General features: G+C 43.1%; 5 protein-coding genes and 1 pseudogene across 8 annotated transcripts; 3 read left to right on the forward strand and 3 right to left on the reverse strand.

The window, feature by feature from the left end:
- Positions 1-8,820: 8,820 nt before the first annotated feature.
- Positions 8,821-16,379, reverse strand: LOC138378894 (ferritin heavy chain pseudogene; annotated as a pseudogene).
- A 38,800-nt stretch (positions 16,380-55,179) lies between these two features.
- Positions 55,180-184,388, reverse strand: LOC138377984 (LON peptidase N-terminal domain and RING finger protein 3). 4 transcript variants are annotated; one of them, XM_069463191.1, is made up of 12 exons: positions 183,783-184,388; positions 183,509-183,627; positions 179,708-179,830; positions 77,264-77,419; positions 74,842-75,106; positions 73,966-74,056; positions 65,674-65,788; positions 63,329-63,450; positions 61,234-61,392; positions 60,026-60,188; positions 58,937-59,086; positions 55,180-55,993 (listed from the first exon to the last, which is right to left on the reverse strand). In XM_069463191.1, exons 1-12 carry the CDS (start codon positions 183,913-183,915, stop codon positions 55,838-55,840), a joined length of 1,752 nt encoding a protein of 583 aa, XP_069319292.1. In that variant the 5' UTR covers positions 183,916-184,388; the 3' UTR covers positions 55,180-55,837. The 4 variants fall into 4 exon arrangements, 3 of the variants coding, with proteins under 3 accessions (XP_069319292.1, XP_069319290.1, XP_069319291.1); XR_011231915.1 differs by lacking the exons at positions 77,264-77,419; positions 179,708-179,830; positions 183,509-183,627; positions 183,783-184,388 and adding exons at positions 81,405-81,527; positions 85,195-85,313; positions 86,791-87,777 and having other exon boundaries at positions 60,026-60,337; XM_069463189.1 differs by lacking the exons at positions 77,264-77,419; positions 179,708-179,830; positions 183,509-183,627; positions 183,783-184,388 and adding exons at positions 81,405-81,527; positions 85,195-85,313; positions 86,791-87,773.
- LOC138378348 (protein Cripto-like) lies at positions 90,279-94,343 on the forward strand. The gene is made up of 2 exons (XM_069463707.1): positions 90,279-90,361; positions 93,635-94,343. Exons 1-2 carry the CDS (start codon positions 90,279-90,281, stop codon positions 94,200-94,202), a joined length of 651 nt encoding a protein of 216 aa, XP_069319808.1. The 3' UTR covers positions 94,203-94,343.
- A 7,618-nt stretch (positions 184,389-192,006) lies between the features above and the next one.
- LOC138378683 (protein Cripto-like) lies at positions 192,007-192,522 on the forward strand. Its single transcript, XM_069464046.1, has one exon. It carries the CDS (start codon positions 192,007-192,009, stop codon positions 192,520-192,522), a length of 516 nt encoding a protein of 171 aa, XP_069320147.1.
- Positions 192,523-244,239: 51,717 nt separating this feature from the next.
- Positions 244,240-251,352, reverse strand: LOC138378895 (LON peptidase N-terminal domain and RING finger protein 3-like). The gene is made up of 3 exons (XM_069464205.1): positions 250,399-251,352; positions 247,540-247,658; positions 244,240-244,575 (listed from the first exon to the last, which is right to left on the reverse strand). Exons 1-3 carry the CDS (start codon positions 251,216-251,218, stop codon positions 244,240-244,242), a joined length of 1,275 nt encoding a protein of 424 aa, XP_069320306.1. The 5' UTR covers positions 251,219-251,352.
- A 3,408-nt stretch (positions 251,353-254,760) lies between these two features.
- LOC138378896 (protein Cripto-like) lies at positions 254,761-258,187 on the forward strand. Its single transcript, XM_069464206.1, has 2 exons — positions 254,761-254,882; positions 257,620-258,187. The coding sequence occupies exons 1-2, from the start codon at positions 254,761-254,763 to the stop codon at positions 258,185-258,187; spliced, it is 690 nt and encodes a 229-aa protein (XP_069320307.1).
- The last annotated feature ends 30,171 nt before the right edge of the window (positions 258,188-288,358 follow it).

Raw genomic sequence — 288,358 nt, forward strand, 5'->3', positions numbered from 1 at the left:
AAATACAAAAATCTCCAACAAATATTTAGGTATTCATCACTAAATGTGGTCCTACTTGAAAGTCCTAACTTTTTGCTATTTGTAAGTAATCACATTCCAAAAGGCGTTGTGTTGTCTTCTAGTTAGTACGGGAGACTGTATTTCTGTGGCCAGGTAATGAAGGCCTAACTAGTGCATGGCCCAGGCCATGTTAGCTGCTGCTTCTGGTAACTGTTTTGCACACAAATATTGTTCTCAGGTACTAGGTCTATACATTTACCACTTGTTAGTAGTCTTACGGCTAGAGGACAAAAGTCCTCACGAGAACAAATTAGTAGCCATGAAGTACATACTGCATTTTTATATTATTAGGTACATGAATATTCCAGTAGCATTCTAAGTAAGTTAAATTGATTTTTTAAACTAATCTTGAACAACCTTTTTCTTAATTAATTTACGAATTAAAAAATAAAGCTGTCAGTAAGAAGTAAATGCCGGGAATAGTCGAGCAATACTCAACGGTATACACAGATACCTGGATGTTGCAGGCTTCCCCTCTCCTGGGTCCAGGTCCCTTTGAGGTCCTTCCTCTTCTTTGCTTTCTTTCTCTTTTTCTTCTTCTGCTTCTGTTTTTTCCTCCCCCATAAACTCCATGCTGTTGTCTTCTTCCCAGTGGTCATACTGATATCTAGTTACTTCTTTAGTGAAAAATAACACAGACTTTGGGAAAATTCATTCATGGGAAAAATAGCCCAATTTAGAAACAATAGTGACATCCAGTCCCCGACCCTCAGGAGAAGCAGGAGGATAGAAGTGACTAAGAAAAGAATAGCTGGGCACCTTCCTACTGGTTGAGACAATAGTTCCATAGTTCTCAAATTTCTGCTGCTTGATCGTTTCGACAGTGACACTATTTCCGTTTTTCTAGTAACTCCCCCGCCCAAAGCTGCCGATTTACTTCTAGTCCTTTGGAGAAGAAGGGATCAGAATCATCGGGTCTGATCCATTCTACAGTTTTGGTCAGACTACAGTTTTGTCTCAAAGACAAATTGTACGGAGATGCTCATTGGATCCTCAACCCCCTGAATATTTCATTTTACCAAAGGCTCCTGTATCGGTTCATCATTTTGGGGGACCAACTTTCTAAGAATCTTTTAAAAGCTTTTAAAAGCCATGAACCTAAAACGAGACGTGCCATTTGCTTGCTGTCTTCCTCCAGGCTTCCCTTCCACCTCCTCCCAAGCTCCCCGCGGGACACCTGTCTGCCCCCGACATTCGTCTGTCGGCTCATAAAAGGCACGGATGACCTCGGATCTCTTATCAAACACAGGCTGGGAGAGGGTAGAATGTGCTCTTGCAAAACTGTAAAGGTCACTAGGGAAGTGGGTTCCTATTCCTTGGGACACATTCGGTCCCAGGTCGGGGGAGGGCGGGACCTCGCTTCATCCCCCGCTTCATCCCCGGCTTCATCCCCCGCTTCATCCCCCCAGCCGTGAGCCCAGCAGGGCCCTGAGCGCCCCCCACCCCCTCCCCCCCCCCCAGCACCACAGCCCTACCCGGCCCGGCCCCGCCGGCCTCGGCCCCTCGGTCCCTTCCTCACCACGGGCGTTCACGATAATAGGTTCTTCTGCCTCCGCTGCGGCCTGGCCTGCTGGCTCCTCGGGCTCTCGGCCTGACGCGCCCGCCGGGGGGGGCTCGGGGCCCAGGACGTGGCCCCCGCCCTCGCCCTCCCGGGCCGGCACCTGGAGCACCACCGGGACGTCGCTCGCTCTATCGCTGCTCTCGCCATCGCTGCCGTCGCGGCCGGGCGTCAGGCGGTGGTGTGCCACTAGCTGGCGGCGGCCGCGGGACAGGGTCAGGATGTGGTCGTTGTAGTAGATGCGGTGGAGAAGGAACTGGACCAGATCCAGGAACGTGAAGCGAAAGCCCACCATGGGAAAACGACGGGCGTCCACCATCCTACCCGGGCCCGCGGTCTCCTCCTCCTCTTCCTCCTCCTCCTCCGCAGGCCCAAAGTCGGAGTCTTCCTCGGCGCTCTCGCCCTCAGGGGCTCTAGCCAGGGCTGCCGCCTGGCCACCCTCCTCCTCCCCGAGGCCTCCCACGGGCCTTTCGACTCCGGCCGCCTCCACCACAGGTGCCGTGACACCGTAGTGGGGGCCGGAGTGGCCGCCCATCCCATCATCGGCTCCAGCCCACTCTACTGCCTGGCTCACCGGGCCCTCCTGGCCCTCTTGGGTCGGATCTCGATCCCCTGTGGCAGACATGACAACAGCTGGTACCTCAGCCGGGCTGCGATGGCGCTGGGGTGTCAACGCCGAAGATGGTGGCTTCTGAGGTGGCTGCCGCTGAGGGGAGGCTATTGGCAGTGCGGCCTGAAGCGAGGCAGAGGGGGCGGCGGAGGGCCCGCTGTTGAGGGGACAAGAGTCTACAGTGGAGCCTGAGGAGACCCCACGACGGGAAGGGCAGAGGTTTAACCCCAGGCGTGGCCCGCCAAGGCTGTACCTGAGATGGCTCCGACAAGTCTGGGAAAAGATTCCGTAGTGGCAGTTGACTGCAGGTGGGCCGGAAGGGTCAACAAAGGGCTGTGTCCCCTCGTAGCGAGCTCTGAGCTAATTTGCTGAAAGGTGAAGGTTGACATGCCCTATGTCCAATGAAAGATCAAGGCACTACATAGAATCCAGAATCACCCTTGAGGCCTAGGTGACCCGCCCTACCGTTTAGGTGCACCCAAGTCCTGCCCTTTTAATGTAAGAATTGTTAACAAGAGTATCCTGTTCCACTGTGGAATTACCCTGGGGTATGTGAACTGCAAGGAGTTCAGAGTTTGTTGATTTCCGTCTGGTAATGGCTCATGCTAGTTGAGATAGGGTCATCAAAAGGTCATATAGCTCAGAGCTAAGCATTACTAAAAACCTCCCCAGGAGAGAGAATTTTGACAATTTAACTTGGCTGGAACTACTTAGCAAACAATGAGCAAAGCTGAATTGGATGTATTCAGATGAGAGTTTCAAAGAGGTGGTAAATGACAGGTGTTGGAAGGTGTTTAATGAGTCCTGCCAAATTCACCCCAAGCCTCCAAAGAATGAAAAAAAGATTATTTTCTTAAAGGATGAGGTCACCTCATAAGAGCTAAGCATGGCCGACAACAAAGTGGCAGGCTTCCTAGGATGTTTTTGAGGCAACAGCCCAAGACTTTTTGTTTGTTTCAAGACCCTTTTAATCTAGACTTCAAGTGCAAGTAATTCTGAAAATTTTGGAGAAATCAACTGCTATTTTATATTCATTCTATAAAAAATGTTTTGGCATACTAAAACTATTTTTTAAAAAAATTTCAAGTAATGTATTTCATATATATTACATTTAGAAAAAAATATACCATTAAATCCCTCAAGTTAGGCAGGGATTTTTTCCCTTTCCTAAACTCAATCAAATTTCAATGTTTTTATTTTTCTTCTGGTCCCATCTCAAGACTGGAGCATGGTGTTATCATATATCATTGTTTCAAATCTGGAAGGCAATGTAGAAATTTTTTATTTCGATAGTTTTAGGGTTGCAAGTGGTTTTTGGTTACATGGATGAATTGTATAGTGGTGAAGTTGGGGTTTTAGTGTACCCCTCGCCTGAATAGTATACATTGTACCCAATAGGTAATTTTTCATCTCTCAACCCCCTCCCACCCTCTGCCCTTCTGAATCTCCAATGAATGATCAATGTGTTAGGTCTGCAGCTGAGAGAGAGACATGAAGCCTCATGTGCAGCAAAATGCAGTTTATTTTGAGTATCTGGGTGCAGCTGGGTGGAGGCCAAAAAGCATCCAACCCTGAGGGAGGGGCAAGCCTTGGGTTTTATAGAGGGTTTCTCAGGGAGCAGTGAGTACCTGAGCCAGAACAGCCGCTGCAACAAATTTTTTTTTAAACACCCAATTTCTGGGATCCCTGCGTCAGTCTCATCCTGTAGAGGTAAGGGAGGGGGGTAGTTCCGTCCTTATCAGGGGAGATAGGAGTGCTGCAGCTGTCTGCTAGATTTTACAACCTCCTGGGACTCTCCAGACTCCTGGGGCTATTGTTTCACAAACCTCAGTTTTCTATTAACCACATACATACTTTTTGAGTTCCCACCTGGAACAAACCTAACACAAGGAACTACTTAGAATCCAGAATCACCTACCTTTTCTGTGAGGCCGTAGTGACCAGCACTACCCTTCATGTCCATGCAAGTCCTGCCATTTTAATTTTACAATTATTGGCAAAAGTATAGTGGCCCAATGTGAAGGGGTGCTGGGCTGGGGAAACTTCTTCTATAAAGGACAAAGAGTAAACACTTTAGGTTCTGTGGGGACGACTGGCAATATTGAGGCTATTATTTAAGTCTCAGGATACAAAATCAATACACACAAATCAGAGGCATTCATATATGCCAATAACAGCCAAACTGAGAATCAAATCAAAGACTCAATACCCTTCACAATAGCAACAAAGAAAACAAAGTACCTAGGAACATATTTAACTAAGGAGGTAAAAGACCTCTACAGGGAGAATTATGAAACACTGAGGAAGGAAATAGCAGAGGACGTAAACAGGTGGAAAACCATACCATGCTCATGGGTCGGCAGAATCAACATTGTTAAAATGTCTATATTACCCAAAGTGATCTACAGATTCAATGCAATCCCTATTAAAATACCAACATCATTTTTCACAGATATAGAAAAAATAATTTTATGCTTCATATGGAACCAAAGAAGACCCTGTATAGCAAAAGCGATCCTAGGCAATAAAAACAAAATGGGAGGGATCAATTTACCAGACTTCAAACTATACTACAAGGCTATAGTAATTAAAACAGCTTGATACTGGCATAAGAACAGGGACATTGACCAGTGGAACATCATGGAGAACCCAGATATAAAACCATCCTCATATAGCCATCTAATCTTTGACAAAGCAGACAAAAACATACTCTTGGGAAAAGAATCCTTATTCAATAAATGATGCTGGGAAAACTGGATAGCCACATGTAGAAGGCTGAAACAGGACCCACATCTTTCACCTCTCACAAAAATCAACTCACAGTGGGTAACAGAATTAAACCTTAGGTGTGAAACTATTAGAATTCTAGAAGAAAATGTGAGAAAAACTCTTATAGACGTTGGCATAGGCAAACAATTTATGAAGAAGACCCCAAAAGCAATCACAGCAACAACAAAAATAAATAAATGGGAACTGATCAAATTAAAAAGCTTCTGCACAGCAAAAGAAACTGTCACGAGAGCAAACAGACAACCTACAGAATGAGAGAAAATTTTTGAATGCTACACATCTGATAAAGTGCTGATAACTAGAATCTATTTAGAACTCAGGAAAATTAGCAAGAAAAAAAAAACCAAACAACCCTATCAAAAAGTGGGCAAAGGACATAAACAGAAACTTTTCAAAAGAAGACAGAAGAATGGGCAACAAACATATCAACCCTATCAAAAAGTGGGCAAAGGACATAAACAGAAACTTTTCAAAAGAAGACAGAAGAATGGGCAACAAACATACGAGAAAATGCTCAACATCTCAAATCATAAGGGAAATGCAAATCAAAACCACAGTGAGATATGACTTATCTCCAGAGAGAATGACCTTTATCAAAAAGTCCCAAAACAATAAATGTTGGTGTGGATGTGGAGAGATAGGAACACTCATACACTGCTGGTGGGACTGCAAACTAGTGCAACCTCTGTGGAAAGCAATATGGAGATACCTCAAAGAGATACAAATAGAACTACCATTTGATCCAGCAATCCCATTACTGGGCATCTACCCAAAAGAACAAAAGACATTCTATAAAAAAGACATCTGCACTCGAATGTTTATAGCAGCACAATTCACAATTGCAAAGATATGGAAACAACCCAAGTGCCCATCAATATATGAGTGGATTAATAAAATGTGGTATATGTATACCATGGAGTACTATTCAGCTATAAGAAACAATGGTGATGTACCACCTCTTATATTTTCCTGGATAGAGCTAGAACCCATTCTACTAAGTGAAGTATTCTAAGAATGGAAAAATAAGCACCACATGTACTCGCCATCAAATTGGTTTCACTGATCAACTTCTAAGTGCACATATAGGAATAACATTTATTGGACGTCAGGTAGATGGGAGCGGGGAGGAGGGGATGGGTGTATACATACATAATGAGTGCAGTGTGCACCATCTGGGGAATGGACACTCTTGAAGCTCGGACTGGGGAGGGCAAGGGCAATATACATAACCTAAATATTTGTACCCCCATAATATGCTGAAATAAAAAAAAACTTTAAAAAAGTACATAACAAGAGCAAAAACAAATCTCTACAGATATTTTATTGCTGAAACTAAAAATATAATAAATACATAAAATTTTTAATAATCTTGATTTTAAATGTTCCTCTGTTGATCTGTTATGAGGTTTTACATAGTTCATCTTTGAAAATATCTTTCCACACAGATAGATATGGGCAAACACTGATATCAATCCCTGAGATAGGTACTTCTACAAACTGATATAAATCCACAAGCATATGATTTTAATTGAGCATATTCATCTCTTGGAAGGGATTTGTAGAATTCTATTAGAGTCTTCTCTTAGTTTTTGCCTTTTACTATGTTATTACATTGCAGATTAATCACTTCCAGTTAAATTTTAGGTGGAAGCTCCACAAATGCACAATTAAGTGCGTTTGAAATGTGAACATTTCCTTTGCAATTGCATAGAGGTCTGGGAAAAAAAGCTGGTAGAACTTTAGTCTGAGCTCAGATAATATATTCACTGTACGTTTGTGTAAGAATGGAGACTCTTCTTGTTTTATCTTTTGACAGCATGGAAAGCACATAAAGCAGCCTAACATGACTTTGATTCAAACAATGTTATTAAATAGTTGCCATTCAAATGACTTTTGCACAGTATAAGTTTCATATGTAAGCACTGTTCGCCTTGTAATTTTAGGTTGAATTCATCAAGAAGCATTATCAAACTTATAGCAAGAGCTAATTTCCAAAGCCATTTAGTGTTCAATAGTGATAGTTGAGAGAGATTTTTCTTGATCAAAAATAATTCAGTCTCAGCTCTGAGATCAAAAATCATACTGGTCTAAAAATTGTATATGATATTTAATCTTCAATATCATTATTTATTCTATGTTAATGTGGACACTTTTGGATTAAAGTGTTGATATTTGTATTAATGGTGGGCTTCGTGCTATCTCCTTGAATATCTTATAATTTGTGATTTAGGAATGTTGGTGATATCTGGTACATAGATGCTCACGATTGGTTTGTTTCCATAGAAAGGTGTCTATTATTGTTATCATCATAAAATATCATTCCTTATCTTGTTTAATACGTTCCTGGATTTATGCCACTTTTTTCTCAGATTAATATTGCAACTTCTTTTTTTTTAATTTCAGCTCATTATTGGGGTACAAAAGTTCAGGTTATATATATTGCCCATGCCCCCCCATCCCCCCAAGTCTGAGCTTCAAGTGTGTCCATTCCCTAGACAGTGCACATCGCACTCATCATGTAGGTATGCACCCATCCCCTCCCCCCACACCATCCTCCCCCAGTCAGAACTTCAAGCGTGTCCATTCCCCAGGCAGTGTGCATCACACTCATCAAGTAGGTATACACCCATCCCTTCCCCCCAGCCCCCACCTCTGTCCGATACCCAATTGGTGTTATTCCCAAATGTGCACTCAGGGAAACCAGTTTGCTGGTGGGTACATGTGGTGCTTATTTTTCCATTCTTGGGATACTTCACTTAATAGAATGGGTTCCAACTCTCTCCAGGAGAACCAAAGAGATGCCATATCGCCATTATTTCTAATAGCTGAGCAATATTCCATGGTATACATACACCACATTTTGCTAATCCATTCATGAATTGATGGACATTTGGGTTATTTCCACATCTTTGCAATTGTGAATTGTGCTGCTATAAACATTCGGGTGCAGGTGTCTTTTTTATAGAATGACTTTTGTTCTTCTGGGTAGATGCCCAATAATGGGATTGCTGGATTGAATGGTAGGTCTACTTGAATCTGTTCAAGGTATCTCCACATTGCTTTCCACAGAGGTTGCACTAGTTCACAGTCCCACCAGCAGTGTATGAGTGTTCCTGTCTCTTCGCATCCACGCCAACATGTATTGTTTTAAATATCATATACAATTTTTAGACCAATATCACTTAAGAGCATCATGCAAAATCCTAGTTTAAATATTAACAATCAAACCATAGCAGGACGTTAATTATGTCATCAGCCAGTGTGTTTATTTTTCCAAGAAGGTAAGGATATTTCTATTTTTAAAAATCTATTAACATACTATATCATTTCTCTCATCTATAAAATGAAAATAAAATATCAATGCCCACTTTATGGGATTTTTTTTACAATGATTAAAAGAGTTAATCCATACTAAACTTTTAGCAAGAATGCCTGACATAGAGCGAACCTTTCATAAATGTTATCTGTTGTGTTTATCAGCATTCATAAGATATTAAAAATGACGGTGCTTCTGATAGAAAAAAAATCATACAAATAAAACCCCCCCAAAAACAAAAACAAAAACAAAAAACCTGTACCACCGTGTTGCTGTATGGAAGGGCAAATTGGGATATTCAGCTTCTATTTCTGACAAAAATTCACAGAACTCCAATGGTTAAGTTCATGAGTACTGGCTCAATAGCACATGAGAGATTAAAATATTTTCTGCAATGTAACTGATAAATAATATGGTAAATAACTGTAGGAGTTAAATACTTTCTTTTTGGGGAGGTACCAAATTTCTTGGTACAAATGAAAGAACTTAAGTGGATGTTGTGATACAACTTATAGAAAAGGTAAAGGAAACTCCAACATACATGCACTGCCTGGGGGACAACGGAAGTCACTCCGTGGCTATGGGGAAGTTTAGCCTAAGGCTTAGCTCTTATTATCACTGTCTCCCAGGGTGTGCTTGTCAAGAGATACTCCACTATGCCAGCCTCAGGCTCCCATCTTGTGCAGGTTGTTACGTGGTCACCCAATTCTTTCAAGGATTTCACCTGCTCATTCAAGTAATGTGTCTCAATGAAGTCACACAAGTGAGGGTCAGTTTTGTCAGAGGCCAGTTTGTACAGTTCCAGTAGTGACTGATTCACACTTTTTTTCCAAGTGTAACACACACTCCATCGCGTACAGCCCACTCTTCCAGTCATCATGGTCTGGTTTCTGGATGTCCTGAAGGAGGATTCGCCCATCTCGTTGGTTCTGCAACTTCATCAGTTTCTCAGCATGTTCCCTCTCCTCATGAGATTGGTGAAGAAAGTATTTGGCAAAATTCTTCAAAGCCACATTGTAGCGGTCAAAGTAGTAAGACACGGACAGGTAGACGTAGGAGGCGTAGATCTCCAGGTTGATCTGGTGGTTGATGGCGCACCCGCGAGGAGGACGGGGTAGTCATGGCGGCGGCTGAGGAGAGGCGGCAGCGGCTGGGAGGCGCTGGAGCGGCTGTGGGGACCTCGGGGCGGTCTGAAGGCACGGTGAGGAGGTGGCAGAGGGCTAGCTCTGAGCAGCCGGCCCAGGTTGGGGTCGAGCGTTGGTTCAGTCCAAGCACTGTAGAAGCAGGAAACCGGGGTGATTCTCAGCGAAAAATGTCTGGCTAAATACTTTGTTTTTTCAAAAGTTTTGTATATTTGTTTATTAACTCTTTTTCTGTGCCATACATTTTTTTTTTATCACCATCATTGTAACACAGCAGATTCCACTTTAGGTTATGCTAAATTAGTGTTTTTTCAACTTCTTTGAAAATACTCTCTGTAGTTGTTCCATGCAGACTATTCAAAGAGACTAATTCTTCATTCACTTTAAACAGTATTGACTCCTCAAATAAATCACCACCACCTAGCAATATTAATAGCATCGAGGAGGAAGCTGCAGCCTCAAGGCCACATGTGGCCCTCCAGATCCTCAAGTGTGGCCCCTCGACCAAATACAAATGTTACAGAAAAAAAATCCCTTTATTAAAAGGATTTGTTCTGTAAAAATTAGATTCAGCCAAAAGGCTGTACTCCAGTATCCAGAAGGGCCACATGTGGCCCCAAAGCCACAGGTTCCCCATCCCATTCACTGGGCACGTATTGAGGATCTTACTATGGCTAGGAGTTGTGCTAGTGGCTATGAACTCACAGGTACCTAAGGCCAATGGCTTGCTCTAGTTCATGATCTAGAGGGGAATACAGACATTTGGACAATGATGACACAAGTGTCAAGTTCTAAAATGAGGAAGAGCACATAGTGCTATGGGAGCACAGAAGAGAAAATTATGAGTAGGGGAGAAGGTAAGTGAGTTGGTGCCTGGAAAGTGTTCAGGAGGAGGCATTTCAGCTGGGTTCTGAAGATCACTAGGAGTTTAACTGGTAGTGAAGGATGGTGGGGAGGGAGCTGCTTCTTTGTGCAGGGAGATAAGATTGGGCACTTGGTTTGCTTGGTGCAAAAGGAAACAGCATGAACAGTGGCAGAGGGGTGTGTGTGTGGGGGGGGGGTGTGATAGTTAACTTTTTGTGTCAATTTCACTGGATCATGGGATACTCTGACATCTGGTTAAACCTTACTTCTAGGTGTAACTGTCAGGATTTTTCTAGAAGAGACTAACATTTGAATTGGTAGCCAAAGTAAAGTGGATTTCCCTCTTCAATGTGGGTAGGCATCATCCAATCTATCAAGGGTTTGAATAGAACAAAAAGGTGGAGAAAGGGAGGATTCATTCTCTCTCTGCCTGACTGCTTGACCTGGGAAATTGATCACCTGCCCTCTGCATTCCTGATTCGCAGGCCTTCAGACTCAGACTGGAATCTATATCAGCTCTTTGGTTCTCAGGCCTTTGAACTACATGACCAGCCTTCTTGGATCTCCAGCTTACAGAGGGCAGATAATGGGACTTCTCAGACTTCTCAGCCTCCATAATTTTGTGAGCCAATAACATATAATAAATCTCTTTCTAGATACTTATATATCTTATTGGTTCTTTTTCTCTGGAGAGCCCTGACTAGTATAGAGTGTGTGTGTGTGTGTGTGTGAGTGTGTGTGTGTGTGTGTGTGTGCCTGTCTGGGGAAATGGTTGCAGCAAGGAAGAGTAGCAAATGGGCCTGGAAAGCAGATTGGGGTTATAAGTACTACTAAAGATAATTATTGCTAATAACAATTATTGCTAAGTAGGTTTTCTGCCTTCCATACAAGCACTGTTTGTATCACCTTTCCCTTCCACATTTGTCTTTCATTCTCTTCATCTCCTACCTATAGTGGTCAACTTTATTCATTAAACTATGTATTTATTCATTTATGAAATTTATTTGGTGGCTTCCATGTACCAGTGCCATGCCTCCTTGGAACTGCCATTTGTACCTATTGCTTGTTTGGCTCATGAAATCCAAAGATGACAGACTGTCCATGGTCCCCATTTTAGTGCATCCTCCCCTGTCATTCATGTGCCCTTCAGAGGAAGGGTGTCTAAGACTTCTCCAAGACCTCTGGAAGCTGAGCCTTCCCACCTGCAAAGAGTGTCAATATTCTGATATATTTGTCAGTATTCTAGTTTATACTCAATCATTTCTTCTCCAGTTGCCTCCTTCACTTATCAGTGGGTCTGAAACACAACATGATGACTACTGTCAATCTTGAAGTCTCTGGCAAAGAAGTGCTCACCAGAAACTTCTTTATGGTGGGCATTGGGCTTGCCATGGAGCAAGTGGTTGTGAAGGAGTGAAGCAGATCATGGAGGAGATGGTTCTATTGCAGTGGCAGTAAGCTGTCTCACCAGGTGGTTGGAGTTGGCTCCAAGTCGCTGGGAGGGGGAAGTGATTGGCATCAGCAAACAAAGGAGAAAGGAAAAAAATGAACAAGTGTGCTTTCAAGAAGTGAAGTGACCCAGTTCGGTGGCTTACACACATAACCCTAGCATGTTGGGAGGCCAAGGTGGGAGGATTATATAAGGTCAGAAGTTTGAAACCAATCTGGGCAACACAGCAAGACCTCATCTCTAAAACATTTTTTTAAATTAGCCAGGCATGGTGATGTGCAACTATAGTCCCAGCTACTCAGGAGGCTGAAGCAGGAGAATCACTTGAGCCCAGGAGGGCTGCAGTGAGCTATGATTGCACCACTGCACTCCAGCCTCGGTAACAGAGTGAGGCCCTGTCTCTAAAAAAAAAAAAATGTGAAATGAAACTACCTGAAGTAAAACTAAGGGACAGTGTCCTCCCAGGTCCTACACTGGGGCTGCCTTCATGGCAAGTATGTGATCCAGGAGTCCATAGAACAGTCTCCATAGCCTCAGTCATCTGCCTGAGCCTTCCCAGGGATGCAAACTCATCCAGGGGGTCACACTCCCAATCTCTGCTGTGTGATTGGTGCCTTTCATTCATCTCCAGCCATCCTACCCATGATATCTGACATTCTCCAAGCTGGGAAGTTGGCACAACCCAGGATTTCAGATTTCCTCAGGGAAAGGTGCTGCCTCTCCCCACCCCACTCACTCTGTTAGTCAAAAGAAGTGGCCGAGTCCTTTCTATTTGCAGACTCATCATCAGGGGTGGGGTGGGCCAGGGAAGGGACCAGAGGCCACAACAACCTGAAGACGTTTCCACTCAATGTTGGCAATGGCAGAGAACAACACCCCTGGGAGGCCAGTCCAAAGCTCTCCTTTGCAGCCTGGCTCAAAACTCACCGCCTCCAGGCAGCCTTCTTTCCTGGGTCTGCTCCCCATCCGCAGGCCATCCTGAATGACAGTGCTATGTGTGGACATGGTTTAGCTCCTCTGCGAAAGCACAGGTGCTTTAGGTGGAACGTCCGGGCCTCCCTCAAGTTTGTAACACCCATGGTGCCTGTCACAGGGCTCTGCACAAGGTAGGTGCTTGATAAATGTTTGTGGAATGAATCAAAGGGCTTCGGAATCACTATCACCAGTAATGGTGTTTCTCTTCTACCTGCCCAGGGCTTGGCTGTCTACACGGGCCTTCCCATGTCATCGTCCTTTCTTCCTTTGCATCCTCTCCATGGCCCCCCATGAGGTTTCTGCTCCCGTGGCCCAGTGTGATTCTGCAGTGATGCTGGGGACGAGGAGGGGTTGCACCCTCAGGTGAGACCCTGCCCTCCCCAACAACAAGTGGCTTGGCTCCTTGCTGGCCTCCTAGTTCACTGTGCCACAGCCAGACTGGGCTGTAGGTGCTCATGGAAGAGAAACATCCACGCAGAATTGCTATCTCCCTACAGGCAGGGTAAAGAGCCCACGGTCCTCAAGCCCAGCACTTCCTGCTGCTTATGTAAGCCCCGGGAGGGGTGGGGGATCTTCAGAGGCTCTGGTCTCTTTTGGGACTTGACCTTGACTCCCACATCCCAAGGGAGTCACTACACAGGCTCTGTGACCTTGAGCTCAGCCCTTGGGAGTGGAGTTGCATGTCAGGGCTCCATGCTCCCTGCTGAGCAGGAACTGCAGCCCTGCTAGGCCCTGGTCCTGGGTGAGTTTGTACCACTGAAGGCCCCTTTTTACATATGGGCTCGCCTAGCTTGTGGAGTTTATGCCTTTCCTTGCATGCTCAGTTGTCCTCCCTGCTTTGAAGTTTATTCATCATTCTTGATGACTTTAACATCTACAGAGATGACCCATTCCTCACCTTGCAATCCCACTTCCATGACCTCCTCACCTGATCTTTTCTGTAAACTTACATCCAATACTCACTCCCATGGTCCTATACTAGCCTTTGCATCATCAGAAATGACACCATTTTAGAAATTTCTTCTCCATTGCTACAACTTTTCAATCCCATCAGATTACTTCTCTAATCTACTGACCCCACCACTTTTTATATGCCCACTGTTTTCTTCATTTGCCTCCTGACCCAGTTTAGATTCCATTCATTATGTTTTATAATACTCTGTGGTAGGCAGAATAATGGCCTCCCCAAAGATGTCCATGTCCTAATTCCCAGAACCCCATGAATATGTTAGATTACATGGCAAAGGGGAATTAAGGTTGCAGATGGAATTAGAGTTGCTAATCAGTTGACCTTAGGATAGGGAGATTATCCTAGATTATCCAGATAGGCCAATGCAATCACAAGTATTCTTAAAGTGGAAGAGGGAATCAGATGAGAGAACCAGAGAGATGGTGACATTAGATAGACTTGGCCTGATGTTGTGGCTTTGAAAATAGAGGAGGGGGACCATAAGCCAAGGAATGTGAGTGGCCTCTAAAAGCTTGAAAAGGCAAGGAAACTGATTCTCCCCCAGAGCTTTCAGAAAGGAATGCAGTCCTGCTGACACCTTGATTGTAGCCCAGTCAGACCCATTTTGGACTTCTGCCCTCCAGAAACGTAATATAAAAGAATGTGTTGTTTTAAGCCACTATGTTTGTGGTCATTTGTTATAGCAGCAGTAGTAAGCCAACACACACTCACTGTTAAAGTCACTCCAATCCCTTTTTCCTCTTAGCTTGTCTATCATATTCACTAGGCAAAACCCCAACCATAGTTCAACCAAGTGGCATTCCTTTCCCCTGCCTTTAACTGAAGCAGCTAAAAATATTGAAAATTGGCTGACTGGATTCACTACAAATTGATGATCACAAGTACACTCAAGACTGCCTGGCAGGCCGGGTGCGGTGGCTCACGCCTGTAATCCTAGCACTCTGGGAGGCCAAGGCAGGAGGATCTCTGGAGGTCAGGAGTTCAAGACCAGCCTGAGCAAGAGCGAGACCCCGTCTCTACTAAAAATAGAAGGAAATGATCTGGTCAGTTGAAATTATATATGTAGAAAAAAATTAGCTGGGCATGGTGGTGCATGCCTGTAGTCCCAGCTACTCGGGAGGCTGAGGCAGGAGGATCGCTTGAGCCCAGGAGTTGGAGGTTGCTGTGAGCTAGGCTGACTGACGCCACAGCACTCTAGCCCGGGCAACAGAGCGAGACTCTGTCTCAAAAAAAAAAAAAAAAAAAAACTGCGTGGCAACCTCACTATACTGTCTCTCCACCCCAAATCTTTGACAATTTTACCATGGAACACCCACGCCTCTTTGTCTCTTAGCTTCTTCATTTCATATGATTTGTCATCTACCTGACCCCAGCCACTTACTTCCAGGGCCATGCCAAGGATCCCAGACATTTCTTAATGAAAATCTACATCAGTTCCAAAATCTCAATTTCAAGCATTCTACTCTCTGACCACTACCTATTATCTTTCTAGTTCTGCCTTCTTGCTCTTATTATGGTCCCCAATGACCACCATGTGGTCAAAGCCATTGGTCACTTTTCTATTCTCATTTTCCTTAATCTTTCAGCAGCAGCTGTCCACATTATTCTTCCCGAAACAATTCCCTTTCAGGATTTTGGTGGCACTACAGTTTCTTGGTTTTTCTCTTTGGCCACTGTCTACCTGATTCCCCTAATTTGGAGTTTCTCTGGACTCTGTTCTGGGGCCTCACCTCTCTATATTCCTTTTCCCTCAGTGATCTAATACTTTTCTCATGGCCTTAAAAATAACCCAATGATTATAATTTCCAAATTGAGATCTCTGTCTCAAACCCCTATTGTGAGTTTACAATAAATTCTACTTGACATCTCCACTTGACTATCTCATGGATTTCTCCAACTTGGAGAAGCTAAAACATAATTCTTGATTTGCTCCTCCTTCCTCACTTGCTCTTCCATCCTAGGAAATAGCACTTCTATTCTCCCGGTTGCTGTAGAAACCTGGTGGCCTTCTTTAATTCCTCCCTACGTCTATTCTGTCAGCTTACCTCCTAAATGATCCTCAAATCTGTCCATTTCTCACCTTTTCAACTACTACCATCCTAATATTAGGTTGGTGCAAAAGTAATTGCAGTTTTGGACTGTGCATTTTAAATCATTATAACTAGGTTCAAATACATCTTTATTGATCAAAATAGGAACCATCACAATCAGCACATTTTTGCCAATGAGAAATAAGTTTGTTTATTCCTGTAGCATAAAAATCCATGCTTTGGGATTCAACAAACTCTTGGAAAGCATTTTCTGCATCCTGTTGGTTGTGGAAGTGTTTTCCCTGCAAAAAGTTGTCGGGATGCTTGAAGAAGTGGTAGTCAGTTGGCGAGAGGTCAGATGAATATGGTGGATGAGGCAAAACCTCGTAGCCAAATTCGTTCAACTTTTGAAGCGTTGGTTGTGCAACGTGAGGTCAGGAGTTGTCATAGAGAAGAATTGGGCCCTTTCTGTTGACCAATGCTGGCTGCAGGTGTTGAACTTTTCAGTACATCTCACTGATTTGCTGAGCATACTTTTCAGATGTAATGGTTTCACCAGGATTCAGAAAGCTGCAGTGGTTCAGACCAACAGCAGACCACCAAACAGTGACCATGACCTCTTTTTGGTGCAAATTTGGCTTTGGAAAGTGCTTTGGAGCTTCTTCTTGGTCGAACCACTGAGCTGGTCATTGTGATTGTCATATAAAATCCACTTTTCATCTTATGTCACAATCCAATTAAGAAATGGTTCGTTGTTGCATACAATAAGAGATGACATTTCAAAACGACGGTTGTTTTTCATTTTCAGTCAGTTCATTGAGTTTTTTCACCTTTCCAATTTGCTTCAAATGCTGAACGACCATAGAATGATCAACCTTGAGTTCTTTGGCAGCTTCTTGTGTAGTTGTAAGAGTATCAGCTTCGATGATGGCTCTCAGTTGGTCGTTGTCAACTTCTGATGGCCGGCCACTGCACTCCTCAACTTCGAGGCTCTCATCTCCTTTGCAAAACTTCTTGAACCACCACTGCACTATACATACATTAGCAGTTCCTGGGCCAAATGCATTGTTGATGTTGCGAGTTGTCTCCACTGCTTTACAACATATTTTGAGCTTGAATAAGGAAATCGCTCGAATTTGCTTTTTGTCTAACATCATTTCCATAGTCTAAAATAAACATAAAATAAACAGCAAGTAATAAGTCATTAGCAAAAAAACATAAAGTGAGAAATGGGCATTAAAATGATGTATAACATAACCACATTTATTTAAGAATGTATTCCAATATCAAATGGCAAATGTCAGCAATGCTAAAACCACCATTACTTTTGCACCAAAGCATTTGTGATTTTTTTTCTTTCTTTCTTTTTATTTTTATCAGCAGTTTCAAAAAGCGTTTTTGAGACAGAGTCTCGCTCTGTTGCCCAGGCTAGAGTGCTGTGACGTCAGTCAGCCTAGCTCACAGCAACCTCAAACTCCTGAGCCTAAGCGATCCTCCTGCCTCAGCCTCCCGAGTAGTTGGGACTACAGGCATGTGCCACCATGCCCGGCTAATTTTTTTCTACATATATTTTTAGCTGTCCAGATCATTTCTTTCTATTTTTAGTAGAGGATATTTTTTTTCTACATATATTTTTAGCTGTCCAGATCATTTCTTTCTATTTTTAGTAGAGACGGGGTCTCGCTCTTGCTCAGGCTGGTCTCAAACTCCTGAGCTCAAACAATCTGCCCACCTCGGCCTCCCAGAGTGCTAGGATTACAGGCATGAGCCACCGTGCCCGGCCTCAAAAAGCGTTTTTGATTTGACTATTCAAGAGTGTTCTAACTGATCTTGCCGCCTCCAATAGATTCTCTGCACAGCCACCAGAGAGATATTCTTAAAATATGCTCTTTCAGTCCTGGTATAAAAACTTTCACTGACTTCTCACGAATTAAATAAGATACAAACTTCTAATTCTACCCTATGAGACCCTGTGTAATATAGTCTCTGTTTGTTACACTGGTCTCATAGTTTCTGGAACACATGAAGGTCTTTTCTGCACATGCAATTCCATCTGATGGACCAATCCCTGCACCCCCTACTCTCATGTAAGGTTGTACAGATTGTTCTCTAATCATAGGTATCCAGCTGAGGTGCAGGGTGGGCTGAAATCTAGCCTACAGTCTGCTCGCTAAACTGTCCTTTCTGGTGCACAAAACCCTCATTCTATTCTTCCCATGGCTGACTTCTTCTCATTCTTCAAGTCTCAGCTTCAATATCACCTCCTCAAAGAGGCTTTCTCTGACCTCAGTCATTTTTTATCTCAACACCATGTCTTCTTCCTTCATGGAACTTATCACCGTCTGTAAGTATAGATTTGCCTCACTGTGGGCTCCATGAGAACAGACACCTTGCTCGTTGTATGCAACGCTGTATCCCCAGCACCTAATACACAATCACCCACTGAGAAGTGGTAGCTGGTGAGAAAGAATAAAACTCCTGAAGAGAGTATGCAAAAAGCAAAGAGAGGGTCTAGGTTACTGCCTTGGTCTGGTGCCTCCTGCTGTACTGATTGACATCAGGAAAAAGTCTCTATGTCATAGGGAAAGCACAAGTTTGGCCAGAAATTCTAGCACATTAGAATCCCATGGGCTTAAAAAATAATAATACAAGCACTTCTCCCCTCCATTTCAAGGTTCTGATTCAGTGGGTCTGGGTGGCTGCTGCAGATACCCACAGTGCACTATTGACAGACTGCCACTGGGTGGAGCAGTGAGACTGTTTTAGAGTAGAGGTCGGGCTTTGCTCCAAGAGAAGAAAAGACAAAAATTAAGAGCATTTTTTTCCCCAATTACTCTGACCTCAGATCTTTTCATTCCACGAGGGTGGCCCAGCCAGTGCCTCCAAGAAGGTTCTAGTCATGGTTTCTTTTTCTATTCCCTCCAGGTTCACAATAAAAGGACTTCTACCTAAAAGCTTCCCTCACCTCTCCTAACCCACTGCTACAAAGCTCCACCACCATCGTCTTACCTCCTGCCCAACACTTCCTGTACTTTCCTTCTCTTATCTTTCACCTCTCTATACTGTCTTCCTCTTCTGTTTCTGGGAATCATTCTGCCTCAGTTTGCTTACCCATAACACGAGGATAATTGTAGCATCGTCTAAGGAAATACTGCATACCAAAATTGCATTGATCTAACTTGGCATATAATATCTTCGTAGATCCTCAAAACAATGCTATTCTAATTCACACAGTAATGGTAGCTGCTGTATTCAAGAAAACAGAGTTTTGTTAATACGTATTTTCAAGAATATGTATTATGTAAAGGGAATTATGCCCAAATAGCATTGGGAGAGAAGATCCACGTGTGCTATCACCTTGCCTTTTGCTATCCATCACTATTCAGCCTGTGAGTGAACTGGAGGGGAAGGCACAGAAGAGGTAGCAGAAAGGACTAAGAAAAAGATTCCTCCAAGGCCTTAATCAGCCTGAAATGCTTTGGAACCAGCTGACCTAATAATTCTTCAGAGGCTGTCATTTTACTGGTGCCCCAAGGATCCCTCCAGGGCAAAGCTGCAGTCCCATTATCTATGGCAGTCCAGGACTGGGAAAGAACCAGAAAATGTTGTACCTGAGAAGACACCAGTTCAAAGAAATGAGAAAAAAAATCAGTTTGTATATATATATTTCCCCTTTTTCTATTTTCCAAGTGGTTAGGAGAAGAGCTTCTTGGATGTCATGGCAGGACGGTCAATGGAGCCATTGAAGGAGCTATTATAAATGACTCTAACCAAAAAAAAAATTTAGAGACAGCTCCATGGGCTGTTTGACAGGTCTAGTTCAGGAAGCCCCATGCCAACAACTTCCTCTGCAGTGCAGCCTATAGTCTCATCCTTTGGGCTGCTTCAGCTTCAAATGACCACTTGGCACTGTTAGGCAGCAGATTACCTCACCAGGCCACTGACCTATGGAGCCTTCTGGGAATGAAAAGGACACACACCCATTGCCATAAGTTCTAAAACCCTACAGTGGTTCCCACTTGAGCCACTACAGTGGCTGGAGTTGGATGGAGATGGGGAGAGATGGGTGAGGACTGAAAGGGAAATGTCGTAGATGAGAGACTATTTGAAATGCATTAAGGGCGCTTTTTCTTTGAAAGTAGGGTTTTGTAAAGGAAAAATGCTTTTGGTATGTGAGTAATATGCAGTCATTTGTCTGTGTGGTAAGCTTAGATTTTAGCAATCACATTTTTCTACCTTTGAGTCCACCTCTATTAGGGAGCTCCTGATTTCTCCACCTCCTTGGGAGACACCTCAGCTCCAGAGAAATAGACTAGGGAACACGTTCTCTAGAGTACAGTACTTTTTAATTCCAGATATCCTTGCTATGACTACAAAGAAGAATTTGTCAAACTCGGGGACAAAAGTGCCTGGATTTGAACGCTGGCACTTCTACTTAGTACCTGTGTAATCTTGGGCAGTTATTTAGTTTCCCTGTGCTTCAGTGGGTTTTTTTAAATCTGAAAAATGGAGATATTTATAGCACTTACTACATAGGTTTGTTGTGAGTTTTAAATGAGTTAAGATACGTAAAAACTTAGAACAGAGCCTGGCACATAAGTAACATATGAGTTCTCAGCACATAATTTCTGCCCTCAAGTAGCTTAGAGTTCATTTGGGGAGGTAAGAGTCATGCATTAAAAAGTAAATAACAGTACATGCTACCACTTATCACTAGATTGTAGTGATAGGCCTTAGGATATGGTAGTGTTAGGCCTTAGGATATGGTAGTGAATCAGACAGTCTTGATATAACCATAAAGTGCCTAAGAAGCAGAGTAAACAATAAAGGCACTGAAATCAGAGCAGTGCAAAAGTCCTTCGGGGTAGACCGATTAGAGATGGCTTCATGGAAGAGGTAAGACTTGGAGTAGACCCAGAAATACACCAGGGATTGGGTAGATGGAGACAGAGCAATGCAGTGGGGGCAAGAGAACAAGGGCTTGGATGCAGAAACACTTGTAGGATGGAGGGGACAGTTAGGAGGCTATTTGAAATGCACTTAAGGAAGCCCTCTGCGCATGCCCTTCTGCTAAAACACTGATATGAGAAAGAGAAAAGCATCTCTTAACATCCAGGAGATGCACTGGTTCTATCAACTAAAACTTGGTGTTGCTAGGAGCTGGCTCCACACTAGTAGCAACACCAAACTAGGTCTTTGGTATTCTAATGAACATAAAGAATTCCACAGGACACCAATATCGGACAAGACAATTCTGTGACTATGATGGATCAGGACAAAAGAAAGACCACTCTGTAATGCCTGAACCCAGACAAAATACAAACATTTTCCAAACCACAGAAATGACCCAACATTCCTCTCCCAGCCAAATTGAGTGACTGCTTCTTCTTTCTTAACTAGAGCTTTCACTTCACTCTACTCTGTTCTCCCTCTAGATAAGATTTATTGAAATAAACGGTCACAGAATTGCTCCACCTTCTGACAGCACTCAACTTAGAGCGAACCATACCTTCCTTTGACCCTGCCCCAAGTCACCCAGCCAAAGCCCAATCCTATAGTAAGTCTTTTCTAACATGCTATTTACTTATTTTTTTTTTTTTTTTTGAGACAGGGTCTTTCTCTGTTGCCTGGGCTAGAGTGCCAGGGCATCAGCCTAGCTCACAGCAACCTCAAACTCCTGGGCTTAAGCGATCCTCCTGCCTCAGCCTCCCGAGTAGCTGGGACTACAGGCATGTGCCACCAGGCCCTGCTAATTTTTTCTACATATACTTTTAGTTGGCCAGATAATTTCTTTCTATTTTTTTTTTTTTTTTAGTAGAGACAGGGTCTCGCTCTTGCTCAGGCTGGTCTTGAACTCCTGACCTTGAGCAATCCACCTGCCTCGGCCTCCCAGAGTGTTAGGATTACAGGCATGAGCCACCGCGCCCGGCCCTAACATGTTATTCTTGAGATGCCTCTCAATTCTCCATGGTGTGCTTGCTCCCTCACTGTAACAAATGATAAACTCATCTTGATCAACATGTGTATGCCTGGTGGTCTTTGGCCAAAGTACATTGACCATATCACTAAAATGATTGAGGGGTACAGATACAGCCCTCTAACTCAGGTTCATTTCAGAAATTCCCAGAAACACTTAAAGAAATGTCTGAAACAAAACAAAAAAACAACAACAAAAAAGAAATGTCTGAAACAAAAGTAGCCCCACCTCATACAACACAGTGTGGTAAGTAAAACTACAGAGGCAATCACAGGGTACTGTAGCGACAGGAGAGAGACTTCTCTCAGCAACTTTTCTGCAACAACCATTGTTTGTCAGGAACTGGGAATACAGCAGTGAACGGGAGAGATAGACAGATGGATAGATTTAGAGATATTGCCCTGTTCTTATGGATGGAGAGAAGTCCTGCAAATGCATGAAAGGTGGAAACAGCGCATATGTTCATTAACAGAGGACCCTCCTGAGAGGCAGTGTAACCTTGTGGTTGAGGTCACAGCTTGTGGAGCCAGCCTGCTTGGGTTTCTCTTCCAGCTCTGCCACTCACCAGCTGCCAACAAAGCATAATCCCACAATTCACTGAGCATAGTAATTTCCTTTTTTCCTGATCACACCCCCTTCCCCAGTCAGGGAGATGACTCAGCTCCTGTCTGCTGCTGTTCCTACATCAACACTTGTACAGTGTCTTTCCATTTCCAAACAAGACATTCACCCAAGGCTGGTTTTTCCTCTGTGATCTCTGGCTAAAGGCCCAGGGAAGATAGATCCAGACTTCAGGCTGGTTAAATACAGAGCCCAACATAATTTACTTATGGGCTTAGCCTCAGGAGAATATTGCAGTTGGTGTGCATACAAGTAGCTCTCTTGCAGCTATTTTTTAAATACTTTACAAGGACATAGACTTTACATCACTCCTTGGCCGCCCCCCAACCCATTCTCAATTTCATGTTTTTGAACATTGATTTGGTTCTAAACTGTGCTAACCCACTGAGGGGCATAAAGGAGACAGTATGACTAAGGCATCTGACACTGACCTTATACTCAAGGAGTTGACAGCCCAATTAGGGAGACAACCAATCATTGACAAACAGAGCAAGAACATGGGCTCAGAAGAATGTGCTAAATTACGTACATGGCCCTTAGAAAGGCCACTTGAACTTGTATCATAAATGCCGAAGGAATTTCACAGGAAGAGCTCACTGTGGGCCAAGTGAGTCTAGGAAGGCTTTGTTGAGGAAGAAGGAGAGAAAAAATAAAATTTAGATCAAAGGGTTTTGGGGGGGTGCATTTCATGCCTTAATTTACCTTTGGTATAATTAGATAATTTTGAGGAAATTGTGCAATATTCCTTTGAGACCACTGGAACCAATCTAGGGTGTTTCAAACACAGTGCCAGAAATGGTCACTTTTTACTGCAGTCCCAGCTCTCGTGGGAAATGTTGCCAAGTAGCTGACTGCACATTTCACCAAGTCTAAATTTTCCCACACTTGGAAAAATCACAGAATCACAAGTGCATAAAGTCCTGCTACCTCTGATTTGAAGGGTCTCCAGGGAGAATTTCTGTACCACTGCCGTCTGCAAACCCCCACCTGTTACAAGTGCCAAATATTTATCTCATCAGCATGTGGTTTTGTTATTATTTTTTATTTTAGATATTCTGATATCTAATAGGTGCATAACCATATACTTATTTATTCCCCAGCTTTATTAAAGTATAACTGACAAATAAAAATTGTATCTATAGTGTACAATGTGATGTTTCAATATATGTATATATTGTGAAATGATTAAATCAAGCTAACATATCTATCACCTCACATACTTATTATTTTATTGTGATGAGAACATTTAAGATATACTGTCCTAGCAATTTCGGCCGGGCGCCGGTGGCTCACGCCTGTAATCCTAGCACTCTGGGAGGCCGAGGCGGGTGGATCGCTCAAGGTCAGGAGTTCGAGACCAGCCTGAGCGAGACCCCGTCTCTACTAAAAATAGAAAGACATTATATGGACAACTAAAAATCTATATAGAAAAAATTAGCCGGGCATGGTGGCGCATGCCTGTAGTCCCAGCTACTCGGGAGGCTGAGGCAGTAGGATCGCTTAAGCCGAGGAGTCTGAGGTTGCTGTGAGCTAAGCTGACGCCACGGCACTCACTCTAGCCTGGGCAACAAAGTGAGACTCTGTCTCAACAAAAAAAAAAAAAGATATACTGTCCTAGCAATTTCAAGTATACAATACATTTACTGTATTCACTATGTTATACAATAGATCTCCAAAATTTAGTCATCTTGCATAACTGAAACTTTGTACCATTTAACCAACCTCTCCCTACTACCCCTGGCCCCAGCCCCAGCCCCAGCCCCTGGCAACCACCATTCTACTCTCTGCCTCTATGAGTTCAACTCTTTTAGATTTCACATATGAGTGAGATCATGCAGCATATGTCTTTCTGTGGCTGGCTTATTTCACTTAACATAATGTCCTCCAGGTTCATCTATGTTGTCACAAATGACAGGATTTCTTTCTTTTATTAAGGCTGAATAGTGTTCTGTTGTGTGTGTGTATCACATTTTCTTTATCCATTTATCATCGATGGACACGTAGGTTGATTTCATATATTGGCTATTGTGAATAGTGCTGCAATGAACATGAGAGTGCAAATACCTCTTCAACATACTGATTTCATTTCCTTTGGCTATATATCCAAACGTAGGATTGCTGGATCATATATTAGTTCTATTTTTAATTTTTTTGAGGAACCTCCGTACTGTTTTCCACAACGGCTATACCAATTTACATTCCCACCAACAGTGTACAAGGGTTCCCTTTTCTCTATATCTTCCTAACACTTGTTTTTGTTGATCTTTTTGATAATAGTCATTCTAAGAAATGTGAAGTGATATCTCATTGTGGTTTTATTAATAATTTGCATTTCTCTGATGATTTTGATATTGAGCATTTTTCATATACCTGTTGGCCATATTTATATCTTTTGAGATATGTCTATTCAAGTTCTTTGCCCATTTTTAATTGGGTTATTTGTTTTCTTGCTATTGAGTTATCTGGATTCCTTATATATTTTGGAGATTAACCGCTTATCAGATATATGGTTTGCATATATTTTCTCCCATCCTATAGGTTGTCCCTTCACTCTCTTAATTGTTTCCTTGGCTATACAGAAGCTTTTTAGCTTTATGCAATCCTGATTATCTATTTTTGCTTTTGTTGCCTGTGCTTTTTGGGTCATACCCCCAAAATCATTGCCCTGACCTATGTCAAGAAGATATTTGCCTATGTTTCTTCTAGTAGTTTTATAGTTTCAGGTCTTACATTTAAGTCTTTAATTCATTTTGAGTTTATTTTTGTATATGGTATGAGATAAGGGTTCAGTTTCACTCTTCTTCAAAGAAGACATGTGGATATCCAGTTTTCCCAATGCCCTTTATTGAAGAGATGGTCCTTTCTTCATTGTGTATTCTTGGCACCTTTTTCAAAGATGATTTGACTATAAATGCATGAATTTATTTCTGGGCTATCTCTTCTATTCCATTGGTCTATATGTCTGTTTTTATGCCAGTACCATGCTGCTTTGATTACTATAGTTTGTAGTATATTTTGAAATCAGGTAGTGTGTTGCCTCCGGCTTTGTTCCTTTTGCTCAAGATTGCCTTGGCTATTCGGGGTCTTTTGTGGTTCCATATGAATTTTTGGATTGTTTTTTGTATTGTTGTGAAAAGTCATTTGAAATTTGACAAAGATTGAATTAAATCTGTAGATTGCTTTTGGTAGTATGGACACTTTTTAACAATATTAATTCTTCCAATCCATGAAGGTCAGATATCTTTCCATTAATTTGTGTCTCCTTCAATTTTTATCAATATTTTATATTTTTCAGTGTGTCATAGTCTTATTTTTGTATGTAATATCTCATATGCTTTTTTCTGTGGTTTCATTTTTAAAATATTATATGTAGGACTCTATACAGTATAATTTTTCATGTTGTGTTTCTGATTACAGTATAATTTTCTTTAGGTATACTAATGATACACCTTTAGTGAAACAAAAAGGAAATATTTTATTTCTATCATGGTTGTGGGATCATTCTTGATCCATGTTTTTATTTTTAGTTTCTTGGCTTATGATCCTGATGAGAAAGAAAGAGAAGAGATGTGTGTTTGTCACCTTAATTATACATATCCCATTTTTTTCCAGAATATTTCATCTGCTTTACATGTCCACCAGTTGTGAAAATAAATTCCTATTTGGCCAAAGAGTTAACAAGACTTGAGTTTTTAAATTTATTACTGAAAGGCACATTAATTTCTATTGTTAACTTTTTGCTTTTCCTGTAAGTATAGCATGTTTAAATTACTTTGTATATACAGTATTATTCTCACTTTATTTTTGAAATGGTTATGAACATATATGCATCAAAAAAAGCTAGAAGAGAAAAGACAATGGTGATTTCTAGGTGGTAGGATTGTGGGTAACTTTAAGTTTCTTTTTTATAACTTTGGAAATTTAATTTTCTACAATGAGTATATATTGCTTTTTCTTAATAGACTTTATTTTTTAGAGAAGTTTTAGATTCACAGCAAAATTGAACAGAAAGTACAGAGAGTTCCCATGTACACCTTGCCCCCACACATGAACATATATTACTTTTTAAAATCAGTGAAAGCATTATCAAAGGAAATCCAATATAATGTATGTGGAAAGGCATATCATATAGCAAGTATAAATAAATGTTTCTTGAATCTGAAAGATAAAACCACTTGCATATTTTGTAGATTATCTTTTCTTTTGTTGTAAAAAATAGCATTAATTAATTTCTCTTTTTATGCATGTAGATCCTAAGTTTGGCTATTTTATTTTCTTGCATGTGATTGATTCATTTCCAATATAATCTTAGTAGTGTTTTGGTTTGGTTTTCAGTTTTTAATATTGTCCCATTTGGTTTTTTCTTCATGTTTGTCACAGTCACGTCTCATCATTGTCATTAGCATCAAAATAATGCATGCAGCAGAAAATCGAAAGTGGGTATGAAATGACTATTTGTTGATAAGGTGTTCCCGCATAGAAACATTTTAGTTTCATTTTATGTGCCTACTCTACATTGAAGGAGAACGCTTTCATACTAAATGTTCAAGTCTTTTTCTTAAATCTAATTATTAAAATATCCCTTGTAGAAAGAATAGCTAAAACTTTTACTCAATCTATAAAAAGTAACAATTTCAAATATTTCAACTATAATTTCAGTAATAAATAAACTGTGAAACTGAAAGAACATTTCTCTGTATGAATTGGCATTTCTGTCTTTTACAATTAAAAATGCTCAATTTGAGTTGTGACACATTTAAAAAGTTTGAAGCAAGTTGACTCTGAATACAACTATTAAACATAGCTTTTTCGAAAATGTGCTTTCACTTTTTGATACATCATCATCTTTTCAATTAAAAACATGCCAGCATCTTTTTTAAAAAATTGAATATCATATTTCCTTAGTTATTAATAAATCACAGACCCACAATTACAAACTCAGAGTCATACTCCTGTGCCAAGAATCTCAGAAACTTTAAATTGAAATTTGTATTTGCACAGGAGCAACCCACTCTAACATACAGAATAACTACGTAGAGACTGTCTATGTGCCATGATTTTTAAAACGTTTGAAATATGTAAAGTGTTGTTAGTAAAATGTTCAGTTCCATTATCTTTGTCTCATTGAATGAGTTACTAACGGAAACCAGTTCTGAAGGACCCCAGTCTCTCTCTATGCATCCTTTTCAGTTGCTTAAAATTGTTTCCCATGTTTTTTTCTCCCATAGACTTGTCCTTTGATGAGTCTCTCTGGGTGACACAATCTAGGTGGGAAAAGTGTTGCTTGGCAATTTGCATCTATTCCTACTCCATCAAAACCAAACTTTCATTCTAACTAAAGTGCCAAGTAGTAGAGAACTAATAGCTGTAGAAATACTGAAAACCTGTTAGCATTACTAACACTGAAAGGTTACACAGCAGGTGTTCCTGCATTTGGCTGGCTAAATTTGAGATGGTAACAAAGACCGTGTTACATTTAAGCTACTTAAAGTTCCTTACTGTATAGGTGCTGCAGTTCCATTTGAGGAAAACTCAAGCCTTTTGAAAAATAAAAGCCCTCCAGGGTTGTTCTCTTCTTCATAGTGGACAAAATGAATTTTTCTCACCAAGAAAGTTTTAAAAAAAGAAGTAAGGGCTATGGGGTAAATTATTACACTTTATCTCTTTGTGTCCATAGTGCAGTGAGTGGTATTTCTGGGGGAGCTTTTGTACCTTTTTTTGTTACAGAAACAAAGCTAGTTAGTTACACAATTTAACAAATCCAATTGGCATTTTGCCTCAGTGAATAGAATATTTTAATTTTATAAGAAACTATTCATGTCATGGAATATAGGGCTGCAACGTTTCCATTTGCCTGCCTCTAACAAAGCTTATTTGAGTAATGGATTTGGAATCTTTTTCTCCGTTGTCCTCCCTATTTGATGACTGTGTGTGGGGCTTACCCTTAGAAACAACTTCTACATGTGAGAGAAAAAGCTGTGGCAAACCCCTGATTCAAGCCAGGCAAGAGAGAGAGTCTTCTCTATAACTTTGCCTCATTTCCTAACCTTCCATAAAGTCCCTTCACTTTTCCCATGACTTCCTCTGACTTCCATCCTCTGAAGGGGATCAGAAATGGGGATCCTTATAGAAAGGCAAATTGAAACCAGAGCTGAGGTCCTCTGATTTTTCTGGGATTTGACACTTGCTTCTCCTGGCTTGTTCACCAGCTTTGCTTAGTCTAAATATTCCAGGGTCACCTGTAACCAGTGAGCAGGCCATGCTCCTTCCTCCGTGAACAGAGAGTAGATTATCTTAGAATAAGAGCTATGCCTGAACAGAGGGGCCTTGAAAGTTTCTCCTATTACACTCCTCTTTTTCTCAGTATGTTAACAAAATGATGGTTTCTTAGTTATTCATCTTTTATGACAGAGTAAATTAGGCAAGGTAGTATTTCATGGGCATGAATGCTCAAAGGAAGGGGGATTTTCTTTAATTAAATAATCAATCCATGTTCAAGGTAGAAAATTAGAAAATGTATATATTTAAACAATGCAAAGAAAAATAGCTTATGGTCCCATCATCCAGAGATTGTCATTGTTAACCCTCTTGTGTCTTTTCTTTCAGGTTTATTTTTAGATGTATATAAACATATAAACACACACAACACATCTATTTATTTTTAAAAGGTATTCATACTCAGAAATTTTTCACATGGATCTGAAAAGTGCATCTGAAGTCTCCATTCCCTTTCCCATGGTTGTGTCATATTATAGCATGCTAAATATGAGCTAACCACAGAAACAACGAGTGCTGTTAGGCCTTTCTTATCATTTGAGTGTCCATCGTAGGCTGAATATTTATATAGAAAAGAGCACCAAGTTCTAATATCTCCCTCTGTGGAGGTACTAACTGGCCTGTGGAGCACTGTTTGAGGAGCCAGATCTTTGGCCTTGGCATCCTAAGGGTAAGAGCCTAAAGGGCTTTTAAAACATCACATTGAAAACTATCATTTAAGTTTTAAAATTATCTTATTTTTAAAATATTAACACAGGGACAAAAAGGCAATCACTGAGAAGTAAGAATTCCTCTTGTTAAACCATCCTCCTGAGACAAACAGGAGGTTTCTTACGTCTATGCCAAGAGATGTCCCACACTTACATAGTCCATAATATATTTTTATTAGAAATGTTGCATACTAGACATTCTGTTCTTCACTTTGCTTTTGGCTTAATGCTACATCTGGGAAATCCTTCCCTGTCAGACCACAGAGAGCTGCCTCATTTTTAAAGGCTCCATAGTATTATATTTTGCATATATATCATATTTTATATAACCACTCCCTATTAATGGACATCATTTCCAATTTTTTGCTATTACAAACAATGATACAATGAATATTGAGGGATGTGTGGGTGTAAGAAGGAATAAATTCATTATTAGTTTTAATAGATATTGCTAAATCACTCTCCAGTTTGATAGTATTGTCAATTTACACTCTCTCCAGCAATGCATGAGAGTACTTATTTTCTCACACCCTGGATCACACAATGTGTAATTAAGCTTTTTGTCTTTGCCAACATAGCAGGTCAAAATTCTGAATGTTGTTTTATTTTGCATTTCATTTCTTTTGTTACTACTATTGATGAGCAGTTTCTCATGAGTTGAAGTGTCTCTTGTATTTAATATTTCCTGTGAACTTTTGATTTATTCCTTTGCAAGCTCTTCTATCGAATTGATGGCTTTTTGTTGTTGTTGTATCAATTTGTAGGAATTCTTCATGTTTAATAAGAAAAGTAGCCTTTTGTCTGGGTACAAGTAACAAATATTGTTCCCAGTCTATCATTTTAATTTTTTATTTCAAGATATTAAGGGGATACAAATGTTTTTGTTACATGAATACCTTGTATAATGCTGAAGTCAGGGCTTTTAGTGTGCCCGTCACCAGAATAGTGTCCATTGTACCCGATGGGTAAGTTTTTATCCATCACCCCTCTCCACCCTCCCCTCTTCTTGGTTTCCAACATCCTTTATATCTGTTTGTGCCCATGTCATTTTTATTTTCTACTTTGTCTTGGTTTATAGTGTATTTTGACATGCAGAAATTATTTTATTTATATGAGATCAAATTAATATTTTCTTATATGACATCTAGATTTTTGTCATACTTAAAAGGTCTTCTCCATTGCAAAATAACATATAAAATTTTCTCCTGTGTTTTCTTCTAGTTCTCTGTGATTTTGGTTTTAAAATCTCTGATCCATTTGGAATTCATTGTGGTATAAAGTATGAGGCAGGGACACTCGGTTTCTTAAAGTATATGATATTTCCTGGATTGACACAAGTTACAAAAGTCGTCCAATCACTAGGCTTTAAATTCTTCTTAAAATTTCACCTAATTTTCTCTTGTTTATTCAGAAGCAAGATGAACATTCAATAGATAAAAATATAATATATAATCTATAAATATCAATATTTATATTTCCAGAGGTTTTTATGGATCATAATGTATGGCTAGTCATCCAAGAAACCCACTGAGACCAACTTGCAATGAATAAGAACTTCCACATTTTTTTCCAATCCATGTGAAGGAAATAGGAACACAATTTATAACCAAGGCTAGCAATTTCAAAATTAACCCACTCATTTTATAAAAATTAATTGGATATTTTAATAAATGGTGCTGGAACAATTGGGTATCCATATGCAAAAAAAAAAAAAAAAGAAGAAGAAGAATCTCAACACATACCTCATACCCTACATAGAAATTAACTCAAAATGAATCATAGAGCTAAATGTAAAATGCAAAAATATAAAATGTGTAGAAGAAAACATCATGACTTTGGGTTTGGCAATGTGTTTTTAGATATAACATTAAAAGCCTAATCTGTGAAAGAAAAAATTGATATGTTTGGCTTTATTAATATTAAAAAGTGATTTGTGAAATACTTTATTAAAGAAATGAAAAGACAAGCCACGGACTGGGAGAATATCAAGAGGTTAATGGGATGTTTTGAAAGCTATTTTAGAGCTATTTGGACTCAGGAGACAGTAAGTCCAATCTTAGGAGCCATTTTCAGTTCTGGATGGTAATGCCTGATGTTCAGAATGATGTTTCTGAGGACCTGCTCTTCTCAGAGCATCACAGAGCATAAGTGTTAGGACTCAGGCAGGAAAGCAGGTTCGTACATTTTTAAGGGTCAGAAAACAACAAACTATACACTGTATCAAACCCTCCATTAATCAGAAGGCTGATCCCTCAGGCATTTCAGTGGTTGGTTTTGTACACTGCACAAAGATGGGGTGTATGCCTTTTGACTGAGGTTCCTCATTTTGGTCCCTTTCCCAGACACTCATGTTGTCACCAAGTAAAGCAAGAAAGAATTTCAGGAATATAAGGAAAGTAGGAAAGTTATAGTTACCTCAAACTATTTTAGTATTTTCTTAATTGTTATTTGTGGTAGCCTTAGGAAAGTAATTAAATGTGACTATTAGAAGCAAGTGTTGGATAACTCTTGAGTTAGAAAATCTGTGTTTTTGTCCCCTCTATTCCCAAGAACATCTGTGGCCTATATTCAATTATAACCTTCACTGTTGGTTGGTGAAAGCATTTTTAAGCCTGATCAGATGAAGCCAGTGATAATAAAATGGGCATTTTCTATTTCTGTAACTTATTGATGAAATGTGGTGTAACTTGATTAAATGGCTAAAGATCATGTCTTCTAAATTAAGAAATCACAAGCTTCAACATATTAGCTTTCAAATTTTAGAAAAGGGACAACAGAAAGCCTAAAATAGGTCAATAAACAAGATTAAGTTGCTTAAGGGCAAGTTAATACATAATCAAGAAAAAAATAACTGAAACCCATATATTTGATGAGAACAGGACACTTGAAAAGCAATATGGTTGAAAATGAAGCAAGCCAGTCTGTAAATTAGACATGGCCTCAAAGCACACTGTGCCAGTTAAAAAGACTTACATACTGTGTAGGGGTGGGAGGAGTGTGTTGAGAAGAGCAAGGCTGGCACTTCTCAATCTCTCATTGCAGGGTACTGTTACTTCCTCCAGGCACTTCTAAATCTATGGTATATTGTATCTGTATACAACCACCTTCATCTACAACTGCAAAGGCCATGAACTCTCAAATCTTTATGTTTGTTATGTCTTGATATCCTCCCAGTATCTGGCACATAATAGATTGTCTCTCTTTCTAAATATATATTTATTTATATTTATTTTTAGATATTTATGTATATGTACATGAAATATATGTATATATACACATATTTAATTTCATACATATCTTGATTAAACAGTAGTGAAAGATCAGAAATCTCAGCACTCCATGATCATATGGCTAACAAAAGGCTAAAAACTCAGCAGGAGTTCAGAGATGAATGGCTATAAAAACTATTGAGGGCTGAAGGACTAAGATTAAGAACTGAAGTTTGAAAGTTTATAATAACTGAAAATCATAGCATTTCAAAGTTGGAAAGGGCTAGAGGAAAATCCTATTGTGGGGCCCCTTAGTTGAAGATGAATTCATTTCATCTCCTAATCGTTGACCAACTAGGTGCTGCAGAAATGTAGCAAAATAGACATGAACTGTGTGAGCTCAGAGGATTCCAGCCTAATAATGGGCATAAGACAAGGACCAATAACTACAATACAAGTTAGAATATCTGGTCATTAACAAATGAATGGAAATTAGTCTTGGAGGATGGATGAGATTTCCACAGGAATAAATAGGAGGGAATTAGTTGAGACTGACCAAATATACAAAGGCAGGAAAGTATGGATGATAATTGGGGAATGGAGTTTACTGGCATTTGGCTGAAGCCTAGAATATATGAAGAACATCAATAAGAGACAAGGCAAGCAGGAGGGGGCATGGAAGGCTTTTTACATTTTTTGATGTATTTATTGACATAATTCCATATAATGCAGTTCACCAATTTAAAGTGCACAATTAGGCCAGGCATGGTGGCTCACACCTGTAATCTTAGCACTCTGGAAGGCCAAGGTGGGAGGATTGCTTGAGGACAGGAGTTCAAGACCAGCCTCAGCAAGAGACAGACCACTATCTCTACTAAAAATAAAAAGAAATTAGCCAGACAACTAAAAACAGAAAAAAATAGCCCAGCATGGTGGCTGTAGTCCCAGCTACTCGGGAGGCTGAGGCAGGAGGATCACTTGAGCCCAGGAGTTGGAGGTTGCCGTGAGCTAGGCTGACACCACAGCACTCTAGCCCAGGCAACAGAGTGAGACTGCCTCAAAAAAATAAAAATAACATAAAGTACACAGTTAAATGTTTTGTAGTACACTAGGGAATTTGTACATCCTCTGTAAAACATTGCTGAAAGAAATTAGAGAAGACCTAAATAAAACATTTTTAACAAGTGTAGAATCTAATTTTACATTTTTGTCCCCCTTGAAAGAAACATGTAGGCATTAATCATCAATACCCATTCTCCTTTACCCACTCACCCCCAACCACTCTACCTCCAGGCCTAGGAAACTACTAATCTACTTCTTGCCTCTAAGGACTTACCTATTCTGGACGTTTAATATAAATGGAATCATACAATATATGGCATTTTGTGACATAGAATTAGCCATCACAAATGATATCTTGCATTTATGTAACTTGCAACTTTTCAAAGAACACTCACATATTTTCCTATGCTGTCTTATTATCACTGTGTATGTTGGAAAGGTAGGTACTAAGCTTTGAGGAAACTGAACTTCTGAGACGATTACTATGACTAAAATCCAACTCTCCAGATTACCAACTCTGTCCTTTAGTTCAAACTCTACTTCCAAGGAATAATGGCACGGTTGGACAGTGCTATCATTTGAATGGGTCCCCCAGTGGTTCGTGTGTTGGAAACTTAATCCCTATGAGCTCATGAATGGATTAATGGGTTAATGAGGATTCTGCCCTCATGAATTGATCAATGTCACTATCAAGGGAGTGGCTTTATTATAAAAGCAAGCTCTCTTTGGCTCTTCTGTCATGTGCTGGTGCAGCAAGAAGGCCATCACCAGATGCCAGTGCCATGTTCTTGGACTTCCCAGCCTTCAGAATTATGAGCTAAATAAACATCTTTTCCTTATAAATAACCCAGTCTGTGGTATTTTGCTATAGCAAGAGAAAACAGATTAAGACAGTCTCATGGAAGTCAAAGACACCCAAGTAATTTGAATGGAAACTGAAGAAGGTATTTGCTAAATAACCACACAGGTCCTCATAACCTGTACATGCTTTCTCTTGTGTTTTTCTGTCCATTTGTGGCATTAAATGAGTTGCTTCAAAGGTTGCTTTATGGTTACTTGGCTTCTTAATTACAGAGGAGAAGAGTGGGAAATGCATATGAAGAAAACTTGTGTGTGTTGGGGGGGAAGAGATAGGAAAAAAATAGTAGATCCATTACCTCAAGTGGCTTTTATTCAAGAGGATTTATTCTACCAAAAATCAATGGGAGGAGATTTATGAATAGCTGGAATTGACAAGTGGAATAAATAGATGCGTCCTTTCCACACAGCCCAGGATACCCTATCTATTCAATCAGTATGTTAATTTTTCAGTCTCTACCTGCCCACTTTTACTTCCAACCTGTGCACATTTGTAAAGGTTCATCCTGCTATTATTCCTAAACATAGTGGTGAATGTTAGTGAGAGAATTCAGAAGGGAGAAAGAATCTCCCAGATATAGACTCGCAAGTGTCAATGCAGGAAATTCTCTTCTCCAGATTATAATAAACAAATGTACACAGAACTCACACATTCTGCCTTATAGATTCTGGTTAACGTAAATATCTCCTCTAGTCTGAGTACTCTTCTTCTTGGATTGGATTGGTTAGCTTAGTAAATTAAACATTCAAAGAGCTGGATGGTGTGATGTGTAAGCTTGGATCAGGTACTTGACCTCTCCAAAGCTCCATCTCTTCATCTATCAAGTGGAGAAAATAAAAGTTCCTACCTCTTAGCATTGTTTTGTAGATTACATACAACAATGAACTTAAGTGTTTAGCACAGTTCCTGGCACATAGGGAGTGGTCAATGAGTATTAGCTGTTATTACTTAAGATAAAACAAATGCCATTACAGCGGAAAGTAGCTGTGTTGTCCTGGAAAGAGCACTGAAATGGGTGTCAGGAGTCCTGGATTCTAGTTCTGATTATGCCACTAAATAAACATAATGGCTTTGGGTAAGTGACAAAATCTCTCTGGACCTTAGTTTATTCACTTGTTAAAAATGAGGACATTGGACTAGATAGTTTCTAAGGGCCCTTTCAATGTTAAATATCATTCCACAACAATTCTGTAACTCCCTTATTACAGAAAAGCCCACCCTGTTTGCCTCCGACTGCCCCAAAGGTGAGGAAACTGAAATGTGTTCTCACAAGTTATTGGATTAAAAGAAAATGTCCATGACGTTACCAAAGGAAAATACAGGCTCCTCACCAGTACTGCAGCACATTTCTCCCCATAGCTGTAGTCTGTCATGAAGGGTAGAGTAGAGCAGGAGCCCTGTAATAATCTGTTGGAAGAGGTTGGCATAGTCAGTGAGTGCGTCATTAGTGTGCCCAATGAGGCTGACAAGTCCACACCTTATTGTAGACGTCAAAGTGCCTCTACTCTCTGCATTTGGAACACACAGGGGTTCTTCAAAGGTGCCCACATAATAGTTATTTGATGACTGTGTCTGGAACAAAACATCTGCACTGATCTTGCCTTAGCTTTGTTTATATGAAAAAAAAAAAAAAAAAAAAAACTTTGTTCCTGGAAAAAAGAAAAGGCTGCCTCTGCAGCCCAGAAGCCTGTTGATTTCCTATAATAACAATCTAGGATTGAAAAGCTGTGTAGCAAATTGGTCCTTATTGATTTGGGGGGATATTAAAAGCACACCTTGCCCAGAAATTGGCTTTCCGAATCTGTTGTGGAAAAGACTTAGTCACACTTCATAGAAGCTCACTTGCAGACTTTCCTTTCTCTGGAGAAAAAAAATGAATTAAAAATAAAATAAACATAAAGAAATAAAGACATTTGATAGGAAACATTTTGAGCCTTCAGTTTGAGGGCTGGTCAGTTCCACTGGTTGAGTATGCAGTCAGGACATCCAAAGGATGCCTGTAAGGTCAAATGTGCAGGAAACCCAGGGGGCACCCCAGTGGCCAAAAGATAGGTTCTACTGACAGTGAGGAACAACATCATCTTTCTATATGGGTTGGACAAACCACTCCATTAGCATAAATACCAAGAACCCTGGGATACTGCTGCCCCCTAGCAGAAGTCTAACAAGCAGAAGGTAGTTAATGCATTCACCCACTCCTTACCAAGCACTAAGGAGGCTCCGAGAGAAGCCCGTGTGTTGTTTCATGTATAGCTTTTTGGGATATATGCCCTTTGATGGGGTCAATGTGTGCTTAGGGTTGGTCCTTAGCTTTTAGGATGCAGAAATTAGATTGGATCACTGCCTCTTTCAGGGTGATGAGGCTCTGGGGAAATGATTTTCACTAATCAAACTCATAATAAGTGGATTTTAAAACCAAAAGGCCAATTTAGTAATTTACAGTGGGAGATAACCTTCTATTGACCTCTATGCAGCAGTGATTCCCAGATGTTGGGATTTCATCAACCAATTGCATTTCCAAAATCATTTGGGGGAATAATTTAATAATGATTCATACTCTTTGAGCACTTACTATGTGACGGGGCTTTGAGACATTCTTTATATGATTTATCTAATTTAGACTTCACGATAATCCTGTGATGCACTGTGAAGTACTGTTTTATTCCTCCATTATAGATGAGGAAATTAAGCCTCAGACAGAGGAAGTAATCTACTGATGGTAAATGACAGATCTATATGACTCCAAAGCCATAGAAGTCATAATAATAGAAGACACAGCTCCTTCCTCAATTATCTTGGAAGAATAAGGGGAGGGGATGAGGAAGGAGGCCTGTAAGCAGAAAACATAGCTTCTCTCCTCCTGCCTATGACTCAGCTGCAGCTGTGACTCATAGAGGACTGAAGGTCACTCAGCAAGCTGGAAATGACCGCGTACTTTAGTATTCAAGCCAACACATGAGTGCTGTAGCTCTGGTTATTATCCCCGACTGACCTCTCTCACCACCACTCCCCCAGAGTTATGCATTCTTCAGTCCTCCGCTCCTACTTTCAGACAAATGTGATCAAAGGTGACGAATAAGGTGCCTGGGTGTGCTGTTTGGGGAATGAGGAGGGCAGAGGGGGATTCTGAGACACCAGAGAGATTGACAAAGAAGCAATTTCCAGGGTCCAGGAATTGGGCAGCATCCCAGACTAGTCTCTTGGCATTTGCATGATTGGTGAGAATGGGGACTCTGGCCCCTGTGATGGCATTGATGTTGCTCAGGCGACAGGCTTTCCTCCCACAGGATGCTGAGAAAATAGAATGCATCTCTTTCTTTCTCTCTCTCCTTCATTGGAAACATTTTTTTTCGAAGTTAACCCCATTCTCATCAGCAGGTGCAAAATAAAGTAGTTGCCTTATATAACGCTGTGCAATTCCCACATTAAATGAAACTGGGTTGATTAATCTATTTACATCTGGTTTGCAGAGGTGTCGCTGAGATAATGGTGGATATTCATTTCCAGCAGTCACTGTATTCATCGCCAATTTTCTACCTGCCACTTGTAGGCATAATGGGGATTTACAGTGGTTGTCATAAGTTGTGGGGTAGCGGGGAATGAGGACTGGAAGGACTGTGTCTCCTGGGCAGCTTAGCCCTCTTAACCTTGGTAAACCTTTAGAATCCCAAGCCAAGGATTTTTTGTACCTGCCAGCATGCCCATCCTGGTCTTCCTATGTTTTCTTGTCTACAGCTTGCTTTGATCCCAAGTACAGCTGGCTATAAGGGAATAACAATGGGCCTCTCCTGACCCCCAACTCTCCCCCAAAAAGAGACCAGGGTGGCAGAGCAGCAGGGATCACCTAATCTGGATAGCACCAGACTTTTCTAACTCAAGCCTTAGGCTTTCTGTTTTATCAGGTTTTGTTCTTTCCTTATTGCGCCCCGCCCCCATCCTGAAGATGTGGGCACAACATAAATGCTCTCCGCCCCTCACCCCCAGGGGTAGGCCCCCCTGACAATAGGGCAGTGTGACACAGCCTCAGGCCTTTTCAAATACTTACTTGCCTCTTCCTGGATGAGTGGGCTGTGACCTTCACTTATCCCAATTATATAACCATTGGTCAGCCAATTCCCACAAAGCTCTTCTCTGACCTAGTTGCACCTCTCAATTTAATGATTTCATAGGTTACAAGAGGTGTGGCTGCCAGGTTGCTATAGAAACCTTTGCTCTACTGACCGCTTTTCCCCCTAATAAAAAGTTAAATAAAGAAAAAGTTGAATCAACTATTCAATGAGGAATTGGGGATATATTTTAAGTATAATGTGCTCTTTCACACTGGGGAATGCTTGAAATCCTCTAGCTCAGACAAATTCAATGTCTCCTGAGTTTTTTGTTTTGTTTTGTACTTTCATATTTCCAATTAAATAATCCTACTGAGGTCTGGAAAAGGAGAAAAGATAACCTGGGAATCATCCCTTAGTTGTATATGCCGTTGCTAAAGGACTAACTTCATTGTCATGCCTGGACTCTACAGGCTGGAATGGAGTGGGGGAGGCCGGAGAATTGACAAGGTATGGCAGAGGAGAGGTAGAGGTACCAGAAGTCGGGCAAGTCTGAAGTTATATTTTAAAAAGATCAGCTAAGGCCAGCCATGGTGGCTCATGCCTGTAATCCCAGCTACTGGAGAAACTGAAGGTGGAGGGTTGCTGGAGCCCAGGAGTTCCAGACCAGCCTGGGCAACATAGCAAGACCCCATCTCTAAAAAAATAAGAAAAATTAGGCAGACATGGTGGTGTGCTCCTGTAGTCCCTGCTACTCAGGAGGCTGAGGCAGGAGGATCTCTTGAGCCCAGGAATTTGAGGCTACAGTGAGCTGTGATCATGCCACTGCACTTTAGTCTGGGCAACAGAGCAAGACCCTGTCTCAAAAGAAAGAAAAAATTGTCTGACTACTGAGAACCCCAAAGCCATAGTCCATCCAACTCTGAATGCCCCTGACACCCAGTAATGTTTGCAGTTGAGTTACTCACAAGATACAGATGTAGACCTGCACCACAGTAGCAAGAGCAAGTCAGGATTCTTAATTATAAGCCACAGAAGCCATCTCTAATGGATTTAGGGAGAAAATGATTTTATTTACAGGCCCTATTAGCACTATGAGCACTGAACCAGGAACTCCATCTTGAGGTAACCATTGTTGCTGCTATAAAGGCTCCGCCTCCCACCAACACTCATCAATGGAGACTTCCCCAACTATAGGAAGTGGGCTTAGAGTCTGGGAAGCCAAAAAGAGGAAACATATTCATTTGCTGGGGCTGCCATAACAAAATACCACAGACTAGATAGCTTCAACAGCAGAAATTTATTTTCTTACAGTTCTAGAATCTAGAAGTCCAAGATGTCAAAGATGTCCAAGGTGTCAGCAGGCCTGGTTTCTCCTGAGGCAAGAAGGATGACCACCTTCTTACCATGTCCTCACTTGGCCCTTGCCCTTCTTATAAGGACACTATTCAAATTGGTTTAGGGCCCAATCTAATGGCCTCATTTTAACTTAGCCTCTTTAAAGGATCCATATCCAAATATAGTCTTATTCATTCTAAGGTACCGGGGGTTAGGGATTTAACATATGAATTTTGGGAGAACACAATTCATTCCATAATAATGACAAATGTTTATTTCCCTGAGCTTGCCACCCTGCCTTGGGCACTGCTGGTCTCAGATGGCCAATCCCTCCACCCTTCAAAGGGCAAACCAGGCTGTCTTGCCTCCCACAGTCTTATCTAACACCAGCTAGTTTTCTTCCCTGCCAGTTCTCTATTACTACCCTAGCATGCCTTGTGGCTGCACTTACCTAAATTAAAACATCTGGAGTTCTTAAACCTCCTGATCTGATATTCTTGTAGATGACCTACTGGACCCCAAATTGGTCCATCTAATGGCAGCTAGTTCCTGCATAAGTATCAATTCATGACATGAGAACAAGATGGGTGGAGATACCTAGGAACATTTGACTATCATGTTCCTCAAGATAAGCTCAGGAGAAAATGATTCAGAATTTGGTCCCACTGTCCTTAAAAAGATCACAGTGTATATGTTCCACTGTTAATCTAAAAAATGCTAGGTACAAATGTCATGTTTTCATTATCAGAAATACACTATTTTGTTTTTCCAATGTACTTCTAGGTCACTGAGGAGTGTAAACCCAAGACTTTCTCTATCTAGCTCTCATTTTTCAAATTTCCGTAATCCTGTTTTGTAAATTGATAGCCATTAATTTTTCCCTGATAGATGGCTGTTAGTAGAAGTATCCTAGGTAAAATTCTGCTTGAAAAGAGTGAAATGAGGTTGTTTTGTTTATGAGCCCCTACATATACATCTCCAGGCCCAATCTGGTCACCTCTTTTCTTTAGTCAGATAGACAGAATGTTCTAGCCTTTAGCCGCACAGCTGAGGGAAGGGAGAGGTGGGGAGAGGTATAATGCTACTCCTGGCAAGGGAGGGGTTTTGAATGGTAAAAGCCAATGGAGGATAGAAGGATAGCCAGGACCAGGCTTTTAAAAAATATATCAATGTGGCTTCCTGAGCTGTGGGGGTTTCGTTTGTTTTTGTTATTTGCAAAGCAGAAACCTGTAAGAACTGTAATCAAAATGCACTGTATCTTGGGAAGCCATAAGAAACTCATTAGGAGACTAAGACAAAGCCCATTGATGGGAGATTCTGGGAGCCATCAGCTCGGCCAGGCAGAGAATGACCAGGCACATAATGTTCAAAGCTTACTGCAGCAGCAGAGCGTGGGAGAGGGAGCTGGGACCAAAAGAATACAATAGTGTAACACAAGGCTCAAGAAAATAAGAGCAGAGAGGGCAAAGGAGAAAATGAATTTATTTAAAGGCCCCGTTAGCACTGTGAGCACTGAACCAGGAACTCCATCTTGATGCAACCATCGTTGCATGATAGAAATATGATTATGGATCCACGATGGGAAAGCTCAAGCATGAGGAGGCCAGGACAGAAACTACCAGATGAATAAAACAGGGGGAAGAAAAGACAGAAAGTGAATGTCCAGTTGGTTTCAGTCTAGATTCTAGAGTTAGGGAAAGACTATTCCCAAGAAGGGCCTGGATCAGAAGCCAGAGAGCAAATAGGATAGGATGATCTATGGATGTCTGTTACATGGTCTAACCACCCCCCCAATATAGCTGCCCATATACGTGGCTTTTAGCAGTTTCTTAAAGGCAGAACGACATACACACACATACACATATATATGGAGGGAGAGAGAGAGAGAGAGAGAGAGAGAGATTTTACATAGACTGTCACTGGCCCAAGAAAGATTAAATGAGTATTTATATTTGCTTGATATCTAGGTCAGTTCTAGGCTGGAGTCAAATAGCCAGCATGCCTGGGAGACCAATTCAGAAGGGGAGTGTGGGGAAGTCCCAAAACTTATCAGATTGGGAAAGCTGGGAGTTTGGGACAAGTCCAAATTTAGCATGTTGTCCTGATATCTTGGTAGTGTCAAATCACTATGGCTTAGAACCTCCTGTTAAGGATTATGGACTTTAGTGTGTAAAAAGTCTTATATAGAAAGTACAGAAATGGGCTCATTGATTCAGTGGAGGTCTGTGAACTCTATGTAAAGTGCATGCAAAATTGTGTGTGTGTGTGCATGTGTGCACGTGTATGTGGTGTCTTTTTCTGAAGAGCAGATACAGTGTTCCACATGTGTGGTGATAACCACTGAGATACAGCAATAGAAAGATAATGAAAGAAGGTTAAACTATCTGCTCAGGTGACCCAAAAGTCAAGACTTAGAAGGCGACTAAAACGATAATGGCTGTCTTTGCCTGGAAGGCCTTTCATGTTTGTGGTGTCCCTCTACAGGCTACAGTGAGAGTCAGAGCTGTGCAGCCAAGTGGAGCAGACAGGACTCACCAGAGGCCCTCTGCTGCAAGAAGCCTTGTGGCAGGGGCAGCTGGGAAAGCCATTCGATCAAGGCCTTACATTCATGAAGGGCCTCCGTGTTTGATGTCATCTCATGAAAAGGTCACTCTTCATACATTCACAGAGATTCATGCACAGGACTGGACAAAGACAACATTCATCATACAACTTGAAACTTGCATTTCACTTCTAGACCATACTGCATATAATGCACTACAAATTAATTTGTATATAAATCCTGGATTTATCTTGCAAATAGCAAAATTATACTATATCAGACTGCTTTGTAATTAAATGTACAAATGTGTTACCACAAATTTTGCAACCTTATCTTTGACATTTCCTCATTTTTTTTCTTTTTTCATACACTCATGAAAAGTTTTTTTTTTAATTGTGGTAAAAACCACATATAAAATTTTCCATCTTAGCCATCTTTAAGTATACAGTTCAGTAGCATTAACTATAAATATATTCACATTGCTGTGCAACAGATCTTTAGAACTTTTTCATCTTCCAAAACTGAAGTTATCCCCATTGAACAACTCCTCATTTATCTTGCAAATAGCAAATTTATATAGCATTAAGCCACTCTGTGTTTTGTGACTGTTTCCACAAACTTTCTAACCTTATCTTTGACATTTCCTCATTTGTTATTTGTTAGTTTGTTTGTTTTATTACTAATACATTGGAAAAATCATAAAATGAAAATGGTCTGGGACTTTCTCATCTTCTGCAATTTTCTCACTTAACAGTCAAGTTCAGTGATCTAACGAAGCCCCCAGGTGTGCTGGTCCCTAGTGGACAGTGAGAAGGAACAGGCTGGTCAGAGAGAACGGTGATGAACCTGGGCTGAACTACAGGAAGAGCCATGAGGATGGCTTTGATGGGAGAAAGCTCCCTAACATGGTGAGGAATGAGCATTCTGGAAGCAGATTGCCTGTGTTCAGATCCCTCTCCACTGCTTGATTGCTCTGTGCCTTTGAGCAGGTTCCTTAACCTCTCTGAGCCTTGGTTTTTTTCTTCTATAAAATGGGAATAACAGTAGTACTTGCCTTACAGGACTGTTGTGTTAAAGAGCACTTTGCCTGGTATATAGTAAGCTCTCAATATATATATTAATATTAGCTGCTGCTGCTATTATTATCATCACTATTTACCCCTAGACAGTGGTGGTGAAAGGAAATCTCTCTAGCTGGGAGTTCTTGGGCTGAGGGCCTGTAACTCCATTTTGTCATGACCTTAGTGGGATGAATGATAGGGGACTCAACTGCTTAATTCCACTGAAATCCTAGGCAGGGTAATAGTTTCAGTCTTGTGGTTTGAAGGGGGTGAGTTGGAGGGATGACTTAACCAAAAGCATGGGAGACTGTTGTCTATTGTTTGCATTTCAGTAGCATCTCTCTCAATCATACCATCATGGATGGTGTCTCCAGAAATTCTCTGTTAAAGCCCAATTATCTAAAAACCAAGGCCGGGCGTGGTGGCTCACGCCTGTAATCCTAGCACTCTGGGAGGCCGAGGCAGGTGGATCGCTCGAGGTCAGGAGTTCGAGACCAGCCTGAGCAAGAGCGAGACCCCGTCTCTACTAAAAATACAAAGAAATTATCTGGCCAACTAAAAATATATATAGAAAAAAAAATTAGCCGGGCATGGTGGTGCATGCCTGTAGTCCCAGCTACTCAGGAGGCTGAGGCAGGAGGATCGCTCACAGCCCAGGAGTTTCAGGTTGCTGTGAGCTAGGCTGACGCCACGGCACTCACTCTAGCCAGGGCAACAAAGCGACACTCTGTCTCAAGAAAAATAAATAAATAAAAAATAAAAAAAAAATAAAAACCAAAACCAGATATCTGGACTCCTAGTACTTTACATGTATGTGTGAATTAGTTTCCAAGATTTCTTTTTCTTGAAAACAGCTATTGGCATTGGGGATAAGCTTAAAAACAGAGAAAGGAAACAGACCCAAAGCCAGTGGTGTGCTGGTAAAAGCGTAATAACCAGTTCTCTGTGAGGGGTGCCCACATTTCTAGTGTGGTGGAAATACTCCCACCAGGTCTGATTTCAGCTTACCAACCTGACATCCTCGAACATGGACTTGGGAAGAGATGCTCAGTAACACACCATTCTGTAGTATTCCCACCACGTAGATGCAGTAGACCTAATAACTTCAAGAGCATAGATAACATTAAAAGTGGTATAATAATTAGGAGTGATAAGTTATGAGTATTTATTTTGTTTTTAACGTAATTTATTTAATTGTAAGTTTATATAAGTTATTTTTAAATTATGGCTGTGTTTAACAACTGGCTTGCAAAATTTTTGAAATCTTAGCTACTGATCTTGTGAGCCAGTATGAGCCAGCTCCAATCCACCACGGCCAGAGCCCTGGCTGGTGTTTGGTTGCTGAAGGTGAGGAGATTCATCTGGGCCCATTGCCTCCAGGTTGTGTAAATCACACCCCTCTACTCTAGTCTTGCCAACTCTTTGCTTTCCTCTCTCTACACCCAGTGTCTCCATTTCTGAACGCTCCAATCACTCCTCAAAAAATGTCCATATCACCACTTCTCTTCCTCTGATCCAAACCCTAAGGGGCTTCCTGAGCTCAGGACCAGGCATTAGGCTGTGCCAAGAGGACTCCCATGGTGGTAACCCAAGGAACCCTGACTTCGCCAGCCATCTGGGCTCTTATAGGCCAACCCTCTCCCCCACACCCAAAAGCCTGCTGCACAGATCTCCTTGAAGGCCAGCCAGTGTGGTTTTAATCAGAATAAACAAAACCGTGAGAAACTGGGCCCTGCTTCCCTATCAGGAACTGCCATGCCTTAATCCCTGTGCTCTCCCAGGTTGAACTGCTCAGTGTTCCACATGACTGGTCAATTCTCTCCATGGACTGCCAGATTTTTTTTCATGACTTGTTCCTTCTGCGTGCAATGTTCTTCAGCCCCTCTCTATTCTCTCATCTACAAAACATCTCATTCTGGATTCAGCTCCTGCACTGACTCCTCCCTGAAGCCTTCCCTGAACACCTCCCCAGGCAGCAAGATTATGTGACTTTTCTTTGAGCTACCACCATGGTCTGTGCAATGGATGGGTCTGTGTTTTCTTCCCTAGGCTGTGAGCCTCTCAAGGGCCAAGACAGTGTTGTATTCCTCTCTGTAGCCCAATGCCTAGCATCTCATATGTGTCCTGCAAATGTTTGTTCCTTTAATAAGTGAATGAATTGGAGGTGCTAATGCCCTTGTAGCGCCTGGACTAAGAACCACCACTGTAGCTGAGCCTCTATTTTCCCAGCAGTTCCTACAGTTGAACATCCTCATATTTGAACCTTGAGGTAGGCATGAGCATTAGAATTCCCTTTTACACGGTAAAAATTCCTTCATCTATGGATTTATAGCCCTGTAGAGCTGGTGGCCAACTAAAAAACCCTCTCAGGCATCTGGCTTCCAGTGGGAAGGACCAAATTGATTGCCTTCTTTTCTTTGTGAAGCTGTTTCATTATGGGACTTTAAAAGTGTTCAGGAAACATAGAAACACACCATGTTTTTGATGAGATCATTGCACTACCAACCAGCCCCCCAATCTCTTATTAATATTTCTTATCTTCCCATTAAGCAAGATAGTACGTGTCTATTTCAGGTGGAAAAATTATAGGAAATATTTTAATGATCTGCTCTTTGAAAAGCAAGGCTGAATATATTTTGATGGTCTGCCACAGAGGGCCATATTTAGTCAAATCAAAATTGTGAGAGGAAGCCTGGGATTTACAAGTTGATTAATGATTATAGTTAGGCTAGCACTTGTTGAATGCTCTCTCTGAGCCAGAGCTCGATAAGCATTACCTCGTTTAATCCTTGCAACAACCCTGTGAGGTAGATACTATTATTACCATCATTTTACAGATGTGGAAACTGAGACACAGAGATGGTAATTGATTTCTTTAAGATCACATAGGTAGTAAGTAAGTGGTGGGAGCAAGATTCTAACCTAGACTCTAGCCTAGACTCTAGAGTCTGTGATCTCAGCCACTTTAATTTGCTGACTAATATTTGATGGATGAATGAATGAGTGAATGCAGTGGAAAGCATTGTGAGTTGAATGGCCGTTTGCACCGGACCACAATCCCAAAATCTGATTTTATTTTTAGCTCCTTCCATGATCACCTGAATAACCAGGGGTGGGGGTGCCTGAGCTGGCAGGCATGACACTCAAGGACTTCTCTTGCTCAGCCTAAAGCAGCCTGCCACAGACCCATGGAACCCAAACTTCTGTGAGTGGGCTGGAAGCTTCTCCCAAGCAACAGGTTGTGTGAGAGAAAAACTCCTAGAACAGAAAAGCAATCTAAAAAGAAGATGTAGGGTGGCAGTCAGAGAAAGAACAGTCCCCAAAGGGGCCTTTCCAAATAGGCTGTAGATGCTTTAAAAAAATTCTTTGTTCTTTCCAGTAAAAGCTCATTTTCAAGAAGCCACATCAGAACACTCATGAGGAGAGGAGGGGTAGCCATGAGCTTCCCCTATCGTGTTGAGTATGTGCCAAATTTTAGGCTTTTGTCTCATTTTGGCCACTAACTCATAGCATGACCTTGAACACTGTCGTGACACCGCAATTCTCTTATCTGTAAAATACTGACTGAAAGCAGGAAATTTAGCTGGGCCAAATGATTTTTTAAAGCCTCTTCCAGCTCTGGGATATATGACTCTAGAACTATGGAGTTGCAGCTTTTAACATTTCTCCTTTATTTTGCCTTATGAATCTCCGAATCTATACTCCCATTTTTTCTTTGGTGCAAGAATATTCAAAGCAGCCAGAGAGGTGGGTAGGGAGAAGAGCAAGCTGGGCAAGCTGTGTTGACAATCATGGGGCCCCTGAGTTTGCAGTCACTAGGAAAAAAGGCCGTCATGGAGGAGGGGCCCAAAGACAGGAGAGGGGGCAGGTCTTTGGGGGACTAGAATTTGAAAGAATATGCTAGGACACAGGAATTAAGGCCCAAGAAGTAAGGAGAGTGGCAGGCTTCATGAAAGGCAGTCTAATTCACAGAGTAAGGACAACAGCTGTGGAGCACACAGCCTTGATCCCAAGCCCAGCCTCTCTGCTTCCTAGCTGTGTGACCTTGAATAAGTCACTTTATTTTTCTGAGCTGCGATGTCCTTTTTTGTAAAAGCTGGATAATAATAGCACCTACCTCAGGACTAAATAAATAAGATAATGTTTATCATAGTGCCCAGCACATAGTTAACATTCAATAAATGGGTACTGTTGTTTTGCTATCATCATTACTGGAAGTTCTCTACCAGGCATCTGTGAGCTAAGTTGTTTTCCTGGGTCTGTGGTGCTGCATCACAGGCAGCCCATAATAGTAGTTAAGGATGTGGGCTCTGGAATCAGCATGGGCTCTGGCCCAGGTTTTAATCAGTATGGCCATAGGCAAGTAACATAACCACCCTGTACCGCAGTTGATTCACCTATTACATGGGACTAGAGATCTACTTCACAGATTATAGTGAAATTATGATGAGAAACAATGTTAAAAAATCATAGGAAAAAGCCTGGCATGCAGTGAACACTCAGTGGACATTGCCTTGGCTTTTGGATCAGTGACCAACTCAACAAGGGGCTCCTGGTACACTCTCTGTCCTTTCTGAGATCAGCCTAAGGGTGCAAGAACATGACTTATGTTTCTTGAAGCTGTGTCTGTAATCTTAGTTTGGGTGTAAGTGGCATCCCCAATCCCCATCGGGATGGAAGATCAAGTCCATGGTCTATATGGGAAGAGGATGCATGAAATTCCGCCCAGGAGATGAAAAGGTAGCTTTCATGATTAGCCATTTCAATAACCCTTCTCTCCCTCCATTCCTCCATCTTTTCCTAACTTCCTCCTTCTCTCCCCCCATCCTCCTCTCTCTCCAATGAGAACTCATCATTTTAGACTGCCTAAGCAGAAGGGCTTGATTCCATTTGTGGACATAATGCTCCCCCAACCCTAACCATTGGTCCTCTTATGAAAGTGCTCATTTGAGCTTGTAAAAGGAACCCATGGTCCTCAGAATGTAGAGTTATCTTCTAGGAGTAGCAAAAGACATCCTGATGAGCTAAAGGGGCAGTGATCTCCCCTGCCCTTATGACTGTGTTGAATATCCCCACAATGCACCTATATATAAAATCCAAGAGAGGCAAGATTTTGATAGCAAAATTGGATTTAGGGCAAGTAGGCTGTTTCAGGACAATTTTCCTGCACTTGTAGTATCCAAAAGTGGTTGATACTGACTTACTGGAAGGTAGGCAGTGTTCTGCAAGGGGGTGCAATTTGGGGGCTGCACTTCAATAAATGGAGAAGAGGGTTTTTTCAGAGCTTTGTAATGTAACAATGTCATTTGCTAATATATGTGTATAAGTCGACAGGAAATATGGATGGGAAATATGGATGACCAGTCAATGTGAGTATAGGTTGAAATGGAAAAATCAGTAACTAAAAACTGGAAAAGGTAGGTGGTGATATGATTGAGATACTTGGCTCCTCCAAATCTAATGTTTTTTTTTTTTTTTTTTTTTTTTTGAGACAGAGTCTTGCTCTGTTGCCCGGGCTAGAGTGAGTGCCGTGGCATCAGCCTAGCTCACAGCAACCTCAGATTCCTGGGCTTAAGCGACCCTTCTGCCTCAGCCTCCCGAGTAGCTGGGACTACAGGCATGCGCCACCATGCCCAGCTAATTTTTTCTATATATTTTTAGTTGTCCAGCTAATTTCTTTCTATTTTTAGCAGAGATAGGGGGTTGGGGGGGGGGGCGTCTCACTCTTGCTCAGGCTGGTCTCGAACTCCTGACCTCGAGCGATCCTCCCTCCCAAATCTTATGTTAAAATGTTGAGTTGAATGTGGGGCCTGGTGAGAGGTGTTTGGGTCATGGGGGTGGATCCTTCATGAATGGCTTCATGCCCTCCCCACAATAATGGGAGAGTTCTCAATTCATTATTTCATGAGAGAGCTGGTTGTTTAAAAGGGCATGGGCACCTCTCTCTCTCTCTCTCTCTCTCTCGCTCGCTCCTTTTCTCACTGTGGAACACATCTGCTCCCCCTTCACCTTCTGCCTTGATTGGAAGCTCCCTGAAGCCCTCACCAGAAACAGATGCTGGTGCCATGATTTTTGTACAGCCTGCAGAACCGTGAGCCAAATAAACCTCTTTTCTTTATAAATGACCCAACCTCGGGTATTCCTTTATAGCAATGCAAACTGGAATAAGAGAGTGGGAGAAGGGGGCTCAGAGATACAGAGGCAGGAATCCTCCAAGCCTGCACATCTCCTCCTTAACCAGAACATACCTCTATTACTACATTAGGCTGACTACAGACAAGTCTGGCTAGGAAGTTTCTGCATTACCTGGAAGAAATCAATATGGGAACATTGACTACAGGCCCTCCTAGGAGTGAAGAAGTCATAAAACATAAGGGAAGAAGGGAAAGTTTAGACTTCTAGGGCATTTTTCCTTCCCTTCTCATGCTCATATCTCATTTTGCGACTGAGAGTGCCTTCTAGGGAGGCATCTTTGGCCCTGGAGAACTCAAAGGAGCCAGAGTGGATCCCAGAGGAGAAGCAGCAGAAAGTCTTGGCACTGGTTCTAATCAAGGCCTGGGGAAGGGAACTGAAAACGGGACCTTCTTTGTATAGATGGTCCAATGCAGTTCTCCAGAAAGTTGTACAGCCATTCTGGGCAGAAGGACTGTCTTGGAAAGAACAGTTTGGGCCTTTGGCTTAAGTGCACTCCAGAACCAGAGAGTGGCAGACTGGGCACAGAAGGCCAAAGCCCAACAGTCAGTCAAGCATTCCCTCTGGGGCCTAGCTGGGCAGGAGTTCTGGTTTTTTCAATTATCCTGAAGATCCTATCACACAGAACAAAGACAGGCCCAAGTGGAATTTTCTATCATTTCATTTTTGTCCCATTCCTATGTCCTTTTTTCCTCAGTACCTCATGGTATAAGACTTAAATCAGTAAAGAATATGGGATGTTGCTGAAGCTCTCTTGCTGGGGTCAGCTTGGTCAACGTCGCTCATTGCCTCAATTAGGAAAATTGGTAGAACTGGCCTTTAGTCTATTGTTGATAAACTGTTCAATTAAAATAAAAACATGTAATTTGCTTTCATGAACATTTTATAATGCCAAAGAAAACAGTAGGTAGTGTGTTCTGCTTTAAGCAAACCTAATATGTAAATGTTTGGATTTACAAATAAACTAGGGGCAGATTATTGACAAAATCCTTCAACATAATTCTTTAACAAGCTTTTCTGGTGCATTTCTTAAACACTTAGTTTATGGCCAGTTTTTCAGAACACATCCGTCACATGAATCAGTTCACACCTGTCTCACTGTCCCATACAGAGGAGTTTGCTGCCTCAGTGCAGGTACTTCCTTAAAGATTCTTCTGGTCACATTAGTATTACAACCAACAGGAAGAAGAACAAAATAGATGTTCCAATAGCTTTCCTCTCTATTCAGCTTCTACCAAAGTGATACTGAAGTTAATTGGATAATCCTTTTCCTAAGGTTAGGAGTTCGGTTCTGTTAGATACAAAATGAAACTACAGGAAACATTTTTTTTTTTAATGAACAAACAACTTTCACAGAGACTGTCTATATCACATTGTTATTACAACATCGATGAGCTGAAACTTTTTTTGTACAGATTTGGAGGAAGGGCAACCCTAAAAAGAAATCAAGCATATAGAGGTAGTTGAATAGCAGTATGGAGGGGAGCATTATCTTAATTTCCCTTCAGATCATTACAGTGCAAGAGTAAAATGGCCGCTTAACAAATGATTGGAAAACAAACACACATACACATTTGCCACTGTTGAGTGGTTTGCTTGATATTTTAATCCCGGCATTCCTGGGAACTGCAGAAAATGATGGAACTAATTTATCTAAGATAAGCCTACGGTGTCACATTGATCTATTTGCTCTCCTTTTATTTTGTTGTTGCTTATTGTTGTTGCTTTGACAATAGATAAATGTTAATCAACTTTTAAAATTATATATAAGCTACAGTGTTGCTTTGTAAACTTCTGTTAATCACATTTGCTGCAAAAAACATTTTAAATGGCTACAGAGTCATGAAGCAAAAGCTATAAAGTGATACCAGGAACAGAGATTACAGGCACTTCTCTCTGGAGGTTAACTTAGCATGTTTGTAAATACCCATTTGTAAGTGAAAATTTCTTCATCTCACCTCTGGATGTGCGTAATCCAGATTATTAGATAGTTGAACAGTGTAATAAGCGGGAGCTATCATTCTAAGAGGAATCGAATGCGTACATTTTACATGGCTCCTTTCCCTTCCTTCTCTCTGCACTCGGGAAGGGGCACAGATTGCAGCCCATGCAGCTGGCTGCTTTTCAGAACTGTCTTCAATCATAAATCAAAATCTCATTCCTTAGGCCCAAGACTGGGCTAAAGACTGACACTTTTCCATTAGTTGGGCTGCCTTGTGTTTGCATCTTTGTCACACACCTCTGCTATGATTCTGCCTTGGTGAGCAGAAATGGATGCAAAGTCAACATGTTGGGAACTCAAGGAATGAGTTCCTGAATAAAACTCCCATCTTAGAAATGGAGTTGGCTTGGGGAACACAATCCCCGATAGATTGCAGTCCATCAACAGTATGCAATCTGTTGACAGGAAGAGACCTCTGGGTGCTGTGAACCAGCCTCAGGAGCTCTACTGCTCCAAGGGCCAGTCACAGGGGATTATCTGAGCCCAGGCCAGCTCCACAGGCACAGCTGGAAGCGCCACATGCGCAATGACTCGGCTTGCCCCTTGCTGCCAAGGCAGCACTGGGCTAGAAGCAGTCAGCCTTAAGAAAAGGCAAACTGTTGAAATAGTCAATTCTCTGCCCCCCTAAGTCAGGGGCAAGCATTCTCTTCTCCAAGTTGTCTACAGAAAATTAGTTTGTTTTTCATTTTCTACATTTTGCTGGTTATTTGCTAGCAGCAGTAGTACAGTACAAAGCAGAAAGGCATGATGTCTGCTTGCTACCTAGTATATGTACGTATGTGTATATGCACACACATACGCACACAGACAGACAAAAAATAACCTACTAGGAAAAGACTAGGTCATCACAATAGACAGGAAAACTGACCAAATGAGTGGCACCATCTACCAAGGGGGAAGTCTTGTCCTTCTGGCCTAGATTTAACATTATATCTTTCCTCTGTAAACTCTTCATTTCCAAGCTACAGCAAAGCCATTTTCCAAGTGATAGAAATGGTCAAGTCCAAGTACATCCCAAGGAAAGCCGCCTGTTTAGCCTTGCATCCTGTCTCCCACCACTACCGAAACAAAAGCTTACCATAAAATGACCCAAATGTGTATTTGAGATACTAAAGTGCAATTCTGCCTAGCCAAGATCTACATTTGCTGGAGTTGCGTACTCTCACTTATCAAAGTGAAGCACTGTATGATATGGAATTTTATTAAGAAATCAAACTTCCTATAGAAGGAACAGGATTGATGTTTAAAAAAAAAAGAATACTTTAAAAAAAGAAATCAAACTTCCTTTTCTACTTAGATTAGGTAGAGATGTGTTAGGCAACTTAATCTATGACTTCTCATCGTAAGCTGTTAAGGTTAGTGATCTGGTTGCCATACTTGTTTAACAAAATTATGTGTAACACAAACTATTTCAAATGCTATAAATCCGCAAAGTAATGGGTTGAAAATCAAGCTTGGCCACTTATTGGCTAACTTTGTTACATGGGTAAAGTATTTAACATTGTGGAGCCTCAGTTTTCCTAACTGTAATATGGTTGATGTGAAAAATAAATGATTTAGTGAGCTCAGGTATGAGAGATCACCTGGCTCAATACCTGCTACGTGGTAGGTTCTCAACACATTTTTGTTGAATCTGTTAGTTTGGGCAGCATAAAGGAATACCAGGAACCAAGCACAAATGTCACAGATTGTGAAACCTAATTATCCTGGCATGGGAAAGATTCTCAATACATTTTGGAGAACAGGGAGTGATGAACTGGTTATTCTAATGGAGCTAGAACTTAAGGCTTCCATTCTATCAGAAATTCTAGACCTCTGAGCAACAATACTTTTTACTCCTTATTGAAATGGGAAAATTTTTTCTGGCATAAGATTGGTCCCTACCTCTGACCTTCATTTGTTCTCCAGTCTTTTCACTTTCCCAAACAGACTTAACCCCAAAAGGAATCATCAAATTATGGTCCAAAATTCAGTGGTATGGATTCCCTCAACTAAATTTAAAGGGGTGTCAAGTGAGTATTGTGTGTAAAGGCAGTATTTTATGCAAATGTAGGTCCCTGATGATATTCTGTAACTACGACTAACTAGTAATAGCTATTATTTGTTGACTGTCTCCTAGGTGCAGGACATTGTGCTAAGTGATTTACATATGTTACCTCATTTAATGTTCATAACAACCCTGTAAGCTGAATTCATCATTACCCATTTCATAAATGAGGAACCTGGGGTTCAGCAAAAGTTAAATCACCTGCCAAAAGTAAAAGATCTAGTAAGCAGGGAAGCACATAACCCGTTTCTTGGCTGCACTTACACTAGATAATAGGAAACAATTCTACTAAGACTGTGCTATGGCCACATGGTTGGGCACCAGGTGGGAGGCAGGAGCCTTTAATTTCCTGCTCCCTGAGCCTTGGAGAGTTTGCTTGGGCAGAAACTATGCCTATCCTTCCATTCGTCACCTCCCCAGTCTGGCTCCAAACATCAAACCTGGTAAAACAATGCTCTGACAACACAGCATCCATTAGGCAAGTGCAGAAAAGACCATTTGGGTTCTGCTTACATGAATCTCTTTTTCATTGTCTGGATCATCTCATTCTCCCTTTCCTATTTCTGGCCACAGGTGGTGGTGGAAGTAAAACTGATTACATGAAGCATTACCCTATTACCTTACCAGAATGGATGGGCTATGAGCGGATAATGCACCACAGCTGTCCAAAATCACATGGGGATTAATGTGCATAAAGATATGAATGGCACAATTCACTTATTCCCTGCTCTAATCTTTTCACTCTGCCATTGTAACACTCCCATACTCATGGCACTTTTTAGGTTCTCCTGCCACTGAAGGACTCAAACTAGCACTAAACAAGCCCCAAAAGGGCTTACTCTTACCTCCTCACCCTCTCCTCTCCCCCCTACATTGCAACTAGGAAGAAAGGCAGTGCTTGGATTCAATGATGGATTAATTGGTTCCTTTTAAAAAGATTTGTAAAGAGTTCTACCCTATCTGGCTTCTTTATACTTTTAACAACAAACAGTCCTTCATTAACTGTTTCCTCACATGCTAGCCCAAGTTTTGATCCTCAGAACCCTGAGAAGAGGTGCAGTACAGACGCTAGTTGGGTATGGCTGGGATGTGCCCAAAGGAAAGCCATTCCCTCTGAAGGGTTAATTATGATTCTCACTAAAATCCCATTCCTAACTGCACTGGGGGGAAATCAGATGTGCTTATAATTAAATGGCTGAAATAAATTCCTATAGTAGATTGTATAGTAAGAGACAGTCCTCTGATTCATCTCTTCAATCCAGAAAAGTAATTCTTTCAGCCTAGTTCTGTATTACACATCAAAAATGGATTATTTTACTTTACCCTGGCACATACCATAATCTATGCCAAATCCCTTAAGTATTTTACAGTTTAATTCAAATGGAAAAAAGTGGAATCTGTGAAGACAGATGATCTTAGCATCACTCTGAACTTCTTTAAAACATCTACTTGGATAGGTACAAAAATGGTCCAAGGACTGGGATCAATGTAGTTAAAAATGATTAAAGCAAAAATTGCACATTTCTAGTATTATTATTTCCCCCTAGGTACATGGTAAACCACATCAATAAATAAAGCAACGGACTTTTCAGCAATGTGTACTTAAATAGTTACAAACATACATGTAGAAAAAAAGGATACAGTAGTGCAAAAAATAAATTATTAAAACAGAAAGAAGTATGAACATTATTTTACACAATGCTCCATAAAACCTGAACCATTTGGAATGAGACCTCAAGTCAGTGAAATAATGCAGCAACATGATTAGTATCTTTGCTTCACATTTGAACCACATGGTCATTGATGTATGAAAGAAAATTAAAGCAAAACCACTTTAAACCTTCAGAACATTTTACGATAAAATCAAAACTTTTTTTCTGGGCTCTTAAACACCTCTGCTGTTTACGTAGTTGTGCAGCATGTCAAGAAGCATCTTAAGACAGAAAGTTTCAAACAGGTCACATTCTTTTGGTCTTTCTACTCGATTTCTCTCTGTGATCAACAGCAGGCTAACGCCTCTGTTTGATACCCTCTTCTGTTAAGATGTTATTGCAATAAGATTTATTTACAAGAAGACTCCCCCATACGGCAGTGGAGAGGGTGGGAGCTCCTTACAGCAATCCACTCTCACTAATTTTGGTTTCGGGATATAAAGGCCAGGACTCGCCGAATACCATTCAGTCTATCCTTTAAGGATCTCATTGCTAGGAACGGGAGCTGAGCTCGGCTTTCCAAGGGAAGAACTGCTAATGTCCACCAGCACCAGGCTGGACCATTCGGATTAATCTGCAACAGAGAAACACAATGGAGTCATCCTATTCTCATGCAAGCAATACCATTCTGCAGATTTCCAAATGCACAAGGTAAATATCCCAGGTAGAACTGCTTTTGTGTGTGGTAGACTGCTAACTGCCCCTCTATCTATTTCCTCCTAATTTTACCTAGGCATATAACCACCCAGAAAAAAAAAGACATTTCTCAGCCTCCCTTGCAGCTAGGTGAGGCCGTGAGACAAAGTTCTGGCTAATGATACGTAAAGGGAAGTGATGTGTGTAACTCATGGGTCATGCTCTGGGAAAGTGGCATATGCCCTCCACCTTCCTCTTTCTCTCCCTTTCCCCTAGCCAGAACGTGGGCTTGGGGAGGACCAGCCTTCTTCATTCAAGAACATGAGGGGAACATTCTAAGGATGGTAGAACTTTGTGATGAAGGAGCCTGGGGCCCTGAATATTCCCATGGAATAGAAATGCCCTAGCCCTCCAATGACGTAGGCCTTCTATTTTGTTTAAGCTGCAGTCATTTTTTGGTACCTGTTAAAGCTAACAAACCAATATCCTAACAGAGACACCATGCCTCCTAGCCAGTGTGATTTTACAAGCTGGAATATCCACCACTCAGTCCCTTCTACTTGTAAGATTCTGTTGAGGTCCTTTGGACTGATGCAGTTAACATGCAGGCCTTCAAGTCCCATGATGCCTTAGGCTTTGCATGGCTCTTAACTCTCTTCAATTTCCTTGCTGTGGCTGAAGACAATAGTCCAGATATACCATGTCACTATACAGGGCCACAGCTATCTTCTCCCCTGAAACCAAAGGCTATGATTTATAGTCCCAAAGAACAGCAACCCCACTTTGCAACAATTCCAATTAGAAAACACATTCACATTAGAAATGTATCTGGCCCATCCCACATAAATCCCTCCCCAAACTTCTGTTTGTAAGCAGCTTCCCCCGCACACATTCTAGACATTGGTGACTTACGTCCTACTAAGCCTGAAATGAGTTTTCTGCCCACAACTTTTAGAAAGTTGGTTGTAGGGGTATGGAAAACCACATTCTGGTCAAACCACCTATACCTGACATTATTTGGCTCCAAACCGGTCATCTGATTCTCCCCAAATCTCTCTGCCCTCTTTCCTTCTCTGTGCTTCTAGCTTCGTTTGGATTCTTTTTTGTCCCTCACTGCTGCAGCCGGAAACATGTTCTCCCTCCTATGATTAGTTCTAAACATTAGATTGATAGTCTGAAACTTGTCCAGGATCATCAACAAAGATATTTAAGCTGACGATCCAATACTTGTGGCGATTTCTAAGAAACCTCCTCCTGAGGCTTAGAACATTCTGATTCGTGGCACCACTGGGGCTGCAGCACTGACTGGAGTAAACTGCATGGCTTTAGGTTTTCATTTGGTTTTTGCTGGTGCTGGTGCTGCTGCTGCTGCTGCTGCTGCTGCTAAAGCAACATGATAACAGAACTAATAGGAAATGAAGCCCAAGATGTCAACTTTCTATGTCATTAAGCTCTTATGAACCGCACTGTTGCATGTGCGTTTTCTCCTGTGGAAGAAGCTGTTACCACTGCCGATCTATCTCTGTCTTTTGCCTGACTCGGGAGAATGCTGCCCTGAAGGTGAAGGGGGACATTAAGCCTGATTAGGAGCTTGCTCGGAGCTACACTGTGGTCCTGAATCACAGTGGCCCAGAGCCGGGAGCTGGGTCACTGCGATGCACTAACTGGCCTTTCTCTCTTCAAAATTCATGATGCCTTTGCATGGGGAGAAAAGGGGCCACCTTTGTGGTCTGGAGAAAGCAAGACATTTCAGACCATTAAGGAATAGACTGACGTTTTAGAGCCTCAGAAGGAAAGAGCAAGAGGGGGCTTTAGAGACTTCCTCATCCACCACTCTCACATCAGAGACGGGGAAAAAGTTGAGAAAGATGAAGGGATTTACCCAAGGTCATACTGCCAGAGAGGTAAGCAGGACCAGTCTTTTGGCAGAGAAGTTAGAATATACACATTCAGACTTTTCTTTTGTGACAGAGTTGGGAATGAACACAAGAATCAAGGGAGAGATGATACAGGATTGCCAGCTCAGAGTATGGGAAAGGATGGTGGTGAGGAAATCTGTGGTTAGGATATCTTCAGCCTTCCTAGAAAGAAAGCATTCCCAGAAATGGAATCCCTTGAAAGAATTCCCTGATTTACACCAGGTAAGCAAAGCTTGCTGAAACTTAACCATTTCCGTTTTCCTGGAGAGCTTCTGATCTATAGCTTGATCTCGCAAATGGGCCTTTCCCCCTAGGAAGAAGACGGATCCAGTAGAACCTAATGAACTGATTTCATCATATAACTCAGCCAAGGATAAATTTAAAGATGGAGTCAGTTTACTCAGGATCTGTTCACCCCTGATGAGGGCAATAGCAAGGGTCTAGACTTGTAGGGCTAAGCAAAGATGCACCGGGGTGTGAAAAGTTTCTGGGGTCTTGCAGTTGGAATCTCGTAGGGCAGCTGGCCCTATCTCCTAGCTCCTACAGCAATGTGGGGAGAGGATTATGAAGTTCCCCGGAAGTAGCAGCCTTTAGTTTTAGCTCCCATTAAACCTTTCTCTTAAGTCCCAGCCTTTGCATTTATCTTGTCACCCTAACATTACCATGGTGTGAATCTGGACTCCCATGGAACATTCTTCTGTTGGTGGTATCTACGTTCCCATTCTGTCATCTCACTTATCTCTCAAAACCTGTCTTGCATCCAAATTCCTACTGCACTTCTGACTTGGGATCCTTTTGGTCTTACCCGTGATGCCCACTGCCCACCCAAACAATACCAAATTAGATCCATCTTCCTCTCTGTGCTCGATTTGCTGGATGGCAACCACACATCCATCTAATCACAAACCCTAGGCACTCTCATCGGGTGAAGCAACCCGTCATAAACAGACATTTTTATATACCTGAGGATCAGCATCTTTCTCCGGCATTGGACCAAAGTGATTGAGTATCCGATTCTTCAGGGATGATTTGAGCGAATGAAACCATGATGACGCTTGCTCATAGACACAGTTATGTAATCCCATGAGCTCGGCACAATCCTCTCCCTGAACCTGAAAGTATCAAAGTGAAAGTGAAACATTCTGTACCCTCCGCATCACTCCCAGAGTCGCTTTCTCCTGTCTTCACGGCGCTGGACACTGTGTAGATACTGCTGAGCATGGAGGAAGGAGAAAGGTTCAGTTTGGCAGATTAGCTGAAACAGCAAGACACACAGAAAACCAGAGATTTGAACTGGCCTGAGTGGAGGCATGTGGTTAAACTAGGTCATGCTGGTCTATGCCTCTGCCCTTCTCATTTCTGTGTCTATTTTCCCATTGCTCACTGGGAAGGGAGACAGGAATGTGCCTGTGTCTCAGTGTGTCACCATCTTGGTCAAATACATTTATTCACTGATCAAATATTTATTCATCTACTATGTAGCAAATGTAAATACAAATGAACACAGGATTATTTACCTCTTCTTTCACCCATTAACTCAGAAAAGCAAGGATTAACTGGACATGTCATCTTTCTGCCTTATGGGATGATGGATTATTGGGCAGAGCTCTTAGCTAGGTTGTGCATTTAAAGATACAAATGCATGTGTGAATCTACAATTATCTCAAAAGAAAAAAAGTTAAAATATAAATAAATAAATAATATAAATAAACCTATAGATAAAATACACATGTGTTGACCCCACTCCGGATCTATTCCTTGGTATCCCCAGCACAGACCTAACTCCTAGGCTGAATGGGCCTCAGGGTTGGTCTGGGGTAGCATTTCTTATGCATGAATGCGACTCAGCAGCTAAACAGAGCCAGGACGATGGGCACTCTCACTGCCATTCTGCAATTGGACAGCAATCAGCAGCATTCAATGTTGCTGCAGCAATTTGGTGAGAAATCCCAAGGCATCTGACAGTTTTAAGAAATCCTTTTGCAACCATCTTTGTGTTCCAAGTTACAGGGATAGCTGGCTTTGGGCTTCTTGGCACTAGCCACCCTCACCTTTTGGTCTTCAATGTATTCAATGTCAGCTGTATTGTAGCCATCTCGCTGGCCCTGATGGAGCACCTTGAAGCGCCTCTTGCCTATGCTGTCAACCACTGAGCGGCCGTCGGCAAAGAATTGAACATTTCTGATCTCTAGGATGCAGCCATATTCTGCAAACCTGCTTTTTGAGAATAGAATCAAAAAAGAAGATCAATGATGAGTTCTGTTTCCCCGGCCTGACCCCCAGCCATTTCTGCTGTGCCCCAAGGGACTTCTGCCTATTTGCCTGTCCCCACACTTATAGCTACAACTGTAAACTGGCAGTGCCTGTGTGGAAAAAAAAATCATAATGTATTATTATAACTGCTACCATTTATTGAGCACATACTATGTGCCAGTGCTATGGCTTGAATGTTTGTCCCCTCCAAAACTCATGTTGAAATTTAATAGTCATTATAGCAGTATAAGAGGAGAGGCCTTTAAGAAGTCATTAGGCCTCCACCCTCATAAGTGCTTTAATGCTCTTATTGTGGGAGTAGAGTAAGTTTGCTATAAAAGGGCAAGTTTGGCCCCTTTTTCTCTTTCCCTCTTGGTCTCTCTTTGTCCTTCTGCCATGTGATGCCTTCTGCCATGTTATGACACAAGATGGCCCTCACCAGATGCCAGCACCTTGATCTTGGACTTCCCAGTCTCTAGAACCATGAGAAATAAATTTCTATGATTTATAAACAGTCAGTGGTATTCTGTTATAGCAGCACAAAATGGACTAAGGCAACCAGGAACTGTGTTTTACGTGCATTATTAACTCACCAATCCTCCCAACAAACCCAACGAGATAGGCACTATCATTGTACCCTCTTTACAGATAAGGAAACTGGGACACAGAAAAGTTAAGTAATTTGCCCAAAGTCAAACTTGTTACAAGGCTGGAGCTAGAATATGAACCTAGGCAGTTGGACTCCAGGACCCACACTCATACAAAACAAATTTTATAATATATACCACCTATCTAACAAAAGATTAATTCTGGTGTTCTTTTAAATAGGCAGCCTCTCATAGGGTTTACCTAGGCACCAGAAGGACCCTGAACCTTATAAATGCTCCTGTTCTTGAGCTGGCTAAATATCATGAGCTAGGCCTCCCTATCTCCTGGGAGCACCCCAAAATTAAACAAAAATCCCTCTCCACCCTACCTCCCTTTATTCACATGGCTCCTCACTTACCCTTTAACAGGATCTCCAAGGCACATGCCAAACTGTCTTGTTCCTGTCTCAATGCATCTACGAATCATCAGGCGGTAACAAGGCTCAAAGATGTGCAGGGGACAAGGAACAGTGGGATAGGCCATAGTACACACGAAAATAGGCACGTTCTTATTTAAGCTGTCAGGAAGAATAAATGACATGGATCTCAAAACAGTGGGGCAGCACACAGAAAGGTTGGTCAAACATCCCCATGTGGTACCCCCCCAGGGAAGACAAACAGGCATCAAGTTTTGATGGCTGATAAAAAAAATACTGAAATCCAACTGATAACTGTGGGCTGAGTCCCATTATTGGGTGCAGGGGTTAGCCTAAGGTCTAAGAAATTGAAATTGGCATCCCACACATTCCAAATTGGCTGAAGAAGTTCTCTAGTACCTTAACATTGTGGGTGATAGCTATACCTCATTTTATTTTATTTTATTTTATTTCTTTTCTTTTCTTTCTCTCTCTCTCTCTCTCCACTCAAAATGATCACTTCAAGTGTTTTGCTGGCAGTGTGGGGAAGGGTACTGATGGTATAAGTGGACTTAGCTCTCCAGAGGGGTGGTAGAAAATTCTCTGCAAGGTCCCCATGGGTGTCTCAAATTTGCAAAGCCCCGCCCCAGAGAATCTGCATAGCAGGCCCAGCTGGGAAGAGCGGGGAGCAAGAGACAGACAAGAATAACCTAGTCCAGTGATGCTCAAACACTCCTGTGCATCAGAATCACGTGGGGGCGTCTGAAATCTAGGTGACTGGGACACGATACCCCGGGAGCCCAGGAGGCTGCCTTCCAACAAGCACCCTGAAGATTGAGACACATGGCCTGCTAGGGAACTACCACTCAGGCCAGCTCCTTCTGGAGCCCAATCCTCTTATTTGTCTAGTAAGTCCAATGCAGGAACATCTGAACCTAAACCCACCAAGAGATTTAAGACCATCTGCCCAAATCTCAAAGGAGTTAAGTTTAGGATTCCTTTAAATAGAAAGCCCCTTAGTATATTCCAGTGTTCGTTAATGACACCTTAAATGAGATTTGAGAAGGGGGCTTGGAGAGGCCCCATGCTAATTTACAGATCAGAAATAAAGATGCCCTGAGTATTTCCAATCTAAATCAATAAGAAAAAAAAAGATTTCTAGTTTCTGGGGAAAACATATCATTTAAAGTGAGAAGCACATTCAAACAAGCTGGTGGTAGAGTTTAGAAATGTTCTGTATAGGGTGGGCATAAAACCATAAAAGCTTTTGGTCTTAGGAACCTTGCTTCTGGGATGCTGTGAGGATTCTACTGGGGATGGGAAGAGGGGAGTGCAGCAGCAAGACAGACAGAAGTTAGTGAGTGCCTGCCGCTTTTTCTGCTAAGTGAGCTGTTCTCCCAGCCAGGCAGAGAGCTGGGAGCCTCACTTATGTCTCCACCCTTTCCTTTCACCTCTCACTGCTACCTGTGCATGGCAAAGGAAGCATTTAACAACAAGTGTTAGCACCATTACCATTTCTTAAGTGCTTTTTACTATGCATGAGTTCATATGATCCTCATAACAAGCCTATGAGGCAAGAAATATTATTATCCTCAAGCTACAGATCAAGGAAACTGAGGCCCAGGAAGGTTAAGTGACCTGCCTAGGGTCATGAAGTATACTCACTTTGAGGCAGAACTGGGTCTTAAGCCCAGGTCTGGCTGACACCAAGTTCTTAACTTCACAGCACCTCCTTATGTATTTGAAGACAGTCTTCCAGGTGCTTCCTAAGTTCCCCTGATTAAGCTACTCTAATTTAATTCTGCCAGTGACACCCTGTTACTAGAGCCAAGACGTGTCCTGGTCAGTGGTTTGGCCTATGCTTCTTCAGTGGTGTGCGCTGGTAAATGTTTAACAACTGGCTGTCTGGGTTGGGGAGGAATCCCTGGTTTGTAGTATTTGCCAATTTCCATAGCATAAGTACTCTCATTTCTCAGCATGGCCAATTTCAAGCTACCAACATGACATTACTGAGTGGGGAGCCAGGAAGAAATGTGTGCATTCAGCTTTCATGAGCCGGAATGAGTGAAACTGAAAATAGAAGCATGCATGTACATACTTAGAAAGTTCTTCCATTTCCTCTTCATAAAGCCTCCTTCGTTCCTTGAGTTCTTCTGGAAGGAACTTAGCTATTAGCTCCTCCATTATTACATTTTTGCTGTATTTTCTTGATGCCAAGCACTATATGGGGAACACGGCAATTACAGAATATGCAGTCATCAGAAAAACACAAAACACTTGTCATATAATCAGTAGAACAGACAAATGACCCACATATTGGAGTCATTTGGACCCACAAATTAGTAGCTGATACTATCATGATGTATGTATTCTCTAGATGCTAGAGTTTAGTTTAGTTTTTTTTTTTTTTAAAAAACATGCAATTGATTACCTTTATAATTAGAAAAAAATATTTTAACAATGGGGGAAAACCTGCATTGGAGTTTTTAAAATCTCATAGCTTTCCTAAAAACTGAAATTGAGATAATGTTCCTGTCAAAAAAGGGAGGAAATCCTTTTCTTTCCATATTCTCATTATTCTGTTTATCAGCTCATAGAAATGGTTTCCATCTGGGATATACTGAAAGTCAGTGGTCAAAAGGTTCAGGGAACTAAAAAGCAATTTTCAATCATCTATCCTTTCCTGCCCCGCCCCACCTCCAACACCCTAGAGCTTGGCTTCTGGATATTGCCAAGTCTACACATTTTTTTCTCTTCTAAGCTTAGTTTTTAAAAAACACAAACAGCTAAATACTGGTGATTTTGTTTGCTTGTCTATTTGCCTTTTTAATATACCATGTAGATATTACTGAGATTATGTTATAAACCATAATTTCAGAACCAGACTCAGGCTCAATTATCACTATTACTCTCCTTCCAAACACTCCTACCCCATGCATATCCAGGAATCTGTAAGTAGTGGGTATTTAACCTGGGGGTTGAAGTGAACCAAACAATGGATGTTAAAACACCTACAGAGAATTGCTTGCTTTGGAAACTACCCCTACAGACCCAGCAGGGGGAGCTCCTGAGCACAAAACTGCTGGCTTCAGGCAATTTTGGTCCTTTCCCAGTATGGGCTGTGTCTCTACTCTGCAGCGAACATGATTGGAATATTTCTCTCTCTTTAAAATGGTGTAAGTGTGACCCTGTATGAATACACAGAGACAGATAAGAATATCTTCTAGTCACTGAGTCCGGGACCCCACAGCATCTGCCTCCAGGATGCCTTTTCAGCCACTGCCATTGCCTGCCTCCAGGAGAATCAACTGTGTTGCCCAGTCCCAGTCTTCGGGGACAAGCAGTGACTCAGGAGGCAGCCAATCCAAGAAGGAGGTGACCCCTCTGCTGAGGCTAAAACAAAAACCCAGGAAGGACACACACTAAAATGTTAACAGCGGTTTTCTCTGGGTGCTGAGCGTATGGGTAGATTTTTCTTCCTTCTGCTTGAGTGTGGTAGTGTTGGCCCAACACAGATGTATTGTTTAAGTATGAGGACCATGGGCTTCTCACCTACAATCAGGCCAGCAAAGCCCACCCCTTCATCTAGGGAAAGGTATGACATTGACCCTCCCCCCAATCCTGACACACACACTCAGGGCTACCCTTGATGATTACTTCACTCCATTCCCTTAATTTAGATGTTGGGGTCATGGGAGAGCTCCACAGGTGACTTCTCTGGACTACATTCACCTAGGGATAGTCTTGATTCTCCAGCCTCTCCTCAGGAATGACAGGGGTCAAGGAACATTAACACTGAATGTAAAATGTGGCACACAAATCCCTGAGGGAGGAAAAACAAGACAGATTCCTGGGTCTTCTTTTGCCACAGGAAATTCCACCAGGCCCACTTGAAAAACGAAGGTGGGAGTTTGTGTGATTAATTATAGAGAACCTGGAAGCCCCAGAGCTTTTCCAGTAGCCAAGTATCTGCTAGTAAGTACAGTGGCTCTTGAGGGGTTGGACGAGAACCACATTGGAGGTCTGCGAGGTTCTTCTAGGACCCTGGGAGCTGATCTGTTCAAACCACAGAACAAACATTGATGATAAGGGGAAGGGGACATCAGAGCTCATCTAGTCCAAGCCCAGAGAGGACAAAAGAGTCACCCAAGATTAAAGTGTATCAGGTGGGATTAGAACCAGGACTCATGTTTACCATCTATTTAACACTTTTTTTTAGGTACAAATTAATCTCATTACTGACAGTTCATGAAAAGCTAGATGTTGCCTTGTTTTCCTGAAGGACTTTGTGGAGAGAGGAAGGGTGGTTATAAGACAGGAGAAATAGATGGTCTCGGGGGTAATTTTCCTAGCACAGTGCAGTCTCTTGGGATTCAATTGAACACTGTCTTAGTACCCAATTCCAAATAAGTCACCCCAACCAAGAAATAAATATTGGTTTACCTGTGAAAGACCATCTTTGCACAGTGGACACTTTGCGTTGTGATCTAGGCATCTTTCAAGGCATTTTAAGCAAAAGGTATGTCCACAAGGTGTTGTAACTGGCTCATAGAATAATCTGAAATTTAGGAATTAAGATGGAAGAAAGCTGCAGTAAGACCAAAGATAAAAGAGCTACTCAAGGTTAAGGTTTTACAGCATCATTTGAAAAATTCTAGTAGGGAGGAGAGTTCTTTTAATCACTGTTCTTGTACTTTAGAAAAGCATTTTCTTTTCATTTCTGAGCTGGATTTAAAATAATGCATTTATTAAAGTTTAGGACATAGCTAGATCATTTTGTAACATTAGTTCTAGTTAATCTCTTCTGAGCATCCAGATTTTTTTCCCTGTCTGGTCCAAGAAAAATAGAGATTAATGTCCACAGTGTCTGAATAAATTTCATTCTAAAAATATGTAGCCAACCTGTTCATCTGAGTATATATGAACATAAAGACGGATAGATACACACAAACACACTTAAGACATTTATCCATTTGAGCACTTTACATCATATTCCCATGGAAAAAACTTGGTTTGTGCCGGGCGCGGTGGCTCACACCTGTAATCCTAGCACTCTGGGAGGCCGAGGCGAGCGGACTGTTTGAGCTCAGGAGTTCAAGACCAGCCTGAGCAAGAGCGAGACCCCGTCTCTACTAAAAATAGAAAGAAATTATATGGACAGCTAAAATATATATAGAAAAAAATGAGCCGGGCATGGTGGCGCATGCCTGTAGTCCCAGCTACTTGGGAGGCTGAGGCAGAAGGATCACTTGAGCCCAGGAGTTTGAGGTTGCTGTGAGCTAGGCTGACGCCACGGCACTCTGGCCCGGGCAACAGAGTGAGACTCTGTCTCAAAAAAAAGAAAAAAGAAAAAAGAAAAAACTTGGTTTGTTTGCTAACCTTGATTCCTCTTCTTACCTAAGCAACATTTACTGTGTGAAGGATCTCGAAATTGCACCTCTAACAGACAATATTGTGTTAATACATAGATGGATAATTTTCCTAGGGGTAGTAGAGTAATATCATTAATGTGCTTACTGATACAGATTAGACAGATATGGATATATATGGATATGTGTACATACATATGTATACGTACATATACTTCAACTACATCCTATTTTAATTGCTTTGGGAGAGCAGGATATTGCCAAAGCAATGTGGGGATCATTTTTTAAAGCTGTTCTGTTTCTTCCGAGACTCATGGACTTACTTGGCTTAAGGAAGGGCTCACCCGCAGCAGGGTCAGTGGGTAGGGGCAGCTGAAGATGACGGTGGAGAAGTGGGGCCTGCACTCACCAAAGGTCGAGCACAGAAAGAAGGGAAAGAAGCCTGACCAGCCTATTTTGACCTCACAAGAGTGTTCAGTTGAGAGGAAGAGGCCGCCGGCTGCACGGCTCCCTCGTGTGGCCTGGAGGTGCACCCGCAGCCCGGCCGCCACTGCCCGGTTGAGCAGAACAATTAAAACCTCAGAGCTGAAAAGCACTGGCGAGGAAATTGAACAGGCTAACTAGAATTAAACTGAGGTCCGGAGCGGGGTGAAGTCACTTGTGTAAGTGTACACAGCCAACTGTTGACAAATGAAAGTCTAGCCAACTTCCCTTACAGTCCTGTGCCTTTTCTGTTAGGACAATGATTCCCGGCCATTGCTGTGCATGAGAATCACCTGGGGAGCTTTGTCTTTAAACAACTCTCTTGATGTGTAATTGACATGCAATAGAGTGAACAGACTTAAAGTGAACAGTGTGATAAGCTTTGACATATGTACACACCTATGAAACCATCACCACATTTAAGATAGGGAACACACCCATCACTCCCAAACATTTCCTCCTGCCCCTTGGGAAACCCTCCCTCCTGCCCCTCCCCATCACCTAGGGAACTTTCAAAAAACTTCAGAACCCCAGCATCGCACCTACAGAGATTCAGGTCTGTAGGCCCAGGTTACCAGGTCAGGCATCAGGATTTTTTAAAGCCCCACCCCGGGTGGTTTTAACGGGCAGCCACGTTGAGAATCACTATATTACACAATTCTACTAATCTCTGCATTGGCGAACCTTCTGTAGTGGTCTTCGAACATGACTACCAGAGTCACCTCGGAGCTTTAAAAACATACATATGGAGAAGCTCCAGTGGCTAAAATTCACGACTCAACAGGTGAAAGGGAGGGGCAGAGATCTGATATTTTTAATAAGCCAATGAAGGTCTGGAGTAGAGAAGAGACTTTTCATATATTCATTTTTTTGTACTTTTTGAATCTTATGATTCTGTTTAAAAAGTAGTTAATTTATTTAACAGAATTAATAAATTTTAGTTATCAAATTGACAAAAACATAACTTTAAAATAAAAAAAAACACTTTATGATGGAGGCCCTAACCGGTGCACTAAGGCAAGAAAAAAATATATGAGGATTCGAGAGGACAAAACCAAATCTGTCATTATTCACAAATGGTATGACCATAAAGTTAGAAAATTGAAAATAATCTACAGAGTGCTTATTAGAATTAATAAGAATTCATAAAATTAGCAAGGTTGCTAGATAAATATATATACACAAACAGTTGTAGTTTATATGCCAGCAATAAATGTTAGAAAATACCTTTTTTAAAAGATGACATTTGTAACTGCATTTAAAAATCAAGCACCCAGGAATAAATCTAACAAAAGTGGTGAGAGACCTTTATTGGAATAAACTAGAAACACCTCACTGAGAGAAATTAAAGAAGATTTAAATAATCCCAATAAAAAGTCCCAATAGATTATTTCATTTGTTTGTTTATTTTTGTGGAACTTGACAAATTGATTTCTAAACTTTATAAGGAAAGGCAAAAGGCCAGGAGCCAAGACACATCTGAAGAGCAACGATGTGGAAGGACTTGTCCTACCAGCCATCAGAACTTATTATACAGCTGTGTGATTAGTTTATGACTAGCACAAGGACAAATAGACCCATTGAATAGAATAGAAAGCCCAGAAATAGACCCAGACATGGATTCTTGACTTACGACAAATGTGGCACTTCAAAGCAGAGGGGGGAAAGATTTTAATACATAAATAGCATTGTCAATAAATGCTGTTAGGATAGTTGGCTATCTATAAGGGGTAATGAACTTGGACCATCTCTCACCCCATACACATAAATCAATTCCATGTGGGCCATGAAAATGTGAAAAGCAAAACAATAAAGCTTTCAGAAGGTAAAATAGGAGAATATGACCTCAAGGTAAAAAAGAATTCTTAAACAAGACACAAAGAAACACTAACTATAATTGAAAAGATTGATAATTTTGACTGTATTAAAATAAAGAACTTTTAAGTTCATCAAAAGATGTCATTAAAAGAGCAAAAAAGCAAGCCACAGAGTAGGAGAAAGTATTTGTGACACATATGACTAACAAATGATTTGTATCTAGAACATACATAGAGCTCGTACAAGTCAGAAAGAAGAACCCACTAGAAAATGGGCAAACACTTATATGCACTAGCATATGTAGACAATGTTCATAGCAATATTGTCCATAATATCCCCTATAGAAACAACCCAAACATCCATCTATTATAAATTGATAAATAAATTGTGGTGGATTCATATAATGGGATACTATACAATAATGAAAATGAACAAACTTCATACATGGATAAATCTTAATACTGAGTGAAAGAAACCAGACTGAAAGAATAAATTCTGGGTAATTCAATTTACACAAAGTCTTAAGAACTAGATTATACCACTTAGAGATGCATACATGGGTGGTAAAACTATAAAGAGGAACAAAATAGACGTCAAGATAGTGGTTTCAGGGGTGCGAAGGGCAGTCCTGATTGGGAAGGGGCACATGGGCAGTTTCTGGGGTCCTGGCAATGTTTTATTTCCTGAACTGAGAGGGGTTACATAGGTATCTTCTTTGCAGTATTTTGTTAAGAGAATACATTTATATTTTATGCACTTTTCCACTGTGTATCTTTCACAATTTAAAATGTTTTTCAAAAGTGTGATTGGGGAACCACTGCTGTGATCTAATTATCAGAGCAGCCAAACCAGAATAACTCATTTCCTCGGTAACTTGAGTCCTATGAATGCTTTTTATATATTATTTCATGGTGCTAATGATGAAGATGATAGATGAATCTGTATCTGCAACTAATTTGCAAAACCATTTTTCCTGAGAGTTTCACAATTGGGCCTATTGTTCACTTAAGAATGTAACCTATCTAAAATAACAAAGATATAACTGGCTAATTAATTGCCATAAATACTGACATTTAGTGAGCAGATGAATGAAACACACACAAAAGGACACAGCAATCTCTTAGCGAGAGCTATGATTAAAATGCCCCTGACTGAGTGGTAACAAACAAAAAGGCAGCCACAGATGCTGCATAATTATCGCTTTGAAATGGTTCAAGGTTCAGATGCTCAGAATGTATCACTTTTCAATACTCAATTCACTTCTATATTTAGGGCTACTCTGCTACTTCGCACAGGCTGACTGAGTAAAGTGACTGGGAAGAGATGGAATATATTTCCCTTGCTATACTTCTGGTGTGTGCAATAATTAACTTGATATATTAAAAGGTGGTAATTATGATTCGTTCCATTGTACGTACTGTTGAGGAAATTAAAACTCAGACAGGTTAAATAACTTGCCCAAGGTCACACAGCTAGCTGGTAAATACAAGGACTTTGGGGCATGAAGTCAGATCTGACTCCCAAGCTCACCTTCCTTCTCTACTCTATGACACAGCGATGACCATGTGTGTTTCTCTATCTCAAATAGACATCAACCATCAACACGTAGATGCACACACTCATACACACACTTTTCTCCCTTCCTCTCTTTCTCTTTCCTTGAGGAGAGGGAGACTAGAATTCCTCTCCCTTTTATTTGCCACTGCAGGTAACAACTTCAGAAAACACTTCAGGAAGGCATTTATAAATCAGAGCAGGGTCAGATTTTCTCACAAGAAAGCATTTTACATTGTTAACGGTGATGCAGTAAACAATAGTAATAATAAATGCTTTCAGTTAGATGTCAGCTCGGATAAAATGTTTGGCTTGTCTGGAAATAGCTATCTTTTCCCACCAGTTACATCCTCGTATGGTGTTCTTTTGCTATCAAATGAGAGCAAAGAGGGAAGAATAAGGAGGGGGAAGAAGGAGGGGGAGGGAGGGAGAGAGAAGGAGGGAAGGAGGGAAGGCAGGAGAGAGGGAGAATGAGAATGAACTGACTCCTTAACACCCAGCTACTTGAGTAGCTAAAACTAGGTTAAATATAAAGCTTCTTGTTTCAATTGACAAAGAGGTCACTGGGCCATTAGGTAACTGGTTCAAATATCAAACATTCTCGCTTCACATCTCAAAATATCCTTGTCACCCCAAAGGTGCTGCTCTACAGCAGTCCCAGAGGTGGCCCCCAATGGCTAGGGTATCCATACCACGTACATATCAAGGGAAGATTTTCAGCTACTAAAGATTGAGGGGCAGAGGTGTGAGGTGTTGGAGTTAGGGGGTAACTTCCCTCAGCAGAGCTCTCCCAATCCGCCAAGGGAGACTTGGAGATTGGAACGATCCTCATTAACACACCCTCTGATCATTGCTCCATTTGTTCTTTCCACCCTTTTCCCTGTGGAACTTATAATCTGCTCCTAATTTTCTCCCTAGGATCAGAATATATAAATTCACATTCTAACTTGTCTTTCTACCAGTGCAGCACCATGGGACTAGATTTCATTCTAGAAACTTGTACAAGTGGTACATATGCCTAATTTCATGACCCAGCAGATTGTTTCACACTATCTTTACTCTGAGATCCTCTCCCCCAAAGAGGGGGCGAGAACATGAGGCTAGAGAACCTCATAATAATGCTAACAACAATAAAAAGGAGAAAAAACACTAAAGAGAGGTGGAAACAGGAACTTTTTCAAGACTGTAATAATTGAAGCTAAAGCATGCGTATGAAATAGCTACTGTCACTGTCTGATAGACAAACCCTGTTGGAAGCAGAACTACATGTTTTTGACCAAGGGCTTCAGTTTTAAGAGTCTTAAGATCAAAAATGCTTTCTAGATTTGGCAGGGTCTTATCACCATAAGCCAGGGAGAGTCCGGCCATAACTCAGCAGCCTATACAACAGCTACTCCAGGCAAAGATGAATGTTTGTTCTGAAGTCTTACTTAAAACAGGGGGGACAGGATAAGGGAAATAATGGCTTTTAAAGTCAGAGTGAGCCAACTGCAAGGGGGTCTTACCCTCTTGGTGTTTATTTCTTGGACCGAAGTTTGAACCCTTCCTCAAAGCCCCCTGTTGAGATCAGGGACAAACAAGATGAAAGGGAGAAAGCAGAGGAAGAGGAACAAAAGAACTTAAACCTCCAGATTCTTAGCTCTCAGAGAAAACACAAACAGGATGAGTCTGTATGGTTGACTTCCTGCCCCTGGATGTTGGGGGTAGTGTTAAGGAGGTTAAGTACAACAGAGACCTGGTCTCTCTGAGCAAGCAAAGTCAAGGCTATTCCGCAGCTCACATTGTGGGCTTAGAGCCACAGTGGTGTTACCTATGGAGGCCCATTTCTCTGTTCGGCAGCAGGGATTTTCTATCTCAGACCTTTGACGTGATGCACCTGCCACCCTGTTGTGAGGGGGTGAGGGAAGCAGTGAAGGGGAATTGCTTATATAGCCCCTCCCACCCTAGCCCAGGCCACCCAAACAAAGCCCTAATGGTACATGTAGGATGGCGCTTCTACAGTCCATCTACTGAACCGTTCATTATCAGGTCTGCCCAAGCATGTGAGCAAATCTGATACCTATATATTTTAGGAGAAATTAAAAGTCTACATGTCCAATAACAGCTGCCTTACTCATTTTGATTCATACAACAAGAGAAGTCGTTCAGAATACAAATGCATGCGATTGATGTGAGAAGCATATGTGCTCATAAAGGGCAAGAAAACATCTGAGGAGTCGCTGCTGGCTGGGTCCCACTGTGTGCTGTACCAAAAGACTTTTCTCGACATTTTGTCTCTTGGGTCAACCATCTCAATTTTATACAAATAGTTCAGCTTCCTTTTAATGCTCTTTTGGAAAACAGACATGGTTGAAAATCTGCTGAAAGCTGTAGACCTTGCCCTGGGAACACACACACACACACACACACACATACACACACACACACACAGACTTCAGGACGTTCATAGCTCTATTAGAATCCATACATAGAACCTCTTCAGGGGTCCATGGACCCTAAACCTCTGGTCTAGAAGGAAAAAAAAAATACTTAACATTTATTGATTACTCGCTACATGCCAGGCACTATTCTAAGTATTGAATAGATTTTCTCAATTAATCATAACAAACCCTTGGGGGAGGTATTACTGTTCTCTATTTTACTGATGAGTAAGCACTGTTAGAGAACGTCACTTGTTCCAGGTCAAACAACGAGTAAATGACAGAGCCAGAGTTCACACCCTGGCTTTGGAGCCTCTCCTCTTAGCCACTAAGTCACAAATAAAATTATATGGCCACACACACCATGATCATAGCATCTTTCTTTTTCTGGGTGGAGGGGTGCGGGGGGGTTAGGGTGCTGGGAGGATGTGGATAATTTGCTTCTCCAGAGATCTGAGAAAGTAGAGATGATGTGGCAATTTTAGTCGGAGGGGAGATGCTTGGCCAACTATCTATCTCATGCCCACTACTAACTTTTATTAATAGCACAACACAAAACAAAAGTTAGTCAGGCCCTCTACTTGGCCTCCAAAGAATAGGCCTGTGATATTGACATTAGCCCTTAAGCTTCGGGTTCTTGATCCAGTAATTGAGATTAGTTCCAGGGTCACACACTTAAATACTTAAATAGGGGCCAAGAAAGTAATGCAAATGTGAGACACAGGCTGGTATAAGGCAGTGGGGGCGGGGACATGGCCAACCAGAGAGAGCATGCAAAAATAAACTTCATGAGGGCCAAAACAAAAGACATATTCAGCCCATGGGCCATCAGTTTGTGACCTCTGAGTGGACCTTTCCCTTCCCACCCTCCAGGTATTTCCAAGTCAGGAGTCAGGAATGCAGGGAATGTAGTCTGTGGGCTGCATTGGACACAACAAGCTGGCCCAGGTGACAAATAAGTAGTGATTTCCATTTTGTTAGAGCCATGCTTTCATATGCTAACCAACCAAGCAGTAGGTCCTTAGCAGAAAGGTCCAGACACCAGAGAGGAGAAAACATCAGGCAGTTAAGTGAGAGTACACATCACCTACCTCATACACAGGGAGCATTCAAGGTCAGATGCGTCAAAAGATGCAAGTGGAATACTAAGAACAGGTTTGGGCCCTGGATCGGCAGGAGGATCTGTGATTTACAAAGCAATACGTCAGAGTTGGACCAACCTTGGTTTCACAGACAGTACTTCTGAGGCAAAAGAACCCAATTTATTTTTTAATTTGCCACTCTCACCACCTCCCAGACAGTTGATTTAGTGGCCACCTGAACCACTAAGAATGACATGCTCTGAAGCAGGCTCTCAGAGGTTTCCAGCAGCTCCCAGAGAAAGAGAAGTGCAAGTCAGGGAATGGCCAGGAAGCCCGTGGACTTCATTCAAATGCAACAGGCATCTCACTCAACAGCAGAAGCAGCGGCAACTCCATGGACTGAGCCAGGCCTTCAAAGCTGAAACTGAATCCTGGCACTGCTAACCTGTCTTGGAAAGACACTAAGCTGCAGCTACTGCTTCTTAGATGCCTACCCACGGGAAGACACCTGGGAATGAGCAGGGTGAGGCCTGACCTCATGTCCCTCACCCCACATTCCTGGAATGGGGCCAGGGGTAGTGACAGCTTGGTCTGGAAGGAAATGGCATTGTGACAAGCTTGAGATATCATTACTTGACACTAGGCTTCACCTGATGCCTTGGCTTTCCACTGTAATTATTACTGAGTGCCTACGGTGTGCTAGGCCCATGCATGATCTTACAGAAACCTCACGGCCACCCCTGAGGTCACACAGTGGGTAAGTGCCAGAGCTGGGTCACATACTCAGAGGCCGACGAGCCCCCAGATGGAGGGTAAGTAACTTGCATATATTAGTGAGCCCAGGCATCTTGTCCAAGCTACTTTCTCCCTGCGTAGAGGTGGTACCTTGCTTGGAGGATTTATTAGGCACCTCCCTGTCTTCTTGCGGTTCCATTTGGCAATGTTTCCTTTTCTTTTCCTGGCATTTGCCAGTCTTGGTGGAAGCAGCTTCTGGAGAGGTAGCATCCTGCTTCTCCTCCTCTCCTTCCTGGGCTTTCATGTTGTCCCGTGGCCCATCCACCTTTACTTTAGCCGGGTCCAGCAGGCTGCCGCCATCTCCCCTGGCTGCTGCTTCCTCCTGACTAGAACAATGTGGGAGCTCCTGATTTTCCTGAATGAAGAAAAGGCCAAATACCAGAGTCTACTTAGGAACAATATTGTCCTCTGATATTCCTACCCAGAAGGAACAAGGAGAACACTCCATAGCCCTGATCCCCACCCCTGATCACTTAGTGGACACACAGCTCAACTGAGGGGCAGACGTAAGGCATATTTCCCACTTCCTGTCCACACAGCATCTGCGACAAAGGCATGTCCAGCTTGGGTGAAGTTAGGGAACTTCCCTAGGCAAGGACAGAAAGATGTGTAAGGGCGGAGGCTCCTTGGGCAGTGGTTGAAAGAGGAAATGTGAGGGACAGCACCAGTCCCCTCCTATCCAGATCATTCCCCAGTAACCACTTTAGGGACACCAAGGCATGCAATGAGGGTAGATCCTGCCACCCGATGCTTCCTCTCACCCTCACTGCCATTCACAGCCACCTACAACCCCCAAACCCCACCTCCAGAAAGACTTTTGGTAGGGCTTTGGCACAGGTCTGTTCACAGGCCTGCCAAGTCACCTCATGCTCTAGAGCTATATGTTACACTTGTCAAATGAACAAGGGACAAACTATTCCTTTTATGAGATTTTGCACGAAAAGTCTGAAAAAGAGACAAAATCATCTGGAAAAAAAAATCAATAATGTCTCTAGCCTTTTCAAGAATTTTTGCCCAGGAGAGGGATATTTGAAAATGGATCTATAAATAAATCCAATGACACCTTTATGCAAATTTACCTGGAGAATCCCTCTATAATCTACACCCATAGTCTACAGGTCAAAATGTTCATCTTGTCATTTCCTCCCAACTCCTACCAAAAAAATTTGGTAGCTGGATGAAAAAGGGGAGCACACAATTGGGAGAAAACAATGAGGTTAGGAGAAAAAGGATGTGAGTTTTCTGTCTCTAACCTGGGAAGTTCAGGTTTTCTCCAGCACCATGGCAATACTACAACCTTGACTGTTCATGAGCCCAAGGCATTGTCCACACAGAAGGACACTGCTTTGCAAAGCCAAGTTTGAGTGGAAATCCAACCCCTGTGCCCCAGCTGGCTCACACTGGAAAGCCAGAGCTGCTATTTTTCTGCATTTTGGATTGAGCTGCAATTAGAAGTCACTCCAGGCACTTTGGTTCAGTATTAGCATTCTCAATCATGTAATGGTGATCGCAAACAATTACTGAAATCACTAGGAGTTCACCTCCCCGCTCACACACACACACACCCCGCCCCCTGCAGTCTGTGGAAAACTGTTTTCCATGAAACCGGTCCCTGGTGCCAAAAAGGTTGGGGACCGCTGCTCTAAGTTCTGACTTTTTCAAAAAATGCCGGTACACCTGCACTTTATTCCTTCTCCAGAGTAGGCAGAGAAGCTGGGAAAATGTGAGAGCCCAGGGCTTACGTACAGGGTAAGAACATTTGGCACAAATGGAGGGGAAACTGCTCCCCAAAGGTGCCCAGGCATTCAGTGCTAAACTCTGCACTCGAGTCTGAACCTCTGAGCCCCAGCTTCTGCCCACTGACCCCATGCCAGGAAAGCCAGGGCCCAGAGCCCATCTCTCTGTGTTCTGTTCCCTTGTGTTCAAAGAAAGGCACAAATACCTCTCTTCCTCCCAAGAATTTCAACTCAACATTCTTCCCACCATCTCTTTTCTCTCAGCGGCAACAAATAGGTAGTGGAAGCCTACTTTGTGTAAGATACAGTGCAGGAATATGAAATTACCTCCATTTGGGGATCAAATGGAGTTGTCTTTGCACAAGGATCTGTGCTGGTGCTCAAAGGCCAGCAGCCTGAACCAAAAGAAGCCGGAAAGGAGGGGTTGTCAGGCCCTCTTCCCAGGCTCCACCCCGAAGCCTAGAAACCCACCCCAATTGTATGGTCTAGGGGCAGTGGGCCAATTCCTTTCTAGTTCTATCAAATCTCTCTCTTGACTAGATCTGACCAAGAACAACAACAACAACAAAGTAATAAATAAATAAACTCTGGGACCATGGCTGAAATTTGCAATTGTACCTTAAGAAGTAACATGCTTAGCAAAGAACACAACCACTAGTGACTCCATTTCTTCTTTCTCAGGAACCAAAGTAGGAGAGGTAGTGCTCACTCCCCATGTTTGCCCACAAAACAGCCAAATGAAGCGTCACGAGCGAGCTGGGTGAGTTGAGTTTTACCTGTGACAACTTTGGTGGATTATGGCTGGTGCCTTCAGTAGCCATTGACTCTACGTGTTCCTTTAATCTAGGGTGAGGTGCCAACAGCTTCAGGATATCGGGAGAATGTTCCTGAGAATCCCCCGGGAATGATGGTGAAAAGAAACTAAGGAGAAGCTGTGACATAAAACAGAAGACTTCACTACTTAAGTTTCTACAGCTGCTCGGGTGAAGGGGGCAGGGGCAGGAGGGGGCAGAGGGCACAGCTTGCAGGGCAAAACTCCAGGGAGGATGCCTTGGACCAGTGTGCCCCGACACTCCAAGGCAGGGGTCCTCATTTCAGTGTGCATCAGAACCTCCTGGAGAGCTTAGGAAACATCCAGGTTCCTACCTTCCACTTCCATCTCCCACAGGTCTGGAGTGTGGCCCGGGAATCTGCATTTTGAGAAGGCACTACAGGTGCCTTTGTTACCTAGCCAAGGTTCAGAGCCACCACTCTGGTGCTACCATTCCACAGAAATATCTGCAGTGGGATCTTAAAACCCATCTATGAGGAAAGAGACGGGGAGGTGAAGTCAGGAAAGAGACCTCAGTTGGGGAACCTGCAGTGTCCGTAACACCCCAGTGGGTAGAAGTCTACAAACGCCTCCTAGATTCCTCACTGTTTCTTTTCTCTGCCTACCCATTTTGCTTCCTCCTGCCCCCACCATCACCCCTGGATCTTTAATCTCTTCAGAGCTGGGAACATGAGCACTCAAGTGTTAGGAACAGCAGAACCCAAACTTCTTCCCTCTTCTCCCAGCCTCACCTCCCCCATGCTGGCTTTCACTTCCCAGAGAATGTTGGGTTAAGTTCAAGTACTGGGGGCAGGCAGGTTCCAATCGATTGCTGGTTTCCCTTGCAATTGGATCAGCTGGGAGGGTAGAGTGAGAAGAACCAGAAAGGACTGGGGGTCAGAGATGCGTGTTTTAGTGCAGGCTTCACCATTAGCTGTCCACATCCTTGCTTCAACTTCCCCCTGTGCCAGCAGGGATTATGAAAATATATGTGCATATATACATACATACATACATACATGTAAATAGTGTAACATGTAATACAAGGAGGGCAGGTCACTTGGCTTCTAAAACATGCTCAAGTGTTTACCACCTAGCAGCGCCTGCAGTGTCTGGAGACCCACTGTGGGATGCTCTACCCCATGGTTCAGGGTACATGGTCGGGGTATTCAGTGATCAGCGGAACTTGACAGAACACCAAACTCCAGGTTGATTTCTTCTCTGGCTGGCCCCCAGCAGTTTCCTTCATGATGTTCCTTCAGACACCAGCACTTGCCATGTAGCCAAACCCTGTTGGGCCTTCCAAGCCCCGCTCAGTGCTGCCTTCCCTTACTACTCCAGTCTCCCTGCTCTCTCCTGTCCCTTCATGTTCTCTACTGCACCACAATATAGCATCTTAAATGACACCATCTTATGTTACCCTGGAACTGCACCACAGATGTAAGTCTTTCTCTCCAACCAGATGACCGGCTTCTGGAGGGCACATAACAGATGCCCAGTAGATACTCAACACACTAGATGGAATTGAATGGAGACACTTATCCATCCCAGGGCCCAGGGACAGGCCTAGCATTCAGGCCCAAAGTCCTCATACAGATCCTTCCAGCTCTAGGAAATCCACTGCCCATGGATGAGCTGGCAAAGAAAGGAGGGAGATGGGGAGGTGCTCACAGTGCCCCAGGCCATCGATGCCAGCTGTCAGAGGTCCCTCCTCCCCAGGAGCCACAGCTGGCCCTCAGAAGCCCTGCTGAGTGGCCCAACAGGACCAACCCACTTCTGAGGCAGCCTTCCTGGAATTCTCCCAAACAAAAGCATGATGCTCTTCAGTGGCAGACACACAGCATCCCGAGGTACAAGGATGAAAGGGCAGAGGACGGCAGGAGGGAGAAGGAGGCTGAGGGGAGAAATCAAAGGAAATAAAGCACAAATAACAGCAGCACTTCCCTTCTTCGCTTTACTACCTAAGATCTCTCTCTAGGCCGTCTCAATGGCTCTGGAAAACAAAAGTCGGGGTCAACTCTCAGTGAGAATAATCATTCCACATGACCGAAAGTCAATTTCACTTCAGGGTCAGTCTTAGAAAGGCCCAAATAGGTCAAGAAGGAAAAAAAAAAAAAGAATCTGAGGTAAAAACTAACATTTTTTCAAAACCGTTGGCCTGTGAGTTCTAAGGCAGCTTATTAATGCCAAGTGAACCTGGACCATCTCTGTCAAATCTTGAGCCCTGAAACTGGAATGATCAGTAAATAAGCACAACTAAGGTCTCTCAGTATTCTTAAATGGCTGCCAAGACCTCATCACACTCAATGGAAATTAGCCTCTACATTTTTGCGCTACCTTCAGAACTCCATGACGCTCCTCATGAACATATGCTCTCTTGTACTGCCTGGCATTCATCTTAACAAATGCAAGATTGCAACCTCCTTGAAGACTGAGACTGTGACTTATGCCTCTTTGGGTCTCCCGAGCTTCCCAAAATGTCTTGCCTCATCCTGTTAGGTAGTTGCTGACATGACAGCTGCTGGTCTATAAAAACGGCCTGGAAAGACAGGTCAACCCAACTAATGATACTAGAACTTCTGATGCCAACTGGGAAAGGGACAAACAGGAGTAAAGAAACCATTCATCCTTGGGCCAGAGACCTGCCTCTGTTGGCCAGTCAGCCTTTGCACACTCTTTCCTTGAAGTCAGAGCTTTTCTAACTGCCTTAGTCCATCCCAGAACTAGATAATTCCATTGCTACTTTTGACCCAGCCCCACCAGTGAGTGCTGAGACCCTGGAGAGGGTCTCGTGGGGCAGCAGGATGGTGGAGCAGCTAAGACCAGGCTTTGGAAGAAGACAGTGTTGAGTGTGAATGCTTTCCCACCAATCGCTAGCTGTGTGACCTCAGGAAAGTCATCTGTCTCATCTGCACATGGGGATGAATAACCGTACGTACCCTCATAGGGATGTTGGAGGGTTTAAGTTATATCTTCCATACAAAGTGCCTAGCACAGTGCCTGGTGCAGAGGAAATACTCAACAAATGTTAGCTATTCTTCCTCTTAGTATTATTATTATTGCTCACACCACTGACTACACTTAAGACTGAGGAAGGATCCACAGCTAGGAAAAACTCTCCCTGACCCGTGTTCCTCTCAAATACACCTTGTCCACATTCCCAAACCAGTTCCAAGCAACCTCTCAGAAACGAAATCCTCTGTGAAAGACAGAAAATCCAGAGCCCAGTTTCCCCTAGGTCATCGATTTTGCTAAAGCTTCCTTTCTAGAGCCGTCAGAACCAGTCCTGTCTCTTGCTCCGGCATCCACTGCTCCGGTAAACCACACCGGGACAGAAGCCTTGGGGCCTGGTGGTAAATAGAGACCGAGGCACAAGAAGAGCAGAGATGACCACCGACTGTGAGCATCCAACTTTCAGGCCAATGAGCCAGACCCCAGGAGAGTACATTGCAAAACAATAAACAGCAAAGCCCACGAATTGAGGATGCATGAGCCTTCACTCACGTTCTCACTATTTCATGCAATGTTTTTGATAACAACCACATTCTCCTGGGACGCAAGGGTTGGAATGATCGTTTGGATTATATTATAATGGTCTCTGACTTGCATCTGTGAGACAGTGTGTTTTATTTCTAGCAAAGGAGTTCTGTGTATGGCAGGGGAGTTGGGACACCAAAGTCCTTGCCCAGGAGCTGGCTGTCCTGTGTGGCTAGCGAAACTGTGATTCAGCCAAAGAAAAGTTATACAACTACAGGCAGCCCCACATCCCAGACCAACACCCAGAACCTCCTCCGTGAGCCTCAATGCCCATGTTAATCTACTTGGTTTTGGTTTTTATCCCACTGACAATCCAGACCCTGAATCAAACAAGCAAGAACATTCCTCATAGGCTCCTCCAAAAACGCGGGAACTGCCCAATCTGATTGTACACGCCAGGAGGATGGTGTTGGTGAGCCCTTGTGTCTCCCTCTCATCCCCTTAACCCAGGGAACCACCCACTCAGGACCCCAAATGCCAGGGAGGGCAGCACCCTCACTCCCCTCCCTAGAGAAAACAGAGAGGTGAGGGGCCATTAGGCACATGGACCTGATGTCATTTCAACTCACCCTTTGGGCTTCAGATCTTGCTCTCTTGTTCTTTCCATCGAGGGACACACAATAGAGAAACTCTCTTAGTGCTTCCTCCACCTTGCCTAGGGTGGCTAACGCTTGGGCTTTTCTAAAGTGTGCCTGGAAGAAAACAGTAGCATTCAGCACCATTTGAGTCACCTTATTAAGGCTGCTGCTATTAATAGCAATCATTAAATACTGACTGAGCACTCACTAGTGTGTGAAATGCTTTAAAAGGACTCTCTTATCTACAGCCATAAAATGTAGGCAGTTGTTCTGAATCCCCCAAAAAGGAACGTGCCCAAAGTAACACAGCTGGTAAATTGTGGAATCAGGGTGTGAATCTGGGACTGACTAATACCAAAGCCCGTATTCTCCTTTCTTTTTTTTTTTTTTTTTTTGAGACAGGGTCTCACTCTGTTGCCCGGGTAGAGTGCAGTGGCATCAGCCTAGCTCACGGCAACCTCCAACTCCGGGGCTCAAGCGATCCTTCTGCCTCGGCCTCCCGAGTAGCTGGGACTACAAGCATGCACCACCATGCCCGGCTAATTTTTTTTCCGTATATTTTTAGTTGTCCAGCTAACGTCTTTCCATTTTTAGTAGAGATGGGGTCTCGCTCTTGCTCAGGCTGGTCTCGAACTCCTGAGTTCAAATGATCATCCTGCCTCAGCCTCCCAGACTGCTGGGATTACAGGTGTGAGCCACCGCGCCCAGCCCAAAGCCCGTATTCTTAACCATTGTGCCATGCGACCTCGTCTCTGCCCCTCCGTTGAATGGAGGTACCACCAAATATGTAGCAAGAACCCCCATTTGACCACATACTAACCAGCTTGCAGGGCCTGCCCAGATATGCCTTCCTTTGAATTAGTGCGTCAAGCAGAGACCTAGTGTGACTTGAGTGAGCACCTGAACTTACTGATCATTTTTCTGAAGGGGCCAAGAGAAGGGAAATGGCCTCTCCAAGACCTCAAAGGTAGCTAGTGGCAAAGCTAGAACTAGGACTGTGGTCCTAGGACTCCCAGAATGCTTTTCCCCACAAAGTGGACTGCCCTTCCGGGGGCTAAGCAGGGGTTGGGCAAATATTTTCACTCCTAGGGACTCAACTCACTTCTGTTCTCTCACCGTGTCTTTAAAAGGTCTAAAGAAGTTCATGGCCCTCAGGCTCCAAGCCCAACTGCCCTGGGAGAGACACAGTAGGGAGAGCAGAGGAGCATCCTGGGGAAGAGGAAAGAAGATGAAAAGACAAGGGGAGAGGGCTGCCTTTCGTGTGCCTTGGGACAGGTGGCCATTTGCAACTTGGCTTGCAGGGCATTTCACTTGAGTCACCCAGGCCACCCCTCAGTAGCCTGCTCCCCACTCCCTTGCCTCCATGGCTGACCCGAAGTCTAACTTAGTGAATGAAACGATCCAGGTCGCAGCTGCTGGGCACTCCCCTGCCTCCCCTGCTAACAGGCCTCTGTGGGCCCTGGAGCCCTCGGGCTGTGGTCTGGCTGTAGGGGCTGGCGGAGCTGCCTTCTTGGGCAGTGGCCCCTGCTCCAAACCTCTTGGGGACCTCTCCCTATGCCCCCACCTCCTTCTGGAGCCTACTCTTGGCTGACATGGTTGCTGATGTCCTCCCTTGTTGCTCCTCCCAGCAGCGTTTACCAGGGGCTACTGGAGAAAGGCTTGCGTAACACCGCAGGGCAGCCACAGGGGCAAGTGTAGGGCGACTGCAGAGGCCTCTGGGATCCCACTAATCACGCCAAGCAGCAGCAGCCCATACGTTCCCCCTGCTCGGGGCAGCCAGCTCACCCCACTGAGAGCTGTGCCACCGATGGGGTGTGTTGAGTACCCCTGAGCCCTTGCTGCATGGCTGGAATAGGGCTGCCAGGTGAACCCCCTCCTGTGGGGCATTTCACATAGAAATTGTGGGAAAGATGCAAATCAGGGTATGAGGTGGTTTTGAATTATACGCATCAGTTTGAGTCCTGTCTCAACCTCCAAGACAAGTTCTCTTATCACTGCCCCCACCCCTCACCCCACCACTGTGGGAAGCGACACTCCTGTTTAATATTTCCACCAACTCTTCCTTCATGGAGAAGTCACTGGTCCCATTTCATCCAAAATGCTCCACTCCTTCTCAGCCCTGCTTCCCACCACGCAGTCAAGGCCCTAGGCCCTGGGTTTAGGGTGGGAGTGGAAAGAGTTGCAAGGGAAGTCCTCTTACCCCCAGGCAGCTCTCTGACTCGTATACTGCCATGAGACCTAAAATGCCCCCACTGAAGCTCCCTTGGGTTAAGACAGCACTACTAAACCCTACATGTGTTCCTTGGGAAAGAGAACATACTAATCCATCATCACTCTTGAAAACCTTCTCATGAAAGAACATTTATGAGTTCACCTGACATTAATGGCAGAGTATATTGTGCTTTATCTGAACTTCCCAGTTCCTAAAACATTCTGATAATCCAATATTTTTATAAGCTTGGCATCAAAAGTCATTAGGTGACAAAATCTGACCTACACTGATGTAAAGTGTTTTAGAATATTCGTCCCACTCAGTGTGAATTTTCATATCATTTGCTGCAGAAATAGTGTGTTTGATTATGGGGGGCCTGTCCAGGGCGCACTGTGGACATTATCTAATATATGATCTTTCCAAAATCTAAAACATTCTGGATTCTGAACACATCAAGTCCCATGAGATTCAAATAAGGGATCATGGACCTGAACTTGGATAAATTGGTTTTCTGAGGAAGGCATCCTTGGGGTGTGCGGAGAGAGCACTACACCAAGACCCACAAACTTCATAACTTGCAGAACGTCCTCTTGGCCGTGTTCACCTTTGATCCTCACTGCATCCCTGTGAGGCAATCAGGGCAGTTAGCAGTAGCTTCATTTTGCAAACAAGGATACTTGGGGTTCAGAGAGTGAAGACACTTCCCCATGGTCACTTAGGTTTCAAGTAGGAGAGCACAGGCTTAAATTTAATCTTCTAAACAAAACAGTGACACGTGGCTGAGGGCCAGTCCCCAGGCAAGACAGCGATGCAGAAAGTGACACTTTGCATCCTGGCATCCCCAGAGATGCCTAGGCTGTCATTCTTTCCACCCCACCATGTGACCTAAATGCTCGGGGATGCCAGCAGGCCAACTGACTGTATTAAGGACTTGAAATGGCACAACCGTTGTGTGAGTGTGAGGATCTCTTCAAAGAAAGCTGGCTAAGCTCCCAAGGAGCCTGGCTGTCAGTAGAAGTTCAGGAGGGCCAGGCCAGCAAATACTTCTCCCACCCTCCTCTTTCCAATGTTCCTGGAAAATGTCGATGATGATGATTGTGGTAGAAAACATAGATAATGCTATGTGCCAGGCACCGCTGTAAGCACCTTACATATATTAGCTCATGTAATCCTGACAACAACTCTATTTAGTGGGTGCTTTGAATATCCCCATTTTACAGATGAGGAGATGAGGCTCTGTGTGGTTAAGTGATTTGCCCAAGGCCACACAGCCAGTAAAGGTAGCAGAGCTGAGAAAGGAACTCAGGCAGTCTAGCTCCCAAGTCCATATTCTGGAGAGTCACAAAGCCCAGGCTGCTCTGCAGGTCGTCAGTTGAAGATTGAATTGGGGAAGAATCCAGTTCCCTTGCAGACCTGAGTCACCCCTTCCCAAGGGCCCGCCAGCTCCTTTGCAAAGCCTTCTTCCTGCTCTGCTTGAGCTCTAGAGCCCCTGCTCCCATGGAGGCAGCCTTTCCTGCCAATTCCTGTCTACAGTCCAACCCCTTCCCATCTCTCCGATCCCACACTCACCTTAAAACCCATTGGGCGGAGCTTACATGCTATTTCTGCATCATGTAGTGCATCCTCATGAGATTCCAAGGTGAAATAAATTTGAGACCGGTTACTATAAAGCAAGTGGTCATTTGGAGCTGCCAAAATGAGAGGGGAAAAAGACCTTATAAACGGCCCCCGGTACAAGCACGGGATAAGTCCTGGGCACAGAAGAGGAGGGAGCGGAGGACCCCCCATCCCTCTGCTGCCAGCCTTGCCCAGTCAGCCCTCGTTCCTCCCCCTCCCCCATTACCTGTTGCAAGTTTGGCTGGAGGTTCAACACGTGGACACTCCAGCCCACCCCTCCCCGACCCATCGGAGTGGGGCCCAGGGCACCCTTGAATCCCAGGGCCCTGCTGCCTGGCCCTGCTGTCTCCTCCCTGGCATGCTTCGCCAGACACCGCGCCCCGCCGGCCGAGCTCCTGGCGGTCTGCCGGGGCTGGGCGATGCCGGCTGGCGGCTCGGCGGCCACTTCCTGGGTCCGGGCGTGGGGCGTCGGGGAGAGTGGCTCCCTGAGGGAGCTAGGGTGCCCTAGTCCAGCTGCAGGTGGGGGGCCGCCCCCATTGCCCTTGACACTGCAAAGCCCACCCAGCCCTCCCAGGCAGCTCAGGAAAGCCGGACAGGGGCGCGCCCCATTCGTAGCCAGTGCACAGTCCCCGGGGATCCCCAAGCAGTTGCCCGGCTCAGTCTCTCGCCGGGCAGGCGGGGTTCAGGGGTTCGAGCTGAGGGCACAGGCTGCGGGCTGGCGGCGGGGGGAGCATCTATTTCAGCCGAGGATCGTGTGATAGGAAGCGGTGACAATGAGTCACAGGGCAGCGGGGCGCGAGCGCTCCCCCGCCCCCCGCACACGCTCGCGGGATGGTTTCCGAGGCGAGCGTGGCCCACTTCGGTTACCTCAGCCGTTACACAATCCCGCCCGCCCGCGCGGAGGAGGGGCCGCCCGGCCCGGGCCGCCCGCGGCCCTTATGCAACCAGTGCTCTCCTGACCTAATTCCACGCCGGACCCACCCCACAGGCAGCCGCGGCCCCGGAAGGGACAACTCCCGGCGGCGGGGGCAGCAGACGCGGGCGCTGACCGCACATCTCCCACTGGCAAGAGCCCGGAGGACCCCGCGCGAGTGTGGGGAGGGTGCAAAGTTCCTGCCTGGCAAGGAAGGTGCGGGCAGGTGTAAGAGGGGGCCGGGCGTGCAGAGGGACAGGGAGAGACAGAGAAAGAGCGACGGTGACACCGAGCAAGAGAGAAACAGAGCGACAGAGATGCGAAGGGACAGAGACAAAGAGACAGAAACAAGGTGACACAGAAACAGAGGCTGAGAGGCACAGAAACACAAAAGCTAACAGGAGTCGCGGGAAAAGACAAAGAGCAAGAGAGAGAGGCAGAGCCAAAGATAGCTCAGGAGGGGAAGACAGTCAGAGAGGGAGCCACAGAGATCCCCTCCCCCACCGGGCCACTGTCCATCCGTCCCCGCACCCTCCTCTGCCCTGGTCCAAGCCCCATCTCCTGCCAGCTTCACTCTCCCGGCCCCTCGCGTCGCCTGAGCCCCAGCCCTGGCCCCGGTGGCGCGGTGGGCTCACCCAGCCTGACTGCCTCATTGTACTTGAGCAGTGCCGCCTCCACCTGGCGCTCGCGGTACAGCCGGTTGCCCTCGTGCCGGAGTTGCGACGCCCGCGCCGGGCCGGGGAACAACTTGCCGAGGAGGCCGCTGAGCACCACGTTGACGCGCAGCGGCGGGGGCGCCTGCTGCCCAGCCCGCCGGGCCCCGCGCGCCCGCCCAGCGGCCACCATCGACGCGGAAAGCTTGACCCCGCACAGCGCACAGCGCCGGTCGGCTGCCCGCCCACGTTCTAGGCACAGTTTACAAAAGGTGTGGCCGCACGACAAGGACACGGGGTCTGAAAGAAATCCGTGACACTTCCGGCACTTAAAGCCGTCCCACACCTCGGTGGCCGCGACCGCTGCCGCCCCTGTCTCTTCCTCCGCCACCACGCAGCTTGCACCGCTGCCCGCGTCCGGGGGCGCTGGCGCCGACGCCTCGCCTTGCCGGACGTTCTCCGCCAGGCAGCGCACCAGCTGCTCCAGCTGCTCGGCCACCAACTGCTGCCGCTCTGAGAGCTGTCTGTACACCGCGAGGGCTTCCCGGAGGCGCCCCCCGGACGCCAAGGCGTCGGCCTGCGTGAGCAGGACTTTGCACTCCGGCGTCAAGGTCCTCGGAGACTGATCCTGCTCCGGCTCCCGCGTCAGTAGAGGTGCGGGGCCCTCTGTAGCCGTCTCCGGGCGGGGGCCCGTGTCTACGCGGGCCGCCGATGCTACCCGCTCCGCCGGCTCCGCCGGCTCTAAGTTGCTGCTGAGCTCGGCGGGCAAGCTCAGCATCTGTTCGGTCTGGACTGAATCCATAGGGACAGGGACACGCGCGGGGCAGAAGCGACTAGGGACTGGGGACAAGAAGCAAGGAGCGGTGGCTGGAGGAAAGCGGGGCTGCCACGGCTGGCGTGCCGCCCTGCGACCGGCCCGGCCGCGCCTCTACGAGCTCCATGCCGGCCACCCTGCGCCGCCTAATAACTGTCTTGTCTCAGCAAAGTGTTATATAAAACGGCACCACGTGACGCGCCGCCACGCTGCTCATTGGCCGGCGCCAGGGAAATTGTTACAAAACCAGACAGTTTTGTAACAGTGTTGCGCTTGCTTCTTTTGGCTTAGCTTTTCTTGGCTTCTTTCTGAGGTTGTTTGTGTTTACACTCCGCCTCATTTCCCCCTCCCAACCGAGTTCCTTTCCAGAAGAAGCCGGGAAACCAATGTCTTCGCTCTGGCTTCTCCGTCTCCAACCCCACCCCCTCCCACCTCCCAATGGGCCAGCAAACAGGTTTCCTCTGCCAGCCACTCGCTGGCGCCCCTCTGCCCCTCCCAGGACAGGCGGGTACCTTTATATGCAGGTGGTCCGAGTGGTCTTCTGGGACAAGGGAGGCGCTCCCTCCTGACGAGACGCTGCTGTCTGCGAAGGCGAGAGGAGGGTTGAGCCGGGTACCCGCGAGTGCCGCCCCCCGTCCCGAGCCAGGAGCCCAGAGAGCCCCGCCCCGGCTCCTTGCCTTCCCTCGGGAGCCCCCCAAAAGTGGTGAGTGCGGTTTTCTGAGGGCGCTTGGTCTTCCGTGCCGGGAGCGACTCGGGGCATTGGGTCCGGCGGGCGCAGGACCTGGGCGGCGCTCGGGGGACAGTGAAGGACTGGAGGACAGGATGCGCTTGCTGGCTCGGCCCTGGGGGAAGGCGCCCCGCCTGCCCCGCTCTTTCCCTCTCTCTTCCCAACGCCAGAAGTAGCGCTGGGGCGGCCGGCGGGCACCCAGCTGGAGACGCACCCGGCCGGGCAGCCGCTGGCCGGATGGGCGCGGCCGCCAGAACTCGGCCTGCTGGGGTCGGGGGTACTCTGCGGGCGTGAGAGAATGGCGGGCGGAAGGCTCGAGCCAAGAGCGCTACTCCGGAGAAAGTCCGCGGAGCCTGGCACCGCACAGCCGCCGGCTGAGCTGCCTCCAGATTCGCCGCTCCTGAGCGCTGAGTTCTGACACTGGCGCGTCCCAGTGGGGGGGCTGTGCGAGAGTATGGCCAGGCAGGAGCCTGGGTACCTTGCTCACGATGGCTAGGGGCCTTCGACGGTGCCGTGCACACATCCAGACAGCCAGAGTGGTGGCCATCCACACGTGCTGTTTTGTCTGCCTCCCACCCCCACATTTAGGACCAGAGCACAAATGAGAGACAGACTTGGAGACCTAAAGGAATAATGCACTTCCCTAGGGTCGCACTGCTGCAAGCAGGGAAGCAGAGTCTGGACTTGCCCCTAACTCAACTGCCCTCCAGAGCGGGTGGGCACTGCCTGAAGCAGAGTGCCACCCCAGGGACCTGAAAACCTACAGTTGGCTCAGCTGTGGCCACTTCTTAGCTGGGTTACCTCGGGCAAGTCACCTAAACTCGAGAAACCGTCGTTTTTGCTTCTGAACAAATGTCAGAGCTGATCTCAGTTGGTATGAAGTCATGTTTCAGAACTGGGGATGCCAGGCTCCTTCCGGGCTCTGAGTCTCTCTAGGTCATTAAACCCACCTGAGTGAACACCGAGGTCCCAGACAGCAGGTTCTGTGCAGCGAGCCCTAAAGCCTCTCTCAGGTAAGACAGACAGGACATGGTGGTGGGGGGGAGAGTCAGAGGGGAGAAGGAAAGCAGCACATAGAGGGAAAAGGAGACCAAGGAAAGAAAGAAACTCAGAATGTAGCCAGGAAGGCACGAGGAGCACATAGGCAAAATTGGCTTGAAGCCCTGGCCAGCTTTGTCATGATTTGTTATGAGGGCAAGGACTGGTGTCTTGTATTCTTCCTCTCCTCGTCTGAGGACAGTGCTTGAACAGATCTTACTAAACATAGCAGTGGACATTCTGGCCCTGGCTGGGAGTGTGCAGAGGGACAAAAGGAAACTAGCTGGTAGGTCATACCTTTGCCTTGGGTCATTCATAGAGGGGAGAATGGGCATGCAGCTAATCAAGGGTGAACAGTCCTGTGCTTTAAAAGGATGGATAAACAGCTCTGGGAGGGAAGACCCAGTCAAAGCCAGAGTCCTGTGTGAGGAGTGACCAACCACACACACACACACACACACACATACATGCGTGCACACACACACTCTATGCATGGAAGCCTAGCCAAAGCACTTATTTGCTCTCTACTTGAGTTTCTCATGTTATAAATTGGGGTGACCCATCAACCTGCAGTCCTCACATGGGGGAAAAAAAAGGCACCCTGGGCATTAATGGCATTGATATGGGAAAAAAGACTGGCCCTTGATATACAAAGTTGTTGAGCCTAAGAAATATTGATTTATAGAAATGCCCCATATATATTTAGAAACAGAAATGATTTGGGGGGTCTTGCAAGGCTTTGCCCTAAAGGAAAATGTGAACGTGTTAGCATATCAAAAGCTGCCTCGCCTCAGGAGGGCGTCTGAGCGGTCAATAGCGGCTGCTTTCCAAGGCCACCCTGCAATCTCACCTGTTTTGAAAGAGAAAGCAGGTCTGGCTTAGGGCCATGGGATGCCGGAGCTGATTAAGGGAGACAGGCCTCCGGAGATGAGAGCTGATTATAAGATACGCCCAGACGGAACCATGTGGTTAAAGTAAACAGCATAAGAGACAGCTCGTGCTTGACTTCCAAAATTTGTTTTAATACACAATTACCAGAGCCACGATGTCTCTGTTTTTGCTAAAGTAATAGTCTTATCATACAACTTAGATGTTTGCCCTAAGAAGATGTTATAACCCATTGTTCACCTAGATAGAGTTAGTTGAAGGATCTGTAGTAGCCTTTTAGAAGACTTTGACCCTAAACCAAACTACTCGTTATTAAGTAAATCCCGTTACCCTTGGCAACTGAAAATCTGTACCTGTGCTATAAGAATTCAGTCTTGGTTGCATTTCTGAGGGAAGAGATATGTCTATCTTCATAAATGTTTACTTTATAAACTATATCTTTGGCTCTGTGTGTTATTCTTATGTCTGTTTCCTACTATTTTTTCATCCTTTGCGACGACCCCTGTCTGAGGGACACGAACTTTTGCGGGCAGCGTGGCTAACTCCCCGCACAAAGCAGCCAAAAACCCAGCGCTAACAGAAAGCTTGCCCATCAGCCCTGATTTTGCACATGAGGCACTTGAGCACAAGAAAAGGCAAATGACTTGCCACAGGTCACAATGGGAGTTTGTAACACAGCCAAAATTGGAAGCTAGGGCTAACGTCTCTTTGTTTATAGAGTTTTTTCCATGTGATCAGAAAGCTGCCAAAGGGCACAGAACATCTCCCCAAATAAGTAAGAAATTATTTCAGATTTCCCATCTACAATATTTCCATCAGTTCAACAAATATTTATTGAACATATACTGTGTGCGAATGGAGCTGACATTTGTGGGGCAATAATACAGAAGGATATGACACAGTCCTTATCCTCCAGTAGCTAACTGAGGAAACAAGAGGCAAAGATTTGAAAAACAACAGGCGATATGTAAAAAGTGCCCAAATTGGGGAAACAGGATGTCCAAGGGAGTGCTGACAGGGAACAGACTGCACTGTAGTCCCGTAGAGAAGGTGCTCTAAGCCAGGTTGGAGAGAAGTGAGATATCACCCCATCGCTCAGCACAAGGGGACTCCCTTCACACTGGGGGCCAGGAGGCACGGGGAAAGGAGAATTCCAAGTCAGTTGGGCTGGCCAAGGCCCAGGAATTGGAACTGTATTTTTAAAGGCTACCCATGTGATTGTGATGCTTGGTTAGGTTTGGTGCTCCCCCATGTAAAGGGTGATGTAGAATAGATTGGGGGAGTGCACCCCAATCCTTCTCTCCCTACCTCATCCTCAGTTTCCCTGGGGTGGAGGCATCAATAATTCTTCTCTACATTTTACTGAAGGGAAAACCGAGAGTCCGGAGACTTTGAATGATGTGTTCAAGGTCACTCGGTATAGTGGGGACCCTGGCCTCCTGCCAACCAGTGCAAACAGAAAGATCACAAGATACCATCCCAAGGAAGATTTTGCTTCATTTTTCTGTAAGACAAGTCAGACCCGCTTGCCCAGAGTACAAAAAGGAGCAAGTCTCAAGCTGCCAGGTGTGTGGGCCAGAGCCCAGGGTGAGGCTAGTCGCTGGGAGTCTGGAGTTCTAACTTTGCTGTGTGACTCAGCCCAAGCCACTTCGCCTCTGTCTTTCTGTCCGTGCTTCGCCTATTGGTAACAATGCCCAACGTCATTGTTGGGATTAGCTACCAGTGATGGGAAATGCACAGTGCACTTAGTCCTGATGTGATTCCCGGGAACAGAAGGGATCCACAGCCATCTGCCAATTGTTATGGGTAAAATATGTGCCGGCTGCCCTGGGAGTAAGCATTTTCTTCCCAGGACTTGAGTGGGCTGGAGGTCTAAGGCTGGGCCCCGCCCTCATCAGGGACACTGCCCAATGCGGAGGCTCTAGAGACCTAGCCCAGAGCAGTCTGGTCTTGGGAGGAAAAAGAAAGAAAAGGCAGGTTATCTGAAGGGAAAGCAGCAAACATTCATCAAGATGAAATCATCTGAAGATTCTGGCAGGATGAAGAAATGGTTAGAATCAGGGCCTAGATTTTTTTTTTTTTTTTTTTAAATTGCGGTAAAATATATGGAACATGAAACTTACCATTTGAACCACTTTTACATGCATGCTTTAGTGGCATTAGGTACCTTCATACTGTTGTGCGACCTTCATCACCATCCATCTCCAGAACTTTTTTCATCCTGCAAAACCAAAACTCTACACCCATCAGGCACTGACTCTCCAGTCCCTCTTCCCCCAAGCCCCTGACAACCACCATTCTGCTTTCTGTCTCTATCAAATGGACTAGTCTAGGTAGCTCAGGTACTTAGATTCATACAATATTTGTCTTTTAATCACTGGCTTATTTCTCTTAGCATAATGTCCTCAAGGTTCATCCGTGTTGTAGCATGTGTGAGAATAATTCCTTTTTTTTTTTTTTTCTCTCAAGACAGAGCCTTGCTCTGTCACCCAGGCTGGAGTGCAGTGGTGCAATCACAGCTCACTGGAACCTCAAACTCCTGGGCTCCAGCGATCCTCCCACCTCAGCCTCCTGAGTAGCTGGGAATACAGGGGCATGCCACCACACCCAGCTAATTTTTTCTTATTTTTTTAGACATGAAATCTCTCGCTTTGTTACCCTGGTTGGTCTTGAACTCTTGGCCTCAAGCGGTCCTCCACCTCAGCCTCCCAAAGTGCTGGGATTACAGGTGTAAGCCACTGTGCCTGGCTTTCTTTCTTTTTTAAGGCTGAATAATATTCCATTACATGTATATACCACATTTTCTTTATCCATTCATCCATTGATGCATACTTGGGTTGCTTCCACCTTTTGCTTATTGTGAATAGTGCTGCTGTTAACATGGGTATACAAATATCTCTTCTAGCCCCTGCTTTTAATTCTTTTCGGTATATACCCAGAAATGGAATTGATGGATCATATGGTACTTTAAAAAAAAAAAATTTGAGGAACCTCCATACCGCACCATTTTACATTCCCATCAGCAATGCACAAGGGTTCCAATTTCTCCATATCCTGGCCAACACTAATTATTTTACAGTTTTTTTTTTAACAGTAGCCATCATAAAGGTTGTGAGTAGTATCTCATTGTGGTTTTGATATTCATTTCCCTAATGATTAATGATGTTGAGCGAGTTTCCCGCTTGGCTCCTGCTTCTCCGAAGACCTTTTGGGGAAAGCATATTTCTCATCTGGGATATTTTTCATTTTAAATTGCCACTTTCACTTTAGTAAATTAATGTTTTCCTTTGGGTGTTTTGACAATGACTTTCTGAATTAAGCCATGCTAACATTTTTTTTTTAACCCCTAAACCGTTAAGACCTACGGACTACAGGAAGATGGCACGCTTCTCTTCCAGTGTGATTTTGATCATGGCCTTTTCCACAGCTTTTGAACTGGGATTAGTTGCTGGGTTGGCCCACAAACTTACAGATCCATCTCAGGAAGATGTGGCCTTCAGAAATGACAGCATTCGGTCCCAGGAGGGGCCTGCAGTTCATCTTCGTTCTTCCTTGTTCGTGCCACCCATGAGAATAAAGGACAAGAAGGAGCTAAACAGAACCTGCTGTCTGAATGGCGGAACCTGCGCGCTGGGGGCCTTTTGTGCCTGCCTCCCCTTTTTCTACGGCCGGAACTGCCAGTATGATTCTCGCAAAGACAACTGTGGGACTATACCCCATGACACCTGGCTGCCCAAGAAGTGCTCCTTCTGCAGATGCTGGCACGGTGAGCTCCGCTGCATTCCTCAGACGTTTCTACCTGGGTGTGATGACAATGCGACGACGGTTGAGCCCCTCAATGCTTCCGGGACTCCAGAAATACCACTGTCTGCATGGATCACTTTTATGTTAGCTGGCATCTGCCTTTCTCTACAAAGTTACTATTAATTGACATTTGACTTTTTCTGGAAGTACAAGTTCAGATACCATGCAAATTTCATGACCAGTAAAGACTGCTGTTCCAATGTCCTAACTGAAAGATGATCATTTGTTAGTTGCCTTAAAATAATGAATACATTTCTATAATGGTACCTAACACTTCCTAAAGTGCCAGCTACTTCTTACCTCTCCCCAGACATTTTTTTTCCAGACAAAGCCAGCTATCTCTACATTGTGCCCAAGTCCTATGTTTCTTGATATATGTAACTCTAGCAAGGCCTTCTTATTGATATTTTCTTTTAAACAATTGAATTCTTCACCATCAAATTGGATTCACTGACCATCACCTAAGAGCACATTTAGGAATAACACTGATCGGGTGTCGGGGAGATATGGGTGGTGGAGAGGATGGGTGTATACATACATAATGAGTGTGATGCACACTGTCTAGGGGATGGACACGTTTGAAGCTCTGACTCGGGGTGGGGGAAGGGCAATATACATAACCTAAACGTTTGTACCCCCACAATATGCTCAAATAAGAATAAAAAAAAAACAATTGCATTCTGTCTTCAGATTATTGAAGGCTACTCGTAACGTGGAACTGAGGATAAAGTTTTGAGTAGACTGGATCAAAATCAATCAAGATAGTATCTGTAAAAGAAAAGAAAGACTTTAAGAGGAGGAAATGGAGGGCAGGACCAGAGTGCTGGAATGATGGAAGTCTGTCTGCACGTGTTCCAGGGAGATCGGGTAGGGAAAAAAAGCACATGGGAGAGACGGATTAGAAAAGATACAACGGGCTACTTGCTGGGTAATTAGGTGGGAGTAGGGAAGCAAGTTAAAAGGCTAAGTTGAAGAGCAAGTTTCCCTCATCTAGAAACAGCTGTATAAGACAAGGACTTCCCTTTTTTCTCAAGGCATTGTAAGAAGAATGACGTCTTCCTGGGAACAACTTATATCTAAATTTCCCCAACGAGATTGCTTAATAAATTACGTTTTCTCTAAACTATATAATTATTTTAACTGTCGTAGGAGAGAGAAAATGTGCACAATACATTTAGTTGTAAACCAGGTGATAAAACTATATATCGTAAAGCCCATTTTTAAAAATACATTGTGTATATGTGTATGCACAGTAAACATGGGAAATATAGTGAAAAAAATGATGTTGAGCATCCTTTCATGGGCTTTTCGGCCATTTCTATATATTCTTTGGAGAAATGTCTATTCAAGCCTTTGCTCATTTTTTAATCAATTTGGGTTTTTTTTTAATTGATACTGAGTTTTAGGAGTTCTCTATATACTCTGGATATCAATCCCTTATCAGATAAGTGATTTGCAAATACTTTCTCCCATTTTGTGGACTGCCTTTTCACTCTGTTGATAGTTTCCTTATCTGAAGACTTTGGCAGGGCACAGATCTTGAACTTGAAAAACCTGGATTCAAAATCTGGCTATGTGACATTGGACAAGCTGTTTTTCCATCTGAAGAAGAGGAATGATGCTTTTAATAGATGCTTTTAATAACTTATATGATTGCTGTGATGCTGAGTCAATCAGATCAAACATGTAAAATCTTACCACAGAGCCCAGCCCAGGTTAAGTGCTCACTAAGTGATAGCCTTTATTAGTATTGGGCCTAAGAAGGAACTACAATGATGTACTTGAAGTGTGATGTTAGTTATTATCAAATGAGTGAGTAGGCCAACAATGCTAAGTAACCCCAGCAAACCCAGCTACATCACTCATCACAATATGATATAATATTTTATAATCCTTAAGACCCAATATTATATAATACTTAAGACTTGTATAGCAAGTTGCAGTTTACAAAGCATTTAAAAATGTATCATTCATTCGACAAGATCCACTGGGGACATAATGGTGAGTAAGACACAGTCCAGCAGAAGTGAGTGGGAGAAATGAACAAGGAAAAGGGCTGTTTCGACCAGGCTGGTGAGTGCTAAGAAGACAGAAGCATAGGGTGCTGTGGCGGGGGAGAGATGCAGAGGACGAGCAGTTCAGACTGGGGAGGGCTTCCCAGATGGGTAGAATGAACACAGAATTCTGCAATGTTACAGGGTCAGGAGAAGGAAAGGAGGAGATGGAAGATGCTGAGTGTCCTGGGTAGAGCAAGAAGCTAGTGCGAAGGCTGGACGTCAGAGAGGCTGGCTCGCTGGGGTATGGCTGGAGCCTAGGATTTAAGAGGGAGGAGTAGTGTGGCATGACCCTGGAGAGACCGGCAGGTACCACACCACGAAGGGTCTTAGAGACCAGGACAAGGAATTGAGATTTTTATTCTGAGAATAGTAGAGAGCTACTGAAGCATTTGGAGCAGATGGCCCGTATGGCCAGGTTTGCCTATTAGAAAGATCTCCTTGGCTGCAATGTGGAGAGGGGAATGAAGAGGACTCAGAACAGTGAGAACAGAGAGAAGCGGAGGGTTCAACAGCAATTGAGGATAAGACAGAGCTGATGTGGGGACTGTGTGAATGACCTCAGTTGACTCTCTTTGGGAGTAACTTAGGTATCAGCGTTAGTGGAGGTTGAAGAAGACTAAATAATGTGTACAAGGTCTCACGGCCAGAAAGAGTCCGATCAGGACCCTGGCTTTCCACCTTGACATCTTTTGTTCACTTCATCAGAAAACACTGTTAGATGAGTTTCTAGATCTTTTTGTGTAAATCTCCTTTAAGGAATTCAAGTCCTATTTTCCCCATTGACTGCTAAGCAGTATATAATCATTTCAGAGGTACAGTACTTCATCTGAGTTTTAACTGCTCATCAATGTACTACTAGGGTTTTCAATCCTTGAGCTGCAAGGCATTCTTTAACTTTCCATTCCATTTAGTGTTAATGAGTAGCAAACCCTTTCATCCCGGGGAGGCTCAAAAAAAGAGGCAGAGGCTCAGAAAAAGTGGGCCCAAGTCCTAGCCTTGGCCACTAATTAGCTGTGGAATACAACTAGTCACTTTCTTTTTATAAACTTCTATCAGAAAACACAGGAGAGGCTCACGCCTGTAATCCTAGCTCTCAGGGAGGCCAAGGTGGGAGGATTGCCTAAGGTCAGGAGTTTGAGACTAGCCTCAGCAAGAGTGAGACCCTGTCTCTACTAAAAATAGAAAGAAATTAGCCAGGCAATTAAAACAAAAAATTAGCCAGGCATGGTGGTACATGCCTGTAGTCCCAGCTACTCGGGGGGCTGAGGCAGGAGGATCGCTTGAGCCCAGGAGTTGGAGGTTGCTGTGAGCTAGGTTGATGCCACGGGACTCTAGCCTGGGCAACAGTGTGAGACTCTGTCGCAAAAAAAAAAAAGAAAAAAGACTTTGACTTGGGGGGATAGGCGGTTCATGGGCAACGTATATAACCTGAACTGTGTACCCCCCATAATGAGCTGAAATAAAAAACAAAAAAAAAAAAAGAAAGAAAAAACAAAACATAGGAGAATAGAACAAACAAATACATACTCAAGTTCAATAACTTCATAAATGTCTTTTAAAATAAGTGCACCTTCAAACTGTGATAACCACTCTTTCGTCTATCTGTTTGGTAAATTGGATTTCTGACCTCCTAAGACATTCATAGTTGATAAAGCTTTTCCCTAAAACTCTACTGTTTGCTCACCAAGGAGTGTGACCCTGCCCTGTAATTGCCGAGCAGGGTGTTATCAGATTCTAGTATCAACCATGAGGCATGGGTATGTTTGTTTTTCATCTGAGACACTTATACTACTAAGATGTTTTGGAAGGGGAGGAGAACTCACTGAGTCACAAAACCAGCAGGAAGAGGAAAAATGACAGAGGAAGGTGGTAAAATTACAGTTTATGGAAAAATCCACCTTATGCCTTTCCTGAGACATCAATGAGATGATAAAGGACAAGTGTCTTAGTGAATGGCAAGGCCCTGCACGTGCAGAGGGTGATAATGGCAGTATTACTCTTGCTTCCAACCCCACAAGCTAGGCGAGCCCACATGTAAAAAGGGGCCTTCAGTGGTACAAACTCACCCAGGACCAGGGCCTAGCAGGGCTGCAGTTCCTGCTCAGCAGGGAGCATGGAGCCCTGACATGCAACTCCACTCCCAAGGGCTGAGCTCAAGGTCACAGAGCCTGTGTAGTGACTCCCTTGGGATGTGGGAGTCAAGGTCAAGTCCCAAAAGAGACCAGAGCCTCTGAAGATCCCCCACCCCTCCCGGGGCTTACATAAGCAGCAGGAAGTGCTGGGCTTGAGGACCGTGGGCTCTTCACCCTGCCTGTAGGGAGATAGCAATTCTGCGTGGATGTTTCTCTTCCATGAGCACCTACAGCCCAGTCTGGCTGTGGCACAGTGAACTAGGAGGCCAGCAAGGAGCCAAGCCACTTGCTGTTGGGGAGGGCAGGGTCTCACCTGAGCATGCAACCCCTCCTCGTCCCCAGCATCACTGCAGAATCACACTGGGCCACGGGAGCAGAAACCTCATGGGGGGCCATGGAGAGGATGCAAAGGAAGAAAGGACGATGACATGGGAAGGCCCGTGTAGACAGCCAAGCCCTGGGCAGGTAGAAGATAAACACCATTACTGGCGATAGTGATTCCAAAGCCCTTTGATTCATTCCACAAACATTTATCAAACACCTACCTTGTGCAGAGCCCTGTGACAGGCACCATGGGTGTTACAAACTTGAGGGAGGCCCGGACGTTCCACCTAAAGCACCCGTGCTTTTGCAGAGGAGCTAAACCATGTCCACACATAGCACTGTCATTCAGGATGGCCTGCGGATGGGGAGCAGACCCAGGAAAGAAGGCTGCCTGGAGGCGGTGAGTTTTGAGCCAGGCTGCAAAGGAGAGCTTTGGACTGGCCTCCCAGGGGTGTTGTTCTCTGCCATTGCCAACAGAGTGGGGTGGGGAGAGGCAGCACCTTTCCCTGAGGAAATCTGTCGTCATCGTCCAAGTGTCTGTCTTCTCATCTAGACTGAATCAGGACAAGCCACAAGTAACTGGCACCTGTGAGTCCCAAGCCCCTAGCACAACTCGAGGCATACAGCAGATGCTCAGTACAGGCTCACTGAGTGATTGAATGGCCAGGGTCTAGAGTGTTTGTCCCGCAACTTCAAGTGGACATCTCAGTTCTTCATGACCTGTGAAGACACTTGTTGCTTCCCTGTACAAACTGCCTACCTGGGAGGATTGAATTTTGCCATAGGCAGAGATGGTGCCCTATTGGTCATCCTCTTCACCAGAGGACTTCATCAAATCCTCTAGGTCTGCCTTCTGGCCAGGACAACATCCCCTTCCTTCCCCTCTCCCAAGGCTCAGGCTTTCCTTACAGCCAAGGACGCTCTGAGGCCTCGTGTGCATTTCAACATGGGCCTTGTGGAGACAGTGTCCTGCCTTTGCTCCCTGCCCAGTCAGGGGATGCTTCCTGTCTTCTGAAGCCCAAGTCCCTCTTCCTCTGGGAAGCCTTTCCTGAGAAAAGTCCCTATACTGTGACCCTTCCTGACTCTCCTGGCCGCACAATTGAGTGAGTCATTATATTACAGGTAAACATTCTTGAGTGCTTTGTGTCAAAGAGATGTTTCACGTATAGTTGATTTTTCTCCCCAATAGATGGTGACCTCCAGAGATAGTAGTGCCTGTCTGTGTCTCCATCCCCAGTAATGTCTGCCCAAAGGCATTGCACATAGGTATGCAGTAAGTACTTGCTGACTGAGGGGAAGGCAGAGAACTGATCTGAACCCTTCAGGGATTCTCAAGTCACAGATATTTGCTTTGTCTATGCCCGGTTAGTTAACCTTCTGCTATCGTGTTGCCCCAGATGCTAGATACACAAGAAGCAACTTCAGATTAGAAATCAGGAAATCTTGGTTATGGTCCTGACTCTGCCACTCAGCAAGACAATTAGCTGCTCTTAGTGTCAGATTTTCCAATTAAAAAACAGGAAGAGTTCCCCTTCGGGCTAAGGTGGAGTAACAGAGTTTGTATTTACCCTCCTGCACGAAACAACCAAATAAAATAAAGAGAGACAACATGAAGCAAACGTTTTCAAGACACTAGATAGTAGGCAACAAAGGACAATGATCCCAGGAGATGGGAAACAAACAAGGTGAGCCCTGTGAATGTCCCAGGTTATTTTTTAACAGCTTTATTGAACTATACTTCACATGCCATGCAATGCACCTATTTCATATATACAAGTCAGTGGTTTTAGTATAATATAGTCACAGATATTGCAACTATCACCAATTTTAGAACATTTTCTTCACCTCAAAGGGAAATCTCATTCCCTCTAGCTATCACCTTTCTATTCCCTATTCCCCCAGCCCCAAGCAACTACTCATCTCCTTTACATCTGTATAGATTTCTCCATTCTGGGCTTTCAAATAAATGGAATCATATAATATGCGGTCTTTGTTACTGGTTTCTTTCACTCAATATAATATAATATTTTCAAGGTTCACCCATGTTGGAGCATGTATCAGTAAGTACTTCATTCCTTTATATGGCTAAATAATATTCCACTGTAGGGATATACCAACATTGATCAGTTGATGGGCACTTGGGTTGTTTTCACCTGTTGGTTATTATAAATAATGCTTCTATAAGCATTCATGTACAGGCCAGGCGCGGTGGCTCACACCTGTAATCCTAGCACTCTGGGAGGCCGAGGCACGAGGATCATTTGAGGTCAGGAGGTCAAGACCCCATCTCTATTAAAAGTAGAAAAAATTAGCCAGATGACTAAAAATAGAAAAAAAAAATAGCTGGGCATGAGGGTGCACGCCTGCAGTCCCAGCTACTCAGGAGGCTATAGGCAGGAGGATCCCTTGAGCCCAGGAGTTTGAGGTTGCTGTGAGCTAGGCTGATGCCATGGCACTCTAGCCTGGGCAACAGAGCAAGAGCCTGTCTCAAAAAAAATTAATGTACAATTTTTGTACAAGTTTATGTGTGGACATATATTTTCCTTACTCTTAGGTATATACCCAGGAGGGGAGTGGCTGGGTCATGTAAGAACTTTATGTTTATACTTTTCAGGAACTACCAGACTGTTTTCCAAAGTGGCTGCATCATTTAACCTTCCCACCAACAATGTTCAAGTGCTCCAGTTTCTCCATATTCTTGCCATACTCGTTATCTGACTTTTGAATTATAGTCATACTAGTGCGTATGAAGTGGTGTCTCATTGTGGTTTTGATTTGCATCTCCCTGATGGATGCTGAGCAACTTTTCATGTGCTTACTGTCCATTTGTATATCTTCCGGGAAGAAATGTCTATTCAAACCCTTTGCCCATTTTATCTTTTTATTTTTGAGGATTTTGTACATTCAAGATACCGCTCTCTTATCATATTTCCCCTCATTCTATGGGTTGTCTTTTCACTATCATGATGATGTCCTTAGAAGCACAATAAGTTTTTAATTTTGATGAGATCCAATTTTTCTATTTTTTCTTTTGTTGCTTGTCCTTTTGGTGTCATAAATAACAATCCTTTGCCAAACCTGAGGTTATAAACATTTATCCTTATGTTTTCTTTTAAGAGTTTTATAGTTTTAACTCATATTTATCTTTTTGATCCATGTGAGTTAATTTTTGTATATGGTGTGGGGCATGGTCCAACTTCATTCTTTTACGTGTGGTCATAGAGTTGTCCCAGTACTATTTGTTGAAAAGACTTCTTTCCTCATTGAATCATCTTGGCACCCTTTCCAAAAATCAGTTGACCATAAAGACACGGTTTTATTGTTGGAATCTCCATTCTATTGATGTATGTCTATCCCTACACTGCTACCACACTGTCTTGATTACCATTGCTTTATAGTAAAATCTGAAATCAGGAAGTATGAGTACTCTTTGTTCTTCTTTCTCAAGGTTGTTTTGGCTATTTTGGGTCACTTGCAATTCCATTTAAATTTTAGAATCAGCTTACCAATTTCTAATGAAAAGCTAACTGGGATTCTTACAGAGAATACATCTGTAGATGACTTCGGGAAGTGCTACCATCTTAAAAATATTAAGTCTTCTGATCCACGAGTATGGGATGTGTTACCATTTATTTACATCTTCTTTAATTTCTTTCAGTAGTGTCTTGTAGTTTTCAGAGTATGAGTTTTGCTGTCTTTACATTTTTTCCTAAGTATTTTATTCTTTTTGGTGCCGTTGTAAATGGAATTGTTTTTCTTAATCTCATTTTTGTATTATTCATTGCAAGTATGTAGGCATACAATTGATTTTGGTATATGATCTTAAATCTTGCAAGACTGATTAACTTTTTTTGTGTGTGGATTCCTAAGGATTTTCTACATACTAGATCATGTCATCTGTGAATAGAGATAATTTTACTTTTTTCCTTTCTAATCCAGATGGCTTGTATTTCTATTTCTTGCCCAACTGTCCTGGATGGAACACCAATACAACGTTGAGATGCTAAAGTCCTTGCTTGTTTTATTCCTAATCTTAAGTGTAAAGCATCATTTTTTTCACTATTAAGTATGACACGAGCTGTGGATTTTTCATAGCTGTCCTTTATTGAGTTAAGGAAGTTCCTTCCTGTTTCTAATTTGTGGATTGTTTTTATAATGAAAGAGAGTTGAGTTTTGTCAAATCCTTTTTTTGCATCTTTTGTGATGATCACGTGATTTTGTTTTTTATTCAATTGCTATATCCTATGAATCGATTTTCACATGTTAAACCAACCTTATGTTCCTGGGATGAATCCCACTTTTCATAGTGCATAATTCTTTTTTTATCTGGTTGGATTCAGGTTTTTTTTGTATTTTGTTTTGGATTTTTGCATCCATATTCATAAAAGATATTGGTCTATAGTTCTCTTTTCCTGTGATGTCTTTGTCTGGTTTTGGTATCAGGAATACCAGCCTTATAGAATGAGTTGGGAAGTATTTTTCTATTTTTGGAAGAGTTTGTGAGGAACTGGTGTTAGTTCTTTAAATGTTTGTTGGAACTCAGTGGTCAACCTGGAGTTTTCTTTGTGGGCAGGTTTTTTAATTACTCATTAAATCTCTTCACTTCTGATAGGCCTATTCATATTGTCTTTTTCTTCTTCAGTCACTTTCAGTAGATTGCATCATTCTAAGAATTTCTCCATTCCATTTAATATTTAATTATTGGCATACAGTTGTACATAGTGTTCATTTTTTTTTTTTTTTTTCGAGACAGAGTCTCGGTCTGTTGCCTGGGCTAGAGTCCTGTGGCGTCAGCCTAGCTCACAGCAACCTCAAACTCCTGGGCTCAAGGAATCCTCCTGCCTCAGCCTCCTGACTAGCTGGGACTACAGGCATGTGCCACCATACCTGGCTAATTTTTTCTATATATTTTTAGTTGTCCAGCTAGTTTCTTTCTATTTTTAGTAGAGATGGAGTATCGCTCTTGCTCAGGCTGGTCTCAAACTCCTGAGCTCAAACGATCTGCCCACCTCAGCCTGCCAGAGTGCTAAGATTACAGGCGTGAGCCACCACGCCCGACCGTACATAGTATTCTTTTAGAATCCATTTTATTTCTGTAGGTTGGTAGTAACGTTCCCTCTTTCATTTCCGATTCTAGTAATTGAGTCTTCTCTCTTTTTTCCTTGGTCAATCTAGCTGAAGTTGTAAAAATTATTTTGACCTTTTCAAAAAACCAGCTTTTGGTTTCATTGATTTTCTCTTATTTTTCTATTATGAATTCCATTAATTTCCACTCTCATCTTTATTATTTCCTTCCTGTGGCTTGCTTTAGATAAATAACACTGAGTAAAAAGTTTCCTTACATTATTTGTTTTTGTTTTGGCCTATCTTACCTTCTTTGAAAGCTATCACATTCCATCATCGGGTAAGCCTATTTTAAGTTCCTTTATTGCTGTACAATATAAATTAAAACGTCACGTTAAAACAATTTTTGTGAAACGAGAGATGGATGTCTAGCCTGTGGAACCTTGCACTAAATAGGTGGTCCATGTGTCAACAGTATCAGCAACACTTGAAAGTGTTTTAGAAATGCAGAATCTCAGGCCCTTCGTGGGCCTAGTAAATCAAAATCACACTTTCACACAATCCGTAGGTAACTCCTATACACATTAAGTTTTAAGATGCACACTGCTCTTGAAAGCAGAATTACTACAGGAAACCAAAGTGATAACCCAGGTATGCCTAAAATCCTCTGTAATGCTGAAGAGCCTAGGCCCAGATTTGGTTTAGAGAGCAATATGGGAAGAAGCTGAGCTTCATCTGAGGTAGGACCAGGCTTAATTCACTGGCTTGGGACTGTCGCAGGTACACTGACTAGAACACCAAGGGCTGGGCTAGGGAGGAGACTAGAACTCACAGGGGCTGAGACAGAGAAAGATCTCTTGGAAGATCAAAGATTGAGTGGTGGCAGTGGAAAACTGAATAAGGGAAAACTAGTTCCAGAAGGATACAAATATTATGACATTTAAATGGATTTTAGAAACATTTAATATAATTTATGCACATATGTATACACACACATGCATGGGAATGATCCTGCAAATGTAATATATATATATACACACACACACACACACACACACACACACATACACAGAGAGACAGAGAGAGACACACACATACACACGTGGGAATAATAAACAGCACATTTAGGATAGTGGTTACCTCCTGGAAGGTCTATTCTTGATAGTTATCATGTTGCTTAACAAATTACCCCAAAACTCATCAGCTTGAAGCATTCATTTTCAGGAACCCAGACATGGCCTAGCTGAGTCTTCTGCTTCAGGCTTTCCCACGCGGTTGCAGTCAAGGTATCAGCTGGGGAGGCAGTCTCATCTGAAGGCTCTACCAAGGAGCATCTGCTTCCAAGTTCAGTCCCATGGTTGTCATCAACATTCAGTTCCTTGTGGGTTGTTGGAGTAAGGACTCAGTTCCTCACGAGCTGTTGCCTAGAGGCTTCCCTTGATTCCTTGCCATGTGGGCCTCCCCATAGAGCATCTCACAACATGGCAGCAGGCTTCCTCAGAGTGAGAGTGCCAGCAGGATAGAAGTCACAACCTTTTGTAACCTAATTACAGATTTGACACTCTATCACTTTTGTCATATTCTATTCATTAGAATCAAGTCACTAAGTCCAGCCCATGCTCGGGGGGCGGGGGGTGGGGATTACACAAGAGCATGAATAACAGAAGATAGGGTTCACTGAGGCTCATCTTTCAAAGCTGCTAGTAAAAGCAGAGGACACTATAACAGAGGAGAATTCTAGTGTGTGAGTACTTCAACAATATCTATAATGGTGGGTGGTGGGCACCGGGGTATTAATGACGGCATTTAATATACCTTTTGCAGGTTTGAAATATTTCCTAATAAAGAAAAAAGGAGAAAAAATTAAGTAAAATGGGCCTCATCTCTGAATCTGTTGAAGAAAAATAGGACCAAAAGGTAGTTGTTCAGAAAAGGGGATCAGAAAAGGGGAAGGGCCCAGGGGGTTGAGGGTTGGTGGCCTTGTTTCCACTTTTAGTTAAGGCTTCCTAGGTACTCTCCAGTTAGCATTAATGCTTTCTTCTCCCATATTGTGCAGCAGTATATCTCATACTCTGTTTTACACTAGTATTATGTACATATATGTGTGCATGTGTGTCTCTGTGTTTCTATCCCCTGCCCCCATAGGGATTATTACATTCTAGAAGGTTCAGACCTTATAGGATTTTAGTTATCTTTCTATCTTATATCACCTAGCACTGTGCTTTATACATAGTAATTGCTCAATAAATGTTTGCTAAACTTAGGTGGACTTAATGCTTCCTTGCCCCAGTTTGGCATTGGTGTTAACATTTTAAAATGTATTGTATCTTGGTATTCATTATGAACATAACCACAGGGTGAAAAAGAAGGCAGGTATCTCCTTGTCACCATTATTAAACAGATACAGCAGGAAACATAGTTGCCTACATAATGTGGTGAGGTAGCCCCAAATCTTCTCCCAAATAATATGTTCCCTCCCATTGGAGTGCTTTTCCTTTATTATAGAACTGTTTCTTCAGGTTAAGGCATTATTTCCAGGAACTCTCTGGGAAAATATAAATAATCTTCAAATGAAACTGTATCAACCTTAGTGCACTAGAACTGAGTACCATCCTTCTTGATCTTTTGGGGGATACTGACCTCTTTGAGAATTCAAAGAAATCTGTGAAGACCCCTGCTCCAAATGCATACGATTTTATAATTTCAAGTGAGGATTCATGAACTTTCCAGAGGAACTTCTATTCCTTTTCCTTCAAAAGATCGAATTAGAGCCTTGAGGGAACAAATGCCCTTGGATATTTTGAGGTTGAGGGACCAGAGAGGAGGGATACTGATTGGGAAGTGGGAGCATCGCCTAGAGAGGAGAGAATTAGGTGGGGCATTTCAATGCAGAAAGGACCCGGGCGGCCCCGAGATAGCATCATGACTCAAAGTGCTTGGGTTAAGGGGGCCCACGAGGAAGTAGGGAAGGACGCAAGAAGCTCACAGGATACAGGGTTAGGATGCTTTGGGATCTTGTGAAAGAACAACATAATTAAAATTGCCAGTAAAGTCTATGCTAAGATTTTTTAAAAATCTTGATACTGGAAGTATAAAAGGAATTACAGTAGTTGTAGTTGGTAAAAATTTCACTTTCAGAGCCTTTAGGAAGTTCCAGGTGAGGTTGGAAACCCTAGGCATCGTTATTCATGTCCACAAAGGGCGTTAATCATACACATAGTCAGAATGCAGATTTTCCCCACAATGTTGATATGCCTTATGATTGCGCTACTCATGACCACGCAGCAGAGTAAAACCCCTCCTTTTAGGACAAACTGTTAGCAGCCTTTGGGGGGAAATGAAGATGACAGCTGTGCGCTCGTTGTGTACAACTCAGAGTGGTATCTTCCCCATTCCCCAAATAGTCATTACAGCCTTTAAGCAGAAAATTCAGTTCAACTAAGTAGACCTGGAACAAATGCCAAATATAGCACATGGCCCCAATTACCATTGCCACATTCTTTCTCTTTTTTTAAGAAAACATGTCTGTGGCTCCACTGCAGGTCTCTTCTTAAGAACTGGCATGGTAGGCCAGGTGTGGTGGCTCACGCCTATAATCCCAGCACTTTGGGAGACCAAGGCAGGAGGATTGCTTGAGGCTGGGAGTTTCAGACCAGCCTGGGCAACATGGCAAGATCCCATCTCTACAAAAAATAAAACAATTAGCCAGGCATGGTGGCGAGTGCTTGTAGTCCCAGCAACATGCGAGGCTGAGGCAGGAGAATCGCTTGAGCCTAGGGAGCCACGGTGAGCTATGATGGTGCCACTGCACTCCACGCCTGGGCGACAGAGCAAGACCCTGCCTCTAAAAAATAATTAATTAATTAATTTTTTCAAAAAGGAATCGGCAAGGTAACCTTACCTTCCTCTCCTGTGAACGAGAAATCTTTCAATACATACCCCACCTCCTGCTTGCCCGTTGGGCCCAGGAACACAGAACTTGCCATTTGGAAGGGTTGCTGGTCCATGCTGTTTCTCTTTGCAGTTACTTGAATTCCCCCAAATAATCCCTTGACTTCTTTGAACTTCTCAGGAAAAAAAAAAACCTGTAAAGATGAGGAGAGTGCAGGAAATACATATAACCACATCGTTTCATACTATGCTCTAAAGTCAAGTCCATTTTCTTCACAAAATGAAGCCTTTGCAGAATTCATAAAGAAAGGCCTGAAATGGGCCTTGAAAGTGTTTTAAAGTTCTTAAAAGTTCACAGAACTACAATTTACCAAATGTTCAAAAATAATTTATGATGAATCACAATCGTGAAGAAACAGTTTTCTGTCTTTATTACAAAGTTATTTTTAAAGTGTTTCTTCATGAATCATACAAAATAACCGATTGCAACATAAATTGTTATCTTCATAACTACTTCTGAGAAAGGAAAACTGTAGCTAAAACAAGAAAGCCAATATTTTAACTGAAAAGTGTTTTCTGCACAATAAAAGAAATGATACAGTAATGAAAGAAAAAATATACTTCCCAAATGTAGATTATTGTCCTTATTAAATAATGCTGTTCTTAAATTTTGATTCAATTGTAATCCATAGCATAGCTCTAAATTATCTTGGTACAATGCCAAGTTCTTCTAGATTATTCAATTCTTTCAGGATCAGAGAAGCGTTATATCTTAGTTCTTGAAACTGGAACTGATTTTTTTTAGGAGAGACACACACTGATGTCAAAGTCTATGAGTTCTCTGTCCAGAATGGTTTCTATTCAAAATGGAGCAAGGAACATTGAATACTTTCCCAGATATTGACATCCATACCATTCCTTTGTTGAAAAAAAAAGGAACTATTTTAGTCTGGTCTTTCTCTTCTCAACACTACCATGAATATCAAGCCTGGTTGTACTGACTTTCCTATTCTTAGTATACAATGTTTTGAATTGAGTGGAGGGCATCCAGGGCTTTTAGAACTATACTGAGATGCTACCAGTACTAGACGCCCTCCCCATATTAGGTGCTCCTTTCAGAATGACAGTGGACATTTCTAAGGGCACCCATCAAGTGGTATTATAACATAAATCATGTCTATGTTTTCCATAAGGCTGTGAACTTCCTGAGGGTAGAAAAATGCCTTTTTTTATCTTTAGTATTATCTAATACAGTGCCTTGGACATAGTAATGATGCTAAAGATAATGATGATAATAATAAGAATGACCTTTATTGAACACTTAAATGTACCAGGCCCTATATTCTAAGCACATTACATGATTAACTCAATCCCCACAATGGCCCGATGAGGGAGCTGCTATTTATCTACATGTTACAAATGAGGAAATGAAGGTACCCACAGGTCGAGTAACTTGTCCAAGCCTATACAACTAAGTGAGTTGCAGAGCCAGGACTTGAACCCAAGCAGTCCAGCCCCAGAGTAATGCTCTTAACCTCTAAATGATACACTCTGCTGCCTAGAGTATGTGTTCGGTAATTTTTGAGGCAAATCTCTGTTTGTTTATTTGACTTTCCTCTAAACACAGGTTGCACCTTCAACATGCAAATGTAGTCTTTCAAAGATGTTGCCCAGGGAAGCTGCTATTGCTCAAAACCTTTCGTAATTCTTTCTTTGGAGTTGTTTTCAGAGCTAGTTTATGAATCACAGAAGAAAACGAGTCCATATATTATGATCATAGCTCATTTCAAAATAACGACAGTTATGCAGCTTGATGAACACCTTATTTGCCCAACTTGTTTCTGAATAACATTTGTTTTCCAAAACTCGTTCTCCATTAAAAGCCTAAAAATGTGCCGTTGTTGAAGATGGTCCAAAAATGGGATGCAGAGATATTTTTCAATTAACTAACAAGCATTTACTGAGCAACTAGTCCTATGTGTGCTTGGCCCCAGGCATATAAAAATAAAAGAAGACATCTTTCCTACCTTCAGGGAGCAGTCAGCCAGGTAAGGGAGAGAAACGGTGCAATGTAACAAGTGTTTTGACATATGTAAGCACAGGGTGCCCTGGGAGCCCAGAAGAGGGGCATCCAGTCTTGGGGGTGAGGGCCGCTCCCTGGAAGAAGGACGTGATGTCTAATTTTAGTCCCAAAAGAGAAGAAGTTCTTGCCACACCAATAGAACAAAGGCATCTCAAGGTGACTATATTAAAGGGGAGATTATCTCTTTGGATGGGTATACTCTATCGTGTTTATTTCTAAAAGATAATAATGACATCATTTTACAGTCACACAGAGTCCTCAAGTTGGTTTTGCCTTTAAATAGAAGCTGATAGTTCAAAAGCTGCCTGAATTTTATGTTTGAGCATTGCTTGCTTTTGTTACTGAACCATTTATGACCACAGTTTCCATAAAGACTGTAGCTGACAGAGTAAATGGAAAACAAACTGGTATACTAAGGAGTTCATTGTTATCAGAATGTACCACAGTGAATATGCCTTGTACATAGTAGGCACATGATGACCATGATAACTGAAGGAAGCAATAAATCCTTAATACTGATTCTCTGGGATTTAAATAAAGTAACTTGTTGCCTTTACTTCCTGTGTGCCAACGCAGGACAGAATAACCACACATGGAGAGAAATGGCTGCCCTGGCAGAGGCTTATGCTTTTCTCAATGTACCAATGTGGTGGACAGTAACTTTGAACCATGAGGGGCCAGATATGGCAATGCAAGGAAGGGTTGCTGTATGTTTACGTTTTTGTGGCTTACTTGCCCTTAAAAACCAGAAACCCTAGGATCACACAAAGCTGTCCTTCAAGGGGGAAAAGGTCTTGAGAGGCAGGTAAGTGTTGTCCTACATGGGTGGGGCTATGTGCTTAGAGATAATGAGATATGGGAAGTGTTCTACCCTAGTTGCATGTCCCGGCAAGAGTTTGAAGGCTCTCTTCTCTGTAATCCTCATCCCCCAGGTGCTTGACTCTAACTTGGTAGAACTGCTATAGAGAGCAAGAAGTAGGACACACAACACGTAAGCTTAGATGAGGATTAGGAGGGATCTCAGGCATAAGTTACTACCTGGGAAGAACAGGCCTTTCTGGGATTTGCCAGTGAAATGACCTTGGGCAGGAGGATCCACTGGGCACTTGGGAGAAAGGAATTACCTGGAAAGCAAAGGGCACCGAAGATAAACTCGACCTACTTCACAAATCTGTCCAGAGCTGGGCCCAAAGAGTAAGGGGCAGAGATAGTAGGAAGGAAAAGACAAGCTTCTTGCTCTGTCGGCAATATCCTTACCATGTATTTACTCATTGAACACATGAAATGTTTAGAGAACCATGATAGGGAGCTGAAGGAGCTACAGCAAAGACAGTAACCTAGCTTCTGCCCTCAAGCAGTTTGCAAGCCTGAGGGCCTCTGATGCTGTGCAGAAGTTATGTCTTGTGGCGGAGACATCAAACAGTCAGAGAAATAGTAGACTGCCCTTCCCCAGACCCACCACAGCCCTCCCCAACACTGCCCTAAAGGGCTACTCATCCCGCACCTTAATTTTCATGAAAATTCACAGGTATGGATCTTACAAAGAATGCAGGAATATTCTTTCAAAAGATTTCTCTATGTGTTCCCAGTCCACAGGGAAGTTAAAAGGTACATTTATACTCAAATTTTCAACAACTTACCTATTATATAATGCAGCATTATTCAAATATGTTTTTTCTTCTTAGCAGTTGAACTCTTTTTTTCCAACAATTTTGACAGAGAACACCCCCACACATAAAACATAAAAACAAAGCAACTATGACTAAGATAGAGTGGAGGTCAAAGCTTTGACTTCTCAGCTCTCTTTTCATCCATTGTCTAATGAGACCCATGAAACAGCTTTGTCTTAGCCCGTTTGGGCTGCTATGACAAAATACCATAGACTGGGTAGCTTATAAGCAACAGAAATGTATTTCTCACAGTTGTGGAGCCTGGGAAGTCCACGATCAAGGCACTGACAGCTTCTGTCTGGTGAGGGTCCATTTCCTGGTTCAGAGAGGGTGCCTTCTCACTGCGTCCTCACATGGTGGAAGGGGTGAGCTAGCTCTCTGGGGCCTCTTTTACAAGGACACTAATCCCATTCATGAGGGCTGTGCCCTCAGGACCTGATCCTCTCTCAAAATCCCACCTGCCAATACCATCACCTTCCTGCTTAGGATTTCAACATATGAATTTGGGGGTGGGGGCATAAACGTCCAGTCCATTGCAACCTACTCTGCAGAATGCAGTTTAAAAACCACCAATATGAAATATTTTGTGTAAAATCATTGAGTTAGGGGAGCAGAAAACAAGGTAGGAACCTAAAAAAAATCCCTGCTGCTCTAACATTTAAGAATATTTACACCACATAGTCAACCTTCAATTGTCCATCCCCAAAAGTGGACGCAATAGCACATGAAATCCAAAAATCAATAGTATCGAGCCCTGGAAAGCATGGTATTATGTTCTGGAGCAGCACAGCGGAAATTTACGTTTCCCTTTGAGCTCAGATTAGGCCAGTGCTTCTCAACCTCAGCACTACTGACATGTAAGGTCGGATAACTCTTTGTTGTGTGAAGCTGTCCTGTGCCTTGTGAAGATGTTTCACAGTAGCATCCCCAGCCTCTACCCACTAGATGTGACAACCCCCTCCCACAATTGTGACAACCCAAAATGTCTCCAGACATTGCCGAATGTCCTTTGGAAGGCAAAAGTGCCTCTAGTTAAGAACCACTGATTAAAAATACGTGCCTGAGTGAGTACACAAAAGTTTCTAGGGTTGCAGGTGGCATTGATTAATTAATTGATTAATCTATTTAAAAGACAGGGTCTTGCTCTGTTGCCCAGGCTTGAGTGCAGTGGCACCATTATAGCTCACTGCAGCCTCAAACTCCTGGGCCCAAGCAATCCTCCCACATCAGCCTCCTGAGTAGCTAGGACTACAGGTGCATGCCACCACACATGGCTATTTTTTCACTATTGCCACTATGCCCAGCTATTTCTTTATTTTTTAGTAGAGAGGAGGTCTCATTACGTTGCCCAGGCTGGCCTCAAATTCCTGGCCCCAAGTGATGCTCCTGCCTCAGCCTCCCGAAGCACTGGGATTACAGGTGTGAGCCACCACACCCAGCCAACATACACCTATCAAACAATTCAGCCACTCTTCTCCTAGTTATTTACCCAAGAGGAAAGAAAGCATGTATTTACGGAAAGTCTTGCATAAAAATGATCATAGGCTGGGTGTGCTGGCTCATGCCTCTGAGTGGCCAAGGTGAGAGGATTGGTTGAGGTCAGGAGTTCAAGACCAGCCTGAGTGAGACCCCATCTCCACAAAAAATAGAAAAGTTAGCCGGGCATGGTGGTGCATGCCTGTGGTCCCAGCTGCTCAGGAGGCTGAGGCAGGAGGATCACTCGAGCCCAGGAGCTGGAGGTTGCAGTGAGCTATGATGCTGCCACTGCACTCTAGCTGGGGCAACAGAGCGAGACTCTGTTTCTCAAAAAGAAAAAAAATCATAGAAGCTTTATTTTCAATGTCTAAAAACTGGAAATCACCCAAATGTCCATTAGCAGGTGAATGAAAAAACAAATTGTGGTATATCCGTACAGCGAAATGCTACTCAGCAAAACAACAAATGGACTATTGATACATGTAATAACATAAGTGAACCTGAAAACCACTATGACCAATGAAAGAAGACAGAAAAAAGTGATGTATGATTCAAAATATATAAAATTCTAAAAAATGCAAACGAATCTAAAGTAACAGAAGCCAGACCTGTGACTGCCTAGAGACAGAAGGGAGAAGAGGGGAAGGAGGGGTTAACGAAGGCACTTGGGAACTCTTGGGTATCTTCATTATCTTGATCACCATAATGGTTTCACAGTGAACACACAAGTCAAAACTTATCAAATTGTACACTTTAAACTATGTGCAGTTTACTGTATGTCAATTATACCTCAATAAAGCCATTAAAAGGACTGAGCCACACAGACAGGTCCAACTGATTTTTTTGACAAAGGATGCAAAAGTAATTTGGTGAAATATAAGAAAAGGCTAAGGCCTGACAGATTTGGCCCATAAAGACAACATGAGCCCTTTTAAGACTCAGCCAGTTTATTATTTACATGGAGAGTGAAAAGAGAAGTAGCCCAAGGTGCCTGCTCCCTGTGGCCTTGGTCTAACACACCACAAAGGATGACATCAAAACAAAAGGGACCGCCTATCCTCTCATGTACTGAGAGGATCACAGGGAATTCTGCCAAGACCCAGATAAACTGGAGGTCAAGTCTTTGCCTGTGTGGCCCGTGTCGCCAGGTTGCCACGACAGAGCTGTTCCTCTACACATAAAAGCCTCAGATACTGCAACTTGAACAGACTCCCTGGGGAGAGTCATTCCTCACACGCTCTGGTAGTTGACTGCTGGAGAGAGAGCACATCCTGTGTGACTTCACATGGGGAAGTCTATGCCTGACCTCTCTGGACTCCGTCCAATGCATATATTTTCCTGTTGTTTTTGTTTTGTATCCTTTGCTATAAAAAGAACCTTAGCAGTGAGTAGAACCTGCTATTGAGTCTTGTGACTCCCTCTAGTGAATCACTAAACCTGGGGTGGTTGTGGGACCCCAGAAACATGTTTTCTTTTCAGAAACTGGTGCTGGAAAAATTGGATATCCATAGGCAAAAAAACAAAACAAAACTTATACCTAAACTTCACACCTTATACAAAAATTAACTCTAACGAGATCATTGATTGAAATGTAAGATTATAAAACTTTTAGAACAGAATACAGGAGAAAAATCTTCATGACCTAGGGTTAGGTGAAGGATACTTAGACACGACACCAAAAGCACAATGCATAAAAGGAAAAACATCAATACATTGAAGAAAAGTTCACAGAACTTCTGCTCTCTGAAACACTCTGTAAAGAGGATCAAAAGGCCAGGTATGGTGGTTAACATCTGTAATGCCAGCACTTTGGGAGGCCAAGATGGGAGGATTGCTTGAAGCCAGGAGTTTGAGACCAGCCTAGGCAACAGTGAGACCTGTCTCCACAAAAAAGAAAAAAATTAGCTGGGTGTGTTTGTGTGTGCCTGTAGTCCCCACTACTCGGGAGGCTGAGGCAGGAGGATGGCTTGAGCCCAGGAGTTTGAGGCTGCAGTGAACTATGATGGTGCCACTGCACTCCAGCCAGGGTGACAGAGTGAGACACTGTCTCCTAAAAAAAAAAAAAAAACAATAAAATGATAAGCTACAGACATGAAGAACGTATTTCCAAATCACATCTCTAACAAAGAATTTGTATCCAGAATATATAAAGAATTCTCAAAACTCAACTGTAAGAAAGCAATCATCCAATTTTTAAAGGGGCAAAATACTTGAATAGACACATCAATCACCAAAGACAATATACAGGGGGCAAATCTATACATAAAAATATGTGCAACATCACTAGTCATTTGGAAAATGCAAATTAAAACCACAATGAGACACTATTATGCACCTATGCAAATGGCTAAAATAGAAAACACTGAGAACACCAACTGCTGATGAGGTTGCCAAGACATAGGATCTCTCAAACATTGTTGGTAGGGATGTAAAATGGCACAGCCACTCTGGAAATCATTCTGACAGTTTCTTAAAAAGGTAAACATACACTTACCACATGGCCCAGGAGTCACACTCCTGGGAATTTATCCCAGAGAAACTAAAAGTTATACCTACACAAAAACCTGTACTCAAATGTTCATAGCACTTTCATATGTGATAACCAAAAATTGAAAACAAATCAAGTGTTCTTCAACAGGTGAACAGTTAAACACGTAGCGGTAAATCCACACCGTGGAATATCACTAGGAAATAAAAAGGAACAAACCATTGATACATCCAGCAACTTGGATAGATCGTTTGGGCATTATGCTGAATACAAAAGCCGATCAATCTCAAAGGTTACATACTGTATGATTCCATTTATATAACATTCTCAAAATGATAAATTATAGGGATGGAGAACATATAAGTGGCTGCCAGGGGTTAGGTGCAGGGAAGAGAAAAAGTAAAAATAAAGGGGCAGTATGAGGAACTTCCATCGTAGCAATGGAACAGCTCTCTCTCTTGATTGTGGTGGTGATGGTTATACAAATGGATACACAGGAGGAAATGCTGTATAATGACAAAGACATACAAAAAATGATATGTGCATGCCCACACTGGTGAAATCTGATTAAGTTCTGCAGTCTAGTTAGTTGTATTGTGCCCATTAATTTTCTGGTTTTGACAACGCACTACAGTTATGGAAAATGTCACCAATGGGGAAGCTGGGTGATGGGTACATGGAACCTCTCTGTACTATTTGTTGCAACTTCTTGTGAGTCAATAAGTATTTCAAAATAAAAAGTTAAAAATTTACACTCTATTCAGCTATTGAAAAATTTTTAAGTATGTTTGGAACACTTTGAGTATGTGAATCTACATTATCAACTATAAATTTTATGAAATCTACATCCAGATCAAATATAATATTTCTGATGAAAATTTATCATCCAAATTGAGGTATGCTGTGAGCATACAGTACACACCTTTCAAAGACTACATATACAAGTGTAAAAATATCTCATTAAGAATTCTATTATGTAATGAGTACACATTGAAATGAAAGTTGATCAGATACAATATATTACTAAAATTCATTTCACTGGACTCTTTTCACTTTTTTAATGTGGCTACTAGAAAATGAAAAACTAGTATGTAATGCATATTATACTTCTATTGGACAGTGCTGCTCTAAGGTATCACAAAGGTAAAAACTGTAGGAAGCAACTGTCATCCCTAGGCTGAGGGGGGGAAAATGGAAGAGTTTATAAGTATTATAACTTAGAAGAAGGGGCCAGGCACTGTGGCTCATGCCTGTAATCCTAGCACTCTGGGAGGCCAAGGCAGGAGGATCGCTTGAAGCCAGGAGTTTGAGACCAGCCTGAGCAAGAGCAAGACCCCATCTCTACAAAAGAATAGAAAAATTAGCCAGGCACGGTAGTGCATGCCTGTAGTCCCAGCTACTCTGGAGGCTGAGGCAGGAGGATCGCTTGAGCCCAGGAGTTAGAGGTTGCAGTGAGCTATGATGATGTCACTGTACTCTAACCCAGGTGACAGAGCAAGACTCTGTCTGAAAAAAAAAAAAAAAGACTTGAGGAAGGTCCCCATGGAGCTGAAACCCTTACTTCTAAAAAGCGGTGCCGAAATCTCCGAGCTTGAAGGAGGGTCCCTGTGGTGCCGGGACCCAGACTTCTGAGGAGGCGGCACAGACCATTGGTGCTGCCTCTGAGCAGGGCATGATGAGGCTGGTTCTCCCAAGTGCTGGAAAAACTGCAAACTGGACTCACCTGGTGCTATAGGAAGGACTTGCTGTTTCCGGGGCAAAGAAGGCTGCGGTGATGCTCACAGGAACCACAAGCAGACAGGAAACCTGCAGTCAGCAAACAGGTAGGAGTACATTTCTTCCTCCTCCAGCTTTGCAGTCTCCTTCTATTGTCCCCTATTGGCAGAACCTAACACAGAGCCAGCAGACAGAGCAGACATCTGCCTATTGCTAGCATCACAAAGCAGGGTACAGAAGAATGGGTTTGGAGCTGAGATAATAACTTCATAACTGGCCAAATGCAACTGTGGTGATGATGCTTAGCTAATCTCCAAATGTCCTCACTGCCCTTTCATCATAATAAATAGTGGATGCAAAGTGGCTCTGCAGAAAAGAACTACCATTTCTCAGCTCCTCTTGCACCTAGGTGAGGCCTTATGACAAGTCCTCACTAATGGGATGTTGGCGGAAGGTGTGTGTGTGACATTCAGGCCAGTCTAAGAAGCCCACACGTCTTCTCCACTCTTTCTCTTTCCCATGTGCTGACTGGTTGTGAGCATTCAGGGTAACCTTGGATGCCATATGTTGCAAAGTAACAGAGCTAGTGTTTCCTTAAATGGATACGTAATTCTCTAGACATTACATTTTGGCCCCTAGATGGAAGGCGGCATAGTATCCCTCACAGTTGCCATGAAATGACTAGGGAGGCTTTTAAATCCACCAGCAGGGAACTCAAAAATGCTTATCAAAACGCTGCTCCCAAATGCATGCCACTTTTTATGAAAGAAGCAATGTTCCTTTTACCTTTTGAATAAATACTCTTAAGAGTTTCAGAGAATTCATGTATTCTAAATTAGAGAATACTTAGCATGGATAATGCGTCTGGTATAATATTGCAATTATGTTATACTAGCACACCATTAAACTTGTTAAGAATATCTGTGTGATTTTATATAAAATACCCTGGGTGGGAAGTAGACAATGGGGATAAATTCCAAGCACCTCTCTATTCACCAGAACAAAAGTGTTTTGTTTTGTTTTTTAAGTGATCCAGTATAAAACTATTAACAAGAGGCCATCTTCAGATTCTGAGTAAAGCCACGTTCACACACAAATTTGAACTTCCACCAGCTCCTTCATTCAACAAAGGTGTAAAAGGTGGGATTTTGCTAGGGAATGGCCCTCAGGCACCAATCTAGCATAAAACCATGTTCAACATTCTCTCAGATATGGGGGCCAGATTCATGGAGACTCAGGAAGGAGGATTTTTCTGGCTTAGTCAAAGAGAGCAGTTGCTTTAAAATCTGCCATCCTTTATCAAAGTAAACCTGGAACCTCTGCAACAAAGTCATAAGGTTTAGTTAAATTCTGTTTTAGATGATTTAAATCTAAACTTGTTTAAAGTGTAAATTTTCTGCCTTTAAGTTTCCAAATATCAGGAAGAAACTGTGTGTTGTGTTTGTGTGTGAGCTCTCCCTTTCTCTCTCTCTCTGCCTCTCCCTCCTTCTCTCTGATCTCCTTCTCCCTCTCTCCTCTTCTTTCTCCCTCTCCCTCCCTCTCTCCCCCTCTCTCCTTCTTCCTCTCTCTTCTCTCCCTCTCCCCAGGCACAAGCCCACAGGCCCTCTCATATAAACCTGAACTCCCTTGAACACTGAGCCTACCAAATGCAGCTGTTTGCTATGCTCACTTTACTTTCCCTTGCTTTCTCTCCTGAGATTTCACTATAGAAATATTTACTACTTATTTCCCTGTGACATTACCTCCTTTTTTCAGTGTTACCAACTCCCAGTTCTCTCTCCCAAGTCAGGCTCAAGGGAATGATACACAGTTCATGTAGGACAAAATCAAAATTTACAAGGTTGTGCTAAAGTACATAAAATAAATTTATTCTTATTAGAAATCTGTATCCGGAGAAGGAAAAAGGCTTACAATAAAATAAAAAGGTTTACCTACTGTAAGTTTAAGGGGCTATCACGTCACTCAGAGATCAGTGTGGTTTAAGGCATACAAAGAGATTAAACTACTTATATCTGAGATCAGCTGCCAAAATATTCCCCTCAGTAGCTTTCCAGTATCCTTGAAATTCTCACGAATAGAGTCAGTCACTGGTAAAAGGCCTTCCAAAGAGATACAAAGAGGTTTCCAAGGTTTTGGCACAAAAGAGTTAAGTAATTTCCATTTCGCTTTGGTACAGTCCCCGCTTAATAACTGGAGAGAGATTAAAGCTCTCTAAGCTTTGATTTCTTCATTTGTTTAAAAAACATCCTCTCTCTTCTCTGTACCTGACACCTATTTCTTGGGGTCCCTGAGCAGCTGGCATTTATTATCCAGTAAGATGCAAGCTAACAAGGCTGAAGAGAGTCTCTCTTCCCGTGGTATCTACACTTTAATAATACCAACTATCTCAGTAAATTATATCCGATGGACATTCGTGAGCTTTCACCTAATCTTCCCACCAGCTCTGTATGATATAATAGCTTGATCATATATCTATCTCTATACTACTGACAAGGAAATGGTCTGAGAGAGGTTTAAAGGACCTGCCCACCATTATAGAACAAGTCAGCAGAAGAACCAGGATTAGAAATCATATCTCCTGCAGGGCACTGTGGTGCACACCTGTAGTCCCAGCTACTTGGGATGCTGAGGTGGGAAAATCGCTTGAGCCCAGGAGTTCTAGGCTGCAGTGCACTATGATCCTGCCTGAGAACAGCCACTGCACTACAGCCTAGACAACACAGCAAGACACTATCTCGAAAGAAAGGAAGAAAGAAAGAAACAAAGAGAGAGAGAGAGAGAGAGAGAGACAGAGAGAGAGAGAGAGGGAGGTAGGGAGGGAGGGAGGGAAAAGAAAAACAGAAAGAGAAAGAAAGGAAGGAAGGCAGGCAGGGAGGGAGGGAGGAATATATAAACCATACTTCCTCACTGCTAGCCAGTGCTTTTTCCTAGGGGTGAACACTTTTAAACATCTGTGTTTTCTGGGCCCTCTATGGTTTGTTTCTGATTATTTGGACACAAAAAGAGAGGGCAATCCCAGCCTTGCCCTGAGCATAAAACCACAGGCAGAGACTCTAGTTTATTCTGTGCACTGTGTGCTTTGGCTCATGCCCAGCCCCTCTTCCTTAACTCTGGAGCCCCCTACCAACCCTTTACAGTGTAGCTGGAGACCTTGACAGGCAGCCTCTCCTGACCAACCCCACACTAGAGTCATCAATTGCTCACATTAAATTCCCTCTCCATCTGCAGTCAGAAGGAGCTCTGAACTAGTTGGGCTTTTTTTTTTTGGGGGGGGGGATGGTGGTAGTGAGAGAGTTCTATAAACCCATTTTTAGGGGGGAAAAAAGAAAAGTCACAACATAACAAACTATCAGAAGTTTAATCAAACTGCCAGGTTTTAGGCTATGACTGGTATTAACACACGTTCACTTCAATTTTGTCCACTTTCTGTCTTTACCTAAAGTTCTCAGAAGTGATCACTGATGGTAATGGAGTTGACCTAGAGGCTCTGCAAGCTCCTGAAGGAAGAGAAAATGAATGGACACCTGGAGACATTTTTTATCACACTATCCAAAGGTGATGAGGGCTTGTCTGATAACTGGATTTTTCAACCATTTGACAAATAAGATTTAGAGGAGAAAGGATCAAAGTCCCAGGAGGCCGCCAAGGAAATTTGCATAGGAATGTCAGAACGGAAAAGGTCCGGGATTCAGTGAAAATGGCTAGCCCTGGGAGTCAGTGAAAATGGCTAGCCCTGGGAGTCAGTGAAAATGGCTAGCCCTAGGGAGTCACAAGCTCTGGTTCTAAGAAAAGGAAATGTGGTTCCCTTTCATTTTGCATGATGACTTAGATAACAAGACTCACTTCAAAGTGATGAGCTATCCCACCCGAGTTTCAGCTGCATTAAAATAGACGGCTTTGAGGACCAGGATGGTATGCTTATCACTTGCAAGACTGGAGAGATACAGGACTACCTCTCCCCTTTGGAGGTAAAACTCTTTTTTCTTTTCCCTCGGGAGGGGACTGAGCCTGAGGAGGCTGCAGGGCCGTGAGGCCCCCCCACCCCAGGTAAAACTCTCATGGGTGCCCTAGCAAAGTGAGGTAGCACATTCTGCTTAACTACAGAGAATCATTTGTGAAGTCACATATATTAAGATATACTTCAGATATCTATGTCAGCCTAAAGTGTTCCAAAATAGTTCAGTTCTACAAAGAGTTCTCAAATGTCTATTTTTTCAGGCACCGTGCTAGTTGCTAGAGATGAAGTTATAATACTAACTATTATGAAGCATTACCAAGAGAATCTTACTATGTAAGACCCTCTGCCAGGTGCTTTAGATACATTAGTTCAAATCATTCTTTCCACTACCCTGTGAAGTATTCTTAGCCCCACTTTACAGATGAGGAAAACAAGTCACAGGAAGTTTTAAATAATTTGTTTAAGGTTACACAGCTAGTACATAGCAGAGAAGAGACTCAACCCCAAGTCTTTTTAATTCCAAACTCCATGATCTTAACCACTATATCCATCATGCCTCAGATACGAATAAGTTTTAAGAGTCTCATGGTAGCGTACACACACGCAAAGAGATAGTTTCAAACTGTTATGCTAAACGCTAAGACAGAGGCATGCCTGGAGTACTGCAGGAGTACAGAGGAAGGGTTCTTGGGAAGCAGCCCAGCATGTGGATTCAGAGCATAGCATCCAAAACCACACAGCCTGGGTTTGAAGTGTGGATCTGTCACCTATAAATTATGTGAACATGGGCAAGTGAAATGTCTACCTGCCTCAGTTTCCTTATCTGAAAAGTGAGATAATAACAGAACCTAATTCACTGAATTAGGTTCACTATTCACGTGCTTAGAATAGTTCTTGGCACAGAGTAAACACTATGTGAGTATTAAATAAAATAAATAGGCTTGACACTGCGTGGGGTTACAGGAAAGGCTTTTTGAAAGGGCTGATGCCAGAGCTGAGTCATAGAGGATGAGCAAGAGTTAGCCAGATGAAGAAAGGTGGGAAAGGTGTACCAGGCGGAGGGAGAGTGTGAGCCCCAAACACAGGCATACAGCCGCATTGTTGGTGGGGGCTACCTACAAGCAGTTTGGGAATTTGGTGGGGGCCACCTACAAGCAGTTTGGGAATTTGGTGGGGGCCACCTACAAGCAGTTTGGGAATTTGGTGGGGGCCACCTACAAGCAGTTTGGGAATTTCGTGGGGGCCACCTACAAGCAGTTTGGGAATTTCGTGGGGGCCACCTACAAGCAGTTTGGGAATTTCGTGGGGGCCACCTACAAGCACTTTGGGAAGTCTCCACCAGAGAGGTAAAGTGCAAAGAAGGAAGTGGTAGGGGGCAGGTCTGGAAAGGCCTGACACTTGAAGGAGCTTGGACTTTATGTTGTGGGCAACAGGGAATCATGGAAGAGAAGGGTTGTATGAGGAGAACAATGTGGGCAGATATACATGGGAAGGTAAATTTGTTATATGGTCAGCAATTTACTTAAAAAATACTTAGCACAGAAAATGTGAGATACACACATACACCTATATACATACATATTCCATGTCCATATACATATACCCTAGGGACAGTTAGTATCTGAAATATCCCAGTGAGGAACACACTCCAGCAATCCTTAGTTTGCATCTGAAACACCCTAATTAGGAGTCCACACTCCAGAGGCAGCTACTGAAAAGCTTCAACCAATCTGCCTAAATCTACACTCACAGGGTTTGCTCATTAACATAAAAAGGTCTTTCATTGGTGAAATAAATAGTGTTCTAGATATTATGGACAGACACTTTTGTCTGTCCTCACATGAATGAAGCCTAAGAAACTGGTGATCCCAGTGTGGCATCCTAGGTCTAGCAATCCGCTGGGTCCCACATCCTGACACTTAATTGAAGATTCTGTTGACTGATCTGACCACACATTTAGCTACAATACTACTACGGGACAATTGCTGCACATGCTTCAGGTGAACCAATCCTGCATCGAATGAAGCTTAGGAAGACAGGTTTCAGGACTATGTCTGATTGCTAAAAGGGATTGACAGAATTGGGTCAAAGTTGTGTTTTCATTAGATCACACCAACTGGTGGGGAGATTGTGGAGGATGAGTACCACAATCCACAGCTACCTGTAGTCATTGGAGGTTACTGATATCACTGAAAAGTACCTGACGATGCGAGAGGCTAAACTGGCTTAAATCCATTTGCAATAGGATCTAAGAAGGCCAATTATGGAGGCAGGGAGACAAGTTAGGAGACTGCTCCAAGGGGTTCAAGCAGTTGATTATAAACTACAAAAAATAATCAGATAACAAAAGAAGACAGCAAGAGAGGAAAAGAGACACAGAAAAACTGCAAAACATATGGAAAACAATTAACAAAAGAGCAATAGTAAGTCCTATCAATAATTACTTTAAGTGTAAATGAATTACACTCCCCAATGAAAAGTCATGGAGTGACTGAATGAATTTAAAAAAGCCAAGACTCAGTGATATGATGTCTAAAAGAGATTCATTTAGATATAAAGACACACATAGGCTGAAAGTGAAGGGATGTGAAAAGATATTCCATGCAAATAGTAACCAAGAGAAAGCAGGAGTGGCTCTACTTATATGGGCAAAATAGACTCTGAGTCTAAAACTGTAGCTAGAGACAAATAGAGTCACTGTGTAATGATAAAAAGGGTCAATTCAACAGGAAAATAAAAGAATTATAAATATATATGCACCCAACATCAGAGCACCTAAATATATTTAAAAAATATTGATAGATCTAAAGGGAGGAACTGATAGCAATACCATAATAGTAGGAGATGTCAATATCCCACTTTCAATAATGGATCGAACATCCAGGCAGAAAATCAGTAAGGAAACAACTGACTTGAATAACACTATAGACCAAATGGCCCTCACAGACATATATAGAACTTCTACCCAATAGCAGCAGAATATATATTCTTCTCAAGCACACATGGACCATTCTCCAGGAGAGAGCACACGTTAGGTCACAAAAAAGTCTTAACAAACTTAAGTAGATTTAAATCATGCCAAGTATCTTCTCAGACTACAATGTAATGAAACTAGAAATCAACAACAGAAAGAAAAAAGGAAAATTCACAAAAATGTGGAAACAACACATTCTTGAACAACAATTGGGCAAAACAGGAAACGAAAGAGGACATTTAAAAATACCTTGAGAAAGACAAAAACAAATGTACACCTACCAGAACTTACAAGAGGCATAAAAAGCAGTACTGATAGGGAAATTTATAGTGATGAATGATGACACTACAAAAGAAGAAAGATCTCAATTAAACAACCTAACTTTACAACTCAAGAGACTGGAAAAGAAAGAACAAACTAAACCCAAAGTTAGCAGAAGGAAGGAAACAATAAATATTAGAGCTAAAATGAGTAAAATAGAGACTAGGAAAACAATAGAAAAAAATCAAGGAAACTAAGAGTTGGTTTTTTGAAAAAAATAAACAAAATTGACAAACCTTAGACTAAGAAAAAAGGAAAGAAAACTCAAATAAATAAAATCAGAAATGATAGTGGAGACACTACAATGGATAACACAGAAATAAAGAGGATCATAAGGGCCTACTATGAACAACAAATTGGATAACCCAGAGGAAATGAATAAATTGCTAGAAATATACAACTTATCAAGACATAATCAAGTGAAATAGAAAGCCCGAACAGACCAATAACAAGGTGATTAAATCAGTAATTGAAAGCTTCCAACAAAGAAAAGCCTAGGACCAAATGGCTTCACAAATGAATTCTACCAAACACTCAAATTAATGCCAATCCTCAAACTCTTCTAAAAAATAGAAGTGGGGGCACTTCCAGACTCCTTTTATAAGGCTAGGATCACCCTGGTACCATAAGTCAGACCCGACACCACAAGTAAAGAATACTACAGCCCAATAATCCCTGATGAACACAGATGTAAATATCCCCAATAAAATATTAGCAAACCAAATTCAATGACACATTAAAAGGATTGTATACATGATCACGTGGCATGCAAGAACCCTGGGATGCAAGGATGGTTCCACATAGGCAAATCAATCAATGTGATACAACACATTAACAAAATGAAAGAAAAACCACATAATCATTTCAATAGAGGCAGAAAAAGCATTGGACAATGTTCAACATCCTTTCATGATAAAAACACTCAACAAAACAGGTATAGAAAGAACTTACCTCAACATAAGAAAGGCCATACATAAGAAATCCATCATAAACATCATAACCAATATAGGAAAACTGAAAGCTTTTTCTCTTAGAACAAGGCAAGAATGCCCACTTTTGCCTCTGCTATTCAATATAGTACTGGAAATCCCAACCGGAATAATTAGGCAAGAGAAAGAAATAAAAGGTGCCCAAACTGAAAGGGAAGAAGTACAATTATCTCTGTATGCAGATGCCATGATCATATTTGTAGAAAACCCTAAAGACTACACACACACACACACACACACACAGACACACACACACACACACACACGCAAACCTGTTAGAGTTAACAAATGAAATCAGTAAAGTTACAGGATACAAAATCAACATACAAAAATCAGTGGCATTTCTATAAACTAACAGCAAACTATCTGAAAGAAATTAAGAGAACAATCCCCTTTACTTTAGCAAGAAAAAGAATAAAATACTTAGGAATTATCTTAACCAAAGAGGTGAAAGACTTGTACACTGAAAAGTATAAAACATTGATGAAGGAAACTTTAAAAGACACAAATAAATGGAAAGATATTTGACATGCATAGATTGGAAGAATTAACATTGTTAAAATATCTATATTACCCAAAGCAACCTACAGATTCCATGCAATCCCTACCAAAATCCCAATATTTTTTTACAGAAATAGAAAAATAATCCTAACATTCATATAGAACCACAAAAGTCACCAAATAGCCAAGGCAATCTTAAGCAAGAAGAACAAAGCTGGAGGCATCACACTTCCTGACTTCAAATTATATTGCAGAGCCACAGTAATCAAAACAATATGGTACTGACACAAAAACAGACATACACACCAAAAGACAGAATAGAGGCCCCAGAAATAAACCCATACATTTATGGTCAACTGATCTTCAACAAGGGCACTGAGAACACACAATGGGGAAAGGATAGTCTCTTTAACAAATGGTGTTGGAAAACTAAGTATTTACGTGCAGCAAAATGAAATCGGGCCCTGCTATGATTTGAACGTCCCCTCTAAAACTCATGCTGAAATTTAATTGTCATTGTGACAGTATTAAGAGATGGGACCTTTAAGAGGTGATTAGGTCATGAGAGCCTCACCCTCATAGATTAGTTAATGCTGTTATCATGGGAGTGGGTAGTTATCATGGAAGTTCAGCCCCCTTTTTCTCTCTCTGTCTTGCATGCTCACTTGCCCTTCTGCTATGGAATGATGGAGTGTGAGGGCCCCTGCCAGATGCCAGTGCCACACTCTTGGACTTCCCAGCCTCCAGAACCATAAGCCAAATAAATTTTCATTGTTTATAAATTACCCAATTTGTGGTATTCTGTTATAGCAGTAGAAAATAGACTTAGATTAGGTCACACCATGCCCAAAAGTCAACTCAAAATGGATTGCTTAAACATAAGACCGGAAACTGTAAAACCCCAAGAAAACATAGAGAAAAACCTTTTTGACATTTGTCTTGGCAATGATTTTTGTTTTATTTTATTTTATTTTGAGACAGAGTCTCACTCCGTTGCCTGGACTAGAGTGCCGTGGCGTCAGCCTAGCTCACAGCAACCTCAAACTCCTGGGCTCAAGCGATCCTCCTGCCTCAGCCTCCCAAGTAGCTGGGACTACAAGCACGCGCCACCATGCCCGGCTGATTTTTTCCATTTTTAATTGTTTGGCTAACTTCTTTCTATTTTTAGTAGAGACGGGGTCTCGCTCTTGCTCAGGCTGGTCTCGAACTCCTGAGCTCAAATGATCCACCCGCCTCGGCCTCCCAGACTGCTAGGATTACAGGCGTGAGCCACTGCGCACACCTGGCAATGATCTTTTGGATGTGACACTAAAAGCATAGGCCACAAAAGAAAAATAGACAAGTGGGACTGCATCAAAGTTTAAAGATTATGCACAGCAAAGGAAACAACCAACAAAATGTAAAGGCAACCTACAGAATAGGAGAAAATATTTGTAAAACATATATCTGATAAGGGATTAATTTCCAAAATATATAAGGAATTCGTACAACTCCATACCAGAAATACAAATAAGCCAATTAGAAAGTGGGAAAAGGACCTAAATAGACACTTCTCAAGACAAGAAATTCAAATGGCTACCAAGAATATGAAATGCTGCTCAATATCTCTAATCATCAGGGAAATGAAAATCAAAACCACAATGAGATATCACTTCACAGCTGCTAGAATGACTATGATCAAAAAGACAGAAGATCAGTGTGAGACTGTAGAGAAAAGGGAACACTTGTACACTGCTGGTGAAAATGTATATTAATTAGCACAGCATCATGGAAAACAGTATGGAGGTTCCTCAAACAGTTAAAAATAGAGCTACCATATGATCCAGCAATCCTGGTTCTGGATATCTATTCAAAGGACACGAAATCAGTATGTCAAAGAGATATCTGCATGCCCATGTTCATTGCAGCATTATTCACAGTAGCCAAGACATGGAAACAACCTAAATGTCCTTTGATGTAGAATGGATAAAGAAAATGTGGTATATATACATATATAATGGGTTATTATTCAGCCTCAAAAAAGAAGGAAATTATGCCATTTGAGAGAACATAGATGGAGATGAAGAACAGTACACTAAGTGAAACAAGCAAGACACAGAAAGAAAAACTGTATGATCTCACTTATATTTGGAATCTAAAATAGTCAAATTCATAGAGGTTGCCAGGGGCAGGAGGGCCAATTCAGAGTTAGTCTTACATTTGTCAGACACACCAACCCTGGATGTAGAGCTACTCTTGATAGAAGAAAAGAGGGCCAACAACAGAACCTAGGAGAATGCCAACATTTAACACCGAACGCTAGAGTCGAATGTGGACCTAATCATTCAGGATGAATGTTTAATTTGGGTCTAGCTTTCCCTACCATTTGTATGCCTCTGGATCTATTCCCTTTAATACCAAATTAGCTACATGCCCCAGGGATGCCAACTAATAACCTTTATGAATCATATTTAGAAAGGAAAGTGTGTAGCAATAAAGTCATATATCATATTCTGGAAAGAGAACAGGAATGGGAATCATAAGATGTGCCACCCTCTCTCTCTGGGTTTCTATTTCTCCACATGGAAAAGTGAAGGAGCTGGCCCCAGTTATTTCTGTGGCTTCCCCAGTTGGAATAGCCTATGATTCTTTGACTTCTCCTTTATCTATGCTTTTCTTGTAGCTGTATCACTGCTGTCCTACGCTAATACAAATGGGTAGAAACTAACCATATTCTTTTCAAGCTCGTGACAAGAGAAGAAATCCCAAAAACCCGAGGCAATCACAAAATATGACAAGTAAAAGGAAGTGTGAGTCAAAGGGGAAAATGTGCTTGACCTCTTGCTATAATGTCAGTGCTCAGCTGTACAACAGTAAGGCTGGGTCGCCTTCAGGTCAAATCAATGGCTCAAAATGGGGAAACTAAAACCACCTTTTCTTCCAGGTCAAATCAAGATTTACTCCCCAACACTGCTAACTTTTGAGGAGATAGTGAATACTGTTCTCTCTTAGTAACTGCTCTCATAGTTGCCATAAAGCATTAACAATAGTTTAATGTATGTAAAACAAAGGGCGTTTAAGTACTGTTCTCAACTCACTGACTATTCTTACCAAACCTTCGAAGCTTAATTGCAGGGAAATTAGACTAGGGACAGTGTGCACTGCCCACCTTCTTCCATACTGCCAGCTCAGAATAACTTTCCAGTGTAACACCTATGTTTCTCACTCCTATTCTGAAGTTTAAAAATACTTATTGGGGGTGGATTGTGAATACAGATCGTGCTGTCTGTTCTACGAAAAGATGGTACAACTGATCTACGAGTAAACTGTGTCCTTTCAGTTCTTTTGCCAGGGTTGGGGATGGGATTATTCTGAATCATTTATACCCTCTCGCCCTCTTGTGACCAAATAGTTTTCATGTGTGCCCAGGTGGCCAGGGATAGAGGTAAAAGCAGTGGCCACGAAATTAACTGGTTCCTTTATATCAGATCCAGGACCATGAACTTCACATGCCTGGTACTCTTATCAACTATTTAATACTTTCACTAAACTGACCATGTCAAATGGTCCACCACCTAGGCAATGCGTACACTTAAGGGTGAGTCCCAAAACATCAGTACTAACCCTCACAGGCAGAGGCCCCAGCTTTGGAGAACTGGTTAAGTTCTGGATTTCTGCTTCAGTCTCTGAAGCCGATTCAGTCCCCGGAGCAGGGCATGGGGGACAACACACTGCCTTCTGTTTCTTGTACCAGGACAGGTAGAGACAGGCCACAATTTTGGAAGATGGGGATTGCTCAGCTGTCAGCCTTTTCAGCAGATGGTATCACCACCATGAGATAATTAGCATGCAGTCTCACAGGGGGGCTGGGTACAGAGAAGGAGCAACTGAAATGGAAAATTAGATCAACGAAGATGCAGAGGAGGTTGCTGCCCCAGTTGAAAATGTTCATGCTTAACACGAAAGGCTCCTGACTGCACCAGCTCTAAAGATGCATTTCTCTCCCATTCTCATTTGGGTCTCAAAATGCCTTACTAGCTTCCTAAGTATATTTTATTTCTGTTCTTTTTTAAATAGCACTTCCCTTAGGACTATTACTTTGAAAAGGTTCGGAATATCTTAAAACTCAGATCTCCCGCTTCCTGGGCCACACCTAAGTACATCTGCTTGGTGTACAGGTGTCATGGCCAGAGCCCCTCAGCAATGAGACTGTGCCTGCCTCAATACTTCTGTTGTCGATCTGTTGTTTTGCTTATTTAACCAAGGGCTGCTGTTATTATATGCTTTGAATCTGTTAAGAATCAAGGTGATAAATTGTGCTTTTGATTATTCTTTTGCTGTTCTAAACATCCTTTCGATATACTAGAGCCATTTATATAGGAATAAAACAAGCAGCCATCTGTTTCATAAACTATTAGATTGAAAAAGTGTCAACTCCAGCACAATCTACTAAGTTGCCAACTGTTGGGCATTGGCTAATTGACAGAAATTAGCTGTGTTACTGGACACACACCCCCTTACTTCATTAGCTGCATGTGTCTGGTGGGGGAGCTATCAAATAACATTGGTGAAAAAGACCAAGGTCCTAGTTAACCCTGGGCAGAAGAGAAGCTTGCTTCGAGATGCAGCGTGCAAGGATCGTCCTGTTGCCCTCAGTTCCAGGATAAACCCTGAGCCTGAGACTGAATCGTTTCCCTTATACAAACTGGCATTCTTCAGGACTTGGCACTTGAGTTCCTTTTACGAGAAGGACCTCAAGGGTAGCTTGCCTTTGGGCTGAAGGGGGAAAGGCTGTGAACAGAAAAGGAGGAGAAACTAAATACCAAAGCTCTCCTGAAATCACAAGGTGCCTTTATCTCTAGTTTTGGATACGTACGCTGGATTCATAAACTCTTTTTTATTGAACTGGGTTTCAAAGCTTTTACTTAGTGTCTATTTGGCAGGTGGATAAAGCAGAAACAAACAGGAATCTAGCTAACCAACTCAATAATGGGGCATAATCTAGGCACATTTATGAAACAGGCAAAGTTTGTTCTCAGCGTGCCCCAACTCCTCCTTGGGCACCTTCCTCCCCTTGTAGCCCACCTCCCTGGGGCCCAGTATCTCCTGCTGGCACCTCGCTGGGCAGGGTCATTTCCTGTCCTATCTCTGGATTTAAGCTGCTGTTCTCATTCCTTAGCACTGAGCACCACTCCAGACCTTTCCCATATCTCAAGTGAAAAAATATTCTAATCCCGCAGGGCCCAACTCCATGATGGGACAGCCCCCTAAGTGACGCAGCTGGGTTTTTTAGAGAGGTCTTCTGGAATTCCTCAGCCCAAATGGATAATTCCAATGGTGGAAAGTTCAGACATGATTAAACCTTAACAGGAGACATTTCAGGGTACTCGGGAGGGCAGTTTACCAACTCCTTGAAACATGACTTCCTGAGGCAGCTGTACCTGCTCCTTTGTGTGGGACTGGCTCTAGAAGGACACAGAGGCACCTGGGCAAGAACCGTATGTACGTACAGAAGTCTGCTGGCTGCTTCTGTCCTGGCAGCTTCCCCAGTTGGTGAGAGAAGTGATCTGAGAATAGTTCAAGCAGTCAGAGATGCTGATTTCTAGTTTTAGAACTCTATAATGCTTGCTTGGAAATTACTATCTGCTCATTGCCTTTCTACTTTTGTTCACCAGAAGAAACAGATTAAGAAGTAGATAAGAGAAACATGTAAATAAGTGTCAGTCATTTGACGGAATATGATTTCATTGCATATAGACAATACTGTCCTTATACGATCACAAAACCTGCTTACAGAACTAATCTGAAAAAAATTGGGGAGCAATTTTTAAGTAAAGAGATGTGCTTTAATAAACCATTGATAGATACGATGATGTGATGAATCTCAAAGACATTATGCTGAGTGAAAGAAGTCTGTTTCAAAGTTGTCTACTATATGATTCCACTTATATGACATTCTCAAAAAGACAGAACTACGGTGATGGAGACCACAACAGTGGATGCCGGGGTTTGGGGATACAGTGAGCGTGGAGTGAGGGTGTAACTACGAAGGTGTAACACGAGGGAGTTTTGGGTATGAAGGAACTGTTCTGTACCCTGATTGTAGTGGTGATTACACGAATTTTAAATACGTATTAAAGTTGATAGAACTGTATGCCAATACAGTCGATTTTGCTATATAATTTGAAAAATAAAATTAAGAATAAAATGAAAAATGCGATTTTTCCATTATTTAGTCCTCTGCAAAATAAAGTTTACCCTCTAAAAAATCAAGTGATCAGTTTACGATGCTCCAGGTCCAAAGAATGCCCATGAAAGGGGCTTTGAAGGAAAGTTTATGAAAACCCTTTGAGCTCTTCCTAAGGAAAGTGTCAAATAGAAGAGGGTAGAGCATGTGTTTGGAGGCCTTGGCCTGGCAATGGAATGGTGTTTGTAGCCAATCATCTACAGCCTCTCACTCCCCCTCCTACTTTCTCTTGTGATCAGAGCCAGCTGACTGTTGTTCATGTCACTTGTCACTACACAGAGTTAACAGGCCCACAGAGGCCTAATAGCTTGTCATCGTGAATGACGTTTAAGCCAGTGAGTCCTATTTTAGAAGGGCTGAGGTGGGGACAAATTAAGACATCTTATTTTGATTTCCTAGCGCTGCCCTCTGGTATAAAGATTTCTATAGCAAAGGCTTGTGTTTTTTTTTAATTAAAGTGATTTTCAATTAAATTTGGTTACTGAGAATTTCCAGAAGGTAAACAATACTTCTTGGGATTACCAGAGGCCTTAAAGTGCTGCATACCCAGGCTTGGGGAGTCATTGTTCTCTATAGCTACCCAGTCTGGTAGCCAGATGGCCAATGAGTTTCATGACTGCACAGTGAGCCAGATTCCTTAGTCTGGTTTCTGGCCAAATGTTCAAGGCCCGATTTTTTTGTCTTTATCTGTTTCTTTTAAATTAAACTTTCTTTTTTGAGATAACTGTAGATTCACATGCAACTGTCAGAAACAATACAGTGAGACAGTATGTATCCTTTACCCAGTTTTCTCTCAGGGGTAACATCTTATAAAACTGTACTATAATATCACCACCAGGACAATGCTACAACCCATCAATCTTTTCCTGATTTCCTAAGTTTTACTTGTAATCATTTCTTTGTATTTACATATTTAGTTCTATGCAATTTTATCATATGTGTAGGTTCATGTATCCACCAACACAACACAGAACTGCACTATCACCATAAGGATCATTTACAGCGACCTTTTGTAGCCATGCCTACCTCGTGTCTGCCCCATTCCCTAATCCCTGGCACCCATTAATCTGTTCTCCATCTCTACATCTCTGTTATTTCGAGAGTGTTATATAAATAATCATAAAGTATATAAGCTTTTAAGATTGTTTTTTTTCCCTCAGCAAAATTCCCAGGAGAGTCATTCAAGTTATTGTATGAACCAACATCGATTTCTTTTTATTGCTGAGTAGTATTCCATGGCATGGATGAATTACAGTTTGTTTAATCATTCATCTGTTGAAGAACATCAGCAATGTATGTGTGATCCAGCTTCTCTGAATCCTCGCCAGCATTTGGTGTTGTCACTATTTTTTGTGGCCACTCTGATAGGTGTGTAGTGATAATTCATTGTGGTTTTCATTTGCATTTCCCTGATGGCTAATGATGTTGAGCATCTTTTCATGTGTTGTTTGCCATCTGTATATCGTCTTCGGTGAAATGTCTATTCCTATCTTTTGCCCATTTTCCAATTGGATTACTTGAGTTTTGGGCATTCCTTATATATTCTAGATATGAGTCCTTTGTTGGGTACGTGGTTTGCATATAACTTCTCCCAGTCAGTAGCTTGTCTTTTCATTCTCTTAATAGGACCTGTCATAGAGCAAAGCTTTTTATGTTTGATGAAGTTCAATTTAACGCATTTTTCCTTATATAGGTAGTGCTTACGATGTCAAGCCTAAGAACTCTGTGCTGGGTCATGAAGATTATTTTCTCCCATGGCACAAAGAGATATAAAGGACATTGGAAACCAAGAAGGGGGGATGGGGGTGAGGGGTAAAAACTATTGGGTACAATGAACACTATTATGGTGATGGGCACACTAAAAACCCTGACCTAAGTATTATACGAGGTATCCATGTAACAAAAACATTTGTAGCCCCTTAATATTTTTAAGTAAATAAATAAAGTAAAAAATTTTTTTATAGTTTTATGCTTTACATTTAAGCGTGTGATCCATTTTGAGTTACTCTTATCTAAGGTGGGATGTTTAAACAAAAATTCACTTTCTTTGCCTATGGATATCAATTGCTCCCGAACTGTTTGTTGAAAAGGCTATCCTTACTTCACTGAATTGCTTTTACACCTTTGTCAAAAATCAGCTGAGTAAATCTGTGTGCATTTCTGAGTTCTAGAAATAAAATCAAATACTAGTTCTAGGTTTGTTTTCTTTTTTAAAAAGATCCCTTGGAATTTTCTATGTAGAAAATTAAGTCTTCTGCAAATAGAAAAAATTTCACTTTATCCTTTTCAATCTGCATGTCTTTTATTTCTTTTTCTTGCCTTGTTGTGCTGGAAGTATTTTTTTCTCCTTTCTTGCCATTTTACTGGCTAGAACTTCCCGCACAATGCTGAATAGAGGTAGTGAGAACAAACAGCCATTCTTGCCTTGTTCCAATTTGAGAGGGAAAGAATTCAATCTTTCACCATTAAGTATAACATCAGTTGTAGGTTTTTGTAGATATTCCTTATGAGGTTAAAGAAGTTCTTCTCCATTTCTAATGTACTGAGAGTTTTTATCATAAATAAATGTTGAATTTTATCAAATGCTTTTTCTGTGCCAATTGATATGGTCATATAGTTTTTCTTCTTTAGTCTGTTGATATGGTGGATTACATTGATTGAGTTTAAAATACTGGATCAGCCTTACATATGCAGAATAAATCCCACTTTTGTCATGGAGTATAATTCTTTTATACATTGTTAGATTCATTTTGCTAATATTTTGTTGAGGATTTTTGTTTCTAAATTCATGAAAGATATTGGTCTATAGTTTTCTAGTTTAGTACTGTCTTTGTGTGGTTTTGGTATCCTTCTGGGGCTCTGCTGATATGAATGTTGGGTCTTTTGTTATTTCCAACAGGTCCCTGAGGCCCTGTCCATTTTTTGTCCAGGCTATTTTCTCTCTGTTGTTCAGATTGGGTAAATTCCATTGATCTATCCTCAAGTTCACTGATTCTATCCTCTGCCATCTCCACTCTACTGATCCTATCCAGCAATTTTTAAAAATTGCTGTTATTATGTTTTCAGTTCTAAACTTTCCATTTGGTTCTTTTTCTTAATGTGAACAGGTACTTTTTTTTTTTGTGGATATATATATATATTTTTTTATCATTAATAACAATTTAATTTTACAGAATCAAAGAGTCTAACAGTATATCTTGTTAGATACAGTATGTCCTCATAATGTATACATTATTTCTTGTACAATGATATGAAATAATATGGGAAATATTCATGATAAATTATTAAGTGAACAGTGCAAGTTAAAAACAACAGTTTCATATTTTTTTTTTCTTTCCCCACCCCCCCTTTCTGAACAGGTACTTTAATTGGGTATAAAATGCCTGATTAAGTATGAGTTTAAAGGAAGATGAGATCAAGGAAGGATTCCTGGAGGAAGGAGCATGAGAAGGGGCCTCCAAGTTAAGAGGCACAGACTAGTCCTGCTTGGGGATGCTCTAAGCATCTTCTCACTTTGTCCTCACAACATCCCAGCAATGATTATAACAGTTATACCCATTTTACAGAGGACAAAACTAAGGCCCATTCAGATTAAGTTCTTTACCCGAGGTCATACAGCCAGGAAGCAAAGGAGTTGGGGCTTGAATCCACATCTTCCTGATGCCAAAGCCCATGCTTTCACCAGCATCTGGAAGCCCAGCTGAAATGCCCCTGCTGAGGGCAAATCTTCCCAAACACCCCCAGAAGGTGGCTACTCACTCCTCGCAACCCTCATGTCACTCCACCCCAGGCTCCTGCTGTAGGCTCTAGTCAGGTGTGTCTATGAAGGGTGTCATCATGGTATCACCCATACCCACACCCAGCACACGGCTTTGCAGGCTGGTAGCCACAGACAGATGTCTGCTGAAATAACTTTAGTTCAATTAAGCCTGAGACCTCAAAAATGCCTTCTGCAGAAGGCTGCTGTAAGGATTCCATGAATGGATGCTCACAAAGAGATCTGGCTCGGTGCTTGGCACACAGTGAGCATTCACTACAAGAGAAGGTTGCTGTTGGGCTGTTTTTTGTTATTTGTATTTAACCATCCTCCCTTCCTGGATTCAAAGTAATTCCTGTCCTCATAGAGAGGCAGATCAGAGACAGTCACACAGGTACATGAAGCTCAAAACCAAGTTTTCCAACTCCTGACTCCCCAGGAAGTGCTCCTTGCCCCTCAGAAAACTACTTACTTAGTCAAGGTTAAGGTCTCTGTCCTTTGACAACATAAAAGCCCCTTGTAAGGAACTAATTCAACTGCCACTCCATCACAGAGCCACACATCTATTTCCCATCTCATCCTGTCCCCACTCTTCTCCATGTTCCTAATCAGAGATTGGATGCACCACATGTCAGACTAGCCTGGAGTGTATTTGATCCTTTCTTGATAACTTCTATTTCTCTGCTGAGATTTTCTATTTTTTCATTTGTTTCAAGAGACTTTGCAATTACTTACTAAAGCATTTTTGTGATAAAGTCCTTGTCAGATAATTTTTTTTATTATATCCTACCATCATGGGGATACAAAAGTTCAGGCCACATATACTGCCCATGTCCCGCCCATCCCCCCAAGTCAGAACTTCAAGCGTGTCCATTCCCCAGACAGTGCGCATTGCACTCATCATGTAGTTATACCCCCATCCACTCCCCCCAGCTCCCATCCTCCCGAGTCAGAACATTCAAGCGTGACCATTCCCCAGATGGTGTGCAACACACTCATCATGTAGTTATACACCCATCCCCTCTCCCCACCCCCCACCTCAGTCCGATACTCAATTGGTGTTAGTCCCAAATGCACTCTTAGGTGATGATCACGGAAACCAATTCGCTGGTGAGTACATGTGGTGCTTCTTTTTCCATTCTTGGGATACTTCACTTAATAGAATGGCTTCCAACTCTCTCCAGGAGAACAAAAGGGACTCCATATCACCGTTATTTCTTATAGCTGAGTAATACTCCATGGTATACATATACCACAATTTACTAATCCACTCATGAATTGATGGGCATTTGGGTTGTTTGCACATCTTTGCAATTCTGAATGTGCTGCTATAAACATTCGGGTACAGGTGTCTTTGTCATAGAATGACTTTTGTTCCTCTGGGTAGATGCCCAATAATGGGATTGCTGGATTGAATGGTAGGTCTACTTGAATCTGTTTAAGGTATCTCCATAATGCTTTCCATAGGGGTTGCACTAGTTTGCAGTCCCACCGGCAGTGTATGAGTGTTCCTGTCTCTCCACATCTACGCCAACATGTGTTGTTTTGGGACTTTTTGATAAAGGCCATTCTGACTGGAGTTAAGTGATATCTCATTGTGGTTTTGATTTGCATTTCCCGATGATTAGGGATGTTGAGCATTTTTTCATATGTTTGTTAGCCATTCTTATATCTTCTTTTGAAAAATTTCTATTCATGTCGTTTGCCCACTTTTTGATAGGGTTGTTTGATTTCTTCTTACTGATTTTCCTGAGTTCTAAATAGATTCTTGTTATCAGTCCTTTATCTGATGTGTAGTATGCGAAGATTTTTTCCATTCTGTAGGTTGTCTGTTTATTCTCATGACTGTTTTTTGGGCTGTGCAGAAGCTTTTTAATTTAATCAGGTCCTATTCATTTATTTTTGTTGTTGCTTTGATTGCCTTAGGGGTCTTCTTCATAAATACTTTGCCTAGGCCAATGTCTGAAAGAGTCTTTCCTACATTTTCTTCTAGAATTCTAATCGTTTCACACCTAAGGTTTAAGTCTGTTATCCACTGTGATTTGATTTTTGTGAGAGGTGAAAGCTGTGGGTCCTGTTTCAGTCTTCTACATGGGGCTATCCAATTTTGCCAGCACCATTTATTGAATAAGGATTCTTGGCCCCAGAGTATGTTTTTGTCTGCTTTGTCAAAGATTAGATGGCTATATGAGGATGGTTTTATATATGGATTTTCTGTTCTGTTCCACTGGTCTGTGTCCCTGCACTTGTGCCAATACCAGGCAGTTTTGAGAAACACAGCCTTGTAGTATAGTTTGAAGTCTGGCAAATTAATACCTCCCATTTTGTTTTTATTGCTTAAAATTGCTTTTGTCATATGGGGTCTTCTCTGGTTCCATACAAACTGTATAATTTTAACATCTGATTCATCTTGGTGCTGGTATCAGTTGATTGTCTTAGTGCAATTTTTTATTATATTCTGGATGGGTTGACTATTATGTTAGGAGACTGATTTCTGCTTAAATCTTTTATTTTAGCATGCAGTCACTCACTCTGTTTAGCCGTATCACACAGGTCCTGGCCTACTTTTGTAGCCTTATGATTCCTTCCAATGACAAATTACTTTTCATAGTCTCTGTAGTGTGATTTTTGTCTGCTTGATCAATGTGGTGCTGATGGGTGCACCGGTCCCTGCTGGTGTTGCCTGAGGAAACAGAAATTCTTGCCCAGGTCAGGGTTCCTGGTGCCTCTAGGTGGGGGAAGCGATTCTCTAGTCTGTGGAAACAAAGAATCTTTCTTGCCTTTGCTTATTCTGGTGGGATCCTCCTGCCAGTGCTGCCTGCCCTCCTGGTATCTCTCAGAGGGAGAAGGGACCCTCAAGACCACGGGGGCAAACAGGCTTCCTGGGCCAGGCTACTTGTTGTGGTTTCCCCTTGATGGTGCCCTTGGCCATGTAGTATCTTTGGCGGGATAGAGGAGTCTCTGGCCTGTTGGAAAAAGAGAGCACTTCCCCCGGCTACTTATTGTGAGTCGGACTCCCTGCAAATACCCCTTTGCTGGAGTTGACAGGCTTACCTGGTATTGTTTGTAGGTCTCCCATTCAATCTAGAGGAGGAAAGAACCTACCTGAACCACCTTCTGTTGATAGGTTGGGGGTTGGGAAATGCTGAGTCTGGCTCACCTTCTTCAGTTGAATTGGGAGTCATAAGGTACCCTGTTACTATGTTGTTCCTCTGATCCTGGGATTTCAAACCATTCTGCCTTTCCCTTTGCACCTTTCAGAATTCTCCTTTAGTCACCTCTTCAGTTACTTCCAGGGTTCATAGTTGTACTTAGCTATGAGGTGCAGGGAAAAACGAGTCTATGCCATCTTATTTAGACTGGAAGTGGAGAACCGACTCTGCATTGCGTTTCTGCTGCTTCTTCTCCTAGCAATGACTCAGACTTTCATGTGTCACCCTTTCTTGGGCAAAGAGAAGCTCACGAGGTTTTGCTATGGTTAATATATCTAGCCCCCAGTGTGTATGTGTGTTTGAGAAGAAGGGCTGGCACTGTATTACAGTGGGCATACACTATGATAGGCTACTGAGTTAGTTGTGGATTTGTCTTGCCTATAAGATACTCTTATATCACTATACTCACAGAATCATCATATTCTGAGGAGTCAGAACAATAAAATTTTGGTATTTCCAGATAGGCTGCAGGCAGAAAATTAGGTTTTAAAAACATTGTCTTCCCTTTATATAAAACCTTGGGATATCAGTGTATGGCATACTCTGTGCATCACTCATGCTCAAGAAGAACAAGATGCCACTGGAGGAGACTGTGGCAGGCTGAATGGTGGTCCCCCAATGATGCCCACGTCCCAATACCTGGTAGTGTGTCACCTTTACATGGTAAAAGCAACTTTTCAGGTATGATTCAGTTAAGAATCTTGAAATGAGGTGATTCCCCAGGATTATCCCATGGGGTCTAAACTAATTACAGACTCCTTGTAAGGGAGAAGCAGAAGGGTCAGAGTCAGAGAAGGTGATGTGACTATGGAAGCAGAGCTCAAAGAGCCAGAGAGAGATTTGAAGATGCTATTCTGCTGGCTTTGAAGATGAAGGAAGGAGCCATGAGCTAAGAAATGCTGGCAGCAACTAGAAGCTAGAAAACGGCTGACTTTGGACTTTGATCTTCAAAACTGTACGATAATAAATTTGTGTTGTTTTCAGCCACTAAGTTTGTGATGATTTTTTAAAAAGGTACTTGAAATATTTTATTAATATTTAACAATAGAGGGAATGTAACACAGTTGTTGTCTTAATCTGCTCAGACTGCTATAACAAAATATGATAGAGTGGGAGGAAATTAACAGATTGACAGAGGGCAAATGACACGATCAGGGGCTAGAGGTCAGGGGGTGTTATAGAGTAGCAGGAGCATGGCTGCTGTGCAAAGATACGCTAAAAACACAAGACTCCAGTATGGAACCATGAAGCCTGAGAGGAGACCAGCTCCATGTCTAGACCATTGCTGCCCAATAGAAGTTTCTCTGATGATGGCAATGTTCTATATCTGCACTCTCCCATATGGTATCCACTAGCCACATGTTACTACTGAGCACTTGAAATGTGGCTAGTATAAGTGAGGGACTGAATTTTTAATTTTATTCACTCTAATTAATTTATATTTAAATTTAAAAAGCCACATGTAGCTAGTGGCGACTGCAGTTACTATAGTGGCTACTATGAAAAAGAATGTGGATAAGGTGAATACAAACTGGTTTATTAAATTCTTCAATGCCAGAAAACTAGCTTGCCAAAAATATCCTATGCCAAATTAGGGTAAAAAAGTACTGACATTTCTCTGGAGATCAGATTTCTCATAACCTCTGCCATAATATAACTAAAAATCCAGAAGAGAAACAAGCATCTAAGCAACATGTAAAATTGCTATCATAAAACCGATGAACTTTACTTCACAGCAGATAACATGGAGTCGATCTGTGGCCAAACAACTGTATGTTAGAAGAACCAAAAATACATTGATCTCAGAACTTCTTCAATAGCACTGAAATCTGGGACGCGCTTGATAGGGAACGACATGTATCTACATGCCTCAAAGGTACAGGACAAAAGTAGATGGTCATAATGGCCACCCTGAATCACAAGACAAGGTTAAATTACGTTCTGAATCATCTGTTGAAGAAGGCAAAGCAGTGAGTAAGTAACTCAACTTTTAAAAAATACTCAAGAGAGGGCATGGATAAATGAAAAACAAAACAAAAAGCTATCTTTCTGCTTTCGTGTAAAACCTCTTCTTTTAGGGTTCCAGCCATTATGTTCTATCATTCACTCCTTGTCACTGTCATTTATTCACCAGGATTGATGTGCACCAGGGTTGATAAATGATTTCAAGTGCTCTCTCACCATTCCCATCCATACCCTTCTCCCCCCTTACCTGCCATGCAACTTCCAAATCTGGATCAATTCAATTGTCTACCACCATAGTTTCTATTTACAGGCTCCTGATCCTAGTGGAGGAAATGGCACAATGACATAGACAGGAACACCTTGAAAAGCATGATTTCTGTATAATATTATGTAGCAGTTATATAGGCAGAATATCTATATGTGCTATATGGAAAAATATTTAAGACACATTAAATGTTAATAAAAAAGCAAGTCATATAACACCCCCTAATATGGCAATAATCAAAAAAGACAGATAGTAACAAGTGTTGGTGAGGATGTGGAGAAATTGGAATCCTCATAGGCTGCTGGTAGTAAAATGGTTCGGCCACTTTGAAAAACAATCTGGCAATTCCTCAAAATGTTAATAACACAGAGTTACAAAATGACCCAACATTCCACTTCTAGGTATCTACCCAGGAGACATGAAAATATATGTCCACAAAAAACCTTGAACATGAATGCTCATAGCAACATTACTCATAATAGCCAAAAAGTAGAAACAACCCAAATGTCTACCAACTGATGAATGGATAAACAAAGTATAGTATACACATACAATGGAATATCATTCAGCAATAAAAAGAGTAAAGTGCTGATACATGCCATAACATGGATGAACCTTGAAAACATTGTACTCAGTGAAATAAGCCAGTCACAAAAGATCATATGTGCTTCCATTTATATGAAAGGCAAGAATAAGGAAATGTATAGAGACAGAAAGTGGATTAGTGGTTGCTTAGGGTTGGGGATGGAGTAGGGGAAAAGGGAGTGATAGCTAAAGGATACAGGGTTTCTTTTTGAGGTGATGAAAATGTTCTAAAACTTGACTGTCGCAATAGTTATACATATCTGTAAATATACTAAAAACGACTGAACTGTATACTTTAAATGTGTGAATTATAGCTCAATAAAGCTGTTATTTTTTAAAGCAAGTGACAGAATAAGACATGTACTATCAGCTCATTTATATAAAAACCAAAACTACATATGCATGTAATATAAACATTTGTGAATGTATGTAAATATACAGAAAATGATTTGGAAGGATACCCACCCATCTGTTAGCATTGGTTACTTCTAGGAAGAGAAGCGGGATTGCTTTCTGTAACATAACACTTTTCTGTTTCTCCTCCTACCACTCTGGTTGTTTCTCCAAGTTGCTTTGTAGGCATTCCTTCCTCTGCTCATCCCTTTAGAATCCACATTTAACTCTTCAGGCTCTCCTTGAAGTGATCATACGATCATACATTTCCCATGGCTTCAACAACCCCCATCTGTATCCAGACTCATTCATTCAATAAATATCCAGTTGAGCCCCTACTAGGTGCTATGCTAGATGCCAGACACTCAGCAGGAACAAGGCGAATAAGGTTACCATTCTCATGGAGCTTATGTTCTAACGGTGTGGAAGGTTTATAATAAATAAACAAACCAGTAAATGAAACAGATAATTTCAGATAACAGTAAGTGGTAGGGAGAAAATAAAACTGGGTGATGTGATGAGATACTGACCAGAATATGGGGGCTACTTAGTTGGGAGGATCAGGGAAAGCCTTTCTGAGGAGCTGACACTGGAGCTGAGACTAGGATGATGAGAAAGATGGTGGGAGAAGATCCTAGGCAGAGTATGAAGACCCTGACGAGGGAACAAATTATAGCTGGGAGTATAGCACACAAGGAGCACAGTAGGAGGTAAGATCAGACACTTTGGCAAGGGCTATATCTTACTAGGTCAAGGTAAAGAGCTTACTCTTTATATAAAGTTCAATTGGAAACCCTTGGAGGGTTTTGAAACAGGGAGAGCATCTTAGTCTGTTTATTGTTGCTATAACAGAATATCACAGACAGGGTAATTTATAATAAACAGAAATTTATTTAACTCACAGATCTGGAGGCTGGAAGTCCAAGAGCATGGAGCCAGCATCTAGCCAGGGCCTTCATGTTGTGTCATGCCATAACGGAAGGTGGAAAGGCACGAGAGGGAGAGAGCAAGGGAGCAAGAAAGGACCAAATTTGTTTTTATAACAAAGCCACTCTTGCAATAACTAACTCACTCCTGAGCTAATGACATTAATCCATTCATGAGAGCAGAGCCTTCATAAACTAATCACACCTTATTAGGTCCCACCTCCCAACACTGTTGCATTGGGATTAAATTTCCAACACATGACCTGTGGAGGACATATCCAAACCATAGCCTTCCACCCTTGGCCCCCAAAATTCATGTATTTCTCATAATGCAAAATACATTCATTCCATTCCAATAGCACCAGAAGTCTTAACTTGTTGTAGTATGAATTCAAAAGTCTAAAGTCCAGTCTCATTTAAATCAGATAATGAGTGAGACTCAAGGCATGATTCATCCTGAGGGAAATTTACCTCCAGCTGTGAGCCTGTAAAATTATACAAGTTACCTACTATCAAAATATAATGGTGGGACAGGCATAGGATAGACGTTCCCATTCAAAGAGGGAGAAATAGACAAGAAGAAATGGGTAACTGGTCCCAAGTTAACCCAACAGGGAAAACAACATTAAATCTTAAAGCTGGAGACTAATCTCCTTTGAGTGCATGTCCCACATCCTGGGCACATCGGGAAAAAGGGTTGGGCCCCCAAGGCCTCAGGTAGTCTTGCTCCTATGGCTTTCCTCAGCTCAGCGCGCACTTCAGCTGTCTCAGGTTGGAGACTCGTGCCGGCAGCTCTCCCAGGATGGCATTGCACTCCGGTAGCTCTACAGTTCTGGGGTCTCGGTGGCAGTTCCACTCTCATGGCTCCACTAGGCATTACCCCAGTGGGGACTCCCTGTGGTGGCTCAGCCACTCCAACAAGTCTCTGCCTGGGCCCCCAGGCCATCTGATACATCCTTTGAAATCTAGGTGGAGGCCACGATGGCCCCACAGCTCATGCGCTCAGCTCATCTGTAGAGTCAGCACCATGTGAATGCTGCCAAGGCCTATCACTTGTGCCCTCCAGAGCAGTGGCACAAGCCACACCCAGCCCCACTTGAGCCATGGCTGGGGCAGCTGAGGAATGCTTTGCCCAAATGAGGGGAGCAGAGTCCTGAGGCAGCTAAGGTCTGGTGGGCACAGCTCTGGAAAACTTACACTTAAGGCCCTGCTCTGGGCCTGTGATGGATGGAACAGCCTACTCTATGCCTTTGGGGGGTCTTTATCCCATTGTTTTAATGAATAGCACCTGGTTGCCTCCTATCTCTTTAGTGATAGGAGGTACAATGAACACTATTATGGTGATGGGCACACTAAAAACCCTGACCTAAGTATTATACGAGGTATCCATGTAACAAAAACATTTGTAGCCCCTTAATATTTTTAAGTAAATAAATAAAGTAAAAATTTTTTTATAGTTTTATGCTTTACATTTAAGCGTGTGATCCTCAGCAATATCACCCTTCCTATCTCTCTACTGTCCCCCTCACTTCTGCCACTGCTTGCAATTCATCCTCATGCTCCATCCCTGTTGCCTCCTCCCCTCTCCAGTTCTGTGAATGCAGAGGTCCTGTTGTCATTCATTCACATCCTGCCTCCAACCCAGATGACTGGAGCGGGGGGACTTCTCAGCCATAAATATGAAACGTCACCCCAGAGGAAGAGATCCCTGACTGTTGCCTGCAGCCAGGCCCTGTCTTCCCACCTGCTGTCTGATTAGCTCTCCAGGGGATGGGCTCACCCCAACCCCGGCCCAGCTGGCCTGAGATCAGCTGGTTGCTGAGGGGCAGCTTCTTATGGCCACTATGACGCCAGTATTATTTTAGAGTTAATGAAAAGGACCTGGAACATTTTTAAATGCCCATGTTAGCACTTTCAACATAAATAAAATTTGATAGGCTGCTAGAAGGCAAGCTGGTTATAATTTGCTCTACACACAGGGACGCGTGAGGAAGAAAGGAGACACAGCACCCAGGAATAGGAGAATTAAATAAGATATACTCGGTTATCCATGGTCGTGGAGAACAGACATGCCAGATTATTAAAACCAGCAGATAATCCACAAGGCACTCTGGAATACATTGTATGATACATCCACACCCTAACTCCGAACCCCAGCAGATTTATCCCTCTCATTAATTTTTCTCAGATTGACATTGAAATGAGCGTGTATTTTCCAAGCTGATTCCAGCTGATGGCTAGAGGAAGGAGGCAACATTATTCAGACTGCGAAGGGTAAGGACAGCCTAACATGATCAATTTACCAGAGAGAATCTCAATGGGGGTATTTGAGAATCACTCTTCAAAGAGGAATTCTGCTTGTCAAGGCCAATAAAACTCTTCTTGGCGATCCACACTAAAGGTGTATATTAAGTCAAGTCATGGGTCTCAAGCTGAACGTCTCTAACTCCATAATGCTGGCCCAAACCAGAGACACTCTGTTGATTCCCAAAATATTCTCATGCAGAAGTAACTTTAGCCCACCTCATGCTGCTTAGCAACGAGTTCCAGTAGGGAAAAGAAGGCTGGGGAGGGCTCTGCCCTCATCCCTGTGATATATGGGCCATCCTAGCTCTGAAAACACAGCTGTAGAATAGAGACAGTAAGCAACAAGCAGAGACCTGGTTCAGGCATGAACCACTTTCCTATGGTTGTAGCAGAGTGACAGTGGAGCAAGGAAAAGACAAGGGGCCAGAAGACAGAGTCATCGCTCCCAAAAGCAAGATTACTCGCTGGAGACATTTATTGGTTTCTGTTTTTCCTCTGGAAAGAAGAAAGTAGGTCAACACACTCAAAGAACTGTGACCAGGAACAGTGGGTCTGAGAGAGAGTCATTCGCTGTGCCCTGTGCCAAGATGTAGGAGTAAAAGACACGCCTCTCATTTTAGGGCATTTGGCTGAGGTCACTTGGTTTTGGGGAAAATTCAGGCTGTTGATCCCTTGGTGTGTATTCTTTTCAGGCCCTGGGAGTTGGGTGCAAGGGGAGGCTCACAGTTTTAAAACTAACATCTAAATGGTTGGCTGGCATGAGCTGGCAAGCACAGGAATGTTTATGAGCAAACTGTGTGCCTACTTTGGCTTTCACACAAGATGGACAAAGCTCAGGGCGGCTTGGCTAAATATAGACAGCACAGGGGGGCTAGGAAGCAGGAGAGCTAGCTTTCATTCTCAGGTCTCTGAGTTAATCTTCAGGCAAACTCCCTCAGTGTCTTTCTTGCATATACTGATTTGCTTTTAGTAAGCAGGATTATTGAATAAGTTTGCTCAGGCCTAGAGAACGGTTCACAGGCAGTCTGCTGTAGCAATGTGAACCCTTGTCTCGTCTTCCCTCAAAAGACCCAAGTCTTGGGAAAAGATTGGTTGTGATCAGGTGGCAGGAGGAGTAGTTGAGATAGCATGGAAGAATACAAAGTTGTGATGACCCACGTGTCCTCCTAAACTGATTAAGGTGGCCACCGAGTCAGAGCCAAAAGGAGGCTCCCTGATCCATAGTCTGGAGGCAGAGGTGGCTTAGAAGTAAACAAGAGGCACCAAATCAGACTTCCTGCTGCATGACACATGGCTATGAGGCAGGCAGTGTGAAACACAGGAATTTAAGTAGGCAATTTTAGTAGGAAATTCAGAAAGTAGGTAGCTCCTGCCCTTTGTCACTGCCCCACATGCCATTCCCTTCCTCAGCAAGATTCTACTTGCTTGGAAGCAAGGAACCCAAACCAAGGCAGCCACTTTTCCAATCTGTAGTTAGGAGGTAGTGTTCTTAATGTTTTTTTTTTTTTTGAGACAGAGTCTCACTCTGTTGCCCGGGCTAGAGTGAGTGCCGTGGCATCAGCCTAGCTCACAGCAACCTCATACTCCTGGGCTTAAGCAATCCTACTGCCTCAGCCTCCCGAGTAGTTGGGACTACAGGCATGCGCCACCATGCCCGGCTAATTTTTTGTATATATATATTTTTAGTTGTCCATATAATTTCTTTCTATTTTTAGTAGAGACGGGGTCTCACTCTTGCTCAGGCTGGTCTCCAACTCCCTGACCTCGAGCGATCCACCCGCCTCGGCCTCCCAGAGTGCTAGGATTACAGGCGTGAGCCACCACGCCCGGCCAGGAGGTAGTGTTCTTAGGGAAAAACCAGTCTATTCACAGAGCAGGGAAAGCCAAGCACAAGGAAACTATTTTGTATTTCCTGCCTGAAGACCCTTGGCCCTACCCTCATCCCTGGACACTTTCCCCCGGAATCAGGGCATCTCTGTGTAGCAGGAATATCTGGAAGGAGCTACTATTTTTTTCTGATTATAAAAGTAATAAGTGGTTATTGTATAAAATTAAGATTTTCAAAATAACTAGAAGAGAGGTTTCTAAATGTTCTCACCACAAAGAAATGAAAATGTTTGAGGTGATGGATATGCTAAATACCATGATTTGATCACTACATAATGCATACATGTATCAAAACATCACACTGTACCTTATAAATATGTACAATTATTATGTAGAAAACAAAAACAAAATAAAAAAATTAACAGCATAAAGGAAAATACAAAGTAGAACATAACAATCACTATAATCCCATCACTTAAAGATTACTACAGTTGACTGGGCACAGTGGCTCACACCTGTAATCTTAGCACTCTGGGAGGCCGAGGCAGGAGGATCACTCGAGCCCAGGCGTTGGAGGTTGCAGTAAGCTATGATGACACCACTGCACTCTACCCAGAGTGACGGAGTGAGACTCTGTCTAAAAATACAAACAAAAAAAAGATTACTACAGTTAACAGCCTTTAGGTAAATTTGGAGTATTCTCCCTGGCTCTATTGCTCACTTACAGTGTGACCTTAAGCAAGTTACTTAACCTTTCTGAGCCTCAGTTTGCTTATGTACAAAATGAGAATAATCACTTCAAAGTGTCATTGCAAGGATGAAAAAATTCATGTAAAAAGATTTAATAGTCCCTGGAAAATACTAAGGGATCAATAAATGTTGGCCATCATAATCATTATTATTATTCTGTGTGCACATATTCAAAACTACCCATATTGATGGCTGCATAATATTAATATTTCATCTTACAACTGTACTATTTCTCTAGTGTTAAACATTTATGTTGTTTCCAAGATTTCACTATTACAAAACTGCTGCAAGGAACATCGCTGTACATATATCTTCTTGTACACCTCTGATCATTTCCTTAATATAAATTTCCTAGGATTAAGTTGTCTGGGTAGAAGAGTATAAGCATTTTTTAGGCCCTTGTTACAGATTGGAAAATGGCTTTTTAAAAAGGTTGTACTCATTTAAATTTCTACCAGCAGGGCCATGTAAGTACTCATCTCTCCATACATTCACCAACACTGAATAATAACACTTTTTAAAAAGTCTATGCCAGGCTGGGTGTGGTGGCTCACGCCTGTAATCCCAGTGCTTTGGGAGGCCAAGGGGGGAAGATTGCTTGAGGCCAGGAGTTCAGGACCAGCCTGGGGAACACAGCAAGACCCTGTCTCTACAAAAAAAAGAAAAAAAAATTTAATTAGCTGGGCATGGTGGCATGCACTTATGGTCCCAAATACATGGGAGGCTGAGGGAGAAAGATCACTTGAGCCTAGGAGTTCAAGGTTACAGTGAGCTATGATCATTTCACTGCACTCTAGCCTGGGCAACAGAGTGAGGCCCTGTCTCTTAAACAAATAAACAAACAAACAAACAAATATTTAAAAGTCTCTGCCAATTCGTTGGGCAGTAATGGTGTCTTATTTTCATTTGTATGACTTTGATTATAAGGGACAATAAACATTTTAAGCTAACTATCTGTTAAGCTTATGTGGTAACTCACAAGTTTTCAGACAAAAAACCCCACAATGAGGTCCTCAGGGATCCTGAAATGAAAACATATAGGGAATATTTCCATTAAAATAATTCACATATGAGTAGTTGATATACTTATTTTTTAACCATTTTTAATTATAAAATATAACATATAGAAAACTGTATATCTTAATAGAGTATCATAAAGTACCACAAAGAAATGAAAACGTTTGAGGTGATGGATATGCTAAATACCATGATTTGAGCACTACATAATGCATACATGTATCAAAACATTACACTGTACCTTATAAATATGTACAATTATTATGTACTTCCATTTAGGTAAAGAAATAGAACTTTGCCAGCTACCTCAGAAGGCTGGTACATGTCCCATCCCAATCCTAAAATTAACCACTATGGTGACATTTATGGTACTCTCTTCCTCTTTTCTTTGCTTTTCTTTATAGTTTTATCACCCAGGTTGTAACCTTAAACAAGATAGTTTAGTTTTGCCTTCTAAAAATATTTTAAGTCTCTTTCACTTAGTAACTGATATACTTGTAATAAAAATTATACTAGACTACAGTAGCATACAAACTTAAAGAAGCAAATGCTCAAAAACCCTCATTTTTTATAATAGTGCTTTACAGACACATGAAAACATACACTTACACAATTTTCCCCAGGCATGTAAGTAAATAAATTACTCTGCCTCAAACATAGCATGTCATTTTGATATAGCTATGTGTGTTGGTTCAGTTTTGAAGTAATCCCTCCAATGTCAGGATAATTTTAACACTTTCCATTCAAACTTAATGTCAGTTACAAACCAGGATTCTGAATTTCAACCTTTTTTTTCAACCTATTAGACAGGTCAGAGCTCCTAGTTGCAAATTATAGAATCAACTCTGACTAGTTTAAGCAGAAAGGAAATATATTAAATAATATTAGACAGCCCACAGGATCTCTGGAGATCCGTAAAGCCAGGCCCTGAAAAGGCCAGAAATAAAGCACAACCACACTGTGGGTACTTCCCTGGCAAAAGCACCACTGTCACTACCCTGGAGAAGATATCAACTCCCCATGATCCTTGCCTTCCATTTGGAATTTCTAAGCTTCTGGTATCTCCCTTCAAACAGCCCCTAGAAACCCCTGCCAGAAAGAATACTGAGCTAGATAGATTCCAGCTGCTCGATGTGACCCTGCTGTTGCTGCCGGTTTCTGCTGTCCAGAATGCTGACATACCCTATGCTGCATACCAGACAGCACAGTAAAGTTTTCCATCTACTTAGGTTTTTTTTTTTCTACTCAGCTCTTCAGTAGAATGTAAACCTTTTAGGGCAGAGACCATTTCATCACTTCTAAGTAATCAAATATAATTATTTATTAATTACTTACTATAATACATTCATCAACAAATATTTATTGAATGTCTACTCTGAATTTGGCACAGTGCTAGGTGCTGAGGATATTGTTGTGAACAAGATAGACAAAGGACTTCTCTCATGAGCTTACATTCTAGCAAGTGTCGAGTGACAACAAATACATAAACAAATAAATAATCATGATTTCAGGTGAGGAGAGGGGCAGGGCTACCTTAGTCAGGGTGGACAGAGAAGGTCTCCATGAGGGCCTGCCAGCAGAAGTGAAACTTAAAGGAGAAGACGGATCAAGGCATTTGCAGAGTTAAAGGAAGAACCGTCCTGGAAGAAGGAACGTCATGTGAGGAGGAAACAAACCTATTCACTGGATCTGAGGCTACAGCATGATGACTAAGCAGGAGAGTAAAATGTTTCAGGTTTGTTCCAAGCATGTTGAGAAACCATTGGAGGTTGTGAGTGGCCGAGAATGACATACTCTATTAGTAATATACATTTTGAAGGATCACTCTCATCGGTGAGTGGAGAACAGGTTATAGGGGAGACAAATTGAAACATTTCGGAGGCAAGTAGTCCAGATGTAAGATGATGGTGGTTTAGAGTAGGGTGGTTGAGAGAATGAGATCACATTTGGGATATGCCTGAAAGTTAGAATCAATGGGAATCCCTGATTGGCTGTGCGAGGTGAGGGGAAGAGGAGAATCAAGGATAGTACCCAGATTTGGGGGCTTGAGCAACAGAGTGAATGATGCCAACAGTTACTGAGATGGAGAAGGGTGGGGTAAGAGGGGCATTCAAGTTCAGATCTGGACATGTTGAGGTGCTGACGTCTATGAGACTGGACATGGTAAGTACATGGTGAAATATGTGAGTCTTGAGCTTAGAGAAGAGGATGGGTCCTGTGTTACTCCATGCTAAGCACACTGAGGGGATGTATGCAATGTATAAGACACAGTTTTGAAGTAAGAGTTAACACAGATGGTCTAGTTCATTGGTCTTTACATGTCTCCTGGGGAGCCTGGAACTATGACTGTCCGTAAGCCCACCCCTGGGAATAGAGCCCTCTGAATGTTCTTTATGTCACGGATTGATGATGTCTTGATGCCATTTTATATGTCCAGAGCAATGGGGCATACTGGACCAGCTTGTCAGGACTTCTCAGGATTGTTTAGCAAGATTTTGTGATATACCTGGTTTTGACGTTGGGGTCTTGAGTTTCATTCTGTAAAAGCCTCAGAGACCTTGAGACTTGGGTGGGCTTTCCTGGACAGAGACATTTCACAGTTTGCTGTAGTTTCCTGTTAGTTGCTCCTATATGGCCCTGCATAGGGAAGGACTTGGAAGCCTGTGCCTGCCCAATGCATATATTTTTCCTGTTGCCTTTGCTCTGTATCCTCTGCTGTAATCAACCTTAGCTGTGATTAAAACCTGCTATTGAGTCTTGTGAGTCCTTCTAGTGAATCACCCAACTTGGGGTGGTTGTAGGACCCCCTTGCCCTCCAGGAGCTTAAGTTTTAGCTGAAGAGGAATAAAGAACATACATGAAGTGACAGTGACCCAATTAGGACAGTACAGTACAGTCAGCCTGAGGCCAGAGACTGAGTCTTTATTCATCTTTGTATCCCCAAAAGAGGGCTGGGTAATTGGGTAGTCCTCAGTAAAGGTTTGCTGAACTTAATAGAAGAGGTGGAGTTTGCTGGATGGGTGGAATTTTGAATAAGCCAGGAGGAGAAGGAGGGCATGCCAATTGGAGAAAACAACTTGATGTAGGCCCAAAAGCAAGAACAGGCAGAGTTTGTTTGTAGAAAGCTGTCCTTAATCTCCCTGCTCCACAATGCCTGGCTCCTTTGCCAAACAGTGGGCATTTCATAAAGCCTGCCACTTGTCTGGTATCCCTGTCCAAGTTTGCTGCCACACCCTTTTCAGTCTCTCTCCTGATTTTTCTGGGCAGTGCTAATGATGGGAGATGATGGGACAGCATATTCCTTCTGCTCCTACCCAAGTCACTTGCAAGAAAGAACGGAGCTGTCTAGTTCCAAATCTTACTGCATCGTGGATGGTTAGTTTGGCTGGTCTCCCTGTGATTCAGTGATGAAAATTCCAGATGGGACTACAATAACTCTATTAACCGAGAATTCCATATGTCAGTTCCAAAATAAAAACTCCTAGAACCTATGTACCTCTATCGTTACAATCTTTCCACATTCCCAGGGCAACTTTCAAACAAAATAAATGAATAACTACTCCACCAAAAGAGAGGTTCAGGTGAAAGGAGACATAGATACAGAGGAAAAGAGAAGACACTCTAGGAAATGGACCGAAACATTCCTGTCTGTATGAACAGGAAAGAGAATGGAAGGTTTAGTGCTTAGACCTCAGAGATCACCTGGTGCAACCATTGCCCCCTCCCCTCTGGCAGATGAGGAAGAGATTTGTTGGAGATCACACAGCAATCCACAGCTGATCCAGGACCAGAACCCAGGGTTCCTGCCTCCTAGTCCAGTGCTCTACCACATTTTAGTGCCCTATGTAGTAGTTGTACAGCCATAAAAATCATCCCCAAAGAAGTTGGATGCAGTAGATTTCCCAATTAACAACCAGCCCTTGGTGAAGCATGTTAAGTAAGGGCCAGAACAGGGAAGGGTGGCGAAAGGCCAAGCCAAGGCATCACAATTAAAAGGGCTAAGTGAAACATATTTATGATTGCTTTATGGGCTCTGCAGCGTTGCTGCTTCTTTGCTTTCTCTGAGCCAAGTCGATCCTACTCTGCATCACGGTGTGGGGGCTGGGAGGTCAGTGAGAGGAGTGAATAAAGCAGACCTTCCTGCTGGCAGAAGTGCATGGCCAGACTATGAATTGGCAAGCAGAAGGAGGGAGGTAATTGCAGATGCATACAATGGAGGCAGAAAGCTCTGGCCCAACCAGCATCGCCTCCCACCCAGCGCCTGCCAGTTCACAGCAGCCGGTCAGAAAGCTCATGGCCATGCGAACAGGATAGGCTGCAAGGGTAGAATGTGTCCACCAGCCTCTGAGCCCTGCCCAGGCTTCTGACTCAGAAATAGTGACGAATGGGCGGGGCTAGTTCATCAGCCCAGTGGACGTGAATCCAGGCAGCAACTTGGCAGTGACTTTCCTGAAGACTGAAGTCACTTCCTGTTTGGGACCTCCAACCTTGAGATGCACTCTGCGGACACTCTGGCTTCCGTGGAGGATCACAGGTAGCTCCAAGCCCAATCAAAGAAATGTGAGGAAAAGCCTATGGGCCTTGGATAAAGTCTGAAATGTGACACCTCTACGTGGGTACCAAATCAGGGAATGGATGAATTTAGCATTCAAATCACATTCTTATGCAAAGCTTGAATCACTCTCACAAAACCAGGGTTTCAAATCCTTCCTATAAAAAAGCATTATATTGTCATTACAGGAAATACTCATAATTCTGGTTTAGATGAGCTATGACAGAGCTCAAAATAACTGGATTTGTACAGATAAGGGAATCTTAAACTTTAAACACCAAAATTTTTAAACAGGATTTTGATGACATGTGAAATATGCACATCTATATTACATGTTCCCCAGGTTTCTTAACCCACTCTAACCTTTTTCCAGCTAACTCAGGGTAATCACAATCACATCCTTCACTATGTTATGTTCTTTTGTTTTTCCATCTCCTCCCAGGATATCAGGCCTTCAGCAGGCACTTCCTCTGTCAGTTTGTCTGAGCTTCTTCCCTCCATGCCCCACTGCAACGTCTCTTCCTGTTGCTTCTAATCTGTACAGCTAGGAAACCAGATTACAAGAATCTTTAGAGCTGTATTATAAACAAGGCACTAGAAAAGGCCTGGAGGATAAAGTTTGTGGCTTTAATGCTACTTCTGTGTGTTTGAGGGAGTTTACGACTATTTCTTCCTTTCAGGTTTGGGGCAAGTCTTCCTAAAGCAGAGGGTATCTGACCTAGGTATAAGTGCTGTGCTTCTGAATATCTGCCTGGGGTCAGGCCATGCCTTAAGCCTCCTGTCCCCACCTGACTCCCTGGCTCAGACAGCTTCAAGTGATGGAAAATTGGGAAGAACAATTGGGAATGAATGGGAGGCCATGCCAGATTCTTCTTTCAGAAAATGAAGCAAGTGCTGACAAAACAGAGGCAACATTGGCTTTGGGAGTTTGCTCTAACCTCCAACAGAGGGGCATCTGTGTGCTGTTCCCAGGGGAACCATAAGCACTGAGGAAATAGAAAAGGTGGTTTCTCATGCTTAGGCAGATCCTGAGGGAAACCCAATGACGTAAAAAAAATGCACCCATCAGAAGTAAGGTAAGTAAGATGAATTTGGAAGTTTCATGATTGCAGCAATACTTGAGATCTTTCAGATGTTCCCTAAAAACCTTGGTGGAGGGGCAAACAGCACATGCAATTTATTATGTCATAGCAATAACCATCTTGTGCTCCACAGCTTCGTAATTTGGAAACCACTTTGATAGTCACTAACTCATTTGGTAAGCTGTAAAGAAGGCCATTCTCACTCCCATCCTCAGCCATCACTTGCTACTCCAAGGAGTGACACTTGAAACTTTATTTACGTTGTCTATATTTGTGGAAGCTAAATGCCCACCATGTCCACATCCTCTGTAGGCAAGGGCTACCACAGGATTCTGCTGAGAGAGCTGGGCCAGACGCCAAAGGCCCAGCTATGCACAGGATATAAAAGGAGAATTGCCTAGATGTTAGTGTCCCTGCCTTCTAAAGGCCCCCAAATACAGAGTTCTGCCTCTGCCAGACCATTCACCTCCATCCAATGCACAGCAGTCTCCCTTGGCCTGTCCCAGTGTCATTTCTAGCCCAGAAATGAGGTAATACTGCAGAATTCACAGTTCATCATTTTATTATTTTGGTCTGGATACCAAAGAACCAGCAGTATGATGATGATGGAAAAGTTATTTATCATCTCTGAAGCTCAATTTATCCATTCTTAAAATAGCAAGGGTAAAACTCCTACCTAGTCTTCAGATATTTGGAGATGATAAACCAAATACTACAATGGAGTATTTTAGGTTTTAGGGTGAATTACTTTGAACTCCTTGGAAAGATGACATTAAGTCTGAAAGATTCTAACTGGCTCACAGATATCTTTGATCACTTAAAAGTTTTGCTAGAAATAAAACACAATAACTCAAGTAAAAGATAGGGAGAATTTAGGAGTTGATGTTGAGGAAGAGAAGGAAACTTGGCAAGGGAAGTGACAATCAACAGCAAGGAGGGATATGAGATCGTAAGAGGAAGACATGAAAATTTGAAATTGAAGAATCGAAATTGTGTTACTGGGAAAGAAAGAGGAAGCACAGGCATACCTCAAAGATATCACAAGTTGCGTTCCAGACTCACTGCAATAAAGCAAATATTGCAATAAAATGAGTCATGAATTTTTTTGTTTCCCAGTGCATAAACATAAAAGTTATGTCTATGTTATATTGTAGTCTATTAAATGTACAATAGTATTATGTCTAATAAAAAACAATGTATATACCTTAAGATTAAAATACATTATTGCTAAAAATGCTAACGATCATTTGAGTCTTCAGTGAGTCATAATCCTTTTGCTGGTGGAGGGTCTTGCCTCCGTGTTGATGGCTGCTGACTGATCAGGGTGGTGGCTGTTGAAGGTTGGGGTGGCTGTGGCAATTTCTTAAAATAAGACAATAGTGAAGTTTGCCACACCAATTGACTGTTTATTTCCTGAAAAATTTCTCTGTAGCATGCCATGCTGTTTGATAGCACTTTACCCACAGTAGAACTTCTTTCAAAATTGGAGTCAATCCTCTCAAAAGCTGCTGCTGTTTTATCAACTAACTTTGTGGAATGTTCTAAATTCCTTGTTGTCATTGTGACAATGTTCATAGTGTCTTCACCAGGAGTAAATTCCATCTCAAGAAACCACTTTCTTTGTTGATCCATAAGAAGCAACCCCTCATCTGTTCAAGACTTATCATGAGATTGTAGCAATTCAGTCACATCTTCAGGCTCCACTTCTAATTTTAGTTCTCTTGCTATTTCTACCACATCTGCAGCTACTCCCTCCACTGAAGTCTTGAACACCTCAAAGTCATCTGTGAGAGTTGGAACCAACTTCTTCCAAACTGTTTGTGCTGACATTTTGACCTCCTCCCAGAATCACAAATGTTCCTAATGGCATCCAGAAGGGTGAATCCTTTCCAGAAGGTTTTTAATTGACTTTGTCCAGATCCATCAGAGGAATCACTATCTATGGCAGCTATGACTTTATGAAAAATATTTCTTAAATCATAAGACTTGAAAGTTGATATTACCCCTTGATCCATGGGCTACAGAATGTATGTTGTATTAGTAGGCATGAAAAGAACATTAATCTCCTTGCAGTCTCCATCAGAGCTCTTGGGTAACCAAGTGCACTGTCAATGAGCAATAACATTTTGAAAGAAGTCTTTCTTTCTGAACAATAGGGATCAACAGTGGGCTTAAAATATTCAGTAAACCATGCTATAAACTAATGGGCTGTCATCCAATCTTTGTTTTCCATTTATAGAGCACAGGCAGAGTAGATTTAGCATAATTCTTAAGTGCCCTAGGAATTTCAGAATGGTCAATGAGCATTGGCTTCAACTCAAAGTCATCAGCTGCATTAGCCCCTAACAAGAGGGTCAGCCTGTCCTTTGAAGCTTTGAAGCCACACATTGATTTCTCCTACCTAGCTATGAAAGTCCTAGATGGCATCTTCTTCCAGTAGAAAGCTGTTTTGTCTATATTGAAAATCTGTTGTTACTACAGCCACCTTCATCAGTGATCTTAGCTAATCTTCTGGGTAACTTGCTGCAGCTTCTCCATCAGCACTTGCTGCTTCACCTTGTACTTTTATGTTATAAAGGTGGCTTCTTTCCTTAAACGTCATGAACCAACCTCTGCTAGCTTCCAACTATTCTTCTGCAGCTTCCTCACTTCTCTCAGCCTTCATAGAATTCAAGAGAATTAGTATGGCTTTGTTCTGGATTAGGCTTTGGCTTAAGGGAATGTTGTGGCTAGTCTGATCTTCTATCTACTAGAACTTTTTTCCTATCAGCCATAAGGCTGTTTCACTTTCTTATCATGCGTTCATGGGAGTAGCACTTTTAATTACCTTCTAGAACTTTTCCTTTACATTCACAACTTGGATAACTGTTTGGAGCAAGAGGCCTAGCTTTTGTGCTATGTTGGCTTTCAACATGCCTTCCTCACTAACCTTTCTAGCTTTTGATTTCAAGTGAAGATGTACAACTCTTCCTTTCACTTGAACACTTAGAGGCCATTGTAGGGTTATTAACTGGCCTGACTTCAATATTGCTGTGTCTCAGGGAACAGGGAGGCTGGAGGAGAGAGAGAGAGTCAGGGGAAGGGCCAATCAGTGGAGCAGTCAGAACACACACAGCATTTATCAACTAAGTTTTGCCATCTTATATGGGCCTGGTTTGTGGCACCCCAAAACAATTATAACAGTAACATCAAAGAAGACTGATCACAGATCACCATAACAGATATAATTATAATGAAAAAGTTTGAAATATTAAGAGAATTACCAAAAGGTGACACAGAGACACAAAGTAAGCACATGCTGTTGGAAAAATGGTGCCAACAGACTTGCTTGACACAGGGTTACCACACACCTTCAATTTGTAAAAAACACAATATCTGCAAAGTGCAATAAAGCAAAGCACAACAAAATGAGGTATGCCTGTATAAACAGCAACTGTCAAGCGATGTTTTCCCAACTAGAATTAAAAGATTACATAAGGAAATTGTGTGTGTGTGTGTGTGTGTGTGAGAGAGAGAGAGAGAGAGAGAGAGAGACGGGGTCTAGCTCAGTTGCTCAGACTGAAGTGCAGTGGCATGATCACAGCTCTATCTGGAAGAACTGAGAAACAATTAAGAACACGTTATAAAGGACATGACACTTATATATGTGAAATAAATTTAAATGGTAAATTCCAACCAAAGGCAATGCTGCACCTGAGTGTTAAAAATCTTTTAACCATAGCGACTTTGGTAGTGGTTCTATACGGGGATATGATTTATATTCAAGAACTATTTGGGTGAGTCTCGTCTAGATTCAAGATAACAAGATCCACATGGAATACAGCAATGAAGCCAAAGGAAGGAAAGTGAACACGAATCATCATGATCCTTTTTCAGATACAGCCCTTCTTTACCCCATCTGCTTACATTTCTGCCCCTCCTGCCCTTCAAAGCTAACCTGCTAATCAGCCAACTGGTTATCCACAGAGTGGATAACTTACTTATGCCCAGTTTAAGAGCCTACCCTTCAGAAAGTTACATGTGTCAGAGGCAAGGAAGCTGAGCTACAATTCTAGCAGATTCACTCTGTTTGGGTTGATCTACACTGACTCCAGCCACTCCTTTTCTATGGAAGACACTAAAGGCAGTAAGAGGAAATTGTTTCTTTAGTTTGCTCATCCCTGAGATTCAAAGGGAAAAGAATGACAGCAGCAAATTGTTGCAAGGGCTGGGCAACCAAACCAAATACCATGAGATGATGTGTGTGTATATGTATATATATGTATGCATGCATGTATATACATTTACAGTAGTATACGCTAGTAACTGTGGTTCAGTTAAACACTATGAGTCAGGTCTGGAGCAGCCAATCACTATTTATCTCCCAGTTTCCTCCTAGAAATTTGGTCTTTACTTCTAAGTGAAAAATATGGAAAAGGCTCCACTGGTTGTCCTCCTCCTGGGAGAAAGACCAAATTAACTTTCCATCTTTCGGTGAAACTCAAGGACAGTGAGCAATTCTGTTCACTTAACCTTGTCAGAGAGTTTACCATAAATTAATTTATGGTGAAACAACCCCAAGGCATTAGGGCCCCTACACACATAGGCATAGCCTGCCTCAACCTTGTGAGAACAACCTCATAAAGAACAACTATCACACTTTCTAATCAAGCACTCCCATGGCTCTAGTCAGGCCTAGAACCTGGTGCTAGAGGCAATTCTTACATTCTTATGAATATGACTCTTGGGACAGAAGTAGAAGGAGAATGCGTGTTTCATGGTGAGTAATGAGGGAGGGGGAAAAAAGGACTGTTGACAAACAGATGAGTACTGCCTGACCTGTCTCCTCTCCTTAGGTAAAACAAGCCCTGTCTATTAGACTGAAGAGGTGGTCTGGTGTTCACAGTCCAGCCTCTTATAAAATTAGAAAATCATCATCACCCACACATTCCCTGTGAGTGAGAGGGGAAGCTAATGGTCAGCCAGTACCTAGGGAATGTAGCAGAGACTGTTAATAGACACCAAATCTACTAGCTATGCCTCTGCATATCCCAGTCTCCCTTGCAGTTAGATTGGCGCTAGGTGATTAGTTCCTGCCAATGAATTGTGTGTAGAAGTTCTGCATCACCTCTGGGATGAGGCAATTAAGGTATGTGGGCTTACAGCTCTCTTTTTCTTTGCCATGGTGTCCTTGGAGGTCATGTGTTCCAGATGGCATTGCTACAAGATAGAAGGCCAACCAGTCTGCATCAAACATTAGGTGAGCAACAAATAAACCTATGTTGTTTATTTGTTACTGCATCAGAGTCTAGCCTATCCTGACTAATACAGGAGCCAAAGCAGTGGTCCATATAGAATGCCAGAGACTTTAGTGCAAGAAATTAAGCTAGTCACACCCACGATGCATAGTTCCTTTTAGAGACACAAACTCTACCAGGATGATCAGATTTCATGTTTCCCAAGACTCTCTTTCACAAAACGTTGTCTGTGAAGGAGGATGGTTCGCCATGAAACAGTATAATAACTTCAAGTGTAGAAGCCATCTCTCCCAAGGACACACATCTCCCAAATATCATAAAGAATTCAGAATTCATTGAATAGTTCACAAAATCTATTCTAAATACCCATCACTTCCTTTTGCTACTTCCCATTTTACTAGACACAAATGCGGGCTTATGATAAGCCTCTGTAACACACAGAACTTCCTCATATATTTAGGTTCCATAAAAACCAAACAAAGAAAAACAAAAAAGGAGACACAAATAAGTTTCTCTCCATCAAAGCTATCTCATAGTGGCACATGCTGGTAGTCCTAGCTACTTGAGAGACTGAAGTGGGAGGATCCCTTGAGCTCAGGAGTTCAAGTCCAGCCTGGGCAACATAGTAAGACCCTGTCTTTAAAAAAATCTCAATTTCTTGTAAGCCCTGGCTCAACAAACTTTTTTTTTATAATTATTATGGGTACATAATAGTTGTATATCCTTATAGGGTACATGTGATGTTTTTATACAGACATACAATGTGGATTAATCAAAGCAGGGTATCCATCACCTCAGGCATTTATCATTTCTTTGTGTTAGGAACATTCCAGTTCCACTCTTTTTAGTTATTTTAAAGTATAGCCTAACTTATTGGTGATTATAGTCACTTTGTTATGTTATCAATTATTGTTCATTCTAGCTAACTATCTAACTATAGTTTTGTACCCATGAACCACCCCCACCTTATCCCTGCTCTCTGCTACCCTTCCCAGCCTCTGGTAACCATCATTCTACTCTCTGTCTCCATGAGAAAAATTTCAACACACTTTTAAAGTTTAGAATAATAATAAGAAGAACATCCCTAACTCACTGTCTCCAAAACATCTAAAGTTAGCTTTGGACCCCTCTCAGTTAGCCAGCAAGTCCAGCGTAAGACAGAAAGCACAATGCTTTAAACCTTGAAGCAAAAGGGCTGGGGACAACTTTAGCTTGGCACTCTTCACAAAAGATGGAAGACTTCTTGGCTATTTCACTATAAACAGTTGAAAGTCCTACCTTTCAGAGCATCTACTTACTGAGATGACAGGGTCCTTATATATGACTGCTTATTTATTGCAAATGACCAAACTATATCTTTAAAAGCATTTCTTCCAAAAGTAGGTCACATTACCAGTGAAATTTTGAGAACTTATATATACACAGAAATATTTTTTCTTGGGATAGAGACTTGATAGAAATTTTGATGTATTCAAACCCTAAAGAAACTGCTGAGAAAGTCTGTCTGGTGGTTAGGGACTATACAAAAGCCATGGCCTGGGCCCTGTGTACAAGCTTGCCCATTATTTCACAGCTGGAATCTGGTTCTGTTGGGAGGAGACAGTCAGAGAAGTCCTTACATCTCTGACCCCAAAGGCCTCTTCTGAGCATTGCCCAATGCTCCTGCTATACAACATGCAAAATAAATAATCAACCTTAAAAGTCAGGCAGCCAAAGCTGTACTCAAATAATAAGCCCTTTTACAAACTGCTTATCATCTGCCAAAATCAGCTCCAGAGTAACACCAGGAACTCAAAATTCTATTGTTCTCATTAACTACTTGGCGGAACTAGACAAGCTTCAATGGCTTTTATTGGTTTTGTGAGAGGAAGAACACAAAGGTTTTCATCTACCTGCATCCTGTCCTTGAGCTCAATAATTTAAATATGGCTCCAGTCCCACCATCTCTAAGAGGCCCTTATTAAAAGAGTGAGCCAGAAAAGGGCCTTGGCTTTTTCTTTCAAAATGTACCACTCTCTACTTCCTTCCTGATTGATTGTTGGGGTAAGGAAGGCAAGAATCTAAATGCCAACCTTTTCAGAAAATTCAATGGGAAGGAGGCAGAGGGCCCGTCAGAGGCATATGAAATGTAGTCTTCTGCCTATGAGGGCTCTCTGGCTTAACAACAAGAGGAAAGAGGATCTTTGCCCAAGGAAAACTACTCAAAACCATGTTTGGTGCACTTGGGAAGGCCTGATGGTTGGCCCAGAACAGTTTCTCTGGGATTCAAAATACAGGATGGGGCTTCTTGTTAAGTGGACTTATTAAGAAAATCTGATAGGAGAAGTCTGTTACGAAACTCATTTCTGATGAACCACAAAAGAGATTCTGATGTATATTTGATACTACCAATAATACCCCAAGACTGTCAACTCACAGATGCAAAGTTCAGGATTTCCCTCCTCTGTAAAACCTTACCACCCTGCCTGTTCCCCTCCCGGTTAAATTGATCCATTCCTCTGCTAGGCTCCGTACATATTGACTTGTTCGCACTTGTTTCCTTCACTAGCTTATGGGCTTTCTGAGGACAAGGACCAAGCCTTATTCATCTCTGCACCCCTATTGTCTAGCACAGTTCCTGGAACATTGTAGGTATTCATTAAATCACATAATTGGTGATCAGATTAATAATACTTATAGTTAACATTTGATTGTTCAGTGACTCTACTATATTTAACGTCCTATATTTTTCCTCATTTTCCAGGTGATAGACTGAGGCACTGAGAGGTTAAATATCATGCTAATCTCATCCAGCTAATAAGTGACAAAGCAACGATACGAACGAGGCGATCAGGCTCCAGAACCTTTATTCTTAACTGCTACACACAGTGGTACACAGGAATGAGTGATCTCATAAAAGGGCTATACACATATGAAACCATTAAACACCAACTTAAATTGCTTTGACTTAGAAACCTGGTTTAGTCACACAAAAAATGGATTAAATGCCTAGTACTCTGTGCCAGGCCCAGTGCTTAGCATTAGTGGTACAAAAATAAAAACATGGTCTTATTCCTCAACGAGAAGAGAGACAAACACCCAAAGCTCACTGAGCACTTACTATGTGCTGGGTACTGGAAGTACTTTGCATGTATTAATTTCTCTAATCTTTACGTAACCACTATTAGAAAAACCTAGTAATATTGTTATTATTAAACCCAGATGAGACAGATGAGAAACCGAGGCACAGGGAGGCTAAACAACTAACTCGCAAGAGCCACCATTTGAACGCAAGCAGCCTAGCTCCAGAGCCTACGCTGTTACCACTACACTCTACTGCCTCTTGGGTTTACAAACCACACACAATTCTAACACAGTGTGATACATGCTAAGAGAGAGAAAGTGAAAAACTGCTATAGAAATGTAGAGAGGAAATGATTAATTTTGCCAGAAAGGGGGCTCAAAGAAGGCTCTGTGGAGCAGGTGACACATGGGCTGGGCCTTGAAGACATGGGAATAGGAAAGAAATTCAAACCAAAACACTACATGGAGACCAGGAAAACTTGTATGTGTTGTCAAAGCCATCACTACTAAAGCAAAAGATAAGAAGCAAGCCCAGCACTACAGTGTCTGCTGCTGCTGAGGCCACTTTTAACCAAGGAACAGGGAAATAATTAGTGGAACTGAGGCCCGAATGTTTATGTCAGTTTTCCCACTTGGTTCAAATTCTGCCTGGGGTTTAGTCAGCCTCACAGTATCTTGTAAGAATTTCTTTTCCTCTCCCTTCCATACAATAAATAATATTCCTGGAAGAGGACTCTCAGGCCAGACCCTCCAAAGTTGGCAGAGGAGGCTGGAATCGCCATGTGGGTGAGGGGGACAGCTGGACTTCTTGACCACAATTTTTTCCATACATGAAGAGACTACCTCTCCTGCTCACTGCAGAGGTTCTGAGTTCAGTTTTATTAAAGGGTATCCATGGGTTTCCTTAGAGTTCCTTCTGCTCAAATCCTCCTGCGACATCCGGCTTCTGAGCATTACTGGGTATACCCCAAGAAATACATGTGAGTAACTCCCACTCCCATGAGTACTCCTGGAGCACACTTGAGATTATTTCTCCCATTCTAAATACCCTTTCTTAACCCCACACACCATTAGAGTTATTGCCTCATCTCTCTGCTCACCCTTATAATACAACTCTTCAAAGTATTTGCCTGTCTACAATTTTTTTCCTCCCTTTCTTTCTTGAATCACTCTAATCCAGCTTTTGTCCACTGAAATGGCTTTTGGCAAAGCCACTAGTGACCTCTATGTTGCTAAATTCTATCAAGAATTCTCAGCTCTCATTTTCCTTGGCCAAACAGAACTATTTCTCACAATTGATCATTCCCTCTTTCTTGAAACACTTTCTTCACTTGGCTTCCAGAATACTATTCTCTTCTAGTTTTCCTTCTCCCTTCTGGCCACTCCTTAGACTCTGTTGCTTGTTCCTCCTTGTTTTTCTAACCTCTTAAATGTTGGAGTGTCCCAGGGATCAGTCCTTAATCCCCTTCTCTTCTCTAACCACTCTCACGCCCTTGGTGATTTCATTCATATCATACTTTAAATACTACCTATATGCCTATGACTCAAAAATTTTTATCTCCAGCCTGGGTCACTCCTCTGAACACCAGGCTCAGACATCCCACACCACCAGGCTCAGACATCCCACACCACCAGGCTCAGACATCCCACAGGTTATTCAGCAGCTCCACTTAGATGTCTAACTGGCACCCCAAATTCAATATGTCTAAACTTGAACTTCTGATATACTCCCCACCCTGTTCATCCCATAGTGTTCACCATTACAGTCAGTGGCAACTCCATCCTTTCAGCTGCTCAGGCCAAAAACCTTAGCATCCTCTTGCACAGAGGTGCTGTGTTACATAACTCCAGGGGATATCAGTCACGTTTTAGTCAATGCTATTCGTGTTGTGCAATATGGTGAGCCTGCTTTCCTTGATTTCTTTCACATCCCACATCTGATCTTTTAGTAAATCCAGTTGGCTCTACCTTCAAATTATATCAAAAATCTACCAGCTTCTCCCCAACTCCACTATTCCCTTCCTGACCCCAGCCTGTCCTCTTATAATTTACTTTCCACAAAAACAACCTGAACAATCCTTAAAAAATATAAGTCGGATCACATCATTCCTCTACTCAAAATTCATCAATGCTTCCCATCTCACTCAAAATCCTTACAATGGCTTACAAGACCCTGTATTATTTTTTTCTCACATTTATGGCTATCTATAGACTATGTATTTTATTTATTTATCTCACTTGTTGTCTGCTGCCCATATATGAATATAAGCTCTATAAGGTCAGGGACGTGGTCTGTTTTATTCACAGATGAAGCCTAATGATCCATGACAATAACTGACACTGTGTATTTGTAGATGGAATGAATGAAGCAGACTGGGAAGAGGGAAATCTTGACAGATGGGCCGGAATCATACCAAAACACACTATGACAAGTGAAATAGCATTTGAGTAGCCAGCTAGTGCTGGGACCATGTCAAATCCCAGAAGATACTCAGTTCCTACTTCCTACTGTTGGTTTTTCCATTGTTTTGACACTTTATGTGAGGAAGTCTCCTTTCTTTTCTCTACTAAGGAAAAAACAGGCTGGGCACGGTGGCTCACGCCTGTAATCCTAGCACTCTGGAAGGCTGAGGAGGGTGGATTGTTTGAGCTCAGGAGTTCGAGACCAGCCTGAGCAAGAGCGAGACCCCATCTCTACTAAAAATAGAAAGAAATTAGCTGGACAACTAAAAACATATATAGAAAAAAATAGCCAGGCATGGTGGCGTATGTCTGTAGCCCCAGCGACTGGGGAGGCTGAGGCAGAAAGATGGCTTGAGCCCAGGAGTTTGAGGTTGCTGTGAGCGAGGCTGACGCCACGGCACTCACTCTAGCCTGGGCAACAGGGTGAGACTCTGTCTCAAGAAAAAAAAAAAAAGAAAGAAAGAAAAGAAAAAGAAAAAGAAAAAGACCTATAGAGCATAGTAAGCAGCTCCCCAGCTCCCCCTGGTGGAAATAACTCCATCGAAGCAATGGAATAGAAAATCACAGGCTGGTGCTTGAAGTTACAAAGGAGATCACTGGGGACAAAGCAAGTGACTCAACGTTTCCCAGGAAAAGTCCTTGACAGAAACAAGGGGAACTAAAGATTAGATTCAAAGCACTTGGGAGAACTTCTCAATTTATTTTACCGTTAAACTTCTTTTGCTTCTGACAATGAAGAAAAAAGGATTCATTTAAAGTTGAACATCATGGACGTACCCTCAAGGAATTTAAAATCTGGCAAAGAATATGAATCATGAATACAAATAAGTACAAAGCAATAAATATGACTTCGAATGAATGAATGTGGGCCAAATAAGAGGAATAAGCTCAGAGCTATGACTCACCCAGGAAAGAGAAGGATTACTTTAGGCTGAGGAAATCAAGGAAGACATCTTGAAGTGGGTGGCTCTTGAGATGAACATTGAAAGACAAATAAAATTTTAGTCAGAGAATATTCCATGTAAAGACCTAAATGTAGGGAAGGGCACATCATGTGAAACCCCAAGCAAACCAGTGGGGCTTTGTAAAGGTCACAATTTAGGTGACAACACAGAACCTCAAACCCTCTTTGAAAAAAGCAGAGAATGATTAGCAAGACAAAGGTCCTTGGCAAAGGTAAACACAGGAAGGAACCAAACAAATCCCTTCCTTGTTTTCTCTTGGGTGAGAGAAACACTACCTAAAATCTATGGGGGAAAAAAAGAAAATACAAACTCCACGATAAACAGCCCAGCTTATATAATAGAGAATTCTGAATCCATAATATCTAATAAAAACACTTGAAGGCATGCATCTATTCTGTTCTATATTTTATCTGAAGGTAATGCCCAGAGAACCTCCTTTTCAAATGGGGTCACTATCCCTTTCATTCCCTTCCATGCAATGTCCTTCCCATGAAAATGTCAAAATGTATCCTGAATCCATCCATCCCTCTCCATCTCAACTACCACCACCTTAGGCCAAGCCACCATCATTTCTCCCCTGGTCTAGTGCAACAGCCTCTTGACTAGTCTCCCCACTTACACCTTGGCCCCTCCACAAGCCGCACTGCACAAAGCAGTCAATCTCCCAGTGATATTTAGGGGGAAATTAAATAACTCACATTTTATTTTCAACTTTTCATTTAGAAATAATTGCAGACTTACCAAAAAAGTTGCAAAAACAGTACAAAGAATCCCCATATGGCATTCACCCTGATCCCCAAATGTTAACAACTTAACCACTGTACAATATTATACATCAAGTAATAATATCCATGTAATACTATAATCTAATCTATAGACCGTATTCAACTTTCTCCAGTTGTCCCACCAATGTCCTTTTTCTAGCCCAGAATCACAGGTTTCCTTAGGCTCCTTTGATTTGGAACAGTGGAACAGGTCTTTTTTTTTTTTTTTTTTTTTTTTTTTTTTTTGTCTTTCATTGCTATGAAATTTTTGAATAATGCTGACCAAGTTCAATTTTGGTTTTGTCTGATGGTTCATCACGACTAAATTCAGGTTATGTGTTCTGGCGAGAATACTACAGACATGATGGTGTGTTCTCAGTGCGTCATATCAAGAGGTCAGTTTGTCCCATTACTAGTGATGTTAACTTTGATCACTTGGTTAAGCTGTTGCCTGCCAAGTTTCTCTAGAGTAAAGTTACTGTTTTGTCCTTTGTAATTAATAAGAATTTTGTGGGGAGATATTGTGATGATTCTTGCCTGAAACAGTTATTATTGTGGTAATTGCCAAACGATTAAGTTTCTATTTCCTTTATTCTTTCTACATGAACGAATTAGAATTCTACTGTAAACAAGTGTTTTTCCTTCTTCCTCATTTATTGATTCAGTTATTTCCTTTTGAGTTCTCTGAGTTGGAGTAATTCTTAGACTGGACTGGCTTGAGGATCATACTGGATTTGCTAATTAACAGGATTGGATCCCATCAGAGGCCTCCTGCAGGTTCCTTTCTTTTTCTTTTTTTGTTACAGAATATTATGGGGGTAAAAATAGTTTGCTTACAAGTAATGCCTTTGCCTCGCCCAAGCCAGGGCTAGAGGCATGCCCTTCCCCCATACAGTGCGCTCCATCTTCATTACTTGTGAGTTTACCCCTCTTGCACCAGCCGCCTGACCGGCACCCAGTGAGTATTACTACCATGTGAGCACCTTAATGTTGATTAGTTAGGAACAATTTGATGGCGAGTACATGTGGTACCTTGTGATACCTCACTTCGAAAGATGGGCTCAAGCTCTATCCACCATAATATAGCTATTTCTTTATATTAGTATGGACTCGGAGACTCTTATTTTATTCTGTGGATTATAATCCATTACTGTCATTAATTTTGTTGCTTAAATTGTCCCAGATTTCACCCTTTCAAGTTGACTCCTGTGTCCTTTTGACATGTTCCCATTATTCCATGAGCACTTTCTTACTTTCTGGCAGAAGATATTCCAAGATCATCTTATACTCTCCCTGCCCCAGTCCTGTGATCAGCTGTTTCTCCAAGGAGCCCCATTTCCTCTTATTTGGAGAATGGTATTTTAAAACCAAGATCTGAGTGCTAGGTGTGCTCATTGGTATTGGGGTATCCTTGCTCCTAAGCCTTTTTGGCAGACGGAGCTAGGAAATATATGTATATACACATCTATATCTATTTCTCCATCTCTGTGTGACTGTGGAGGGAGTGGGTGTGTGTGTGCATGCACTCATATAAAACAATGTGTTCATACTGATACCTCTAGTCACCACAAGGTTCATTCTAGTCTTCTGTTTTTTCTTATTTGTAACTCCTTCCTCTGACAGAGTAAAATCTGGCTCTCATTAGTCACAATACACTTACTTATTTGCTCTATACTAGAATATACATAGATCCAGAATTGCTAACCCATACTACTGTGGAAAACAAACCTACTAATTAGAGTACAGTATTTTTGTACAGTTAGTTTCGCGTTTAACCTTAGAACAGTGATTCTAAAGTGTGGTCCCTGCACCAGCAGCATCAAAATCACATGGAACTTATTAGAAATGCAAATTCTTGGGCCCCACCCCAGACCTATCAGATCGGAAATTCTGGTGGTGGAGACTGTCTATCTGAGTTCTAACAAGCCCTCTGGGTAACTCTGATGCACCCTGAAGTTGGATAACCACTATCTTAGAGTATACAGTCCAAACACTGTTTTCCAAACTTACTTAGTGTATTAGCTGGGGATACCATACCAAAATACCATAAATGATGGCTTAAACAACAGGAATTTATTTCTCACAGTTCTGGAGCCAGGATGTCCAAGACCAAGGTGTTGGCAGGGTTGGTTTCCAGTGAGGACTCTCTACTTGGCTTGCAGATAGCTGTCTTGCTATTTATCTAGTTATTGTGAATTGAGACAGGCAGTCATTGGAAGTCAAGCAAGAGCTGTCCCTTCAGCTAATTGGTTTCTTTTTATTACATTTTTTTTATTTCAGCTTATGATGGGGGTACAGAAGTTCAGGTTATATATATTGCCCATGTACCGCCCATCCTCCTGAGTCAGAGCTTCAAGCGTGTCCATTCCCCAGACAGTGCGCACTGCACTCATCATGTAGTTATACCCCCATCCCCTCCCCCCACCCCCGAGTCAGAACATTCAAGCGTGTCCATTCCCCAGACGCGCACTCATCATGTAGGTATACACCCGTCCCCTCCTCGCACCCCCCACCTCAGTCTGATACCCAATTGGTGTTATTTCCAAATGTGCACCTAGGTGATGATCAGGGAAACCAATTTGCTGGTGAGTACATGTGGTGCTTGTTTTTCCATTCTTGGGATACTTCACTTAATAGAATGGGTTCCAACTCTCTCCAGGAGAACAAAAGGGATTCTATATCACCATTATTTCTTACAGCTGAGTAATATTCCATGGTATACATATACCACAATTTTTTGTATGGAATCAGAGAAGATCCCATATAGCAAAAGCAATTTTAAGAAATAAAAACAAAATGGGAGGTATTAATTTGCCAGACTTCAAACTATACTACAAGGCTGTGGTTCTTAAAACTGCTTGGTATTGGCACAAGTGCAGGGACACCAACCAGTGGAACAGAACAGAAAATACAAATATAAAACCATCCTCATATAGCCATCTAATCTTTGACAAAGCAGACAAAAACATACTCTGGGGACAAGAATCCTTATTCAATAAATGGTGCTGGGAAAATTGGATAGCCCCATGTAGAAGACTGAAACAGGACCCACAGCTTTCACCTCTCACAAAAATCAAATCACTGTGGATAACAGACTTAAACCTTAGGTGTGAAACGATTAGAATTCTAGAAGAAAATGTAGGAAAGACTCTTTCAGACATTGGCCTAGGCAAAGAATATATGACGAAGATCCCTAAGGCAATCACAGCAACAACAAAAGTAAATGAATTGAACCTGATTAAATTAAAAAGCTTCTGCACAGCCAAAGAAACAGTCAGGAGAATAAACAGACAACCTACAGAATGGGGAAAAATTTTCACATACTACACATCAGATAAAGGACTGATAACAAGAATCTATTTAGAACTCAGGAAAATCAGCAAGGAAAAATCAAACAACCCTATCAAAAAGTGGGCAAACGACATGAATAGAAATGTTTCAAAAGAAGATATAAGAATGGCTAACAAACATATGAAAAAATGCTCAACGTCCCTAATCATCAGGGAAATACAAATCAAAACCCCAATGAGATATCACTTAACTCCAGTGAGAATGGCCTTTATCAAAAAGTCCCAAAACAACACATGTTGGCGTGGATGCGGAGAGACAGGAACACTCATACACTGCTGGTGGGACTGCAAACTAGTGCAACCCCTGTGGAAAGCATTATGGAGATACCTTAAACAGATTCAAGTAGACCTACCATTCGATCCAGCAATCTCATTATTGGGCATCTACCCAAAGGAACAAAAGTCATTCTATGTCAAAGACACCTGTACCCGAATGTTTACAGTAGCACAATTCACAATTGCAAAGATGTGCAAACAAACCAAATGCCAATCAATTCATGAATGGATTAGCTAATTGCTTTTATACCTTTTGGTTGTTGTTGTTTCTCTTCATTACCAGTGGCCCTTGCCAAGGAGAGCTAATTGCTTGTAGCCACAGGTGTCAATCTCTCCGGGCACTCTCTTTGATCAGCTCCAGTCCCATGGCTCCATGCAAATCTGCTTTGTCGTTCAAAACAGGCGAAAACCACAGGTTTGAGACTGCAGCATCACCTTGGAAAGCAGCTGCCCCTGACCTTTGAGACGCCCTCCTGAGGCGAGGCAGCTTTTGATATGCAAACTAACACATTCACATATTCCTTGCAAAACCTTGCAAAACTCCTGAAATCATTTCTGTCTCTAATATAGTAATATTAATCTAGTGGCCTGACATGTCCCCACTGGTTTCAGTTAAACCTTCTGAATCCTTTTAAAGCCCAGCTCAAATGTATTCCCACCACGATTTTTTTTCTGCCTTACCAGCTACAAGTTCATTTCACTTCCTCTGAAATTCTGTGGCATTTATTACATATTTTCTTAATCTTTATTTTCTTTATCACTTACCACAGTCTGTAATATATTCTTATGTAGCAGCTTATTTATTGACCCATCTTTCCCAGGAGAATGTAATCTCCATGAGGGCAGAGACTGTGTTAATTCTGCTGTATCCTTAGTACCTAGCATAGTATCTGGCACAGAGTAGGCACTTACTAAGTGTTGACAGAATAAATCAATGATGCTAGTCTGGGTGGGCAACGTAGAGTAAGTGTGTTGATGGTCTAACGAGTGTAAACAAAACAATTCCACATTATTTTACATTCTGCTCATGCAGACTTTCACAATGCCCAATGCAATCCAAACAACTTCCTACATGTAATTCATTCACTTATTCCACAAGTATTTACTGAATAGCTAATACACGCTCATTTAATCCTCACAAAAACCCTATGCATTAGCTATGATTATTATCATCTCCATTTTGCAGAGGAGAAAATTGAGGATCAGAGAATTGGCATGGCCAAGGAGACACAGCTAGTAAATTACTATATGCTAGGCATTAGGCTAGGCTCAGGGGACATACCAAGGAACAAGCAAACATGGTCCTTGCCCTCTCCAGTGGAGACACAGAGAAGGAATCCACGATTACTGGGCAGCATGTTAAGTGTTATGATAGAAGGTAAGGCATCAGAGGAGGTTTCTGGGAAGAGGTGGCACTTGAACTGAATTTGAAGCATAAGTATTAATAGATCTTAGCTGGGTGAATGGAACACCAACTATCTAGTTAGTGATAGGGCTCCCACTGCAGCATTTACCTTGATAAATTTTCGCTGAATTTCCATGGCTTGGCCTTCACCTCAGCTTTGCAGGGTAAGAAATCCAATCTAGAGTCATCTGAAATCAAGAATGCTGACACATGCTAATAAAGCGAAGGCAAGAAAGAGGTTTATAAATCAGAACATCAATTTGTTAATATAACAAATTATAAGTGGGGCTTTTCTTCTCACAGACATACCTACTGAGGCAGTTTTCTGGTGAATCTAGAACAGGGGTCCACAAACTTTTTCTTTAAAGGGCCAGAGAGTAAGTGGTTGTGGCTTTGTGGGTCATATACAGTCTCTGTAACAACTACTCAACTCTGCCATTGTAGGGCAAAAACAGTGGTAGACAGTATGTAAGCAAATAAGTGTGGCTGTGTCCTAATAAAACTTTATTTATGAAAACAGATGGTCAGCCAGATTTGGTCAACAGGCCATAGTTTGCTGACCCCTGGCCTAGAACAAGAACAAGAACAAGAACAAGAGGAGCTAGCACTCTGGGAGGCTGAGGCAAGAGGATTGCTTGACGTTAGGAGTTCGAGACCAGCCTGAGCAAGAGTGAGACCCCCCCCTCCACCCCCGTCTCTACTAAAAAATAGAAAAAAAAAAAGAACAAGAGTAGTTGTTATATGATTCAAATGCTTAATTGCATCAGGCTTTGGTGGCCCAATGTGTTCATCAATGCAACAGGGAATCTCTTACCACCGGTATCAGACTGGGCACATTTTCCTGTTGTTTGTATCCCTTCTTTCCTGAGCAATGTTTAAATGGACACTGCCAACATTTGCATCTCTAGTCCTTCTTTTTAATTGCTGGCCACCCTACAAAATCCCATGCCATTTGAAAGATTGGGTGTAAGAAAGCTCTCCTTACCAGTGAGACTCTAAGGGAAATGCCAGTAGCATCATCAGTTTACATTCTGTAGCTATTTTACAGCCTGTCTCGATCCTTTGTTACCTGCAGTGGTTGGGGGGACCTTCCATTCTTACACGTGACAGATTTGACAACATGAATACGTACAAGCATTTAAGCTCCATGAAGAGATAGACTATTTTTAAAATTAGAAATAATCCTTTATTCTTACAAAAGTACTATATATTCATTGTAGAAAATTAGAAAAGAAAAATAAATAGAAACATTATATTCCCACCACACAGAAATCATCACTGTTAACAGCTTAGTATATACTCTTGCAGATCTTTTCCTAAGTATATATAATACATATATGCATATCTTACCAAAATGAGATAATACTGTACATGTTTTATAACTGCTTTTTTCAGTTAATAACCTCCACTAGTCCATGATAATAAGTTTTGTTTTTTCTTTTTTTTTTAGACTGAGTCTCACTCTGTTGCCCGGGCCAGGTGCTGTGGTGTCAGCCTAGCTCAAAGCAACCTCAAACTCCTGGGCTCAAGCGATCCTCCTGCCTCAGCCTCCTCCAGAGTACCTGGGACTACAGGCACCCACCAGCATGCCCCACTAATGTTTTCTATTTTTAGTTGTCCGGCTAATTTCTTTCTATTTTTAGTAGAGACAGGGTCTCGCTCTTGCTCAGGCTGGTCTCGAACTCCTGACCTCAAGCAATCCTCCTGCCTCGACCTCCCAGAGTGCTAGGATTAGAGGTGTGAGCCACCGCGCCTGGCCTGTAAGTTTTCATCTAATCTAATACCCATCCATATTCAAATTTCCCTAATTCTCCAAGAAATGTCCTATAAAACTAGTTTGTTCAAATCAGGATCCAATCTCAGACCACACATCGATTGCATCTTAAGTCTCTTTTCATTTAGAATAGTATCCTTTTTCAGGATAGGAATTTTGTTTCCTGCTGTATCCCCAATACCTTTAACAGTTCTTGGTGCATAACAGTAACTCCATAAATATTTTTATAATTAATTGATTAATCAAAAACTTCACCCTAGACTTTAATCGACCCATTACCCTTTATCTCCATTTTATAGATAATAAAAATAAAGACCAGAGAAGTGAAGTGACTTCCCAAGATCACACCGCAAGGACATGGCAATTGTTTTCCATTCCCCTTTTTATTCTATTAAGCTAGGAGTCGGCAAACTTTTCTGTGAAGGCCAGAGAGTTAACATTTCAGCATTTATGGACCAAGAAGCAAAACTGGGGATATTATGTGGGTATTTATATAATGAAAGAAAACAAATTTCTACAAATTTCTACAAATTTCTTATTAATTAAATTCAAACTATAATAATATTTAACTATAATGTTTTATAATACAGGTCTACTAATGAAAAGAATGGAATAGAAGAATAACATTTTGCTTCACTGGTGTTGAAAGTTAGTGTTCCCTATCATCAAACTGGTTGTAAATGTTCATCTGAAAAAAGCATTCTTAGCTCACAGGTCACAGTTTGCCAATCCCTGTACTATACCATGCTGCTTGTTTGTGATTTTGTTTTTTTAAGAAAGTCTGAGTAAAAACAGTATTTCTCTTAATTGACAGTTGCATTTGGGCACTGGCTTATTGAAGCTTTATGATAGTAAAGTACCAATAAGGAAAAGAACTCCTCAGCCACATTTTAAAAATGCATATATTGTATTACTTCAGTTACTCAAGCACCAAACTGTTGCGTGTGCCTGTCTTCTTTCATCTAGATTGACAGAGGGTAGGTTACACTGTGACTGTGCCTTTCATAATTAACCACCCGTGAATAGTCACTAGGGCCGGCCGATTTAAAAACCAGTGCGAGGATGGTAATTGTTTGGCCTATGTCAGGGCTTACCTTTTTTCTCTCTCAAATAAAAATATGCTATGTAAAGATTTAGAGGTAAATATCCAAAGAGTCAAAAGAATAGAAAGTGGTTGCTTTGGGGGGCACAGGGAATGGGGATGGAAGCAAAAGATTCCCCCCCATTTAAAAAAAAAAACAAATCTTGTAGAACTATTTGGCTTTTTTAAAGTACAGTATATACATGTATAATTTTGATAAAAATAAATGAAAGGAAGCCAGAGGCACATTAAGAACCCTCCTAGAAAAGGTTTCTTTAACACTGTCTTCTGCCCCTCCTCAAGCCGGGTTAAGTGTCCCTCTTCTCTGCTCGCACAGCACCCCACGCTCAACTCCATCAGAGCACCTAACACACTACACAGTAATCATCTGATTCTCTGTGTGTCTCCCTGAAGGAACCAGGCGCTCCTTGCAAGGAAGGACCATGTAGTATTCATTTCCACTCCTAATTCTTATAACGTTAAAAAAGGCATTCATTTCAGTGAAATGGAACTAGCTAACCAAATACAACCCCAAATCACTCAGTCTAGGGAAATTAACATCACGATGCGATACCAAGCAAAAAGACACAAAAAAGCATTGGTGAATATGTGGAGAAATTAGAACCCTCATACATTTACCAGTGGAAATAGAAAATGGTGCAGTCGCTTTGGAAAACAGTCCAGAAGTTCCTAAAAAGAGTTAACATACAGTTACTATATGACCCAGCAATTCCACTCCTAGGTATATATCCAAGAGAACTGAAAACACATGTCCACACAAAAACTTGTACATGAGGGTTCATAGTAGAATTATTCATAACAATGAAAAACTGGAAAAAGCTCAAATATCTATCAACGGATAAGTGGAAAACCAAAATTTGGTATATCTATACAATGGAATATTATTCAGGCAGAAAAAGGAATGAATGAACCTTGAAAACATCATGCTAAGTGAAAGAAGCCAGACACAAAAGACCACATATTGTGTGAGTCCATTCATATGGAATATCCAGAAAAAGCAGCTATATAGAGACAGAAAGAAGAAGATATGTGGTTGCTTTAGGTTAAAGGTGAGAGGGGAGATCAACTGCAAACAGGCTTAGGGGAATTTTAGTGGGGGTGGAGGAGTTAGTAGAAATGTTCCACAACAGGACTGTAGGGATGGGTAGCTGTATAACGCCATAAATTTATTTTAAAAATTGTATACTTAAAATGAGTGAATTTGATGGTATGTAACGTAGAAGGCTGGGAAAAGATTCCTCAATTATATTATTGCTTCCTCCTGCCCCCACCATCACCCCTGGATCTTTAATATCTTCAGAGCTGGGAACATGAGCACTCAAGTGTTAGGAACAGCAGAACCCAAACTTCTTCCCTCTTCTCCCAGCCTCACCTCCCCCATGCTGGCTTTCACTTCCCAGAAAATGTTGGGTTAAGTTCAAGTACTGGGGGCAGGCAGGTTCCAATCGATTGCTGGATTCCCTTGCAATTGGATAAGCTGGGAGGGTAGAGTGAGAAGAACCAGAAAGGACTGGGGGTCAGAGATGCGTGTTTTAATGCAGGCTTCACCATTAGCTGTCCACATCCTTGCTTCAACTTCCCCCTGTGCCAGCAGGGATTATGAAAATATATGTGCATATATACATACATACATACATGTACATAGTGTAACATGTAATACGAGGAGGGCAGGTCAATTGGCTTCTAAAACATGCTCAAGTGTTTACCACTTAGCAGCGCCTGCAGTGTCTGGAGACCCACTGTGGGATGCTCTACCCCATGGTTCAGGGTACATGGTCGGGGTATTCAGTGATCAGCGGAACTTGACAGAACACCAAACTCCAGGTTGATTTCTTCTCTGGCTGGCCCCCAGCAGTTTCCTTCATGATGTTCCTTCAGACACCAGCACTTGCCATGTAGCCAAACCCTGTTGGGCCTTCCAAGCCCCGCTCAGTGCTGCCTTCCCTTACTACTCCAGTCTCCCTGCTCTCTCCTGTCCCTTCATGTTCTCTACTGCACCACAATATAGCATCTTAAATGACACCATCTTATGTTACCCTGGAACTGCACCACAGATGTAAGTCTTTCTCTCCAACCAGATGACCGGCTTCTGGAGGGCACATAACAGATGCCCAATAGATGCTCAACACACTAGATGGAATTGAATGGAGACACTTATCCATCCCAGGGCCCAGGGACAGGCCTAGCATTCAGGCCCAAAGTCCTCATACAGATCCTTCCAGCTCTAGGAAATCCACTGCCCATGGATGAGCTGGCAAAGAAAGGAGGGAGATGGGGAGGTGCTCACAGTGCCCCAGGCCATCGATGCCAGCTGTCAGAGGTCCCTCCTCCCCAGGAGCCACAGCTGGCCCTCAGAAGCCCTGCTGAGTGGCCCAACAGGACCAACCCACTTCTGAGGCAGCCTTCCTGGAATTCTCCCAAACAAAAGCATGATGCTCTTCAGTGGCAGACACACAGCATCCCGAGGTACAAGGATGAAAGGGCAGAGGACGGCAGGAGGGAGAAGGAGGCTGAGGGGAGAAATCAAAGGAAATAAAGCACAAATAACAGCAGCACTTCCCTTCTTCGCTTTACTACCTAAGATCTCTCTCTAGGCCGTCTCAATGGCTCTGGAAAACAAAAGTCGGGGTCAACTCTCAGTGAGAATAATCATTCCACATGACCGAAAGTCAATTTCACTTCAGGGTCAGTCTTAGAAAGGCCCAATTAGGTCAAGAAGGAAAAAAAAAAAAGAATCTGAGGTAAAAACTAACATTTTTTCAAAACCGTTGGCCTGTGAGTTCTAAGGCAGCTTATTAATGCCAAGTGAACCTGGACCATCTCTGTCAAATCTTGAGCCCTGAAACTGGAATGATCAGTAAATAAGCACAACTAAGGTCTCTCAGTATTCTTAAATGGCTGCCAAGACCTCATCACACTCAATGGAAATTAGCCTCTACATTTTTGCGCTACCTTCAGAACTCCATGACGCTCCTCATGAACATATGCTCTCTTGTACTGCCTGGCATTCATCTTAACAAATGCAAGATTGCAACCTCCTTGAAGACTGAGACTGTGACTTATGCCTCTTTGGGTCTCCCGAGCTTCCCAAAATGTCTTGCCTCATCCTGTTAGGTAGTTGCTGACATGACAGCTGCTGGTCTATAAAAACGGCCTGGAAAGACAGGTCAACCCAACTAATGATACTAGAACTTCTGATGCCAACTGGGAAAGGGACAAACAGGAGTAAAGAAACCATTCATCCTTGGGCCAGGGACCTGCCTCTGTTGGCCAGTCAGCCTTTGCACACTCTTTCCTTGAAGTCAGAGCTTTTCTAACTGCCTTAGTCCATCCCAGAACTAGATAATTCCATTGCTACTTTTGACCCAGCCCCACCAGTGAGTGCTGAGACCCTGGAGAGGGTCTCGTGGGGCAGCAGGATGGTGGAGCAGCTAAGACCAGGCTTTGGAAGAAGACAGTGTTGAGTGTGAATGCTTTCCCACCAATCGCTAGCTGTGTGACCTCAGGAAAGTCATCTGTCTCATCTGCACATGGGGATGAATAACCGTACGTACCCTCATAGGGATGTTGGAGGGTTTAAATTATATCTTCCATACAAAGTGCCTAGCACAGTGCCTGGTGCAGAGGAAATACTCAACAAATGTTAGCTATTCTTCCTCTTAGTATTATTATTATTGCTCACATCACTGACTACACTTAAGACTGAGGAAGGATCCACAGCTAGGAAAAACTCTCCCTGACCCGTGTTCCTCTCAAATACACCTTGTCCACATTCCCAAACCAGTTCCAAGCAACCTCTCAGAAACGAAATCCTCTGTGAAAGACAGAAAATCCAGAGCCCAGTTTCCCCTAGGTCATCGATTTTGCTAAAGCTTCCTTTCTAGAGCCGTCAGAACCAGTCCTGTCTCTTGCTCCGGCATCCACTGCTCCGGTAAACCACACCGGGACAGAAGCCTTGGGGCCTGGTGGTAAATAGAGACCGAGGCACAAGAAGAGCAGAGATGACCACCGACTGTGAGCATCCAACTTTCAGGCCAATGAGCCAGACCCCAGGAGAGTACATTGCAAAACAATAAACAGCAAAGCCCACGAATTGAGGATGCATGAGCCTTCACTCACGTTCTCACTATTTCATGCAATGTTTTTGATAACAACCACATTCTCCTGGGACGCAAGGGTTGGAATGATCGTTTGGATTATATTATAATGGTCTCTGACTTGCATCTGTGAGACAGTGTGTTTTATTTCTAGCAAAGGAGTTCTGTGTATGGCAGGGGAGTTGGGACACCAAAGTCCTTGCCCAGGAGCTGGCTGTCCTGTGTGGCTAGCGAAACTGTGATTCAGCCAAAGAAAAGTTATACAACTACAGGCAGCCCCACACCCCAGACCAACACCCAGAACCTCCTCCGTGAGCCTCAATGCCCATGTTAATCTACTTGGTTTTGGTTTTTATCCCACTGACAATCCAGACCCTGAATCAAACAAGCAAGAACATTCCTCATAGGCTCCTCCAAAAACGCGGGAACTGCCCAATCTGATTGTACACGCCAGGAGGATGGTGTTGGTGAGCCCTTGTGTCTCCCTCTCATCCCCTTAACCCAGGGAACCACCCACTCAGGACCCCAAATGCCAGGGAGGGCAGCACCCTCACTCCCCTCCCTAGAGAAAACAGAGAGGTGAGGGTCCATTAGGCACATGGACCTGATGTCATTTCAACTCACCCTTTGGGCTTCAGATCTTGCTCTCTTGTTCTTTCCATCGAGGGACACACAATAGAGAAACTCTCTTAGTGCTTCCTCCACCTTGCCTAGGGTGGCTAACGCTTGGGCTTTTCTAAAGTGTGCCTGGAAGAAAACAGTAGCATTCAGCACCATTTGAGTCACCTTATTAAGGCTGCTGCTATTAATAGCAATCATTAAATACTGACTGAGCACTCACTAGTGTGTGAAATGCTTTAAAAGGACTCTCTTATCTACAGCCATAAAATGTAGGCAGTTGTTCTGAATCCCCCAAAAAGGAACGTGCCCAAAGTAACACAGCTGGTAAATTGTGGAATCAGGGTGTGAATCTGGGACTGACTAATACCAAAGCCCGTATTCTCGTTTCTTTCTTTTTTTTTTTTTTTTTTTTTTTTTGGGGACAGGGTCTCACTCTGTTGCCCGGGTAGAGTGCAGTGGCATCAGCCTAGCTCACGGCAACCTCCAACTCCGGGGCTCAAGCGATCCTTCTGCCTCGGCCTCCCGAGTAGCTGGGACTACAAGCATGCACCACCATGCCCGGCTAATTTTTTTTCCGTATATTTTTAGTTGTCCAGCTAACGCCTTTCCATTTTTAGTAGAGATGGGGTCTCGCTCTTGCTCGGGGTGGTCTCAAACTCCTGAGTTCAAATGATCCTCCTGCCTCAGCCTCCCAGACTGCTAGGATTACAGGTGTGAGCCACCGCGCCCGGCCCAAAGCCCGTATTCTTAACCATTGTGCCATGCGACCTCGTCTCTGCCCCTCCATTGAATGGAGGTACCACCAAATATGTAGCAAGAACCCCCATTTGACCACATACTAACCAGCTTGCAGGGCCTGCCCAGATATGCCTTCCTTTGAATTAGTGCGTCAAGCAGAGACCTAGTGTGACTTGAGTGAGCACCTGAACTTACTGATCATTTTTCTGAAGGGGCCAAGAGAAGGGAAATGGCCTCTCCAAGACCTCAAAGGTAGCTAGTGGCAAAGCTAGAACTAGGACTGTGGTCCTAGGACTCCCAGAATGCTTTTCCCCACAAAGTGGACTGCCCTTCCGGGGGCTAAGCAGGGGTTGGGCAAATATTTTCACTCCTAGGGACTCAACTCACTTCTGTTCCCTCACCGTGTCTTTAAAAGGTTTAAAGAAGTTCATGGTCCTCAGGCTCCAAGCCCAACTGCCCTGGGAGAGACATAGTAGGGAGAGCAGAGGAGCATCCTGGGGAAGAGGAAAGAAGATGAAAAGACAAGGGGAGAGGGCTGCCTTTTGTGTGCCTTGGGACAGGTGGCCATTTGCAACTTGGCTTGCAGGGTATTTCACTTGAGTCACCCAGGCCACCCCTCAGTAGCCTGCTCCCCACTCCCTTGCCTCCATGGCTGACCCGAAGTCTAACTTAGTGAATGAAACGATCCAGGTCGCAGCTGCTGGGCACTCCCCTGCCTCCCCTGCTAACAGGCCTCTGTGGGCCCTGGAGCCCTCGGGCTGTGGCCTCGCTGTAGGGGCTGGTGGAGCTGCCTTCTTGGGCAGTGGCCCCTGCTCCAAACCTCTTGGGGACCTCTCCCTATGCCCCCACCTCCTTCTGGAGCCTACTCTTGGCTGACATGGTTGCTGATGTCCTCCCTTGTTGCTCCTCCCAGCAGCGTTTACCAGGGACTCCTGGAGAAAGGCTTGCGTAACACCGCAGGGCAGCCACAGGGGCAAGTGTAGGGCGACTGCAGAGGCCTCTGGGATCCCACTAATCATGCCAAGCAGCAGCAGCCCATACGTTCCCCCTGCTCGGGGCAGCCAGCTCACCCCACTGAGAGCTGTGCCACCGATAGGGTGTGTTGAGTACCACTGAGCCCTGGCTGCATGGCTGGAATAGGGCTGCCAGGTGAACCCCCTCCTGTGGGGCATTTCACATAGAAATTGTGGGAAAGATGCAAATCAGGGTATGAGGTGGTTTTGAATTATACGCATCAGTTTGAGTCCTGTCTCAACCTCCAAGACAAGTTCTCTTATCACTGCCCCCACCCCTGACCCCACCACTGTGGGAAGCGACACTCCTGTTTAATATTTCCACCAACTCTTCCTTCACGGAGAAGTCACTGGTCCCATTTCATCCAAAATGCTCCACTGCTTCTCAGCCCTGCTTCCCACCACGCTGTCAAGGCCCTGGGCCCTGGGTTTAGGGTGGGAGTGGAAAGAGTTGCAAGGGAAGTCCTCTTACCCCCAGGCAGCTCTCTGACTCGTATACTGCCATGAGACCTAAAATGCCCTCACTGAAGCTCCCTTGGGTTAAGACAGCACTACTAAACCCTACATGTGTTCCTTAGGAAAGAGAACATACTAATCCATCATCACTCTTGAAAACCTTCTCATGAAAGAACATTTATGAGTTCACCTGACATTAATGGCAGAGTATATTGTGCTTTATCTGAACTTCCCAGTTCCTAAAACATTCTGATAATCCAATATTTTTATAAGATTGGCATCAAAAGTCATTAGGTGACAAAATCTGACCTACACTGATGTAAAGTGTTTTAGAATATTCGTCCCACTCAGTGTGAATTTTCATATCATTTGCTGCAGAAATAGTGTGTTTGATTATGGGGGGCCTGTCCAGCGTGCACTGTGGACATTATCTAATATATGATCTTTCCAAAATCTAAAACATTCTGGATTCTGAACACATCAAGTCCCATGAGATTCAAATAAGGGATCATGGACCTGAACTTGGATAAATTGGTTTTCTGAGGAAGGCATCCTTGGGGTGTGCGGAGAGAGCACTACACCAAGACCCACAAACTTCATAACTTGCAGAACGTCCTCTTGGCCGTGTTCACCTTTGATCCTCACTGCATCCCTGTGAGGCAATCAGGGCAGTTAGCAGTAGCTTCATTTTGCAAACAAGGATACTTGTTGTTCAGAGAGTGAAGACACTTCCCCATGGTCACTTAGGTTTCAAGTAGGAGAGCACAGGCTTAAATTTAATCTTCTAAACAAAACAGTGACACGTGGCTGAGGGCCAGTCCCCAGGCAAGACAGCGATGCAGAAAGTGACACTTTGCATCCTGGCATCCCCAGAGATGCCTAGGCTGTCATTCTTTCCACCCCACCGTGTGACCTAAATGCTCGGGGATGCCAGCAGGCCAACTGACTGTATTAAGGACTTGAAATGGCACAACCGTTGTGTGAGTGTGAGGATCTCTTCAAAGAAAGCTGGCTAAGCTCCCAAGGAGCCTGGCTGTCAGTAGAAGTTCAGGAGGGCCAGGCCAGCAAATACTTCTCCCACCCTCCTCTTTCCAATGTTCCTGGAAAATCTCGATGATGATGAATGTGGTAGAAAACATAGATAATGCTATGTGCCAGGCACCGCTGTAAGCACCTTACATATATTAGCTCATGTAATCCTGACAACAACTCTATTTAGTGGGTGCTTTGAATATCCCCATTTTACAGATGAGGAGATGAGGCTCTGTGTGGTTAAGTGATTTGCCCAAGGCCACACAGCCAGTAAAGGTAGCAGAGCTGAGAAAGGAACTCAGGCAGTCTAGCTCCCAAGTCCATATTCTGGAGAGTCACAAAGCCCAGGCTGCTCTGCAGGTCGTCAGTTGAAGATTGAATTGGGGAAGAATCCAGTTCCCTTGCAGACCTGAGTCACCCCTTCCCAAGGGCCCGCCAGCTCCTTTGCAAAGCCTTCTTCCTGCTCTGCTTGAGCTCTAGAGCCCCTGCTCCCATGGAGGCAGCCTTTCCTGCCAATTCCCCTCTACAGTCCAACCCCTTCCCATCTCTCTGATCCCACACTCACCTTAAAACCCATTGGGCGGAGCTTACATGCTATTTCTGCATCATGTAGTGCATCCTCATGAGATTCCAAGGTGAAATAAATTTGAGACCGGTTACTATAAAGCAAGTGGTCATTTGGAGCTGCCAAAATGAGAGGGGAAAAAGACCTTATAAACGGCCCCCGGTACAAGCACGGGATAAGTCCTGGGCACAGAAGAGGAGGGAGCGGAGGACCCCCCATCCCTCTGCTGCCAGCCTTGCCCAGTCAGCCCTCGTTCCTCCCCCTCCCCCATTACCTGTTGCAAGTTTGGCTGGAGGTTCAACACGTGGACACTCCAGCCCACCCTCCCCCACCCATCGGAGTCGGGCCCAGGGCACCCTTGAATCCCAGGGCCCTGCTGCCCGGCCCTGCTGCCTCCTCCCTGGCATGCTTCGCCAGACACCGCGCCCCGCCGGCCGAGCTCCTGGCGGTCTGCCGGGGCTGGGCGATGCCGGCTGGCGGCTCGGCGGCCACTTCCTGGGTCCGGGCGTGGGGCGTCGGGGAGAGTGGCTCCCTGAGGGAGCTAGGGTGCCCTAGTCCAGCTGCAGGTGGGGGGCCGCCCCCATTGCCCTTGACACTGCAAAGCCCACCCAGCCCTCCCAGGCAGCTCAGGAAAGCCGGACAGGGGCGCGCCCCATTCGTAGCCAGTGCACAGTCCCCGGGGATCCCCAAGCAGTTGCCCGGCTCAGTCTCTCGCCGGGCAGGCGGGGTTCAGGGGTTCGAGCTGAGGGCACAGGCTGCGGGCTGGCGGCGGGGGGAGCATCTATTTCAGCCGAGGATCGTGTGATAGGAAGCGGTGACAATGAGTCACAGGGCAGCGGGGCGCGAGCGCTCCCCCGCCCCCCGCACACGCTCGCGGGATGGTTTCCGAGGCGAGCGTGGCCCACTTCGGTTACCTCAGCCGTTACACAATCCCGCCCGCCCGCGCGGAGGAGGGGCCGCCCGGCCCGGGCCGCCCGCGGCCCTTATGCAACCAGTGCTCTCCTGACCTAATTCCACGCCGGACCCACCCCACAGGCAGCCGCGGCCCCGGAAGGGACAACTCCCGGCGGCGGGGGCAGCAGACGCGGGCGCCGACCGCACATCTCCCACTGGCAAGAGCCCGGAGGACCCCGCGCAAGTGTGGGGAGGGTGCAAAGTTCCTGCCTGGCAAGGAAGGTGCGGGCAGGTGTAAGAGGGGGCCGGGCGTGCAGAGGGACAGGGAGAGACAGAGAAAGAGCGACGGTGACACCGAGCAAGAGAGAAACAGAGCGACAGAGATGCGAAGGGACAGAGACAAAGAGACAGAAACAAGGTGACACAGAAACAGAGGCTGACAGGCACAGAAACACAAAAGCTAACAGGAGTCGCGGGAAAAGACAAAGAGCAAGAGAGAGAGGCAGAGCCAAAGATAGCTCAGGAGGGGAAGACAGTCAGAGAGGGAGCCACAGAGATCCCCTCCCCCACCGGGCCACTGTCCATCCGTCCCCGCACCCTCCTCTGCCCTGGTCCAAGCCCCATCTCCTGCCAGCTTCACTCTCCCGGCCCCTCGCGTCGCCTGAGCCCCAGCCCTGGCCCCGGTGGCGCGGTGGGCTCACCCAGCCTGACTGCCTCATTGTACTTGAGCAGTGCCGCCTCCACCTGGCGCTCGCGGTACAGCCGGTTGCCCTCGTGCCGGAGTTGCGACGCCCGCGCCGGGCCGGGGAACAACTTGCCGAGGAGGCCGCTGAGCACCACGTTGACGCGCAGCGGCGGGGGCGCCTGCTGCCCAGCCCGCCGGGCCCCGCGCGCCCGCCCAGCGGCCACCATCGACGCGGAAAGCTTGACCCCGCACAGCGCACAGCGCCGGTCGGCTGCCCGCCCACGTTCTAGGCACAGTTTACAAAAGGTGTGGCCGCACGACAAGGACACGGGGTCTGAAAGAAATCCGTGACACTTCCGGCACTTAAAGCCGTCCCACACCTCGGTGGCCGCGACCGCTGCCGCCCCTGTCTCCTCCTCCGCCACCACGCAGCTTGCACCGCTGCCCGCGTCCGGGGGCGCTGGCGCCGACGCCTCGCCTTGCCGGACGTTCTCCGCCAGGCAGCGCACCAGCTGCTCCAGCTGCTCGGCCACCAACTGCTGCCGCTCTGAGAGCTGTCTGTACACCGCGAGGGCTTCCCGGTGGCGCCCCCCTGACGCCAAGGCACCGGCCTGCGTGAGCAGGACTTTGCACTCCGGCGTCAAGGTCCTCGGAGACTGATCCTGCTCCGGCTCCCGCGTCAGTAGAGGTGCGGGGCCCTCTGTAGCCGTCTCCGGGCGGGGGCCCCTGTCTACTCGGGCCGCCGATGCTACCCGCTCCGCCGGCTCCGCCGGCTCTAAGTTTCTGCTGAGCTCGGCGGGCAAGCGCAGCATCTGTTCGGTCTGAATCCATAGGGACAGGGACACGCGCGGGGCAGAAGCGACTAGGGACTGGGGACAAGAAGCAAGGAGCGGTGGCTGGAGGAAAGCGGGGCTGCCACGGCTGGCGTGCCGCCCTGCGACCGGCCCGGCCGCGCCTCTACGAGCTCCATGCCGGCCGCCCCGCGCCGCCTAATAACTGTCTTGTCTCAGCAAAGTGTTATATAAAACGGCACCACGGGACGCGCCGCCACGCTGCTCATTGGCCGGCGCCGGGGAAATTGTGACAAAACCAGACAGTTTTGTAACAGCGTTGCGCTTGCTTCTTTTGGCTTAGCTTTTCTTGGCTTCTTTCTGAGGTTGTTTGTGTTTACACTCCGCCTCATTTCCCCCTCCCAACCGAGTTCCTTTCCAGAAGAAGCCGGGAAACCAATGTCTTCGCTCTGGCTTCTCCGTCTCCAACCCCACCCCCTCCCACCTCCCAATGGGCCAGCAAACAGGTTTCCTCTGCCAGCCACTCGCTGGCGCCCCTCTGCCCCTCCCAGGACAGGCGGGTACCTTTATATGCAGGTGGTCCGAGTGGTCTTCTGGGACAAGGGAGGCGCTCCCTCCTGACGAGACGCTGCTGTCTGCGAAGGCGAGAGGAGGGTTGAGCCGGGTACCCGCGAGTGCCGCCCCCCGTCCCGAGCCAGGAGCCCAGAGAGCCCCGCCCCGGCTCCTTGCCTTCCCTCGGGAGCCCCCCAAAAGTGGTGAGTGCGGTTTTCTGAGGGCGCTTGGTCTTCCGTGCCGGGAGCGACTCGGGGCATTGGGTCCGGCGGGCGCAGGACCTGGGCGGCGCTCGGGGGACAGTGAAGGACTGGAGGACAGGATGCGCGTGCTGGCTCGGCCCTGGGGGAAGGCGCCCCGCCTGCCCCGCTCTTTCCCTCTCTCTTCCCAACGCCAGAAGTAGCGCTGGGGCGGCCGGCGGGCGCCCAGCTGGAGACGCACCCGGCCGGGCAGCCGCTGGCCGGATGGGCGCGGCCGCCAGAACTCGGCCTGCTGGGGTCGGGGGTACTCTGCGGGCGTGAGAGAATGGCGGGCGGAAGGCTCGAGCCAAGAGCGCTACTCCGGAGAAAGTCCGCGGAGCCTGGCACCGCACAGCCGCCGGCTGAGCTGCCTCCAGATTCGCCGCTCCTGAGCGCTGAGTTCTGACACTGGCGCGTCCCAGTGGGGGGGCTGTGCGAGAGTATGGCCAGGCAGGAGCCTGGGTACCTTGCTCACGATGGCTAGGGGCCTTCGACGGTGCCGCGCACACATCCAGACAGCCAGAGTGGTGGCCATCCACACGTGCTGTTTTGTCTGCCTCCCACCCCCACATTTAGGACCAGAGCACAAATGAGAGACAGACTTGGAGACCTAAAGGAATAATGCACTTCCCTAGGGTCGCACTGCTGCAAGCAGGGAAGCAGAGTCTGGACTTGCCCCTAGCTCAACTGCCCTCCAGAGCGGGTGGGCACTGCCTGAAGCAGAGTGCCACCCCAGGGACCTGAAAACCTACAGTTGGCTCAGCTGTGGCCACTTCTTAGCTGGGTTACCTCGGGCAAGTCACCTAAACTCGAGAAACCGTCGTTTTTGCTTCTGAACAAATGTCAGAGCTGATCTCAGTTGGTATGAAGTCATGTTTCAGAACTGGGGATGCCAGGCTCCTTCCGGGCTCTGAGTCTCTCTAGGTCATTAAACCCACCTGAGTGGACACCAAGGTCCCAGACAGCAGGTTCTGTGCAGCGAGCCCTAAAGCCTCTCTCAGGTAAGACAGACAGGACATGGTGGTGGGGGGGAGAGTCAGAGGGGAGAAGGAAAGGTGCACATAGGGGGAAAAGGAGACCAAGGAAAGAAAGAAACTCAGAATGTAGCCAGGAAGGCACGAGGAGCACATAGGCAAAATTGGCCTGAAGCCCTGGCCAGCTTTGTCCTGATTTGTTATGAGGGCAAGGACTGGTGTCTTGTATTCTTCCTCTCCTCGTCTGAGGACAGTGCTTGAACACATCTTACTAAACATAGCAGTGGACATTCTGGCCCTGGCTGGGAGTGTGCAGAGGGACAAAAGGAAACTAGCTGGTAGGTCATACCTTTGCCTTGGGTCATTCATAGAGGGGAGAATGGGCATGCAGCTAATCAAGGGTGAACAGTCCTGTGCTTTAAAAGGATGGATAAACAGCTCTGGGAGGGAAGACCCAGTCAAAGCCAGAGTCCTGTGTGAGGAGTGACCAACCACACACACACACACACACACACATACATGCGTGCACACACACACTCTATGCATGGAAGCCTGGCCAAAGCACTTACTTGCTCTCTACTTGAGTTTCTCATGTTATAAATTGGGGTGACCCATCAACCTGCAGTCCTCACATGGGGGAAAAAAAAAGGCACCCTGGGCATTAATGGCATTGATATGGGAAAAAAGACTGCCCCTTGATATACAAAGTTGTTGAGCCTAAGAAATATTGATTTATAGAAATGCCCCATATATATTTAGAAACAGAAATGATTTGGGGGGTCTTGCAAGGCTTTGCCCTAAAGGAAAATGTGAACGTGTTAGCATATCAAAAGCTGCCTCGCCTCAGGAGGGCGTCTGAGCGGTCAATAGCGGCTGCTTTCCAAGGCCACCCTGCAATCTCACCTGTTTTGAAAGAGAAAGCAGGTCTGGCCTAGGGCCATGGGATGCCGGAGCTGATTAAGGGAGACAGGCCTCCGGAGATGAGAGCTGATTATAAGATACTGGGCCCCAGCCGGGCCCAGACGGAACCATGCGGTTAAAGTAAACAGCATAAGAGACAGCTCGTGCTTGACTTCCAAAATTTGTTTTAATACACAATTACCAGAGCCACGATGCTCTGATTTTGCTAAAGTAATAGCCTTATCATACAACTTAGAAGTTTGCCCTAAGAAGATGTTATAACCCATTGTTCACCTAGATAGAGTTAGTTGAAGGATCTGTAGTAGCCTTTTAGACTTTGACCCTAAACCAAACTACCCGTTATTAAGTAAATCCCATTACCCTTGGCAACCGAAAATCTGTACCTGTGCTATAAGAATTCAGTCTTGGCTGCATTTCTGAGGGAAGAGATATGTCTATCTTCATAAGTCTTTACTTTATAAACTATATCTTTGGCTCTGTGTGTTATTCTTATGTCTGTTTCCTACTATTTTTTCATCCTGTCTGAGGGACCCGAACTTTTGCGGGCAGCGTGGCTAACTCCCCGCACAAAGCAGCCAAAAACCCAGCGCTAACAGAAAGCTTGCCCATCAGCCCTGATTTTGCACGTGAGGCACTTGAGCACAAGAAAAGGCAAATGACTTGCCACAGGTCACAATGGGAGTTTGTAACACAGCCAAAACAAAGAGCTAACGTCTCTTTGTTTATAGAGTTTTTTCCATGTGATCAGAAAGCTGCCAAAGGGCACAGAACATCCCCCCAAATAAGTAAGAAATTATTTCAGATTTCCCATCTACAATATTTCCATCAGTTCAACAAATATTTATTGAACATATACTGTGTGCGAATGGAGCTGGCATTTGTGGGGCAATAATACAGAAGGATATGACACAGTCCTTATCCTCCAGTAGCTAACTGAGGAAACAAGAGGCAAAGATTTGAAAAACAACAGGCGATATGTACAAAGTGCCCAAATTGGGGAAACAGGATGTCCAAGGGAGTGCTGACAGGGAACAGACTGCACTGTAGTCCCGTAGAGAAGGTGCTCTAAGCCAGGTTGGAGAGAAGTGAGATATCACCCCACCGCTCAGCACAAGGGGACTCCCTTCACACTGGGGGCCAGGAGGCACGGGGAAAGGAGAATTCCAAGTCAGTTGGGCTGGCCAAGGCCCAGGAATTGGAACTGTATTTTTAAAGGCTACCCATGTGATTGTGATGCTTGGTTAGGTTTGGTGCTCCCCCATGTAAAGGGTGATGTAGAATAGATTGGGGGAGTGCACCCCAATCCTTCTCTCCCTACCTCATCCTCAGTTTCCCTGGGGTGGAGGCATCAATAATTCTTCTCTACATTTTACTGAAGGGAAAACCGAGAGTCCGGAGACTTTGAATGATGTGTTCAAGGTCACTCAGTAAATAGTGGGGACCCTGGCCTCCTGCCAACCAGTGCAAACAGAAAGATCACAAGATACCATCCCAAGGAAGATTTTGCTTCATTTTTCTGTAAGACAAGTCAGACCCGCTTGGTTAGCCAGGGAGTCTGTTGCCCAGAGTACAAAAAGGAGCAAGTCTCAAGCTGCCAGGTGTGTGGGCCAGAGCCCAGGGCGAGGCTAGTTGCTGGGAGTCTGGAGTTCTAACTTTGCTGTGTGACTCAGCCCAAGCCACTTCGCCTCTGTCTTTCTGTCCGTGCTTCGCCTATTGGTAACAATGCCCAACGTCATTGTTGGGATTAGCTACCAGTGATGGGAAATGCACAGTGCACTTAGTCCTGATGTGATTCCCGGGAACAGAAGGGATCCACAGCCATCTGCCAATTGTTATGGGTAAAATATGTGCCGGCTGCCCTGGGAGTAAGCATTTTCTTCCCAGGACTTGAGTGGGCTGGAGGTCTAAGGCTGGGCCCCGCCCTCATCAGGGACACTGCCCAATGCGGAGGCTCTAGAGACCTAGCCCAGAGCAGTCTGGTCTTGGGAGGAAAAAGAAAGAAAAGGCAGGTTATCTGAAGGGAAAGCAGCAAACATTCATCAAGATGAAATCATCTGAAGATTCTGGCAGGATGAAGAAATGGTTAGAATCAGGGCCTAGATCTTTTTTTTTTTTTTAAATTGCGGTAAAATATATGGAACATGAAACTTACCATTTGAACCACTTTTACATGCATGGTTTAGTGGCATTAGGTACCTTCATACTGTTGTGCGACCTTCATCACCATCCATCTCCAGAACTTTTTTCATCTTGCAAAACCAAAACTCTACACCCATCAGGCACTGACTCTCCAGTCCCTCTTCCCCCAAGCCCCTGACAACCACCATTCTGCTTTCTGTCTCTATCAAATGGACTAGTCTAGGTAGCTCAGGTACTTAGATTCATACAATATTTGTCTTTTAATCACTGGCTTATTTCTCTTAGCATAATGTCCTCAAGGTTCATCCGTGTTGTAGCATGTGTGAGAATAATTCCTTTTTTTTTTTCTCGAGACAGAGTCTTGCTCTGTCACCCAGGCTGGAGTGCAGTGGTGCAATCACAGCTCACTGGAACCTCAAACTCCTGGGCTCCAGCGATCCCCCCAGCGCAGCCTCCTGAGTAGCTGGGACTACAGGGGCATGCCACCACACCCAGCTAATTTTTTCTTTTTTTTTTTAGACATGAAATCTCTCGCTTTGTTACCCTGGTTGGTCTTGAACTCTTGGCCTCAAGTGGTCCTCCACCTCAGCCTCCCAAAGTGCTGGGATTACAGGTGTAAGCCACTGTGCCTGGCTTTCTTTCTTTTTTAAGGCTGAATAATATTCCATTACATGTATATACCACATTTTGTTTATCCATTCATCCATTGATGCATACTTGGGTTGCTTCCACCTTTTGATTATTGTGAATAGTGCTGCTGTTAACATGGGTATACAAATATCTCTTTTAGCCCCTGCTTTTAATTCTTTTTGGTATATACCCAGAAATGGAATTGATGGATCATATGGTACTTTTAAAAAAAATAAATTTTTTTGAGTAACCTCCATACCGCACCATTTTACATTCCCATCAGCAATGCACAAGGGTTCCAATTTCTCCATATCCTGGCCAAGACTAATTATTTTACAGTTTTTTTTTAATAGTAGCCATCCTAATGGTTGTGAGTAGTATCTCATTGTGGTTTTGATATTCATTTCCCTAATGATTAATGATGTTGAGCGAGTTTCCCGCTTGGCTCCTGCTTCTCCGAAGACCTTTTGGGGAAAGTATATTTCTCATCTGGGATATTTTTCATTTTAAATTGCCACTTTCACTTTAGTAAATTAATGTTTTCCTTTGGGTGTTTTGACAATGACTTTCTGAATTAAGCCATGCTAACATTTTTTTTTTTGTTACCCCTAAACCATTAAGAGCTACGGACTACAGGAAGATGGCACGCTTCTCTTCCAGTGTGATTTTGATCATGGCCTTTTCCACAGCTTTTGAACTGGGATTAGTTGCTGGGTTGGCCCACAAACTTACAGATCCATCTCAGGGAGATGTGGCCTTCAGAAATGACAGCATTTGGTCCCAGGAGGAGCCTGCAGTTCCTCTTCGGTCTTCCTTGTTCGTGCCACCCATGAAAATACAGAGCCAGAAGGAGCTAAACAGAACCTGCTGTCTGAATGGGGGAACCTGCATGCTGGGGGCCTTTTGTGCCTGCCTCCCCTTTTTCTACGGCCGAAATTGCCAGTATGATTCACGCAAAGACAACTGTGGGACTATACCCCATGACACCTGGCTGCCCAAGAAGTGCTCCATCTGCAGATGCTGGCACGGTGAGCTCCGCTGCATTCCTCAGACGTTTCTACCTGGGTGTGACGACAATGCGACGACGGTTGAGCCCACCGATGCTTCCGGGACTCCAGAAATACCACTGTCTGCATGGATCACTTTTATGTTAGCTGGCATCTGCCTTTCTCTACAAAGTTACTATTAACTGACATTTGACTTTTTCTGGAAGTACAAGTTCAGATACCATGCAAATTTCATGACCAGTAAAGACTGCTGTTCCAATGTCCTAACTGAAAGATGATCATTTGTTAGTTGCCTTAAAATAATGAATACATTTCTATAATGGTACCTAACACTTCCTAAAGTGCCAGCTACTTCTTACCTCTCCCCAGACATTTTTTTTTCCAGACAAAGCCAGCTATCTCTACATTGTGCCCAAGTCCTATGTTTCTTGATATATGTAACTCTAGCAAGGCCTTCTTATTAATATTTTCTTTTAAACAATTTAATTCTTCACCATCAAATTGGTTTCACTGACCATCACCTAAGAGCACATTTAGGAATAACACTGATCGGGTGTCGGGGAGATGTGGGTGGTGGAGGGGACAGGTGTATACATACATAATGAGTGTGATGCACACTGTCTAGGGGATGGACACGTTTGAAGCTCTGACTCGGGGTGGGGGAAGGGCAATATACATAACCTAAACGTTTGTACCCCCACAATATGCTCAAATAAGAATAAAAAAAAAAACAATTGCATTCTGTCTTCAGATTATTGAAGGCTACTCGTAACGTGGAACTGAGGATAAAGTTTTGAGTAGACTGGATCAAAATCAATCAAGATAGTATCTGTAAAAGAAAAGAAAGACTTTAAGAGGAGGAAATGGAGGGCAGGACCAGAGTGCTGGAATGATGGAAGTCTGTCTGCACGTGTTCCAGGGAGATCGGGTAGGGAAAAAAAGCACATGGGAGAGACGGATTAGAAAAGATACAACGGGCTACTTGCTGGGTGATTAGGTGGGAGTAGGGAAGCAAGTTAAAAGGCTAAGTTGAAGAGCAAGTTTCCCTCATCTAGAAACAGCTGTATAAGACAAGGACTTCCCTTTTTTCTCAAGGCATTGTAAGAAGAATGACGTCTTCCTGGGAACAACTTATATCTAAATTTCCCCAACGAGATTGCTTAATAAATTACGTTTTCTCTAAACTATATAATTATTTTAACTGTCGTAGGAGAGAGAAAATGTGCACAATACATTTAGTTGTAAACCAGGTGATAAAACTATATATCGTATAGCCCATTTTTAAAAATACATTGTGTATATGTGTATGCACAGTAAACATGGGAAATATAGTGAAAAAAATGATGTTGAGCATCTTTTCATGGGCTTTTCGGCCATTTCTATATATTCTTTGGAGAAATGTCTATTCAAGCCTTTGCTCATTTTTTAATCAATTTCGGGGTTTTTTTTAATTGATACTGAGTTTTAGGAGTTCTCTATATACTCTGGATATCAATCCCTTATCAGATAAGTGATTTGCAAATACTTTCTCCCATTTTGTGGACTGCCTTTTCACTCTGTTGATAGTTTCCTTATCTGAAGACTTTGGCAGGGCACAGATCTTGAACTTGAAAAATCTGGATTCAAAATCTGGCTATGTGACATTGGACAAGCTGTTTTTCCATCTGAAGAAGAGGAATGATGCTTTTAATAGATGCTTTTAATAACTTATACAATTGCTGTGATGCTGAGTCAATCAGCTCAAACATGTAAAATCTTACCACAGAGCCCAGCCCAGGTTAAGTGCTCACTAAGTGATAGCCTTTATTAGTATTGGGCCTAAGAAGGAACTACAATGATGTACTTGAAGTGTGATGTTAGTTATTATCAAATGAGTGAGTAGGCCAACAATGCTAAGTAACCCCAGCAAACCCAGCTACATCACTCATCACAATATGATATAATATTTTATAATCCTTAAGACCCAATATTATATAATACTTAAGACTTGTATAGCAAGTTGCAGTTTACAAAGCATTTAAAAATGTATCATTCATTCGACAAGATCCACTGGGGACATAATGATGAGTCAGACACAGTCCAGCAGAAGTGAGTGGGAGAAATGAACAAGGAAAAGGGCTGTTTCGACCAGGCTGGTGAGTGCTAAGAAGACAGAAGCATAGCGTGCTATGGCGGGGGAGAGATGCAGAGGACGAGCAGTTCAGACTGGGGAGGGCTTCCCAGATGGGTAGAATGGACACAGAATTCTGCAATGTTACAGGGTCAGGGGAAGGAAAGGAGGAGATGGAAGGCACTGAGTGTTCTGGGTAGAGCAAGAAGCTAGTGCGAAGGCTGGACGTCAGAGAGGCTGGCTCGCTGGGGTATGGCTGGAGCCTAGGATTTAAGAGGGAGGAGTAGTGTGGCATGACCCTGGAGAGACCGGCAGGTACCACACCACGAAGGGTCTTAGAGACCAGGATAAGAAATTGAGGTTTTTATTCTGAGAATAGTAGAGAGCTACTGAAGCGTTTGGAGCAGATGACCCGTATAGCCAGGTTTGCCTATTAGAAAGATCTCCTTGGCTGCAATGTGGAGAGGGGAATGAAGAGGACTCAGAACAGTGAGAACAGACAGAAGCGGAGGGTTCAACAGCAATTGAGGATAAGACAGAGCTGATGTGGGGACTGTGTGAATGACCTCAGTTGACTCTCTTTGGGAGTAACTTAGGTATCAGCGTTAGTGGAGGCTGAGGAAGACTAAATAATGTGTACAAGGTCTCACGGCCAGAAAGAGTCCGATCAGGACCCTGGCTTTCCACCTTGACATCTTTTGTTCACTTCATCAGAAAACACTGTTAGATGAGTTTCTAGATCTTTTTGTGTAAATCTCCTTTAAGGAATTCAAGTCCTATTTTCCCCATTGACTGCTAAGCAGTATATAATCATTTCAGAGGTACAGTACTTCACCTGAGTTTTAACTGCTCATCAATGTACTACTAGGGTTTTCAATCCTTGAGCTGCAAGTCATTCTTCAACTTTCCATTCCATTTAGTGTTAATGAGTAGCAAACCCTTTCATCCCAGGGAGGCTCAAAAAAAGAGGCAGAGGCTCAGAAAAAGTGGGCCCAAGTCCTAGCCTTGGCCACTAATTAGCTGTGGAATACAACTAGTCACTTTCTTTTTATAAACTTCTATCAGAAAACACAGGAGAGCCTCACGCCTGTAATCCTAGTTCTCAGGGAGGCCAAGGTGGGAGGATTGCCTCAGGTCAGGAGTTTGAGACTAGCCTCAGCAAGAGCGAGACCCTGTCTCTACTAAAAAATAGAAAGAAATTAGCCAGGCAATTAAAACAGAAAAAAAAATAGCCGGAACTGGTGGTGCATGCCTGTAGTCCCAGCTACTCGGGGGGCTGAGGCAGGAGGATCGCTTGAGCCCAGGAGTCAGAGGTTGCTGTGAGCTAGGTTGATGCCACGGGACTCTAGCCTGGGCAACAGTGTGAGACTCTGTCTCAAAAAAAGAAAAAAAAAAAGAAAGAAAAGAAAAAGGGAAAAATAGTGTGGGGTTTTGTCAAATCCCTTTTTTGTATCTTTTGTGATGATCACACAATTTTGCTTTTTATTCAATTGCTATATCGTATCAATCGATTTTCAGATGTTAAAACAACCTTATGTTCCTGGGATGAATCCCACTTTTCATAGTGCATAATTTTTTTTTTATCTGGTTGGATTCAGGTTTTTTTTGTATTTTGTTTTGGATTTTTGCATCCATATTCATAAAAGATATTGGTCTATAGTTCTCTTTTCCTGTGATGTCTTTGTCTGGTTTTGGTATCAGGAATATCAGCCTTATAGAATGAGTTGGGAAGTATTTTTCTATTTTTGGAAGAGTTTGTGAAGAACTGGTGTTAGTTCTTTAAATGTTTGTTGGAACTCAGTGGTGAACCTGGAGTTTTCTTTGTGGGCAGGTTTTTTAATTACTCATTAAATGTCTTCACTTCTGATAGGCCTATTCATATTGTCTTTTTCTTCTTGAGTCACTTTCAGTAGATTGCATCATTCTAAGAATTTCTCCATTCCATTTAATATTTAATTATTGGCATACAGTTGTACATAGTGTTCATTTTTTTTTTTTTTTGAGAGAGAGTCTCGGTCTGTTGCACCGGATAGAGTGCCGTAGCGTAAGCCTAGCTCACAGCAACCTCAAACTCCTGGGCTCAAGGAATCCTCCTGCCTCAGCCTCCTGACTAGCTGGGACTACAGGCATGTGCCACCATATCTGGCTAATTTTTTCTATATATTTTTAGTTGTCCAGCTAGTTTCTTTCTATTTTTAGTAGAGACGGGGTCTCGCTCTTCCTCAGGCTGGTCTCAAACTCCTGAGCTCAAACGATCTGCCCACCTCAGCCTCCCAGAGTGCTAAGATTACAGGCGTGAGCCACCACACCCGACCGTACATAGTATTCTTTTAGAATCCATTTTATTTCTGTAGGTTTGTAGTAACGTTCCCTCTTTCATTTCTGATTCTAGTAATTGAGTCTTCTCTCTTTTTTCCTTGGTCAATCTAGCTGAAGTTGTAAAAATTATTTTGACCTTTTCAAAAAACCAGCTTTTGGTTTCATTGATTTTCTCTTATTTTTCTATTATGAATTCCATTAATTTCCACTCTCATCTTTATTATTTCCTTTCTGTGGCTTGCTTTAGATAAATAACACTGAGTAAAAAGTTTCCTTACATTATTTGTTTTTGTTTTGGCCTATCTTACCTTCTTTGAAAGCTATCACATTCCATCATTGGGTAAGCCTATTTTAAGTTCCTTTATTGCTGTCCAAAATAAATTAAAACGTCAAGTTAAAATAATTTTTGTAAAACGAGAGATGGATGTCTAGCCTGTGGAACCTTGCACTAAATAGGTGGTCCATGTGTCAACAGTATCAGCAACACTTGAAAGTGTTTTAGAAATGCAGAATCTCAGGCTCTTCATGGGCCTAGTAAATCAAAATCACATTTTCACACAATCCGTAGGTAACTCCTATACACATTAAGTTTTAAGATGCACACTGCTCTTGAAAGCAGAATTACTAAAGGAAACCAAAGTGATGACCCAGGTATGCCTAAAATCCTCTGTAATGCTGAAGAGCCTAGGCCCAGATTTGGTTTAGAGAGCAATATGGGAAGAAGCTGAGCTTCATCTGAGGTAGGACCAGGCTTAATTCACTGCCTTGGGACTGTCGCAGGTACACTAACTAGAACACCAAGGGCTGGGCTAGGGAGGAGACTAGAACTCACAGGGGCTGAGACAGAGAAAGATCTCTTGGAAGATCAAAGATTGAGTGGTGGCAGTGGAAAACTGAATAAGGGAAAACTAGTTCCAGAAGGATACAAATATTATGACATTTAAATGGATTTTAGAAACATTTAATATAATTTATGCACATATGTATACACACACATGCATGGGAATGATCCTGCAAATGTAATATATACACACACACACACACACACACACACACACACACACACACAGAGACACACACACACGTGGGAATAATAAACAGCACATTTAGGCTAGTGGTTACCTCCTGGAAGGTCTATTCTTGATAGTTATCATGTTGCTTAACAAATTACCCCAAAACTCATCAGCTTGAAGCATTCATTTTCAGGAACCCAGACATGGCCTAGCTGAGTCTTCTGCTTCAGGCTTTCTCACGCGGTTGCAGTCAAGGTATCAGCTGGGGAGGCAGTCTCATCTGAAGGCTCTACCAAGGAGCATCTGCTTCCAAGTTCAGTCCCATGGTTGTCATCAACGTTAAGTTCCTTGTGGGTTGTTGGAGTAAGGACTCAGTTCCTCACGAGCTGTTGCCTAGAGGCTTCCCTTGATTCCTTGCCATGTGGGCCTCCCCATAGAGCATCTCACAACATGGCAGCAGGCTTCCTCAGAGTGAGAGTGCCAGCAGGATAGAAGTCACAACCTTTTGTAACCTAATTACAGATTTGACACTCTATCACTTTTGTCCTATTCTATTCATTAGAATCAAGTCACTAAGTCCAGCCCATGCTCGGAGGGTGGGGGGTGGGGATTACACAAGAACATGAATAACAGAAGATAGGGTTCACTGAGGCTCATCTTTCAAAGCTGCTAGTAAAAGCAGAGGACACTATGAAAGAGGAGAATTCTAGTGTGTGAGTACTTCAACAATATCTATAATGGTGGGTGGTGGGCACCGGGGTATTAATGACGGCATTTAATATACCTTTTGCAGGTTTGAAATATTTCCTAATAAAGAAAAAAGGAGAAAAAATTAAGTAAAATGGGCCTCATCTCTGAATCTGTTGAAGAAAAATAGGACCAAAAGGTAGTTGTTCAGAAAAGGGGATCAGAAAAGGGGAAGGGCCCAGGGGGTTGAGGGTTGGTGGCCTTGTTTCCACTTTTAGTTAAGGCTTCCTAGGTACTCTCCAGTTAGCATTAATGCTTTCTTCTCCCATATTGTGCAGCAGTATATCTCATACTCTGTTTTACACTAGTATTATGTACATATATGTGTGCATGTGTGTCTCTGTGTTTCTATCCCCTGCCCCCATAGGGATTATTACGTTCTAGAAGGTTCAGACCTTATAGGATTTTAGTTATCTTTCTATCTTATATCACCTAGCACTGTGCTTTATACATAGTAATTGCTCAATAAATGTTTGCTAAACTTAGGTGGACTTAATGCTTCCTTGCCCCAGTTTGGCATTGGTGTTAACATTTTAAAATGTATTGTATCTTGGTATTCATTATGAACATAACCACAGGGTGAAAAAGAAGGCAGGTATCTCCTTGTCACCATTATTAAACAGATACAGCAGGAAACATAGTTGCCTACATAATGTGGTGAGGTAGCCCCAAATCTTCTCCCAAATAATATGTTCCCTCCCATTGGAGTGCTTTTCCTTTATTATAGAACTGTTTCTTCAGGTTAAGGCATTATTTCCAGGAACTCTCTGGGAAAATATAAATAATCTTCAAATGAAACTGTATCAACCTTAGTGCACTAGAACTGAGTACCATCCTTCTTGATCTTTTGGGGGATACTGACCTCTTTGAGAATTCAAAGAAATCTGTGAAGACCCCTGCTCCAAATGCATACGATTTTATAATTTCAAGTGAGGGTTCATGAACTTTCCAGAGGAACTTCTACTCCTTTTCCTTCAAAACATCAAATTAGAGCCTTGAGGGAACAAATGCCCTTGGATATTTTGAGGTTGAGGGACCAGAGAGGAGGGATACTGATTGGGAAGTGGGAGCATCGCCTAGAGAGGAGAGAATTAGGTGGGGCATTTCAATGCAGAAAGGACCCGGGCGGCCCCGAGATAGCATCATGACTCAAAGTGCTTGGGTTAAGGGGGCCCACGAGGAAGTAGGGAAGGACGCAAGAAGCTCACAGGATACAGGGTTAGGATGCTTTGGGATCTTGTGAAAGAACAACGTAATTAAAATTGCCAGTAAGGTCTATGCTAAGATTTTTAAAAAATCTTGATACTGGAAGTATAAAAGGAATTACAGTAGTCGTAGTTGGTAAAAATTTCACTTTCAGAGCCTTTAGGAAGTTCCAGGTGAGGTTGGAAACCCTAGGCATCGTTATTCATGTCCACAAAGGGCGTTAATCATACACATAGTCAGAATGCAGATTTTCCCCACAATGTTGATATGCCTTATGATTGCGCTACTCATGACCACGCAGCAGAGTAAAACCCCTCCTTTTAGGACAAACTGTTAGCAGCCTTTGGGGGGAAATGAAGATGACAGCTGTGCGCTCGTTGTGTACAACTCAGAGTGGTATCTTCCCCATTCCCCAAATAGTCATTACAGCCTTTAAGCAGAAAATTCAGTTCAACTAAGTAGACCTGGAACAAATGCCAAATATAGCACATGGCCCCAATTACCATTGCCACATTCTTTCTCTTTTTTTAAGAAATCATGTCTGTGGCTCCACTGCAGGTCTCTTCTTAAGAACTGGCATGGTAGGCCAGGTGTGGTGGCTCACGCCTATAATCCCAGCACTTTGGGAGGCCAAGGCAGGAGGATTGCTTGAGGCTGGGAGTTTCAGACCAGCCTGGGCAACATGGCAAGATCCCATCTCTACAAAAAATAAAACAATTAGCCAGGCATGGTGACAAGTACCTGTAGTCCCAGCAACATGCGAGGCTGAGGCAGGAGGATCGCTTGAGCCTAGGGAGCCACGGTGAGCTATGATGGTGCCACTGCACTCCACGCCTGGGCGACAGAGCAAGACCCTGCCTCTAAAAAATAATTAATTAATTAATTTTTTCAAAAAGGAATCGGCAAGGTAACCTTACCTTCCTCTCCTGTGAACGAGAAATCTTTCAATACATACCCCACCTCCTGCTTGCCCGTTGGGCCCAGGAACACAGAACTTGCCATTTGGAAGGGTTGCTGGTCCATGCTGTTTCTCTTTGCAGTTACTTGAATTCCCCCAAATAATTCCTTGACTTCTTTGAACTTCTCAGGAAAAAAAAACCTGTAAAGATGAGGAGAGTGCAGGAAATACATATAACCACATTGTTTCATACTATGCTCTAACGTCAAGTCCATTTTCTTCACAAAATGAAGCCTTTGCAGAATTCATAAAGAAAGGCCTGAAATGGGCCTTGAAAGTGTTTTAAAGTTCTTAAAAGTTCACAGAACTACAATTTACCAAATGTTCAAAAATAATTTATGATGAATCACAATCGTGAAGAAACAGTTTTCTGTCTTTATTACAAAGTTATTTTTAAAGTGTTTCTTCATGAATCATACAAAATAACCGATTGCAACATAAATTGTTATCTTCATAACTACTTCTGAGAAAGGAAAACTGTAGCTAAAACAAGAAAGCCAATATTTTAATTGAAAATTGTTCTCTACACAATAAAAGAAATGATACAGTAATGAAAGAAAAAAATATACTTCCCAAATGTAGATTATTGTCCTTATTAAATAATGCTGTTCTTAAATTTTGATTCAATTGTAATCCATAGCATAGCTCTAAATTATCTTGGTACAATGCCAAGCTCTTCTAGGTTATTCAATTCTTTCAGGACCAGAGAAGCATTATATCTTAGTTCTTGAAACTGGAACTGATTTTTTTTAGGAGAGACACACATTGATGTCAAAGTCTATGAGTTCTCTGTCCAGAATGGTTTCTATTCAAAATGGAGCAAGGAACATTGAATACTTTCCCAGATATTGACATCCATACCATTCCTTTGTTGAAAAAAAAAGGAACTATTTTAGTCTGGTCTTTCTCTTCTCAACACTACCATGAATATCAAGCCTGGTTGTACTGACTTTCCTATTCTTAGTATACAATGTTTTGAATTGAGTGGAGGGCATCCAGGGCTTTTAGAACTATACTGAGATGCTACCAGTACTAGACGCCCTCCCCATATTAGGTGCTGCTTTCAGAATGACAGTGGACATTTCTAAGGGCACCCATCAAGTGGTATTATAACATAAATCATGTCTATGTTTTCCATAAGGCTGTGAACTTCCTGAGGGTAGAAAAATGCTTTTTATCTTTAGTATTATCTAATACAGTGCCTTGGACATAGTAATGATGCTAAAGATAATGATGATAATAATAAGAATGACCTTTATTGAACACTTAAATGTACCAGGCCCTATATTCTAAGCACATTACATGATTAACTCAATCCCCACAATGGCCCAATGAGGGAGGTGCTATTTATCTACATGTTACAAAGGAGGAAATGAAGCTACCCACAGGTCGAGTAACTTGTCCAAGGCTATACAACTAAGTGAGTTGCAGAGCCAGGACTTGAACCCAAGCAGTCCAGCCCCAGAGTAATGCTCTTAACCTCTAAATGATACACTCTGCTGCCTAGAGTATGTGTTCGGTAATTTTTGAGGCAAATCTCTGTTTGTTTATTTGACTTTCCTCTAAACACAGGTTGCACCTTCAACATGCAAATGTAGTCTTTCAAAGATGTTGCCCAGGGAAGCTGCTATTGCTCAAAACTTTTCGTAATTCTTTCTTTGGAGTTGTTTTCAGAGCCAGTTTATGAATCACAGAAGAAAACGAGTCCATATATTATGATCATAGCTCATTTCAAAATAACGACAGTTATGCAGCTTGATGAACACCTTATTTGCCCAACTTGTTTCTGAATAACATTTGTTTTCCAAAACTCGTTCTCCATTAAAAGCATAAAAATGTGCTGTTGTTGAAGATGGTCCAAAAATGGGATGCAGAGATATTTTTCAATTAACTAACAAGCATTTACTGAGCAACTAGTCCTATGTGTGCTTGGCCCCAGGCATATAAAAATAAAAGAAGACATCTTTCCTACCTTCAGGGAGCAGTCAGCCAGGTAAGGGAGAGAAACGGTGCAATGTAACAAGTGTTTTGACATATGTAAGCACAGGGTGCCCTGGGAGCCCAGAAGAGGGGCATCCAGTCTTGGGGGTGAGGGCCAGCTCCCTGGAAGAAGGAGGTGATGTCTAATTTTAGTCCCAAAAGAGAAGAAGTTGTTGCCACACCAATAGAACAAAGGCATCTCAAGGTGACTATATTAAAGGGGAGATTATCTCTTTGGATGGGTATACTCTATCGTGTTTATTTCTAAAAGATAATAATGACATCATTTTATAGTCACACAGAGTACTCAAGTTGGTTTTGCCTTTAAATAGAAGCTGATAGTTCAAAAGCTGCCTGAATTTTATGTTTGAGCATTACTTGCTTTTGTTACTGAACCATTTATGACCACAGTTTCCATAAAGACTGTAGCTGACAGAGTAAACGGAAAACAAACTGATATACTAAGGAGTTCATTGTTATCAGAATGTACCACAGTGAATATGCCTTGTACATAGTAGGCACATGATGACCATGATAACTGAAGGAAGCAATAAATCCTTAATACTGATTCTCTGGGATTTAAATAAAGTAACTTGTTGCCTTTACTTCCTGTGTGCCAACGCAGGACAGAATAACCACACATGGAGAGAAATGGCTGCCCTGGCAGAGGCTTATGCTTTTCTCAATGTACCAATGTGGTGGACAGTAACTTTGAACCATGAGGGGCCAGATATGGCAATGCAAGGAAGGGTTGCTGTATGTTTACGTTTTTGTGGCTTACTTGCCCTTAAAAACCAGAAACCCTAGGATCACACAAAGCTGTCCTTCAAGGGGGAAAAGGTCTTGAGAGGCAGGTAAGTGTTGTCCTACATGGGTGGGGCTATGTGCTTAGAGATAATGAGATATGGGAAGTGTTCTACCCTAGTTGCATGTCCCGGCAAGAGTTTGAAGGCTCTCTTCTCTGTAATCCTCATCCCCCAGGTGCTTGACTCTAACTTGGTAGAACTGCTATAGAGAGCAAGAAGTAGGACACACAACACGTAAGCTTAGATGAGGATTAGGAGGGATCTCAGGCATAAGTTACTACCTGGGAAGAACAGGCCTTTCTGGGATTTGCCAGTGAAATGACCTTGGGCAGGAGGATCCACTGGGCACTTGGGAGAAAGGAATTACCTGGAAAGCAAAGGGCACCGAAGATAAACTCGACCTACTTCACAAATCTGTCCAGAGCTGGGCCCAAAGAGTAAGGGGCAGAGATAGTAGGAAGGAAAAGACAAGCTTCTTGCTCTGTCGGCAATATCCTTACCATGTATTTACTCATTGAACACATGAAATGTTTAGAGAACCATGATAGGGAGCTGAAGGAGCTACAGAAAAGACAGTAACCTAGCTTCTGCCCTCAAGCAGTTTGCAAGCCTGAGGGCCTCTGATGCTGTGCAGAAGTTATGTCTTGTGGCGGAGACATCAAACAGTCAGAGAAATAGTAGACTGCCCTTCCCCAGACCCACCACAGCCCTCCCCAACACTGCCCTAAAGGGCTACTCATCCCGCACCTTAATTTTCATGAAAATTCACAGGTATGGATCTTACAAAGAATGCAGGAATATTCTTTCAAAAGATTTCTCTTTGTGTTCCCAGTCCACAGGGAAGTTAAAAGGTACATTTATACTCAAATTTTCAACAACTTACCTATTATATAATGCAGCATTATTCAAATATGTTTTTTCTTCTTAGCAGTTGAACTCTATTTTCCAACAATTTTGACAGAGAACACCCCCACACATAAAACATAAAAACAAAGCAACTATGACTAAGATAGAGTGGAGGTCAAAGCTTTGACTTCTCAGCTCTCTTTTCATCCATTGTCTAATGAGACCCATGAAACAGCTTTGTCTTAGCCCGTTTGGGCTGCTATGACAAAATACCATAGACTGGGTAGCTTATAAGCAACAGAAATGTATTTCTCACAGTTGTGGAGCCTGGGAAGTCCACGATCAAGGCACTGACAGCTTCTGTCTGGTGAGGGTCCATTTCCTGGTTCAGAGAGGGTGCCTTCTCACTGCGTCCTCACATGGTGGAAGGGGTGAGCTAGCTCTCTGGGGCCTCTTTTACAAGGACACTAATCCCATTCATGAGGGCTGTGCCCTCAGGACCTGATCCTCTCTCAAAATCCCACCTCCCAATACCATCACCTTCCTGCTTAGGATTTCAACATATGAATTTGGGGGTGGGGGCATAAACGTCCAGTCCATTGCAACCTACTCTGCAGAATGCAGTTTAAAAACCACCAATATGAAATATTTTGTGTAAAATCATTGACTTAGGGGAGCAGAAAACAAGGTAGGAACCTAAAACAAATCCCTGCTGCTCTAACATTTAAGAATATTTACACCACATAGTCAACTTCAATTGTCCATCCCCAAAAGTGGACGCAATAGCACATGAAATCCAAAAATCAATAGTATCGAGCCCTGGAAAGCATGGTATTATGTTCTGGAGCAGCACAGCGGAAATTTACGTTTCCCTTTGAGCTCAGATTAGGCCAGTGCTTCTCAACCTCAGCACTACTGACATGTAAGGTCGGATAACTCTTTGTTGTGTGAAGCTGTGCTGTGCCTTGTGAAGATGTTTCACAGTAGCATCCCCAGCCTCTACCCACTAGATGTGACAACCCCCTCCCACAATTGTGACAACCAAAAATGTCTCCAGACATTGCCGAATGTCCTTTGGAAGGCAAAAGTGCCTCTAGTTAAGAACCACTGATTAAAAATACGTGCCTGAGTGAGTACACAAAAGTTTCTAGGGTTGCAGGTGGCATTGATTAATTAATTGATTAATCTATTTAAAAGACAGGGTCTTGCTCTGTTGCCCAGGCTTGAGTGCAGTGGCACCATTATAGCTCACTGCAGCCTCAAACTCCTGGGCCCAAGCAATCCTCCCACATCAGCCTCCTGAGTAGCTAGGACTACAGGTGCATGCCACCACACATGGCTATTTTTTCACTATTGCCACTATGCCCAGCTATTTCTTTATTTTTTAGTAGAGAGGAGGTCTCATTACGTTGCCCAGGCTGGCCTCAAATTCCTGGCCCCAAGTGATGCTCCTGCCTCAGCCTCCCGAAGCACTGGGATTACAGGTGTGAGCCACCACACCCAGCCAACATACACCTATCAAACAATTCAGCCACTCTTCCCCTAGTTATTTACCCAAGAGGAAAGAAAGCATGTATTTACGGAAAGTCTTGCATAAAAATGATCATAGGCTGGGTGTGCTGGCTCATGCCTCTGAGTGGCCAAGGTGAGAGGATTGGTTGAGGTCAGGAGTTCAAGACCAGCCTGAGTGAGACCCCATCTCCACAAAAAATAGAAAAGTTAGCCAGGCATGGTGGTGCATGCCTGTAGTCCCAGCTGCTCAGGAGGCTGAGGCCGAAAGATCACTCGAGCCCAGGAGCTGGAGGTTGCAGTGAGCTATGATGCTGCCACTGCACTCTAGCTGGGGCAACAGAGCGAGACTCTGTTTCTCAAAAAGAAAAAAAATCATAGAAGCTTTATTTTCAATGTCTAAAAACTGGAAATCACCCAAATGTCCATTAGCAGGTGAATGAAAAAACAAATTGTGGTATATCCGTACAGCGAAATGCTACTCAGCAAAACAACAAATGGACTATTGATACATGTAATAACATAAGTGAACCTGAAAACCACTATGACCAATGAAAGAAGACAGAAAAAAGTGATGTATGATTCAAAATATATAAAATTCTAAAAAATGCAAACGAATCTAAAGTAACAGAAGCCAGACCTGTGACTGCCTAGAGACAGAAGGGAGAAGAGGGGAAGGAGGGTTAACGAAGGCACTTGGGAACTCTTGGGTATCTTCATTATCTTGATCACCGTAATGGTTTCACAGTGAACACACAAGTCAAAACTTATCAAATTGTACACTTTAAACTATGTGCAGTTTACTGTATGTCAATTATACCTCAATAAAGCCATTAAAAGGACTGAGCCACACAGACAGGTCCAACTGATTTTTTTGACAAAGGATGCAAAAGTAATTTGGTGAAATATAAGAAAAGGCTAAGGCCTGACAGATTTGGCCCATAAAGACAACATGAGCCCTTTTAAGACTCAGCCAGTTTATTATTTACATGGAGAGTGAAAAGAGAAGTAGCCCAAGGTGCCTGCTCCCTGTGGCCTTGGTCTAACACACCACAAAGGATGACATCAAAACAAAAGGGACCGCCTATCCTCTCATGTACTGAGAGGATCACAGGGAATTCTGCCAAGACCCAGATAAACTGGAGGTCAAGTCTTTGCCTGTGTGGCCCGTGTCGCCAGGTTGCCACGACAGAGCTGTTCCTCTACACATAAAAGCCTCAGACACTGGGACTTGAACAGACTCCCTGGGGAGAGTCATTCCTCACACGCTCTCGTAGTTGACTGCTGGAGAGAGAGCACATCCTGTGTGACTTCACATGGGGAAGTCTATGCCTGACCTCTCTGGACTCCGTCCAATGCATATATTTTCCTGGTGTTTTTGTTTTGTATCCTTTGCTATAAAAAGAACCTTAGCAGTGAGTAGACCCTGCTATTGAGTCTTGTGACTCCCTCTAGTGAATCACTAAACCTGGGGTGGTTGTGGGACCCCAGAAACATGTTTTCTTTTCAGAAACTGGTGCTGGAAAAACTGGATATCCATAGGCAAAAAACAAAACAAAACTTATACCTAAACTTCACACCTTATACAAAAATTAACTCTAACGAGATCACTGATTGAAGTGTAAGATTATAAAACTTTTAGAACAGAACACAGGAGAAAAATCTTCATGACCTAGGGTTAGGTGAAGGATACTTAGACACGACACCAAAAGCACAATGCATAAAAGGAAAAACATCAATACATTGAAGAAAAGTTCACAGAACTTCTGCTCTCTGAAACACTCTGTAAAGAGGATGAAAAGGCCAGGTACGGTGGTTTACATCTGTAATGCCAGCACTTTGGGAGGCCAAGATGGGAGGATTGCTTGAAGCCAGGAGTTTGAGGCCAGCCTAGGCAACAGTGAGACCTGTCTCCACAAAAAAGAAAAAAATTAGCTGGGTGTGTTGGTGTGTGCCTGTAGTCCCCACTACTCGGGAGGCTGAGGCAGGAGGATGGCTTGAGCCCAGGAGTTTGAGGCTGCAGTGAACTATGATGGTGCCACTGCACTCCAGCCAGGGTGACAGAGTGAGACACTGTCTCCTAAAAAAAAAAAACAATAAAATGATAAGCTACAGACATGAAGAACGTATTTCCAAATCACATCTCTAACAAAGAATTTGTATCCAGAATATATAAAGAATTCTCAAAACTCAACTGTAAGAAAGCAATCATCCAATTTTTAAAGGGGCAAAATACTTGAATAGACACATCAATCACCAAAGACAATATACAGGGGGCAAATCTATACATAAAAATATGTGCAACATCACTAGTCATTTGGAAAATGCAAATTAAAACCACAATGAGACACTATTATGCACCTATGCAAATGGCTAAAATAGAAAACACTGAGAACACCAACTGCTGATGAGGTTGCCAAGACATAGGATCTCTCAAACATTGTTGGTAGGGATGTAAAATGGCACAGCCACTCTGGAAATCATTCTGACAGTTTCTTAAAAAGGTAAACATACACTTACCACATGGCCCAGGAGTCACACTCCTGGGAATTAATCCCAGAGAAACTAAAAGTTATACCTACACAAAAACCTGTACTCAAATGTTCATAGCACTTTCATATGTGATAACCAAAAATTGAAAACAAATCAAGTGTTCTTCAACAGGTGAACAGTTAAACACGTAGCGGTAAATCCACACCGTGGAATATCACTAGCAAATAAAAAGGAACAAACCATTGATACATCCAGCAACTTGGATAGATCTTTTGGGCATTATGCTGAATACAAAAGCCGATCAATCTCAAAGGTTACATACTGTATGATTCCATTTATATAACATTCTCAAAATGATAAATTATAGGGATGGAGAACATATAAGTGGCTGCCAGGGGTTAGGTGCAGGGAAGAGAAAAAGTAAAAATAAAGGGGCAATATGAGGAACTTTCATCGTAGCAATGGAACAGCTCTCTCTCTTGATTGTGGTGGTGATGGTTATACAAATTGATACACAGGAGGAAATGCTGTATAATCACAAAGACATACAAAAAATGATATGTGCATGCCCAAACTGGTGAAATCTGATTAAGTTCTGCAGTCTAGTTAGTTGTATTGTGCCCATTAATTTTCTGGTTTTGACAACGCACTACAGTTATGGAAAATGTCACCAATGGGGAAGCTGGGTGATGGGTACATGGAACCTCTCTGTACTATTTGTTGCAACTTCTTGTGAGTCAATAAGTATTTCAAAATAAAAAGTTAAAAATTTACACTCTATTCAGCTATTAAAAAATTTTTAAGTATGTTTGGAACACTTTGAGTATGTGAATCTACATTTTCAACTATAAATTTTATGAAATCTACATGCAAATCAAATATAATATTTCTGATGAAAATTTATCATCCAAATTGAGGGATGCTGTGAGCATAAAGTACACACCTTTCAAAGACTACATATACAAGTGTAAAAATATCTCATTAAGAATTCTATTATGTAATGAGTACACATTGAAATGAAAGTTGATCAGATACATTGGGTTAAATACAATATATTACTAAAATTCATTTCATGGGATACTTTTCACTTTTTAATGTGGCTACTAGAAAATGAAAAACTAGTATGTAATGCATATTATACTTCTATTGGACAGTGCTGCTCTAAGGTATCACAAAGGTAAAAACTGTAGGAAGCAACTGTCATCCCTAGGCTGAGGGGGGGAAAATGGAAGAGTTTATATGTATTATAACTTAGAAGAAGGGGCCAGGCACTGTGGCTCATGCCTGTAATCCTAGCACTCTGGGAGGCCAAGGCAGGAGGATCGCTTGAGGCCAGGAGTTTGAGACCAGCCTGAGCAAGAGCAAGACCCCATCTCTACAAAAGAATAGAAAAATTAGCCAGGCACGGTAGTGCATGCCTGTAGTCCCAGCTACTCTGGAGGCTGAGGCAGGAGGATCGCTTGAGCCCAGGAGTTAGAGGTTGCAGTGAGCTATGATGATGTCACTGTACTCTAACCCAGGTGACAGAGCAAGACTCTGTCTGAAAAAAAAAAAAAAAAAGACTTGAGGAAGGTCCCCATGGAGCTGAAACCCTTACTTCTAAAAAGCAGTGCCGAAATCTCCGAGCTTGAAGGAGGGTCCCTGTGGTGCCGGGACCCAGACTTCTGAGGAGGCGGCACAGACCATTGGTGCTGCCTCTGAGCAGGGCATGATGAGGCTGGTTCTCCCAAGTGCTGGAAAAACTGCAAACTGGACTCACCTGGTGCTATAGGAAGGACTTGCTGTTTCCGGGGCAAAGAAGGCTGCGGTGATGCTCACAGGAACCACAAGCAGACAGGAAACCTGCAGTCAGCAAACAGGTAGGAGTACATTTCTTCCTCCTCCAGCTTTGCAGTCTCCTTCTATTGTCCCCTATTGGCAGAACCTAACACAGAGCCAGCAGACAGAGCAGACATCTGCCTATTGCTAGCATCACAAAGCAGGGTACAGAAGAATGGGTTTGGAGCTGAGATAATAACTTCATAACTGGCCAAATGCAACTGTGGTGATGATGCTTAGCTAATCTCCAAATGTCCGCACTGCCCTTTCATCACACTAAATAGTGGATGCAAAGTGGCTCTGCAGAAAAGAACTACCATTTCTCAGCTCCTCTTGCACCTAGGTGAGGCCTTATGACAAGTCCTCACTAATGGGATGTTGGTGGAAGGTGTGTGTGTGACGTTCAGGCCGGTCTAAGAAGCCCACACGTCTTCTCCACTCTTTCTCTTTCCCATGTGCTGACTGGTTGTGAGCATTCAGGGTAACCTTGGATGCCATATGTTGCAAAGTAACAGAGCTAGTGTTTCCTTAAATGGATACGTAATTCTCTAGACATTACATTTTGGCCCCTAGATGGAAGGCGGCATAGTATCCCTCACAGTTGCCATGAAATGACTAGGGAGGCTTTTAAATCCACCAGCAGGGAACTCAAAAATGCTTATCAAAACGCTGCTCCCAAATGCATGCCACTTTTTATGAAAGAAGCAATGTTCCTTTTACCTTTTGAATAAATACTCTTAAGAGTTTCAGAGAATTCATGTATTCTAAATTAGAGAATACTTAGCATGGATAATGCGTCTGGTATAATATTGCAATTATGTTATACTAGCACACCATTAAACTTGTTAAGAATATCTGTGTGATTTTATATAAAATACCCTCGGTGGGAAGTAGACAATGGGGATAAATTCCAAGCACCTCTCTATTCACCAGAACAAAAGTGTTTTGTTTTGTTTTTTAAGTGATCCAGTATAAAACTATTAACAAGAGGCCATCTTCAGATTCTGAGTAAAGTCACGTTCACACACAAATTTGAACTTCCACCAGCTCCTTCATTCAACAAAGGTGTAAAAGGTGGGATTTTGCTAAGGGAATGGCCCTCAGGCACCAATCTAGCATAAAACCATGTTCAACATTTTCTCAGATATGGGGGCCAGATTCATGGAGACGCAGGAAGGAGGATTTTTTCTGGCTTAGTCAAAGAGAGCAGTTGCTTTAAAATCTGCCATCCTTTATCAAAGTAAACCTGGAACCTCTGCAACAAAGTCATAAGGTTTAGTTAAATTCTGTTTTAGATGATTTCAATCTAAACTTATTTAAAGTGTAAAGTTTCTGCCTTTAAGTTTCCAAATATCAGGAAGAAACTGTGTGTTGTGTTTGTGTGTGAGCTCTCCCTTTCTCTCTCTCTCTGCCTCTCCCTCCTTCTCTCTGATCTCCTTCTCCCTCTCTCCTCTTCTTTCTCCCTCTCCCCTCTTCTTTCTCCCTCTCCCTCCCTCTCTCCCCCTCTCTCCTTCTTCCTCTCTCTTCTCTCCCTCTCCCCAGGCACAAGCCCACAGGCCCTCTCATATAAACCTGAACTCCCTTGAACACTGAGCCTACCAAATGCAGCTGTTTGCTATGCTCACTTTACTTTCCCTTGCTTTCTCTCCTGAGATTTCACTATAGAAATATTTACTACTTATTTCCCTGTGACATTACCTCCTTTTTTCAGTGTTACCAACTCCCAGTTCTCTCTCCCAAGTCAGGCTCAAGAGAATGATACACAGTTCATTTAGGACAAAATCAAAATTTACAAGGTTGTGCTAAAGTACATAAAATAAATTTATTCTTATTAGAAATCTGTATCCGGAGAAGGAAAAAGGCTTACAATAAAATAAAAAGGTTTGCCTACTGTAAGTTTAAGGGGCTATCACGTCACTCAGAGATCAGTGTGGTTTAAGGCATACAAAGAGATTAAACTACTTATATCTGAGATCAGCTGCCAAAATATTCCCCTCAGTAGCTTTCCAGTATCCTTGAAATTCTCACCAATAGAGTCAGTCACTGGTAAAGGGCCTTCCAAAGAGATACAAAGAGGTTTCCAAGGTTTTGGCACAAAAGAGTTAAGTAATTTCCATTTCGCTTTGGTGCAGTCCCTGCTTAATAACTGGGGAGAGATTAAAGCTCTCTAAGCTTTGGTTTCTTCATTTGTTTAAAAAACATCCTCTCTCTTCTCTGTACCTGACACCTATTTCTTGGGGTCCCTGAGCAGCTGGCATTTATTATCCAGTAAGATGCAAGCTAACAAGGCTGAAGAGAGTCTCTCTTCCCGTGGTATCTACACTTTAATAATACCAACTATCTCAGTAAATTATATCCGATGGACATTCATGAGCTTTCACCTAATCTTCCCACCAGCTCTGTATGATATAATAGCTTGATCATATATCTATCTCTATATTACTGACAAGGAAATGGTCTGAGAGAGGTTTAAAGGACCTGCCCACCATTATAGAACAAGTCAGCAGAAGAACTAGGATTAGAAATCATATCTCCTGCAGGGCACTGTGGTGCACACCTGTCGTCCCAGCTACTTGGGATGCTGAGGTAGGAAAATCGCTTGAGCCCAGGAGTTCTAGGCTGCAGTGCACTATGATCCTGCCTGAGAACAGCCACTGCACTACAGCCTAGACAACACAGCAAGACACTATCTCGAAAGAAAAGAAGAAAGAAAGAAAGAAAGAAAGAGAGAGAGAGAGAGAGACAGAGAGAGAGAGAGAGAGGGAGGGAGGGAGGGAGGGAAAAGAAAAACAGAAAGAGAAAGAAAGGAAGGAAGGCAGGCAGGGAGGGAGGGAGGAATATATAAACCATACTTCCTCACTGCTAGCCAGTGCTTTTTCCTAGGGGTGAACACTTTTTAACCTGTGTGTTTTCTGGGCCCTCTATGGTTTGTTTCTGATTATTTGGACACAAAAAGAGAGGGCAATCCCAGCCTTGCCCTGAGCATAAAACCACAGGCACGGACCCTAGTTTATTCTGTGCACTGTGTGCTTTGGCTCATGCCCAGCCCCTCTTCCTTAACTCTGGAGCCCCCTACAAACCCTTTACAATCTAGCTGGAGACCTTGACAGGCAGCCTCTCCTGACCAACCCCACACTAGAGTCATCAATTGCTCACATTAAATTCCCTCACCATCTGCAGTCAGAAGGAACTCTGAACTAGTTGGGCTTTTTTTTTTGGGGGGGGGATGGTGGTAGTGAGAGAGTTCTATAAACCCATTTTTAGGGGGGGGAAAAAGAAAAGTCACAACATAACAAACTATCAGAAGTTTAATCAAACTGCCAGGTTTTAGGCTATGACTGGTATTAACACACGTTCACTTCAATTTTGTCCACTTTCTGTCTTTACCTAAAGTTCTCAGAAGTGATCACTGATGGTAATGGAGTTGACCTAGAGGCTCTGCAAGCTCCTGAAGGAAGAGAAAATCAATGGACACCTGGAGACATTTTTTATCACACTATCTAAAGGTGACGAGGGCTTGTCTGATAACTGGATTTTTCAAGCATTTGACAAATAAGATTTAGAGGAGAAAGGATCAAAGTCCCAGGAGGCGGCGAAGGAAATTTGCATAGGAATGTCAGAACGGAAAAGGTCCCGGAGTCAGTGAAAATGGCTAGCCCTGGGAGTCAGTGAAAATGGCTAGCCCTGGGAGTCAGTGAAAATGGCTAGCCCTGGGAGTCAGTGAAAATGGCTAGCCCTAGGGAGTCACAAGCTCTGGTTCTAAGAAAAGGAAATGTGGTTCCCTTTCATTTTGCATGATGACTTAGATAACAAGACTCACTTCAAAGTGACGAGCTATCCCACCCGAGTTTCAGCTGCATTAAAATAGATGGCTTTGAGGACCAGGATGGTATGCTTATCACTTGCAAGACTGGAGAGTTACAGGACTACCTCTACCCTTTGGAGGTAAAACTCTTTTTTTCTTTTCCCTCGGGAGGGGACTGAGCCTGAGGAGGCTGCAGGGCCTCCAGGCCCCCACCCCCCGAGGTAAAACTCTCATGAGTGTCCTAGCAAAGTGAGGTAGCACATTCTGCTTAACTACAGAGAATCATTTGTGAAGTCACATATCCTAAGATATACTTCAGATATCTATGTCAGCCTAAAGTGTTCCAAAATAGTTCAGTTCTACAAAGAGTTCTGAAATGTCTATTTTTTCAGGCACCGTGCTATTTGCTAGAGATGAAGTGATAATACTAACTATTATGAAGCATTACCAAGAGAATCTTACTATGTAAGACCCTCTGCCAGGTGCTTTAGATACATTAGTTCAAATCATTCTTTCCACTACCCTGTGAAGTATTCTTAGCCCCACTTTACAGATGAGGAAAACAAGTCACAGGAAGGTTTAAATAATTTGTTTAAGGTTACACAGCTAGTACATAGCAGAGAAGAGACTCAACCCCAGGTCTTTTTAATTCCAAACTCCATGATCTTAACCACTATATCCATCATGCCTCAGATACGAATAAGTTTTAAGAGTCTCATGGTAGAGTACACACAGGCAAAGAGATAGTTTCAAACTGTTATGCTAAACGCTAAGACAGAGGCATGCCTAGAGTACTGCAGGAGTACAGAGGAAGGGTTCTTGGGAAGCAGCCCAGCATGTGGATTCAGAGCATAGCATCCAAAACCACACAGCCTGGGTTTGAAGTGTGGATCTGTCACCTATAAATTATGTGAACATGGGCAAGTGAAATGTCTACCTGCCTCAGTTTCCTCATCTGAAAAGTGAGATAATAACAGAACCTAATTCACTGAATTAGGTTCACTATTCACGTGCTTAGAATAGTTCTTGGCACAGAGTAAACACTATGTGAGTATTAAATAAAATAAATAGGCTTGACACTGCGTGGGGTTACAGGAAAGGCTTTTTGAAAGGGCTGATGCCAGAGCTGAGTCATAGAGGATGAGCAAGAGTTAGCCAGATGAAGAAAGGTAGGAAAGGTGTACCAGGCAGAGGGAGAGTGTGAGCCCCAAACACAGGCATACAGCCGCATTGTTGGTGGGGGCCACCTACAAGCAGTTTGGGAATTTGGTGGGGGCCACCTACAAGCAGTTTGGGAATTTGGTGGGGGCCACCTACAAGCAGTTTGGGAATTTGGTGGGGGCCACCTACAAGCAGTTTGGGAATTTGGTGGGGGCTACCTACAAGCAGTTTGGGAATTTGGTGGGGGCCACCTACAAGCAATTTGGGAATTTCGTGGGGGCCACCTACAAGCAGTTTGGGAAGTCTCCACCAGAGAGGTAAAGTGCAAAGAAGGAAGTGGTAGGGGGCAGGTCTGGAAAGGCCTGACACTTGAAGGAGCTTGGACTTTATTTTGTGGGCAACAGGGAATCATGGAAAAGAAGGGTTGTATGGAGGAGAACAATGTGGGCAGATATACATGGGAAGGTAAATTTGTTATATGGTCAGCAATTTACTTAAAAAATACTTAGCACAGAAAATGTGAGATACACACATACACCTATATACATACATATTCCATGTCCATATACATATACCCTAGGGGCAGTTAGTATCTGAAATATCCCAGTGAGGAACACACTCCAGCAATCCTTAGTTTGCATCTGAAACACCCTAATTAGGAGTCCACACTCCAGAGGCAGCTACTGAAAAGCTTCAACCAATCTGCCTAAATCTACACTCACAGGGCTTGCTCATTAACATAAAAAGGTCTTTCATTGGTGAAATAAATGGTGTTCTAGATATATGGACAGACACTTTTGTCTGTCCTCACATGAATGAAGCCTAAGAAACTGGTGATCCCAGTGTGGCATCCTAGGTCTAGCAATCCGCTGGGTCCCACATCCTGACACTTAATTGAAGATTCTGTTGACTGATCTGACCACCCATTTAGCTACAATACTACTACGGGACAATTGCTGCACATGCTTCAGGTGAACCAATCCTGCATCGAATGAAGCTTAGGAAGACAGGTTTCAGGACTATGTCTGATTGCTAAAAGGGATTGACAGAATTGGGTCAAAGCTGTGTTTTCATTAGATCACACCAACTGGTGGGGAGATTGTGGAGGATGAGTACCACAATCCACAGCTACCTGTAGTCATTGGAGGTTACTGATATCACTGAAAAGTACCTGACGATGCGAGAGGCTAAACTGGCTTAAATCAATTTGCAATAGGATCTAAGAAGGCCAATTATGGAGGCAGGGAGACAAGTTAGGAGACTGCTCCAAGGGGTTCAAGCAGTTGACTATAAACTACAAAAAATAATCAGATAACAAAAGAAGACAGCAAGAGAGGAAAAGAGACACAGAAAAACTGCAAAACATATAGAAAACAATTAACAAAAGAGCAATAGTAAGTCCTATCAATAATTACTTTAAGTGTAAATGAATTATACTCCCCAATGAAAAGTCATGGAGTGACTGAATGAATTTAAAAAAGCCAAGACTCAGTGATATGATGTCTAAAAGAGATTCATTTAGATATAAAGACACACATAGGCTGAAAGTGAAGGGATGTGAAAAGATATTCCATGCAAATAGTAACCAAGAGAAAGCAGGAGTGGCTCTACTTATATGGGCAAAATAGACTCTGAGTCTAAAACTGTAGCTAGAGACAAATAGAGTCACTGTGTAATGATAAAAAGGGTCAATTCAACAGGAAAATAAAAGAATTATAAATATATATGCACCCAACATCAGAGCACCTAAATATATTTAAAAAATATTGATAGATCTAAAGGGAGGAACTGATAGCAATACCACAATAGTAGGAGATGTCAATATCCCGCTTTCAATAATGGATCGAACATCCAGGCAGAAAATCAGTAAGGAAACAACTGACTTGAATGACACTATAGACCAAATGGCCCTCACAGACATATATAGAACTTCTACCCAATAGCAGCAGAATATATATTCTTCTCAAGCACACATGGACCATTCTCCAGGAGAGAGCACACGTTAGGTCACAAAAAAGTCTTAACAAACTTAAGTAGATTTAAATCATGCCAAGTATCTTCTCAGACTACAATGTAATGAAACTAGAAATCAGCAACAGAAAGAAAAAAGGAAAATTCACAAAAATGTGGAAAGAACACATTCTTGAACAACAATTGGGCAAAAGAGGAAATGAAAGAGGACTTTTAAAAATACCTTGAGAAAGACAAAAACAAATGTACACCTACCAGAACTTACAAGAGGCATAAAAAGCAGTACTGATAGGGAAATTTATAGTGATGAATGATGACACTACAAAAGAAGAAAGATCTCAATTAAACAACCTAACTTTACAACTCAAGAGACTGGAAAAGAAAGAACAAACTAAACCCAAAGTTAGCAGAAGGAAGGAACCAATAAATATTAGAGCTAAAATGAGTAAAATAGAGACTAGGAAAACAATAGAAAAAATAAAGGAAACTAAGAGTTGGTTTTTTGAAAAAAATAAACAAAATTGACAAATCCTTAGACTAAGAAAAAAGGAAAGAAAACTCAAATAAATAAAATCAGAAATGATAGTGGAGACACTACAATGGATAACACAGAAATAAAGAGGATCATAAGGGCCTACTATGAACAACAAATTGGATAACCCAGAGGAAATGAATAAATTGCTAGAAATATACAACTTATCAAGACATAATCAAGTGAAATAGAAAGCCCGAACAGACCAATTACAAGGTGATTAAATCAGTAATTGAAAGCTTCCAACAAAGAAAAGCCTAGGACCAAATGGCTTCACAAATGAATTCTACCAAACACTCAAATTAATGCCAATCCTCAAACTCTTCTAAAAAATAGAAGTGGGGGCACTTCCAGACTCCTTTTATAAGGCTAGGATCACCCTGGTACCATAAGTCAGACCCGACACCACAAGTAAAGAATACTACAGCCCAATAATCCCTGATGAACACAGATGTAAATATCCCCAATAAAATATTAGCAAACCAAATTCAATGACACATTAAAAGGATTGTATACATGATCACGTGGCATGCAAGAACCCTGGGATGCAAGGATGGTTCCACATAGGCAAATCAATCAATGTGATACAACACATTAACAAAATGAAAGAAAAACCACATAATCATTTCAATAGAGGCAGAAAAAGCATTGGACAATGTTCAACATCCTTTCATGATAAAAACTCTCAACAAAACAGGTATAGAAAGAACTTACCTCAACATAAGAAAGGCCATACATAAGAAATCCATCATAAACATCATAACCAATATAGGAAAACTGAAAGCTTTTTCTCTTGGAACAAGGCAAGAATGCCCACTTTTGCCTCTGCTATTCAATATAGTACTGGAAATCCCAGCCAGAATAATTAGGCAAGAGAAAGAAATAAAAGGTGCCCAAACTGAAAGGGAAGAAGTACAATTATCTCTGTATGCAGATGCCATGATCATATTTGTAGAAAACCCTAAAGACTACACACACACACACACACACACACACAGACACACACACACACACACACACACGCAAACCTGTTAGAGTTAACAAATGAAATCAGTAAAGTTACAGGATACAAAATCAACATACAAAAATCAGTGGCATTTCTATAAACTAACAGCAAACTATCTGAAAGAAATTAAGAGAACAATCCCCTTTACTTTAGCAAGAAAAAGAATAAAATACTTAGGAATTATATTAACCAAAGAGGTGAAAGACTTGTACACTGAACAGTATAAAACATTGATGAAGGAAACTTTAAAAGACACAAATAAATGGAAAGATATTTGATGTGCATAGATTGGAAGAATTAACATTGTTAAAATATCTATATTACCCAAAGCAACCTACAGATTCCATGCAATCCCTACCAAAATCCCAATATTTTTTTACAGAAATAGAAAAATAATCCTAACATTCATATAGAACCACAAAAGTCACCAAATAGCCAAGGCAATCTTAAGCAAGAAGAACAAAGCTGGAGGCATCACACTTCCTGACTTCAAATTATATTGCAGAGCCACAGTAATCAAAACAATATGGTACTGACACAAAAACAGACATACACACCAAAAGACAGAATAGAGGCCCCAGAAATAAACCCATACACTTATGGTCAACTGATCTTCAACAAGGGCACCGAGAACACACAATGGGGAAAGGATAGTCTCTTTAACAAATGGTGTTGGAAAACTAAGTATTTACATGCAGCAAAATGAAATTGGGCCCTGCTATGATTTGAACGTCCCCTCTAAAACTCATGCTGAAATTTAATTGCCATTGTGACAGTATTAAGAGATGGGACCTTTAAGAGGTGATTAGGTCATGAGAGCCTCACCCTCATAGATTAGTTAATGCTGTTATCATGGGAGTGGGTAGTTATCATGGAAGTTCAGCCCCCTTTTTCTCTCTCTGTCTTGCATGCTCACTTGCCCTTCTGCTATGGAATGATGGAGTGTGAGGGCCCCTGCCAGATGCCAGTGCCACACTCTTGGACTTCCCAGCCTCCAGAACCATAAGCCAAATAAATTTTCATTGTTTATAAATTACCCAATTTGTGGTATTCTGTTATAGCAGTAGAAAATAGACTTAGATTAGGTCACACCATGCCCAAAAGTCAACTCAAAATGGATTGCTTAAACATAAGACCGGAAACTGTAAAACCCCAAGAAAACATAGAGAAAAACCTTTTTGACATTTGTCTTGGCAATGATTTTTGTTTTATTTTATTTTATTTTGAGACAGAGTCTCACTCTGTTGCCTGGACTAGAGTGCCGTGGCGTCAGCCTAGCTCACAGCAACCTCAAACTCCTGGGCTCAAGCGATCCTCCTGCCTCAGCCTCCCAAGTAGCTGGGACTACAAGCACGCGCCACCATGCCCGGCTGATTTTTTCCATTTTTAATTGTTTGGCTAACTTCTTTCTATTTTTAGTAGAGACGGGGTCTCGCTCTTGCTCAGGCTGGTCTCGAACTCCTGAGCTCAAATGATCCACCCGCCTCGGCCTCCCAGACTGCTAGGATTACAGGCGTGAGCCACTGCGCACACCTGGCAATGATCTTTTGGATGTGACACTAAAAGCATAGGCCACAAAAGAAAAATAGACAAGTGGGACTGCATCAAAGTTTAAAGATTATGCACAGCAAAGGAAACAACCAACAAAATGTAAAGGCAACCTACAGAATAGGAGAAAATATTTGTAAAACATATATCTGATAAGGGATTAATTTCCAAAATATATAAGGAATTCGTACAACTCCATACCAGAAATACAAATAAGCCAATTAGAAAGTGGGAAAAGGACCTAAATAGACACTTCTCAAGACAAGAAATTCAAATGGCTACCAAGAATATGAAATGCTGCTCAATATCTCTAATCATCAGGGAAATGAAAATCAAAACCACAATGAGATATCACTTCACAGCTGCTAGAATGGCTATGATCAAAAAGACAGAAGATCAGTGTGAGACTGTAGAGAAAAGGGAACACTTGTACACTGCTGGTGAAAATGTATATTAATTAGCACAGCATCATGGAAAACAGTATGGAGGTTCCTCAAACAGTTAAAAATAGAACTACCATATGATCCAGCAATCCTGGTTCTGGATATATATTCAAAGGACACGAAATCAGTATGTCAAAGAGATATCTGCACGCCCATGTTCATTGCAGCATTATTCACAGTAGCCAAGACATGGAAACAACCTAAATGTCCTTGGATGTATGAATGGATGAAGAAAATGTGGTATATATACATATATAACGGGTTATTATTCAGCCTCAAAAAAGAAGGAAATTCTGCCATTTGAGAGAACATAGATGGAGATGAAGAACAGTACACTAAGTGAAACAAGCAAGACACAGAAAGAAAAACTGTATGATCTCACTTATATTTGGAATCTAAAATAGTCAAATTCATAGAGGTTGCCAGGGGCAGGAGGGCCAATTCAGAGTTAGTCTTACATTTGTCAGACAGACCAACCCTGGATGTAGAGCTACTCTTGATAGAAGAAAAGAGGGCCAACAACAGAACCTAGGAGAATGCCAACATTTAACACGGAACGCTAGAGTCGAATGTGGACCTAATCATTCAGGATGAATATTTAATTTGGGTCTAGCTTTCCCTACCATTTGTATGCCTCTGGATCTATTCCCTTTAACACCAAATTAGCTACATGCCCCAGGGATGCCAACTAATAACCTTTATGAATCATAGTTAGAAAGGAAAGTGTGTAGCAATAAAGTCATATATCATAGTCTGGAAAGAGAACAGGAATGGGAATCATAAGATGTGCCACCCTCTCTCTCTGGGTTTCTATTTCTCCACATGGAAAAGTGAAGGAGCTGGCCCCAGTTATTTCTGTGGCTTCCCCAGTTGGAATAGCCTATGATTCTTTGACTTCTCCTTTATCTATGCTTTTCTTGTAGCTGTATCACCGCTGTCCTACGCTAATACAAATGGGTAGAAACTAACCATATTCTTTTCAAGCTCGTGACAAGAGAAGAAATCCCAAAAACCCGAGGCAATCACAAAATATGACAAGTAAAAGGAAGTGTGAGTCAAAGGGGAAAATGTGCTTGACCTCTTGCTATAATGTCAGTGCTCACCTGTACAACAGTAAGGCTGGGTCGCCTTCAGGTCAAATCAATGGCTCAAAATGGGGAAACTAAAACCACCTTTTCTTCCAGGTCAAATCAAGATTTACCCCCCAACACTGCTAACTTTTGAGGAGATAGTGAATACTGTTCTCTCTTAGTAACTGCTCTCACAGTTGCCATAAAGCATTAACAATAGTTTAATGTATGTAAAACAAAGGGCGTTTAAGTACTGTTCTCAACTCACTGACTATTCTTACCAAACCTTCGAAGCTTAATTGCAGGGAAATTAGACTAGGGACAGTGTGCCCTGCCCACCTTCTTCCATACTGCCAGCTCAGAATAACTTTCCAGTGTAACACCTATGTTTCTCACTCCTATTCTGAAGTTTAAAAATACTTTTAGAGGGGGATTGTGAATACAGATCATGCTGTCCGTTCTACGAAAAGATGGTACAACTGATCTACGAGTAAACTGTGTCCTTTCAGTTCTTTTGCCAGGGTTGGGGATGGGATTATTCTGAATCATTTATACCCTCTCGCCCTCTTGTCACCAAATAGTTTTCATGTGTGCCCAGGTTGCCGGGGATAGAGGTAAAAGCAGTGGCCACGAAATTAACTGGTTCCTTTATATCAGATCCAAGACCATGAACTTCACATGCCTGGTACTCTTATCAACTATTTAATACTTTCACTAAACTGACCATGTCAAATGGTCCACCACCTAGGCAATGCGTAGACTTAAGGGTGAGTCCCAAAACATCAGTACTCACCCCCACAGGCAGAGGCTCCAGCTTTGGAGAACTGGTTAAGTTCTGGATTTCTGCTTCCATCTCTGAAGCCGATTCAGTCCCCGGAGCAGGGCATGGGGGACAACACACTGCCTTCTGTTTCTTGTACCAGGACAGGTAGAGACAGGCCACAATTTTGGAAGATGGGGATTGCTCAGCTGTCAGCCTTTTCAGCAGATGGTATCACCACCATGAGATAATTAGCATGCAGTCTCACAGGGGGGCTGGGTACAGAGAAGGAGCAACTGAAATGGAAAATTAGATCAACGAAGATGCAGAGGAGGTTGCTGCCCCAGTTGAAAATGTTCATGCTTAACACGAAAGGCTCCTGACTGCACCAGCTCTAAAGATGCATTTCTCTCCCATTCTCATTTGGGTCTCAAAATGCCTTACTAGCTTCCTAAGTATATTTTATTTCTGTTCTTTTTTAAATAGCACTTCCCTTAGGACTATTACTTTGAAAAGGTTCGGAATATCTTAAAACTCAGATCTCCCGCTTCCTGGGCCACACCTAAGTACACCTGCTTGGTGTACAGGTGTCATGGCCAGAGCCCCTCAGCAATGAGACTGTGCCTGCCTCAATACTTCTGTTGTCGATCTGTTGTTTTGCTTATTTAACCAAGGGCTGCTGTTATTATATGCTTTGAATCTGTTAAGAATCAAGGTGATAAATTGTGCTTTTGATTATTCTTTTGCTGTTCTAAACATCCTTTCGATATACTAGAGCCATTTATATAGGAATAAAACAAGCAGCCATCTGTTTCATAAACTATTAGATTGAAAAAGTGTCAACTCCAGCACAATCTACTAAGTTGCCAACTGTTGGGCATTGGCTAATTGACAGAAATTAGCTGTGTTACTGGACACACACCCCCTTACTTCATTAGCTGCATGTGTCTGGTGGGGGAGCTATCAAATAACATTGGTGAAAAAGACCAAGGTCCTAGTTAACCCTGGGCAGAAGAGAAGCTTGCTTCGAGGTGCAGCGTGCAAGGATCGTCCTGTTGCCCTCAGTTCCAGGATAAACCCTGAGCCTGAGACTGAATCGTTTCCCTTATACAAACTGGCATTCTTCAGGACTTGGCACTTGAGTTCCTTTTGCGAGAAGGACCTCAAGGGTAGCTTGCCTTTGGGCTGAAGGGGGAAAGGCTGTGAACAGAAAAGGAGGAGAAACTAAATACCAAAGCTCTCCTGAAATCACAAGGTGCCTTTATCTCTAGTTTTGGATACGTACGCTGGATTCATAAACTCTTTTTTATTGAACTGGGTTTCAAAGCTTTTACTTAGTGTCTATTTGGCAGGTGGATAAAGCAGAAACAAACAGGAATCTAGCTAACCAACTCAATAATGGGGCATAATCTAGGCACATTTATGAAACAGGCAAAGTTTGTTCTCAGCGTGCCCCAACTCCTCCTTGGGCACCTTCCTCCCCTTGTAGCCCACCTCCCTGGGGCCCAGTATCTCCTGCTGGCACCTCGCTGGGCAGGGTCATTTCCTGTCCTATCTCTGGATTTAAGCTGCTGTTCTCATTCCTTAGCACTGAGCACCACTCCAGACCTTTCCCATATCTCAAGTGAAAAAAATATTCTAATCCCGCAGGGCCCAACTCCATGATGGGACAGCCCCCTAAGTGACGCAGCTGGGTTTTTTAGAGAGGTCTTCTGGAATTCCTCAGCCCAAATGGATAATTCCAATGGTGGAAAGTTCAGACATGATTAAACCTTAACAGGAGACATTTCAGGGTACTCGGGAGGGCAGTTTACCAACTCCTTGAAACATGACTTCCTGAGGCAGCTGTACCTGCTCCTTTGTGTGGGACTGGCTCTAGAAGGACACAGAGGCACCTGGGCAAGAACCGTATGTACGTACAGAAGTCTGCTGGCTGCTTCTGTCCTGGCAGCTTCCCCAGTTGGTGAGAGAAGTGATCTGAGAATAGTTCAAGCAGTCAGAGATGCTGATTTCTAGTTTTAGAACTCTATAATGTTGTTTGGAAATTACTATCTGCTCATTGCCTTTCTACTTTTTTTCACCAGAAGAAACAGATTAAGAAGTAGATAAGGCCGGGCGTGGTGGCTCACGCCTGTAATCCTAGCACTCTGGGAGGCTGAGGTGGGCGGATCGTTTGAGCTCAGGAGTTCGAGACCAGCCTGAGCAAGAGCGAGACCCCATCTCTACAAAAAATAGAAAGAAATGATCTGGACAGCTAAAATTATATATATAGAAAAAAAATTAGCCGGGCATAGTGGTGCATGCCTGTAGTCCCAGCTACTCGGGAGGCTGAGGCAGAAGGATTGCTTGAGCCCGGGAGTTTGAGGTTGCTGTGAGCTAGGCTGACGCCACGGCACTCTAGCCCGGGGAACACAGCGAGACTCTGTCTCAAAAAAAAAAAAAAAAAAAAAAGAAGTAGATAAGAGAAACATGTAAATAAGTGTCAGTCATTTGACGGAATATGATTTCATTGCATATAGACAATACTGTCCTTATACGATCACAAAACCTGCTTACAGAACTAATCTGAAAAAAATTGGGGAGCAATTTTTAAGTAAAGAGATGTGCTTTAATAAACCGTTGATAGATACGATGATGTGATGAATCTCAAAGACATTATGCTGAGTGAAAGAAGTCTGTTTCAAAGTTGTCTACTATATGATTCCACTTATATGACATTCTCAAAAAGACAGAACTACGGTGATGGAGACCACATCAGTGGATGCCGGGGTTTGGGGATACAGTGAGCGTGGAGTGAGGGTGTAACTACGAAGGTGTAACACGAGGGAGTTTTGGGTATGAAGGAACTGTTCTGTACCCTGATTGTAGTGGTGATTACACGAATTTTAAATACGTATTAAAGTTCATAGAACTGTATGCCAATACAGTCGATTTTGCTATATAATTTGAAAAATAAAATTAAGAATAAAATGAAAAATGCGATTTTTCCATTATTTAGTCCTCTGCAAAATAAAGTTTACCCTCTAAAAAATCAAGTGATCAGTTTACGATGCTCCAGGTCCAAAGAATGCCCATGAAAGGGGCTTTGAAGGAAAGTTTATGAAAACCCTTTGAGCTCTTCCTAAGGAAAGTGTCAAATAGAAGAGGGTAGAGCATGTGTTTGGAGGCCTTGGCCTGGCAATGGAATGGTGTTTGTAGCCAATCATCTACAGCCTCTCACTCCCCCTCCTACTTTCTCTTGTGATCAGAGCCAGCTGACTGTTGTTCATGTCACTTGTCACTACACAGAGTTAACAGGCCCACAGAGGCCTAATAGCTTGTCATCCTGAATGACGTTTAAGCCAGTGAGTCCTATTTTAGAAGGGCTGAGGTGGGGACAAATTAAGACATCTTATTTTGATTTCCTAGTGCTGCCCTCTGGTATAAAGATTTCTATAGCAAAGGCTTGTGTTTTTTTTTTAATTAAAGTGATTTTCAATTAAATTTGGTTACTGAGAATTTCCAGAAGGTAAACAATACTTCTTGGAATTACCAGAGGCCTTAAAGTGCTGCATACCCAGGCTTGGGGAGTCATTGTTCTCTATAGCTACCCAGTCTGGTAGCCAGATGGCCAATGAGTTTCATGACTGCACAGTGAGCCAGATTCCTTAGTCTGGTTTCTGGCCAAATGTTCAAGGCCCGAATTTTTGGTCTTTATCTGTTTCTTTTAAATTAAACTTTCTTTTTTGAGATAACTGTAGATTCACATGCAACTGTCAGAAACAATACAGTGAGACAGTATGTATCCTTTACCCAGTTTTCTCTCAGGGGTAACATCTTATAAAACGGTACTATAATATCACCACCGGGACAATGCTACAACCCATCAATCTTTTCCTGATTTCCCAAGTTTTACTTGTAATCATTTGTTTGTATTTACGTATTTAGTTCTATGCAATTTTATCATATGTGTAGGTTCATGTATCCACCAACACAACACAGAACTGCACTATCACCATAAGGATCATTTACAGCGACCTTTTGTAGCCATGCCTACCTCGTGTCTGCCCCATTCCCTAATCCCTGGCACCCATTAATCTGTTCTCCATCTCTACATCTCTGTTATTTCAAGAGTGTTATATAAATAATCATAAAGTATATAAGCTTTTAAGATTGTTTTTTTTCCCTCAGCAAAATTCCCAGGAGAGTCATTCAAGTTATTGTATGAACCAACATCGATTTCTTTTTCTTGCTGAGTAGTACTCCATGGCATGGATGAATTACAGTTTGTTTAATCATTCATCTGTTGAAGAACATCAGCAATGTATGTGTGATCCAGCTTCTCTGAATCCTCGCCAGCATTTGGTGTTGTCACTATTTTTTGTGGCCACTCTGATAGGTGTGTAGTGATAATTCATTGTGGTTTTCATTTGCATTTCCCTGATGGCTAATGATGTTGAGCATCTTTTCATGTGTTGTTTGCCATCTGTATATCGTCTTTGGTGAAATGTCTATTCATATCTTTTGCCCATTTTCTAATTGGATTACTTGAGTTTCGGGCATTCCTTATATATTCTAGATATGAGTCCTTTGTTGGGTACGTGGTTTGCATGTAACTTCTCCCAGTCAGTAGCTTGTCTTTTCATTCTCTTAATAGGACCTTTCATAGAGCAAAGCTTTTTATGTTTGATGAAGTTCAATTTAATGCATTTTTTCCTTATATAGGTAGTGCTTACGATGTCAAGCCTAAGAACTCTGTGCTGGGTCATGAAGATTATTTTTTCCCATGGCACAAAGAGATATAAAGGACATTGGAAACCAAGAAGGGGGGATGGGGGTGAGGGGTAAAAACTATTGGGTACAATGAACACTATTATGGTGATGGGCACACTAAAAACCCTGACCTAAGCATTATACGAGGTATCCATGTAACAAAAACATTTGTAGCCCCTTAATATTTTTAAGTAAATAAATAAAGTAAAAAATTTTTTATAGTTTTATGCTTTACATTTAAGTGTGTGATCCATTTTGAGTTACTCTTATCTAAGGTGGGATGTTTAAACAAAAATTCACTTTCTTTGCCTATGGATATCAATTGCTCCCGAACTGTTTGTTGAAAAGGCTATCCTTACTTCACTGAATTGCTTTTACACCTTTGTCAAAAATCAGCTGAGTAAATCTGTGTGCATTTCTGAGTTCTAGAAATAAAATCAAATACTAGTTCTAGGTTTGTTTTCTTTTTTAAAAAGATCCCTTGGAATTTTCTATGTAGAAAATTAAGTCTTCTGCAAATAGAAACAATTTCACTTTATCCTTTTCAATCTGCATGTCTTTTATTTCTTTTTCTTGCCTTGTTGTGCTGGAAGTATTTTTTTCTCCTTTCTTGCCATTTTACTGGCTAGAACTTCCCACACAATGCTGAATAGAGGTAGTGAGAACAAACAACCATTCTTGCCTTGTTCCAATTTGAGAGGGAAAGAATTCAATCTTTCACCATTAAGTATAATATCAGTTGTAGGTTTTTTGTAGATATTCTTTATGAGGTTAAAGAAGTTCTCCATTTCTAATGTACTGAGAGTTTTTATCATAAATAAATGTTGAATTTTATCAAATGCTTTTTCTGTGCCAATTGATATGGTCATATAGTTTTTCTTCTTTAGTCTGTTGATATGGTGGATTACATTGATTGAGTTTAAAATACTGGATCAGCCTTACATATGCAGAATAAATCCCACTTTTGTCATGGAGTATAATTCTTTTATACATTGTTAGATTCATTTTGCTAATATTTTGTTGAGGATTTTTGTTTCTAAATTCATGAAAGATATTGGTCTATAGTTTTCTAGTTTAGTACTGTCTTTGTGTGGTTTTGGTATCCTTCTGGGGCTCTGCTGATATGAATGTTGGGTCTTTTGTTATTTCCAACAGGTCCCTGAGGCCCTGTCCATTTTTTGTCCAGGCTATTTTCTCTCTGTTGTTCAGATTGGGTAAATTCCATTGATCTATCCTCAAGTTCACTGATTCTATCCTCTGCCATCTCCACTCTACTGATCCTATCTAGCAATTTTTAAAAATTGCTGTTATTATGTTTTCAGTTCTAAAATTTCCATTTGTTTCTTTTTCTTAATGTGAACAGGTACTTTAATTGGGTATAAAATGCCTGATTAAGTATGAGTTTAAAGGAAGATGAGATCAAGGAAGGATTCCTGGAGGAAGGAGCATGAGAAGGGGCCTCCAAGTTAAGAGGCACAGACTAGTCCTGCTTGGGGTTGCTCTAAGCATCTTCTCACTTCGTCCTCACAACATCCCAGCAATGATTATAACAGTTATACCCATTTTACAGATGACAAAACTAAGGCCCATTCAGATTAAGTTCTTTACCCGAGGTCATACAGCTAGGAAGCAAAGGAGTTGGGGCTTGAATCCACATCTTCCTGATGCCAAAGCCCATGCTTTCGCAGCATCTGGAAGCCCAGCTGAAATGCCCCTGCTGAGGGCAAATCTTCCCAAACATCCCCAGAAGGTGGCTACTCACTCCTCGCAACCCTCATGTCACTCCACCCCAGGCTAATGCTTGTCCCCTCCTGCTGTAGGCTCTAGTCAGGGGTGTCTATGAAGGGTGTCATCATGGTATCACCCATACCCACACCCAGCACAGGGCTTTGCAGGCTGGTAGCCACACACAGATGTCTGCTGAAATAACTTTAGTTCAATTAAGCCTGAGACCTCAAAAATGCCTTCTGCAGAAGGCTGCTGTAAGGATTCCATGAATGGATGCTCACAAAGAGATCTGGCTCGGTGCTTGGCACACAGTGAGCATTCACTACAAGAGAAGGTTGCTGTTGGGCTGTTCTTTGTTATTTGTATTTAACCATCCTCCCTTCCTGGATTCAAAGTAATTCCTGTCCTCATAGAGAGGCAGATCAGAGACAGTCACACAGGTACATGAAGCTCAAAACCAAGTTTTCCAACTCCTGACTCCCCAGGAAGTGCTCCTTGCCCCTCAGAAAACTACCTACTTAGTCAAGGTTAAGGTCTCTGTCCTTTGACAACATAAAAGCCCCTTGTAAGGAACTAATTCAACTGCCACTCCATCACAGAGCCACACATCTATTTCCCATCTCATCCTGTCCCCACTCTTCTCCATGTTCCTAATAAGAGATTGGATGCACCACATGTCAGACTAGCCTGGAGTGTATTTGATCCTTTCTTGATAACTTCTATTTCTCTGCTGAGATTTTCTATTCTTTCATTTGTTTCAAGAGACTTTGCAATTACTTACTAAAGCATTTTTGTGATAAAGTCCTTGTCAGATAATTTTTTTTATTATATCCTACCATCATGGGGATACAAAAGTTCAGGCCACATATACTGCCCATGTCCCGCCCATCCTCCCGAGTCAGAACTTCAAGCGTGTCCATTCCCCAGACGGTGCGCACTGCACTCATCATGTAGTTATACACCCATCCCCTCTCCCCACCCCCCACCTCAGTCTGATACTCAATTGATGTTAGTCCCAAATGTGCACTTAGGTGATGATCAGGGAAACCAATTTGCTGGTGAGTACATGTGGTGCTTCTTTTTCCATTCTTGGGATACTTCACTTAATAGAATGGGTTCCAACTCTCTCCAGGAGAACAAAAGGGACTCCATATCACTGTTATTTCTTATAGCTGAGTAATACTCCATGGTATACATATACGACAATTTACTAATCCACTCATGAATTGATGGGCATTTGGGTTGTTTGCACATCTTTGCAATTGTAAATTGTGCTGCTATAACCATTCGGGTACAGGTGTCTTTTTTATAGAATGACTTTTGTTCCTCTGGGTAGATGCCCAATAATGGGATTGCTGGATTGAATGGTAGGTCTACTTGAATCTGTTTAAGGTATCTCCATAATGCTTTCCATAGAGGTTGCACTAGTTTGCAGTCCCACCAACAGTGTATGCGTGTTCCTGTCTCTCCACATGTGTTGTTTTGGGACTTTTTGATAAAGGCCATTCTCACTGGAGTTAAGTGATATCTCATTGTGGTTTTGATTTGCATTTCCCTGATGATTAGAGATGTTGAGCATTTTTTCATATGTTTGTTAGCCATTCTTATATCTTCTTTTGAAACATTTCTATTCATGTCGTTTGCCCACTTTTTGATAGGGTTGTTTGATTTTTTCTTACTGATTTTCCTGAGTTCTAAATAGATTCTTGTTATCAGTCCTTTATCTGATGTGTAGCATGTGAAGATTTTTTCCATTCTGTAGTTTGTCTGTTTATTCTCGTCACTGTTTCTTTGGCTGTGCAGAAGCTTTTTAATTTAATCAGGTTCAATTCATTTATTTTTGTTGTTGCTGTGATTGCCTTAGGGGTCTTCTTCAAAAATTCTTTGCCTAGGCCAATGTCTGTAAGAGTCTTTCCCACATTTTCTTCTAGAATTCTAATCGTTTCACACCTAAGGTTTAAATCTGTTATCCCCGTGATTTGATTTTTGTGAGAGGTGAAAGCTGTGGGTCCTGTTTCAGTCTTCTACATGGGGCTATCCAATTTTCCCAGAACCATTTATTGAATAAGGATTCTTGGCCCCAGAGTATGTTTTTGTCTGCTTTGTCAAAGATTAGATGGCTATATGAGGATGGTTTTATATTTGGATTTTCTGTTCTGTTCCACTGGTCTGTGTCCCTGCACTTGTGCCAATACCAAGCGGTTTTGAGAAACACAGCCTTGTAGTATAGTTTGAAGTCTGGCAAATTAATACCTCCCATTTTGTTTTTATTGCTTAAAATTGCTTTTGTCATATGGGGTCTTCTCTGGTTCCATACAAACTGTATAATTTTAACATCTGATTCATCTTGGTGCTGGTATCAGTTGATTGTCTTAGTGCAATTTTTTATTATATTCTGGATGGGTTGACTATTATGTTAGCAGACTGATTCCTGCTTAAATCTTTTATTTTAGCATGCAGTCACTCACTCTGTTTAGCCGTATCACACAGGTCCTGGCCTACTTTTGTAGCCTTATGATTCCTTCCAATGACAAATTACTTTTCATAGTCTCTGTAGTGTGATTTTTGTCTGCTTGATCAATGTGGTGCTGATGGGTGCACCGGTCCCTGCTGGTGTTGCCTCAGGAAACTGCCTCTAGGTGGGGGAAGCGATTCTCTAGTCTGTGGAAACAAAGAATCTTTCTTGCCTTTGCTTATTCTGGTGGGATCCTCCTGCCAGTGCTGCCTGCCCTCCTGGTATCTCTCAGAGGGAGAAGGGACCCTCAAGACCACGGGGGCAAACAGGCTTCCTGGGCCAGGCTACTTGTTGTGGTTTCCCCTTGATGGTGCCCTTGGCCATGTAGTATCTTTGGCGGGATAGAGGAGTCTCTGGCCTGTTGGAAAAAGAGAGCACTTCCCCTGGCTACTTATTGTGAGTCGGACTCCCTGCAAATACCCCTTTGCTGGAGTTGACAGGCTTACCTGGTATTGTTTGTAGGTCTCCCATTCAATCTAGAGGAGGAAAGAACCTACCTGAACCACCTTCTGTTGATAGGTTGGGGGTTGGGAAATGCTGAGTCTGGCTCACCTTCTTCAGTTGAATTGGGAGTCATAAGGTACCCTGTTACTATGTTGTTCCTCTGATCCTGGGATGTCTAACCATTCTGCCTTTCCCTTTGCACCTTTCAGAATTCTCCTTTAGTCACCTCTTCAGTTACTTCCAGGGTTCATAGTTGTACTTAGCTATGAGGTGCAGGGAGAAACGAGTCTATGCCATCTTATTTAGACTGGAAGTGGAGAACCGACTCTGCATTGGGTTTCTGCTGCTTCTTCTCCTAGCAATGACTCAGGCTTTCATGTGTCACCCTTTCTTGGGCAAAGAGAAGCTCACGAGGTTTTGCTGTGGTTAATATATCTAGCCCCCAGTGTGTATGTGTGTTTGAGAAGAAGGGCTGGCACTGTATTACAGTGGGCATACACTATGATAGGCTACTGAGTTAGCTGTGGATTTGTCTTGCCTATAAGATACTCTTATATCAGTATACTCACAGAATCATCATATTCTGAGGAGTCAGAACAATAAAATTTTGGTATTTCCAGATAGGCTGCAGGCAGAAAATTAGGTTTTAAAAACATTGTCTTCCCTTTATATAAAACCTTGGGATATCAGTGTATGGCATACTCTGTGCATCACTCATGCTCAAGAAGAACAAGATGCCACTGGAGGAGACTGTGGCAGGCTGAATGGTGGTCCCCCAATGATGCCCACGTCCCAATACCTGGTAGTATGTCACCTTTACATGGTAAAAGCAACTTTGCAGGTATGATTCAGTTAAGAATCTTGAAATGAGGTGATTCCCCAGGATTATCCCATGGGGTCTAAACTAATTACAGACTCCTTGTAAGAGAGAAGCAGAAGGGTCAGAGTCAGAGAAGGTGATGTGACTATGGAAGCAGAGCTCAAAGAGCCAGAGAGAGATTTGAAGATGCTATTCTGCTGGCTTTGAAGATGAAGGAAGAAGCCATGAGCTGAGAAATGCTGGCAGCAACTAGAAGCTAGAAAACGGCTGACTTTGGACTTTGATCTTCAAAACTGTACGATAATAAATTTGTGTTGTTTTCAGCCACTAAGTTTGTGGTGATTTTTTAAAAAGGTACTTGAAATATTTTATTAATATTTAACAATAGAGGGAATGTAACACAGTTGTTGTCTTAATCTGCTCAGACTGCTATAACAAAATATGATAGAGTGGGAGGAAATTAACAGATTGACAGAGGGCAAATGACACGATCAGGGGCTAGAGGTCAGGGGGTGTTATAGAGTAGCAGGAGCATGGCTGCTGTGCAAAGATACGCTAAAAACACAAGACTCCAGTATGGAACCATGAAGCCTGAGAGGAGACCAGCTCCATGTCTAGACCATTGCTGCCCAATAGAAGTTTCTCTGATGATGGCAATGTTCTATATCTGCACTCTCCCATATGGTATCCACTAGCCACATGTTACTACTGAGCACTTGAAATGTGGCTAGTACAAGTGAGGGACTGAATTTTTAATTTTATTCACTCTAATTAATTTATATTTAAATTTAAAAAGCCACATGTAGCTAGTGGCGACTGCAGTTACTATAGTGGCTACTATGAAAAAGAATGTGGATAAGGTGAATACAAACTGGTTTATTAAATTCTTCAATGCCAGAAAACTAGCTTGCCAAAAATATCCTATGCCAAATTAGGGTAAAAAAGTACTGACATTTCTCTGGAGATCAGATTTCTCATAACCTCTGCCATAATATAACTAAAAATCCAGAAGAGAAAGAAGCATCTAAGCAACATGTAAAATTGCTATCATAAAACCGATGAACTTTACTTCACAGCAGATAACATGGAGTCAATCTATGGCCAAACAACTGTATGTTAGAAGAACCAAAAATACATTGATCTCAGAACTTCTTCAATAGCACTGAAATCTGGGACTCGCTTGATAGGGAACGACATGTATCTACACGCCTCAAAGGTACAGGACAAAAGTAGATGGTCATAATGGCCACCCTGAATCAGAAGACAAGGTTAAATTATGTTCTGAATCATCTGTTGAAGAAGGCAAAGCAGTGAGTAACTCAACTTTTAAAAAATACTCGAGAGGGCATGGATGAATGAAAAACAAAACAAAAAGCTATCTTTCTGCTTTCATGTAAAACCTCTTCTTTTAGGGTTCCAGCCATTATGTTCTATCATTCACTCCTTGTCACTGTCATTTATTCACCAGGATTGATGTGCACCAGGGTTAATAAATGATTTCAAGTGCTCTCTCACCATTCCCATCCATACCCTTCTCCCCCCTTACCTGCCATGCAACTTCCAAATCTGGGTCAATTCAACTGTCTACCACCATTGTTTCTATTTACAGGCTCCTGATCCTAGTGGAGGAAATGGCACAATGACATAGACAGGAACACCTTGAAAAGCATGATTTCTGTATAATATTATGTAGCAGTTATATAGGCAGAATATCTATATGTGCTATATGGAAAAATATTTAAGACACATTAAATGTTAATAAAAAAGCAAGTCATATAACACCCCCTAATATGGCAATAATCAAAAAAGACAGATAGTAACAAGTGTTGGTGAGGATGTGGAGAAATTGGAATCCTCATAGGCTGCTGGTAGTAAAATGGTTCGGCCACTTTGAAAAACAATCTGGCAATTCCTCAAAATGTTAATAACACAGAGTTACAAAACGACCCAACATTCCACTTCTAGGTATCTACCCAGAAGACATGAAAATATATGTCCACAAAAAACCTTCAACATGAATGTTCATAGCAACGTTACTCATAATAGCCAAAAAGTAGAAACAACCCAAATGTCTACCAACTGATGAATGGATAAACAAAGTATAGTATACACATACAATGGAATATCATTCAGCAATAAAAAGAGTAAAGTGCTGATACATGCCATAACATGGATGAACCTTGAAAACATTGTACTCAGTGAAATAAGCCAGTCACAAAAGATCATATATGCTTCCATTTATATGAAAGGCAAGAATAAGGAAATGTATAGAGACAGAAAGTGGATTAGTGGTTGCTTAGGGTTGGGGATGGAGTAGGGGAAAAGGGAGTGATAGCTAAAGGATACAGGGTTTCTTTTTGAGGTGATGAAAATGTTCTAAAACTTGACTGTGGCAATGGTTATACATATCTGTAAATATACTAAAAACCACTGAACTGTATACTTTAAATGTGTGAATTATATGGCATGTGAATTATAGCTCAATAAAGCTGTTATTTTTTAAAGCAAGTGACAGAATAAGACATGTACTATGAGCTCATTTATATAAAAACCAAAACTACATATGCATGTAATATAAACATTTGTGAATGTATGTAAATATACAGAAAATGATTTGGAAGGATACCCACCCATCTGTTAGCATTGGTTACTTCTAGGAAGAGAAGTGGGATTGCTTTCTGTAACATAACACTTTTCTGTTTCTCCTCCTACCACTCTGGTTGTTTCTCCAAGTTGCTTTGTAGGCATTCCTTCCTCTGCTCATCCCTTTAGAATCCACATTTAACTCTTCAGGCTCTCCTTGAAGTGATCATACGATCATATATTTCCCATAGCTTCAACAACCCCCATCTGTATCCAGACTCATTCACAATAAATATCCAGTTGAGCCCCTACTAGGTGCTATGCTAGATGCCAGACACTCAGCAGGAACAAGGCGAATAAGGTTACCATTCTCATGGAGCTTATGTTCTAACGATGTGGAAGGTTTATAATAAATAAACAAACCAGTAAATGAAACAGATAATTTCAGATAACAGTAAGTGGTACGGAGAAAATAAAACTGGGTGATGTGATGAGATACTGACCAGAATACGGGGGCTACTTAGTTGGGATGATCAGGGAAAGCCTTTCTGAGGAGCTGACACTGGAGCTGAGACTAGGATGATGAGAAAGATGGTGGGAGAACATCCTAGGCAGAGTATGAAGACCCTGACGAGGGAACAAATTATAGCTGGGAGTATAGCACACAAGGAGCACAGTAGGAGATAAGATCAGACACTTTGGCAAGACCTGCTTCCCACTGATATTTCCAACCTCATGTTCTACCTACGCCCCTTTCCCTCACACCCTAGACATAGCAATTTATCAATTGCCATTACTTCTCTGAACTCCTCATCCTTGTTTATGTCTGCAAACATTTACCTGCAATGCACCACACCACCACACTACGTGTTCTCCTTCAGCTCTATGAAAAGTTTCCAGATTCCTCTCCAACGAAGCCACTTGATCTCTTCTTTTTGAGACAGAGTGTCACTTTGTTGCCCTGGCTAGAGTGAGTGCCATGGCGTCAGCCTAGCTCACAGCAACCTCAAACTCCTGGGCTTAAGCAATCCTACTGCCTCGGCCTCCCGAGTAGCTGGGACTACAGGCATGCGCCACCATGCCCGGCTAATTTTTTCTATATATATTTTAGTTGGCCAGATAATTTCTTTCTATTTTTAGTAGAGACGGGGTCTCGCTCTTGCTCAGGCTGGTCTCAAACTCCTGACCTTGAGCGATCCACCCGCCTCGGCCTCCCAGAGTGCTAGGATTACAGACGTGAGCCACCGCGCCCGGCCTGATCTCTTCTTTTTGATGTCCCCTCCATATCCTGTGCATGCTTCCATCTTGTCTCTAATACCTTATTGTATTTACATGTTCATATATCTTTCTCCCACTACTAGCCTATAAGCTTAATGGGGGCAGGAATGGTACTTACTTATCTTTGTTTTTCCAGCACCTGATATGGTGCCCAGTATATAGCAACCACACAGCTAATATTTATCAAGTGCTTATGAGTGCCAAATATTTCTCTAAGTGCCTTACATATACTGATTCATTTAATCTTTATAACAACCCTAGGAGGTAGGTATTACTATTATGCTCAATTGACAAATAAGGAAATAGAGACTTAGAGAAGATAACTAATTTGCGGAGGTCACACAGCTAGTAAGTAGTAGTAGATACAAGCCTAGGCAGTCTAGCTGCAGAGTCTATACTTGGAATCACTAGTATCTCAGTATAAAGTCAATATATCCCTGTTCAATGAATGGGAAGTTCCGAATGGGGACCATGTGATTTTTATTTTAATATTCTGATCTTGACATTTCATCTTTTCTTTAATTTCAAAATTTCATTTGATTCAGAGCTCAGAACACAAGAAGGTTGCAAATATCAAAAGATATATCCTTAGCTATGGAGCTCAAGGAAGTCAATAAGGACAGATGTCACTATCCTCATACCTCTAGGTACCAGCAAGGTAGGTTGATTTATTGGTGTTCAGTGACTAGGACGAAAGCACAGAAAATAGGATAGGACCAAACATCATAACACTATATAGGCCGAATATCCTTAATCCAAAAACCTGAAATGCTCCAAAATCCAAAGCTTTTTGAGTGCCAACATCATGCTCAAAGGAAATGCTCATTGAAGGATTTCGGATTTCAAATTTTCAGATTAAGGATGCTGAACCAGTAGGTATAATGCAAACAGTCCAAAATTTAAAAAAAAATCCAAAATCTGAACATTTCTAGTCCCAAGCATTTCAGATAAGGGATACTCAACCTGTAACATCAAAGTCCTAACAGCAATGATTTACGAAGAGCTCCATAGACGCCAGGCACTTTGTTAAGAGTTTCACATGGATTATCTAATTTAATCTTTCCAACAGCCCTCTGTGATAGAGACACTGCTATGATCACCATTTTGCAGATGGGAAAACAGGCTCAAAGAGGTTAGGTAACTTGCCCAAGGTTGTAGAGTTAGTAAATGGCAAACCAGGATTTATGCCAGGGCTGCCCAACTGCAGAATGTGTGCTCTAAACCACTGTGGTAGACCAGCTCCACTTGCCAGTGTCAACTGTGATTCTAGAGCTGTGCTGCCCCCCGGATAGCCACTAGCCACATGTGGCTAGGTAAATTTAAATGAATTAAAATGAAATAAAATTTAAAATTTAGTTCCTCAGTCACACCAGCCACATTTCAATAGCTCAAAAGCCATATATGGCTAGTGGCTACCCTATTGGAGAGCAAAGGAAGAGCATGTTTACAACGTCACAGAACGTTTTACGGGACACTGCTGTACTAGAGTGCACTCTCTAAGACAGGGTAGGCTCCATTGGCCTTTTCCAGGTGCCGTACCCTCCTCTCCACTCTGCCAGTCTGGCTCTTCTTACCCTCACCCTTCTCTTCCCTGCCAGGCAGGGAAACATTGAGGCCTATGTCTAGAACCTAGACCTTCATTATTGCCCCATCCATCATTCGGCTCCTCAGCAATATCACCCTTCCTATCTCTCTACTGTCCCCCTCACTTCGGCCACTGCTTGCAATTCATCCTCATGCTCCATCCCCGTTGCCTCCTCCCCGCTCCAGTTCTGTGAATGCAGAGGTCCTGTTGTCATTCATTCACATCCTGCCTCCAATCCAGACGACTGGAGCGGGGGTACTTCACAGCCATAAGTATGAAACGTCACCCCAGAGGAAGAGATCCCTGACTGTTGCCTGCAGCCAGGCCCTGTCTTCCCACCTGCTGCCTGATTAGCTCTCCAGGGGATGGGCTCACCCCAACCCCGGCCCAGCTGGCCTGAGATCAGCTGGTTGCTGAGGGGCAGCTTCTTATGGCCACTATGAGCCCAGTATTATTTTAGAGTTAATGAAAAGGACCTGGAACATTTTTAAATGCCGATGTTAGCACTTTCAACATAAATAAAATTTGATAGGCTGCTAGAAGGCAAGCTGGTTATAATTTGCTCTACACACAGGGACGCGTGAGGAAGAAAGGAGACACAGCACCCAGGAATAGGAGAATTAAATAAGATATACTCGGTTATCCATGGTCGTGGAGAACAGACATGCCAGATTATTAAAACCAGTAGATAATCCACAGGGCACTCTGCAATTCATTGTATGATACATCCACACCCTAACTCCGAACCCCAGCAGATTTATCCCTCTCATTAATTTTTCTTAATTTGTGCATAACATGATCTTTTTTGTAGAAGACCCTAAATATTCCACTAAAAAACTCTTAGACCTAAGAATGAGTTCATCAAAGTTGCAAGATATAAAATTAATGCAAAATTAGTTATGTTTCTATACATTAAAAATGAACAGATGAAAAAGAATTTGAGAAATCTAAAGCACTGAAAATAACATCTAAAAGGATAAAATACTGAGGAATGAACTTAACTAAGGAGATGAAAGATTTGTAGATGAAAAACTACACAATTTTGCTGAAAAATTAAAGAAGACAACAATAAATTGAAAGACATCCTGTGTTCATGGATTGGAAGACTTAATATCGTTAAGATGGCATTACTCCCCAAAGCTATCTACAGATTCTATGCAACCTGTATCAAAATCTCAATGGTGTTTTTTGCAGAAACAGAACAATACATCCTAAGAGTGATATGGAATCTCAAAGGACCTCCAACAGCCAAAATAATCTTGAAAAAGAACAAAGTTGGTGATCTCACACTTTCTGATTTTATTAAGAAAATCTGATAGGAGAAGTCTGTTATGAAACTCATTTCTGATGAACCACAAAAGGGATTCTGATGTATATTTGATATTACCAATAATACCCCAAGACTGTCAACTCACAGATGCAAAGTTCAGGATTTCCCTCCTCTATAAAACCTTACCACCCTGCCTGTTCCCCTCCCGGTTAAATTGATCCATTCCTCTGCTAGGCTCCATACATATTGACTTGTTCGCACTTGTTTCCTTCACTAGCTTATGGGCTTTCTGAGGACAAGGACCAAGCCTTATTCATCTCTGCACCCCTATTGTCTAGCACAGTTCCTGGAACATTGTAGGTATTCATTAAATCACATAATTGGTGATCAGATTAATAGTACTTATAGTTAACATTTGATTGTTCAGTGACTCTACTATATTTAACGTCCTATATTTTTCCTCATTTTCCAGGTGATAGACTGAGGCACTGAGAGGTTAAATATCATGCTAATCTCATCCAGCTAATAAGTGACAAAGCAACGATACGAACGAGGCGATCAGGCTCCAGAACCTTTATTCTTAACTGCTACACACAGTGGTACACAGGAATGAGTGATCTCATAAAAGGGCTATACACATATGAAACCATTAAACACCAACTTAAATTGCTTTGACTTAGAAACCTGGTTTAGTCACACAAAAAATGGATTAAATACCTAGTACTCTGTGCCAGGCCCAGTGCTTAGCATTAGTGGTATAAAAATAAAAGCATGGTCTTATTCCTCAACGAGAAGAGAGACAAATACCCAAAGCTCACTGAGCACTTACTATGTGCTGGGTACTGGAAGTACTTTGCATGTATTAATTTCTCTAATCTTTACGTAACCACTATTAGAAAAACCTAGTAATATTGTTATTATTAAACCCAGATGAGACAGATGAGGAAGCGAGGCACAGGGAGGCTAAACAACTAACTCGCAAGAGCCACCATTTGAACGCAAGCAGCCTAGCTCCAGAGCCTACGCTGTTACCACTACACTCTACTGCCTCTTGGGTTTACAAACCACACACAATTCTAACACAGTGTGATACATGCTAAGAGAGAGAAAGTGAAAAACTGCTGTAGAAATGTAGAGAGGAAATGATTAATTTTGCCAGAAAGGGGGCTCAAAGAAGGCTCTGTGGAGCAGGTGACACATGGGCTGGGCCTTGAAGACATGGGAATAGGAAAGAAATTCAAACCAAAACACTACATGGAGACCAGGAAAACTTGTATGTGTTGTCAAAGCCATCACTACTAAAGCAAAAGCTAAGAAGCAAGCCCAGCACTATAGTGTCTGCTGCTGCTGAGGCCACTTTTAACCAAGGAACAGGGAAATAATTAGTGGAACTGAGGCCTGAATGTTTATGTCAGTTTTCCCACTTGGTTCAAATTCTGCCTGGGGTTTGGTCAGCCTCACAGTATCTTGTAAGAATTTCTTTTCCTCTCCCTTCCATACAATAAATAATATTCCTGGAAGAGGACTCTCAGGCCAGACCCTCCAAAGTTGGCAGAGGAGGCTGGAATCGCCATGTGGGTGAGGGGGACAGCTGGACTTCTTGACCACAATTTTTTCCATACATGAAGAGACTACCTCTTCTGCTCACTGCAGAGGTTCTGAGTTCAGTTTTATTAAAGGGTATCCATGGGTTTCCTTAGAGTTCCTTCTGCTCAAATCCTCCTGCGACATCCAGCTTCTGAGCATTACTGGGTATACCCCAAGAAATACATGTGAGTAACTCCCACTCCCATGAGTACTCCTGGAGCACACTTGAGATTATTTCTCCCATTCTAAATACCCTTTCTTAACCCCACACACCATTAGAGTTATTGCCTCATCTCTCTGCTCACCCTTATAATACAACTCTTCAAAGTATTTGCCTGTCTACAATTTTTTTCCTCCCTTTCTTTCTTGAATCACTCTAATCCAGCTTTTGTCCACTGAAATGGCTTTTGGCAAAGCCACTAGTGACCTCTATGTTGCTAAATTCTATCAAGAATTCTCAGCTCTCATTTTCCTTGGCCAAACAGAACTATTTCTCACAATTGATCATTCCCTCTTTCTTGAAACACTTTCTTCACTTGGCTTCCAGGATACTATTCTCTTCTAGTTTTCCTTCTCCCTTCTGGCCACTCCTTCTTAGACTCCGTTGCTTGTTCCTCCTTGTTTTTCTAACCTCTTAAGTTTTGGAGTGTCCCAGGGATCAGTCCTTAATCCCCTTCTCTTCTCTAACCACTCTCACGCCCTTGGTGATTTCATTCATATCATACTTTAAATACTACCTATATGCCTATGACTCAAAAATTTTTATCTCCAGCCTGGGTCACTCCTCTGAACACCAGGCTCAGACATCCCACACCACCAGGCTCAGACATCCCACAGGTTATTCAGCAGCTCCACTTAGATGTCTAACTGGCACCCCAAATTCAATATGTCTAAACTTGAACTTCTGATATACTCCCCACCCTGTTCATCCCATGGTGTTCACCATTACAGTTAGTGGCAACTCCATCCTTCCAGCTGCTCAGGCCAAAAACCTTAGCATCCTCTTGCACAGAGGTGCTGTGTTACATAACTCCAGGGGATATCAGTCACGTTTTAGTCAATGCTATTCGTGTTGTGCAATATGGTGAGCCTGCTTTCCTTGATTTCTTTCACATCCCACATCTGATCTTTTAGTAAATCCAGTTGGCTCTACCTTCAAATTATATCAAAAATCTACCAGCTTCTCCCCAACTCCACTATTCCCTTCCTGACCCCAGCCTGTCCTCTTATAATTTACTTTCCACAAAAACAACCTGAACAATCCTTAAAAAATATAAGTCGGATCACATCATTCCTCTACTCAAAATTCATCAATGCTTGCCATCTCACTCAAAATCCTTACAATGGCTTACAAGACCCTGTATTATTTTTTTCTCACATTTATGGCTATCTATAGACTATGTATTTTATTTATTTATCTCACTTGTTGTCTGCTGCCCATATATGAATATAAGCTCTATAAGGTCAGGGACGTGGTCTGTTTTATTCACAGATGAAGCCTAATGATCTATGACAATAACTGACACTGTGTATTTGTAGATGGAATGAATGAAGCAGACTGGGAAGAGGGAAATCTTGACAGATGGGCCGGAATCATACCAAAACACACTATGACAAGTGAAATAGCATTTGAGCAGCCAGCTAGTGCTGGGACCATGTCAAATCCCAGAAGATACTCAGTTCCTACTTCTTACCGTTGGTTTTTCCATTGTTTTGACATTTTATCTGAGGAAGTCTCCTTTCTTTTCGCTACTAAAGAAAAAACAGGCTGGGCACAGTGGCTCACGCCTGTAATCCTAGCACTCTGGAAGGCTGAGGCGGGTGGATTGTTTGAGCTCAGGAGTTCGAGACCAGCCTGAGCAAGAGCGAGACCCCATCTCTACTAAAAATAGAAAGAAATTCGCTGGACAACTAAAAACATATATAGAAAAAAATAGCCAGGCATGGTGGCGCATGTCTGTAGCCCCAGCGACTGGGGAGGCTGAGGCAGAAAGATGGCTTGAGCCCAGGAGTTTGAGGTTGCTGTGAGCGAGGCTGACGCCACGGCACTCACTCTAGCCTGGGCAACAGGGTGAGACTCTGTCTCAAAAAAAAAAAAAAAAAGAAAAGAAAAGAAAAGAAAAAGACAAAGACAAAGACAAAGAACTATAGAGCATAGTAAGCAGCTCCCCAGCTCCCCCTGGTGGAAATAACTCCATCGAAGCAATGGAATAGAAAATCACAGGCTGGTGCTTGAAGTTACAAAGGAGATCACTGGGGACAAAGCAAGTGACTCAACGTTTCCCAGGAAAAGTCCTTGACAGAAACAAGGGGAACTAAAGATTAGATTCAAAGCACTTGGGAGAACTTCTCAATTTATTTTACCGTTAAACTTCTTTTGCTTCTGACAATGAAGAAAAAAGGATTCATTTAAAGTTGAACATCATGGACGTACCCTCAAGGAATTTAAAATCTGGCAAAGAATATGAATCATGAATACAAATAAGTACAAAGCAATAAATATGACTTCGAATGAATGAATGTGGGCCAAATAAGAGGAATAAGCTCAGAGCTATGACTCACCCAGGAAAGAGAAGGATTACTTTAGGCTGAGGAAATCAAGGAAGACATCTTGAAGTGGGTGGCTCTTGAGATGAACATTGAAAGACAAATAAACTTTTAGTCAGAGACTATTCCATGTAAAGACCTAAATGTAGGGAAGGGCACATCATGTGAAACCCCAAGCAAACCAGTGGGGCTTTGTAAAGGTCACAATTTAGGTGACAACACAGAACCTCAAACCCTCTTTGAAAAAGCAGAGAATGATTAGCAAGACAAAGGTCCTTGGCAAAGGTAAACACAGGAAGGAACCAAACAAATCCCTTCCTTGTTTTCTCTTGGGTGAGAGAAACACTACCTAACATCTATGGGGGAAAAAAAGAAAATACAAACTCCACGATAAACAGCCCAGCTTATATAATAGAGAACTCTGAATCCATAATATCTAATAAAAACACTTGAAGGCATGCATCTATTCTGTTCTGTATTTTATCTGAAGGTAATGCCCAGAGAACCTCCTTTTGAAATGGGGTCACTATCCCTTTCACTCCCTTCCATGCAATGTCCTTCCCATGAAAATGTCAAAATATATCCTGAATCCATCCATCCCTCTCCATCTCAACTACCACCACCTTAGGCCAAGCCACCATCATTTCTCCCCTGGTCTAGTGCAACAGCCTCTTGACTAGTCTCCCCACTTACACCTTGGCCCCTCCAGGCCAGGTCGCAGCTGCTGGGCACTCCCCTGCCTCCCCTGCTAACAGGCCTCTGCGGGCCCTGGAGCCCTCGGGCTGTGGTCTGGCTGTAGGGGCTGGCGGAGCTGCCTTCTTGGGCAGTGGCCCCTGCTCCAAACCTCTTGGGGACCTCTCCCTATGCCCCCACCTCCTTCTGGAGCCTACTCTTGGCTGACATGGTTGCTGATGTCCTCCCTTGTTGCTCCTCCCAGCAGCGTTTACCAGGGGGCTCCTGGAGAAAGGCTTGCGTAACACCGCAGGGCAGCCACAGGGGCAAGTGTAGGGCGACTGCAGAGGCCTCTGGGATCCCACTAATCACGCCAAGCAGCAGCAGCCCATACGTTCCCCCTGCTCGGGGCAGCCAGCTCACCCCACTGAGAGCTGTGCCACCGATAGGGTGTGTTGAGTACCACTGAGCCCTTGCTGCATGGCTGGAATAGGGCTGCCAGGTGAACCCCCTCCTGTGGGGCATTTCACATAGAAATTGTGGGAAAGATGCAAATCAGGGTATGAGGTGGTTTTGAATTATACGCATCAGTTTGAGTCCTGTCTCAACCTCCAAGACAATTTCTCTTATCACTGCCCCCACCCCTCACCCCACCACTGTGGGAAGCGACACTCCTGTTTAATATTTCCACCAACTCTTCCTTCACGGAGAAGTCACTGGTCCCATTTCATCCAAAATGCTCCACTCCTTCTCAGCCCTGCTTCCCACCACGCAGTCAAGGCCCTAGGCCCTGGGTTTAGGGTGGGAGTGGAAAGAGTTGCAAGGGAAGTCCTCTTACCCCCAGGCAGCTCTCTGACTCGTATACTGCCATGAGACCTAAAATGCCCCCACTGAAGCTCCCTTGGGTTAAGACAGCACTACTAAACTCTACATGTGTTCCTTGGGAAAGAGAACATACTAATCCATCGTCACTCTTGAAAACCTTCTCATGAAAGAACATTTATGAGTTCACCTGACATTAATGGCAGAGTATATTGTGCTTTATCTGAACTTCCCAGTTCCTAAAACATTCTGATAATCCAATATTTTTATAAGATTGGCATCAAAAGTCATTAGGTGACAAAATCTGACCCTACACTGATGTAAAGTGTTTTAGAATATTCGTCCCACTCAGTGTGAATTTTCATATCATTTGCTGCAGAAATAGTGTGTTTGATTATGGGGGGCCTGTCCAGCGTGCACTGTGGACATTATCTAATATATGATCTTTCCAAAATCTAAAACATTCTGGATTCTGAACACATCAAGTCCCATGAGATTCAAATAAGGGATCATGGACCTGAACTTGGATAAATTGGTTTTCTGAGGACGGCATCCTTGGGGTGTGCGGAGAGAGCACTACACCAAGACCCACAAACTTCATAACTTGCAGAACGTCCTCTTGGCCGTGTTCACCTTTGATCCTCACTGCATCCCTGTGAGGCAATCAGGGCAGTTAGCAGTAGCTTCATTTTGCAAACAAGGATACTTGGGGTTCAGAGAGTGAAGACACTTCCCCATGGTCACTTAGGTTTCAAGTAGGAGAGCACAGGCTTAAATTTAATCTTCTAAACAAAACAGTGACACGTGGCTGAGGGCCAGTCCCCAGGCCAGGCAGCGATGCAGAAAGTGACACTTTGCATCCTGGCATCCCCAGAGATGCCTAGGCTGTCTTTCTTTCCACCCCACCATGTGACCTAAATGCTCGGGGATGCCAGCAGGCCAACTGACTGTATGAAGGACTTGAAATGGCACAACCGTTGTGTGAGTGTGAGGATCTCTTCAAAGAAAGCTGGCTAAGCTCCCAAGGAGCCTGGCTGTCAGTAGAAGTTCAGGAGGGCCAGGCCAGCAAATACTTCTCCCACCCTCCTCTTTCCAATGTTCCTGGAAAATCTCGATGATGATGAATGTGGTAGAAAACATAGATAATGCTATGTGCCAGGCACCGCTGTAAGCACCTTACATATATTAGCTCATGTAATCCTGACAACAACTCTATTTAGTGGGTGCTTTGAATATCCCCATTTTACAGATGAGGAGATGAGGCTCTGTGTGGTTAAGTGATTTGCCCAAGGCCACACAGCCAGTAAAGGTAGCAGAGCTGAGAAAGGAACTCAGGCAGTCTAGCTCCCAAGTCCATATTCTGGAGAGTCACAAAGCCCAGGCTGCTCTGCAGGTCGTCAGTTGAAGATTGAATTGGGGAAGAATCCAGTTCCCTTGCAGACCTGAGTCACCCCTTCCCAAGGGCCCGCCAGCTCCTTTGCAAAGCCTTCTTCCTGCTCTGCTTGAGCTCTAGAGCCCCTCTGTTAGATCTGGTTCCCGTTCTCCCCAGGAACAGAGAGGCAGAGTCATTGAGACTGCAAAAAGGCAAAGGAGTTTATTGGCTAGCCAGAGCTAGGGTCCATATTCCAGAGCACCAAAGCAGTGGCCTCTCCACGAACTAGGACTCCGCCCTGGGGTAAAGGTTAAGCTTTTATACTTTTCTGTATGCCAGTTTTCTATCGACACGTTAGTCTGCACACGACACGTTAGTCTGCACACGGCATACTAGTCTGCACACGACACACTAGTCTGCACACGACACACTAGTCTGCTCTTCATCCCCCTTTAGCTTATTTGTCCTTTCTTTAGAAGTGGCTGATCGCGTTGGCTCCTGGTTTGTTGACTCTAAGCTTCGGGCTTTTCGCGCTGGCGCCAGTTGTAGTTAACATCATCCAGGGGAAGAGGAGGGTCTCCGACGGGGGAGGGGGGCTGTTGTTGCATACCTTCTAATTTTTGGTTACAAGCGATACTGGGAACACACGCCCTGCACAAGCCGTTCATGCGCTGATCATGTCTTGCCCTTCTTATCTACTTAGTTGATTGGAGGGCACCTGGACTATCCAGCCCTTTATCAGGAAGTAACTTGCGGTTACCTCCCCGGGGCTTTGTTTTCCTTTACTTTAGTGAAGCCTGCCATGGCTCCACTTACGCTCTAAGCACCAAGCCAGCAAGCCATATATACAGAAGCAGGACTAGGCTTCTCACATCCAGGAAGCCTAGCCTATCATGGAGTTACCTTTGCTCTTATCCCTGTTTTTCATTCTGATTAACTATATTTATCAAACAACTAAAAGCAAGCATAGTCACAGAAGCGAATAGCATCAGTTAGAATCAAAGAGAGCACACATTTTCCTACTATCAATTCCTGTTCTTCACCTGCTCCCAGGGAGGCAGCCTTTCCTGACAATTCCCCTCTACAGTCCAACCCCTTCCCATCTCTCCGATCCCACACTCACCTTAAAACCCTTTGGGCGGAGCTTACATGCTATTTCTGCAACACGTAGTACATCCTCATGAGATTCCAAAGTGAAATAAATTTGAGTCCGGTTACTATAAAGCAAGTGGTCATTTGGAGCTGCCAAAATGAGAGGGGAAAAAGACCTTATTAACGGCCCCCGGTACAAGCACGGGATAAGTCCTCTGAGAGGATGGATCTTGAGCAAATGACAAGTTATCTAGGACTTCTCTCCTGGGATCTAAAGGGTTAGGCTCCATTTCCAGTCCTCATGCTGCCCTGCCTTCCACACCTCCAGCACTCTGAGTCAGAGCTGCCCCAACAAAGAAGTACTATTTGGCCCCCTCTCACAAGCGGTTCGTTAGAGGCCCTGTGGTGTCAGCGGTGCATTAGAGACTTTGACATAGAGGAATCTCCAGCACCCTGCTGCATGGCTACAGGTGGCTCGTGCCTGGCAGACTGCTTTTGGAGTGAGGTATCACCAACAAGGAAATAGGCCAGGGAGGAAGGAGAAGAACGTGGTCAGATGTGACCCTATCTGGACCACCAGGAAGACAAATCCAAGTTAGTCTTCTAGAAGGGAATGACTGGTGACATTAGCAATACCTCTCTCCACAAAGCCCAGCACATACGAAGCTTCCCTGAAGAAAATGGAAACACGTTCACCAGGTCCCATCCTCTCATTACAGGTGGCCAAATGTGAATGAGTCTGGACAAGGTTTCTGGGAATAAGGTGAAGCTGGCTCTCACCGGCGCTCTGAATCACTAGATGCCAGAGCTGGACAGGTGTTTAGAGATCACCTGACTCAACCACCCCGTTCTTCAGATGGGTTAAATCAAGCCCAGAGAGGGCAAGGCGTCTGCTCAAGGTCACACAGCTAGCTGGTCAGAGTCACTGAGAACTAGTCAGACTTTGAAGCTTTGAAGCTGGAATGGGGGGCAGGTTCCCTTTTCTCATAGTGGGTACAGTACTTGGAATAATAGGGAGACGCTGGCCATCTTCCAGAACAACGATAGTCTTTGTTGGGGAGGCGCCTTTCCCCTTAGAAGGGTGAAGCTGGTCTTGACATTTTCACCCTGACTGCTCTGAGGGGATTGACCAAAGTGCAAGGAAGAACCTCCATGGAAATGACGTGGCAGCAATAGGAGGGGATGGGGCTTTCCTGGTCCCTGGGGGATGGCTGAAAGGAAGGGAACGTCCCTTGGAGATCTGGGTGTAAGTGGCCTCCACCTGTCTCATTCACGTTGCTCTGCTCTTCCCCAAGGTGTGGGCTCCAGCTTCTGCTGGCAACAGGCTTTGGTGGTTTTTTCCGCAGGGGTGTGCTGAGGGCTTGCTTGGGTGCCCATTACTTGCTCTTAAGACATTAGCAAAGAGTTTACAGTCTTTTCTGTCTTTTCTCTTCTGTAGCACACTCCAGCCGGGTGACAGCGCACAGTCTGCCTTGCCTGGGCACAGACAGGGAGTGGGTGGGGGACCCCCCATCCCTCTGCTGCCAGCCTTGCCCAGTCAGCCCTCGTTCCTCCCCCTCCCCCATTACCTGTTGCAAGTTTGGCTGGAGGTTCAACACGTGGACACTCCAGCCCACCCCTCCCCCACCCATCGGAGTCGGGCCCAGGGCACCCTTGAATCCCAGGGCCCTGCTGCCCGGCCCTGCTGCCTCCTCCCTGGCATGCTTCGCCAGACACCGCGCCCCGCCGGCCGAGCTCCTGGCGGTCTGCCGGGGCTGGGCGATGCCGGCTGGCGGCTCGGCGGCCACTTCCTGGGTCCGGGCGTGGGGCGTCGGGGAGAGTGGCTCCCTGAGGGAGCTAGGGTGCCCTAGTCCAGCTGCAGGTGGGGGGCCGCCCCCATTGCCCTTGACACTGCAAAGCCCACCCAGCCCTCCCAGGCAGCTCAGGAAAGCCGGACAGGGGCGCGCCCCATTCGTAGCCAGTGCACAGTCCCCGGGGATCCCCAAGCAGTTGCCTGGCTCAGTCTCTCGCCGGGCAGGCGGGGTTCAGGGGTTCGAGCTGAGGGCACAGGCTGCGGGCTGGCGGCGGGGGGAGCATCTATTTCAGCCGAGGATCGTGTGATAGGAAGCGGTGACAATGAGTCACAGGGCAGCGGGGCGCGAGCGCTCCCCCGCCCCCCGCACACGCTCGCGGGATGGTTTCCGAGGCGAGCGTGGCCCACTTCGGTTACCTCAGCCGTTACACAATCCCGCCCGCCCGCGCGGAGGAGGGGCCGCCCGGCCCGGGCCGCCCGCGGCCCTTATGCAACCAGTGCTCTCCTGACCTAATTCCACGCCGGACCCACCCCACAGGCAGCCGCGGCCCCGGAAGGGACAACTCCCGGCGGCGGGGGCAGCAGACGCGGGCGCTGACCGCACATCTCCCACTGGCAAGAGCCCGGAGGACCCCGCGCGAGTGTGGGGAGGGTGCAAAGTTCCTGCCTGGCAAGGAAGGTGCGGGCAGGTGTAAGAGGGGGCCGGGCGTGCAGAGGGACAGGGAGAGACAGAGAAAGAGCGACGGTGACACCGAGCAAGAGAGAAACAGAGTGACAGAGATGCGAAGGGACAGAGAAAAAGAGACAGAAACAAGGTGACACAGAAACAGAGGCTGAGAGGCACAGAAACACAAAAGCTAACAGGAGTCGCGGGAAAAGACAAAGAGCAAGAGAGAGAGGCAGAGCCAAAGATAGCTCAGGAGGGGAAGACAGTCAGAGAGGGAGCCACAGAGATCCCCTCCCCCACCGGGCCACTGTCCATCCGTCCCCGCACCCTCCTCTGCCCTGGTCCAAGCCCCATCTCCTGCCAGCTTCACTCTCCCGGCCCCTCGCGTCGCCTGAGCCCCAGCCCTGGCCCCGGTGGCGCGGTGGGCTCACCCAGCCTGACTGCCTCATTGTACTTGAGCAGTGCCGCCTCCACCTGGCGCTCGCGGTACAGCCGGTTGCCCTCGTGCCGGAGTTGCGATGCCCGCGCCGGGCCGGGGAACAACTTGCCGAGGAGGCCGCTGAGCACCACGTTGACGCGCAGCGGCGGGGGCGCCTGCTGCCCAGCCCGCCGGGCCCCGCGCGCCCGCCCAGCGGCCACCATCGACGCGGAAAGCTTGACCCCGCACAGCGCACAGCGCCGGTCGGCTGCCCGCCCACGTTCTAGGCACAGTTTACAAAAGGTGTGGCCGCACGACAAGGACACGGGGTCTGAAAGAAATCCGTGACACTTCCGGCACTTAAAGCCGTCCCACACCTCGGTGGCCGCGACCGCTGCCGCCCCTGTCTCTTCCTCCGCCACCACGCAGCTTGCACCGCTGCCCGCGTCCGGGGGCGCTGGCGCCGACGCCTCGCCTTGCCGGACGTTCTCCGCCAGGCAGCGCACCAGCTGCTCCAGCTGCTCGGCCACCAACTGCTGCCGCTCTGAGAGCTGTCTGTACACCGCGAGGGCTTCCCGGAGGCGCCCCCCGGACGCCAAGGCGTCGGCCTGCGTGAGCAGGACTTTGCACTCCGGCGTCAAGGTCCTCGGAGACTGATCCTGCTCCGGCTCCCGCGTCAGTAGAGGTGCGGGGCCCTCTGTAGCCGTCTCCGGGCGGGGGCCCGTGTCTACGCGGGCCGCCGATGCTACCCGCTCTGCCGGCTCCGCCGGCTCTAAGTTGCTGCTGAGCTCGGCGGGCAAGCTCAGCATCTGTTCGGTCTGGACTGAATCCATAGGGACAGGGACACGCGCGGGGCAGAGGCGACTAGGGACCGGGGACAAGAAGCAAGGAGCGGTGGCTGGAGGAAAGCGGGGCTGCCACGGCTGGCGTGCCGCCCTGCGACCGGCCCGGCCGCGCCTCTACGAGCTCCATGCCGGCCACCCTGCGCCGCCTAATAACTGTCTTGTCTCAGCAAAGTGTTAGATAAAACGGCACCACGGGACGCGCCGCCACGCTGCTCATTGGCCGGCGCCGGGGAAATTGTGACAAAACCAGACAGTTTTGTAACAGCGTTGCGCTTGCTTCTTTTGGCTTAGCTTTTCTTGGCTTCTTTCTGAGGTTGTTTGTGTTTACACTCCGCCTCATTTCCCCCTCCCAACCGAGTTCCTTTCCAGAAGAAGCCGGGAAACCAATGTCTTCGCTCTGGCTTCTCCGTCTCCAACCCCACCCCCTCCCACCTCCCAATGGGCCAGCAAACAGGTTTCCTCTGCCAGCCACTCGCTGGCGCCCCTCTGCCCCTCCCAGGACAGGCGGGTACCTTTATATGCAGGTGGTCCGAGTGGTCTTCTGGGACAAGGGAGGCGCTCCCTCCTGACGAGACGCTGCTGTCTGCGAAGGCGAGAGGAGGGTTGAGCCGGGTACCCGCGAGTGCCGCCCCCCGTCCCGAGCCAGGAGCCCAGAGAGCCCCGCCCCGGCTCCTTGCCTTCCCTCGGGAGCCCCCCAAAAGTGGTGAGTGCGGTTTTCTGAGGGCGCTTGGTCTTCCGTGCCGGGAGCGACTCGGGGCATTGGGTCCGGCGGGCGCAGGACCTGGGCGGCGCTCGGGGGACAGTGAAGGACTGGAGGACAGGATGCGCGTGCTGGCTCGGCCCTGGGGGAAGGCGCCCCGCCTGCCCCGCTCTTTCCCTCTCTCTTCCCAACGCCAGAAGTAGCGCTGGGGCGGCCGGCGGGCGCCCAGCTGGAGACGCACCCGGCCGGGCAGCCGCTGGCCGGATGGGCGCTGCCGCCAGAACTTGGCCTGCTGGGGTCGGGGGTACTCTGCGGGCGTGAGAGAATGGCGGGCGGAAGGCTCGAGCCAAGAGCGCTACTCCGGAGAAAGTCCGCGGAGCCTGGCACCGCACAGCCGCCGGCTGAGCTGCCTCCAGATTCGCCGCTCCTGAGCGCTGAGTTCTGACACTGGCGCGTCCCAGTGGGGGGGCTGTGCGAGAGTATGGCCAGGCAGGAGCCTGGGTACCTTGCTCACGATGGCTAGGGGCCTTCGACGGTGCCGCGCACACATCCAGACAGCCAGAGTGGTGGCCATCCACACGTGCTGTTTTGTCTGCCTCCCACCCCCACATTTAGGACCAGAGCACAAATGAGAGACAGACTTGGAGACCTAAAGGAATAATGCACTTCCCTAGGGTCGCACTGCTGCAAGCAGGGAAGCAGAGTCTGGACTTGCCCCTAACTCAACTGCCCTCCAGAGCGGGTGGGCACTGCCTGAAGCAGAGTGCCACCCCAGGGACCTGAAAACCTACAGTTGGCTCAGCTGTGGCCACTTCTTAGCTGGGTTACCTCGGGCAAGTCACCTAAACTCGAGAAACCGTCGTTTTTGCTTCTGAACAAATGTCAGAGCTGATCTCAGTTGGTATGAAGTCATGTTTCAGAACTGGGGATGCCAGGCTCCTTCCGGGCTCTGAGTCTCTCTAGGTCATTAAACCCACCTGAGTGGACACCGAGGTCCCAGACAGCAGGTTCTGTGCAGCGAGCACTAAAGCCTCTCTCAGGTAAGACAGACAGGACATGGTGGTGGGGGGGAGAGTCAGAGGGGAGAAGGAAAGCAGCACATAGAGGGAAAAGGAGACCAAGGAAAGAAAGAAACTCAGAATGTAGCCAGGAAGGCACGAGGAGCACATAGGCAAAATTGGCCTGAAGCCCTGGCCAGCTTTGTCATGATTTGTTATGAGGGCAAGGACTGGTGTCTTGTATTCTTCCTCTCCTCGTCTGAGGACAGTGCTTGAACACATCTTACTAAACATAGCAGTGGACATTCTGGCCCTGGCTGGGAGTGTGCAGAGGGACAAAAGGAAACTAGCTGGTAGGTCATACCTTTGCCTTGGGTCATTCATAGAGGGGAGAATGGGCATGCAGCTAATCAAGGGTGAACAGTCCTGTGCTTTAAAAGGATGGATAAACAGCTCTGGGAGGGAAGACCCAGTCAAAGCCAGAGTCCTGTGTGAGGAGTGACCAACCACACACACACACACACACACACACATACATGCGTGCACACACACACTCTATGCATGGAAGCCTGGCCAAAGCACTTACTTGCTCTCTACTTGAGTTTCTCATGTTATAAATTGGGGTGACCCATCAACCTGCAGTCCTCACATGGGGGAAAAAAAAAGGCACCCTGGGCATTAATGGCATTGATATGGGAAAAAAGACTGCCCCTTGATATACAAAGTTGTTGAGCCTAAGAAATATTGATTTATAGAAATGCCCCATATGTATTTAGAAACAGAAATGATTTGGGGGGTCTTGCAAGGCTTTGCCCTAAAGGAAAATGTGAACGTGTTAGCATATCAAAAGCTACCTCGCCTCAGGAGGGCGTCTGAGCGGTCAATAGCGGCTGCTTTCCAAGGCCACCCTGCAATCTCACCTGTTTTGAAAGAGAAAGCAGGTCTGGCCTAGGGCCATGGGATGCCGGAGCTGATTAAGGGAGACAGGCCTCCGGAGATGAGAGCTGATTATAAGATACTGGGCCCCAGCCGGGCCCAGACGGAACCATGCGGTTAAAGTAAACAGCATAAGAGACAGCTGGTGCTTGACTTCCAAAATTTGTTTTAATACACAATTACGGCCGGGCGCGGTGGCTCACGCCTGTAATCCTAGCACTCTGGGAGGCCCAGGTGGGCGGATCGTTTGAGCTCAGGAGTTTGAGACCAGCCTGAGCAAGAGGGAGACCCCATCTCTACTAAAAATAGAAAGAAATTATAGGGACAGCTAAAAATATATAGAAAAAAATAGCCGAGCATGGTGGCACATGCCTGTAGTCCCAGCTACTCGGGAGGCTGAGACAGGAGGATCGCTTGAGCTCAGGAGTTTGAGGTTGCTGTGAGCTAGGCTGACGCCACGGCACTCACTCTAGCCTGGGCAACAGAGTGAGACTCTGTCTCAAAAAAAAACAAAAAAAATACACAATTACCAGAGCCACGATGTCTCTGTTTTTGCTAAAGTAATAGCCTTATCATACAACTTAGAAGTTTGCCGTAAGAAGATGTGATAACCCATTGTTCACCTAGATAGAGTTAGTTGAAGGATCTGTAGTAGCCTTTTAGAACATTTTGACCCTAAACCAAACTACTCGTTATTAAGTAAATCCCGTTACCCTTGGCAACTGAAAATCTGTACCTGTGCTATAAGAATTCAGTCTTGGTTGCATTTCTGAGGGAAGAGATATGTCTATCTTCATAAATCTTTACTTTATAAACTATATCTTTGGCTCTGTGTGTTATTCTTATGTCTGTTTCCTACTATTTTTTCATCCTTTGCGATGATCCCTGTCTGAGGGATGCGAACTTTTGCGGGCAGCGTGGCTAACTCCCCGCACAAAGCAGCCAAAAACCCAGCGCTAACAGAAAGCTTGCCCATCAGCCCTGATTTTGCACATGAGGCACTTGAGCACAAGAAAAGGCAAATGACTTGCCACAGGTCACAATGGGAGTTTGTAACACAGCCAAAATTGGAAGCTAGGGCTCACGTCTCTTTGTTTATAGAGTTTTTTCCATGTGATCAGAAAGCTGCCAAAGGGCACAGAACATCCCCCCAAATAAGTAAGAAATTATTTCAGATTTCCCATCTACAATATTTCCATCAGTTCAACAAATATTTATTGAACATATACTGTGTGCGAATGGAGCTGGCATTTGTGGGGCAATAATACAGAAGGATATGACACAGTCCTTATCCTCCAGTAGCTAACTGAGGAAACAAGAGGCAAAGATTTGAAAAACAACAGGCGATATGTACAAAGTGCCCAAATTGGGGAAACAGGATGTCCAAGGGAGTGCTGACAGGGAACAGACTGCACTGTAGTCCCGTAGAGAAGGTGCTCTAAGCCAGGTTGGAGAGAAGTGAGATATCACCCCACCGCTCAGCACAAGGGGACTCCCTTCACACTGGGGGCCAGGAGGCACGGGGAAAGGAGAATTCCAAGTCAGTTGGGCTGGCCAAGGCCCAGGAATTGGAACTGTATTTTTAAAGGCTACCCATGTGATTGTGATGCTTGGTTAGGTTTGGTGCTCCCCCATGTAAAGGGTGATGTAGAATAGATTGGGGGAGTGCACCCCAATCCTTCTCTCCCTACCTCATCCTCAGTTTCCCTGGGGTGGAGGCATCAATAATTCTCTACATTTTACTGAAGGGAAAACCGAGAGTCCGGAGACTTTGAATGATGTGTTCAAGGTCACTCAGTAAATAGTGGGGACCCTGGCCTCCTGCCAACCAGTGCAAACAGAAAGATCACAAGATACCATCCCAAGGAAGATTTTGCTTCATTTTTCTGTAAGACAAGTCAGACCCGCTTGGTTAGCCAGGGAGTCTGTTGCCCAGAGTACAAAAAGGAGCAAGTCTCAAGCTGCCAGGTGTGTGGGCCAGAGCCCAGGGCGAGGCTAGTTGCTGGGAGTCTGGAGTTCTAACTTTGCTGTGTGACTCAGCCCAAGCCACTTCGCCTCTGTCTTTCTGTCCGTGCTTCGCCTATTGGTAACAATGCCCAACGTCATTGTTGGGATTAGCTACCAGTGATGGGAAATGCACAGTGCACTTAGTCCTGATGTGATTCCCGGGAACAGAAGGGATCCACAGCCATCTGCCAATTGTTATGGGTAAAATATGTGCCGGCTGCCCTGGGAGTAAGCATTTTCTTCCCAGGACTTGAGTGGGCTGGAGGTCTAAGGCTGGGCCCCGCCCTCATCAGGGACACTGCCCAATGCGGAGGCTCTAGAGACCTAGCCCAGAGCAGTCTGGTCTTGGGAGGAAAAAGAAAGAAAAGGCAGGTTATCTGAAGGGAAAGCAGCAAACATTCATCAAGATGAAATCATCTGAAGATTCTGGCAGGATGAAGAAATGGTTAGAATCAGGGCCTAGATCTTTTTTTTTTTTTTAAATTGCGGTAAAATATATGGAACATGAAACTTACCATTTGAACCACTTTTACATGCATGGTTTAGTGGCATTAGGTACCTTCATACTGTTGTGCGACCTTCATCACCATCCATCTCCAGAACTTTTTTCATCCTGCAAAACCAAAACTCTACACCCATCAGGCACTGACTCTCCAGTCCCTCTTCCCCCAAGCCCCTGACAACCACCATTCTGCTTTCTGTCTCTATCAAATGGACTAGTCTAGGTAGCTCAGGTACTTAGATTCATACAATATTTGTCTTTTAATCACTGGCTTATTTCTCTTAGCATAATGTCCTCAAGGTTCATCCGTGTTGTAGCATGTGTGAGAATAATTCCTTTTTTTTTTTCTCGAGACAGAGTCTTGCTCTCTCACCCAGGCTGGAGTGCAGTGGTGCAATCACAGCTCACTGGAACCTCAAACTCCTGGGCTCCAGTGATCCTCCCACCTCAGCCTCCTGAGTAGCTGGGACTACAGGGGCATGCCACCACACCCAGCTAATTTTTTCTTTTTTTTTTTAGACATGAAATCTCTCGCTTTGTTACCCTGGTTGGTCTTGAACTCTTGGCCTCAAGTGGTCCTCCACCTCAGCCTCCCAAAGTGCTGGGATTACAGGTGTAAGCCACTGTGCCTGGCTTTCTTTCTTTTTTAAGGCCGAATAATATTCCATTACATGTATATACCACATTTTGTTTATCCATTCATCCATTGATGCATACTTGGATTGCTTCCACCTTTTGATTATTGTGAATAGTGCTGCTATTAACATGGGTATACAAATATCTCTTCTATCCCCTGCTTTTAATTCTTTTCGGTATATACCCACAAATGGAATTGATGGATCATATGGTACTTTAAAAAAAAAAAAATTGAGGAACCTCCAATCCGCACCATTTTACATTCCCATCAGCAATGCACAAGGGTTCCAATTTCTCCATATCCTGGCCAAGACTAATTATTTTACAGTTTATTTTAACAGTAGCCATCATAAAGGTTGTGAGTAGTATCTCATTGTGGTTTTGATATTCATTTCCCTAATGATTAATGATGTTGAGCGAGTGTCCCGCTTGGCTCCTGCTTCTCCGAAGACCTTTTGGGGAAAGCATATTTCTCATCTGGGATATTTTTCATTTTAAATTGCCACTTTCACTTTAGTAAATTAATGTTTTCCTTTGGGTGTTTTGACAATGACTTTCTGAATTAAGCCATGTTAACATTTTTTTTTTTTTTTACCCCTAAACCATTAAGAGCTACGGACTACAGGAAGATGGCACGCTTCTCTTCCAGTGTGATTTTGATCATGGCCTTTTCCACAGCTTTTGAACTGGGATTAGTTGCTGGGTTGGCCCACAAACTTACAGATCCATCTCAGGAAGATGTGGCCTTCAGAAATGACAGCATTCGGTCCCGGGAGGGGCCTGCAGTTCATCTTCGTTCTTCCTTGTTCGTGCCACCCATGAGAATAAAGGACAAGAAGGAGCTAAACAGAACCTGCTGTCTGAATGGCGGAACCTGCATGCTGGGGGCCTTTTGTGCCTGCCTCCCCTTTTTCTACGGCCGAAATTGCCAGTATGATTCACGCAAAGACAACTGTGGGACTATACCCCATGACACCTGGCTGCCCAAGAAGTGCTCCTTCTGCAGATGCTGGCACGGTGAGCTCCGCTGCATTCCTCAGACGTTTCTACCTGGGTGTGACAACAATGCGACGACGGTTGAGCCCACCGATGCTTCCGGGACTCCAGAAATACCACTGTCTGCATGGATCACTTTTATGTTAGCTGGCATCTGCCTTTCTCTACAAAGTTACTATTAACTGACATTTGACTTTTTCTGGAAGTACAAGTTCAGATACCATGCAAATTTCATGACCAGTAAAGACTGCTGTTCCAATGTCCTAACTGAAAGATGATCATTTGTTAGTTGCCTTAAAATAATGAATACATTTCTATAATGGTACCTAACACTTCCTAAAGTGCCAGCTACTTCTTACCTCTCCCCAGACATTTTTTTTCCAGACAAAGCCAGCTATCTCTACATTGTGCCCAAGTCCTATGTTTCTTGATATATGTAACTCTAGCAAGGCCTTCTTATTAATATTTTCTTTTAAACGATTTAATTCTTCACCATCAAATTGGTTTCACTGATCATCATGTAAGAGCACATTTAGGAATAACATTGATCGGGTGTCGGGGAGATATGGGTGGTGGAGAGGACGGGTGTATACATACATAATGAGTGTGATGCACACTGTCTAGGGGATGGACACGTTTGAAGCTCTGACTCGGGGTGGGGGAAGGGCAATATACATAACCTAAACTTTTGTACCCCCACAATATGCTCAAATAAGAATAAAAAAAACCAATTGCATTCTGTCTTCAGATTATTGAAGGCTATCCGTAACGTGGAACTGAGGATAAAGTTTTGAGTAGAGTGGATCAAAATCAATTAAGATAGTATCTGTAAAAGAAAAGAAAGACTTTAAGAAGAGGAAATGGAGGGCAGGACCAGAGTGCTGGAATGATGGAAGTCTGTCTGCACGTGTTCCAGGGAGATCGGGTAGGAAAGAGAAGCACATGGGAGAGACGGATTAGAAAAGATACAACGGGCTACTTGCTGGGTGATTAGGTGGCAGTAGGGAAGCAAGATAAAAGGCTAAGTTCAAGAGCAAGTTTCCCTCATCTAGAAACAGCTGTATAAGACAAGGACTTCCCTTTTTTCTCAAGGCATTGTAAGAAGAATGACATCTTCCTGGGAACAACTAATATCTAATTTTCCCAGGCCGGGCGCGGTGGCTCACGCCTGTAATCCTAGCAATCTGGGAGGCCCAGGTGGGCGGATCGTTTGAGCTCAGGAGTTCGAGACCAGCCTGAGCAAGAGCGAGACCCCATCTCTACTAAAAATAGAAAGAAATTCGCTGGACAGCTAAAAATATATATAGAAAAAATTAGCTAGGCATGGTGGTGCATGCCTGTAGTCCCAGCTACTCGGGAGGCTGAGACAGGAGGATCGCTTGAGCTCAGGAGTTTGAGGTTGCTGTGAGCTAGGCTGACGCCACGGCACTCACTCTAGCCTGGGCAACAGGGTGAGACTCTGTCTCAAAAAAAAAAAAATTAATTTCCCCAACAAGATTGCTTAATAAATTACGTTTTCTCTAAACTACATAATTATTTTAACTGTTGTAGGAGAGAGAAAATGTACACAATACATTTAGTTGTAAACAAGGTGATAAAACTATATATCGTAAAGCCCATTTTTAAAAATACATTGTGTATTTGTGTATGCACAGTAAACATGGGAAATATAGCGAAAAAAATGATGTTGAGCATCTTTTCATGGGCTTTTCGGCCATTTCCATATATTCTTTGGAGAAATGTCTATTCAAGCGTTTGCTCATTTTTTAATCAATTTGGGGTTTTTTTTTTAATTGATACTGAGTTTTAGGAGTTCTCTATATACTCTGGATATCAATCCCTTATCAGATAAGTGATTTGCAAATACTTTCTCCCATTTTGTGGACTGCCTTTTCACTCTGTTGATAGTTTCCTTATCTGAAGACTTTGGCAGGGCACAGATCTTAAACTTGAAAAATCTGGATTCAAAATCTGGCCATGTGACATTGGACAAGCTGTTTTTCCATCTGAAGAAGAGGAATGATGCTTTTAATAGATGCTTTTAATAACTTATATGATTGCTGTGATGCTGAGTCAATCAGATCAAACATGTAAAATCTTACCACAGAGCCCAGCCCAGGTTAAGTGCTCACTAAGTGATAGCCTTTATTAGTATTGGGCCTAAGAAGGAACTACAATGATGTACTTGAAGTGTGATGTTAGTTATTATCAAATGAGTGAGTAGGCCAACAATGCTAAGTAACCCCAGCAAACCCGGCTACATCACTCATCACAATATGATATAATATTTTATAATTCTTAAGACCCAATATTATATAATACTTAAGACTTGTATAGCAAGTTGCAGTTTACAAAGCATTTAAAAATGTATCATTCATTCGACAAGATCCACTGGGGACATAATGATGAGTCAGACACAGTCCAGCAGAAGTGAGTGGGAGAAATGAACAAGGAAAAGGGCTGTTTCGACCAGGCTGGTGAGTGCTAAGAAGACAGAAGCATAGGGTGCTGTGGCGGGGGAGAGATGCAGAGGACGAGCAGTTCAGACTGGGGAGGGCTTCCCAGATGGGTAGAATGGACACAGAATTCTGCAATGTTACAGGGTCAGGGGAAGGAAAGGAGGAGATGGAAGGCGCTGAGTGTTCTGGGTAGAGCAAGAAGCTAGTGCGAAGGCTGGACGTCAGAGAGGCTGGCTCGCTGGGGTATGGCTGGAGCCTAGGATTTAAGAGGGAGGAGTAGTGTGGCATGACCCTGGAGAGACCGGCAGGTACCACACCACGAAGGGTCTTAGAGACCAGGATAAGGAATTGAGATTTTTATTCTGAGAATAGTAGAGAGCTACTGAAGCGTTTGGAGCAGATGACCCATATAGCCAGGTTTGCCTATTAGAAAGATCTCCTTGGCTGCAATGTGGAGAGGGGAATGAAGAGGACTCAGAACAGTGAGAACAGACAGAAGCAGAGGGTTCAACAGCAATTGAGGATAAGACAGAGCTGATGTGGGGACTGTGTGAATGACCTCAGTTGACTCTCTTTGGGAGTAACTTAGGTATCAGCGTTAGTGGAGGCTGAGGAAGACTAAATAATGTGTACAAGGTCTCACGGCCAGAAAGAGTCCGATCAGGACCCTGGCTTTCCACCTTGACATCTTTTGTTCACTTCATCAGAAAACACTGTTAGATGAGTTTCTAGATCTTTTTGTGTAAATCTCCTTTAAGGAATTCAAGTCCTATTTTCCCCATTGACTGCTAAGCAGTATATAATCATTTCAGAGGTACAGTACTTCACCTGAGTTTTAACTGCTCATCAATGTACTACTAGGGTTTTCAATCCTTGAGCTGCAAGTCATTCTTCAACTTTCCATTCCATTTAGTGTTAATGAGTAGCAAACCCTTTCATCCCAGGGAGGCTCAAAAAAAGAGGCAGAGGCTCAGAAAAAGTGGGCCCAAGTCCTAGCCTTGGCCACTAATTAGCTGTGGAATACAACTGGTCACTTTCTTTTTATAAACTTCTATCAGAAAACACAGGAGAGCCTCACGCCTGTAATCCTAGTTCTCAGGGAGGCCAAGGTGGGAGGATTGCCTCAGGTCAGGAGTTTGAGACTAGCCTCAGCAAGAGCGAGACCCTGTCTCTACTAAAAAATAGAAAGAAATTAGCCAGGCAATTAAAACAGAAAAAAAAATAGCCGGAACTGGTGGTGCATGCCTGTAGTCCCAGCTACTCGGGGGGATGAGGCAGGAGGATCGCTTGAGCCCAGGAGTCAGAGGTTGCTGTGAGCTAGGTTGATGCCACGGGACTCTAGCCTGGGCAACAGTGTGAGACTCTGTCTCAAAAAAAAAAAAAAAGAAAAAAAAAGAAAAAAGACTCTGACTTGGGGGGATAGGCGGTTCATGGCAACGTTTGTAACCTGAACTTTTGTACCCCCCATAATGAGCTGAATTAAAAAACAAACAAAAAAAAAAGAAAGAAAAAAGAAAACATAGGAGAATAGAACAAACAAATACATACTCAAGTTCAATAACTTCATAAATGTCTTTTAAAATAAGTGCACCTTCAAACTGTGATAACCACTCTTTCCTCTATCTGTTTGGTAAATTGGATTTCTGACCTCCTAAGACATTCATAGTTGATAAGGCTTTTCCCTGAAACTCTACTGTTTGCTCACCAAGGAGTATGACCCTGCCCTGTAATTGCCGAGCAGGGTGTTATCAGATTCTAGTATCAACCATGAGGCATGGGTATGTTTGTTTTTCATCTGAGACACTTATACTACTAAGATGTTTTGGAAGGGGAGGAGAACTCACTGAGTCTCAAAACCAGCAGGAAGAGGAAAAATGACAGAGGAAGGTGGTAAAATTACAGTTTATGGAAAATCCACCTTATGCCTTTCCTGAGACATCAATGAGATGATAAAGGACAAGTGTCTTAGTGAATGGCAAGGCCCTGCACGTGCAGAGGGTGATAATGGCAGTATTACTCTTGCTTCCAACCCCACAAGCTAGGCGAGCCCACATGTAAAAAGGGGCCTTCAGTGGTACAAACTCACCCAGGACCAGGGCCTAGCAGGGCTGCAGTTCCTGCTCAGCAGGGAGCATGGAGCCCTGACATGCAACTCCACTCCCAAGGGCTGAGCTCAAGGTCACAGAGCCTGTGTAGTGACCCCCTTGGGATGTGGGAGTCAAGGTCAAGTCCCAAAAGAGACCAGAGCCTCTGAAGATCCCCCACCCCTCCCGGGGCTTACATAAGCAGCAGGAAGTGCTGGGCTTGAGGACCGTGGGCTCTTCACCCTGCCTGTAGGGAGATAGCAATTCTGCGTGGATGTTTCTCTTCCATGAGCACCTACAGCCCAGTCTGGCTGTGGCACAGTGAACTAGGAGGCCAGCAAGGAGCCAAGCCACTTGCTGTTGGGGAGGGCAGGGTCTCACCTGAGGGTGCAACCCCTCCTCGTCCCCAGCATCACTGCAGAATCACACTGGGCCACGGGAGCAGAAACCTCATGGGGGGCCATGGAGAGGATGCAAAGGAAGAAAGGACGATGACATGGGAAGGCCCGTGTAGACAGCCAAGCCCTGGGCAGGTAGAAGAGAAACACCATTACTGGCGATAGTGATTCCAAAGCCCTTTGATTCATTCCACAAACATTTATCAAACACCTACCTTGTGCAGAGCCCTGTGACAGGCACCATGGGTGTTACAAACTTGAGGGAGGCCCGGATGTTCCACCTAAAGCACCCGTGCTTTCGCAGAGGAGCTAAACCATGTCCACACATAGCACTGTCATTCAGGATGGCCTGCGGATGGGGAGCAGACCCAGGAAAGAAGGCTGCCTGGAGGCGGTGAGTTTTGAGCCAGGCTGCAAAGGAGAGCTTTGGACTGGCCTCCCAGGGGTGTTGTTCTCTGCCATTGCCAACAGAGTGGGGTGGGGAGAGGCAGCACCTTTCCCTGAGGAAATCTGTCGTCATCGTCCAAGTGTCTGTCTTCTCATCTAGACTGAATCAGGACAAGCCACAAGTAACTGGCACCTGTGAGTCCCAAGCCCCTAGCACAACTCGAGGCATACAGCAGATGCTCAGTACAGGCTCACTGAGTGATTGAATGGCCAGGGTCTGGAGTGTTTGTCCCGCAACTTCAAGTGGACATCTCAGTTCTTCATGACCTGTGAAGACACTTGTTGCTTCCCTGTACAAACTGCCTACCTGGGAGGATTGAATTTTGCCATAGGCAGAGATGGTGCCCTATTGGTCATCCTCTTCACCAGAGGACTTCATCAAATCCTCTAGGTCTGCCTTCTGGCCAGGACAACATCCCCTTCCTTCCCCTCTCCCAAGGCTCAGGCTTTCCTTACAGCCAAGGACGCTCTGAGGCCTCGTGTGCATTTCAACATGGGCCTTGTGGAGACAGTGTCCTGCCTTTGCTCCCTGCCCAGTCAGGGGATGCTTCCTGTCTTCTGAAGCCCAAGTCCCTCTTCCTCTGGGAAGCCTTTCCTGAGAAAAGTCCCTATACTGTGACCCTTCCTGACTCTCCTGGCCGCACAATTGAGTGAGTCATTATATTACAGGTAAACATTCTTGAGTGCTTTGTGTCAAAGAGATGTTTCACGTATAGTTGATTTTTCTCCCCAATAGATGGTGACCTCCAGAGATAGTAGTGCCTGTCTGTGTCTCCATCCCCAGTAATGTCTGCCCAAAGGCATTGCACATAGGTATGCAGTAAGTACTTGCTGACTGAGGGGAAGGCAGAGAACTGATCTGAACCCTTCAGGGATTCTCAAGTCACAGATATTTGCTTTGTCTATGCCCGGTTAGTTAACCTTCTGCTATCGTGTTGCCCCAGATGCTAGATACACAAGAAGCAACTTCAGATTAGAAATCAGGAAATCTTGGTTATGGTCCTGACTCTGCCACTCAGCAAGACAATTAGCTGCTCTTAGTGTCAGATTTTCCAATTAAAAAACAGGAAGAGTTCCCCTTCAGGCTAAGGTGGAGTAACAGAGTTTGTATTTACCCTCCTGCACGAAACAACCAAATAAAATAAAGAGAGACAACATGAAGCAAACGTTTTCAAGACACTAGATAGTAGGCAACAAAGGACAATGATCCCAGGAGATGGGAAACAAACAAGGTGAGCCCTGTGAATGTCCCAGGTTATTTTTTAACAGCTTTATTGAACTATACTTCACATGCCATGCAATGCACCTATTTCATATATACAAGTCAGTGGTTTTAGTATAATATAGTCACAGATATTGCAACTATCACCAATTTTAGAACATTTTCTTCACCTCAAAGGGAAATCTCATTCCCTCTAGCTATCACCTTTCTATTCCCTATTCCCCCAGCCCCAAGCAACTACTCATCTCCTTTACATCTGTATAGATTTCTCCATTCTGGACTTTCAAATAAATGGAATCATATAATATGCGGTCTTTGTTACTGGTTTCTTTCACTCAATATAATATAATATTTTCAAGGTTCACCCATGTTGGAGCATGTATCAGTAAGTACTTCATTCCTTTATATGGCTAAATAATATTCCACTGTAGGGATATACCAACATTGATCAGTTGCTTGGGTTGTTTTCACATTTTGGTTATTATAAATAATGCTTCTATAAGCATTCATGTACAGGCCAGGCGCGGTGGCTCACACCTGTAATCCTAGCACTCTGGGAGGCCGAGGCATGAGGATCATTTGAGGTCAGGAGGTCAAGACCCCATCTCTATTAAAAGTAGAAAAAATTAGCCAGATGACTAAAAATAGAAAAAAAAAATAGCTGGGCATGACGGTGCACACCTGCAGTCCCAGCTACTCAGGAGGCTATAGGCAGGAGGATCCCTTGAGCCCAGGAGTTTGAGGTTGCTGTGAGCTAGGCTGATGCCATGGCACTCTAGCCTGGGCAACAGAGCAAGAGCCTGTCTCAAAAAAAATTAATGTACAATTTTTGTACAAGTTTATGTGTGGACATATATTTTCCTTACTCTTAGGTATATACCCAGGAGGGGGGGGGCTGGGTCATGTAAGAACTTTATGTTTATACTTTTCAGGAACTACCAGACTGTTTTCCAAAGTGGCTGCATCATTTAACCTTCCCACCAACAATGTTCAAGTGCTCCAGTTTCTCCATATTCTTGCCATACTCGTTATCTGACTTTTGAATTATAGTCATACTAGTGCGTATGAAGTGGTGTCTCATTGTGGTTTTGATTTGCATCTCCCTGATGGATGCTGAGCAACTTTTCATGTGCTTACTGTCCATTTGTATATCTTCCGGGAAGAAATGTCTATTCAAACCCTTTGCCCATTTTATCTTTTTATTTTTGAGGATTTTGTACATTCTAGATACCGCTCTCTTATCATATTTCCCCTCATTCTATGGGTTGTCTTTTCACTATCATGATGATGTCCTTAGAAGCACAATAAGTTTTTAATTTTGATGAGATCCAATTTTTCTATTTTTTCTTTTGTTGCTTGTCCTTTTGGTGTCATAAATAACAATCCTTTGCCAAACCTGAGGTTATAAACATTTATCCTTATGTTTTCTTTTAAGAGTTTTATAGTTTTAACTCATATTTAGCTTTTTGATCCATGTGAGTTAATTTTTGTGTATGGTGTGGGGCATGGTCCAACTTCATTCTTTTTTTTTTTTATTTTATCTTGTTATGGGGGTACAGAATTGCAGGTTACATATGTTGCTCCTGTACCGCCTTTCCCCCCAAGTCAGAGCTCCAGGCGTGTCTGTTCCCCAGGTCGTGCGCATTGCACCCATCATGAGGTATATATCCCTCCCTTCCCCACCCCCCTTTCCCGAGTCAGCACCTTCAAGTGTTACCACTCCCCAAACGGTGCGCAATGCACTCATTGTGTAGGCATACCCCCATCCCCTCCCCCACCCCCCACCTCAGTCTGATATCCAATTGGTGTCGTTCCCAGATTTGTATTTAGGTGATGATCAGGGAAACCAATTTTCTGGTGAGTACATGTGATGCTTGTTTTTCCATTCTTGGGATACTTCACTTAATAGAATGGGTTCCAACTCTCTCCAGGAGAACCATAGAGATGTCGTATCTTCATCATTTCTTATAGCTGAGTAATATTCCATGGTATACATATACCACAGCTTACTAATCCAATCATGTATTGATGGGCATTTCGGTTGTTTCCACATCTTTGCTATTGTGAATTGTGCTGCTATAAACATTCGGGTACATGTGTCTTTGTTAAAGAATGACCTTTTTTTCTTTGAGTATATGCCCAGTAATGGGATTGCTGGGTCAAATGGCAGGTCTACTTGAATCTGTTTAAGATACCTCCATAATGCTTTCCACAGGGGTTGCACTAGTTTGCAGTCCCACCAGCAGTGTATTAGTGTTCCTGTCTCTCCACACCCACGCCAACATGTGTTGTTTTGGGTTTTTTTGATAAAGGCCATTCTCATTGGAGTTAAGTGATATCTCATTGGGGTTTTGATTTGCATTTCTCTGATGATTAGGGATGTTGGGCATTTTTTCATATGTTTGTTAGCCATTCTTATATCTTCTTTCGAGAAGTTTCTATTCATGTCATTTGCCCACTTTTTGATAGGGTTGCTTGATTTTTTTCTTGCTGATTTTCCTGAGTTCTAAATAGATTCTTGTTATCAGTCCTTTATCTGATGTGTAGTATGCAAAAATTTTTTCCCATTCTGTAGGTGGTCTGTTTATTCTCTTGACTGTTTCTTTGGCTGTGCAGAAGCTTTTTAATTTAATCATGTCCCATTCATTTATTTTTGTTGCTGCTGTGATTGCCTTGGGGGTCTTCTTCATAAATTCTTTGCCTAGGCCAATGTCTGTAAGAGTCTTTCCTACATTTTCTTCTAGAATTCTGATTGTATCACGCCTAAGGTTTAAGTCTGTTATCCACCGTGATTTGATTTTTGTGAGAGGTGAAAGCTGTGGGTCCTGTTTCAGTCTTCTACAAGTGGCTAACCAATTCTCCCAGCACCATTTATTGAATAGGGATTCTTGTCCCCAGAGTATATCCAACTTCATTCTTTTACGTGTGGTCACAGAGTTGTCCCAGTACTATTTGTTGAAAAGACTTCTTTCCTCATTGAATCATCTTGGCACCCTTGCCAAAAATCAGTTGACCATAAAGACATGGTTTTATTGTTGGACTCTCCATTCTATTGATGTATGTCTATCCCTACACTGCTACCACACTGTCTTGATTACCATTGCTTTATAGTAAAATCTGAAATCAGGAAGTATGAGTACTCTTTGTTTTCTTTCTCAAGGTTGTTTTGGCTATTTTGGGTCACTTGCAATTCCATTTAAATTTTAGAATCAGCTTACCAATTTCTAATGAAAAGCTAGCTGGGATTCTTACAGACAATACATCTGTAGATGACTTCGGGAAGTGCTACCATCTTAAAAATATTAAGTCTTCTGATCCACGAGAATGGGATGTGTTACCATTTATTTACATCTTCTTTAATTTCTTTCAGTAGTGTCTTGTAGTTTTCAGAGTATGAGTTTTGCTGTCTTTACATTTTTTCCTAAGTATTTTATTCTTTTTGGTGCTGTTGTAAATGGAATTGTTTTTCTTAATCTCATTTTTGTATTATTCATTGCAAGTATGTAGGCATACAATTGATTTGAGTATATGATCTTAAATCTTGCAAGTCTGATTAACTTTTTGTGTGTGTGGATTCCTAAGGATTTTCTACATACTAGATCATGTCATCTGTGAATAGAGATAATTTTACTTTTTTCCTTTCTAATCCAGATGGCTCGTATTTCTTTTTCTTGCCCAACTGTCCTGGATGGAACACCAATACAACGTTGAGATGCTAAAGTCCTTGCTTGTTTTATTCCTAATCTTAAGTGTAAAGCATCATTTTTTTCACTATTAAGTATGACACGAACTGTGGATTTTTCATAGCTGTCCTTTATTGAGTTAAGGAAGTTCCTTCCTGTTCCTAATTTGTGGATTGTTTTTATAATGAAAGAGTGTTGAGTTTTGTCAAATCCTTTTTTTGCATCTTTTGTGATGATCACGTGATTTTGTTTTTTATTCAATTGCTATATCCTATGAATCGATTTTCACATGTTAAACCAACCTTATGTTCCTGGGATGAATCCCACTTTTCATAGTGCATAATTCTTTTTTCATCTGGTTGGATTCAGGTTTTTTTTGTATTTTGTTTTGGATTTTTGCATCCATATTCATAAAAGATATTGGTCTATAGTTCTCTTTTCCTGTGATGTCTTTGTCTGGTTTTGGTATCAGGAATACCAGCCTTATAGAATGAGTTGGGAAGTATTTTTCTATTTTTGGAAGAGTTTGTGAAGAACTGGTGTTAATTCTTTAAATGTTTGTTGGAACTCAGTGGTGAACCTGGAGTTTTCTTTGTGGGCAGGTTTTTTAATTACTCATTAAATGTCTTCACTTCTGATAGGCCTATTCATATTGTCTTTTTCTTCTTGAGTCACTTTCAGTAGATTGCATCATTCCAAGAATTTCTCCATTCCATTTAATATTTAATTATTGGCATACAGTTGTACATAGTGTTCATTTTTTTTTTTTTTTCGAGACAGAGTCTCGGTCTGTTGCCTGGGCTAGAGTCCTGTGGCGTCAGCCTAGCTCACAGCAACCTCAAACTCCTGGGCTCAAGGAATCCTCCTGCCTCAGCCTCCTGACTAGCTGGGACTACAGGCATGTGCCACCATACCTGGCTAATTTTTTCTATATATTTTTAGTTGTCCAGCTAGTTTCTTTCTATTTTTAGTAGAGATGGAGTATCGCTCTTGCTCAGGCTGGTCTCAAACTCCTGAGCTCAAACGATCTGCCCACCTCAGCCTCCCAGAGTGCTAAGATTACAGGCGTGAGCCACCACGCCCGACCGTACATAGTATTCTTTTAGAATCCATTTTATTTCTGTAGGTTGGTAGTAACGTTCCCTCTTTCATTTCCGATTCTAGTAATTGAGTCTTCTCTCTTTTTTTCTTGGTCAATCTAGCTGAAGTTGTAAAAATTATTTTGACCTTTTCAAAAAACCAGCTTTTGGTTTCATTGATTTTCTCTTATTTTTCTATTATGAATTCCATTAATTTCCACTCTCATCTTTATTATTTCCTTCCTGTGGCTTGCTTTAGATAAATAACACTGAGTAAAAAGTTTCCTTACATTATTTGTTTTTGTTTTGGCCTATCTTACCTTCTTTGAAAGCTATCACATTCCATCATTGGGTAAGCCTATTTTAAGTTCCTTTATTGCTGTACAATATAAATTAAAACGTCACGTTAAAACAATTTTTGTGAAACGAGAGATGGATGTCTAGCCTGTGGAACCTTGCACTAAATAGGTGGTCCATGTGTCAACAGTATCAGCAACACTTGAAAGTGTTTTAGAAATGCAGAATCTCAGGCCCTTCGTGGGCGTAGTAAATCAAAATCACACTTTCACACAATCCGTAGGTAACTCCTATACACATTAAGTTTTAAGATGCACACTGCTCTTGAAAGCAGAATTACTACAGGAAACCAAAGTGATAACCCAGGTATGCCTAAAATCCTCTGTAATGCTGAAGAGCCTAGGCCCAGATTTGGTTTAGAGAGCAATATGGGAAGAAGCTGAGCTTCATCTGAGGTAGGACCAGGCTTAATTCACTGGCTTGGGACTGTCGCAGGTACACTGACTAGAACACCAAGGGCTGGGCTAGGGAGGAGACTAGAACTCACAGGGGCTGAGACAGAGAAAGATCTCTTGGAAGATCAAAGATTGAGTGGTGGCAGTGGAAAACTGAATAAGGGAAAACTAGTTCCAGAAGGATACAAATATTATGACATTTAAATGGATTTTAGAAACATTTAATATAATTTATGCACATATGTATACACACACATGCATGGGAATGATCCTGCAAATGTAATATATATATATATATATATATACACACACACACACACACACATACACAGAGAGACAGAGAGAGACACACACATACACACGTGGGAATAATAAACAGCACATTTAGGATAGTGGTTACCTCCTGGAAGGTCTATTCTTGATAGTTATCATGTTGCTTAACAAATTACCCCAAAACTCATCAGCTTGAAGCATTCATTTTCAGGAACCCAGACATGGCCTAGCTGAGTCTTCTGCTTCAGGCTTTCTCACGCGGTTGCAGTCAAGGTATCAGCTGGGGAGGCAGTCTCATCTGAAGGCTCTACCAAGGAGCATCTGCTTCCAAGTTCAGTCCCATGGTTGTCATCAACGTTAAGTTCCTTGTGGGTTGTTGGAGTAAGGACTCAGTTCCTCACGAGCTGTTGCCTAGAGGCTTCCCTTGATTCCTTGCCATGTGGGCCTCCCCATAGAGCATCTCACAACATGGCAGCAGGCTTCCTCAGAGTGAGAGTGCCAGCAGGATAGAAGTCACAACCTTTTGTAACCTAATTACAGATTTGACACTCTATCACTTTTGTCCTATTCTATTCATTAGAATCAAGTCACTAAGTCCAGCCCATGCTCGGAGGGTGGGGGGTGGGGATTACACAAGAACATGAATAACAGAAGATAGGGTTCACTGAGGCTCATCTTTCAAAGCTGCTAGTAAAAGCAGAGGACACTATGAAAGAGGAGAATTCTAGTGTGTGAGTACTTCAACAATATCTATAATGGTGGGTGGTGGGCACCGGGGTATTAATGACGGCATTTAATATACCTTTTGCAGGTTTGAAATATTTCCTAATAAAGAAAAAAGGAGAAAAAATTAAGTAAAATGGGCCTCATCTCTGAATCTGTTGAAGAAAAATAGGACCAAAAGGTAGTTGTTCAGAAAAGGGGATCAGAAAAGGGGAAGGGCCCAGGGGGTTGAGGGTTGGTGGCCTTGTTTCCACTTTTAGTTAAGGCTTCCTAGGTACTCTCCAGTTAGCATTAATGCTTTCTTCTCCCATATTGTGCAGCAGTATATCTCATACTCTGTTTTACACTAGTATTATGTACATATATGTGTGCATGTGTGTCTCTGTGTTTCTATCCCCTGCCCCCATAGGGATTATTACGTTCTAGAAGGTTCAGACCTTATAGGATTTTAGTTATCTTTCTATCTTATATCACCTAGCACTGTGCTTTATACATAGTAATTGCTCAATAAATGTTTGCTAAACTTAGGTGGACTTAATGCTTCCTTGCCCCAGTTTGGCATTGGTGTTAACATTTTAAAATGTATTGTATCTTGGTATTCATTATGAACATAACCACAGGGTGAAAAAGAAGGCAGGTATCTCCTTGTCACCATTATTAAACAGATACAGCAGGAAACATAGTTGCCTACATAATGTGGTGAGGTAGCCCCAAATCTTCTCCCAAATAATATGTTCCCTCCCATTGGAGTGCTTTTCCTTTATTATAGAACTGTTTCTTCAGGTTAAGGCATTATTTCCAGGAACTCTCTGGGAAAATATAAATAATCTTCAAATGAAACTGTATCAACCTTAGTGCACTAGAACTGAGTACCATCCTTCTTGATCTTTTGGGGGATACTGACCTCTTTGAGAATTCAAAGAAATCTGTGAAGACCCCTGCTCCAAATGCATACGATTTTATAATTTCAAGTGAGGGTTCATGAACTTTCCAGAGGAACTTCTACTCCTTTTCCTTCAAAACATCAAATTAGAGCCTTGAGGGAACAAATGCCCTTGGATATTTTGAGGTTGAGGGACCAGAGAGGAGGGATACTGATTGGGAAGTGGGAGCATCGCCTAGAGAGGAGAGAATTAGGTGGGGCATTTCAATGCAGAAAGGACCCGGGCGGCCCCGAGATAGCATCATGACTCAAAGTGCTTGGGTTAAGGGGGCCCACGAGGAAGTAGGGAAGGACGCAAGAAGCTCACAGGATACAGGGTTAGGATGCTTTGGGATCTTGTGAAAGAACAACGTAATTAAAATTGCCAGTAAGGTCTATGCTAAGATTTTTAAAAAATCTTGATACTGGAAGTATAAAAGGAATTACAGTAGTCGTAGTTGGTAAAAATTTCACTTTCAGAGCCTTTAGGAAGTTCCAGGTGAGGTTGGAAACCCTAGGCATCGTTATTCATGTCCACAAAGGGCGTTAATCATACACATAGTCAGAATGCAGATTTTCCCCACAATGTTGATATGCCTTATGATTGCGCTACTCATGACCACGCAGCAGAGTAAAACCCCTCCTTTTAGGACAAACTGTTAGCAGCCTTTGGGGGGAAATGAAGATGACAGCTGTGCGCTCGTTGTGTACAACTCAGAGTGGTATCTTCCCCATTCCCCAAATAGTCATTACAGCCTTTAAGCAGAAAATTCAGTTCAACTAAGTAGACCTGGAACAAATGCCAAATATAGCACATGGCCCCAATTACCATTGCCACATTCTTTCTCTTTTTTTAAGAAATCATGTCTGTGGCTCCACTGCAGGTCTCTTCTTAAGAACTGGCATGGTAGGCCAGGTGTGGTGGCTCACGCCTATAATCCCAGCACTTTGGGAGGCCAAGGCAGGAGGATTGCTTGAGGCTGGGAGTTTCAGACCAGCCTGGGCAACATGGCAAGATCCCATCTCTACAAAAAATAAAACAATTAGCCAGGCATGGTGACAAGTACCTGTAGTCCCAGCAACATGCGAGGCTGAGGCAGGAGGATCGCTTGAGCCTAGGGAGCCACGGTGAGCTATGATGGTGCCACTGCACTCCACGCCTGGGCGACAGAGCAAGACCCTGCCTCTAAAAAATAATTAATTAATTAATTTTTTCAAAAAGGAATCGGCAAGGTAACCTTACCTTCCTCTCCTGTGAACGAGAAATCTTTCAATACATACCCCACCTCCTGCTTGCCCGTTGGGCCCAGGAACACAGAACTTGCCATTTGGAAGGGTTGCTGGTCCATGCTGTTTCTCTTTGCAGTTACTTGAATTCCCCCAAATAATCCCTTGACTTCTTTGAACTTCTCAGGAAAAAAAAACCTGTAAAGATGAGGAGAGTGCAGGAAATACATATAACCACATTGTTTCATACTATGCTCTAACGTCAAGTCCATTTTCTTCACAAAATGAAGCCTTTGCAGAATTCATAAAGAAAGGCCTGAAATGGGCCTTGAACGTGTTTTAAAGTTCTTAAAAGTTCACAGAACTACAATTTACCAAATGTTCAAAAATAATTTATGATGAATCACAATCGTGAAGAAACAGTTTTCTGTCTTTATTACAAAGTTATTTTTAAAGTGTTTCTTCATGAATCATACAAAATAACCGATGGTAACATAAATTGTTATCTTCATAACTACTTCTGAGAAAGGAAAACTGTAGCTAAAACAAGAAAGCCAATATTTTAATTGAAAATTGTTCTCTACACAATAAAAGAAATGATACAGTAATGAAAGAAAAAAATATACTTCCCAAATGTAGATTATTGTCCTTATTAAATAATGCTGTTCTTAAATTTTGATTCAATTGTAATCCATAGCATAGCTCTAAATTATCTTGGTACAATGCCAAGCTCTTCTAGGTTATTCAATTCTTTCAGGACCAGAGAAGCATTATATCTTAGTTCTTGAAACTGGAACTGATTTTTTTTAGGAGAGACACACATTGATGTCAAAGTCTATGAGTTCTCTGTCCAGAATGGTTTCTATTCAAAATGGAGCAAGGAACATTGAATACTTTCCCAGATATTGACATCCATACCATTCCTTTGTTGAAAAAAAAAGGAACTATTTTAGTCTGGTCTTTCTCTTCTCAACACTACCATGAATATCAAGCCTGGTTGTACTGACTTTCCTATTCTTAGTATACAATGTTTTGAATTGAGTGGAGGGCATCCAGGGCTTTTAGAACTATACTGAGATGCTACCAGTACTAGACGCCCTCCCCATATTAGGTGCTGCTTTCAGAATGACAGTGGACATTTCTAAGGGCACCCATCAAGTGGTATTATAACATAAATCATGTCTATGTTTTCCATAAGGCTGTGAACTTCCTGAGGGTAGAAAAATGCTTTTTATCTTTAGTATTATCTAATACAGTGCCTTGGACATAGTAATGATGCTAAAGATAATGATGATAATAATAAGAATGACCTTTATTGAACACTTAAATGTACCAGGCCCTATATTCTAAGCACATTACATGATTAACTCAATCCCCACAATGGCCCAATGAGGGAGGTGCTATTTATCTACATGTTACAAAGGAGGAAATGAAGCTACCCACAGGTCGAGTAACTTGTCCAAGGCTATACAACTAAGTGAGTTGCAGAGCCAGGACTTGAACCCAAGCAGTCCAGCCCCAGAGTAATGCTCTTAACCTCTAAATGATACACTCTGCTGCCTAGAGTATGTGTTCGGTAATTTTTGAGGCAAATCTCTGTTTGTTTATTTGACTTTCCTCTAAACACAGGTTGCACCTTCAACATGCAAATGTAGTCTTTCAAAGATGTTGCCCAGGGAAGCTGCTATTGCTCAAAACTTTTCGTAATTCTTTCTTTGGAGTTGTTTTCAGAGCCAGTTTATGAATCACAGAAGAAAACGAGTCCATATATTATGATCATAGCTTATTTCAAAATAACGACAGTTATGCAGCTTGATGAACACCTTATTTGCCCAACTTGTTTCTGAATAACATTTGTTTTCCAAAACTCGTTCTCCATTAAAAGCATAAAAATGTGCTGTTGTTGAAGATGGTCCAAAAATGGGATGCAGAGATATTTTTCAATTAACTAACAAGCATTTACTGAGCAACTAGTCCTATGTGTGCTTGGCCCCAGGCATATAAAAATAAAAGAAGACATCTTTCCTACCTTCAGGGAGCAGTCAGCCAGGTAAGGGAGAGAAACGGTGCAATGTAACAAGTGTTTTGACATATGTAAGCACAGGGTGCCCTGGGAGCCCAGAAGAGGGGCATCCAGTCTTGGGGGTGAGGGCCAGCTCCCTGGAAGAAGGAGGTGATGTCTAATTTTAGTCCCAAAAGAGAAGAAGTTGTTGCCACACCAATAGAACAAAGGCATCTCAAGGTGACTATATTAAAGGGGAGATTATCTCTTTGGATGGGTATACTCTATCGTGTTTATTTCTAAAAGATAATAATGACATCATTTTATAGTCACACAGAGTACTCAAGTTGGTTTTGCCTTTAAATAGAAGCTGATAGTTCAAAAGCTGCCTGAATTTTATGTTTGAGCATTACTTGCTTTTGTTACTGAACCATTTATGACCACAGTTTCCATAAAGACTGTAGCTGACAGAGTAAACGGAAAACAAACTGATATACTAAGGAGTTCATTGTTATCAGAATGTACCACAGTGAATATGCCTTGTACATAGTAGGCACATGATGACCATGATAACTGAAGGAAGCAATAAATCCTTAATACTGATTCTCTGGGATTTAAATAAAGTAACTTGTTGCCTTTACTTCCTGTGTGCCAACGCAGGACAGAATAACCACACATGGAGAGAAATGGCTGCCCTGGCAGAGGCTTATGCTTTTCTCAATGTACCAATGTGGTGGACAGTAACTTTGAACCATGAGGGGCCAGATATGGCAATGCAAGGAAGGGTTGCTGTATGTTTACGTTTTTGTGGCTTACTTGCCCTTAAAAACCAGAAACCCTAGGATCACACAAAGCTGTCCTTCAAGGGGGAAAAGGTCTTGAGAGGCAGGTAAGTGTTGTCCTACATGGGTGGGGCTATGTGCTTAGAGATAATGAGATATGGGAAGTGTTCTACCCTAGTTGCATGTCCCGGCAAGAGTTTGAAGGCTCTCTTCTCTGTAATCCTCATCCCCCAGGTGCTTGACTCTAACTTGGTAGAACTGCTATAGAGAGCAAGAAGTAGGACACACAACACGTAAGCTTAGATGAGGATTAGGAGGGATCTCAGGCATAAGTTACTACCTGGGAAGAACAGGCCTTTCTGGGATTTGCCAGTGAAATGACCTTGGGCAGGAGGATCCACTGGGCACTTGGGAGAAAGGAATTACCTGGAAAGCAAAGGGCACCGAAGATAAACTCGACCTACTTCACAAATCTGTCCAGAGCTGGGCCCAAAGAGTAAGGGGCAGAGATAGTAGGAAGGAAAAGACAAGCTTCTTGCTCTGTCGGCAATATCCTTACCATGTATTTACTCATTGAACACATGAAATGTTTAGAGAACCATGATAGGGAGCTGAAGGAGCTACAGAAAAGACAGTAACCTAGCTTCTGCCCTCAAGCAGTTTGCAAGCCTGAGGGCCTCTGATGCTGTGCAGAAGTTATGTCTTGTGGCGGAGACATCAAACAGTCAGAGAAATAGTAGACTGCCCTTCCCCAGACCCACCACAGCCCTCCCCAACACTGCCCTAAAGGGCTACTCATCCCGCACCTTAATTTTCATGAAAATTCACAGGTATGGATCTTACAAAGAATGCAGGAATATTCTTTCAAAAGATTTCTCTTTGTGTTCCCAGTCCACAGGGAAGTTAAAAGGTACATTTATACTCAAATTTTCAACAACTTACCTATTATATAATGCAGCATTATTCAAATATGTTTTTTCTTCTTAGCAGTTGAACTCTATTTTCCAACAATTTTGACAGAGAACACCCCCACACATAAAACATAAAAACAAAGCAACTATGACTAAGATAGAGTGGAGGTCAAAGCTTTGACTTCTCAGCTCTCTTTTCATCCATTGTCTAATGAGACCCATGAAACAGCTTTGTCTTAGCCCGTTTGGGCTGCTATGACAAAATACCATAGACTGGGTAGCTTATAAGCAACAGAAATGTATTTCTCACAGTTGTGGAGCCTGGGAAGTCCACGATCAAGGCACTGACAGCTTCTGTCTGGTGAGGGTCCATTTCCTGGTTCAGAGAGGGTGCCTTCTCACTGCGTCCTCACATGGTGGAAGGGGTGAGCTAGCTCTCTGGGGCCTCTTTTACAAGGACACTAATCCCATTCATGAGGGCTGTGCCCTCAGGACCTGATCCTCTCTCAAAATCCCACCTCCCAATACCATCACCTTCCTGCTTAGGATTTCAACATATGAATTTGGGGGTGGGGGCATAAACGTCCAGTCCATTGCAACCTACTCTGCAGAATGCAGTTTAAAAACCACCAATATGAAATATTTTGTGTAAAATCATTGACTTAGGGGAGCAGAAAACAAGGTAGGAACCTAAAACAAATCCCTGCTGCTCTAACATTTAAGAATATTTACACCACATAGTCAACTTCAATTGTCCATCCCCAAAAGTGGACGCAATAGCACATGAAATCCAAAAATCAATAGTATCGAGCCCTGGAAAGCATGGTATTATGTTCTGGAGCAGCACAGCGGAAATTTACGTTTCCCTTTGAGCTCAGATTAGGCCAGTGCTTCTCAACCTCAGCACTACTGACATGTAAGGTCGGATAACTCTTTGTTGTGTGAAGCTGTGCTGTGCCTTGTGAAGATGTTTCACAGTAGCATCCCCAGCCTCTACCCACTAGATGTGACAACCCCCTCCCACAATTGTGACAACCAAAAATGTCTCCAGACATTGCCGAATGTCCTTTGGAAGGCAAAAGTGCCTCTAGTTAAGAACCACTGATTAAAAATACGTGCCTGAGTGAGTACACAAAAGTTTCTAGGGTTGCAGGTGGCATTGATTAATTAATTGATTAATCTATTTAAAAGACAGGGTCTTGCTCTGTTGCCCAGGCTTGAGTGCAGTGGCACCATTATAGCTCACTGCAGCCTCAAACTCCTGGGCCCAAGCAATCCTCCCACATCAGCCTCCTGAGTAGCTAGGACTACAGGTGCATGCCACCACACATGGCTATTTTTTCACTATTGCCACTATGCCCAGCTATTTCTTTATTTTTTAGTAGAGAGGAGGTCTCATTACGTTGCCCAGGCTGGCCTCAAATTCCTGGCCCCAAGTGATGCTCCTGCCTCAGCCTCCCGAAGCACTGGGATTACAGGTGTGAGCCACCACACCCAGCCAACATACACCTATCAAACAATTCAGCCACTCTTCCCCTAGTTATTTACCCAAGAGGAAAGAAAGCATGTATTTACGGAAAGTCTTGCATAAAAATGATCATAGGCTGGGTGTGCTGGCTCATGCCTCTGAGTGGCCAAGGTGAGAGGATTGGTTGAGGTCAGGAGTTCAAGACCAGCCTGAGTGAGACCCCATCTCCACAAAAAATAGAAAAGTTAGCCAGGCATGGTGGTGCATGCCTGTAGTCCCAGCTGCTCAGGAGGCTGAGGCCGAAAGATCACTCGAGCCCAGGAGCTGGAGGTTGCAGTGAGCTATGATGCTGCCACTGCACTCTAGCTGGGGCAACAGAGCGAGACTCTGTTTCTCAAAAAGAAAAAAAATCATAGAAGCTTTATTTTCAATGTCTAAAAACTGGAAATCACCCAAATGTCCATTAGCAGGTGAATGAAAAAACAAATTGTGGTATATCCGTACAGCGAAATGCTACTCAGCAAAACAACAAATGGACTATTGATACATGTAATAACATAAGTGAACCTGAAAACCACTATGACCAATGAAAGAAGACAGAAAAAAGTGATGTATGATTCAAAATATATAAAATTCTAAAAAATGCAAACGAATCTAAAGTAACAGAAGCCAGACCTGTGACTGCCTAGAGACAGAAGGGAGAAGAGGGGAAGGAGGGTTAACGAAGGCACTTGGGAACTCTTGGGTATCTTCATTATCTTGATCACCGTAATGGTTTCACAGTGAACACACAAGTCAAAACTTATCAAATTGTACACTTTAAACTATGTGCAGTTTACTGTATGTCAATTATACCTCAATAAAGCCATTAAAAGGACTGAGCCACACAGACAGGTCCAACTGATTTTTTTGACAAAGGATGCAAAAGTAATTTGGTGAAATATAAGAAAAGGCTAAGGCCTGACAGATTTGGCCCATAAAGACAACATGAGCCCTTTTAAGACTCAGCCAGTTTATTATTTACATGGAGAGTGAAAAGAGAAGTAGCCCAAGGTGCCTGCTCCCTGTGGCCTTGGTCTAACACACCACAAAGGATGACATCAAAACAAAAGGGACCGCCTATCCTCTCATGTACTGAGAGGATCACAGGGAATTCTGCCAAGACCCAGATAAACTGGAGGTCAAGTCTTTGCCTGTGTGGCCCGTGTCGCCAGGTTGCCACGACAGAGCTGTTCCTCTACACATAAAAGCCTCAGATACTGCAACTTGAACAGACTCCCTGGGGAGAGTCATTCCTCACACGCTCTGGTAGTTGACTGCTGGAGAGAGAGCACATCCTGTGTGACTTCACATGGGGAAGTCTATGCCTGACCTCTCTGGACTCCGTCCAATGCATATATTTTCCTGTTGTTTTTGTTTTGTATCCTTTGCTATAAAAAGAACCTTAGCAGTGAGTAGAACCTGCTATTGAGTCTTGTGACTCCCTCTAGTGAATCACTAAACCTGGGGTGGTTGTGGGACCCCAGAAACATGTTTTCTTTTCAGAAACTGGTGCTGGAAAAATTGGATATCCATAGGCAAAAAAACAAAACAAAACTTATACCTAAACTTCACACCTTATACAAAAATTAACTCTAACGAGATCATTGATTGAAATGTAAGATTATAAAACTTTTAGAACAGAATACAGGAGAAAAATCTTCATGACCTAGGGTTAGGTGAAGGATACTTAGACACGACACCAAAAGCACAATGCATAAAAGGAAAAACATCAATACATTGAAGAAAAGTTCACAGAACTTCTGCTCTCTGAAACACTCTGTAAAGAGGATCAAAAGGCCAGGTACAGTGGTTTACATCTGTAATGCCAGCACTTTGGGAGGCCAAGATGGGAGGATTGCTTGAAGCCAGGAGTTTGAGACCAGCCTAGGCAACAGTGAGACCTGTCTCCACAAAAAAGAAAAAAATTAGCTGGGTGTGTTTGTGTGTGCCTGTAGTCCCCACTACTCGGGAGGCTGAGGCAGGAGGATGGCTTGAGCCCAGGAGTTTGAGGCTGCAGTGAACTATGATGGTGCCACTGCACTCCAGCCAGGGTGACAGAGTGAGACACTGTCTCCTAAAAAAAAAAAACAACAATAAAATGATAAGCTACAGACATGAAGAACGTATTTCCAAATCACATCTCTAACAAAGAATTTGTATCCAGAATATATAAAGAATTCTCAAAACTCAACTGTAAGAAAGCAATCATCCAATTTTTAAAGGGGCAAAATACTTGAATAGACACATCAATCACCAAAGACAATATACAGGGAGCAAATCTATACATAAAAATATGTGCAACATCACTAGTCATTTGGAAAATGCAAATTAAAACCACAATGAGACACTATTATGCACCTATGCAAATGGCTAAAATAGAAAACACTGAGAACACCAACTGCTGATGAGGTTGCCAAGACATAGGATCTCTCAAACATTGTTGGTAGGGATGTAAAATGGCACAGCCACTCTGGAAATCATTCTGACAGTTTCTTAAAAAGGTAAACATACACTTACCACATGGCCCAGGAGTCACACTCCTGGGAATTTATCCCAGAGAAACTAAAAGTTATACCTACACAAAAACCTGTACTCAAATGTTCATAGCACTTTCATATGTGATAACCAAAAATTGAAAACAAATCAAGTGTTCTTCAACAGGTGAACAGTTAAACACGTAGCGGTAAATCCACACCGTGGAATATCACTAGGAAATAAAAAGGAACAAACCATTGATACATCCAGCAACTTGGATAGATCGTTTGGGCATTATGCTGAATACAAAAGCCGATCAATCTCAAAGGTTACATACTGTATGATTCCATTTATATAACATTCTCAAAATGATAAATTATAGGGATGGAGAACATATAAGTGGCTGCCAGGGGTTAGGTGCAGGGAAGACAAAAAGTAAAAATAAAGGGGCAATATGAGGAACTTCCATCGTAGCAATGGAACAGCTCTCTCTCTTGATTGTGGTGGTGATGGTTATACAAATTGATACACAGGAGGAAATGCTGTATAATGACAAAGACATACAAAAAATGATATGTGCATGCCCACACTGGTGAAATCTGATTAAGTTCTGCAGTCTAGTTAGTTGTATTGTGCCCATTAATTTTCTGGTTTTGACAACGCACTACAGTTATGGAAAATGTCACCAATGGGGAAGCTGGGTGATAGGTACATGGAACCTCTCTGTACTATTTTTTGCAACTTCTTGTGAGTCAATAAGTATTTCAAAATAAAAAGTTAAAAAGTTACACTCTATTCAGCTATTGAAAAATTTTTAAGTATGTTTGGAACACTTTGAGTATGTGAATCTACATTATCAACTATAAATTTTATGAAATCTACATCCAGATCAAATATAATATTTCTGATGAAAATTTATCATCCAAATTGAGGTATGCTGTGAGCATACAGTACACACCTTTCAAAGACTACATATACAAGTGTAAAAATATCTCATTAAGAATTCTATTATGTAATGAGTACACATTGAAATGAAAGTTGATCAGATACAATATATTACTAAAATTCATTTCACTGGACTCTTTTCACTTTTTTAATGTGGCTACTAGAAAATGAAAAACTAGTATGTAATGCATATTATACTTCTCTTGGACAGTGCTGCTCTAAGGTATCACAAAGGTAAAAACTGTAGGAAGCAACTGTCATCCCTAGGCTGAGGGGGGGAAAATGGAAGAGTTTATATGTATTATAACTTAGAAGAAGGGGCCAGGCACTGTGGCTCATGCCTGTAATCCTAGCACTCTGGGAGGCCAAGGCAGGAGGATCGCTTGAGGCCAGGAGTTTGAGACCAGCCTGAGCAAGAGCAAGACCCCATCTCTACAAAAGAATAGAAAAATTAGCCAGGCACGGTAGTGCATGCCTGTAGTCCCAGCTACTCTGGAGGCTGAGGCAGGAGGATCGCTTGAGCCCAGGAGTTAGAGGTTGCAGTGAGCTATGATGATGTCACTGTACTCTAACCCAGGTGACAGAGCAAGACTCTGTCTGAAAAAAAAAAAAAAGACTTGAGGAAGGTCCCCATGGAGCTGAAACCCTTACTTCTAAAAAGCGGTGCCGAAATCTCCGAGCTTGAAGGAGGGTCCCTGTGGTGCCGGGACCCAGACTTCTGAGGAGGCGGCACAGACCATTGGTGCTGCCTCTGAGCAGGGCATGATGAGGCTGGTTCTCCCAAGTGCTGGAAAAACTGCAAACTGGACTCACCTGGTGCTATAGGAAGGACTTGCTGTTTCCGGGGCAAAGAAGGCTGCGGTGATGCTCACAGGAACCACAAGCAGACAGGAAACCTGCAGTCAGCAAACAGGTAGGAGTACATTTCTTCCTCCTCCAGCTTTGCAGTCTCCTTCTATTGTCCCCTATTGGCAGAACCTAACACAGAGCCAGCAGACAGAGCAGACATCTGCCTATTGCTAGCATCACAAAGCAGGGTACAGAAGAATGGGTTTGGAGCTGAGATAATAACTTCATAACTGGCCAAATGCAACTGTGGTGATGATGCTTAGCTAATCTCCAAATGTCCGCACTGCCCTTTCATCACACTAAATAGTGGATGCAAAGTGGCTCTGCAGAAAAGAACTACCATTTCTCAGCTCCTCTTGCACCTAGGTGAGGCCTTATGACAAGTCCTCACTAATGGGATGTTGGCGGAAGGTGTGTGTGTGACATTCAGGCCAGTCTAAGAAGCCCACACGTCTTCTCCACTCTTTCTCTTTCCCATGTGCTGACTGGTTGTGAGCATTCAGGGTAACCTTGGATGCCATATGTTGCAAAGTAACAGAGCTAGTGTTTCCTTAAATGGATACGTAATTCTCTAGACATTACATTTTGGCCCCTAGATGGAAGGCGGCATAGTATCCCTCACAGTTGCCATGAAATGACTGGGGAGGCTTTTAAATCCACCAGCAGGGAACTCAAAAATGCTTATCAAAACGCTGCTCCCAAATGCATGCCACTTTTTATGAAAGAAGCAATGTTCCTTTTACCTTTTGAATAAATACTCTTAAGAGTTTCAGAGAATTCATGTATTCTAAATTAGAGAATACTTAGCATGGATAATGCGTCTGGTATAATATTGCAATTATGTTATACTAGCACACCATTAAACTTGTTAAGAATATCTGTGTGATTTTATATAAAATACCCTGGGTGGGAAGTAGACAATGGGGATAAATTCCAAGCACCTCTCTATTCACCAGAACAAAAGTGTTTTGTTTTGTTTTTTAAGTGATCCAGTATAAAACTATTAACAAGAGGCCATCTTCAGATTCTGAGTAAAGTCACGTTCACACACAAATTTGAACTTCCACCAGCTCCTTCACTCAACAAAGATGTAAAAGGTGGGATTTTGCTAGGGAATGGCCCTCAGGCACCAATCTAGCATAAAACCATGTTCAACATTCTCTCAGATATGGGGACCAGATTCATGGAGACGCAGGAAGGAGGATTTTTCTGGCTTAGTCAAAGAGAGCAGTTGCTTTAAAATCTGCCATCCTTTATCAAAGTAAACCTGGAACCTCTGCAACAAAGTCATAAGGTTTAGTTAAATTCTGTTTTAGATGATTTCAATCTAAGCTTGTTTAAAGTGTAAAGTTTCTGCCTTTAAGTTTCCAAATATCAGGAAGAAACTGTGTGTTGTGTTTGTGTGTGAGCTCTCCCTTTCTCTCTCTCTCTGCCTCTCCCTCCTTCTCTCTGATCTCCTTCTCCCTCTCTCCTCTTCTTTCTCCCTCTCCTCTCTTCTTTCTCCCTCTCCCTCCCTCTCTCCCCCTCTCTCCTTCTTCCTCTCTCTTCTCTCCCTCTCCCCAGGCACAAGCCCACAGGCCCTCTCATATAAACCTGAACTCCCTTGATCACTGAGCCTACCAAATGCAGCTGTTTGCTATGCTCACTTTACTTTCCCTTGCTTTCTCTCCTGAGATTTCACTATAGAAATATTTACTACTTATTTCCCTGTGACATTACCTCCTTCTTTCAGTGTTACCAACTCCCAGTTCTCTCTCCCAAGTCAGGCTCAAGAGAATGATACACAGTTCATTTAGGACAAAATCAAAATTTACAAGGTTGTACTAAAGTACATAAAATAAATTTATTCTTATTAGAAATCTGTATCCGGAGAAGGAAAAAGGCTTACAATAAAATAAAAAGGTTTGCCTACTGTAAGTTTAAGGGGCTATCACGTCACTCAGAGATCAGTGTGGATTAAGGCATACAAAGAGATTAAACTACTTATATCTGAGATCAGCTGCCAAAATATTCCCCTCAGTAGCTTTCCAGTATCCTTGAAATTCTCACCAATAGAGTCAGTCACTGGTAAAGGGCCTTCCAAAGAGATACAAAGAGGTTTCCAAGGTTTTGGCACAAAAGAGTTAAGTAATTTCCATTTCGCTTTGGTGCAGTCCCTGCTTAATAACTGGGGAGAGATTAAAGCTCTCTAAGCTTTGGTTTCTTCATTTGTTTAAAAAATATCCTCTCTCTTCTCTGTACCTGACACCCATTTCTTGGGGTCCCTGAGCAGCTGGCATTTATTATCCAGTAAGATGCAAGCTAACAAGGCTGAAGAGAGTCTCTCTTCCCGTGGTATCTACATTTTAACAATACCAACTATCTCAGTAAATTATATCCGATGGACATTCGTGAGCTTTCACCTAATCTTCCCACCAGCTCTGTATGATATAATAGCTTGATCATATATCTATCTCTATATTACTGACAAGGAAATGGTCTGAGAGAGGTTTAAAGGACCTGCCCACCATTATAGAACAAGTCAGCAGAAGAACCAGGATTAGAAATCATATCTCCTGCAGGGCACTGTGGTGCACACCTGTAGTCCCAGCTACTTGGGATGCTGAGGTGGGAAAATCGCTTGAGCCCAGGAGTTCAAGGCTGCAGTGCACTATGATCCTGCCTGAGAACAGCCACTGCACTACAGCCTGGACAACACAGCAAGACACTATCTCGAAAGAATGAAAGAGAGAGAGAGAGGGAAAAGAAAAACAGAAAGAGAAAGAAAGGAAGGAAGGAAGGCAGGGAGGGAGGGAGGAATATATAAACCATACTTCCTCACTGCTAGCCAGTGCTTTTTCCTAGGGGTGAACACTTTTTAACCTGTGTGTTTTCTGGGCCCTCTATGGTTTGTTTCTGATTATTTGGACACAAAAAGAGAGGGCAATCCCAGCCTTGCCCTGAGCATAAAACCACAGGCACGGACCCTAGTTTATTCTGTGCACTGTGTGCTTTGGCTCATGCCCAGCCCCTCTTCCTTAACTCTGGAGCCCCCTACAAACCCTTTACAGTGTAGCTGGAGACCTTGACAGGCAGCCTCTCCTGACCAACCCCACACTAGAGTCATCAATTCCTCACATTAAATTCCCTCACCATCTGCAGTCAGAAGGAACTCTGAACTAGTTCGGCTTTTTTTTTTTTTTTGGTGGTGGTAGTGAGAGAGTTCTATAAACCCATTTTTAGGGGGAAAAAAGAAAAGTCACAACATAACAAACTATCAGAAGTTTAATCAAACTGCCAGGTTTTAGGCTATGACTGGTATTAACACACATTCACTTTAAGTTTTTCCACTTTCTCTCTTTACCTAAAGTTCTCAGAAGTGATCACTGACAGTAACTAGTTGACCTAGAGGCTCTGCAAGCTCCTGAAGGAAGAGAAAATGAATGGACACCTGGAGACATTTTTTATCACACTATCCAAAGGTGATGAGGGCTTGTCTGATAACTGGATTTTTCAACCATTTGACAAATAAGATTTAGAGGAGAAAGGATCAAAGTCCCAGGAGGCCGCCAAGGAAATTTGCATAGGAGTGTCAGAACGGAAAAGGTCCGGGATTCAGTGAAAATGGCTAGCCCTGGGAGTCAGTGAAAATGGCTAGCCCTGGGAGTCAGTGAAAATGGCTAGCCCTAGGGAGTCACAAGCTCTGGTTCTAAGAAAAGGAAATGTGGTTCCCTTTCATTTTGCATGATGACTTAGATAACAAGACTCACTTCAAAGTGACGAGCTATCCCACCCGAGTTTCAGCTGCATTAAAATAGACGGCTTTGAGGACCAGGATGGTATGCTTATCAGTTGCAAGACTGGAGAGTTACAGGACTACCTCCACCCTTTGGAGGTAAAACTCTTTTTTTCTTTTCCCTCGGGAGGGGACTGAGCCTGAGGAGGCTGCAGGGCCTCCAGGCCCCCACCCCCCGAGGTAAAACTCTCATGAGTGTCCTAGCAAAGTGAGGTAGCACATTCTGCTTAACTACAGAGAATCATTTGTGAAGTCACATATCCTAAGATATACTTCAGATATCTATGTCAGCCTAAAGTGTTCCAAAATAGTTCAGTTCTACAAAGAGTTCTGAAATGTCTATTTTTTCAGGCACCATGCTAGTTGCCAGACATGAAGTGATAATACTATTATGAAGCATTACCAAGAGAATCTTACTATGTAAGACCCTCTGCCAGGTGCTTTAGATACATTAGTTCAAATCATTCTTTCCACTACCCTGTGAAGTATTCTTAGCCCCACTTTACAGATGAGGAAAACAAGTCACAGGAAGGTTTAAATAATTTGTTTAAGGTTACACAGCTAGTACATAGCAGAGAAGAGACTCAACCCCAGGTCTTTTTAATTCCAAACTCCATGATCTTAACCACTATATCCATCATGCCTCAGATACGAATAAGTTTTAAGAGTCTCATGGTAGAGTACACACAGGCAAAGAGATAGTTTCAAACTGTTATGCTAAACGCTAAGACAGAGGCATGCCTGGAGTACTGCAGGAGTACAGAGGAAAGGTTCTTCGGAAGCAGCCCAGCATGTGGATTCAGAGCATGGCATCCAAAACCACACAGCCTGGGTTTCAAGTGTGGATCTGTCACTTATAAATTATGTGAACATGGGCAAGTGAAATGTCTACCTGCCTCAGTTTCCTCATCTGAAAAGTGAGATAATAACAGAACCTAATTCATTGAATTAGGTTCACTATTCACGTGCTTAGAATAGTTCTTGGCACAGAGTAAACGCTATGTGAGTATTAAATAAAATAAATAGGCTTGACACTGCGTGGGGTTACAGGAAAGGCTATTTGAAAGGGCTGATGCCAGAGCTGAGTCATAGAGGATGAGCAAGAGTTAGCCAGATGAAGAAAGGTGGGAAAGGTGTACCAGGCGGAGGGAGAGTGTGAGCCCCAAACACAGGCATACAGCCGCATTGTTGGTGGGGGCCACCTACAAGCAGTTTGGGAATTTGGTGTGGGCTACCTACAAGCAGTTTGGGAATTTGGTGGGGACTACCTACAAGCAGTCTGGGAATTTGGTGGGGGCCACCTACAAGCAGTTTGGGAATTTGGTGGGCGCCACCTACAAGCAGTTTGGGAATTTGGTGGGGGCCACCTACAAGCAGTTTGGGAATTTGGTGCAGGCCACCTACAAGCAGTTTGGGAAGTCTCCACCAGAGAGTAAAAGTGCAAAGAAGGAAGTGGTAGGGGGCAGGTCTGGAAAGGCCTGACACTTGAAGGAGCTTGGACTTTATGTTGTGGGCAACAGGGAATCATGGAAGAGAAGGGTTGTATGAGGAGAACAATGTGGGCAGATATACATGGGAAGGTAAATTTGTTATATGGTCAGCAATTTACTTAAAAAATACTTAGCACACAAAATGTGAGATACACACATACACCTATATACATACATATTCCATGTCCATATACATATACCCTAGGGGCAGTTAGTATCTGAAATATCCCAGTGAGGAACACACTCCAGCAATCATTAGTTTGCATCTGAAACACCCTAATTAGGAGTCCACACTCCAGAGGCAGCTACTGAAAAGCTTCAACCAATCTGCCTAAATCTACACTC

Source organism: Eulemur rufifrons, chromosome 30 (genome assembly GCF_041146395.1).
Source record: "Eulemur rufifrons isolate Redbay chromosome 30, OSU_ERuf_1, whole genome shotgun sequence".
NCBI classification, from domain to species: domain Eukaryota; kingdom Metazoa; phylum Chordata; class Mammalia; order Primates; family Lemuridae; genus Eulemur; species Eulemur rufifrons.

Coding starts and splice junctions, on each gene's coding strand:
- LOC138377984 (XM_069463189.1), bottom strand. CDS start 87,610: ATGGATTCAGTCCAGACCGAACAGATGCTGAGCTTGCCCGCCGAGCTC. Junction 63,451..65,673: donor GCAAAGATGGTCTTTCACAG/GTAAACCAATAT, acceptor TTCCCCATATAG/TGCTTGGCATCAAGAAAATA. Junction 59,087..60,025: donor AATACATTGAAGACCAAAAG/GTGAGGGTGGCT, acceptor TGATACTTTCAG/GTTCAGGGAGAGGATTGTGC.
- LOC138378348 (XM_069463707.1), top strand. CDS start 90,279: ATGCCGGAGCTGATTAAGGGAGACAGGCCTCCGGAGATGAGAGCTGAT. Junction 90,362..93,634: donor GACGGAACCATGTGGTTAAA/GTAAACAGCATA, acceptor TAAACCGTTAAG/ACCTACGGACTACAGGAAGA.
- LOC138378683 (XM_069464046.1), top strand. CDS start 192,007: ATGGCCTTTTCCACAGCTTTTGAACTGGGATTAGTTGCTGGGTTGGCC.
- LOC138378895 (XM_069464205.1), bottom strand. CDS start 251,218: ATGGATTCAGTCCAGACCGAACAGATGCTGAGCTTGCCCGCCGAGCTC. Junction 247,659..250,398: donor CAATGAGGCAGTCAGGCTGG/GTGAGCCCACCG, acceptor TCATTTTGGCAG/CTCCAAATGACCACTTGCTT. Junction 244,576..247,539: donor TCCGCCCAAAGGGTTTTAAG/GTGAGTGTGGGA, acceptor GTGGGATCCCAG/AGGCCTCTGCAGTCGCCCTA.
- LOC138378896 (XM_069464206.1), top strand. CDS start 254,761: ATGCGAACTTTTGCGGGCAGCGTGGCTAACTCCCCGCACAAAGCAGCC. Junction 254,883..257,619: donor GCACTTGAGCACAAGAAAAG/GCAAATGACTTG, acceptor TAAACCATTAAG/AGCTACGGACTACAGGAAGA.